The sequence below is a fragment of the Ceratotherium simum genome, chromosome 31 (assembly GCF_057802395.1).
Source record: "Ceratotherium simum simum isolate JZ-2026a chromosome 31, ASM5780239v1, whole genome shotgun sequence".
In the NCBI taxonomy this organism is placed as follows: domain Eukaryota; kingdom Metazoa; phylum Chordata; class Mammalia; order Perissodactyla; family Rhinocerotidae; genus Ceratotherium; species Ceratotherium simum.
Genome location: NC_141930.1, coordinates 32504634 through 32792991, shown reverse-complemented (window position 1 = coordinate 32792991; position 288358 = coordinate 32504634). Strand labels below are relative to the sequence as shown.

General features: G+C 39.7%; 1 protein-coding gene across 1 annotated transcript; it reads right to left on the bottom strand.

The window, feature by feature from the left end:
- Nucleotides 1–167016: 167016 nt before the first annotated feature.
- LOC101387156 (ST18 C2H2C-type zinc finger transcription factor) lies at nt 167017–285300 on the bottom strand. The gene is made up of 24 exons (XM_014791527.2): nt 285226–285300; nt 271430–271475; nt 262661–262811; nt 261836–261937; nt 255686–255740; nt 253569–253599; nt 227266–227462; nt 219695–220489; nt 214676–214810; nt 212908–212998; nt 211749–211853; nt 209505–209698; nt 206813–207024; nt 198309–198554; nt 191558–191673; nt 185812–185874; nt 184928–184996; nt 182349–182411; nt 182167–182247; nt 180995–181216; nt 178555–178643; nt 171941–172044; nt 169632–169775; nt 167017–167396 (listed from the first exon to the last, which is right to left on the bottom strand). The coding sequence occupies exons 5-24, from the start codon at nt 255738–255740 to the stop codon at nt 167256–167258; spliced, it is 3153 nt and encodes a 1050-aa protein (XP_014647013.2). The 5' UTR covers nt 261836–261937; nt 262661–262811; nt 271430–271475; nt 285226–285300; the 3' UTR covers nt 167017–167255.
- Nucleotides 285301–288358: the final 3058 nt, after the last annotated feature.

Here is a 288358-nt window from a genome sequence, read left to right as displayed (position 1 = left end):
TCCAGCTGGGTTATTTTGTCAGAGGTCATTCAAAGTTGCAATAGGGTTTCTTTTCTACAATATGGCTTCCTTTATGTCAACCTTGTCTTGAGGCAGTATCAATTTCTCTTGTAAATGTAAATTTCCCTTACAAATGGGTAACTTCTAGGTTTTCAGAGCTTTCTTTGTGTCTGCTATTTCTTAAAAATAATCAGCCTAAAATAAATCTTATGCCAAAAAGTCATATTTTGGAGTGGCAAATTCTGTTCTTGGTGCTGTGGTTACACCTGTGTGATTGAATACTCTGACCTTTTGATCCTTCTGATGCACTACCAAAAGGTTATCCAGCCACAGTCTTGGTCTTCTCTCAGAGGATGTTTTCCTGATGGTAAATCTCTTAATTTTAGCATATTTTGCAATCTGGATTGGATGAGAGTTTCCCAAATCATCAAGTCCTGACTCCTTTTTGCTTAACAGTTCTTCCTTCAATTTATCTCTCTTCTCTCACATTTTACTTATAAGCAGCAAGAAGAAACCAGACATCACCTTCAACACTCTGCTTGAAAATCTCCTCATCTAAATATTGACAAAGACTCTCTCCTTTGACCAAATTTTAGTCAGGCTCCTCTGAGCCCTTTTTTTTTTTCTTTTTTTGTGAGGAAGATCAGCCCTGAGGTAACATCTGATGCCAATCCTCCTCTTTTTGCTGAGGAAGATTGGCCCTAGGCTAACATCTGTGCCCATCTTCCTCTACTTTATATGGGATGCCGCCATAGCATGGCTTGACAAGTGGTGTGTCGTTGCACACCCAGGATCCGAACCTGCGGACCCCGGGCTGGAGAAACGGAACACGTGCACTTGACCGCTGTGCCACTGGGCCGGCCCCCTGAGCCCTCTTTTTGACTAGACTGTGCCCTTGGGCTCTGTCCTTGGCCTATTTAGACCACTTTTAGCAAGAATCCTGCTGGGTCAGTTTAGTGGAAATAACTACCCTTGATATCTGATCAAATTCCTTATTCCCAACCTTTACTAGCCTGCCTTCAGCAAAAATCCTGTGAAGTCAGTTTAGCCAGAATCCCCCTTCCCCTGATGTTTCCTCTTAGTAATTTTCCATCCATTCAGCACACCCTGCTCCTTGACTGTAAATCTCCACTTGTCCATGTACACAGAGTTGAGCTCAATCTCTCTCCCCTACTACAAGACCCTATTATAAAATAAAGTCAAGTCAGCCTTACCATCTTTAGGTTCCGTGAAAGTTTTTTTCTTTAACAACGTCCAAATCCATTGCTTACAAGTTCGGCTTTTCACGTAAAAATAGGACACAATTCAGCTAAGCTATTGCCACTGTATAACAAAGATCCTTATTTCTCCAGTATCCAGTAACATTTTCTCATTTCCTTCTGAGTCTTCACAGCAGTGCCTTTGATGTCTTTGTTTCTATTAACAGTCTGTTTATGATGATTGACGTATTCTCTAAGACAATATCATTTTTCTCTACCATGCTCCTCACTTCCTTCTGAGTCCTCACTAGCAGAGCCATTAACATCCATGTTTTAACTAACAGTCAGTTCAAGAAAATCTAAGGTTTTTCTATCATCCTCCTCAAAATTCGTCTAGCCTCTACCCTTTACTCAAATCCAAAGCCACTTCCACATTTTTAGGTATTTTTTACAGCAGCACACCACTCTTGGTGCCAAAATCTGTATTAGTTTCCTATTGATACTGTAAAAAATTACCATAATCTCAGTGTCTTAAAACAACATAAATTTGTTGTCTTATAGTCCTGGAGGTCAGAGGTCAGAAGATGGGTCTTATTGGGCTAAAATCTAGGTTGTCAGCATGACCTCCTTTCTGGAGTCTCTATGGGAGAATTCCTTCCTTGCCTTTTCTAGATTTTAGAGGCTACTTGAATTCCTTGGTAGTAAAATAGTTATTGTCTAAAAGTTTTCTGTCTCTTTCCTCATCTTTTGACTAAAGATAGCAGACTTAGTTTGGGACTTTGTTTTTTGGTGCTGTGGGAAATCAAAATTGGCCACCTCAAAATATGTCTCTTTACCTTGATTATTTTCTCTGACTGACATTTGACCTCCGCCACTAACTGCCTAAATGAATTTAACTGTGGGTGTGGATAGACCAGGAGGATCCTTGCTTAGCCCATTCTTATCAAAGTTCTGTTTCCCACACATTTACATTTGTTAGAGAAATCTCCATTTGTAAAGTTATCTCCCTCTCTGTACTGGGAAGAGGGGGAAATGACCTCATCTCTAGAAACTTATCAATGCAGAAGGCAAGGCTGCATAGTAACCTTACTGTGCTTTTCTGGTAATCTCCCATAACTGACTCCCCCACCCCCAACATCCTCCTTTGTCTTTACCTACATCTATTTAAGAAGAGAACCTCTGCCATTTTGTCAAGAAACTCAGTTTCCTTGGTTTCTCCCATAGACACATGTTATTAAACTTTGTTTGCTTTTCTCCTGTTATTCGGTCTCATGTGAATTTAATTTGTAGCCCAGCCAGAAAGGACCCAGAGTGGATAGAAGATAGTCTTCCTCCCCTCCAGTGCCCATTTGTGATTCTGGGTTGCCAGCTTCTCCAGCACCCAGGCTGGGATAATGAGTCAAAAAGAAAACCCAGGGAACTCACCACTGGGTCTTCCTTAGGTCCCAAGGTCCCTAGCCTGTCTGGCTTCTTCTCCCCAATTTTCAGAGTCTTACCTTCATTTTATATGTAATGTCTAGGGATTTTTAGTTGTATTTAGCAGGAGAAGTAGGGAAAAGAACCTTCTTTAATCTTTTGAGACCATAGTGTCTCTTTTTAGGCTACCTCTTCAAAAGCCTTTCACATCTGGCTGCTTGTCAAGTACTTGAGGATCCTTTTTTCTCTGGGTCTCTCTTCCAAGCTGCCCTGCTGAGGCCGCCTCCTGTTACTGGGGCTATCCTTCCTGGATTATGTGCAGCTCAGAGTCAGTCTTCCTCCTTCCTTCCCTCCCTGCCAATTCTTGTTGTCTCCATTTCTGGGACTTAGAACCTCATAGTGGTTGTAGAAAGACAAATACTAAGAAGGAAGGCTAGATGTTTCCTCAAGGTAGAGGGCTTAGTATAAACTAAGGAAGTTAGAAACTCGCAGCTTCAGAGTCACAGGTTAAGTCCTGGGGGAAGGAATACATTTTACTTTGTTTTGGTGACAAACCATTTATTGTTTATGATTGTAATTCTGTTTAATCTTCAAATGTCCAGTTTTTGGAAATTCCTTCTAAATTATTATGAGGTGTGCTGTCAATCTTAATTTAGTTTTGGTGTTATTTTGTTTCTTTTTGTGAATCTCATATGTATTGGAGGGGTTATGTTGTGGAAAGCCAGTCAGCACCATTATAAACAGGACTTCAAGATGAATACTTTTGGCTGCCCTCTGCATGGTCTACCCCCATGTCCTATGGGCTCATCACTGCAGACTTAATATATCCTAAATTAAGGCAAACTTGGAATTCAGCATTTCTTCTCACTTCTATCTCCCAGACTTCCAGACTTTCTTTCAGTTAGTGGTAGCACTAATTACTCAATTGGCCAAGCCAGAAAACTTCAGGTCAAACTCTATCCTTGCACTCAACCTTCACATGTGTTTTATTTCTTGAGTCCTCTCAATCTGCACTGGCTTTGCCTGCGTTGGGCCTGATAATCTCACTCCCTTCCAATCTCCCTGATTCCAGTCTACGCCCCTCCAATTTGTCTTCACTCTGCTACCAAAAATCTTAAAAGACATATCTTTTCATGTTGTTCTATTTAAAATTCTTCAACGGCTTCCTATTCTCTAAGTATAAAAAAGAAACATTCAAAGTATTCATAAAAGGAGATTCTTCACAGTCCAGCTCAATGGTTTTCCATCCTGTATATTCCTTAGAATTATCTGGGCAGCTTTTTTTTTTTTTTTTTTTGGGTGAGGAAGATCAGGCCCTGAGCTAACATCCATTGCCAATCTTCCTCTTTTGGCTGAGGAAAATTAGCCCTGAGCTAACATCTGTGCCCATCTTCCTCCATTCTGTATATGGGACACCACCACAGCATGGCTTGATGAACGGTGCGTAGGTCTGTGCCTGGGACTCGAACCTGCAAACCCCGGGTCACCGAAGCGGAGCGTGAGAACTCAACCACTACGCCACCAGGCTGGACCCTGGGCAGATTTTATTTATTTATTTATTTAATTTATTTTTTTTAATAATTTTTATTTATTTATTTTTTCCCCCAAAGCCCCAGTAGATAGTTGTATGTCATAGTTGCACATCCTTCTAGTTGCTGTATGTGGGACACGGCCTCAGCATGGCCAGAGAAGCAGTGCATTGGTGCAGGCCTGGGATCCGAACCTGGGCCACCAGCAGCAGAGAGCACGCACCCAACCGCCAAGCCACGGGGCCGGCCTGGGCAGATTTTAAAAATTAAAAGTTCCTGGGCTTCACACCTGGAAATTCTGATTTAATTGGTGTGAGTTAAAGTCCTGGGCTTTATTATTATTGTTATTTTGCATTTTTTGTTGAGGTGAAATTAACATAACATAAAATTAACCTTTAAAAAGTGAACAATTCAGGGGCACTTAGTATATTCACAATGCTGTGAAACTACCACCTCTATTCAGTTCTAAAATTTTTGTCTTCTCAAAAGAAAACCACATTCTCATTAAGCAGTTATCTTCCATTCACCTCCTCACCCTAGCCCCTGGAAACCACTAATCTTTGTTCTGTCTCTATGTATTTAACTATTCTAGATAGTTCATCTAAATGGAATCATGCAATATGCAACTTTTTGTGTCTGGATTCTTTCACTTAGTATAATGTTTTCAATGTTCATTCTTGTTGCAGCGAATATCAGTACTTCATTCCTTTTTATGGCTGAATAATATTCCATTGTACGTGTATACAACAATTTGTTCTTCTATTAATACATTGATGCATTTGAGCTGTTTCCATCTTTTGACTGTTGTGAATAGTGCTGCTATGAACATTCATGTAAATGGATTTGTTTGAGTACCTGTTTTCAATCCTTTTGAAATACTTAGGAGTGGGACGCTGAATTACATGGTAATTCTATGTTTAGCTTTTGAGGAACTACCAAGCTGTCTACCACAGCAACTGAACCACTTTACATTCCCACCAGCAACATATGAGGGTTCCAATTTATCTACACTCTCACTGATACTTGTTATTTTCCATTTTTTGATTATAGCCATCCTAGTAGATGTGAAGTGGCACCTCATTGTAGTTTTGATTTGCATTTTCCTAATGAATGATGAGGTGGGGCATCTTTTCATGTGCTTCTTGGCCATTTGTATGTTTTTTTCAAGAAATATTTATTCAAGTCCTTTGCCCATTTTTCAATTGGGTTGTTTGTTGTTATTTTGTTTGTTGAGTCATAGTTCTTTATATATGCTGGTTACTAGACCCTTATCATATACATGATTTGTAAATATTTTCTCCCATTCTGTAGATTGTCTTTTCACTTTCTTGATAGTGTCCTTAGATGCACAAAAGTTTTTAATTTTGAAGAAGTCCAATTTATTTATTTATTTATTTATTTATTTATTTATTTATTTATATATAAGGAAGATCAGCCCTGAGCTAACATCCATGCCAATCCTCCTCTTTTTGCTGAGGATGATTGGCCCTGAGCTAACATCTATTGCCAATCTTCCTCTCTTTTTTCCCTTTTTCTCCCCAAAGCCCCAACAGATAGTTGTATGTTTTAGTTGCACATCCTGCTAGTTGCTATATGTGGGACGCCGCCTCAGCATGGCTGGACAAGCGGTGCGTCGGTGCGCACCCGGGATCTGAACCCGGGCTGCCAGTAGAGGAGCACGCGCACTTAACTGCTAAGCCACGGGGCCGGCCCCGAAGACTGGACATTTTGAACACTATAATATAGTAACTCTGGAAATCAGATTCTTCCCCCTCCTCGGTACTTGTTTTTGTTGAGTGTTATGGGATGTTGTTTGTTTAGTGACTTCTAAACTACTTTTGTAAAGTGTGTATTCTTTGTCATGTGTGATCTCTGAAGCCTCTGTTCCTTTAGCCTGTATTCAGCTCGTGTTTTGAGAGTGCTTTCCTTGAACACCAGGAACTAAGATAAAAAGAAAGAAAAGACTAAAAATGGAAAAGAAGAAGAAACAAAAAAAAACCCCAAAACTCAAAAAACTAAAAATCCTCTCCTAGTCTGTGCAGATTGGCTCTGTCTCCAGCACTCCCTCAGCACTTAGCCAGGCCATTTACAACACTGTCTTAGCATTCTCCTCCTGCTTGCACCAAGCCCAGAGATCTGCCAGAAGTGAAAGCTTAAGGCCTTCTCAGTTCTATGAGCATACATCCTGTCTTGGGCATGTGCGTGGCTTTCTAAATTCCCTAGTATATATGAGTGCTTTCGAATGCCCTAACTTCCTAAAGAAACTCTCTCGCCAGCTTTCTTTACCAGTTTTTGGCACTGTGTCATATACCTCAACTGTAGTCTTTTGTCCCAGGTGACTATAGGTTGCTCACCTTACAATGCTTTTGAGGAATGCCTGCTGCTTTTTCAACCTAAGTGAGTTCTGAGGCAAAAAAAAACAAGTGTTTTGTGTTAGCCCTTCAGGTAGCTCCCAGACAGACTAGAACAGATATACAGAATTCTTTGCAAATAAGATCTGCTCTGCTCCATCCAGAGCCAGGGACCAGAGTACCACACTGGGAATGTGGGCTGCCATCTTCAAGACCACTGCTGAACTAGGGAGGGGGTATGGTGAGGGCAAGAAAAACGCCACAAAGCTTTCCTACCATTTTTAAGTTTGCTTTTCCTTCATTTAGTGTTTACTTGTGGCTCTTTTCCAGAGCTCTGGCAAAGTTGATTCTGATAGTTTCCATTTCTTTTTCTTTTTTGTTTCTGTGGAGGGATGGCTGCTTGGAGTTGCCTAGTTCCTCATTTTTTCCTCTTATTTTTTCAAAAGTCATTCTAGTAAGCAGCCTAGATAGGAACCACTGAAGCCACTGTCTCCCTCTCCACTATCCCCACAATCTCTCCAGTTATATCAAACTACTTGTAGCTGCAGAGTCTGCTTGTGGATTCATTACCATCTTTGAACTTTCCATTCAAAGTGCACTACCCTTTCTGACTCTTCCAAGGAGACTCATACTACCTCTCCATCACTTTTATAATTGTTACTTGTTTGCTTTCCTAACTGAATTGAATCTTTCGGGGCAAACATTTTCTCTTATTCACCTTTCATACCACAATGTCAGACACATAGTAAAGGGCCAATAAATGTTAAATGAACCACAAACTGTTCTTAATAAGCACTTGCAAAAAATACATACACTGATTTAAAATATTTCCTGTGCCTGAGTCTAAAAAAAAACACTGACAATCTTCTTTCTTTTTGGAATATTATTTTCTTTCTGAGGCAACACCAGCCCCGGCAAGGGTAATCAAAGACTATGAGCAAAAATCACTGTGGTAAGAGAAATAGTCTTTAGCCTCCAGATCCCACCAGTTTAATAACTGGAGGTCTCGCCTCATTTCCAAATGTGCTCTTCCCTTGGCAATGTCCTGGGTCGGATGCCTTGGTGCTCACCTGCTGCAGCCCGGGGACCACTCTGTACTGTAGTCTCTTGACCTCAACTGCTGCTCCTCTTGCTCTGGCACGTGGTCACTTCTCCCTGTCACATCCATGAGGTCCTGAGTACTGTGGTTTCCACGTCACTGCTGACCCAGGGGCTCTGGTAGCTACCGATCCAGGTGTCTAGTAGCTATGGATTCAGGTATTAACTCTCGCCCTGACATTTAAAAAAATTTGTTGATTTAAGAAGCATCACTGTATCCCAAACAGTGGTGGTCTTCTCATCTCAGATTTTTATAGAATCTAGTGTTTAAAACACTCTGGAGTTAGTCTTTTGAGTCACTTCTCTCGTTCACAAAAGCCTCTTGTGTTAAAAATGCTGATTCTATCCATCCTCCACTCTCTTATATTCGGAGTCAGTAGTTCTGATTTGGGCCCAGGGATTTAAATCTGTGACACATGCCCCAGGTGATTCCGATGCAGGCCATCCTCGGGCAGCACACTGGTACCCAGTGTCACAGAGGGTATTCTTACCTTGTGAGCGTCTAAGCATCAGAACGGTCCCTACAGTTCACTGTCAGCTCCCACCGATCCAGATATTTATTTATAATGATCCCTGGAAAGTATTTATTTAATTTACATTTTTAAATTATATCAAAGTAATATGTGTCATGATTAATAAGAACCAAAGCTTGCCGTGGAACTTAAAATCAACAGTTCTCTCACCCCTTCTTCCTTACCCCCGACACACTCTCCCCAGGCGATACCACTTTTAATCATTCCTTTTAAAATTCTTGTAGTGCTCTTTTCCTTATTCTAAAATTACTGTTTATTGATTATAATCTAAACTGCTATTTATTGATTTTCATATTTAGACATTATCATTCACTTCCAATAATGGATGTGGAAATTGTTCACTTACTTTGCTATTGCTGCTCTCCTATTTTTATTCCTTTGAATTTATTTCTTCTACTATATCTTCTATCTTTAGAAAAATCTATGTTGCCTACATTTCCTGTTTCGTCAAGCACAGACCGTCTTCCTTGATTCCCCACTTTGTAAGATGGTGGCATTCACTTCTCCACTTTCTCTGCACTTCTTCCCTTCCCAGCTTCCAATCTCCGTGAGCTCTCAAGGACGATATCATTTTTATCATTTGCAATAAAATTATAATTATAATTAAATTAGAAGGGTTCTTCAACTTAAGACTTTATAAATATAGACTATAAAAAGGATTTAATGAGAAAGATTACTAGAGAATGAGAATTGTGTAGTTTATAGTTCAAGTATGTGTAATTTTATGCAACAAATTATGCATAACATATATTAATATTCTTAAATTGGCTTTCCTAAATTAGCTTTCAATATTTCTTCATTTGGAATTGGTGAAAACTTTAGCCAACTAGCTGTATCTGTTGCAGATTTCCCTTCTCTTGTTGCGTGGGTCCTGTTGCCTCTTCCCGGGTTCTGCTTCATGCTCGTCCGCATTGAGCGCTTGGGCTTCCTCGTAGTTGAATCTCAAGTGGCACCTTAAGCAGTTCTCTGTCTGCACCTCTAACTGCTCCAGACGTCACCTTCTATTAATAAGTTTCATTTGATCTCTAAGAATGTCTTGCTTCCACAATAGGGTGAGTAAAATACCTGCTTTTTGTTTTATATAATTCAAAAAGCCTTCTTTTTCTAAGTACGTGCATCTGCTCTCCTACATCTTAATAATCTCAATTCCTGTAGATATATAGTATAATACATGCTATGCAGTTTACTTTTTATCATCTCTTATTCACTGTCTCTCATGTCTCATCTGAAAGGTCGACTCCTCAGAGAGGCTTTCTCTCTTTTCCCAGCCCCTGTCGCTCGGCTCTCTATACCATGCCGCTGTTTTATTTTCTTCGTAGCTCTCATCCCTATGGGAGGTTGTGCCATATCTGCATTCATGAGTCTCGCCCTACTAGAATGTGAGCTCTGTGTGACCAGGCACTTTGTTTCTCTCTCTCTCTCACTGCTGTGTCTTGAGAGCCAGAGCAGTGCCTGGCACAGACCGGCTTAGTGAAGATTGCTGAATGCACAACACGATCTATTTTCCTTCTTCGTGGTACAGGACCAGGTTACATTTTCCAGCAACCCGCACGGTGAAGTTTGGCCAAATGACTAAATGTTGATCAATGAGATGGGAACAGTGGTGATTTGTGCCATTTTGGGCCAAGGCTTTACAACAGTGTCTATGCATTCACTAGGCACTCTTTCCCTTTATCATAATGGCCCAGATTCAGCCTGGCAGATGTCAACAACGCCCTCGGGTTAGGTGGGGGCAATGGTGTTAAAGGAACCCAGTCCCTGAATATGGATGGCCACATACAACATAGCTCAGTTTGAGACTATTATGTGAAGAGAAGTAAACATTTTTTTGTTCTTTAAATCATTGCATTATTGGGTCTCTTTTAATAGTAGCTTCAGTTTTTACCCTAACAAATTAGGTGCTTAGTAAATATTTGTTGAATGAATGAATATTTCCATTTATAACTGGGGAAACAAGAGAAAGATACATGTGTTGCTCAAGGTCACCCAGTTTTGGATTTAATCCCAGGTTTCACTCCAAAGCCCATGACCTTTCCTCTACACCAGTGGTTCTCAAGCTTCACCTGCATCAAGATCACCTAGTTTGCTCCTTGGACCACAGCTAATTGTGCCCCACCCCTGAGCTCCCTGTAGATGCTGATGCCACTGGTCTGGCGACCACACTTTGAGAACCACTGCTCTACACTATGCTGTCTCTCAAAAGCGCTCTTTAATGCCTCTGTGTTCTGCTTGGATTGTATTGCTGGGATGAGCTTATGCCATGCATTTTGTGGATGGGAAAGGCGGAAAGTGTCACTTCTAGAGTGAGTTGAGGTATAACAAAAAATGTCTGCTAAGGCAGTAGTTCTCTAACAAGCTCATGGGATCATACTGTGAAAACAACATTGTAAGGCAGAGCCCTATGTTCTTCCTGCTTTGTGTCAATATCTGTGGCCACAAGAACTGAGAGATTTTGATGTTTTGTTTTACTATTTAACTATTTAATATTTTCACGTTTTCTTCCAAAGGAAGCATAGCATATTTCATCCTCTTCTCTCAAAACATGTGAAACAAGTATAACCAGGACTTTGTCAAAAGATGTTTGAGTAACAAGGTCCACCTCATTCATCTCAAATCCACGTTCCCCTTTGACCCAAAATGGAACCCAAGTATTTCCTCTTTCTCTTATCTGAGGGCAAGCACTTGTCCACCTGGGGCACATGGCAAACTATTTGAGATGGCCTTCATACTGTCTTCCTGTGAGAGTCTTCATCCCAGTTCTAAGCACACCTAGGGAGTTACCTCTGAGATCAAGGCCCTGTTCATCATGAGTCAGTTGGGATCTCGTTCTGTAAGGATTCTTGGTTGCTCACTCCAGCCTGTGAAAACATGTGTATAAATGAAGATTAGGAGTTGACTTTGGGACCCTAATTAAATTGGGAAGGGATGAGTAGATAGAGAAGGAATATTTCACATTTTGTACTCAGAATTAAATGACTAGGGTGAAATAATTTCTTTTTTCATACAACTTTAAATTTAAAATTAAACTGCAGGTCTTATAAACCTTGCTAAAATAGAATGATAGATACAACCTTTACTATTACCTAGTTTTTGCAGAGAACTCAAAAGAGTAAGAACTATAAAATATGCATCAAGTATTGTCAGATCCTAAAAGTAATGCTAGAGCACTTCTGCAAGGAATGTTAAGAGATGGTAAAGTAAGTTCTCCCAAACTTAACCCATTGCCTATCCTAGGCAGTGTGAAGGATGGTGAAGAATTCTGGGTGGGATTCAAGAGCCAATAGAGAGACTTTTTTTGGGAAGAATTGGCAGTTTGCTATGACTAGTCCCCTCTCCCTCCCCCATAGGTGGCCAAATGAGGAGATATCAACCACTTGGGGAGCTGCGGACTCCTGGAATTTGGGGGAATAATGGAATTGCTCCTAGACCCATTTGTTCAACAAATGGACACAGGAATCACAGTGGCTGAGTTTGAATGTCAGCTCTGCTTTATACAGCCAGGTGAGTTTGGATGAGTCCCTCAATATCTCCATGTCTGTGTTTCCTTATCTTTAAAATTAGAATTATAGAGCACCCACTTCCCAAGACTGTTATGAGGATTTAATGATGATGTTTGTGAAGAACAGTGACTGAAACATAGTAGTGCTATATGTGTTAGAATACAGCTAATTAATTCTTTTTGTGTGTGAGGAAGATCAGCCCTGAGCTAACATCCATGCTAATCCTCCTCTTTTTGCTGAGGAAGACCGGCTCTGAGCTAAAATCTATTGCCAATCCTCCTCCTTTTTTCCCCCCCCAAAGCCCCAGTAGATAGTTGTATGTCATAGTTGCACATCCTTCTAGTTGCTGTATGTGGGACGCCGCCTCAGCATGGCCGGAGAAGCGGTGCGCGCCCGGGATCTGAACCCCGGGCTGCCGGTGGCGGAGCGCGCGCACTTAACCGCTAAGCCACGGGGCTGGCCCACAGTTAATTAATTCTTAAGTTCCAGGGGTTGTTTTTGCCACTGGAGTTGTAGCAGTGAACTAAAGCACACAAGTGTTTATGATTCTGACAATTATCAACTGTGATTTGGGGGCCATCATTTAAACATCTCTGATTTTAAGATGTTTCATCTTTAAAAATATTTCCAGTTCTAAAATTCTATTAAAAAGGGAAATATTACTAAATTGACAAAACACCCATCAATATAATGTTATTTTCCTACTGTGGTGGTTAATTTTATGTGTCAACTTGATTAGGCCATTATACCTAGATATTCAGTCAAATACCAGTCTAGCTGTCACTGTGAACGTATTTTTTTAGATGAGATTAACATTTAAGTCAGTAGACTTTGAGTAAAGCAGATTACCCTCCATGATGTGGGTGGGCTTCCTCCAATCAGTGGAAGGCATTAACAGAAAAAAAAGACTGAGGTCCCCTGAGAAAGAGGGACTTCTTTTCCAGAGTGCCTTTGGATTTGGGCTGCAACATCAACTCTTCCCTGGGTCTCTAGCCTGACAGCCCACCTTGCAGATTTTGGACTTGCCAGCCCCCGCAATCATGTAAGCCGATTCCTTAAAATAAATCTTTCTGTCTCCCTGTCTCTCTCTTTCTCTCTCTGTCTCTCTCTCTCTCTCTGTCTCTCTGTCTGTCTGTCTCTCTCTCTATGTATAATTGGTTCTCTTTTTCTGGAGAATCCTGACTAATACACCTACCAAATTGATTTATGGGCCCTATGTTTTATCGTTTGGGGATCATAAGCAAGAGCACATCATTTACATGTAATGTATACTAGCTAATATGTGAAACTGCGCTACAGCTTTTTAATTGCTCACGCCATTAACAAAGGAAGTGAATATACAATATGATCAACTGTTAGTAGATGTTGACTCCTTCCCATATCTCACAACGCTCCACTTTCCTACTAAATTTGGATATTGTAAGGTATTCAAAGAAAAAGTCCCTAAAATTTAGGTTTTATTTTCAGATAAGCTCTTCTATCCCTCCAAAATAAAAACACATCACACCTTGAGCTGCTTGAAGCTGCGTCTTCTTTTTTTTTTTTTAATTTTTTGTTTATTGCAGTAACATTGGTTTATAACAGTGTATATAAATTTCAGGTGTACATCATTAGAAGATGCGTCTTCTTAAAGCAGCTTTCACAACAGCTGTGTCCTGTCTTCCCTTCTCCAATTTTAAGTCCAATTCTCATCCATGCAGAGCCATTTAAAGAAACATTCACCACCATGATTCTATTTTACCATTACAAAGGTGAACTGTAGTTTCTGCAGATGCCATGTTGAAAAATATTTCCTTTTAATGAGAATTAACTTATCTCCAAAGTGATGTTTCTTGGCATTGGGGCTGCAGAGGGGACTGAGAGCTGGCCTGGAGTCCTGGCTTGTTCAGGTGATGTGGAGGAGGTGACAGCCTGCATCTGGGTGTTCTGGACTCCACACCCAGAGATTCAGAGTCGTGAGGTCTCAGGCAGCTCCCAGAGTTTTAGGGGCTTCTTATCCAAATATGAAGAAGGACTCCTTTCCCTCTGTTAGGTCTCAAGTTTACACCAGAGCTCCTGACTGAAGAGTTTTTTTATAGTCTTTTTATTTTTCACCCAAAATAACACTTAGAAATAAGATATTTTTTGCACCAATTTCTCCATCTTCTAGTTATGCAAAATTGTTTTGATTGTTGTGTTTTGTTTTTTGGTGATGTATTTCAAAGTTCTGAGAACTTGAAACCCAATGTTTTCAGGAGAAGTGACTAAAAAATGTTCCTTCATAATTGATCATGGAGATAACAATAGTGCCTACCTGATGGGCTTATCTGGAGGTTTGCATAAGTCAACACTACTTGTAAAGCACTCAAAGCATTGCCTAGCACATAGTAGGTGACATGTATTGGTTCCTTAAGTAAACCATGGTCAAGCTGTGTAGAGGCTGCCTTGCCCCTGTCTAGGGGACCTGCCGCCCTCCTTTATTATTTTAATAGCATTAAATTGCAACTCTCCTGTTCTTTTTTGAGGGCACTGATGAGAGAACTATATTTGTTTTCTAACAAAAATGTAACAAAGTTCCAAGCATACAGAAGCTCTAGAGCAAGATGTAAAGATCAAAGAACATCTCATGCTTTTGTTTTCTCCCCGATTTGGAATTTATTTCATGAGACCAGAAGAGCAGTACCACATGTTCCTGATGGCAGTTCATCACGGCAGATTTGCAGAGGTGAAAGAAACATCGTCACATGGCAGAGAAGCCTATAGGGTCCAAGGATGTCCAAGTGTTCCTGGCACATTAGGAAATAGTATTTTTGAGACACACCTCAGATAATTCTGATGCTGGTGGTTTGAGGATCACACTTGGAGAAACACAGGTCTAGTCCCTTATGAAATTTCAATCAAAATCATAACTTTTAAAGTATATTGTAATTTATTTAAACTGCCTGAGGTTTTCCATCCTTTGTAATTTTAGATGAGAATAGAAGACTTAGAAACAGTTATGCTGGGTTCTTACATGCAAAATGCATGTTCTTTGAATAGGAGCTGCTTCCTTTTTTTAACGTTTCTGACCTAATCCTCAATATCACAGTAGAGTCCTTAATTCTTTTTCTGTTTTGTAAAGCAATCAAGTGGTTCAAACAACCCAGGTACAGGTATTCAAAAAAAAAAAACTTATTTGTCTGGGTGTGAGCATGATGCCTATGCAACGAGTAAAATTTTGTACATTGGGATTTTGTTCAATGCTTTTGTAATGCACCACAAAAGGAAGTCCAACAATGCTTTAACTAGTTATATCTAAAATAAGGAAAAATTCATGATGGTCATGCTATTAAAGTAAGTATTCGTTTAGCCATAGGGTGTATTAAAGAATATGAAAGTGTGTGGTTTTTTTTTTTTTGAGTTGATAAATGTGAGAGTGTTTGAGGATGAATCTTATCTAAGGCTCAATTTATAATTTTGTCCTTATATAGTGTTTAGAAAATGGCTCATGGTAGAAAATTTTTTAAAAATTGTGCCATAAATAAATGTCACATCTCATACAAATAATGGTTTTCCCAAGGATGAAAATTACAGGAAATAGGACTGTTGAATTCTAGGAAGTTGCTGTCTCTACCAAGGACAATTGCCTTTTAAATTTCGACATCCCTTTTAAGTCATGCCTTTTCAGATAAGCATGTGGGATAGTAGGTGGTCATGTGCAATCAGTTTTGGTTATGTTGGTGGTATTGTGAAAGCTCTGGCCTTTTCAAAAGGCTCAAATTTACCATGTTGTAGTTCAGCAACCTACCTGTGTCTTAGTCGAAAACAGGAAAGAACAGGAACATTTTACTAATGAAAAATCAGCATTTGTTTCCTTGATGTATTATTTTCCTAAAGAAAAGGAATGCCATTTTGGAAAAAAAAAAAAAAAAAGTCATCTTTCTGTCTTCCAATATAACACAGCAAAGGCTTTAAATTTTCTTTTGAACTAGCAAGTTGAAACCATCATTCCTTAATTAGAATGATTAATTCATGAAAATAACAGATGGTAAGGAATGTATATGAAAGATAGGGGCTTTAGAGGAAACACAATGCCACGTTGTGTGGGAGAGAAAAGAGAAGTTATTACTTTTATTAAAATAAACTGAAGAAGAGAGAGAAAAACCCTCAGAAAATGCTCAGAGGAAGTGATCAGTGGTGGTTGAACAAAGAGCAGATGTTAAACGAAACAGCTTAAGGACTAAGAGTGTGTGAACTCATATAGGCTGAGTGATTTTATTAGGGATGATATTCATGGCCCAAGTGTAGAACAATCAAGAAGATCTTGAGTAGATCTTCTAATCAAGAAGATCCCAGAGCTGACTCATTGGCCTTGTCACAGGCGAGGACATTGTTTTTCTTGCCTAAGCTATTTCCACAACCTCTTAAGTGGCCGCTCTGCCTTCATCCTGCTCCCACTCCACCCACATTCCACAGGGCCACCATGACGACCCCCTACATAAATTCCTCCATTTTTTTTTTTTGTGAGAAAGACTAGCTCTGAGCTAACATCCATTGCCAATCCTCCTCTTTTTGCTGAGGAAGATCAGCCCTGAGGTAACATCTGTGCCCATCTTCCTCCACTTTGTATATGGGACGCCACCACAGCATGGCTTGATGAATGGTGTGTAGGTCCGTAACCAGGACTGAACTGTGAACCCCTGGCCGCCAAAGCGGAGTGTGCAAACTTAATCACTATGCCACCGGGCAGGACCCCGCCTCCATGTTTTGACCACTGCTTGGACAAAAAAAATTCCACACTTCTCAATAATTTTAACTCACAACTCTTTGGAACCAAAAGATCTAGGAAAAACTGGGCAAACCTTGGCAATTTCATAGCCTGTGGAAAACAAACAGACCTGAAAGATTTATGGGAATTTCAGGGCTTATTCTGCCTCTGCACTTTGTTTCTACAAGGGCTCTCTCTGGGTAACACCAAGTTGTCCCATATGTGAAACCTAGATCCTTTATGAGATTCCACACACACACAAATAATAATGATCATCTACTCATACAAACCATGGATCTAGTCGGGAATGTGTAGAACTGCTGAAGGTCTGTGGTCCTTGGGGAGAAGCTACATTGTGTACATGAGACACACTTGTTCTCTCTCCTGCTCTTCCCTTCTCTCTCCTCACATTCTTCATCTCCTTCTCTGGGGTAAAACAAAACTTCTCTTATTGCTCTGTGTAGGCATTTAACGATGAGCATTTTTGGTTGCCTAGGCATAACTTTGGGGTCTCACCATCCATCTCAAGGTGCTCATTGAAGCATTTTTCCCACTAAAGAGAGTTCTCCTGTGTTGAATATCTTCTCTTTGTCCGTCTGAATTTTCTCTGTCCTGCTCTGTGGCCCAGGAAGCCTGCAGATCACATCAGCAAAAATCCCGCATCTTAGGCTTCTGGTTAGCTTCAGCTGATGGGAGGCAGGAAGAAGATGGCAGGCTGGGGAAAGGTGAGGTCCAGCTGTGCCTTTCCACAGCCGCCTCTGCCAGGGTTGGCTGTGTCCTTTCTGGTTGCCCTCGCTGGGTCCTAGTCATTCTTCCATTTCTGCTTCAGACCTAGGGCTGGGAAACGATCCCCAGGAGAGCGGCATTATCTCTTTTTGTTGTCTTTAAACGCTGATCCACCTTTGTAAACAGTCTGTTAATGCTCCTCAAATTACTCAGCTTGAGTATGCCAGGAACTTGACTTCCTGTGAGGAATTAGGTGCCTGCTGTCATGATAGTTGTAATTTCTCCACTTGAAACCACATGATGTATGAAACATTTTATAGGTTGGCCCCACGTTGTTTCCATTCTCACCAAACTTCCTGCCTTTCCTTGAACCTACCTTCATGATTTCATGCCTTTGCACACGTTTTATCTCCTGCAATGCAGTGCCCTTCCTCCTTTTCTGCCTGGCACCTGTGGAGGAGGGGGAATTTTCCCCTTACCTCTCTCGAGTTCTTGTGGCTGGACTAATAATACAGTTAACAGAAGACAGATTTACAGGAGAAAACCCAATTTAATATGTACATATGGGAGATCGTAAAGAAAATGATGCTCAGAGAATGACCAAAAAACAAGTAGCTTTTATATCTTTTTACACAAAGAGACAATAAATTTGTGAGGATTTGACAGGACAAAGAAATGTAGCTTTGGGTGCTTCGTTAGTACGGAATCCAAGCAGATTTTGGGCATGGGGTAGTAAATTAGTTAAAAAAAAGTAACAAGGTTTGTTTATACAGGCTTCGGCCCTGAATTTCCTATCTCTGGTGATAAGGATGTCTCTCTATCTCCTAGTGAGCAGAGGGTACCTTTCACATGGGAGATTTATTTCCTGCTTTCAAGGGGAACAGAGAGGGTCAAAATGCCCTTTTTACATCATCTGCTTCTCAATTAACTTTAATTCAAAATAATCAATATGCCATTGTTGGATACTCTGGTGCAGCCTGTCCTGGGCCCCAACGTGGCTCTCTCTTTACTTTCAAGATCCCTCTCAAATGCCATTTGTCTGGAAAGACTTTTCTCTGGCCCTCTCCCCAGGAAGACTTGGACTCTGTGCTCCCATGTGGTAATTGTTTTGTGACATGTCTGTCTGCCCCAGAGGAATTACATCTTTATTCATTGATTCATTCATTCCCACAAATAAATATTCATTGACCATCTTCTATGTTTCAGGAACTGCTCTAAATCCATGGAAAAACAGCATTGAACAAAAAAAGTCCTTTCCCTCATGCAGTTTATATTCCTGTGGGGGAGACAAACAACAGATCAGTAAATAAATAGGTTTACGATATACAGGTAGGGATAAGTATCACGGAGATAAATGAAGCAGGCTGAGGGATGACCTGTGTTGAAACGAGAGGGCTCCAAATGTACACAGTGTTGCCAGGAAGGCCCGAGTGAAGAGATGGTATTTGAGCAGAGACCTGAGTGAACCTAGGATAATATCTAAGCCAAGGAAATAGCAATACAAATGTGCTGCGGGAGAAGACAGCACCAGTGAGGAGGAGCCAGGGGAGTGCTAGAATATGAGATGAGGGGTCTGGGGAGGTGAGCTCAGGGCGAGCCTCGAAGCCCAGGATCACAGATTGGGAACCCCTGGGAAAGCTGTGCATAGGGGCTGCCCTGGCTTGACTATGCATTTTGTTACCCCCAGTGCCTTGTCCAGCGCCTGGCTGAACAGAAGACTAAATTGCAGTACTTCTCAGTTACTTCTGTGATTTTTTCCGCCTTTATCCAACATAACTTTCATAAGTGTTATAAAAATAACTGTGGTTTTTCTTAACGATGTAGCACCAGGCAAATCAGCAGACGTCCAAGGGGACAAGGCTGGGAAGTGGCTGACCCTGTCCACAACTAGTCTCTGCCTCTGTGTTTGTCTCTTCATGATATGCAAAGTTCTGTTCAAATCTCAGGTGCCAGGCAAACTCTTAAACACCATGGAGTATGCTATATAAATTTAAGGCAGGAGGCAAAGATGCTGTTCTACCTCTGTCAGAATCATTGAGCTTAGTTTTTACAAATTTTGGCTAGTTAGTTCTACTTTCTTAAGTTAATTGTTATTGAATTAAAAAATGATGGTTGGGGCTGGCCTGGTGGCATAGTGGTTGAGTTTGCACTCTCCGCTTCGGTGGCCTGGGGCTTGTGGGTTAGGATTCTGGGCGTGGACCTACGCACCCCTTATCAAGCCATGCTGTGGCAGGTGTCCCACCTATAAAGTAGAGGAAAATGGGCATGGATGTTATCCCAGGGCCAATCTTCCTCAGCAAAAAGAGGAGGATTGGCAACAGATGTTAGCTCAGGGCTGATCTTCCTCACCAAAAAAAAATAAAATAAAATAAAAAATGATGGTAAAAGAACGATTTACACTGAGAAAAACAGATGCAGATACCCCATGCATTAACAGAATTATCTCCTTGCTAAAAGATAAAGTTGTGAAATGTTTTATATTCTCCTTCATGAATTAAAATATGAACTTACCTCTAAAAGATACTGATTTTGTTATGCTTTTTTCTTTTTGTAAATTTTAGCATAATATAATTACTTGAGGGAATGAGGCATTAGATAAGAACAGAAAAAGCTTGACCTCCTGTTCTGCACTGAATATTTATTTTAGTTTCCAAATAATGCAAATATTTGACCAGGAGGAGACTGTGTCCTAGAAGTACTGTATTTATCATTGCAGTTTATTTTACTTACAATGAGATTAATTGCTTCTATTAGATATACTTTGCTATTGAGCATTCTGAAAGGAAAATTTATAAAAAATATATATTTTTAAATTTCACAGCTCTGCTATTCTTAATCTTTTATTCATTAAGTGAATAGCACATCCAGAAAGCAAGTTATAATTGAATATAAAACAGATTGGTCACGGAAAGTTAAGCCTGTACCTTAATCAAACGTAACCAATAAACCCAGCTCCCTCCCAGGGTGGGAGTGTTGACTCTGAGCAGATGGCTTGGTAACATCACAGGGATATGTTTTCGTAAGATCACAGGCATTTACTCAAACCACTGTGGCTGCAATGCAGCTGAAGCTCCTGATGGAAAAGCTTCAACCTCAGGAATTCACTTTGGCTCTTCTTCAGGCATTGTTTCTCACCCTGTGAAGAAAATGAAAGTGCACAAATCTAGAATGAAGATTGCTTCCCTAAAGATATTTAAGTATGACATTTTTTTTAAACCTTGGAAATGTAATCTCCTTTAATAAATCAAATACAAAAAATCCACTAGAGATTGAAAAAGAAGGAATGAGATTAAATTGAAATGTGAGACATTGGTTTAAGTAGAAGAATGATCTTTGTAACAGAAAAAATATTTAGGCATAGCAAACGGGTCACTGAATGGTCCTAAGGAATCCTGCTTCCTTAACATCTATAATAATGTGGTAGAAAGCCATGTTTTGAAACGGCTAAAGTATTTTAGAAGTTAAAGAAATGAACTTCTTTCAGGAAATGAGCAGTCTTTAATACTCAATAATTATGACTGTCAAAAATTTTTAGAACTCATCCTTATCCTTCATTATTAATAAATTGATATTACATAAGAGCTCTTTTTCAGTCTTTACTAGTCACTATCTGTTAAAATATTCAAAAGAGAATTTTACTGGATATTTGTCTTTTTTTATTTTATGATTTTTAAAATTATGGTAAAATGTCCATACATAAAATTTACCATTTTAACCATTTTTAAGTGTACAGTTCAGTGGCATTAAGTATATTCACAGTGTTGTGCAACCATCGCTACCATCCATTTCCAGAACTTTTTCATCATCTCACACGGAAAGTCTGGACCCATTAAATGGTAAATCACTATTCCTCCTTCCCCTAAACCCTGGCAACCACCATTCTACTTCTCTGTCTCCATGAATTTGACTACTTTATGTACCTCATATAAGTGTAACCATATAATATTTATCCTTTTGTGTCTGGCTTATTTCACTTAGCATAATGTTTTTGAGGTTCATCCATGTTGCAGCATGTGTCAGAATCTCCTACCTTTTTAAGGCTGGATAATATTCCATTGTGTATATAGATATATATATACACCACATTTTGTTTATCCATTCATCCATTGATAGATGTTTAGGTTGTTTCCACTTTTTGGCTACTGTGATTAATGCTATTATGAACGTGGGTGTACAAATATCTGAGTCCCTACTTTTAATTTTTTTGGTATTTTCTCAGAAGTGAAATTGCTGGATCATATAGTAATTCTAGGTTCAATTTTTCTGAGGAACTGCCGTACAGTTTTCTACGGTATCTGCATCATTTTACATTCCCACTAGCAATGCACGCCTGTTCTAACTTCTCCACATCTTCCCCAACACTTGTGGCTGTTTTCATTCTTTATGATAGCCATCCTAATCAATGTGGAGTGGTATTTCATCGTGGTTTTGATTTCCATTTCCCCAATGATGAGTGATATTGAGCATCTTTTCATATGTTATTGGCACTCTATATCTTTGGAGAAATGTCAATTCAAGCCCTTTGCCCATTTCTTAATTGGGTTGCTTATTTTTTTGTTGCTGAGTTGTAGTTCTTTATATATTCTAGATATTAATCCTTTGTCAGATATGTGATTTGCAAATATTTTCTCCCTTTCTGTGGGTTGCTTTTTTACTCTGTTGATAGTGTCTTTAGATGCACAAAAATTTTAAATTTTGATGAAGTACAATTTATCTATTTTTTCTTTTGTTGCCTGCACTTTTGGTGTCCTTCTCCTATATTTTTAAAAATTTCATTTTTGAGAGATAATATTATATTATTTAAAATACTAGGGGAGTACATCATCTATTGGAAGAGAGGGTGTCATGTTGCAGTATGCAATTAATGTGAAGATTAAACTTACCAATGAAAAAGTCTCAAAAGGGTGCAAAGATAAAAAGCAAATATTGGCTATTAATGAAAAATATACAATCATAATAGTCACTCATTCATTTATTCAATCACCGAATCTTTATTTGGTGCCTACTTCAGATATAATTCCTATGCTGTTATCACTATGAGGAAAATCCTAATATAAAATGTCTTTTTAAAAGATCATATAGCTTAATTGAAGAAAAAAAAAAAGACCAACCTTTTCTTTAAGACGGTCCCTAAAACAAAGGAAATATGTAATAATAATAACTCATATATATTGATTGCTTACCATGTTTCTGACTTTGCATTACCCATTTTTCATGCATTATCTCTTTTGGTGATCAAAAACTGCACCTCTCATATAATTTAAAAACTAAAATCAATTTTATAAGACATATGGGGAAGCTAGAGTTCAGTGAAATGTAGTCTTGCACTAGTGTGCAACAGTGCTGCTTGCCGCAGACCTCTTTGACTCCTGTGGTGGAATGTAAGCTCTGTGTGGCCAGGGTAGGGGCTGTCTTATTCCCCCCCATAACTCTGTGACCTGGGTGTGTTTCCCAGTGAATATTTGTTGCATGACCGTGGAACGAAAAACCTCAATACTTGATTCTTAACCATTCTGTTATTATCATGAGAAAGAAGAGTGAAAATTTTCCCTCCCCCCATAAATAATAAACACAAAGAGAAACTAGTTCTCTTTGCTGCTAATTTTTTCCTTTGGGTCTTGGGACACATCACAGCTTTACTCATACTCAACCTTGATGAAGGTTGACAAAGAGAAGACTCTTGCAAGAAAATCTCGTTTGTTTGAACAGATGGTACTGTGGTTTATTCACAATAATTTTTTTAGTAAAGTTCTTCAAGTCATATTTTAAATGTTAGAATATAATTGCTGTGAGTTTCTTTAACTGCTCAGTGGGTGGGGATGTGGAAACAGGCCCGTCTACTCTGCTTCATCATCACAGAACCAAACAAGTAACATTTTGTACTATGTCAAGGTCAAATATATTTCCTTAAAGAAAACATGTAAACTGAGGTTTTGTGTGAAATACCCCACTTAGTTGTATGGCCTTGGGTAAGTAACCTGACTTCCCTGGGCCAAAGTTTCACCATCTGTTAAAAAATAACCTTAAGGACAACGTTGACAAGGTTAACGTTAAATCTTCGATTGTTATATTATGTCAATTTAGGAGTGAAGTTTAAATTGAATATAATAATTAAGTGCCTTTGGAGAAAGAACTCAATAATGAGCTCTTCTTAAACTAAAATTGATGTGAAATACACTCTGCTATCCAGAATTTGGATGTCTCTGGCAGGTTATTTGAGTCAATTTTTTAAAAACACTACTGTTACTATGACAAATATTTTAATAGCAGCCACAGAAATGAAGCTGTGCACTAAGTGTACATGTAATGGTTGATTCAGGACCTAAGGTGTCTGCACTTTAACTAAATAAGTATATATAACAATATATAGTAGTTTACTTAGTATATATTAATATAGACAATGTATAGACAATATAATATATATAAAATACAGGATATATTGTTAGTATATTACAATATATACTTTGTTAGTATATAATAACAAAGTATAATTAATTATATATAGTTAATTAATATTGGAACTTTCAAAAATCCTTTTGTTATCTTTGCATGGCTTCCTTTATTTTGTTCTTTACTTCAAGTAATATGTCCACCTTAATTTAAAAAGATCCAGATACTTCCAAATATTATTTGTGTTTGTGTGTTTGTGTGTGTGTGTTACAAGCACATTTAACAAAAAATAGCACCCAATTTTCTCAGAAAACACACAGCAAAATTACATTTAGGAAAATATCAAAACTTTGGTAGAACTATTACCAGGGAAGATATCGTGAGGAAAAGAGCCATTTTATATAAGGAAAATTGGGTGCTTTGGGTAGTAAAATCCCATCATTTTAGAAGTTTTTCAAAACTAAGGAGGTAATCTCAAGGAAAGTTAAACATCATGTGTTTAAAACTGAAATTGAAGGATATTTTTAATTCTGAAATTGTTTGATAATAGTTTAAATATTTATAAATAATTCTTGATCTGATGTCATACTTTGGATTTGTGAAGGCTTTTTTGTTTGGTTTCTTGTATGTCAGTTGAAAATATCTATTTGTAATTTTTTTTTTTAATTTAGAACTCGTTTGGCAGCATCAGCAATTCATCTAACAATGGGAATAGAGAGAGAGATGAGAGCACAGGAGAGACATTTTATCACTGTCAGGGACAGGTGAGCAATGGGCGTCTCATTGCTGTGCCCAAGTAGCATTCTCAGGGATATTGCTTGCTCTGTAGAACCAGTGCATTTCTATTTGTTGAGATTTTCTACTTAAGTCTCAAATGTAATTTTAATATTACTTTTTTTTTTTCTCCCTGAGGAAGATTCAGTCTTAGCTAACATCTGTGCCAATGTTCCTCTTTTTGTATGTGCATCATCACCACCACATGGCCAGCAATGAGTGGTGTAGGTCTGCACCTGGGAACTGAACCCGGGCTGCCGAATCAGAGCGCTCTGAATTTAACCACTAGGCCACGAGGCTGGCCCCTACAGACCTGTTTTGATGAGAACTTGCAATATTTGTACAAAGCAGGACAAGAGATTTTACCTTTGTTCATGAAGGTTTTTTTTTATTCCATTGTTTTTTACTCTTGAACAGGAAGAATATTTTAGGGGACAATGTGTGTACTTATACTTAAAAAGCATCATTATCAACGTAGTCTAGATTTGGAAGTTCTCAGCTAAGATTTCACTCTATTTCTAGATTTTTTTTATTGTAGCTGGTATCAGTGAGCAAATGAAAACAATTACATACATTCATTTCAAGTTACATGTAGTCAGTGTGAGTGTATGAAAGGAAGGATATGTTAATTAATAAGTTCATTCATCGGCATATTTTAAAAGAATGAGACCATCTTCCCTTTAAAAATTCCAATTTTTTTAAGTATGATAATATCTGAGGAGAGTCCTGATGCCTTAGTTACATAATATATGTTTTATTTCAGATTTTTACAGTGGGCAGCCTTCTGGGAAATTAGTTCATAGTACATCCAGTGTTTGCAATATGACTCACATTATATTTTTACTTTTAACTTTTTAAATATTTTACTCCAATCATATATCATTTGCAACACAGCTAGGTGATAGATGTTTAAAAGTAACTAAGCAGTATAACACATGTTCACATTAATCTCTAAAATTGTCTTAGTTCACAATTGACTCAAAGTTTCTCTATGGATATATAAGATTAACATGACTCAACTTCAAAATACTGAATAAAACATAATTTTAAGGGGGCCAGCCCCATGGCCTAGTGGTTAAGTTCAGTGTGCTCCACTTCAGCAGCCCAGGTTCGGGTCCCAGGCGTGGACCTACACTACTCATCAGCGGCCATGCTGTGGCGGTGACCCACATACAAAATAGACAAAGAATGGCACAGATGTTAGCTCAGAGCGAATCTCCCTCAGCAAAAAACCCCCCAAAAAACCAAAAAAATTAAAAAAAAAACCCAGCTCTGTAACCTGGCAGAGGAGCTAAAGTGAATAAGAGACATAGGAGCATAAAAGCCACTTCTGAGAAAGAGTCAGAGCATGAGAAGGATTCAATGTATGGATGTTGGCTTTGAAGGGTGATCATCCACAAGACCAGAGAGTGGCCTCTAGGGGCTGAGAGTGACCCCTGGCTGACAGCCAGAAAAGAAAGCAGGGACCCCAATCCTAGAGCCACAAGAAACTGAATTCTGCCAGCTACCTGAATACCTTGGAAAACAGTTCTCCAGAGCCTGCAGATGCAACAACCTGGATGCCAAATCCATCCTCTCTGGGTGAATTGGAAATGTGTGAGGATGACTGGCCTAAGTCTAAATTAAATAAAAAGATGCACAAAAAAGACATTTAAACATTTTAAAAACTGAAATCAGGGAGTGACACCAGCATCATGGCAGAGTGAGTTGTTCACGTTTTCTCTCCCCTTTAAGTTACAATTAAAGGGACATTCATTAACCAACAAAAGATTCCCTACACAGCATGATAGGATGCCTGAGAGAACAATGCATCCATATATCTGAAGGTGGGGGGACTGGATCCTCAGGAAGCAGTGGAACTAGGTGAGCAGATCCCTCCCCCTCCCTGGCAGCAGCTATCCAGGTCGCCAGTCCCTACACAGTGGCTGGTGTGACTGTAAGAGGAGGAGGGGGCAGCCCAGCCTGCCATGAACACTTTCAGAGTGGTAGCCCAGCCTGCGGAGCTAGCACTGTGCTGCAGCAGCCCCACCCGTGGGAACACTCCCCACCAAGTGGTACAGCTCAGCCCCCATTAAGGAGCCCCCACCAAGCACAGCCACTCAGCTGAGCCACCCATGAGCACAGTGCTGGCCCACACACGAAAGAAAGTGCCCCTTCCCTCCTACCTAGCACACCAGCTCAGCCAGTCCCTTGCCGAGTGCAGCAGTCCTGCACCAGAGTGACGCGCCAGTGGATCACAGAGGCCCTGCATACGTGTGCATGCGTGACCTGCCAAGCAGCTGCTGCCAGCACACAAATGCAGGGAAGCCTTACTGGCACAACTTCCAGTAGATGGGGCAAGATCAGAAAACACAGCTCCTGCCCATCTACGCCAGTGGTGGCAGGTGGAATCTGTGACCTGATACTACCACAAATGCACTGGCAAAGGATCAGGTCATCAAACACCATGATGTTACACTACATTAACACTTCAGAGCAGAAGGAAAATGACAAGTCTTCAGAAACCAATTCTGAAATCACAGAAATTTACAATCTAAATGACAGAGAATTCAAAATAGTTATCATAAAGAAACTCAATGAGTTACAAGAAAACTCAGAAAGACAGTTCAATGAGCTCAGGAATATAATTAATGAGCAGAAGGAATAGTTCACCAAAAAGATTGAGACCCTAAGAAGAAACCAAACAAAAATTCTGGATATGAAGAACACAATTAATGTGATAAAAAATAATCTAGAATTCATAAAAAATAGAGCTAAGGTTATGGAGGACAGAATTAGTGATTTAGAAGATAGAAATATAGAAATGCTTCTGGTGGAAGAGGAGAGAACTATGATTTTCAAAAAATGAAGAAATTCTTTGAGAAGTATCAGACTCAATTAGGAAAAGCAACATAAGGATTATAGGTATTCCAGAGGTAGAAGAGAGGGATAAAGGGGCAGAGAGCTTGTTCAAAGAATAATAGCTGAGAACTTCCCAAATCTGGGGAAGGAACTGGATTTACAAGTACATGAAGCCAATAGAACTCCTAATTACATCAATGCAAAAAGACCTCCTCCAAGGCATATACTATTAAAACTGTCAAAAGTCAATGACAAAGAAAAAATATTAAGGGCAGCAAGGCAGAATAAAATAACCTACAAAGGAACCCCTATCAGGCTTTCAGTGGATTTCTCAGCAGAAACCTTACAGGCTAGGAGAGAATGGAATGATGTATACAAAACACTGAAAAAGACAAAACTCTCAGTGAAGTAGACTATATCTGGCAAAACTATCCTTCAGATATGATGGAGAAATAAAAGTTTCTCCAGATAAACAAAAGCTGAGGGATTTCATCACCACTATGCCTGCCTTACAAGAAACGTTGAAAGGAGCCCTCCCATCTGAAACTAAAAAGCAAAGGTTTACGAAACCTTGAGCAAGGAGACAAACAGACAGATAGAATCAGAAAATTGCAGCTCTATATCAGAATAAGTTAGTCAACATTTAATTATAATATAAAACACAAAGGGAGGGAAAGTTTCAAAAATAACTATAAACACTTTAATTTAGCCACAAACCCACAATGCAGAAAAGAACAATTTGGGACATCAATAACTGAGAAGGAGGAGAGGAGAGGGATGGAACCTGCTTAAGCTAACAGAAATGAAAAGCTATCAGAAAATGGACTATCTCATCTATGAGATATACAAACTTCATGGTAACCACTAAACAAAAAAAATCAGAGCAGAGCCACAAATCATAAAGAAAGAGAATACTGAGAAAACCATCACAGAAAACCACCAAACTGAAATGGCAGTCAGAAATATAAAGGAAAAGAAACATGGAAATATAGAACAACAGGAAAACAGAGATAAAATGGCAGTATTAAGCCCTCATACATCAATAATCACTATAAATGTAAATAGATTGAATTCTCCAACCAAAAGACATAGAGTGGCTTGATGGATTAAAAAGCAAGACCCAACAAAACTCCAGGATACACATGTCAGCTCTAAAGACAAACACAGGCTCAGAGTGAAGGGATGGAAGATGATACTCCAAGGAAATGGCAAGCAAAAGAAAGCAAGTGTTGCCAAACTAATATCAGACAAAGAAGACTTCAAGATAAAAAAGATGGTGAGTGACAAAGAGGGGCAGTATGTAATGATAAAAGGGACATTCCACCAAGAGGACATAACACTTATGAATATATATTCACCTAACACAGGAGCACCAAAGTATATAAAGCAACTATTAACAGACCTAAAGGGAGAAATTAGTAACACAGCGACACAATAATAGTGGAGGACCTCAACACCCCACTTACTTCAATGGATAGATCATCCAGACACAAAGTCAACAAGGAAACAGTGGGCTTAAAAGAAATACTAGACCAGATGGACTTAATAGATATATATAGAACATTCCATCCAAAAACAGCAGAATACACATTTGTTTCAAGTGAATGAACATTCTCAAAGATAGACCCTATGTTGGGAAACAAGGCAAGCCTCAATAAATTTAAGAAGATTGAAATCATATCAAGCATCTTTTCTGACCACAATGTTATGAAATTAGAAATCAACTACAAGTAAAAGGCCAGGAAAGTCACAAATATATAGAGACTAAACAACATGCTACTGAACAACCATTGGATCAATGAAGAAATCAAAGGAGAAATCAAAAATTACCCGGAGACAAGTGAAAATGAAAACACAACATACCAATTCTTATGGGATGCAGCAAAAGCGGTACTAAGAGATAGCAATACTGGCCTACTTCAACAAACAAGAAAAATCTCTAAGCAATCTTAAACTACACCTAACAGAACTAGAAAAAGAAGAACCAAAAAAAAGCCCAAAGTCATCAGAAGGAGGGAAATAATAAAAATTAGAGCTGAAATAAATGAAATAGAGACTAAAAAACAGTAGAAAGGATCAATGAAACTAAGAGCTGGTTCTTTGAGAAGGTAAACAAAATTGACAAACCCTTAGCCAGACTCACTAAGAAATAAGAGAGAAGGCTCAAATAAATAAAATTAAAAATGAAAAGGGAGAAATTATGATGGATACCACAGAAATACAAAGAATTATAAGAGAATACTATGGAAAACTATATGCCAACAAATTGAACAACCTAGAGGAAATGGATAAATTCTTAGACTCATACAACCTTCCAAAACTGAACAGAGAAAAAATAGAGAATCTGAATAGACCAATAACAAGTAAAGAGATTGAAACAGTAATCAAAAACCTCCCAAAAAACAAAAGTCCAGGACCAGATGGCTTCTCTGGAGACTTCTACCAAACATTCAAAGAAGATTTAATACGCATCCTTCTCAAAATAGCCCCCAAAATTGAAGAAGACAGAATGCTTCCTAACTCATTCTATGAGGCCAACATTACCCTGATACCAAAGCCAGACAAGGACAACATAAAGAAGGAAAATTACAGGCAAATATCGCTGATGAACATAGATGCAAACATCTCAACAAAATATTGGCAAACGAAATACAGGAATACAGTAAAAGGATTATACACCATGATCAAGTGGGATTTATACCACGGACACAGGGATGGCTCAACATCCGCAAATCAATCAATGTGATACACCATATTAATGAAATGAGGCATAAAAATCACATGATCATCTCAATAAATGCAGAGAAAGCATTTGACAAGATCCAACATCCATTTATGATAAAGACTTTCAATGAAATGGGTACAGAAGGAAAGTACCTCAACATAATAAAGGCCACATATGACAAACCCACAGCCAACATCATACTTAATGGTGAAAAACTGAAAGCCATGCCTCTAAGAACAGGAACAAGACAAGGGTGCCCATTCTCACCACTCCTATTCAACATAGTAATGGAGGTTTTGGCCAGATCAATTAGGAAAGAAAAAGAAATAAAAGTTATCCAAATTGGAAAGGGAGAAGTAAAACTCTCGTTGTTTGTGGACGACATGATTCTATATATAGAAAACCCTAAAGAATCTACCAGAAAATTATTAGAAATAATCAACAACTACAGCAAAGTTGCAGGGTACATAATCAACTTACAGAAATCAGTTGCATTTCTATACACTAATAATGAACTAGCAGAAAGAGAAATCAAGAGTACAATCCCATTTACCATCTCCACAAAAAGAATAAAACATCTAGGAATAGACTTAACCAAGGACATGAAAGACCTACACACTGAAAACTATAAGACATTATTGAAAGAAATCAAAGAAGTTGTAAAGAAATGGAAAGATATTCCATGGTCATGGATTGGAAGAATAAACATAGTTAAAATGTCCATATTACCTAAAGCAATCTATAGATTCAATGCAATCCCAATCATAATTCTAATGACATTCTTCACAGAAATAGAACAAAGAATTCTAAAATTTATATGGAACAACAAAAGACTCAGAAAGCAATCCCGAGAAAAAAGAACAAAGCTGGTGGCATCACAATCCCTGAGTTCAAAATATACTACAAAGCTATAGTAATCAACACAGCATGGTACTGGTACAAAAACAGAAACATAGATCAATGGAACAGAATTGAAAGCCCAGAAATAAAACCACACATCTATGGACAGCTAACCTTCGACAAAGGAGCCAAGAACACACAATGGAGAAAGGAAGTCTCTTCAATAAATGGTGTTGGGAAAACTGGACAGCCACATGCAAAAGAATGAAAGTAGACCATTATCTTGCACCATACACAAAAATTAACTCAAAATGGATTAAAGACGTGAATGTAAAACCTGAAACCATAAAACTCCTAGAAGATAATACAGGCAGTACACTCTTTGACATCAGTCTTAGCAGCATCTTTTCAAATACCATTTATACTCAGGCAAGGGAAACGAAAGAGAAAGTTAACAAATGGGACTACATCAGACTAAAAATCTTCTGCAAGGCAAAGGAAACCATGAACAAAATGAAAAGACAACCCACCAACTGGGATAGAATATTTGCAAATCATATATCTGACAAGGAGTTAATTTCCAAAACATATAAAGAACTCATACAATTCAATTATAAAAAACCAAGCAATCCATTCAAAAAATGGGCAGAGGATATGAATAGACATTTTTCCAAAGAAGATTTACAGATGGCCAACAGGCATATGGAAAGATGTTATTAGGGAAGTGCAAATCAAAACTACAATGAGATATCACCTCACACCCCTCAAAATAGCTATAATGAACAACACAAGAAATAGTATATATGTTGGAGTATATGTGGGAAAAAGAGAACCCTCATACACTGCTAGTGGGAGTGCAAACTGGTGCAGCCTCTATGGAAAACAGTATGGAGATTTCTCAAAAAATTAAAAATAGAAATACCGTATGATCCAGCTATCCTACTCCTGGGTATTTATCCAAAGAACATGAAATCAACAATACGAAGAGATCTATGCACCCCTATATTCATCTCAGCATTATTCACAATAGTCAAGATGTGGAAGCAACCCAAGTGCCCATCAACTGATGAATGGATAAAGATATGGTATATATATATACACAACGGAATACTAGTCAGCCATAAAAAAAGACAAAATCATCCCATTTGCAACAACATGGAGAGACCTTGAGGGTGTGATGTTAAGTGAAATAAACCAGACAAAGACAAACAATGTATGATTTCACTCATATGTAGAAGATAAACAAATGCATGGACAAAGCCAACAGATTAGTAGTTACCAGAGGGGAAGAGGGGGTAGGCAAAAGTGCTAAAGGGGCACATTATGTATGGTGACGGATAAAAACTAGACTACTGGTGGTGGCACAATGCAGTCTATACAGAAACTGATATATAATAATGTACACCTGAAATTACACAATGTTATAAATCAATGTGACCTGAATAAAATAATTTTTTTAAAAAAGCCACTTCTCCTCCTAACAGTGAGGGTTTCTCCTGCTGTATGTCAGGCAGGCACTCATTATCCACGGGGGGAGGAGGTGGAATGACAGTTTATTGCAGACAGTCTGGCACCACTGATTGTGTACTAGCACCTGTCTGAAGATGTGTTTTCAAGACCCTGCTCAGCATGATTCCCCATGGGACGTTGAGTAAGTCATTCACACTCTAGGGTCCTTATTTTTTCATCTCTAAGCTCTCATTTAATTCTAACCTTCTGTTTGGATAGGTTATATAACTAGGGCTCATGGTTTTCATTCTTAATATTGAATAGGGTACTACTAGAACTCACTTCATCAAGAGAATGGAAAATAATCTGAGAGGACATTATCATGACTTGCGGTAGTTCAAGAGACCATGCTTTTAGGATGAGTTAAATTTGGAATCATTAATCAGACATTTTTTCTATCCCTTTTTCTCTCTCCAGCCTCATACTTTTTCTTATCATCTTAAAATATTATATAGTGCCATAAATATATTTTGTAATGAAATTTTTTACATTCTTTCATGTAAGGTCACTAACTTTATTAGCAAATTAATTTTATTCAATATTAATATTGTATGCATTATTAAAATTTTATTGCCAATAATTTCCAGTTTTTATTAATAAGCATTTAATATTCAACATTATGATACCCATATTTGAACTGTAATTTCCCCTTGTTTAAATTACTTTTCAGTGCCCACCAATACTATCTTAAAGCACTACAAGTTTCCCATTATGGTACATAAATGACGGCAGATCTAGGATGAGGCTTGTTCAGATTTGAGTCTGTGGCGGTCAGTGCGCTTGGAATGTACTGATGGGTCTTACGGCTGGTTACTACGGTGGATTTCTCCTGTTACTCCCGTTTCGCTGCCTGGCAGCACACTCAGAACCTGGGTTTACGCACCATAACTAACACAACTCCAGGCTCCTGTGTTGCTCGTTTTCTCCCTTTCTCCCTCTCTTTAAGGTCCCTCACAACTCTTCAATCAGTTATTGCTGTTTAGAGTTAAATGGATGCTGGAAAGCTCTGATTACTTATTCTTAAAGAGCTTCTTGAGAAAGTGTGAAGAGCTTCTGCCCAGGAAACTAATCTGGCCAAAGTGCTGGAATGTTCCAGGAGGTGCTGAGCACATTTCGAAGTCCCTGCAGCTGCTAGAGCCTGTCTGTGGGCCACTCTTGATCTTTGATCCTTCATCTTGGCGACTGTTTAAATAGTGTGGAAAGTCATATTCCACATGACTCCTGATTCCTTGTGGTTACTCTGGCCACTGAGAGTTGCCAACAACTCAAGAGCAGCCTAACATCTCACTTTCATATTCTACTTGAGTGGGGCTGTCTAATGCACAACTTCACAGCTTTTCCCTGGATTCTGTGCTCAGGTTTCTTTATGTACTTGCTTATTTATTTGTTTATCTGTTTATTTATTTACTTAAAGTGCAATGACCATCAATATATCAGTCAAATGTAAGACTTATAGGTATTTCCATGGGGTTACAATATTTTTGTACATTAGTAGTTTAAAATATATTTCTTCTGTTTTCCACTTTTCCATTTTAATTAGCTCATTTAAAATGTCAAGTCCTCTTTCAAGAACTCAAATGCAAAGTGTCTATCAGTATCAGCAGGCATCAGGTCACTGGTGGCTTGGATCTGCTTGCCTCAAGTTGTAGGTTCAGGATGTGATGGAAGAGACAAGTGATCAAGTTCTGCCTCTTGGTAGGTCCAGAGGGTGTCACCTCTGCGTTTCCATGCAGACTTCATGTGGCGGATGCAGCCTGATCTGCCCCCTTCTCACCACTTCCTGGAGTGAAGGATATCCTGCAGACTTCTGGAGCCAAAGGCAGTAATGGCAAAATAAAACCAAAACCAACAACAGAGAAAGGAAGAGGGACCAACGCTGGAGAAACAGCAGTAACTGATGCCAATCACACCGCCGTAACTCCTGGGGAGGCAGAGCCATCCAGCGTTGAACTAGCTCAGAAATCAAGGGAGCATTTCGTACCTGCAGCTGTACCTGGATTCCTGCATGTAGGCAATTGGCCCGAAGTTGATTGTAATCTGTGGAAAGCTTATAACTTCTAGCTTTTATTATGTTTTTTCTAATTTGTGGAGGAAGATTGACCCTAAAACAATTACTAGAAATTCAATAGAAAGTTGGAATAGAACTAGTTGACTTGGAAATCTATATTTCTACCTTGATGTTTTTCTAAGCTCCAGATTCATATATACTTTTATTAGAAGAAAAGAAACTCTTTATTTTCCCCCAAACCGACTCTTCTTTATGTGCATTATGTATACATATATATATATTTTAAAAAGTTTTTTGGTCTTGCCTCACTCACCCTCCTGGTTATGAGTTCACTGTATATTCAATGCCTAGTACAAATTAGAAATTCAATATTTGCTAAACTAAACTGAGCATGATAATGTAAGTTCAAGTCATTTAGAATCCTTTCTTTTATTTTTATATTCCAGGTGCAAGAAATCAGAAGACATTATATTTTTTCTTTAAGAAAGTGCTTTTCAAACTTCTTTTTCTATTTTAAGGCTCTTAAATTCCAACATTGTCTATTGGGTACTCATATCATCCAATGAAGAAAACTGGGGGAGGAGGAGAGAGGGAGAAGGCAAGGCTACCCATGTTATGAACAGAATACTGTCTAGAAAGGAGATGGAATAAAAAGAAGGAAGCATGAACAGCCAACCTGCAACCGAAGCACTTCTGCTGTTGCAGATGATCTCAGGTTAGGACCCGGGATGGTGCTTCGGTGACCCCTAAGTTCTCCCTCAGTGCAGAGGAAGGCCATGGTTGAAGGGTGTGGGACAGGAGGACTGGACACTCTCCCTGGAGGGCGGCATCCTGAGCCTTTGCTGCAGGACACTCAGGGGCACCATGGTGCCTGGAGGGCGCCTCGCCTCAGTCAGGATGCCCACCTGAGTACATCCTTCTTGGTCTCCACAGCTCTGCTGCTGCTCCTGGAACTGCACCCTACCCCTCTCCCCCTGCCCCGTTCATTGGCTGTGGTTCTTTGGGGTCCTGGATAACAGGAGGAGACAGCGAACAGGACTGCTCAGACTTCCCCCACTGCATCTCATTACCTCCCAGCCACATGGGTATACTTATCCCGTTCCTTGAAAACCCCAGGTGCATTTCTGCCCTCAGGCCTCTGCGTCTGGGGCTTCCTTGTGTCCTTCAGTTCTGTTTGAATGTCACCTCAGCAGAGGGCCTTCCCTGGTCTCCCAATATGAAGTAACCTCTGCATCACTCTCTATCACGTCACCCTTTAACATTTTTTCATAGCCGTCATCCTCAAATTTTTACTTGATTGCTTGTCAGTTGACTGTCTCCCCCAACAAAGACAACTGCAGAAGAGCAGGCACCTGATGTGTGTTATTCATTGGGGTAGACTCAGGTTCTAGAACAGTATATGTGATAGCAGGTGCTCAGTAAATGGATGTTAAATTAATGCATAGAGCAAACGCTGACTTCATGTAACACAAGCATCGTGTAATTAGACTACATCTCAGACCTACTTCAAAGTAGATTTGAAGTCTTGACCTAGATTTAGGTCAAGCCGCATATATATTAATAAAAATCTCCTTTCTCCTCGCCTGTCAGTTATATAAAGCCCACTTACTAACCAGGGGAGGGTAAAGGCCAGACAAGATGAGAGGGAGTACAGGTTATGTGAGGTGACTGTTTAATAAAAAGGAAATTGACAGAGACAAGGGCGGGCCCAGACCTCATCCTGGAGATAAATGGTGGAAACAAGACGTAAAGCAAGTCTGGGCTTCAGACCCCCTCCCTTAATTGTGAGGCATATGTGAGATCACGGTTCTGATTAGCACGTTTTTTTAAAACTCTTTCTCCTTCCTTCCCTTCTTCCCTCCCTGAACATGATGCCAGGGTCTCACAATCAAGCGTGTCCATAGGATGATAAGATCACTCACAAGGATACCACAAAATGTGTTTGTGGAGAAATTACATTTTCTCTTCATTTTGTGGACCACTTCCGTGTTCCAACCCAGACAAAAGCCTCCTAGTGGAGCTAGTCTTTCCTACGACACCTCGGCACTGCCTCCACCGCTGGACAGCCTGTCCACGTCTGGTGACACCTTTTAGCCCCTGAGGGAAAAGGCCGTTGTGCCCAGAGATGGTGTTGCCCCTGGTGTGGCCAGGAGATGCTCCTGCGCAGCCCGGCCCCCCTCTGTGCCCTTCCTGCAGCTCCTGGCCTGTGTGCGGTTTTCCCCTTCCAGCTGCAAGCTCCTGTGGCCCTGGAGCAGCCCGCTGCACTGCTGCTACAGCGACACTGCCGCCCCCGCGAGCCGCACTGCTCACACGTGGAGTGCTTTTTGCTAATCACAGACTAGAATTCCGGAAAAGGACGATGTTGCTGTCCCCAGGCTGGATGCGGCAGAACTCATCGTCTGTGTAGCCTAGGATGCAATTGAAAGTCCCTACACCTGGGCCCTCAGTGTCTGCGGAGGCAGCTGTCTGAGGGCAGGACCGGGCTGCTCCTGAGAGAGTGATGCGGCAACAACAGCGGCCACACTCTGAGCATGCCCAGCCTCCCCGCTTTGATCTCTCATTGAACCTAATTAGTCCCTTATCGGCCCCCTTTTTGGTCTAACAATGAGACCAGGATTGCTCTTCTCATTAATAGCATGTCCTTAGGGAGTGAGACTGAGCCACAGGCAGTAGGTGAAGGAAAGGGGACATGGAGGCTGTGGTTGGAACGTCCCGCATTTGGGAGCACAGGCCAGGCGTGGGTGAAATTGTGTGCTGCAGTCTTAACCAGAGGACTGGAGATTTTAATTCCTGCAAGGCCAGTCCTAGCCAGCCTTGACAGGATCAACTCTTGGCTCACATCCTTGGGGCATTTTAGCACATAATCTAGAGCCTGTGAAGCTGAGTCAGCTTCTGTTTATTGCTAGCAGGACTAGCTCACTCTGAACAGGAACATGTTGGGGGTTTCTAGGGAAAAATCTGAACCTGCTGTCCATTTGCACACATCAGGGACTTTATGAGTTTGCACTCCTACAGACCATCAGCAACAAGCAGGCCCCGGGCGGAGCGCAGGGGAGTGTCCAGTGGAGTGCAGAGGCAACGGTGCGAGAAGGTGCCGCGTGACAGCAAGCACGCTGCGTGCTTCAGGCAAGTGCGGAGGGACCTCTACAGAGCAGAGAGGGCCCCGCTGCCCCGAGAATGCAGCCCAGGGTTGTTTGGTTTGTTAGTTTCTTGTTTTTGATGCTGTAAATGAAGTCTGCCCGTGAGACAGGGACTACACAGGGCTTATTGGTTGTTTCTTTACTGGCACCTGGCCCAGCGGGGTGCTTGACAGAAATCTGTTTAATGAATGAACAAGTGTATTCACGATGCCAAATTAAAGGGGCCATCAGCAAGGAGAGACTGTCCAGAGGAAGGTGTCCCGGGAAGTGAAGAGTTAAGCAACACGGCAACTTAGGCATGGTTGAAGGAAAGACGTAAAGAAGTGGTAGACCTACACGTTGCTGCAGACGACACATGCGGAAGGCAAAGGAGGGCCAGTGCTCGCAAGACAAAACAAATGCATTTTCACTCACCGAAAGGAGGAGTTGTCGAAAAAGCAAATGGGATTCCAACATGGTGGGATGCTTTATGAAAGCATTCAGGTGGACGCTAAAATAGCATGTGCCTGGAATGCTGTAGTCCCCCTAGTGGTTTAGAAATCTGAACAGATAACATCTCTAAAAGTAGCTATGCTTTTTATATCTTTCTTTTTTTTTTCCTGAGGTTGCATTATCTGAAAAGAATTCTTTCCTCTTCTTCCCCCAGGAAATATATCAAGGCTAGAATCACTCAGAGCAACAAATTCTGAAGGCAGACTATCTGAGGAGAGAAGTGAGGAAATTCCTGTGTCTCCAGATGGCAAAGTCAGCTCACACAATGGGGCGTGATGCACCATCATCTGCTGGAAAGCTCCCAGTTGGCCTGATCTGACCAGGCAGAGGCACTTTAGGGTTTGTTTCATCTGGTTCCACCCCTTCTCACAATCGTACATCCACTTCTGTTTATTTGGGCAAGAATGGAATGTTGACTCCTTATGCAGAAGAACTGCTTAGAAGACATAAAATACATACTTAAACTTTTAGAAATAAAGACCAACCTGACCTATACCCTTAAATTATACACACACACATGCTACATATATATACGTATATATATTTTTTCAGCTTATTGGGGTATAATTGACAAAACTGTAAGATATTTAAAGTGTACATCATGATGATTTGATATACATATATATGTGAAAGGATTCCTTCCATCCAGCTAATTATAACATCCATCACTTCACATATTTACCTTTTTTTCTTTTTGGTGAGAACATTTAAGTTCTACTCTCTTAGCAAATCTCCATTATACAGTACAGTGTTATCACCTATAGTCACCATGTTATACATTAGACCCTCAGAACTTATTCATCCTGTAACTGAAAGTTTGTACCCTTTTACTAACCTCTCCCTACTTCCCCCACCCCCAGCCCCTGGCAACCACTTTTCTACTATGTTTATGAGTTTGACTTTTTTTCAGATTCCACATATAAGTGATACTGTGTAATATTTGTCTTTCTCTGCCTGACTTACTTCACTTAGCATAATGCCCTCAAGTTCCACCCATGCTGTTGCAAATGGCAGAATATCCTTCTTTCTCATGACTGAATAGTATTCCATTGTGTTTTTATATCACATCTTCTTTATCTATTCATCTGTTGATGGACACTTAGGTTGTTTCCGTGTCTGGGCTACTGTGAATAATGTTGTAATGAACATGGGAATGCAGACATCTTTTCAATTCTCCACATCATCACCAAAACTTATCTCTTATCTTTTTGATGACAGCCATTCTAACAGGTGTGAGGTGATATTTCATTGTGGTTTTGATTTGTATTTCCCTGATATTTAGTGATGTTGAGCACCTTTTCATGTACCTGTTGGCCATTTGTATGTTTTATTTGGAGAAGCGTCTAATCAGGTCCTTTGTCCATTTTTTAATTGAGTTATTTGTTTTTTGCTATTGAGTTGTATGAGTCTCTTGTATATTTTGCAATATTAACTCCTTATTGGATAAATGGTTTACAAATATTTTCTCCCATTCCATATTTGCCTTTTCATTTTGTGGATGGTTTCCTTTGCTGAGCAGAAACTTTTTGGTTTGATATAGTCTCAGTTGTTTACTTTTGCTTTTGTTGCCTTTGCTTTTGGTGTCAAATCCAAAAGATCATCACTAAGACCAATGTCAAAGAGCGTACCCATTGTGTTTTCTTCTAGGAGTTTTCAGGTCTTATGTTCAAGTCTTTAGTCCATTTGGAGTTGATTTTTGTGGATGGTGTAAGATAGTGGTCCAGTTTCATTCTTTTGCATTTCGCTTTCTAGTTTTCCCAACACCATTTATTGAAGAGACTATCCTTTTACCATTGTATATTCTTGGCCCCTTTGTCATAAGTTAATTGCCCATATACGCATGGGTTTATTTCTGGGATCTCTATTCTGTTCCACTGATCTACGTGTCTGTTTTTAGGCCAGGAACATACTGTTTTGATTACTGTAGTTTTGTAATATAGTTTGAAATCAGGAAATGTGATGCCTCCAGCTTTGTTCTTTCTCAAGATTGTTTTGGCTATTTGGGGTCTTTTGTGGTTCCATAAAAATTTTAGGATTATGAAAATGCCATTAAAATTTTGATAGGGACTGCATTGAATCTGTAGATTGCTTCTAGTAATATGGACCTTTTAACATGATTACTTCTTCTGATCCATGAGTGTGGAATATCTTCATTTGTTTGTGTCTTCAATTTCTTTCATCAGTGTCTTTCAGTGTTCAGTGTAGAGATCTTTTACCTCTTCGGTTAAATTTATTCCCAAATATTTATACATAAGATATATATTTCTTTAAATAAATTCAACTTCCAACATGTATTGCCTGCTCAGAAGACTAATCCAGGGAGATTTAGTGTTGGGCATTGAAGGAAACAACCCCCACAGAAGTACAAAAGAGAGTGACTCCCTCTTTGCTCTAGGATTGTCTTTTTGCTGCTCCAAGAAGGCAGACTCTGTTTTTCTAGTTCTCTTGCTCATACCCTAGGAAGGCCCTTCAGTCTCTAACACAGCCCCACACAATGGTTTGTAGGCCACACGGTGACCATTTGCTTAGTGTATTGTTACTTTCCCATAACAGGCCTTGCCACACAGCTCTCCTCCCAGGATTTGGATTCTGATCTCTCAGCTGGGCTCCCACCAGCAGTACTGCCATTATCTTCTTTTCATCTGTTTCATTACTGCTATGAGATGAATTGTGTCCCCCCAAATTCATGTGTTGAAAGACTAACCCCTTGTACCTCAGAATATGACTGTATTTGGAGATAGGGTCTTTAAAGAGATAATTAAGGATAAGTGAGGTCATTAGGGTGGGCTTTAACCCAATATGCCTGGTGTCTTGATAAGAGGAGATCAGGACACAGACATACACAGAGGGAAGACCACGTGAAGACACAGGAAGAAGACGGCCATCTACAAGCAAAGGAGAGAGGCCTCAGAAGAAATCAACCTTGATCTTGGGCTTCTGGCCTCCAGAATCATGAGACAATAAATGCCTGTTGTTTAAGCCACTCAGTCTGTGGTACTTGGTTATGGCAGCCCTAACTAATACAGCCACCAACCCAGGTGTGAGAACAGAATTTTCCTAACTCTTCCAGCTGTTAGGCCAAGCCGATTAGTAATTCATTCTTTTTTTTTGAGATGTGTTTATTGAGATGATCATGGTCGTTCTTGTTAAAAGCACAGGACTTTGAAATGTCTTCTTGTTGCAGATTTGCAGATATGTTTCAAGCCATGATTTCTTGAAAATGCTTCCAAAAAAATAAATCCAGTGGGCAAATAGCATAATTAACGGGAATCAAGTGACAAAGTAATTGGCCCCTATGAGAATTGGCCATGTTTTTGCAACTTAAAACTGTTTCAAAACCAGCAAGCATATGAAAAGGTGCTCAATATCACTAACCGTTAGTAAAATACAATGCAAAACCACAATGAGATACCACTTCAATCCATTAGGATGGCTACTATAAAAAAAAAATCAAACAAAATAGCAATTGTTGATGATGATATGGAGAAATTAGAAGGCTTGTGCACTGTTGGTGGGAGTATAAAATGGTGCAGGTGTTATGGAGAACTGTATGGAAATTCCTCAAAAAATTAAAAATAGAATTACTATATGATCCAGCAATTCCACTTCTGGGTAGATATCCAAAAGAACTGAAAGCAGAGTCCTGAAGAGATATTTGTACACCCATGTTCATAGCAGCATTATCCACAATAGTCAAGAGGTGACAGTAACCCACATGTCCACTGATGGATGAATGGATAAACAAAATGTGGTATATGCATACAATGGAATATTATTCAGCTTTCAAAAGCAGTGGAGTACTGATACTGCTACAACATGGAAGAAACTTGAAGACATTATGCTGAGTGAAATAAGCTAGTCACAAAAAGATAAATCCTGTATGATTCCACTGTAGAGTTACCTATAGCAGTCACAGTCACAGAGACAGAAAGTAGAATGGTGTTGCCAGCGGCTGGGGGAAGGGGAAGTGGGGAGTTGCTGTTCAGTGGGTATAGAGATTCAGTTTTGCAAGATGAAAAAATTCTGGAGATTGGTTGCACAACAAGTGAACATAGTTAACACTACTGAACTGTACACTTAAAAATGGTTAAGATGGTAAATTTTATGTTAGGTGTATTACCACAATTAAAAATTAAAAAAATAAAAACAGCTTCAAAGATTTTTAGGGAGAGAGTCTTAGGCCTTAGTTTTCCATTAAGAAAAATAAATATATCCCATAAAAAACGATCTGAATGGATCTAATAACTTCATTTTGTATGTAAAGTCATTTTCATGAGCAACTCAGGGAGCAGTTTTTAATCCTTCTGAATATGGAAAAAAAAAAAGTACAAAGGTCTTTTAAAAAGTCATATTGTGCCTATAAATGTTCTGCCTCAATTCATCAAAGAAGCCTCATGGAACTCAGGTACTGGCTGCCAGTGGAAAGCTCGTGCTGGATCGGTTTTCCTTTGTCTGGCCATCAAGGGTAGAGTTTCAAGACTTGTTAGACGCCTCAGGTGCAGAGTGGAGCTCGCTTGGTGAGGTTGCTCTCCTGTGTCTACAGAGTTCTAGCAATCACAGACTCTCTCCCTGCACGGTGTTCTGTTCTACAATGTTTTAATTATCAGCAGCTGATTAGTTGTCAGTGTTTTACCTCTTGATTCTCATTATCATTTACATACCCATTTTAGCAACTACATTGTGAGTTTCTGTCTGAATGTGCAGCCATGGAACATGAGAGAAATAACAATTGAAGCTAAATAACTGCTCTCCAGATTTTGTGTTGATTATCTAATTCAAATGATCTATCTTGGGCCAGCCCTGGTGGCCTGGTGGTTAAGTTCAGTGTGTTCCACTTCAGCTGCCGGGGTTCAGTTCCTGGGTGTGGACCTACACCACTTGTCTGTCAGTGGCCATGCTGTGGCAGTGGCTTACATACAAAAAGAGGAAAAATGGCAACAGATGTTAGTTCAGGGCAAATCTTCCTCAGCAAAAAATAAAGTTTCCAGGGCTGGCCCGGTGGCATAGTGGTTACGTGCACCCACTCCGCTGTGGTGGCCTGGGGTTCAGATCCTGGACACTCACCGATGCACCGCTCGTCAAGCCATGCTGTAGTGGCATCTCATATAAAGTAGAGGAAGATGGTAACGGATGTTAGCCCAGGGCCAATCTTCCTCAGCAAAAAAGAGGAAGATTGGCATTGGATGTTAGCTCAGGGCTAATCTTCCTCACAAAAATAAATAAATAAGTTAAATTTCCATGGTCTGTCTATCTATTTATCCATTTATCTCACAGAACTATGGGATTTAAGTAATAGCTTATCATTGCAGCCTCCACAACATGAAAATACTTCTGGCATTATTAATATGCCTAAATCTACCAGTAAGGCCCCTGAAGAAAATAGGTACATTGGGCATGGCCCTTAAGCTTCAGGAGTATTGTTTAATAAATTTTCAGTTGGTTGAATCAGACCTCTCTATAGCTTTATAAACATTTTCTTGATTCAAAAGCAAAAATAGAATCTACTCATGGAAAATGTAAAGTACGAGTCTTCAAGGTATTGTAAATATAAAACCGTTATTTTAATGAGATATTTCCCTTTAGATTTCATGTAGCTAGTGTGAGCAGGGGTGTTATGGGCATTAGGGATTAACCAAACAATGTACAGATGGCCTCTCAGAAAAGCAAGGTACCACACACTGTAATGGAGACTATATTAAGTAGTTGTGAGAGTGTATATCCATTTCTTATGAAAATTAAGAGAATCCTAAAAAAGTGTTACTTTTCCGTATTTAATACTCTCACAGAACTCGGCGTTGAAAGAGCTCCTGGGGTCAAGAGAGCACTGGGTGCTTCAGTGTGAGGGAGCCAAAACAGGCCCCAAATGGAGCTGCCTGGAGAGTTAAAAAATCCAGCTTACTGTATGTTATTGGTAGTAGAATTTTCAGCTGTATACATCCTCTGATGTAATTATTGTGATATATTAAATGGCAGAGGACGATAATCACCCAAAGAACTATAATATTGTGAAAGCATATTTTCAAATAAAATTTCCATATTTCAGTATTATGTTAAACACACAAATTTTGAAACTATTGTGTGGCTTTGTCAATTTTTAACAGCTTTATTGAGTTTTGATTCCCATTATAAGTACAATTCAATGATTTTTAGTAAGTATATGGAGTTGTGCGATCATCACCGCAGTCCAATTTTAGAACATTTCCATCTCCCCAAAAAGCCCTCTTGTGCCCATTTGCAGTTAATCCCTCTCCTGCCCCAGCCTTAGGCAACCACTGATATGCTTCCCAACTCTGTGACTTTGCCTTTTCCGATCATTTCATATCAATGGAATTGATAATACGTGGGCTTTCTCATCTGGTTTCTTTCATCTGGAATAATATTTTTGAGATTCACCCATGCTTTAGCACATATCAGTAGTTCATTGCTTTTTAGCTGAATAATGTTCCATTGTATGAATAGACAACATTTTTTAATGCATTCGTCACTTGATAGACATTTGGACTGTTTCCAGTTTTGATCTATTATGAATAAGGATGCTAGGAACTTTCACGTACATTTCTTTGTGTGGACATACGCTTTTATTTTTCTTGGATTATAAGGTAAATTTCATGGATTATATGGTAAGTTCATGTTTAACATTTTAAGAAATTGCCAAACTCTGTTTCCAAAGCAACTGCGCCATTTTACATTCCCACCAGCAGTGTATGAGGGGGTCCATATTTTCTACATCCTCAACAATACTTCGCATGGTCTGTCTTTTTTATTATATAGCATTGACGTGTGGTTTTTATGATAAATAATGCTCTTTGTCATTGGATTCCTCCCTGAAGGGCCAATCATACTCCTTCCCCCAGGTGGGGAGGAGGAGGAGGCAAGGAAATCAAAGATGTCATCTTCATTGCTGGTGGAGCTAGACTGGAGAATGTGGCTTACATTTGGAGCAAGAAAATACGATTGCTAATAATATCATCTCTGAATTGAAATTATCCACCCCAAACTGCAGACTTTTCTCCCTTTCTCTGACCATCTTCTGGTCTGCCCAGCCTCCCAGTGAGACCACCTGGGGGAAGAGAGAAGTAGGAAGCCATGAGCAGAGAGCAGGGAGCTGGGCACTGAGGTCCAGGTGAGCATCAGAGCCAGCAGACAACAGGGGACCGAGGGATGTCAGACGCCAACTTCTCCCTGCTCAGGTAAATCAATTTGTACGTGGAGAGCAGCATGAAAGACTGAAATTGGTCCTCTGATATAGCTCCCTTTTCAGGAACGGAGCAGAAATCCCCACTTAGAAATGTGAGCAAAGAGGAGTAGAATCCTCCTCACATTTGTAATCATGATTGTTATTTTTTTCATCACACACATTTGTAGACCTTTGTTCTCTATTTTCTAACAATATTAACTTTGATCCTCATACCTTATGTGTACATAGAATTTAACACTACATAAAACACTCCCGCATAAGTTATCTTGTTCCAGACTTACAGATAGGAAACTGATTTCCAAAGGGTGCGACAGCTCGAAAGAAACAAAGCTGGCCCCTGGGCCACGTCAGTGGCTCTAAGTCCATGCCTTGGCCTGCACATCATTACTGCTCAACTAGGAAGCAGGAACTATCTTTACAAAATTTATGAAATTGCCTGGTGTGACTGCTTACTTTTAAAAGGCAAACTATTTAAAATACAGAATCACAATTTAAACCAATATTATTAAAAGTAAACTACAGCAATACTAAAATGGGCACTACCAAAATAAACAGCCTGCTCTCCCAGAGCCTGAGCCAATAGAAGGGTATACTTCTTTGCCTTATGCATGCATAATGTGCTGTTTTATTTCACACCAATGATCTGCATGGAAATGACTTTCTTGAGAAATGCAACTGTGCTATTGCCATATAATTACACCACGACTCAGAGTTCCTTGGTATCAGGGAAGTACACTCCAGACAATTGTTCCCACACAACTCGTCCACGGTCCTCCTTTGTGGTTATCACTGCAGTGATTTCATTGTCACATGTTCTAATAAAGTGCTCCCCAACTGTGTCTCGTGTAACACTAGAATTCGGAGAGAGTACTAAGTGTTCTATGCAAAAAATATTTCATGGCCAAATAATTTCAGAGAACATTGAGTTAAAACAATTTTAAATAGGTTCTTTACTATAAGGAATTTTTATTATGCTAATGTGCGTGTGAATCTTCAAGAGGGACTATCATATTTTTTCCTAAATTTATTAATTTCAGAACTTTTCTCATGGAATATCTAATAATATATGTGGGGCATAGGTATTCCCAGGCGATATCCTTGAATATGCAGCTATATAGAAATATTTGACATTAATTTGCTTACAAAACACTGGATAAGCCTCTAAACATGGTAGGGAGTGTTTGAGGGTTGCATCTGATAAGGCAAAGGTTTTCATTCTAAAGATATTAATCGGTAATATTGAGGACAGCAAAGTTTGCTTAGTCACACTTCAAGAAGATATGCTAAGTACAGCCATCATCAAAAATACTGAGTCCATGTATTGACTACTAAAGTTGAGTCAGAAACTATGACACAGAAACCATTATCCTCAATTTACCAAAAACAAGGTTAGATAATTGGAGTAATTTTCCCAAGATCACTCATCTAGCAGAGGTTGCAGAGCTGGGATTCAAGGCAAAGTTGCACAACTCTATACCCCAACTACTTCCTGTATTTCTCTATTCTAAAATGTAAATTCCACCTTATATGACTTAATAATCTGTATCTATCAGAGACGAGGTTTAATTAATGAAGATTGTGACCATATAGAACTCAGAACATTTCAAATAAAAACTACAGAACAGAAAATATTATTGTAACATCAATTTTCTCTTTCCAGGGTTTGGAGATTAGTTTTTACACAATCCTTGAGAAATTAGAGCTTTCTGGAAACCAAATAGAAACATTGTAAATGAATTTAATACAGTAACACTTGATAATTCTGCTAGAAAACAAAAACACTACTAAACGCTGTGAAAAACAAGCCGTGAAGCGCAGCTGTAAATTCCCCCATATCAGATTCTAGTGCCAGATGCCACGGGGAAAGATTTAAGGGGTAGTGTGTGTGCGCGAGCGCATGGGTGTGTGGTGTTACTTGGAGAAAGGCAAAATTAAAATACAAAGTAGAGGAGGACTTGGCCTTTTCTCCTCATTTCCACTCAAAGCTAGGAAATGGCTGTATAAAGAGATGATCTCCAAGAACCTTTGTAGGACTAACCTGGCTTTACCATGGCAATTGTAGAGATCAAGAGTGGGCTGTGGCGTCATGGCTTCAGCCAGAGAGCTCCTCTGGTATGGAAGCTTGTATTTTGATGCGAAGGAAAGCCTCTGTGTCCCCTAGAGGAGGAATCCTGAGCAGTGGGGCCGTGGGGGGTGAGGTCCGGCACAGTGGTTCAGTCTGGCTTCGTCAGACAGCTGCGATTCGCGTGCAGCTCACCCCTCAGTAACTTGGCTGGAAACTTAGCTGACTGATGTATTTAAGCTTCATTTTCCTCCTCTCTCTCTAAAGACAATCACACTAACCTCGCAGGGCTGTTGTGAGGAATTCAGGAGACAACGTCTGCCGTGCGCTCCGCCCACCGCCTGGCGCTCGGTGAAAACGGCGTAGACGGGAGCAGTGAGAGCACGTCGTCAGGAGTCAGCTTTTAGCTCAGGGCGAGTCAGAGCTTCTTAACAGAAGGGAACTAACTGGCGGTGCTTCACCTTAGTTTGGACGGTCTCTCCGTAATGAAGGTACAGAGAAAATCCAGGACTGCGGATGGGCAGTCCTGGTCCAGGTTCCCTGGCTCCCTCCTCCTTCCCTCTCGGCTGGTGCCCACCCGTGCTGAGCTGCCCTTCCACCTTCAGACTCTGACGAGACACCGAGCCATGTGCCGGTCGGCTCCCGTGGGGCCGACCACAGGGTCTAGAGTGTGGGGGTGAGCCCCCAACAATGAGCGACGGGGCGCGGGAGGGAGCTGGGCGAACAGCCTCAGCCCTCCTTTCCTTCCGCCGAGGACTGCTGCCGAGGCCCGCGTGCGGACGGGCTGGGGTCTCCGCTCACTGTGAGGGGTCGTCATGTATCACGCAGCACGCTGTCTTTGCCTCGCTTTGTCATTTTCCTCATCTCACCGTGATGGACGTGCACCTGTCAAATAAGCATTGGGAACTTAATCCTTGCTTCTGGCTCTACTTTGTAGAAGGTCTGGACTAAAACAGGTGTTTCTTTTAAATCTGAGATTTGCGTTTATTGCAAAGCTAGACTTTAACTTTCATCCCCTTAGACAGAACATCATATAAAGAGCAACATCAACTACTTTGTCTAGAATTTATTGACTTCTCCATAATAAACTAATCACATTTTGATGCTATTAGGTATTTACATAATAATTTTTGGGCCAAGACATTGAAGTGGACTCTCTTTTCATACAAATTGTGATATTGCTATAGGGGATTCGAATCTCACGCAGTCCTGGGCACTGATTCTTCTTGAAGAATGAGTTCATGAAGGCTTTTTGCCACTTCTGCGACTTTGTCCTACCCTAGTACATTGTGACTCCTCCCGTCAGGAGCCAGGGAGTAGTGAATGTTATGCTGCCCATGTTGAACATATGACCTCTGTCACTATTTTATAGATTTGAGGCTGCCAGGGTTAGTGGCTGAAATACTAGTTTTTTGTAGCTATGGATAACTGAGAGCTTAGAGTACAGTTGTTTGTGCATTTTCTATAACATGTCCTTTTTGTTAATGTTTATTGATCACCTGCTATTCCCCAGGCTCTGTGACAGATGCCAGGGATAAAATGATAAACTGGAAAAATATGGTTCCTGCCTTTGTATAACTTATAGTCAGATGGAAGAGACAGAGAAAAAACAACATGTAAACAAAATGACTAAAAATTGTCATGCTATGAAGGAAAAAGGAACAAACCCAGGGTACTGAGAGAGAAAAATGCGAGGAGAACCTGCTAGGGAGGATGGTCAGGAAGGGCCTCCCCGAGGAGGCGAAATATAAACCCAGCCCTGTGAGATGAAAAGGAGCTGACTGTTTGTAGCGTGGATGCGAGGTGGTGTTTGGGATACTCAGAATAACATTGCAGGGGTCCCGAGCGGGACCAAAGAGCCTGTTTAGGGTTGGAGACAAACACAGAGCTGAAGGGAAGAGGTCATGCAAGTGGGCATTGGCCAGATCAGCAGGGCCCTGGTCACCAGGGCAACAGGAAGCTGCATCGGGATTCTAAGGAGGGAAACGACATGATCCAATTTAGGTACTAAGAATTTTCCTTGGGTTTCTGTGTGGAAAGACGGCTAGAGTGGCGGAGAGACCAGTTAGTATGTTGTTGCCGTAATTATAAACCCTGTGGTGAGAGGCACGAGTGACCTAAACCTAAGAGTGGTGGTGGGGAGAGAGGTGAATGATGCCAGATCCATTTTAAGGGAAGAATGTACAGAATTTACTGATGGATTAGACATGATGGGTGAAGAGGGAGAGCAATCAAGAGCGGTATGCAGAAGAATGCATCCTTTCAGTCCAAAACTGAAAACCAGCCATATTCACCCGGAATATTGGTTAGCAAGGTGTAGGGGCTGGGCACCACAGGGTGCAGGTCCTGAACCACATTTATGGCACGCAGGTCTTAAACAAAGCGATATTCCTCTCAGTTGGGTTTCTTGACCAGGAGAATAGGAGTATTGTATGGTGACTGGCCAGGTCTGAATAATCCTGCCGCCAGGAATTTCTGCAGCAGTGGCTGAATGCCCTTCTGAGCCTCCTGTTGTAGCAGATATTGTTTTTGGCTAGGCTTTATCTTTTGGGTTTTCAAGGGTGTTTGTATTGGGTGGACATTCCTTGCTTTCCCAGGCGTCCCATCTGTCCACACGTCCAGTCTTACCTTCTTGAGAATCTCCGGTGGCAGCAGGTCTGGTGGCCTTTGAACACCTAGCAGGGCCATCTGGAACCATAAGGATTGTTCCAGCAGCACTTGTACCTCTAGCTGACCTGGAGCGAAAGTCACTTGAGTGTTCAGTTTACATAGAAGCTCTTGTCCCAGGAGGGGAACAGGGCATTCAGGCATATATAAAAAAATGGTATATCTGCCCACGTGGGGTGATAGGTGGAAAAGATGGAGGAAACAACTCAGGTATCTTTGAGGGTCCTCTCAGTATGGCAAGTTATTATTTTTCTAATTAAAAGGATCCAAGGTAGAGAAAGGAGAGTGCATCCAAATGAAGCCAGCTGGTTGCCCTTGTCCGTTTATGCCTGTGGGATGCTGTCGCAGTGGAAATTGCCTCGCTCTGGGAAGGGCCTGATGACCAAATTGTGTCCCTGCTGGGTTCAAGAAGGAGAGTCCCTCTCTTAGACCTGGCAATCCCTCAGGCATTTCCCTTGAGGCAAGCGGTGGGCCTGGAAAAAAGGGGAGGAGGAGGAGCCAGGGGACTCCTCAGTCCATTGTTCCCTTTCCCTGATCTAGATATAGCAGCATAAAGGCTTGACCACAGGGGATTCTATCTTCTTTCCTTCCTTCTTACAGAACAATTCCGGCTATGAGATGGTATCATAATTAAGCGACCCATTTAGGGGCCACTTTTCTCCTGAGCCTAGTGTACTGGGGCCAGGCTACGCTACAGTAAAAGATCATCCTTTTCTTTGTCAGGCTCATGACTGAAATCAGCCCAGCTGGCCAGCATGCACCCTAGCAGGCTCTTTTTGTTGGGATGGATGGAGTGGTGCCCACGGCAGTAAAGCTTGTGTCCAACAATTAACGGACCGGGAGAAGGGTGCAGGGCTCAACTCCGGGTGTCCAGATAACTATAGGCCTTAGTGAAATCCCACTCCGCCTGAGCATACAATTCTGGCACCAGTGCTAAACAAGCCAAAGAGGCAATAGGTAGTGCCTTAATGTGGGGTAAAGATCTAATTTCCCAGCACTGGTGTAGGGGGTCAGGTGCCTGGCAGAAAGTTTTTAAATCTTCTATTTTGCAGGAAGTCCAAGTCCGGCTTACTTTAAGCCCAAACCTTACTTCCACACAATGACAGCAAAGTAGATGCTAGACAAGACAGACAAAGAGGGGAGGAAGATGGTCAGGCTGTGCTCTCACAGCTTCCTCCCAAGGGTTATTAAGATAGGAAACACACAAACAGCAGTGCCCCCAGTGAGGCGTGCAATCCCGGCTCGACCCTCGACAGAAAAGGTTGCAGACTTCACATCCCCACAGACGACGTAATAGGCACTGGAAGTATGCTGTAGGGTTCTGACACAGAGGACAACTGGCACGCAGACTAGTGGAACGACACACGCATTCAGGAGAACAGAACATACAGGCGTGCTCACCACAGAAAAACCAGAGGCTAGTCTACCAGATAATGTGCTAGGCAGTCTGCACTTTCCTTTATCCCTCAATAACAAACAGCACTTAAACCAGATGGACCTCGGCCTGACCCCAGACAAGGAGAAAGGAATACAGTACCCGGGAGCACACTCCAGGACAACTCAACTAGCTGCAGACGCAAGCTCGTCAGCTCACGATCCAGTCCTTCGTTTCCCGATCGCTGAAGTGTTAGAGGCAGTTGGCAAGCAAGGAAGCCACAAGGGGAATTCCCGGGGTGGAAAAAAAGCCTCCCCAGTTGGAAAAAAGCAGCTTCTGGGCAAGCCCCAAAACAGTCTCCTCCAAGTCGACTAGCCACGGGCAGAGGCTATGGTCCCATCTGGGTCACCAGAAATTTGTTACCAAGCAATGGGCTCGCTCTGTTCACCGTGATCTGAGCCAATTAATCACAACGAGTTAGAGATGGAGAAAGGAAGCTTTAATTCGATTAGGTGGCATAATCGGAAGATAAGTGACTAATGTCTCAAAAACCCACCTTCAAAAATTATAGAATCTTGATGTAGTCATATAGGGAAAATGGGCAGTAAGGAGAGGGATTAGAAATGCTGGCCTTCATGCACAATGGACTCCAGGGTCTTTCATTGTTCTTTTCTTCTGTCAGTGATGATGAATATCTTGTAGATGTGTTTCCCATCTGTGGTCAACCTGTTCCTGGAGAGAAACTCATAGAACAAAGTTTTAATTTATCAAGCTATAGGGGAGTACATACATAAGCAAAGGCCATAAATCAGGAGAGCATGTGAATTATTTTAGAGTATGTGCAGAGCAGCAAGTAGTCACACAGAGGAGGGGCTTGGCCCATTTAGTGCAAGAAGATGGCCTCACTTATGTTCAGTCACAGGAGTAGGAAGTAAAGGATCTTCATTCAACCCAGAGAGGATGGGAAAGAACTCCATTAGGGCCTGTGGTTGAACTTGCTTTCAGCCCACTGGGATGGGGATTCAGAAAAATATTAAATTTGACTTGGAGCAATTCAAAACCTGTGACTTTCTTTATCTTGAGAGTAAAGCTCATGCTTCCTACAAATGGAATGTTTTACCCACGTAATATAACAGAAATAAAAACAGAGTTCTACCAAAATTTTTGATCCCACATTCAAAATTCAAAACAGCATTTGTACACTGAGTATGAACGGTCCAGATGCTGTAGGGGCTATAATTAAACACAAGGCATAATCTCCATGGAAATAAAACCTATTCATCTGAAAAAAAATAGTACAGACTGGGTGGCTTAAACATTTTTTTCTTGCAGTTCTGGAGGCCGGGAAGCCCAAGGTCAAGGCATTGGCAGATTTGGTGTCTGGTGAGAGCCTGTTCCCTAGTTCACGGGGCAAGAGAGTTCTCTTGGGCCTCTTATATAAAGGCACTAATCCCACTCATGAAGGGTCTGCCCTCAAGACTTAATCACCTCCCAAAGGCCCCACCTCCAAACGCCATCACATTGGGCATTAGGTTTCAACATGAATTTGGGATAGGAGCACCAACAGTCTGTCTATAGCAGTCATATTCTGAGGTACTGGGGTTTGGGACTTCAACATGCGAATTTTGGAGGGGGACATAATTCAGCCTATCACAAGGAAAAACGTTTTTTTCTCCTGTAACAGGAAGGGAAGAAAGATGGGGCAGACACAGGTAGGTGTATGGACTTGGTGGTAGAAAGATGAGGGGTGCTTAATTTATGGCTTCTAGCGTCTCAGTGAAACAAGTGTGGGTAGGAGATTAGAAAAGAGAAAAAAGTTTGAAGCAGTTGCCTGGGGAAGTGGGAAAATTATCTTACTAAAGAAACATAGTAGGAGTCTTGGGCTGTGATAAAGGCCCATTTCAGTTTTGTGGTCATGAATTTGAAGTGAAACCATTCCGCTTGGGTTGTAATTTCCTCTAGTAACGTGCAGCTGCCCTGGAAGGCAGAAGAAAGCAGATGGGATTTCACCAAGCAAGTGTCACTCACCACTAGGAATTAAAATAACATGCAATTATGAGAGAGGTTTAAAATAACACAAACACTTGGATATAATCTATCACTCTCTTCACCAAACATTAACTGCTACCAATTACACCTCTATATTTTTTGGTTTCTTTCTGAGCTTAGATAAATCAACTTGCATTAAATCTTTTCTTAGATCAGAAGACTTTCTATGGTCCATGTCATATCTCCAGGCTTCAGAATAGCTGAATCTGACCAGCCCAACCCTCCAGACTAGAGTCCAGGGCTTTCATAAGGGGGGACAGAAGTGTCCCTGAGGGCCAGAAGACCAAGCCAAAGCTCCTAACTGGTGGAGGTCTCAAAATTCATTGACTTTTGTGTTTACATATAACTAGGGAGCTGGGAGAGGTTACACCATTTTGCATTCAGAGCCTAAAATTAACTTTTATTTATTCATTCAGCAAATGTGTACATATTTACTTATGTACATACGCTCACTATGGTGCAGCTGCTGTTTTCATGGTGGAGGGGGTGAACAAGCAAATTTCTGCAGATGGAGTTTAATAGGGGAAAAGGAAAGGAACATGTCAGTAAGCCAAATTTTAATATAATTTTAGATGGGGACAACACTATGAAGAAAATTAAACCATAGAAAAGGGTTAGAGAGGGGGAGGGTTTAGATAGGGTGATTGCATTACGTCACGAGGGTGTGGGTTTGGGCAGAGTGTGATGGAAGCGAGGACGGAAGAGTGCTCCGCAGCCCTACAGAGCCGGAGCCTTGCTCTTTGTCATCATTGTTTGCTGAATTACAGATTGAGTGATGATCAGTCTGCCCACGGATACTTGCTAACACACAGTGCTTAGTATGCCAAGTTTAATTAACCATCAGCTTATTGTAAACATTGCAACAAGGTAAAAAAGTCCTGTCGTCAGATGATTAGTGAATACACAACTGTGGTTTCCACTGGATCAGTTGGTTCTTCTATTATTTGACATTTTAGTGACCGTTTAGTTACTAAACAAAGTTAACTCATAAACGAAGTTAAGAGAAACCTTGAAGCCACACAGACTCAATTTTCATGGACGACTGATAGACACTCACGTTGTGCTCCCTACAGCATTACAGCTGCTCAATGGGCTTTAGTACGCGGCTGGCTCTTACTACAACGTAGAAGATGTTTCCATATCACAGAGTCATCACATGAGCTTTTTCCAAATATAAATTCGCCTCTCTGCCAAGGCACTATGGCATGATAGCCAAACGACTTCGGTATTAAAAGCAGTGGAGACGTTTAGGGAGGGAAACAAGATCACGTTTTAGAAGGAAGCCTCCCCCACAAGCAGCATGCACGTAGACATGTATCCACGTCCAGGAGTTCTACACGTCCACCTATTTCAAGAAATTGAGAAATACATTAGAGAGTAGTTTTCATTAAGATAAGTAAGTCCCAAGTATGCTACTTCATTTAGGTGATGCCTTTTATGGGACAGTATTTTGCTTCTGATTATTTGCCACATAGTAGAAAATATTCTGTTGATTCAATTTCCTTCGTGAACAATGCCCACTAGAAATGGTCAGTTCCAGCAGCCTCTAAGAGCACAGTGGATCCTCAGTCTCCTTTCTCCCCAGTAAATGACTGGGAGGCAGACCGACTGCTCAGTCAGAAGTGCCTCAGGGAGATTGTAAGGCAATATTGTGCCAACAGCTGGTCTTTCAATCACTGGTTCAGTATGTTTTTCTCTACAGAGGGTACAAGAATTCCATGTCTTGCTTTCCCACTCCTGGTCAATAGCTGACACACGTGGCAACCGTTTAGGCCATTAGCTGTTATTTAGCAAAGATGAAAGGAGTCAACTTTATCTTCAAAAGTGTTTAAAAACAGAATAATTGAGGACAGTGAAGCTGGCATTACACTTATGCTATGCCAGGCTCCCTTATTTACCTGACAGATAATAATAGAGCTACAGCAACATTGGAGAAGCCTTTGCTTTATTTGTTTTTATAACAACCTTATTGCAATGTAATTCATGAATGACAGATGTCACCCTTTTAAAGTAATTCGGTAGTTTTTAGTATATTCACAGATATAGTATATTCATAGTATATTCTAATTTTACATATTCTAGAACCCCCAAAAGATACCCAATACCCATTACTTCCTCCCAGCTTCTGGCAACTTTACTGTCTGTATGAATTTACCTATTCATTATTATTTTATTTTCTTGTCTATAATTATATGTCTTCCTGACTGATGGATCCTTTTGTTATTATAAAATGTCCTTTATCTCTAGTAACAATTCTTATCTAAAGTCTATTTTGTCTGATATTGGTATAGCCACTCCATTTTTCTTTTTCTTTTTTTTTTTTTTTGTGAGGAAGATCAGCCCGGAGCTAACATCCATGCTAATCCTCCTCTTTTTGCTGAGGAAGACTGGCTCTGAGCTAACATCTATTGCCAATACTCCTCCTTTTTTTTCCCCAAAGCCCCAGTAGATAGTTGTATGTCATAGTTGCACATCCTTCTAGTTGCCGTATGTGGGACGCGGCCTCAGCATGGCCAGAGAAGCGGTGCGTGGGTGCGCGCCTGGGATCCGAACCCGGGCCGCCAGTAGCGGAGCAGGAGCACTTAACCGCTAAGCCACGGGGCCGGCCCCCATTTTTCTTTTGATTACTATTCTCATACCATATCTTCTCCCACCCTTCTAACTTTCAACCAGTTTGTGTCTTTGAACCTAAATTGTGTCTCTTGTGGGCAGCATGGAGTTGGATCATGACTTTTTAATCCATTTTTCCAATCTCTGACTTTTGATTGGAGTGTTTAATCAATTTTCAGTTAACATAGTTACTGAAAGGTAAGGTTTATTTCTGCCATTTTCTATGTGTTTTCTTTACATCTTACATCCCTTCCTCCTTTTATTCCTCCATTAGTACCTTCTTTTATGTTAAATAGGTGTTTCCTATTGTACCATTTTGATTCACTTCTTGTTTCTTTTACTGTATTTTTTGGAGTTATTTTCTTACTGGTTGTCCTAGCGATTACAATTAGCATCCTAAATTTTAAAATATTAATTGCAATAGTATACAGAAACTTTGCTCCGATATAGCACTTTTTCCTCCCCCTCCTTTGTGCTACCATTGTCATTAAAATCACAATATTATACATTAAAAACCCATTAATACATTTTTAAAATTATTGCTGTATGTAATTTCTTTTACATTGGCAGGAGTTGAAAAGACGTGTGCCAGAAGCACATTTATGTGACTTTTATGTCTACCTACGTGGCTACCTGTACCAGTGCTCTTGCTTTCTTCGTATGGATTTGAGTTACCATCTGATGCCTTTCATTTCAACCTGAAAGACTCCTTCTAGTATTTCTTGTAGAGCAGGGCTGCTAGTGATAAATTCTCTGTTTTTGTTTACCTGGGAATATCTTAATTTCTCTTACATTTTGAAGAATTGTCTTGTGGGATATAGAATTCTTATTGACAGGGTTTTCTCTCAGCACTGTGAATATGTCATCCACTGCCTTCTGGCCTCCATAGTTTCAGATCAGAAGTCACCGTAAATCTTATTGAGGATCCCCTGTACAGGAAGAGTTTTTCTCCTCTTGCTACGCTTGAGATTCTCTTTTGTGTCTCTGTTTTTCGACAGTGTGGCTATGATGTATTGAGGTGTAAATCTCTTTGAGTGCATCCCATTTGGAATTGGTTGAGCTTCTTAGATGATTAATGTTTTTATGAAATTGGGAAGTTTTCAGTACATTATTTCTTCAAATATTCCTTTTGCCTCTTTCCCTTCCTCCTCTCCTTCAGGAGCTCCATTATGTGTATGTCGGCGTGCTTCCCGGTGTCCACAGTTCTCTGAGGCTCTCTTCATTTTTCTTCATTCTTTTTCTTTTTCTTCCTCAGATTAGATAATCTCTTTTGATTATCTTCAAGTTTTTGAGTCTTTCTTCTGCCCTTCAGATCTACTGTTAAGTCCCTCTAGTGATTTTTTTCATTTCAATTATTATAATTTTCAACTCCAGAATTTCTATTTGGTCCTTTTTTACAATTTCTCTCTGTTAATATTCTCCATTTGGTAAGGCAACATTGTCATATACTATTTCTTCAGAAATTGTATCCTTTAGTTCTTTGACATATCTCTAGTACCTGTTTTAAAGTCTTTTAGGGGTAAGTCTGACATCTGAGCCTCCTTAGAGACAGTTTACACTGACTGCATTTTTTTCATATGCAAAGGCCAAATTTTAATTATAAATTCTCAGATTTAAATTATAGAGTTCATAATAAATTAGAGTATTGGTTCTCACTCCTGACTATACATTAGAACCACCTAAGGATCTTTTAAAAAATACTGATGTCTAGGCTGTGCCTCAGATGAACTGAATTGGAATCTCTGTGAGTGGAGCCCCAAGTATCTGCATTAATATTTTTAAGTTCCTTAGCTTATACTTATACTCAGTGAGAATTGAGAATCCCACAGTTTTAAATCTGGCACTAATTGATTTGACCAACTTTTTTGAGTACTCAAAGAAAGCGGAAAAATCTCCAGAAGGAGTAAGAACATAGAATGGGTTATGTGGAAATTGTGTGATTTGAGGTGGGGGTGAAAGTTTTCAGAAAGATCCTGAGGTTAAGGAAATGTTTCTCACTGATGTGAACATGTATGATTAACGTTTACTGAGCACTTGCTATATACTTGGTACTGTGTCAAATACTTTACACAGATTATTTAATTTTAGTCCTCCCAACACCCTCTTAAGATAAATGCTACTTTTATAAGCCCTATTATACAGATGAGGAAAGTGCATCTTAGAGTGGTTAGATAACTAGCTATGGAACCAGTTGGTAAGTAGATGAGCCAAGAGGTAAACTTGGGTCCAGCTGTGCCACAAACCCATCATTTTACTCACTGAACCCCACTGTTTGTAGAGCTACATACGACGTGGAGCTGACGCACATAGTCACAATCCGTAGGTACCCCTTTAGTTCTCTTCTCACCAGCATTTTTGTTGAAGATAGTTATCCATGAGAATGGGTTTTTATTTTTATAATGTGTGTTAAGAGGGAACTAGTCCTTTCTTTAGGACCATTTTGCTTTTTTTTTTTTTTTTTTTGTGGGGAATATCAGCTCTGCGCTAACATCCATGCCAATCCTCCTCATTTTGCTGAGGAAGACTGGGCCTGGGCTAACATCCGTGCCCATCTTCCTCTACTTTTATGTGGGATGCCACCACAGTGTGGCCTGACAAGCCGTGCGTCAGTGTGCGCTCGGGATCCGAACCTGGGCCTCCAACGGTAGAGCACATGCACTTAACCGCTATGCCACGGGGCCGGCCCCCCATCTTGCTTTAAAAACCTATTCTACAGGTATATGAATGGCAGCTTGGTGTTGTGGAAGAAGACTTAGGCATCAGGAGACCTTGTGAACATAGCTGACTACATGATATGGGGCAATTCTTTTTATCTTTCAGATCTTAAAATGCACTATGTCAACAGCATGATCTCTAGGATCCTTTCCAACAGGAAGACTCCATGATTCTGTGACTACTCTGTTTGTCCATTTGTCTGACTGTCTGTCTATCTAACTATCTGGAGTTTTCTGAATCACTTATCACAAAAGAGCAATGATTTGCCATGAGAAGCAGATAAGCCTCAGGAGTGTTTTGAGTGATAAATAAAACAAGGAATGTAAAAGTACTTTGAAAACTGAAAAGCACATACAAGTACATAGTTATATTGTATTTCAAACTGTTCTGAGAACCATATATGTGCATATGTCCATCTGTAGAGGACTGGTTAATTATGATATATTGTCCTATATCACATATTTCTGGAAAGGTTCCAAATGCAAAGCTTCCATTGACCTCAAGAGGCGTGACCCTCTTGCATCAATATGGGACACATGGGGTACTGCCAAGCAGGGAAGCTTGCCTGAGGTTCAGTGTCCAGAGTTTTTATTGGGACTTCATTACATAGGCATGGTTGATTGACTGATAGCCCCATGGCTGAACTCAATCTCCAACCCCTCCCACCTCCCCAGACATTGGATTGATATAAAGTGGCCCAGTGTACCCACCATTGAGTCACTTTGTTAGCATAAACTGTCAGTATTGTCATGAATAACAAAGACACTCCTATTGCTCTAGAAATTCCAGTCGTTTAGGGGTTACTCAGAATCTGCGGACAAAGGCCAGACCCTTCTTTGGGCAAGGTCAAATTCTTTACTACACAGCCATTGTAACCAAAATTCGAACTGCATTGAACTGGTGTTATTTAACTAAATCATGATAACTGAAATTCATGGATGTTGGAACTATGCAAAGCAAAAACTGCATGTATATATCTCTCTCACATGCATGAATTGCTTATAAAAAACTTATTTTCTTATTTAGAAAAATGATTTGTCATAATTCATCAAAAAGCCTTAAATAAAGCATACATTAGCAATGATCTCATACTGTGACTCATTTGAAAAGTAACATCAAATATATTAAAAAATTTATGTCAAAAAATTTGAAAATAACCTAAATTGGGAAATGTTTAGGTTTGAAGAAATTTAATGCAGCTATTTTAATCGATAAAATTGAGAAATGTTTTTATATAGTGTTAATTGAAAAAGTATATAAAATTATATATGTAACACGATCAAAACTATATTTTAGAAGGCATACTAAAATTTTTATAGTAGTTACCTTTAATCTGTAGAAAAGAAGTAAATTGCTAATATAGTTTTATTTTTCTGGATATTTCAATCCCTACAAGCATGTATTTATAAAAAAATTAAAATTTAAAACATAAACATTAATTTCCATAGAGTTAGTTTGTGAATAGTTGTGGGTTTGATACATTTCTTACTGGGGCACTGTCTTAGTCAGCTTGGGCTGCCATAACAAAATACCAGACTGGGTGGCTTAAACAACAGAAATTTATTTTCTCACAGTTTTAGGGACTAGAAGTCCAAGATCAAGGTTCTGGCCCATTTGGTTTCTGATGAAGACTCTACTTGGTTTGCCTTCTTGCTGTGTCCTCACATGGCCTTTCCTCAGTGCGTGCATGCGGGAAGAGGGAGAGAGAGAGCTCTCTGGTGTCTCTTCTTGTAAAGACATTAATCCTATCAGATGGGGCCCCACCCTTAGGCCCTCATTTAACCTTAATTCCTTCCTCAGAGGCCTCATGTACAAATACAGCCACACTGGGAGTTTTGTCTTCATCATATGAATTTGAGCAGGGACACAAACGTTCAGTACAATGGGGACCAATTTGACATTGGAAAATGATTAAAAAAATAAGATATTTAGTAAAACAGGATTTGGAAGGGACTTTCTTAATTGAGGTCCCATGCAAGCACTTCAGGGACATGTAACCTTCTTAAAATCATGTGCAAGATTGTCCTGGCATTTGTTTTGGGGGTGGAAATAGTGCAGAACTTCTATCAGGTGTTCAAATGCTATATGACCTCAAAAAAGTTAAGAACCACTCAATTAGAGAAAATTCACAAAAAAGAACACAACAGATGAAACTCATAAGAAGAAAGAGTAGTATTTTGATGAGGCAAACAAGTCACAAAGGGTTTTCTCAGTACAGAACAGAGACAGTATTGCAAGAAAATCAAGGGTGTGGGCTTTGAAATGAGTGAGACTGGGTTCGGAGTCCAGTTCCATCATTTACTAGAATTGTGACTTGAATGAGGTTAGCCAACCTCCTGGAGTTTATTGCTGAGTCTGCGAGTCTAGAATATTGGTTAAAGCTGGTTGAGTGCTGCCAAGAGCTAAGCAATTAACACGTACCACCTCACTGATGTAATGACCCCAGGAGGCAGGAAACAGTATCTTCATTTTAAAGGTAAGGAGGAGGCTGAGGCTCACCCGGCAGAGTGACATGGACACACGCAGTAAGCACTTAGCACACAGTCTAGCACAGGAGAAGACAGTCAGAAATTGCTTGCTTCCTCTTCCTGTTGAAATGTAGCAATTATATTATTGTTACCACATAGCCGTTCTTATCTTGTCCTTTCTGCTCCCCTCCTGGATGTATTGAAGATTGCTACAAATACAGGTGAACATTTTTACTTCAATCCAAACTGATAGCCTTGAAGGAATATGTCAAACATGGCTGATTAAATTTCCCTAGAGGCCTCTGGAATGCAGGTCAGGCTGAAGGTTCGCAGGACGATGAAAGTCCTTTGAGGGATTTGACTCCAAGACACAAAGTCTATAAATAGAATATAGTAATTTATTGCCAAGAATGATAAAGTTATGATTATTGAGAAGAGTGCCAAATTATACCCACTTCAGAAAACCTTCTGTCCTTCTTTGTCCACTCCACAAATGTTTACTGAGCAGTTGCTTAGTGTCAGACCATCCTTGGGGTCTGGGCACAGCTGGGAACGGACAGACACAAGTCTCCTGGGGGCACATGCCCATAGGATGCCTTATGTCCCCTTCATGTCTGTTATGTTTGGTAGCTTTAATGGATGTATACATTTCATTTACATGCAGAGTTTGTACAGAATTCTTGGTTGAAATTAGGATCTCAAGAAAGGAGCATTCCTTGAAGCAGGAGACCTCCTGCCACCTTGTGGCAAGGCCGCAGATGTCAAGGACAGTGCTTAAGGAAACAAGGCAATTCGAGAGTTAACTGCATAAACCATGATAGGTGTCATGTTATTAAATCACTCTGAGTCAAAAAAGTTGACTATTTTTTAGGGGGGATGACTGACGCTAAAACAATTAAGTTAAGAGTAACTCGTACCTATCATAAAATCACCAGTGCACAATGTTGGGGGAGTAGATTTCAAAGTCCTCCCCAAGGAGCAGTCCTAAAAGGAGTTGACAAACTTAACTCCTATAATGCAAATTTTTATAATGTGAAATTGTTGCTAAATCTCTTCCTTGCCTAAATTGTTAATTAGTTTTACTGCAAAGTAGACATTCAAGAGTAGCTAGAGATGGTATTACTTAGGGTTCTTAACCTACCAGAGTTTGTAATGTGATCCGTGTTTTCTGACCTAGCTGTACAGAGTGAGGTTAACTCATGAGGTTAGTTACCAGCAAATGAAGCCAATGCCACAATATGAAACTCAGTTAGTTTCTACGTATACGGTTACTCAACTTTGCATCGTCTCGTGGCCACAATATGTGACTTGAATCAACTCTGGCCAGCCATTACAAAAATATGCACCAAATGTTTTCAAGGGGACTAGGTGAGGGAGGTGATAACACGGTGGAAATCCACCAACACCATAGAAAAACAGCTGCAGGCAACTATCCTCCTTGGCAACTGGTTAGCATTGTCACTCTCAATCTAAGGTAATAAACACTATACAATATACTGATGAGTTATTTATTATCCATGACAGTACAAGATGTACAGACACCTTTGCATATCAAATTACTAATGTCTAGTTAAAGTGACAGATGTAATGCCACGTTAGAAACTTTTACAAAAAAGTTATCCATTTTATTTGCATTTGACATTTCACAAGGACTTAAAAGCACCAATTATTTTCCCGTCATTATAGGACAGCCTTGCACGCCTGTGCACATACCCACACAAGCACACAGACACACTTTGACAAAACTGTGACGCAGGCTCCTATGTTTCTGTTAAGCCTGTCTGACTGTAGACCGTCACCTGGCAGTCAAGAGTTCTGTGGATGAGGTGACCTGGGTAAAGAGTTAATAACATTCATCTATGGGTAATAAAATTATGCAATTAGAAAATTAATTTTACAAACTGGTTGTTGGCTAATGATTGTTTAGCGGAAAACATTTTAATGTTTAGTCCTTTCCAGTGTAAAAATCACAAAACAAGAATATCCTTCTGGTGGCCTCTCTCCCTCAAGGTTTTGGCGCTCAGTCTTGCAAATCTGAATTAGGTTAAAAGTTCAACTTGGCCTCAAAGGGGTTGCTGAATTCTAGGCGGAGAATCGCCAACTATTCATTTTGTTCTCCTAATGCAGGCTTTTGGTCTTCAGAGTGACTATATTTATGGAAAATTATTTCAACAGATAATGGAGCAAACTTTTAACACACTAAACAGCTATGAGCCTGTATTGACCATAATTCTGTTAAATCTAAAGGAAGCAGGAAAACTCATCAGAGCTCCCCACTGAGTCCGAATACTCAATGGCTGTCTTAGAGGGAGCTATAGATGACAGTGCACATCTTACAGAGTACTGTGCAAATAGTATTTCCTGATTTACCTCATTCATTTAGGTATTGGACTGCGAGGTTGTAATAAAATTTTCCTTGTAGCGAAGAAACACATGTTCACGTTCATAGTTTTAAGAGTCAAATTATCCTCCATCAGTTTAGTCTCTCCCTCCCCATTCCAAGTCCTACTCTTAGATGCAATTATTTTTAGCTTATTTAGCAACATCTGATGGTCTTACTTGTATATAACATATTTTGTTGCCATTTTTTATTCTTCCTTATTACTCATTATTTCTGTCATTACTCAGTACTTAGTACTTATTTTTTCCAGTGTGAAAAAATGAAGATTTGGCTATGGTACCCACACTCAACTCCTCTTCTCTCTGTCTTCACTTCTATTCTGTAGTTATACCTGACTTTGGGTAAGTGAATCTTTAGTGTTATTAGCAAGCCTGGAGGAAAGTGTTTCTTTGGCAGCCATCCTTCCTAATCCTCCAACGTGTATTCTGGTGCTGTCTAACTGGAGACCTCTTTTCTAACATCCCTGTACCCTGCACTCCAGGCACAAAACATATTTTCTCCTTTCCAGGGCATCCCAGAGCCTTGCACTGGTCCTTTCCTCTTCTGGGGATGGCCTTGCTCCCCTCCCCACCTTGCAAACCCCTCGTCCCCTTTAAGCCTCACCTCTTAAGAAGCTTTCTCCAGCTACCCCAAGCAGAAATTGCCACTCCCCGTCTGTGCCCCCATGACACCACCTCAGGACCTTTGGTGTAGCAGTCGTTGGGTTAAATAAAATTTGAGGCAAAAACAGATATTTTAAGATTGTTTCCAGCCTTTCATCCTCTTCCAAACCAGAGATGGAAGGGATAGGACTAAAAAGTGAAGAGGCTAGGAGCGGAAAGAAGTGTTTTTCTGGGAGACTGAGGGACATGTAGGAAGTTTTGGGGGGGGTCTCATGTTCACTTCGAGTGTTTGAGAAACTCACCTCAAGTCCGTGGACCACATTATTGGGACCCTAGCCAACCGACATCACCATGGGGCAAGCCGGCCTGACTCTGCACTCCTGCACCAAACCCAGCGAACCCACAGGACTCAGCTCTGGGAGCCCCAGGGGTGACGCAACATTGTAACACACCCATTATTGGCTTCTCTCCCTTCCTCTCCCACTTCCCCACTCTACTGGCGCTGTTCCCTGGACTCAACTTCCAAATCACATACACTTCTTATTTCAGAGTTGGGTTCCGGGAAAACCTAAGTTAAGAAAGCACCTGACTTATTTTGAAATTACTCTGGACTGCATGGAATAGGTTCTGGCTGTCACCACCCACCCCAGGACTGACTGTTGGGCCCTTGATGTGGCTGTCCTTCTCACCAGACTTACCAGCAGAGGCCTTGTCTAATTGATCCAACTCTTAAGAGGAGTGAAGTGAATAAACATATGAATGAATGAATATATATATCTCATTGGAGCCACACAGTAATATAGGAGATTTCTAAAATGCTACAGTTAGATTCCCTACTGCTGATCTACTTCAGCACACACAGCGCTCTTCATGAACTGGTCCATATTAGGTAGTGAATGAAGCTCACGAAATATTTTAGTCACATTCATACACCCCAAATGAGTCATTTTTTCCAAACCTACATAGCATATTATTAGCTTTAAAGATGTTTTCATTATTAAAAAAATCATGTTTTTTTCCTTCAGCAGAGGAACTTTCTATTTAGAGTTTAATGATCCCAGAGACTCATTACTTTTCTTTCTTGAAACACGGAACCAAAACATTTCCATCTAGTCCTAAATCATTTTTATGAAGCTAATTTTCTCCACCACTGGATTTAGAGAAAACCCTCTTAATTCAGAATCAGACATTACATACTATGTGTTAAGTCTTAAATATATAAGAATATATTTAAAGTAGCTTATTTTCTGCACCATGGAGCGATACAATAGGTTGATATTTTAAAGAATCAAAATACCGAAACTGAAAGGAATAAGTGTTAATTATTTTTAATTTGCCAAGAATCAGGTTTAAGATAGTAAAAAAAATATTCATCTAAAGAAGGTTGATACTTTCATATCACATGCACAGTTTGAAAGCATTATAGTTTGACAGCATCACAGCAAACCCGTATCTGTTCTTTCCCCACCACTGTGGGCTAATGAGGAGTTGGGATACGATGCTTCCTCTGACTTTTAAACTAAGGTGCAGATGGTGCTGGGATTTTGCAATAAACTGAATGTTGTTGTGTCCCCTTACACTCATACGTTGAAGCCCACGCCCTCAATATGATGGTGGGGCCATTGGAGGTGATTAGCTCAGGGGGGTGGGGCTCTCATGAATGGAATTAGTGCCTTGAAAAGAAGAGAGAGCAGAGAAATGATCTTTCTCCCTCTGCCCTGTGAGCACACAGTCTGCAAGCCAGGAAGAGAGTTCCCTCCAAGAACCAAACTGGCAGCACCTTGACCTTGGACTTCCCAGCCTTCAAAACTGTGAGAAATAAATTACTCTTACTTAAGCTACCCAGTCTACTGTATTTTTGTTACAGCAGCTCGAGCTGAAGGAGACAGATTTCCAAGAGCGTACCATCAGAGGAGGCTGAGGGGAGGCTGAGAGGAGGCTCAGGGCAGGCTGAGGGGAGGCTGAGGGGAGGCTGAGGGGAGGCTGAGAGGAGGCTGAGGGGAGGCTGAGAGGAGGCTCAGAGGAGGCTGAGGGGAGGCTGAGAGGAGGATCAGGGGAGGCTCAAGGGAGGCTGAGAGGAGGCTGAAGGACAGCCTGGTACCTGCCTGTCCAGCACTAGGTGAGTGTTACTGATCTTGTCACCTTTCTGAGCCTGGAAGTCTCCACCTGCTACAGAGAAGCTGTCCGATCTGCTGGGCCACTCTCTGAGGTCTCCTGATGGCCAAGTGAAACGCTGTTGCAAAGTGCTTGGTAATCAATAAAGCCTCATACATGGATAAAGTGTTCTCTTTCTTTGTTTTTTCTCTTTCTACCTTATGGAAGGATAAATGAACAATTATGTATCCATTTTAGGTCACAAGGGGAAGGAAGAAGAGAAACCAGGTAAATACACATTTTATTATAGTGATTGGATCAGGAGTCAACAGACACACATTTTTCCCACCAATTCCCATGAGTTAACCTCTCAGGGTCCTAAAATAAAAGTTGGGAGTGATTTCTAAAGTCCTTTCAGGCACCAAGAGGAAGGAGTCTATAAAATTTATAGATAACTTTTAATGGGAATTTACTAAATATATGCTGTTGTTCCTCTGGAAAAAAATATATCCTACAAAACAATGTTTATTTAGAATTAGAAGTCCTTTTGGAAAGTGAATCCATCACAATATGACTTAAGCTTCTCTTTCCTGTCACCATGCCAGTCACTTCTCTCACAAACAGTAGGCGCCCACCACGGCCCACATAATTTTTGAGGCCAGCAAAGATTCTCTCTGTGACCCAACTCTAGTCAGGCTCCTCCGCGCCCTCTTCTCGACTGGGCCCCAGCCTTGGTCTATGAAAACTGCAGACTGTCAGCACAAATAATTTTGTCTCTCCCCCAAAGAAACCTGGACAAACACCAGCACAGTTTCCAAGACCTCAAGGTCACAGCCCCAGGTTGACCACTCCAGCCCCCTTAACTTGCTGCCTGGGAAAACTGAAGGCTGCCAAAAGAACCTACTGTTTGTTCCCGCCCACCCCTGAAGACAGGGCGCTGTCTCCCAGCCTTGTGGGAGAGTAGAAACCTAACTTTGATAATCTGTGCTTCATAGCATGCCTTCTGTCTGCGTTCTCAGCAAGTTCTGGTTCAAACGGCAAATGTAGCCTCTCCAGGCCGTCAGTGTCCCGCTTATTGAGTGGTGGACTTACCGTGCTTACCTCGTCCTCACTTTGAGTTTCACTGAATTCTCGCTTGTGATGGTTCCCCCGGAATTCTGCGCTCACGGGGCATTGTGAACGCTATCTGCCAATGGGTCGGAGATGAGACCCGATCTCTGCTCGCCTGCATGTTCCATCGTCCCATTACACTTCACTTTGCAAAACACAAGTTCAAAGATAAAATTATGAAGAATTTCAAACCAGTGATTAAACCAGGCAGGGGACCATTCTGAGAGCAGGGCAAAGTACAACCGCACAGGTCACTTGCCCTTGAAGCCAGCTCTGGCTCCCATCGTACTGATTATTCGTTAACTTCTTTCAAGACTACGTGCTTGCTTACGACTGTTTACAGGTTTCCTTTTCCATTTGGAATAGCCACTGCTCTCTTCTCTAAGTGGCTAATTCCTTCTTTAGGGACAAATTTTTAGTTTGACTCCACTCATGAGGTCATTCTCGGCTTAGACAGGCAGGCACTAGCTGTGCTTCTTTTGTTCCGATAGCATTGGGAAGTCTGTCCGTTATGATCTTCACCAGGATAACCTTGTGAAGACCTGTGCATTTATGAACTAGAGTAAGCAGGAGTAAGGGTTATGTTTTATCCATCATGATCTTTTTCCTTCTCCCTCCAGTACCTCCTGCATATAGGAGAGTATTCAGTTAAACGTTGGCTAAATAATAGACTAAGCTTTTAAAAAGACAAGAAACACTAGTTAACATAAACATAAATTACAATCTTACTATCCTTTGATTCCAAATTGTACTAATTTTCCTTTCATTCAGCAAACATTTTTCAGGCTCTGTGTAGGCACCCTATAGAGCAGTGAAAGACAAACACAAAATCTCTCTCTTAAGGGGCTTACGTTTTTGTGGGGGAGCAAATAACCTACAGTAGGTAGGTAACGCAAGGCCAGTAACGCTAATAGGAAAAAGGAAGGTGCTAAGAGGATTGGGGGTGATGTGTGCTGGTTTAGACAGGCTGTGAAGGAGGCCTCCGAACAGAGGGGTAAAGAAGAGAGGAGAAGGTGTGCTGCCATCTTGACAGAAGAGCATGCCGAGCCAGTACCGGGAAGTAGGAACATTCTGGACGTAATTGCGGAAGAGCTGAAGGCCTAGCCTGAACCTTTCAGGAAAAGCAGAATAATTGCATAGGCTCAACGTATCTCCTCCAAAATATTTATTCTTTACTATGGTATTTTTAACACATGCCCGTATACTCTTTGATAATTCTCCCTCCAGGAGGTATGGGCTGTAGTGACTGGAAGGGAAAGATAGTACCTTTCCAGGGGAGAAACCTGGCATTTTCCCTCAGAACTCAGAGGATAATGTTCATTACTGAATAGGAACCTAATTGCCTATAAGAATCCTGATGCCAGTCTGGTCCTTGTTTCCCATCTTCCATCTGAAGGCTATTAGGGGTTTTGTCTTTTGGGCTCTTTGATTTCCTCATGTAAGGGTGGGTATTTCATGTGTCTAGGTGATGGTCTTGACCATTTATCCCATCTGGTAGCTGACTAGCCACTTGAACGTCAGGACGTGTGCCTCTCTTTAGCTGGGGAAATACTATTCTTATTTGACTTTTTTCCTTTCTCTCCATTTTTCTTATCCTTCTGGAATGCCCCTACTAAAAGCATACTGGACTGTGGATTCTCCCCACTGCCTTGTAAAATGGTTTTTCATATTGTCCTTCTCTTTGTCTTTTCACTTTCTTGGAGAAGTTCTGACTTAGTCCTTTTACTCTGTCTTTCACTCTGTCTACGCTAATTTACTTGTGCCATTTTTTTCACTTGGCTGTTCTAATTTATACAAAATTTTTGCAATCACATTTAAAAGTATTTTAAGGTCATGTTTATTGAGTATAATTTGCATAGATTAATATTCACCCCTTGTAGTGTACAGTTCTATGAATTTTGACTAAAGCACAGTCATGTGACCATCACCACAGTTAAGATACGAAAAGTTCCATTACCCCAAACGGTGGTCATGTTTTAAATTATTGTTTCTATTCTTTTTTCCATAGAAAACTGTTCTTTCTTATGCATTATTCTCTCAAATCTATTTGATAATTTTTTAATTAATTTTTTTCTGAATTATTTTCTGCTTCCTGAATCACTTTAGATTTTTTAGAATCAATTATTCCATCTGTCAATTCTCCCCCCTCCCCCTACAGGTTGCTGGTGTGGTTTCTCTGCAGTTTGTAGGTCCATTTTCCCGACGGCTTCTCCCTTGAGTGAAAGAGCTGACTTGAGGCAGGTGAGTAAGGTGGGAAGGGGTGTGGGTGGCAGGCTTCACTTTAAGGTCTCCGGCACGGCACAGCCAGGCAGGCCGAGGATCTCAAAGGCCCAGTGAAACCATCTTTACTTGGCTGTGTGGTCTTCCACGTTGAGTGAAAGCTCTTCTTTATTTCGTCCTTTCATCTTCATGATGGTCTAGAGGTTCTTGAGACACACTTCCCTCTCTCTCAGGTATCTGTTCCCCACGAGAAACCTTCCCGAGGCAGTCAGTGCTCTTCATGGGGCGTGTTTCAGGTTTAAAGCTCTGGTCTAGACCAACGGGGACTGCTACTGTGGTCTGTGTGTGTCTGTGCATGTGTGCATGTGTGTGTGTGCACGCGTGTGCGTGTGCGTGTGCGTGTGTGTGGTGGGGGAACTCGCAACAGTCCGCCTGCTCCACACGATGAGATTCATTATCATGACCTCAGCGTCCAGGAGTTCCGCAGTGTTCTCTTCCATTGATGCCTATTTCTTGTTTTCCAGCGCTGTTATGGATTTCTTGTTTCTGTCCTTCCTTCCTTTTCCTCTCCCCTCCTTTCCTCCTTCCCTGCCTCTCTCCCTTCCTCTCTTCCTTCTTTTTCTTGTGTTTTGTCATTTTGTTTTCAGTCCAGTATCTTAATCCAATCTTGCTTGCTTATTGGATCCGCCATCTTTGCACTCAGCAGAGAGGCAGTGAAGGACAGTGGTTGACAGTGTGACTGACGCCAGGCAGCCTGAGCTGGAATATCAGCTCTTTCATAACATTACCTGTGTGACCTTGGGCGAGTGCTTTACTCTTCTGTGCTGGGGTTCCTTATCTGCAAAATGGGATAAAAATAGTACCCACTTCTGTGAGATTGTTCTAAGGATTGAAAGTTAATACATGTAAGTCACTTAGAACATTGCCCTGAACATATTATTATTGTTTTATATAGTATGTTCTTAAAATTCAATGAGTTCTCTCTTTAATATTATGATTTTTTTTTAACTTTTGGTTTTATTTATTGAACCAACAATTCATTTTATTTACTTATTCCAAAGGTGGGAAAAACATTATTTGTATAAAGATAGTTACATAATATATTATTAACAACTAGAAATAACTCAAATGTTTAATAATTATAGAATGAATAAGTAAACCACGGAATATTTTATTGTAAATTAAAAGACAAACGTGGAAAAGGTAGATTCATGAAAATTTTTATATGAAAAAAATGCCAAGAAAAAATAGAATACCTAATAATGTTTATACATTGATTTTATATATAACTTATGAATGTTTAAAGATTAGACTCAGAAAAGATTACATATTATCTTTTTTTGTTTTCACTTGGTAGATTGTTATTTTAAAGGAGGAGACATGGGAAGGAAACATCACAACTCCTTTAACAACTAGGTCAGTTTTAAGATGCCTCTAAGCTCTTCCAGACCAGACAGACAATGCTTCCTCTCAAGTAGGCTGTCTGGAAGCACAGCCTCAAATACCATAATTGACACTGGGATCCACCCTAGTCTAAGAAAACAATTCTGAGACACACTATTTTGCTTAAATGAAATAGCTCTTTGTGTCTCAACCTTTGAAGGCAGCCCAACCCACCTATATTACGACACCAGAGCTACAGTCAGAGTTTCTAGCAACAGCTTTCCAAAGAAGAACAAAGCTTTATTGGGGCTTAGATTATAGGATTCCAAAGAAGCCTGGAGAAGATAGCTCATACTAAACAAACGGCACTATTCAAGTAGAAATTAGGATATTATTGGAGAAAATATTTTAGGTTTTCATTAGGGATAAGATGGGTGAAATATTTTATACAGTTTTTGTTTTTTTCTTATATGATGTAGGATCAGAAAAACAGTAGGGTATTTTTAAAATCATGGGCAGAGCAAAGAAAGCTAGTGATGTGATTAACATGTATGATTTAAATAAAATGCACTGTTTTGATAGTTACATTTTGAAGATTTTATAATTTTAACATCTAATAACCACCTGTATTAAAATATTTTAAAAGTGTAATCATATCCAATGCTAGTGTTGAGCACATTTATATACTGTTATCTTTTAAAAATTTATTTGTAAACTAATTTACCAATCATGAAAATAGCGTTAAGCTTATCATTCATTAACATGTTGCTTAATCTTTGTGTTATAAACAGTGAATGAGATGTTTAAATTCAGTTTTTCTTCCTTTTAGCAGATCAAATTTTGTACCATAATACTGATAAACCCTGATTTGTATACCTTTAAAAATTATATTTGGAAAGATACACTGTATTTCTTAAAACTGTCCCTCTGATATTTTCTTTCCGTTAACAAATTAAAAGGAAAAAAAATGAAATGTGACAGCTGAGAAATATGAAAGGGTCTATTTACCAAAAACTAGTTTACGGATTGAGTTAAAATATTGAGATGAGGAGACTTCTGGCAGACACGTAGGACTTGTTTACATTTTGATTGCAGTTTAATAATTTGCTGATTGCATTATAATCACAGCAATATTGCATTTTAATCACATGCATACATTTGGTTAACTAAATTACTGTCTTTAAATCACAATTTGATTTTTGCTAATACATAACCAGTTCTTCTTCTGTCCCTGCTCCAATAAGGATCATAATCAGTAGGCATGGTTTTCAATCAATTCTTTTTGGTAAACTCCCTAGCTACATTTTGCTTCTTGCCTACTAAAGACATTATCTTTCACACAAATGTGGAATAATGAATAATGCTTCATATAATAACATATAATAAACTGGAAGCAAGCCTCATCTAGCATAAACCTGCAATATTCCTGTGTGACTAAAATTCCACAATGACTGAAGCAGAGAATTGCCCTGCTCTTCCCAAACTGGGGGCCTGTCCTTCCTGGTGCTGAGGCCTCCAGGCTTCACGTGGGCCAGCAGCTGGGATACGTCCTTGCAGAAAGGGACAGGGGACATTTCACTACACACTTTAGGATCTGCAAACACTGTCAAAGTTTTTAATGTGTCTCTTCCTCCATTAGTCCAGCATTTACTCATTTTTAGTAGAAAATATCAAAAGAAAGCAAAAATGACTCATAAGCCACTGCCCACATAATTTCATCACCACTTTTAAAATAAAATAAAAATAATACATCTCTGGTAGAAAATTCAAACAATACAGTCTGTATTGGTTTGTAGTGAAAATAAATCCTTTCTGTTAGTTCCCACCTCATGCTCTTTCTACAAAGACACAATGTCTTGAGGCTCTTCCAGGAGGAGGACATGGGGAAGGAGGAACAGAGGCCCCTGGGATGGTGGGGGTGAGGAGGCAATGGGCTCGTGACCTCTGACTGTCTAGAGCCCCAGGCTAGGGTTGCAGAGGGCCTAGCTGGTGTGGGGGGCCCTGGGGAGCAGAACCAAGACCGAGAGGGTCCTGAATTGGGATACTGTATGGTGCACGTATACAAGGAGTGGCTTGGGGGAGAAGGTGGCCCAGTTGGCTGAGAGTCATCCAGACAGACCGAGTCAGCCAGAACTCCACAGCAGGCACCAAAGACAGAATCATACACCCAGAGACAAGCTGGATGAAAGACCTCAGAGGAACCCATGAGGACAGGATGTGATGTGCTGGCCTGGTGCCATGCTTTTACCTAAGCTTCTTGTGAGTGCCGGAGCCAATCAGACCAAGAAAAAAGACAGAGGGAAGGAAATTCTGAAAAGGGAAGATAACTGGAGTTAACCTGAGAGTGATGGGGTTAAATCAGAAGCAAGATTAAACTATTTCCATCATCAATAGAAATGGGTGTTTTAGAGCTAAGTTAACTTCTATAATGGAAACATATTGTTTTATTTCTTTACATCTGAGCTATGATTTCCATGAATAAATCTGTTCTACTTGAATTTTATCACTTAATCTTCACAGCTTTGGTAATATTATTATCTCATTTTTGCAAATGAGGAAACTAAGTCTTAGATTGATGAATTTACCCAAAGTACAGCTAGTAAGCTGTGCGTCCAGGTTTTGTGCTCAAATCCCTCAAATTCAAAGTTATTTTGCCCACTGGATCAGTCAGGGGACAGTCAGGAAATAGAAACCACACTAGTTATTTTAGGAGAGAGAATTTATGTAACAACTGTTAGCTAGTATTGAAGAACTGAAAACTCAGAAGTGGACATTGCTTTTTCACAGAGGCAGCAACATCAGAAAGCAGCTACTACCTGTCAGGTTGGGGGAACAAAGGGAGGTGGGTGGACTTATTAGAACTTACACACTTGGAGAAGAGACCCCACAGAGCTGAGGTAGGCCTCTGAGGGAGCGAGGTTGTGTGACCATGCTGGTGTCTCTGAGCTCATGGAAGGCTCCAGGGGGCTGGCCCTAGATATCCAAAGGAGACGTGCCAAATGACGGTGGTGTGTTGAAGGGACAGGATGAGCCTGGGTCTGCGAATAGCAGTTGACTACTGCTGTTGGAACAATCTGCCACAACCAGAGTGAAGGAACATTGCCTGGGTGACACTGACAGGAAGTAGAAGCCAGAATAAGCAGGAAACAGGAAGTAGTGTGTCCCTTCTTCTTCCTCCAACATCTGGTCACCCTCTTGTGCCCTGATTGGCAGAGTGGAATGTGGAGCCAGTGGACAAAATGTAAATGTGGTCTGCAGAGTCCCAACAGAGTTTAGAAGGATGGGTTTGAAGCTGAGAAAATACATTAATAATTGGCAGAGTCAATTCATATGCACCTTTCCACACATTTTTAAACTTCCACACAACATCCAAAGCAACTCCATACATCCTCCTAACGAGCTACAGTTGTACAGAGTTTCTCACTCTTTCCTCAAAAGAAGGAGACACAAAGTCCCAACAGTCACACTATGTATTTCCACTTGCTATTAATTACTCTTCAAATTCAGTCACAGATCTATCTGAATGTTCTGTTACCTAAAGACAAAATTGTAACACTAACCGTCACCAACAGATCTTGTATAAAAATAAGGAGAAGGAGAACAGAGAAGAAGAAATTTGTTAATGTGTACACACAAGCAAGGAAGACGGTATCCATAGCTGCTACAGCCCCTCGACTTCCTTCTTCCTCTAGGCAGCGTGTGTTTCCGTTGGCCTCTTATAGGAACTGAGCTGGTTGGGATATTTTACCTGGTAGGATGACCCAAACCTTCATTGCCCAACTGTCTGAATTATCAGTGGTTCTGCACTTTTGTTGTTGCTAGAGTTTTTGTGTCAATTGTTCTTACTCGACACGCAAGTATGAAGAGGCACTCAGTGAATCCCTGTTTTCCAGATATAATCCGCTTCGCCCTCACTGTGTAGGAGAAATCCAATTTCCCCTTGGTAATCAGGATCAAACAACTGGGAGAGAAACCCCTTCTTCTCCTGTTGGTTCAGTGGCACGAGGATTCAGAAAGGCCAAGTGGCAGTCACTGCTTCCAATTCCATGGAGTTATTCTCAGACTCAGGTGAAAGAATTCTGCTGGGAACCAAGACCTCCAAACTAGCAGAGCTCCAAGTTTCAAGAATGGGAAATGAACATTTTGTGGGTGGGTTACTAAGTGTAAAAGTGAGATAAGCCATTGCCACTTTCACCTCCTTCACCTCCAGGATATATTTTATGGAAGAAACAGCATCATTTATTGGTCATGGATTCAAAGCATTTACTGTATCCTGGAAGCTAGAAGCTCATCCTTTCAGGGTTGTTTTCTCCCAACCAAGAAACTATACTACAGTATATACTGTATATAGAAACTCTACAGTTTATACTGTATATATAAACTATACATATATATGTATTGTATATAGTATATACTGTATATATATATAACAGAGTTTTCAGTAGGCTCTTTTCTTGTTGTATTAGTCCAACCAATTCTAAGCAATGGAATATATGGGGAGATTAGTCAGTTCCATGGACAAAGTCCATTTTCCACTGGAAAGACTTCCCTTTACTACTCTCCTGCAGGGCCACTCCTGAGTGGGCCCATAATTGTGCAAATATTCACTTTCAGTTGGTGCCAGCATATTCGGTAAAAGTATCTGCAAACCAGGCCCGAGTTTTTTCCTTCTCACTCATCAGGAGCTCTTCCTGAGGCTATAGGAACGGTTTGAAGGGAAGGAGGCAATGCAGGAGTAGATGAAAGTTGTCTTATCTATCTGGCCCTATAACTTGTCCCTTTAGGACTTGCTCAAGCAAGATCCTAAATCCTTTTCCACCTGATAATAAACTGTGGCTACATATGTCCAACCACCTGGTTTGGTGGTCAGATATCACCTATTCGTGACAGGCAGCTGAGTTCTCATGGTCACTTGATGAAGCATCGTTAACCTTCAGCTTTTATCAGGGCCTAGGAGCAAACCAGCTGTTTCTCCAAAAGAAAATAGTTATCTGCAGAAGATTTGAATTTACTAGGAAACATTAGCCATCGGAGCTATGATTTCCCTCTTGGTGTTTTCCAGAGGCTCCATACATCCACAGACACTATAAGTGTCATCGTATCTGCTTGGTCATAGGCCCAAGGAGAAGAGCACCTTGCATAGTAGCCTGAACTTGCTGTAGAGCCTTCTCTTGCTCTGATCCCCACTTAAAACTTACAGGCATCTGGGTCACTTGATAAGTGGGTCAGAGTAGCCCACTCAAATGCTGCTCCAAATGAACCATGAAAATCCAAAATCCAAAGGCCTACCAGGTATTGTGCCTCTATTTCAGTGGTAGCCATCACAAGGTGCTTGTCATTCTCCTTTTACAAAATTGGCATGCCCTAGATCACTGGGTGCCAGAAACATCACTGCAATGGTAGGGTCCTAAATTTTCGTGAAGTTTCTCTCCCACATTCTGGTTTACATGTATCTTACTAAGGTATCCAAAGTACTTCTTATGTCTGTTCATTGAGGGGACTATCAAAAAATCATCAATGCAGTGGATCATGATATTTTGTGGAATATTGAGATGATCAATATTTCTGTGAACCATCTTGTGGAAGACAGCAAGAGTTGATGAGCCCCTGAGGTAAAACTATGAAGAGGTATTGTTGGTCCTGCCAGGTAAAAGCAAACTGCTGCCGGTCCTTATTAAATAGTATAGAGAAAGGAGCATTTGGCAAATCAATACCTGCATATCAGGGTTGTGTTATTTGCTCTAGTAAAGATATCACATAAGGAATAGCACTATAATTAGTCATAATCTGATTATGTTTATGATAATCCAAAGTCATTCTCCAAATCCATTCATCTTCTGCGTAGGCCAAATAGGCAAATTAAATAGACATATTATAAGTATCGCCAACTCTACATCTTTCAAGTCTTTAATGATGGCATGAATCTCTGTAATCCCCCTTACAAGTATATTGTCATTGTTTTGGGTCCTGATAGGAAGAGAAAGTTTTAGGGGCATTCAGATGATCTTTCCTATCATAATGGGCCTTGCTTCAAGGGTCGGAATGTCAGTGTGGGGATTCTGCCAGTTGCTGAGCATGTCTATTCTAATCATACATTCAGCAAGTGTAGGAAAATAACCCTAAGTTTGGTTCCTGAACCCATTGGTCCACTATGATTCAAACTTGGGCCCAAACTTCATTTATCATCTCACCACTATGAGCCCCTACTTTTACTGGAATACTACAATGGTGTTTTGGGTCCTCAGGAAATAGTATCAATTCAGAGCCAATGCCTAGTAATTCCCCAAAGGTCTAGATATTTCTCTTTTTCCCAAGGTGTAATAACTTCTTTAAATGACCACAGATCTCTTTGGGGAAGTACAGAAAAGGACTCATTTATACATGTGTATTAGTGTTACAGAGGCCTTCTTCAAGGCGATCTGCCTACACTTCAGTCAAGGCACTCTGGGTTTGTGAATGGCTTGGGGATGGAACCTAGATATAAGCCATGACTCTCCACTGTGGTGTCTTAAGTCAAGATTCTGGCCACAGATCTGTAGGGTTTCCCATTGTAGAGATTAAGTAACATTTTAGTAGGCTGTATGTCTCTTTCACTGTAGGGACACCATGATCAATCAGCTACTGCCAAAGATCCCTGTGGGTCAAAGCGTTTCAATGACCACTTCATCTCTTTCTCGTTATAGTTAGTGTATCCCCTTTGTCTTTGGAAGTTATACATTGCCGGTTGAGCTCTGCTGTTCTGGAGTCTCGTTACACTCTTTGAAACCACGTAGTCCATCTCAATAGTGGCATTTCCTTCCATGATATCTGGTGTATGGAGGATAGGCCCACAGAGCTTTGCAAGGATGTTGGTGCTCCCCTTCTGAGCATTAACGGAGGGAGGGAGGGTTCTCTGGCTCCTCTCAGGGAATGGGTGGGTGGGGATACAAGTAACAGAGTGATACATTCACTCTAATATATTTATTTCTCTAAGCCAACATTGAGTCCAAGGTTCAACCAACCAATGAAATAATCTGTCAGAGCTATTACAACATCACGAGCTAGCACATTAAGTCCAGAATCTCTGGCAGATACACGCATTTAAATAAATTTGGCTCCATAGAAATGTTTTAGTATATTCTCCTTGATCTAATGTCATGAGAACTCATTCTCATACAGATTCTTCAGCTTTCCGCTAAAATAAATTAGCAAAAACTTGGAATTACTTTGTGCACATACCATATCTTTGAGTCAGACTTTGTTCTTGTCCCTCTGGAGATGCTGATATATGACACCAGCTTTGGGTCTGGTGGCAACAAGGGGTGGCTGTATTGGATCTTAAAGAAAATAGGCCTCCTCTCAGATGGAAACTACCCTAGGTGAGCTTATTACATGTCTTCAAGTAAAGGAAGACTTGTCTCCTCAGATCAGAGAGGGCAGGCTTCTTCCACTGGTATGATGGTTAATTCTATGTGTCAACTTGACTGTGCAATGGGGTGCCCAGATATCTGTTCAAACATATCTCGGGCTGTTTCTTTGAGAATGTTTTCGGGAAAAGATTAGCATTTGAATTGGGGAACTTAGTAAGGCAGATTGCCCTCTCCTTTGTGGTTGGTCCTCATCCAATCCACTGAGGGCCTATAGAACGAGGAAGGTTGAGTTAACTCTGCCGGACTGCTTGAGCCCTGTCGTCAATCTTCTCCTGTGCTAGGTGCTGCTGGTTCCCAGGGCTTCAGACCTGGACTGGAATTTACACCACAGGCTCTCCAGTTCCCAGGCCTTCAAACTACACTGCCAGCTTTCCTGGGTCTCCAGCTTGCAGACGGGTGATTGTGGGACTTCTCAGCCTCCATAATCATGTGAGATAATTCCTCATAATAACTCTTTATCTATCTATCTATCTATCTATCTATCTATATCAGTCTATATCCTATTGATTCTGTTTCTCTGGAGAACACTGACTAATACAATTGGCGAGGAGAGATCAGAGAGACTTGAGAGAGAAAGATTTTTGGCTTTTTCTGAGTCTATCTCAATGTCCCTTTTAAAAGCCTAGGATCCCATTCCTTCTCAATCAATGCTATAAACTTCACTGAAGAGACTTGATAAGGCTTTGATTTCAACTTATGCTGTAATTCTGCAATCTTCAAGTTTTGTGTACAATTTTCAGCACTATAACTGTGAAGCTACAAGAAATATGAAAGTTCTTTAGGGTTGCTATAGAAGCTTTCTGGTTCCATGACCATGACTGGAGCTGAGTTTAAACACCTGGGCTGGTCATTTTCTTTCTGCGAGCACTCCAGGGAACTTAGAAGAAGCTATTCCATACTACAGTCTCTGCAGAATCCATTGCTGCATAGTGGCCAATGGCAGCGGCCACTTGGTTCTGTAGTCATTTAATTACTCTCAAACACAGGTGATTCCTGATGATTAATTTTGATGCTCCTACGTGCCTGGGATGACTAGCTCCTCTTGGCAAGGAGCCTAGGGCACAACCAAAATGATCCATTGCTGAGGTAAACTTACAGGGACCACTCATAGGACAAACCTCTGTATTTTTTTCATAGTCTAATTAGGAGACAGAACCACACAAGCTATTTTAGCATAGAATTTCATATAAGAAATTGTTAACTAGGTATTGAAAAACTGGAAACTCAAAAAAGGGACACCCAGATATCACAGAGGTAGCGACTTCAGAAAGCAGTTACTGTCCCTAGGGCTGGAACAAGAAGTTGGGATTTTAAAAATAGAAGCTTGGAGGGAGTCCTGTGGACCCTGGAGACACAGATCTCTGGGGCCAGGACGCTGTTCAGCTGATGCTGGTGGAGAGAGAGCACCATGGGGCCGGGGCCAGGCTGCTGAGGAAGGCACTTGGTGCCAGGGACCGCTGTTTTATGGGTATATAAAAACACTTTTTTTCCCCGAACCTCTTAAAAATAAATTTCAGACATCATGACACTTATCCCTAAATACTTCAGCATGTATCTCCTAGTCTCCTTTTTACATTCTAATTTTTACATCCCAAAAATTTTATATCAATTCAATAATATTTAATATATATTCAAATTTATTTATATTCAAATTTCAAATATTCAATAATATTCAAATTTATCCAATTGTCCCCAAAAGTCCTTCATAGTTCTTTTTGTTTTTTAAAATTAAGGATCCAATAAAGTTTCACTTCTTGAATTTGGTTGCCTTGTCTCCTTTAATCTAGAACAGCATCCTAGGACTCACCTCTGCCTACCTCTCCTTCTCTCTCTCCTTTCTTTCTTCCTCTCTCCCCCCTTGCCCTCCCATCCCCGACTCTCCCTAACTCCCTCCCTTCCTTCCTCCCTTCTTTCTGTCTTGTCTTTTATGACATTGACTTTTTGAAAGGTCCAGGCTGGTTTTCTCATTGAAAGTCCCAATTTCTGGATTTGTCTGAGTTTCTTCAGGATTAAATTCAGGTTAAATATTTAGGGGAAGAATAGCAAACAGATAATGTTGTGTACTTTTGATTCTAGCAATGACTCTAAGTTTATCAAAATTATCTAGGTGAGCTGATGGATACTAAATGTCCATTTAGTCCTGTCCTGTCCATTTCAAAAATATAATAATGTTATTGTTCAAGTACTAAGCCAGGTGCTTCCATATATTACTTTCATTTTCAAAAAAATTTGGTAAGGCATTATTTACTTCATTTACATATAAATACAGCATTACAGATAGTTGCTACCCAATATCAATTTTCCTCTTCTTCCTAAGGAGCATAATTCTTATTGCCTTTGCGATCGTCAGTGTCCCTACTTAAAAGCTTAAATCTCTACATTTTCTTTTTTTTGGGAAGATTCGCCCTGTGCTAACATCTGTTGCCAATCTTCCTCTTTTTACTCTCCATAGCCCCAGTACGTAGTTGTGTATTATAGTTGTAGAGTTGTAACTTTTCTATGTGGGACGCCGCCCCAGCGTGACTTGATGAGTGGTGAGTAGGTCCGTGCCCAGGATCCGAACCGGCAAACCCCAGGCCACCAAAGCAGAACTCGCAAACCCAATCTCTATGCCACCTGGCGGGCCCCTCTACCCTTACTTATCCTAGATGAGGCCATGAGACGACATTCTGTTCACTAAGATGTAAGTGGAAGTGTTGTATGGGACTTCTGGGAAGTCTGTTAAACGAACCTACCTTAGTTGGGCTTCTGACTCTGTCCTCTTCATTCTTCTTGCCTCCTGGACTACGAATGTGATGGCTGGAGGTCTGGGCACCATACTGGACCTTGAGGTCATCTTAAAGATAAGAGCCACTGGATTCAGAACTTGAGGATTAAAGAGCAGAAAGATGAAAGTTTCAGGATCCCACAGGACTGTAGAGTTTATGTGTGATAGAAAGATGTATATCTTGTTTAAGTCACTGTCATTTTGGGGTTTCCTTTATATGAAACCAAGCATAATCCTAACTATTTATGGATATAAGATTCCCGAAAGATTAAATAAATTGCCTCAGATCATGCAGTTTGTTAGCAGCAGAGCTAGGATTCAAATCTAAGATACAGTCTTCCTCTGTATCTCATAGAGTATTATGCAATAGTGAATAATAATGTATAACATATATTACTAATTCATATCAATCCATTGATTCAGTTAACTTTTAATAACTCCATTGAAATAGTTTATGGTATTAAATGAACTAGCAAAACAAGATAAAATACTAGGATAAAGCAGGGTAAGACAGTTTTTTCTTTAAAGTTTAAGCAATCTATTATCCAGATTACTGATTGCTTTAAAATTTTTAACCAGAATCTCTGCTTTAATCTCAGCAGTGACCTTCATCTGCAACAAGCTTTCAATGATTGTGGTTCATGAAGGAATACAGCTGTAGAAGGTTCAGAAATTCTGAGCTTTTACAGGTACTGCTGCTGGTCCAGTGTAGAGCTGATGGGGGAGCGCTGTGACTGCTTGGCCAGGACGAGGCTGGCGGGCACCTGGGCGCTGGGCTCTCCCGGGGGAGGCTGCTATGCGGGCCACAGTGCAGGAGCTTCACAGCGCAGCTTAGAAAGGAACACGGAATGAGACGGATAATCCTCGCTCAGGCTGTCTCTGAATTCACCTGATCCCCATGTCCTTCAGAGTTTTAGGCTGGGAAAGATTTTTACTGATTTATTAGCCTTTATTTTATATTTTAAATAATAAAATCTAAATAAATAATCTGGGAAGAACACATGTTAGAAAATGTAAATCTAACCCAAAATGATAAAAGAAATTTGATTTCAACCCTCCTGGGTACATGGTCATCTTTTTCATTTACATACTCACTTTTAAGCCATTTTAGGTATTTAATGATATTTTAATAATTAATGTAGTAAATTAGTATAATTAACATAATTATAACATAATAAGTTAGCCTTTGTATTTTGTTTAACACAAATATATATTGGGGAGTTAGATCATGATTAAAAATCATACTGCAAGGGCCTTGATTTAATTAGTATTCTCTTGAATGGCACAGTTGCTAGGTAATAAAAATTCTAAATTGAGATCATTCAGTCATTTCAAAGAAAAGGACACTTTCTTTGGTCCCATATGATATTACAAAGTCCCTAAAAGGAGAGCTGTTTAGCAAAGGCAAATTGAGTGAGAAATTTTGTATGCTCATGGTTGAGTTCTTAGTTATGGGCTACTTGAACACAGTAATAAGGTGTCATAACACTGAGACTGATTGTCGAGGCATTTGACGATGGCACAAATGGAAATGAGAGGCAGAGCAACATCACGGGAGCCCTGGGAGGCTGGGGAGCCACAGGAAGGGCTGCTGCAGCTGGACAGATGGATGTGCCAAACGCCCACACGGCAGCCAGGAGACTGGATGTGTGTCCAGCCTCACATGTCCACCCCCCGGGGAAGGGGTAATGATTGTTTCTGGCCTTGGGTGACCCAACGGCAGCTTTGAGTATGAAAAGGAGTCTCTAAATTTAAAAAATTGAAATATAAATTTATTAACCAACACATTGGTTTTATTATAGTGGTAGGCCCACAAAATAATTCGATTAAAAACTTATTTTCAAAAATAAATTCTTTCTAAAGAATAGAAATAGCATATATTTGTGTATATTAAAGAAAAATATTTAAACTACTTTCTATTGATTATCTGATCATTAAAATAACATAAGCAGGATCACTATTCTTGGTATATATTCAATTTGTAGACATCTTTTTTAAAAAAATACCATGGTACTGGAATTTTTCTGAAAATATTTTTTTCAATATTGTTATTATTTTTAATTTTTAAAAATAAAATTGCCTGTAGTCTTTTTCAAAGTTGCATTTAGAGTTAGTAAAGTTGAAATTACTGGTACTTTCCACTGACTTCTCTCTATGGACCATAATGCTTTTAACTGAGAAAATTCTCTACAGGTGTTGAAGCACTTAATTGCAGAGCAAATTCTGCCAGGTGGAAGATATTTGAGATGATAATACAAAATGTTTTGAGTGGAGTGCAGAAGCTTGGTAAAAATGGTGATCTTACTAAGTTGGGAAAAGTGTGGAGCATAGGAGCACTTGGATTTGCTCGTTGTGTAGCGGTAATTCACCGTGTGGCCACACCAGCGGCAGTGCTGTTCCAACCTAAAGAGAAGCTGCAGCTGTCAAAATGCATAAGTACTTGTAAACAAGCGCGCTTCTGAGTGCATTTTGTTTAACCCAAAGGTGCCTGCGTGTGTCCTTGAAAGGGAGGTGTAAGTAAAACTGCTTCTGGAAAGGGCCAGGAAAAGACATAGTTTGAGGAATTGCCCACGACAGCCCCTTTCCACCGCATGTGTCTCCCACACCACTAAGTGAGAGCGCAGCAGGGTAGAGAGCGGATCTACAAACCCACTCCAGCTTATCCTAATGCAACTATTACTATCACGTTGTTTAAAATGTGAAAAAAGATCCAGGAAAACTGCCAAACTAGGTGATTCCATAAGGACACTAGGTGTAATTTAAGACTATTCTGGGTGCACCAGGACAGATGGCCATCAAATTGCGGCTATAGATCAGCGCTGTCCAATAGAAACGTAACACGAGTCAGAGAGGTAATCTTACCTTTTCTGGTGGTGACATTAAAAAAGCAACAGAAACAGGTCACATTAATTTTAATAATATATTTTTAACTATCTCCAAAATATTATAGTTTCGAAGGTAATCATAAAATTGTTAATGAGATACTCCACATTCTTTTTTGTAGTGTCTTTGAAATCCGGTGTGTCTACAGTTGTAGCTTCTTTCTCTTTGGACCAGCCACATTGCAAGTGCTCAGTAAGCACCCGTGGTGCGTGGCCCCTGTATCGGAGAGCGCAGCTACAGACAATGCAACTGTGGTTAGAGATGGGCACCGACACGTCTGAGGCTGGACAGGTGGTAAGCGGCAGAGTGGGTTTTGCACCCAGGTCTGAAGACTCCAATGCCACTGTCCCTTCACTCTTCTCTCCAGAGGCAGCTTTGTCGCTCAGCCTCAGGGATGCAGGTGGCCCCTGAACTTGACCAGTGCGCCCAGGTGTCCCCTAAGCCGCTGAGAGAGATGCCTCTTCCTCCCTGTCTCCTTTCTCCTCTCCTCTCCACTGCAACTGCTTTTCCGCGACGGAGGGCAGTTGAAGCCGCGGGGGTGGCGGTCACTGACGGGGTGACAGACAGCGTGGGGAAGGGGACAGTTCGGGGCCTCCCGCCAGCAGGGCGGGAGAGGGTGCGGGAGGGGGTCCGCGGGAGACTCGGCAGGATGGCGCCCCCTGGCGGCTCGGGGCACCTCCTGCGTGGCGTGGGTTTGCGGCCCCTCCTCAGCTTGTTTCAGGAAATGAATTTGATCGGTTTATTCAGGGACTTTCAGATCCAGGAATGCCGTTTAAATTCAAAGAGGCCGTCTGAAAGATGCTCAGATATCAGTGTTATTTTACCACGGGAGACTTGCTGACAGGATGACTGTCATTTGCACGTGGTGCTCTTTCCTGCCGAGGAACGTACCCCAGGAGACACAGGTTCACCTCCCAGAGTCCGGTGAGCGTAGGATGCAAACGGAAGCTGTCACACAGGCTGAGGGTAAAACTCCCCTAAGCTAGCTGTGCGGCTGAATGGAGTCCCCCCAGACTCATATGCTGAGGTCCTAGCCCCAGGGCCTCAGAATGTGGCTGTCTTTAAAAGGCAGCGTCTTTAAAAGAGGTAATTAAGGTAGAATGAGGTCATATGGATGGCCCGAGTCCAATATGACTGATGTCCCCATAAAAAGAGGAGATGAGGCCGCAGACACGCACGGAGGGAAGACCACGTGAGGACACAGGGAGAAGGTGATCCACAGGCCCAGGAAAGGGGCCTCGGGAGAAACCAACCCTGCCAACGCCTCCATCCCAGACTTGTGGCCTCCAGAACCATGTGACAATAAATTTCTGTTGTGTAAGCCACTCAGGATGTGGAACTTGGTTAGCGCAGCCCTAGCAAACTAATGCACAGGGTAAATGCTGAACTGCTCCTATCTATTCCTGGATTTCCCTCTAGATTTAGGACCAGTAGGCTCAAATGTCCTCCATCGTGGGTTGGTCTGACCTACCAACATGTTTTCACTATTTGGATTTCACTTTTCTGTGTTTCTTCCATGCTTTTATTATTACACCCAACATGTTAAACTTTTTCTATCATGATTCCGATTACTTTCGTGGGGCCAGGGGCAATAGTACAAATATATAAAGAATTAAAAGTTATAGATCAAGCTAAAAACTGCTAAGCGATGTGTGTCCTATCCTCAAATCTTTTCAAATAGTGACGGGGAGGGCCAGGTGTGAAGTTCCAGATCTGCCTCTCCTCCAAGTGCCCCACTGGAATGTGATGGTGGATGGAGGCATTTCCCCTTCTCCTGCCTCCCTGGAGTCCATGACCCTGGCAAAAAGCGACTGCTTGGCCACCCTCAGGCCTAAGGACACAGACTGGTGTCCGAGTCCACCCTCTGGAGAATAGACCCAAGGAAGAGAAGTGGGAGGTCCTGTAAACAGTCATAGGCACCTTGGGAAAGGAATTCTGAGTCCCTCATACCTGGAGCCTGGGGAGGGGACCCTCAAGGAGACCTAAAGGTCAGGGCCCAGGGCCTGGGTCCCTCTTCCTGGGTCTAAGAATGGGCTGAATTTCATTTTAGTCCCCTTCATAAGTACATTTATAAGTACTGAGCTCGCATTTAGCCAGGCCTGGTGGTCTAGCGGTTAAGATGGAGAGCTCTCACCACTGCAGCCTCGGTTCATTTCCCAGTCGGGGAACCACACCACCGGCCTGTCGGTCATCATACTGCGCTGGCTGCTGCATGATGCGGAAAGCCATGTCACTGATATTTCAAATGCCAGCAGGGTCACCCATGGTGGACAGTTTCAGTAGAGCTTCCAGACTAAGACAGCCTGGGAAGAAGGACCTGGCCACCGGCTTCCGAAAAAATTAACCATGAAAACCCTGTGAATAGCAGCAGAGCATTGTCTGATATAGCGTGGGAAGGGGAGAGGACGACACGAAAAGACGGGGCAGGGTTCTGCTCTGCTGTCCACGCGGTCGCTAGGAGTCGGAATCCACTTGAGGGCACTAACAACAAAAGGATCTCATTTAGCAGCTCACTTATAATTCCTGCAAACTGTTCCCTGGAATGACTCGAGATGTACTAGCGGTAACCGATTCAGTTCTACTGTTGTGGTGACATTCTGTCCTCTTCTCTTCTTCCCCAGGCCCCACGCAATCTCCTCGCGGTGACTAGATCTCCTCCCTCAGGGCAGCGCCACCTGCTGGTCCCTTCTGTGGGCTCAGCCACCTCCCGTTCAGACTGTCCTCAGCAGCACTCAGATGCAACAAGACTCAGACGCAGCTCTCCCTTGTTCATTTCCTACACAGCTAGCTGAAATCCAGAGCCTCCTGCAGTGCATTTTAACACACTTTTTGGGAAGGAGAAGTGGGTTGAATGAATTTAGAGTTAGATTACTGAGATTATATACCTCTTCACATTTTGTTCTCTTTTAGTTCGTGAAAGACTGTGATTTTTTTCATTGTGTATTAAAGTTAATTTGTTAAAGTACTTATATATTTTATTGAATAGTAACTTTTGCAAGGAGAAATGAAAACTTTTCGATGTTTCTAACTCATAAGAAAACACTCTGTGCCATATATAATTAATGGCCTACTTAAAACAAAATCTTTGAGGCTTTTGTAGCTCATTAGGAGAAGCTCGTTAACTAAAATCAATCTTCTGTGAAAAAGATTGTTTATAACTTTAAACAAACACAATTTTCTACACACAATGTGCTTAACATGTAGTTTCGTGTAACCATCAGAATGTTACGGTCACAAATCCTTGAAATTGCTAAGGGAAATCTTCCATTTCTATAGAGAAGTTTTTTTGTCCTGTTAATAAAGTGATGGAAGGAAACAGATACATGGACATGGAACAGCTCGAGACGACTTATAACCAAGAGAAACCTTTTATCAGTCATAGCAAAAAAAAAAGAAACAACAACAAAACACGAAAACAAAAAAACCTAATTAGATCTGACAATAAATCACACAAAAATTGAGATTCTCAATAAGAAAAATTTGAAAAATTTATTTATAAATGTAATAATGAGCCTCAGCCTAATATCTTGAGATGCTAATAATAGCATAGGGCCATCACAGAGAGCAAAATATTTACAAAACAGGAATCCGGAACATGAAGACGAGTCTCTACATTTTTGTAGACATGTTAATAAAGATAGAAGCTCCCTCATAATCACTCAGTGCTACATGTTGATTGTTAGAAAAAGAAAGTTAAAATCCCAGCAAAATAAATGATAATCTTCAATATTATGTTTTCTAGACAAACATTGTGCTTCTTTCTAAACAGTCTTTTTTAAGTTTGCCCAGCTGTGGTAACAAGGCGTCCTTTCCTCGCTCCTGAGGCTCAGGCCTGTCGCCCTGCGTTCCTGGGAGCTGGTCCTAGCTGTCAGAACGCCCACCGTTTGGTGTCTTCAAGAACCAGGGTTGTGACCACCCAACTTCCTGTGAGGGAATAATCTCTTTCATCTTGCAAAGCGGTTCTCAGTAAATGACAGTGTAGATTTTCAATGTGATGTCTGTGGTCTTGTCTCCAACAATATTCAATACTTTACAAGATTTCATTAAATTAGATGAAAAAGGGATCAGGAGCCATTTTTTGAGTTTTTGAATCGAATAGCAAAAGGCTAAAAGCCACATCCTATTGGGGAAATACCAAGCCCACCAGGAACACACCTGTGGTTGAGGAAGTGGGATTTATTGCTCACTGCAGCCTGGAAGAAGGCACACCTGCATGCACGTCCCTGGAGGAGAGTGTTGGAGAGAAATGATTATAGGATTTGGGCTTGTGTTAGGTGATTTGGGGGAAGAGTTCAGAGAAGTAGGGGTTTTGCTAAGGATTGATATTGTCAGGAGGCAGGGGCGCTCTATGATTGGTTATCTTCATAAATCTCGTCTTATTTATACTGATGAGAAGAAAGGCTACAGCTGTGAGTTATAAAGAAGCTGCAGTTACCGGTCCCAGCCAGGAGAGGGAGATGTTTGGTCACTTTGTGGTTTGAACATGCTGCTGTCCGGATTGTGCTCCGACGCAACGACAGAGTGCACTTGCTTTTGTCTTGATGAACGTTGGTGGCACAATGGCCTTATCTGATGCTGGTGTTCTGTAAAATGGTTTGTGTTCAACAGGAGAACGCTCAGGCTTATCTGTGCGTGCTGGGCCAGCTCCTGGTTGTCAGGGGTGTATTTCTAAGAACTTGGGCAATTCCTCTGAGGAGCTAGGAAGCCATTCCAGGGCTTGAACAGACGAATGCTATGATCTGTCTTTTCTTTAAAAAAGAGCATTTGGGATGCTAGGTGGACAGTTTATTTTACAGTAGAGTACTTTTATATATTTAAGGACAACTTAAAGCTATGCACTAATCTTTCATAAAATGGCTTCCAATACTACTTCTTTGTGCTGGTCAGATTTTGTCACTGCATCTAAATGAATATGACAGAATACAGCCTGAAAAATAACAACCCAGATTTTTGTATATGGTTTATTTAATGTTTATTTCTATAAAAAATTCAACCAAAGTTTTGAAAATAAAACATATTCTCTTCTAATAATTTTTCTTGAGTCTCTCTGACATCTTCAATGCACTAATCATATTAGCTAGAACAGAAAAAAAAGGAAAAAAGAGGAAACTACTCTGATAAGGCATTCGATTTCATGCTGTAGAAGTAAGATAGAAATGTGTGTTTTGCCCAGTCATCTCTTTAGTTTAGTGAAAGTTTCAGCCCCTCACCCAGGATCCCCAGTGCTACGCATTCAAGCAAACAAATGGAAAAGCATCTCAGAAGTTAGACATCTCAAGCCTTAACAAGGCTTGTCCTCCTTCCTGGCATTGCAGGAGCGTTTAGAGAAACGGAGTTCGTGCCAGGCCGCACTGTCACGGAACGTCTCTGACTGTCTAGGGGTAGGACACTACACAGACCAAAGTGAGGATCCTCTTCTGACAACTTCTTTTTCCCAAATTTTTGTATCATTCAGCACCTACCATATTCCTTTTTAATATTTGTCATTTAAAAAAATAACTATTGCATATTTAAAATACTCAAAAAACAGTAAAAAACGTAGTAGGAACTTACCACCCATATTTAACAGATGTCAGCATACTTCCATAAGAAAAAATACCCTCAGACATTTTTCTAGAGAGTAAAGGATCTAGAGTTGTGATTTCGTTGACAGGAAGTGGGAAGAAAGAGATTCTATCTGATGGCAAATGAATGGAAGATGTCAATCTAATTTAAGCACTGTTATGATAGTTAAATATTTCTATCGTATTTTCACCACATGGATGTGATTGTGAGTTTCTGGTACTGACCCATACATTGTAATAGGTACTCAGGACTCAGGATTTGGGATATCTATGAACCATCTTATAAAATGTAGTTTAGAAGTGAAAAACATATTTGGTGAAAATGTTTCTGAAAGGGCAGATGCCTAAATATATATTTCTAAAACGCTTCTTTTTCATGTTGTCATCCCTCCTTTCCCTCTTGGCATCTGCTTTCTCTGCTCTCCGACTGCCCTGGAAGTTCTCGGTTCTGAGCCGCACTGGCTTCCCTCAGCATTCCCTTTCTCCGTTAAGTCTGCTCTAAGATTTTGGGTAAGATATTAGGTTGTCTTATGTTTTCACTGAATTAAGTATGATTCAGAAAAAAAATATATATATTACAGAATGGTATGTGTATATATATATTTTTTTTTCTAAAAACTATAAAATTACATCTGAAAATTAGAATGAAAAGAAACTAAAGTTATAAAATTAGGAGCATTATTATTTTATTTTTTTTACATTTTATTTATTTATTTATTTATTTATTTATTTATTTATTTATTTATTTATTTATTTTTTTCCCCAAAGCTCCAGTAGATAGTTGTATGTCATAGTTGCACATTCTTCTAGTTGTTGTATGTGGGATGCGGCCCCAGCATGGCCGGAGAAGCAGTGCGTCCGTGCGCGCCCGGGACCCGAACCTGGGCCGCCAGCATCGGAGCACATGCACTTAACCTCCAAGCCACAGGGCTGGCCCAGGAGCATTATTTTTGCACCCGTTGTGGTTATAATGGTGTCATTAATATATAGAATTTTGTACGTGATTGATATTTCTCACCGTCAATATTGAGAACGGATTCACTTTGCATTCTGAATTAAAAGAATTAATTATAACTAATATATAACTACATGTATAGACCTCCCAGGCCTGTTATATCTATATCTTCCACATTGGGAAAATGGAAACATCAGGTTATGGTTCCTGTCAAATGGCCACATTCAGCCACAGTCATCAGTATTTTGAGGATGCTGAGTATATTGAGCAAGAATAACTAGAATGAGAACGTGCTTTTTTCTCATGTAATATTCCTGACAGTCCAAGAATGGACGGCTTTACCACCCACCACCCTCCTCGGGCCCTGGGACAGAAACCCTGGGGTGCTCTGCCTCCCCCACGGCTTTGATGGGTTTCCTGCTTTCCATCTCAGTCCTCAGACCCCCAGTCTCTCCTCACTCTGCTCCTCTTCACTCCAGCTTCTCCCCTTTCTATCTGTTCTCCACGCGGCCAGTGATATTTTTACAAAGCACAGCTCTGAGCATTTTTCTGCTTAAAAAACAAGCTAGCAAGAAGGAACGTGAAACTAATTTTGGTGGCTTTTGTGACCTTCGTGACTCGCTCCGGCTTGTCTTTTCAGCATCATCTTCAGGCTCAGCTTTCAGCATATAGCCTACCATGTGACTATTTATCATTCCATGAAAACTCTGTGCATTTTAAGTCTCAGTTCGTTTTGCTAATATTTTTTCTATATGAACTATCTTTTCTTCCCTTCTTTGAATGGCACAATGTTACATATCCTTCAAAGGACAAGTCAAATGTCACCATCTCTCCAGGTAGAATGAATTGTGCACTCTTCTGTGGTCCCATAGCTGAGTGTTCAACCTCGTACAGTGTTTATCAGTTCGTGTGCACTGTGTATATATCTAGCTTCTCTGCGGAAGCTTTGTCTTATTAAAATAGCACAGGATTTGGAGCACAAAGTTTGAATTCTAGCACTGCCACCTTCAGCTCTGCGGTCTCGGGCACAACTCTTCACTGCAATGGGAATAATCACGTTTACTTCGGGGTGCTGTTGTCACAGAAGAGGCAATCCATAGACGCATCGTTGTTCTCCACTCGTATTGGCTGGATTATGATCTCTCTAAGGTTCTACTCGTCCCTGTGTCTTTGTCTCCTAGCACCTAGCACAGAGCCCTGCATCGAGTAAACTCTCAAATATTTATTGAATGTATGACAGAACATGTAAGCAGAGATTAAATATAGGAATTGACAGAGAATACGAATAAAATATTTATGATATATTCTATTAATATCAAGTATATAAACCCTAGCAGGACATGAGGTACAAGTCTCACAACAGTAAGAAAATCTCATCCCGTCATTTTGTAATAACATAGTTTCAATTTTACTTCTGATTAGGGAGACAAACCAGAAACCCAAATTCTACTTCCTTGATTTACTTGTACAAAATAATTTCAGGATGAAACAACTGGCTTCTATCCTTTAAACTCAGAATTTATAACTCAGAGGTCCTCAATCATTCAAAATTTCGTTAAATACAAAATCAAACCTAATTCAGACCATTAATTACAGAGCTCCTAATGTTCTATTCAGCTCTGATAGCTGTATTCTCTTGGAGAAAACTGCGACAATTATAAAAGAGTTATTCCTGTTGGCTTGGAAATTCCAACTTCTTTGGGATTTTACCCAACTCTACATTCATTAAACCATATTTTCCCACTTGTTAGGAATGAGATGCACTGGGAAATTGCACAGATTAGCTTGGACGACTTTGCATTCAGCATCATGAAGAATGAGCCAGAGCTGTGAAGCAGGGAGAGCGGATGGATGTCATTTTGCCTGCCCAGTGTCTGTTCCCTTGGGTCACAGCACCCACATTTTGTGCTGAGGATTTAACTCCTCCACACTGTCGCGGCCCTACTGGGACTGTAAATCAAGGGGTCCCCTTCAGGTCCTGTGCAATCAATGGTGATCTTCTAGGTCAACGTGACTCTCTATCCATCCCAGACTCTGTTCCCAGATGTCCAGGTGTCTACTCATCCCTGCTGTCCAGGTGTCCAGAGCAACCCTCGGCTCCACTCAGCCCAAAGCCTAGTTCTGCAGTGTCCCTTCCACTCTGAGAATCACCTGAGGGCCTCGTAATGAGTCCCTTTCTACTTGCCATGCAGAGTGGGTTCCTCTTTCCTATAACCAGAGAATCCCAGCTAACACATTTCAGGAAATGTGCATTAAAGGGAAAATGCTTTAATCTCAGCATCATGTCAATCACAGCCAAGTAGCTGTGCTCAGCCCACCACATAATGAGGACGTCTAACAGCGGACGGGCCCGTGACAGAGCGGCCTGCCAGCCGTCCTGAGCCCTGACTTGCTCATCTGTAAAGCCACAATGATAAAACTGCTAGACACACTTTTTCTTTTTTTTATTGATGTCTTAGTAGTTTATAACATTGTGAAATTTTGGCAGTACATTTTTGTTTGTCCATCACCATATATATGTCTCCCTTCACCCCTTGTGCCCACCCCCACCCCCTTTGCCCCTGGTAACCACAATACAGTTCTTTCTGACCACGTGTTGGTTTATATTCCACATATAAGTGAAATCATGCGATGTTTGTCTTTCTCTTTCTGGCTTATTTCACTTAACATAATACCCTCCAGGTCCACCCATGTTGTTGCAAATGGGACAATTTTGTCATTTTTATGGCTGAGTAGTATTCCATTGTATATATATACCATGTTTTCTTGATCCGATCATCAGTCGAGGGACACTGGGTTGCTTCCACTTCTTGGCTATAGTGAATAATGCTGCAATGAACATAGGGGTGCATAAGCCTCTTTGGATTGTTGATTTCGGGTTCATTGGATATATTCCCAGTAGTGGGATAGCTGGATCATAGGGTATTTCTATTTTTAATTTTTTGAGGAATCTCCATACCATTTTCCATAGAGGCTGCACCAGTTTGCATTCCCACCAGCTGTGTATGAGGGTTCCTGTTTCTCCACATCCTCTCCAGCATTTGTTGTTTTTTGTCTTGGTGATTATAGCCATTCTAACGGATGTGAGGTGATATCTTAGCGTTGTTTTGATTTGCATTTCCCTGATGATTAGTGATGTTGAACACCTTTTCATATGCCTATTGGCCATCTGTATATCTTCTTTGGAGAAGTAGACACACTTTTTTATAGTCTTGCTGTGACAGCAATTTTTTTTTAAAAAAAGGAAATGAAACTGTTTTTCAAATAGCAAAGGAGTTTATGAAGTAAGGAGTTTATATACTTCTCATTTATTCTTTTAACAAACATTTCCTTATTAAAAAAAATCTTACCATGGGGATATTTTAGTGTTCAGAGTGTGTATTTCAAAGAGAAAATCAACTGTTTCCTAAAGTGTGCAGTCCATGTATCTGAAGGTTGACAATGTCCTAAACAGGTACAGTGGCTCTTCACTTTATTTTGGTTTGCAATAACCTCCAATATTCCCATTGCTTCATCTTAATGGGTATACACAGTAAGGGATATATATTTAAGAGATATTTTAAAGGAGATTTTTGAGGCAGAATGTAATAGAATTGCATGGAAAAAATGAAATCGTAACTGATAATATTGACCTGTGATTTCAGTTGGCTTTCATTTTCTGTGTTAAAATGTAATCTCAGGCCTCATCGCTGTCATTCTAGAGGGGCAGCAACGTATAGACATATAGGGGAAAACACACTTGATTGTCGACCAGGGCACCTGTGTCCCAGGCCAGGCTCCTTCATTGTCTTTGTGTCTTTAGGAAATTGGTTTTCCTGTCTACACCTTTTCCTCATCTGCCAAATAAACCGAATCTCTCCTACATTGTACAAATCAAATGAGATCCTGGGTTCTCTCGGGAGTGCTAAACCCTGTAAAAATGTAACATAATCTTTGTCCATCAGCAATCATTGTTTGCCTACAGTCAAGTATTTACTTAATAGTACTCACATTTCAACCACCTTATGATTACCTTCAGCTAAACACTCTTTCTTGTCTTTTTTCCTAGGACATTCTATGGTTCTACGATTGATCTTAAGAAATTATAATTTCATTCCTAGTGCCTATCACAGAGCCTAGTGTATAGTAAACTCTCAAATATTTATTGAATGACTGAGTTAGAATATGTAAGCAGAGATTAAATACAGACATTGACAGACAATGCAACTAAAAGTACCATCAATACCGAGTGTATAAACTCTAGCAGGACATGAGGTACGGTGAAGGCGGTGTAGATGAATGTTATCGAGACGAGGCTCCCTGTGTGGATGCGCCAGCAGCAGCCCCTGGGAGCTGGTGAGAATCCACATTCCCGGCTCTGCTCCACATGGACTGAGTCTGAGCTCTGGGGCTGGGGGAAGGAATCTGTGTTTTAACAGGGCCTCCAGGGGGTTCTGAGACCCGCTCAGGTGGAGAAGCACCAGCTCAGAGCTGCCCATTCCAGTCACTCCTCTTACAGCATTTATTTATTTAATTTTTAAAACAGTTATTTTATTTTATTTTTTCCTAGCTTTATTGAAATATAATTGACATATAACACTGTGTAAGTTTAAGGTGTACAATGTAATGATTTGATATATGCATATATTGTGAAATAATTAACTCAATAAGGTTAGTTAACACATCCATCACCCCATGTAGTTGCAATTTATTTTTTATATTGGTTTTTTTGTGTGATCTTCTGTATGCCAAATGTAGTTCTTCATTTTAGTAGTAATAACTATAATATTAATGGCAATACTTATAATAATGATGACAATATAATAATGATCATAATAACTATTTTTGCCCCCTCTCCCTTTAGGCTAATATTCATCAGGACCTTGAGTGACTCAAATAAGCTAATATCCCTCTTCCACTCAAACTCTCCAGCCAACCCTGTTCTCACCTGGAGAAAAATCCAAAGCCCTCACCATGACCTACCAGTGCCCCTGGGCTGGCCCCTGGCTGTGGCTTGGACGGCTGCCCACCAGTCTCACCGCCGCTGCCTCTGCTTCAGCCTCCTTGGCCTCCTCCTTGTGTCTTGAACAGCCCAAGCATGTTCCCACCGCAAGGCCTTGGCACTTGCGAGTTCCTCTACTTTTCTTCTCATCTTTGCCTGACTGGTTCTCTTGTTTCTTTTAGACTCTGAGGAAATGCTGCCTTACCAGCAACCCCTTCCCTGACACCCTCCCTAGCCGGGCCCCCTCCATCTGATGGCCATCTGACATGCATGCTCCCTCCATCCCCTCACAGCGTGAGCCCTGTGAGAGAAGGGCCTCTGTCTTTAGGCAGATGTTGTTTCCCAGAACCTAGGACATGGACTGCCACACAGGAGGCACTTGATGCATTTTTGCTAAATGAAAGAATAAGGTACTTACTGTGCCAAGCACCCTGGGAAGAGCAGGCCCTCCAGTGCTGCTGAGTTAACAAGGCCCCAGACTTCCCGGGTCGTGTCATCCTGCGAAATTTTGCAGGTGATGATCTACAAGCAGAGCTTTCCCCCTCCAATGCCGGGCTCATGCCTGGAGATTTGGAGAGACCCAGGTCTGTGTACTTTGTGATGCCGCCCTGGGGATTCCAAGCTGTAGCTGTGGTCACTCAGCCACACTGCCCAGGTGGTGGAGCCCTCAGTGACCGTGGTCAAGACACCAGGGATGAGGATGGTCAGTAATACTAACCCTGTGTATTAGAGTTCTCCACAGAGACAGACGAATAGGATGTATAGACAGAGAGGCGAAGAGATTTATCATAAGGAGCTGGCTCAGGGTCATGGGGGCTGGCCAATGGGACACAGGCAGTGCTGACACCTGACGTCCCAGGTCCAGTCTGACAGGCGGAAGCTGCGGTGGAACCAGGAAGAGCCGATGTCCGGTTTGAAGACCGTCAGGCAGGAGAATTCTTTCTTTTTTTTTTTTTTGAAATTATTTTATTGAGGTCATATTGGCTTATAACTGTGTAAATTTCAGGTGTACATTACGATATATCAGTTGCTATATAGACTGTATTGTGCTCACCACCACTTGTCTAGTTTGTATCCATCACCATACATATGTGCCCCTTTACCCCTTTTGTCTCCCCCCCACCCCCGGTAACCACTATTCTGTTCTCCTTATCCCTGTTTGTTTATCTTCCACATATGAGTGAAATCATACAGTGTTTGTCTTTCTCTGTCTGGCTTATTTCGCTTAGCATAATACCCTCAAGGTCCATCCATGATGTCGCAAATGGCACCAGAATTCTTCCTTACTTGGGGGAGGGTCAGCCTTTTGCTCTAGTCAGGGCTTCAACTGATTGGATGAGGCCCATCCACATTGGGGAGGGCAATCTGCTTTACCCAGTCTACTCACTTAAATATTAATCTCACAGACAACCCAGAATAAAGTCTGACCAAATATCTGGGCACCCATGGCTCAGCCAAGTTGACACATAAAATTGGGCATCACATCCTCACACACATCATAGCTGGGCTTTGTGCTTCTAGGCTGTTTTCATTGCATCTTCTCAATGCCTAGCTCTCATAGTTTGCTATTCTTTTTTGCAGAGGAAATTGAGACTCAAAGGCAGGGTACCTCACTCAGCTAAAATACGGCCCAAGAGAAGCTATGATTCCTGCCCATCTAAACTCCAGTTATGTATCTTGTTCATTACATGATTCACGTTTTTCACAAGAAGAAGAGAATGTGAATAAAACTTGAGTAGTTAAGAGACAAGGTTTTTGTTGTCCTTTGGTTTTGTTTTAGGGCTTTCTCTAGCCAGCTTCAAGTTGGAGATGAATAATTTCTTGGAAAATTTTGAGTGTCTTTTAGGGACACTGAGCTCTCTGTCACTCAAGCAGGTTGATAGGAATTGTGTCAGTAAAGCCACATGCATCCAGGTGAATAGCTTTCCACAAATATCTAACAGCTTAGGGCCCAGGGAAATCCTTAGCCAAGGAAATGGCAATACTATTCATATTCAGACAAAAACTACAGAAGTTTCATTTACTGTGACTGCCAGCTTTTGGGTCTCCTTTGTGACAGTTCTACCGCGTTTCTCCTGTGCGTCCAGTCAAAATATTGAGTATTGGCCTTTGGCTAAGCACAGCTTCCTCTCCGCATGTTTTTCCTCCACTATCTTGAAGAACGGCTCAATGCAAAGATGTGCTATGAAACAAAAAAGGAAAAATAATTATTTAACCCCTCAGAATAATAAAAAAAGACTGTGCAACAAACATTTCCACATGAATCATATCAAATTCTAATATTTTCACTTGAATTGAAGACAAGATTCATAGATTCCTTCTCTTCACCTAGAAATAAAAGATAAAGTTTGAAATGGAGGGACAAAGCTTTTGGACAATAGTCATCCGCGATGTGCTGCTACCAGGTGAAGTTGCACTCTGGCTTCTTCCACACCACAATGAAGGAGAAGTCCACAAACTCAAACTGAATGAAGGACGCTTTTAGTCTATTCTTCGTCAGGAGAATGAGTGATGAGTGGTGAAAGCACATTTGCGCATCACGGAGAGCAGAGGGAGCTGAATCCGGGCTGGCAGAGCAGACGCAAAACCGGCGGTGCCTGCGGAGAGGCTGCTGCAGAGCACAGGCCAGCCCTGTCTCAGAGGAGGGGGTCCCAGGCGAGGAGGGGGGGTCCCAGGCGAGGAAGGGGAGTCCCAGGCGAGGAAGGGGAGTCCCAGGGGAGGGGGGGGGGGTCCCAGGCGACGAGGGGGTCCCAGGCGAGGAGGAGGGGTCCCAGGCGAGGAAGGGGAGTCCCAGGCGAGGAGGAGGGGGTCCCAGGCGACGAGGTGGGGGGTCCCAGGCGAGGAGGGGGTCCCAGGCGAGGAGGGGGTCCCAGGCGAGGAGGGGGTCCCAGGCGAGGAGGAAGGCTGGGCCTGCGAACAGGAGGAGCATCTGGAGTGGGTGTAGCAGCTGGACCCTAGACTCTCCCGCTCCTCTGCTCTGCTCCACAGGCACCCTTTCCCACAAGGACATTAGAGGTTTATTCTCTGGTGAAAATGAGCCACATTGGACCCAAACTCACCAGGCTCGGCAAAGGGCGGCTGGGGATAAGTTGAAGAAAGCAGAACTGAGAGAAATTCTACAGGTGAGTGGTGAGATGTTCAGACTCCTCCCCGGACTGGCTCCTGGTATTCCCTTCCTTATGGGACACTGGGTGACGCTTCTCTGGAGAAACCGAACAGCCTCAGAGAAAACGCCCCAGAGAAGGGACCTGGGAGGCCCCCGGCTCCCCAGCCAATTCGTCGTCAAGGAAGCCCACCACTTACAAGTCTTGCCCGGCGTGAAGAGGTTCCTGTAGGTTTTTAAATGTCTCATTCTTAATTACAAATTAATAGCTAACAATCGCTGGCAATAAAGTCATCAAGTCAATGATTTAAAAAAGGGAAGAAATAAAATGGAAGAAAATAAAGGAACTCAGTGGGAAAATGATAATAAAGATATTAGAATGAAACAATAAAACTATACTTAATACTCAGAGGAAAAAGACATCATATTTTATTCAAGAAAAAATATCAGAAGGCACAAAGAGGTAACAAGAAAGAACTCTGGATAATAAAATATGTGAGAACTGAAACTAAAAAACTCAGTTGAAGATTTGGAAGATATAGTGGAGAGAACCTACCAGACGAAATGATATAAAATGGTAAAAAAATGAAAAATGGGTGAGGAAAGATAAGAAAGTAAGAAAAATAGTCTGTGTGTTCTAATGTCTTTTAAAGAATTTCATTAAAAGAGAAAAAGTAGAAGAGAGAAAAAAACTTTTCTAAGTGCAGTGTTTTTCAAAAAACTGTTTCTAGGTGAAATGCCTCTCCTCCCACTAACCTGAATTTCCAAGACAATGAGCAATAGAGAGAAGAGTCTAAATCTATTGTGAGATTAAAATAAATGCTAACAGCAAAGGCAGAAGATCAGAATGCTCTGATACTGCTGAATCGCACTGGGATCGAGAATGACGATAGAGATACACCTCTTACATTACAAAGAAAAATAAATCTACCCCATGAGGGTAGAGCACAGACGACTCCATAGAAGGGAGTTCTCAGCAAGTTTACCACTCAAATACACTTCCGCAGGAAAGAGGGTGTGATCCCCGATGCGAAGGTATAAATAAGTCAGTGTGGGGTAAGATGCGGGTTCTAGGGAACAGGCAGCGTGATGCCGAGGAGGGGACAGGAGCCCCAGGGGACAGCTGTGCAGCGGAGCTGGGCGCCCGGTTTCTATGGGAGCCTAAGAAGGGGCCTCCAGGGAGGAGACAGCTGCAACTGATAAACCACGGGGCATGTTGGGCCACGTAGAAAATCGTGTTCAGAGTGCTTAAACGATACTGTTGGGAAGTTTAAGAAAAATTAATGATAGGGATGTAGAAAAATCAAGCTAATGAAGAAAATCATCAATTAATATAATTGCACAGAAAAGAAAGTGTATTTATGGTACACTGGTTGGCTCAGTAGTGAAGAAGTACTTACAGGACGTCAATAGTATTTACACACAACATTAACAAGAAACATCGTGATGTGCTGATATTGGGAGGAAAGTGGGAGAAATAGGGGAGCCAGGAGAGAGACGAAGTCCCTGCCCTTCACACCCACCTGTCGGTGGACCATATCTAAACAAATAAACAGGACATTTTAGACAATCTCTAAATCTAGAAATAAGGAGGAGAATGTTGAGGAAACAGCTAAATGGATTGAATGTGGTAGCTTTTGAGAAGGATGCCTGAGAGTGGAGAAAGGGGAGGCAGGGGTGAACTGTTGGGCTTTTTAATGTCATGTAAATGCATCACTTTGATGGGTCAAGAATTAATTTTAAATAGATATAGTTTTCAGTCAAGTATAATTTCTCATGTCAGCCGTGGTGGTTGAGTGGTTATGATTCAGCACTCACTCTCACCACGGTGGTTCGGGTTAGATTCCCGGTCAGGGAACCACACCAAGTCTATGGGCTGTCATACTGTGGGGACTGCATGTTGCTGTGATGCTGAAAGCTATGCCACCGGTATTTCAAATACTAGCAGGGTCACCCATGGTGGACAGGTTTCAGCAGAGCTTCCAGACTAAGACAGACTAGGAAGAAGGACCTGGCCACCACTTCCAAAAAATTGGCCATGAAAACCCTGTGAATAGCCACAGACCATTGTCTGAAAGCACTGGAAGGTGAGAGGATGGGGCAGAAAGACCGAGCCGGGTTCCACTCTGCTGGACAGAGAGTCGCTAGGAGTTGGATTGAGGGCACTAAAAGCGACAACAAATAATTTCTTATATTTTTAAAAATAATTTTTCTATATTTTCTATAATTTCTTAAATTAGGAATCTATGATACAAATATTCCTCAAACTGGTTTTGTAGTAGTATGTGTGTATCAGTCAGGGAATCAGCAGGGGTCAGATGGTGTGCTCCGATGAGGACCATTTTAGGAAGGTTTAATAAAGGGCTCCTTACGAAGGAGTGGGCTGGGTATCAGCAACCAGCAGGGCTGCTCCCAGACTTGAAGGAAAGTGTATACAGCCAGTTGCATGAAGGGGAGCTGGGATGTAAGTGGGGAGACTCCATTGGCAGGCTGGGGAGGGGCCCGGGAACAAAAGCTGGATTTCGTTCTTCTGGTCTCATGTCCTGCTGGGACTCAGCAGCTCCTGGAGGAGTGCAGGGCTGGGGGCGGGGGGCGGCCAGGGAGAGGGTGAAGAGGGCATCTGAAGGGGCTTGCTTAAGTGACCTGCAAGACAGGCATGGAAAAAAGTGACTACCAGCAGCCCACTCAGTTGAGGCCTGACACTCAGGGGCAACGGTCCCCAGCTCAACCCTGCCAGTGCCGTCCGAATCAGGACATGACATCCATGTTCATACCTGGACCCTATTACTCTTCCTGCTCAGTCCAGGCCTCTGGACTTTGGTCCCTGGGCAACTGGCCTCCTGTCTGAATTTACAGGGCTGTTTGCCTTCTTCTCCCCTACTGATCTTTCGTTGTGGCTGCATCATTTCTCACGAACTCCTTGCCTGAAAGGCGGGCAGCGTGGAAAGATGCAAAAGTGTGGGACCCAGTCCTCACCGCTACCTGCAGGTTCTCTGACTTGGGGAGACTGTGTAATGTCTCCAAGTCTCATTTTCTTCTTCTATGAACTGGGGGAAAATACTTCCTCAGTTTTCTATGAGAATTAAATAAGAAAATTTATGTAAAGCAACTAGGACAATGCTCAGTAAGTTCTATTTCCTCCCTATCTCACACAGAGAAAGATAAGATATGAAGAGAATGTTTAATGGAGTGTGAGAGTAGATTGATGAACTTCAGGAATCAAAGAAGAAATAGTTTCATGGTGGAGAAACTTTCAGACCTTGTGGAAGGGAGTCAGAGAAAACATTACAATACAGGTAATGGGATAACTGCTATCCAAAATGTGCTTTCCTCACTTTAGAAACAGGACTGATCATGATAGCACCTGAGGATTGGACGTGCTGATCCACGGAGAGCACTCAGAGCCATTTGGGCACACAAAAGAGCACAGGCTGGTTATTTTCAGGTGGTTTCTTGAGCCTTTGAAACTTCCCCCATGCTTGCTACTTTCCAAATTCCTTGTTGCCTTTTGGTAAAATCGTAGTAAAAGCCAAAATAACACAGTGCGTTTCTGTCTTCAGAGACAGTAAGGAGAAAGGGAACTGGAGAAACAGTCAGTCAATCTTTAGAGAAGGAAGGTAGAGTGTTCCTTGAGAAAGGCAAGGTGCAGAAAGAAAGGTAGAAAGCTCAATTTTTAGAGGATTCAGAAAAAAGTTGCATTAGGGGGTCCACCTGGCAGGAGGCCCAAGAATAATTTTCTTTTTCTTTTTTTTTTTTTGGTGAGGAAGATCAGCCCTAAGCTAACATCCATGCCAATCCTCTTCTTTTTGCTGAGAAAGACCAGCTCTGAGCTGACACCTATTGCCAGTCCTCCTCCGTTTTTTCCCCAAAGCCCCAGCAGATAGTTGTATGTCATAGTTGCACATCCTTCTAGTTGCTGTATGTGGGACGCGGCCTCAGCATGGCTGGAGAAGCGGTGCGTCTGTGCGCATCCAGGGTCTGAACCTGGGCTGCCAGTAGCGGAGCACGCACTTAACTGCTAAGGCACAGGGCCGGCCCCCCCAAGTGTAATTTTCTGACTCAAAAATGTCAACTGCCCATCTGCAGGCTCCCATTGGCACCCAATTGTCTTGTGCATTTCAAAGTTCTTCTATATTTGGTTCTGTGGATTGTGCGTTAGTGCAGTGGGCTAGCTCAGTAATATGTTTTCAGCCATACAAACAGGGTGTTGCTAGCATTTCATCCATTAGGTTCGCACTTGGAGCAGATATCTTCACCATTCCCAGACTTCTGCGATGATGTGTTTGCAGTTGTCCATTGTCCATTGATCTCTTTGGTCCTTTTGAGCAATACGTACTCCTGGTTGGGGCAATGAGTAGTCTATGATTACGTTGGTGAATGTGTTTACCATATATTTAGCCTTACCAATAATTATCAAGTAGAATTCAATATAAAGAGAATGTGAGATGCATACAAAATGTTCACGGCATCTTCAATTGTCTGAGGCGTTTCTTGTCGTTGAGTTCTCAACTTATATTAGCGTTAAAAACTTTTCATCCAGTCATTCAGCAACTATGTATTGAGCATCAACTATGCGCCAGCTACTGTTAGGCTGGGGAGAGAGGCTATAAAGATAGAGATGCCCCATCTTCTTGAGGCTTACTGTCACCTCTACAAAAAGAGCTTTGGGGTTATGCATGTACGATCACCTTGGAGTAAAGGATTACAGTCTTCCAACTCCCAAGACACTAATAAATTATTTGAAAAGTCTTCTTAAATTAGACTCAAGAGAATGGACTCTGCTTTTCCCAACCTGTTTATTTTGGCCCCCTTAAGGACCCTTTGGGATTGTTACACAGTGGTCCATATTAATTTTGCAAGGAACAGCTAAGACAATTTTTTCTTAAAAGCATTTACATTTATCACAAATGGTGATAAGAAGATGGAGATGAAAATATCGCAGTGGGATGGTAATCAAATATGACTTTCTGGGTTTTTCAGACTGAGCTCCAGAGTCTCTTAAAATCAAATAGTTGTTTTTCATTAGATATTCTTTTCACATTATTTATGTCTTAAAATGTGTCTCTTTTATTTAGAATAGTAGAATAGATATTTCCACAGTCTTTAAGAAATACATAGTCATGGCTGTTGGGTCCTAGAAACACTGTGTATTTTTCAAGTTAGAAGAGCTGTGAATGGTGCATTGTACTTGCTTCTGGGGTGAGCAAACAGTATTCAGCTATGTAATCCTATTATCAAAGTGAGTTAACAGAATTCAATTTAAATAGTACCAGTTCAGAATTGCTAGTGCAGATCTGAATAATGAATGTGTGGTATAGATCTGGCGTCTCCGGCTCTGAGACAAATACCTGTTGGTTTTAAACTTTCTAATGTACTTTGGGTAAACTGATGACCCGTGTGTGTGTGTGTGTGTGTGTGTGTGTTCAGTCATCGCTAAATATATCCCTGATATTTGACTACTCTGTTGAAGGAACGCAAATTTTTATCTTTTTATCTCTGTTGAAGGAATGCAAATCCTATTCCAATAGCAAGCTCCTCTTAGTTGACTAGTATTTAAATTTATCATAATTTTCAAGAAGAAAATTGAAATGTAGATGTTCATAGATTTAGGTATTGATTCTATACCATCATCTTTGTAGCAAACATTTACTTTATTATTATTGAATAATAGTATAGTATTTAAAGGCATATTAGAAATGGAGTTTTTGACTCTGTAGAAAAAATGGGAGAGAATGAAAATTAATAAGTCAAAATGAAGGGTAATAATAAGAATTAGACTATGAAAAAGGGGGGGATTAATAATATTTAAAGAAATTCAGAAATCACAATCAGAAATGCAACTTATCGAGAAGGAAAAGATTTGATCTAGAAAAAAATCTGAACAATAAAATTAATTTTCTATGTTATTCTAAGATAGTCAGAATTAACCTTATTCCAAAATTAAAAATGAGTCGACACTACTAAAAGGTGTTTTGATATCGAGAGCTCTTTTCTAGAGGAAATAAATATGCCTAATTTTCAACAGACTTAAAATAGAACCAAATTTTAAACGAAGTCAGTGTATAACTTAGCACCAAGTTTTGGAAAAGTTTGATGATGTTGTTGAACTGGCAGCCTCATCTCAAATTTTTTATTATTTTATTGAAAATTAGAGAGTGTATATGAATAAAATAAAAATCAGATGGCAACTAATTCAGATGGGTGTTTGCCATTGTCACTAACAATCACGATATGAGGGACTAAAATGTTTTTACAAAATACAGGATAAACCGCTATGTAGTGCCGGAGTTAGTACTAGAATCATTTGTATAGAAAAGTGGGATCAAATCACATAAATAATTCACAGAGTGTCTTTCCGACAGATGTTGTGTTTTATGAATACAAACAACAATTTGTGAACGTAATTCCTCTGTTTTCTGTAACACTTTCCATTTCTCATAGCGCTTTCCTCTACTCAAGCTAGGCTGGAAGGTTGGGATGACTCCATGACGCCACGACGTAGAATGCGCTTCGGGCCTTCTATGGTGTGAACCTTGGGCAGGATCCTCGTTAGCTCTACGACAGTGAAGCCATGACTGAATTTTTAATTTCTTCTGGAAATGAATCCCTTGAGCCGAGTCTGTGCGGTATTAAGTGAAGGACTGTCTGGAAATTATCCGAGTTGGAGTGAGTAAAGATAGCAGGTTCAGAAAATACAGGTCTCAAGGTCAATGTTCGGAGTATGACTTAAGTTTCCACAATTTAAGTTAACCCGACAAATTTCCTGTCAGCCCAGAACCCTCCACACTTGGAAGCTGACTTGGCAGTCTTTCATTGTTTAAAATGTTTTCAGTTCCCCTTAAGCTGTCCCAACACTCAGAGCAGCCAGACGTTTCAGAATCTCACAGAGAAAACTCACCGAGTAGCAGATGTTTTACGGAAACAAGAATCCCCAGCTGACTCAGGCCTGACACTGCACAGGGCAAACACAGAGAAACAACTTGGGCCTGGAGAGGAGGGGCCAGCGCTGTGTGCCCTTGTCACCCTCTTCTTTTCCTAATTGACCTCTGGATCCCTGCCACTGCCACTGCCACTAACAGCTGACGTATTTAGCATGTTTCAAAGTTTCATCTGCCTTTCACTGCTTTCTAACCCAAATGTAAAAATTAAGGCTTGAACCTACTTTCCCCATGTCCTCCTCACCCTTTAGCATTTTTTTGTTCTGTTTTCTCACAATGCTTCTCCAGATGGTTGAGCAATAAATAACATTTGATGATTAGATTTCTGTCATTTTCCTTCTGCTTCATCTTCATGCTGTTGGAAGAGCATGTCATTGCTTCCCATCCACAAAGTTAACTGTCTGTCCTTCAGGTAAATTGTGTAATCGATGTCTCTCATTGCTTTCAATTCTTACGACTTTATTGGCCACAGAAATTCATTCCACGTTGTGGTAGTGAGTTGTCATTTATAGTCATCTGAGAGTCATCTCCCTTGCCTCTCTGTTTGTTGTTTTTACCAATTTCTATGGATTGTCCCTACTCAGTGTCTTAAACCTGCCCTTCCTTCTGTTCCTGCTGTTCCTGCCTGCTTCTGACTCTCACAGTCTCCTGCCTGGGTTAATCCACAATAGCCTCCAGTCTGGTTCCCACACCTCACATTCACCCCCATCCCAGCACATTTGCTGCAATGCTGGTGGAGTAAATGAGCTTCTGACACTCATACCTGATCGTATTATTCTTCTGCATACAATTCTTCCATGGCTCCCAACTAGACAAATTCTAAAATCCTTTGCATGACGGTTGAGACTCCTGAGGCCTGAATTCCTGCCTATATCTCGGCGCACGCACCAGTCACATCCCATTCTAGAGCTGGCGGCTCCGGGGAGCTTGCTGCGGGCTTCAGTGTTCTGTCCTCTTCTCACGTGCATCCTTCTGCGTGAGTCCCCTTGCCCGGTCACTAGGAGGCCTTTCGTGACAGCCTTACTCTGTTTCTTTAGTGTACCTAACATAATATTTTCTTTTATCACATACTACAGTAGATTATTTTTCACTTGTCTGAAGTCCCGGCTAGAGCCTAGACCAGGAGTGCTATGGGCATGGACCATCTCCGTTTATACTGTATTTGTTTTTGTGTATTTAACATATAGTAAATTCTCAAAATTTTTAGTGGATTAATAATATATTTGTGAACATCTGAGGTCAAAATATATTCCTCACCATCCTTTCCCCATGTTTTATAATTATCAACCATTTTTTGAGTCACTGCCATTATTTACATGTCACTTATTGCCAAAAAAATTTAAGTTATCCAGCAAGAACTCCACATCATATCATTGTAGTGAAGCTTAAACTGTAGGAGTCACACAGCACAGAACGGCCGGTGTGTAAATGACTGCTGGAGAAGAACACGAACCATGAGCAAAAAATAAAAACACAAAACACTTTACCTACCTACCTACTGGGTGTTATAGCTTAGCTATTTAAAAAAAGGCAATTACTTGTGGCTCTGGATTTTGTTTCTGACTTTTAAAAACCTTTGAATATTAAACAGTTTTTTGATAGCTACTATGTTTTTTCTATTGAGCATATTTCCGCTTCTCCCATCACAGTAGGGTTGTATGAAGATCCTGGTCAGGACTCCCGTGGCCTCTGGATTCCATTAGGGTCATATTTAGAACTTGGCCAGAGAGGACTCTGGCTCCCGCGCACCCCTCCCTGACCAGCATTCTGTTTGGCAGAGCCTGCCAGGTGCATGATTGCACAGAGAAATGGGATGGGATCGCTCAGTGTGACAGTCAGGAGAGATTTCACAGATCACAAGTGTTTGGAGAGACGAGTCAGAACTGAGCCATGGAAATGTGGCCTGCCATCTTCCCACTAAATGGGGTGGCCTGCCAAGCAAGAGTCCAAGGTCACGCGGCAGCACCGCACCTTTGGACAGGAGCCCAGTAAACAGAAATGCCTCGAGGTATACCACTGGTGTAGATAAGTTTTTGAAGAAAAATTCCAAACTATGTCCTTTACTTGGTCAGCCAGCAAGCACAGGGAAATTGCAGTTTAACATGACTTGGTGGATAATAAGCCTTTAAGTAATGACATTTTTACAGTCTGTCCTCAAAGGAGTACAATGCCAACTTTGTTGTGAGGCAGATGGTGGGGAAAAAGGTGGATGTGAATCTGATCATTTAGCAGGCAAATTAATTTATGTGACAATAACCAGCCTCCAAATTGGGTTTATTGACTCATTACATTTTCTCCCTATGAAATTTAGTAAAATGCCAAACTCTACATTTTAAAGGAGCTGAAGGTTATTTTCTCATTTTAAAAGGGGGCACATTCAGCATTGGTTAGGATCTATGTTAACAATATTCCCACAGTTTCAAGTTAGTTCGTGATTTTTCTATAGTTTATGGGTAATATATAAAATGTAAATAAAATTATGGTTCCCTCGGCAATCCTTAATTAATCTTAAAAATAATCACCTATTTAATTGCTGGATCACTTTTTTTAGGAGTCCAAATAATTTTCAAAACAAAAATAAAGTAGACCAGTAACACCTCAAATCATTTTGATAAGTGAAAAAAGGAAGGAATGAAGAGAAAGGAGAATGAGGTGAAAATTTTAATATCATTTTAGCTGCTCCTTGAGTTAGGACTAAGTCTGCTAACTATGGAAAAGTTGTCTTATTTGGTCTAAGGCCAAATTAATGAAAAGGAAGGACTTTTATTATAGGAAATCAAGAAGAGAAACAGAAACGTAGACGTTGTTGTTTAAACTGTACACTAGACCGTGCAATAAATTCTTTAAACTCCTACCTTAGAATCGCCGGCTAAGCCCCTGCGGGGCAATATCAGGTGTATCCGTGGACCTTCCGAAGCCAGCTGGCTGGGGCTGCTGCTTGTTGTGCTGGCAGCAGCTGAAGGCTCTTTGACAGCTGTGTGCTTTGCCACACCAGGGCCCACCCAGCTACAGGCTCCTGGACCTGCTCCTCTTGACTTTTTAAAAGCCACATCTTCTCAAAACTGTCTCCCTCTAGCTTTTTCTTATCTCCACAAGCCAATGAAATTTGGTAGAGATTTTCTTTTTGTCTGCAATATAAAAGTAATTGGTATAGTAACCATGCTTCTAAATTTATTTTTTAACAAAAAGTATCATATAAATATATTCCTGTTGGCAAAAATTTGAACAGTGTAGATGAAAGTAGGTTAACAAGGGCGTGCTCCCTTTTCCTCTAGAGGTGAGTCCGGGTGGTTGTCTTTGTATTTATGAAAACAGAGTTATGCACATACTCATGTTGTCTTATTTGTTTTTTAAATAAGTGGGCTGGTATTATCATGTTGTTCTCTGACTTGTATTATTCACAGAACAATACATGTGTTCTTGGAATGATGCCACATCACTACAGAAGCTCTACCTCAGTCTTTTCATAGCTGCATAATATTCCAAAGTGTGAATGCATTCTATTTTGTGCATCCAGGCCTCTTTGTTTCCTCCTCTGAGATGAATGAAAGAGGACACACCTTCCTTGTTGTGGACAAAAACTCTAATGTCACCATTTTCTTATGTCTTACTCAGAGGGAAAATCTGGCAGGAGACACTGGAAAATAAGTATAACAAAGAATAACAAGGATTAATAATCCTTACTTTATTTAGAAAGCAGTTTATCCAACACATTATTTCCATAAAATTCTCTCTCAGCTGGTCTACTCAACATGTCCCCTAAAACACACACTCCATTGTCACACCCTCATTATCTGCCTCCTCCTGGCCCAGGGTCTCCCTAGTGGCCTCCCTATCCTCTGCTTTTCTGGCTCTGCGAGGCCTTGAGCACGACCTCCAGACCATTCTTCCTACAACATGGGTCACGGCATCTCATGCTCAAAGACCATTAATGGCTCTTTCAGCAGCCAGATTTGGATGAACTTTGAATCTCTGCAGTGATATTCCTGGTCCCGGACAGCCCAATCTCAGTTGGGGCCAGGGGGACATATGCTCTGACCCACATCAGCCTCTCTTCGGCCGTGCAGTCACTGAGCACATCATTGACCCTCCCTGGGTCTCAGTTTCCCCATCTATAAAGGAGGGCTCTCGAGTGCATAACCTACGTGGTTATTTTCCATTGGAAGACTCTCAGCCCATTTCAGCACTGATCAAAGAGCTGAGAAATTCTGTTTGCCATGCCAACTCTCAGATCAGCAGTATATTTCATCCTCACTTCAACACAGTTTAAGATCTTTTGAAGGATTTTGCTTCCGTTTTAAACATATGAGTATTGATGTTTATTGAAATCCAAAAGCCGGATGGGACCTGGCTCATTTTTGCTTCCTGGCACCACTTGCAGCTAGTGACATGAGGTGCTCTTGCCAGCAAGGCCTGTTTTAATCAAAAGCTTTCATCTCAAATGCAATTCACAATTTCTGGGTGGTAAAGAATAATTCCCCACAGGATGAATGTACAAAGCTGTAATGCTGAGCTCTTCAAATGCTTTCGACAGGAGGTAAAACTCCTTCATTGAACAAACTTGCATCAAGTGCTCTTTGCAAGTCACTATCCTAAGGACGTGGGGAAATAGGATGATGTTCTTGCCCTCGAACAGCTTACAGTCAAGTAGCAGATAAGCCATGGGTACTACAGTGTGTTAGAATATGGTGAATGTCATTATAGCAGCATTGAAAACTCTAGGAGTTCACAGAAGGGAGAAAAACGCTCGTGACTAGGGTGAGGAGGGAAGCATCCAGGAAGGAAGTGGAGTTTGTATTGCGTAGTTTTTTTGGGTTTTGTTTTGGTTAGTGGCAGTGAAAAGGGTTATGGAGGAGGAATTTGGAGCTATAGATTAGAATGAAGCATTGGTGTAGATTTCATTTTTTCCTCACCTCCCCCAACCAGGAGTAACTGTGAGCTGAGTTTAATGATAAACCCAGTGAAAAAGCAGACATCATGACCCAGCCGGTGCATGTGTCCCAGGCATTTTAGTGGTGGGAGAGCCAGAGGAGCAGAGTTTCGAATAGAAATGAGAAAGCTGTAGCCACCACTCTTCATAAATCACAACCAATCTAGCCATATCCACTAAAATTTCTTGTTACCACAGTTGAGGTTGGAGCAGCAATAATAATACACACTTCAGTCTCTTCTCCAAGTTTGGAACCAGTGGAGAAGTAGTTGCAGAAGTCAGACAGATGATCACAATTATATTTTCTGTACTACTGACAAACCTAAGGTGGAGAATGCAGGTGGGATCTGACCAGTAATCGCCCGCCCCCTCCTTCCCACCTTCTCCCCATCTGCCTGAATTGACTCGGCCTCCCAAGCAGCAGGCCTCCGCCCGCAGGCTGGAGGGTTGACTGAATGCGGGAGTACAGGGTGCATGCCTCGGGGATAGGCAGCTGTCTCCAGGAGAGGAAAGGCATGAATGACACAGACAAGCTCAGTCCCCTCTTGGAATTCACCAATCAAAGCCACACCTCCATTGGGGGTAGTGGGTATGGGGCCGGGGCCAGAGGCCAGGGGTGTTCTTCTAGCCAAAGTGTCGCATGTTAATATCCAACGCATGAAGAACATTCCTGGGAGTTTTGTTTTCTCCAACAGGCTTGTGGTTGACCCTGGATGGAGGAATCAGCAGTTTAATGTTTGCTCCATCAGCCTTGCTCCTGCTTTCATGAGATGAGTGCTCTGACATCCAGGTTTGCCTGCATCACTCCAGATACACGTCAGTTGTACCAGCATGGCTGTTCACTGCACTCCTGTTTGTTCCAGGAGAGGGTTGTTCCAAGGCTGACAATTCCCGTCTTGTTCTAATCCCCAGCTCTTGTCCTCTCAGCTGTGTAGATCTCCAGACACTACACAATATAACTGAAAGGCCAACTAAAAATACTCCCATTATACAATGCCAGCAAAGTAAAAATGCTCCAAATTTGACCATTGTGAATTCCTGTACATTATCAGGTTTCCAGGGAGAAAGTAGACACCAAAAATAATCCTCCCTAGGTTTTACTTCTCTCAGCCTCAGCCAGAAAGTCTTCACGGTGATTCCCGGTAGCAGCTGTAGCTCACGCTGTCTCTGCCAACCGTACTTTCTTCAGGACCTGAGAGTCCCAACCAACTCAAGGTAATGCAGGTCTCTCATCGCTTTACTTCCTAAACAATCAGGAGAGCTGATAGGACACGTACCACACCATCAGCTTTACTTCCCTCAAATGCATATATACATGCATGCATGCATACTCACATATGCACACACACGCACATATACACGCACAAACATGCACACATACATACTTGCACACACAGGCACTTCTATATACACACACGTACATGCAAACGTGTGCATATATACATGCACACATGCATGCATGCATAATATACACATATATAAACAAATCACTGCTGGCATCACAGTTAACTTGAGAAAAATGATGTCCACGGAACCCAGCAATTAATACAGTCTAGAACCACATGGTTCACACGCACCCGAGACCCGGGCAGATGAGGTGACGTCTGACAGAAGAAGGACATCGAGACAATCTTTGTTTCCACCTCCCCATGATGGCAGTCAGTCTCTCCCATTGTATGGACTTAGGTTTAATTGCGGGAACTCATCAAGCTGGGGAAAAGCTCATCTATGCATACTGCTTCCTCTCAGTATTTTGCAAATTTTCTTACAAAAATTAGAAATTTGCACTAGCTGCGGCTGTAAACTCAGGATTTTACTGAGGTGTGTTTCTTTCCCATCCGGCATGATCAAAGCTCTATTTCCAGTACCCTTCTTAGCCAGGCGGCCCTGACCTCCTAGGGCTGAGCTGAGGATGGGACTCTGACAGATGACACAGCCTGCACTCCTCCTGTGCCACTCCCACTGCCTCTTGCCATGGCGTTGTCGGGACTGCACTGCCTGCCTCCTTGGATAGGTGTTCCCACCTCTGCCTGTCTACGCCCTTGGAGATCACTCTTGGCAGATAAAGGAACTGGGCCCATGCAGCTGAACCTGAGCCCTGAGGTTCCCATGGGGGACCGTTCCTTGTCATGGGCTCTTCCTCAGAATGTTTCCTCTCCTCATCTTTTGAATTTTCCAGGCATTGAATATCTCATGATTCTTTGTGTTTTTTTTGTGTGTGTGTGAGGAAGATTGGCCCTGAGCTAACATCTGTTGCCCATCTTTCTCTTTTTGCTGAGAAAGACTGGCCCTGAGCTAGCATCTGTTCCCATCTTCCTCTATTTTGTATATGGGATGCCTGCCACAGCCTGGCTTGATAAGCAGTGCGTAGGTCTACACCAGGGATCCGAACCTGCGAATCACAGCCCTCTGAAGCAAAGCGTGCAAACCCAACCACTACGCCACGGGGCCGGCCCCTTGTGATTCTTTAATAACAGTATAAATACCTTTTTCTGCCATCTAACTTTCTAAAGAAGTGGTATATGCCTCTAGTATTCTATTTTATTTGTTGTTCTCTTGATCTTTTATGGAAAATTTTGTTGAATTTTTAGCAGTTTAACTTATTTTCTAAAAAATTGGTCCCTGCTCTTCTCTATTATATGTAAAGCTGGGCCATTTTGCTGGAATTGAATGCTTCATTTCTTTTATCTTTTTCATTGTTTTTAGACCTACCTATTTCCATATGTTCCTAGATTTTATCTCATAGAAAAAGATATGATGTCAAGGAATTCTGGATCTGCCAGGAGCATATCTTGCCTACCAACCTGTGCTGATAATCTCACCCGGATGATTTGCTATTATACCCAGCTCTGACCCAGGCCAGGCTTTTCAGTAAACCAGTGATTCTCAGAGTGTGGTTCCCAGACCAACATCAGCATCCCCTGAGAACTTGCTAGAAATGTAAACTCTTGGGCAGTGCGCCATACCTACCGCATCAGAAACTCTGAAGGGTAGGGCCAGCACCTGTATTTAAACAAGCCCTACAGACGCTGTTGAAGCTCACTCAGTGTTTTAGTCAGTTCTGGCTGCTACAACAAAAATGCCATAGGCTGCATCACTTAAGCCACAAAAGTTTATTTCTCCTGGTCTGGAGGCTAGGAAGTCCAAGATCAAGGTGCCAGCCCATTTAGTTCCTGATGGGGGCATTTTTCCTGGCTTGCAGATGGCCGCCATCTTGCTGTGTCCTCTCATGGAGGAGAGAGAGATCATCTCTCTCATGTCTCTTCTTGTAAGGGCACTAATCCTGTTTATCACTGCTCTGCCCTCATGACCTAATTACCTCCCAAAGGCCCCGCCTCCAAATACCATCACAGTGGGAGTGAGGGCTTCGACATATAAATTTGAGGGACATAGCACTCAAGTTTGTGAACCACTGCCTTAGACAAATATTGTCTATATCAGGCTCTGGCCAGCTCATCCACACTGGTTTAGGAGGAAGGCCTGTCACCTTTCCCTGGCTGTACTGAAGTAGTCTGCAGGGTTAGCGGAAGCGGCAGCTCACCTTCTGCGCATGGTTCGCCCAGCAGGAGTAATTGTAGCAGCAGGAGCCTGTGGTGCTGACTTCCCAGCCAGTTCCAGTGGTTTACACAGTCACTCTCGAGTCTGCATGACAGCCCGACTGAGATAGGCCCTCAATTTGTGCTCATTTCTTTCATCCCTCCCCTCCCCAACCCCTAGCAACCATTGACATTCTTACCGTCTCCATAGTTATGCTTTTTCCAGAATGTCATATGGTTGGAATCAGGCACTATGTAGCCTTTTCAAATTAGCATTTTTCACTTGTTAATATGCGTATACGTTTTCTTCATGTCTTTCCATGGCTCAATAGTTCATTTCTTTTTAGCACTGAATAATTATCCATTGTCTGAATGTACCATAGTTTATTTCTGTGTTTACCTACTCATTTTATACTGATTTTACAGATGGGAAAGCTGGGGCACAGCGGACCAACACCTTACCCAACAGCACACTCGTGGTGGGAGGCCAAGACGGGTCTGGACCAGGCGGTCTGCCCACAGTGGTCATGCTCATCACCACGGCACACGCTGACCCTCAGTTAGCCACTTCTGGAGGCTTCTCTCTTCTTTCACCCAACACGTATTTACTGAGCACTCAGAAAACTCATCGACGTACACTAGTGTTCTGAACCTAGTTTGCTCTTATAAAGGTAACTCATACACACTTGTTTGAAATTAGTCTCAAAAACTTGAAAACCCCATATAACTTCTTCCGTGCTTTCCCTCAGGAGTTATTGAGAGAACATTTCACAAAAAAGGCCACATATCAGGCTGCCACACATGGATGGCCAAGCCAAGCCACGAATTCTCCCCCTGCATTCAACTGAAGGTTTATGGCACCTAAAGAACATAGATTTTAGAGGAAGGAGATCAAGGATGGAATTTTGGCATTTCTACTTATGAGCTATTTGCCAATAGGAGAGTGACTTCTATGAACCTCAGTTTCCAGTGGTGTGGAGGTATATACCATATACCTCCCAGCCCCGTGATGATGAAGAGAGCAGGTGAGATAAAGAATCTACCATGAGCCTGTGCGATGGTGCTCAGCCCAGAGTGCTTTCCTCCTTTCACGCAGAGGCCAAGCGGCTCTGGTGGCTTCTGTGACATTGCTCCCAGGACTGTCCTGTTATGAGGCTCCTCCTCTCCTACACTGGGCCTGGAATTGACCAGTGAGCTCCAGTGGTTGCTAGAACGTGGATTACCCAAGAAATTCTTCAGCCATGGAGGTTTTATGTTACTAACTCCCCAAGCCCTAGAGATTAGCAATGTTAAATAGATGGCCAGGATATAACATGATGTTCTTAAATACGTTATGTAAAATTCCATATTCTACATTCATGAAAATAAAAACAACAGAATCTATTTTTTCTACGTATAAGAAGGACTGGAATCATTCCATTGACATTTGAGCCCTTCTGAAGAAAAGAGTGTCACGGCACAGGGCAGCGTCTGGCGCCTCTTGACCTCCCTGCATGGGACTCAGCTCGTGTCTGGAGTGGAAGTGCAGCCTGGACGTCGGGGCCCCATGTGCCAGAGCGTCTCGCCTTGCGGCTGTGAAGTGCCGTTAGTCCACCGATGGGGTCCCGGGACTGTGCTGCTGACGGAGCAGGGTTTCCTTATTAGCAGTTGCCACAGCCTCTTCAGCAATGCCACAGGACACACTGGAACCTAAACCTGGCAGTCTTAGAAAATTAAGGTGAAGGTTTTGTTTTCAGCTGAATATCCAATAATTTATTTCTCTTTCTTTAAATACTTAGCAGATTCTTTGACTCAGCTGTAGTAGTTAACATTTAATCAGAATTGAAAATGAGGATAAAAATCATCCTCTTGAATTAAAACAAAAGGGCTTCTTTCAGAAACTGGCACCTTGTGAGTGCCCTGCCTCTGCCCACTCGTGAGAGCACAGGCTTTGCAGAAATATTATGTAATTGTTATGGGCTGAATTGTGACCCCCCAAAATTCAGATGGTGAAGTCCTAACCCCTAGTACCTGAGAGTGTGACTGTATTTGGAGATACGGTCTTCAAAGAGGTAATTAAGGTAAAATGACGTCATTAGCGGGACTGGCCTATTGGCATAGTTGTTGAGTTTGCACACTCTGCTTTGGCGGCCTGGGGTTTGTGGGTTGAGATCCCAGGCATGGACCCACACACCACTCAACAAGACATGCTGTGGCAGCATCCCATATGCAAAATGGAGGAAGGCTGGCAGAGATGTTAGCTCAGGGACAATCTTCCTCAAGCAAAAAAAAAAAAAAGAGGAAGATTGGCAAAAGATGTAGCTCAAGGCCAATCTTCATCACCAAAAAAAAAAAAAAGAAAGAAAGAAAGAAAGAAAAATGAGGTCTTTAGGATGGGCCCTAACCCAAGACGACTGGTATCCTTATAAGAGGAGGAATTAGGACACAGACAGAGAGAGACATCGGGTGTGTGCATGCACAGAGGGAAGACCATGCCAGGACACAGGGAGAAGAAGACAGCCATTTACAAGCCAAGGAGAGGCTTCTGAAGAAACCAACCCTGCTGACACCTTGATCTCAGACTTCTAGCCTCCAGAAGTGTGGGAAATAAATGTCTGTTGCTTAAGGCACCCAGTCTGTGGTATTTTGTTATGGCAGCCCTAGCAGACTAATATAGTAACACATACATTTGAGTTTTCACTTTTGTTCTGAGTGAACAACAGGTAGTGAATCATTAACCATGATTTAACCTTACAGTCTCTCTTTTTCCAGGAAACTGAGAAAATGTTTCAGATCCGTCTCCAAATCCTTGTCTCCTACTAAGAGTTATATTTTACGAAAATAGCAATGAATAAGTCACAATTCTAGGTCAATTCCAAGGCTTAAAAGAAAACTCACTATGATTTGTCTATAATTCTTTAAAAAATAAAATGACATATACATTTCACTAAATTAGAGTATGAAACAATTTCCTAGCTGGAAGGACAATTTCCAACGTATTGAGTCAAAACGCTCCTCAACAGAGAAAGCATTTCAAGAATCTCAGTGAAATATTTTCTAAGATAAAACTGACCAATATTCATAACTTGGAATATGAATTCACTTTGCTCAAACTTCTGCAATTGCTTCTGACAAGGATGATTTTACAAGAGTTTTAAATATACAGTTACATGCTTATTTCAGCTTCCAGACTGAATCGCAATCAGAATTGGCTACACTTCAGAACTCATTCTTTCTGTTGGAATGTTGGGAAGTGCCTGGATCATAAAATAGCAAAACTCTCTCTCTCTCTGCTAGCTGAAGGTGGCTGGGTCCAGGGTACTTCTTGATTCAAAAATCCTAAAAACGGCCCAAAACAAGCAGTGACTATTTTCCATACTCAGGTTGTACTGTTATATGCATTAATAAAATCACCAGATGTTGCAATCATTAATTGTCTGAATAGCTAATGAATGACAAAGGAAACCTAACATCTTTTTAAAAGGTAAGTAACAGTGATACTGTAAAAGCTTCCTTTAATATATATTCACCTGCAAACGTCAGAGACTTTTTAAAGGTTTTGTATAGACCGCTTTTAAAGGGACTTTTTTTTCCATTTTTTGATTCCTTGCTTTTGAACAAGTAAACATAAAAACCCATGGTAGCTGATAGCAATTATGACAAAAAGATTTCTGTTGGTCTGAGGCGTAAAAGAAAAAGGAAGAACAAGTGTCTACATTTCAGCCAAAGGATGTGACCTGAACTTTTGATTCTAATTCTTGCCCAGGCGTTTTTTCAGACTTCTTATCACATAATTAAAATAAAGGCAGATGACCAAACAAAGCGAATGTTAAAACACATAAAGAGAAAATGTGTCTGTATTGTCTGATTCCTTAAGCTGGATTCAGGATATATGAGTGTCTATCAAATTATACTCAAGACTTTTTGGGATCTCTGAAATATCTCATAATAACAAAAATAAAATGAAGAGAAATTTCTTCCTCGCGTTTTTTTATTTCCTTCTTTTTTGAATGATGACTCTTAGCTCCATCACTCTGTGTGTGGCGGGTTCTGTGGCTGGAGAAGCAGAAGGTAAGCTGGGTTGGCCCATCCTCAGTGTGGGCAATTAGAAGGTCCGGCTGAGGGGGCCCTGCATCTCGCAAGACCAGCCTGGCCATGTCACACCCATAGCCTTTCTTCTGTTTGTGCCATCATTTTAAAATGTGCTTGGACACTTTTTTGTCTTGAAAAGCACAAGGCAGGGAATTAAAGTGGTTTTTCGATGATTGGGAATCTCATAATGCTTCAGGAAGCTCTTGTGGGATTTTAGAGGTGTAAAAGAGGGAATTTTTTGATACTGGGGTGGGAAAAGCAGAAAAGCCACTGTCAGGAAGTACCCATCACTAGTCATTGATTAAGGCAGATTGCTTTGTTTAGAATGTTAGAATCAAAAGAGTGTGAAGATGAGAAACAAAGCAGCTCCTTCATAAAGAGCATAAGAAACATTTGGGTACAGAAGCCCTAAATTTAAAGTCTTGCCCAATATGTGCAAAAATATTTAAAATTTGTTATGCCATGCTTATGAAGAATCTATTGTATACCAGACACTGTGGATAATACAGAACTTCAGCTTAAAAAAAAATCTGGTGGTTTCCATTTGAGTTGCCCATTCTTTCTGCCTTCAGCCTCTCTCTCATAAGACCAAATAACTCCCAAGTTAGCCAATGTGGAGCGTGTAGCTGGTTGAATGTGGAGCCTCTGATTCCAGCCCACCTGGGGCTTGAGAAGTAGATTGGTGTAGTGGTGAAGAGTTGACTGGCCACTGCCTCAAATTGGTGTGTGACCCTGTGCTGCTCACTCACCTCTCTGTTCCTCAATGGCCTCAGTGGTAAGATCAATACTCCACTCCTTTTCATGGCTAAATAATATTTCCCACATGTGTGTTTCGCATAGTGTGTTTATCCAATCATCTGTTGATAGACATTTGGGTTGATTCCACATTTTGGCTATTGTGAATAGTGCTATCATTAATGTTACTGTATAAGTGTTTATCTGAGTATCTGTTTTCAGTTATTTGGATATGTATCTGGTAGTGGAATTGCTGAGTGATATGGCAATACATTTAACTTTTTGAGGAACCGCCAAACTGTTTTCCACAGTGGTTGAATCATTTTACATTCTCACCAGCAATGTACAAGGGTTCCAATTTCTCGACATGCTCACTAGCATGTTATTTCCCATTTATAAAAATTATAGCCATCCTAGTGAGTGTCAAGTGGTATTTCATTGTGGTTTTGACTTGCAATTCCCTGATTAATAATCATGTTGAGTATCTTTGCAGGTACTTATTGGACATTAGTACATCTTCTTTGGAGAAATGTCTATTTAGATCCTTTGCCTATATCTTAATGTGTCATTTGTCATTTTATTGTTGAGTTGTAAGAGTTCTTTGTATATTTTAGGTATGAGTGCCTTATCAGATGTATAATTTACAAATTTTTTTCCATTTGAGGGTTGTCTTTCCACTTTCTGGATAGTGTCATTTGATGGACAAAAATTTTACATTTTGATGAAGTCCAATTTATGTGTTTTTTTTTCATTGCTCATGTTTTCGGTATCATATCTAAGAATCCATTGCCAAATTCAAGGTCAAGATTTGTCCCTATATTTTCTTGTAAGAGTTTTATAGTTTTGGGTCTCAATTTAGGTTCTTTGATCTGTTTTGAATTAGGTTTTGTACATGGTGTGAGGTAAGATTCCAAATGCATTATTTTGTATGTATATATCCAATTGTCTCAGTGCCATTTATGGAATAAATTATTCTTTCCCCATTGAATGGTCTTGGAGCCCTGGGAGAAAATCAGTTGATCAGAGATACATGGCTTCTTTCTGCACTCTCAATTCTATTCTATTGATTTATATAGCTGTCTTTATGCCATTGCTATACTGTCTCGACTATTAATGCCCTATAGTATGTTATGAAATTGGGGATTATGAGTTCTTCAACTTTGTTCTTGTATTTAAAGATTGTTTGGGCTCTTCCAGGTCCCTTGAGTTTCCATATACATTTTAGGATCACCTTGTCAATTTACACAAAAAAATCCATCTGATATTCTGTGATTGGGATTGCATTGAATCTGTTGATAAGTTTGGGGATCATTGGCATATAATATTAAGTCTTCTAATCCATGAATATGGGTGTCTTTCTGTTTATTTATATATTCTTTAATTTCTATTAATAGAGTTGTAATTTTTAGAGTATAAGTTTTGCACTTCTTTTGTTATGTTTATTGCTAAGTATTTTATTCTTTTTGATGTTGTAAATGAAATTGTTTCCTGAATTTTATTTTCAGATTGTTCATTGCTAGTGAATAGAAATTCCATTGATTTTTGTATATTGATCTAGTATCCTGAAACCTTGTTGAACTCATTCTAACAGTTTTAAAGTGTATTACCTTGGATTTTTAAAAAATATATATATGAGACCATATCATCTGCAAATAGAGATTGTTTTAATTCTTCCTTTTCAATCTGGATGCATTTTATTTCTCTTTCCTGCCTAATTGTCTTGGCTAGATCCTCCAGTACAATGTTGAATAGAAGTGGTAAGAACAGATATCATTGTTTTATTCCTGACCTTAGGAGAAAGCATCCAGTCTTTCCCATTGAGTATGAGGTTAGCTACAGGTTTTTCGTAGATAACCTCCATCAGGTTGAAGAAGTTCCCTTCTATTCCTAGTTTATTGAATGTTTTTTTTTTAATCATGAAAGGGTATTGAATTTTGTCAGGTGCTTTTTCTGCATTAATTGAGATCATCATGTGTTTTTTGTTTATTATTCGCTTGATATGGTGTATTATATTAATTGATATTCAGATGGTAAACCAACCTTGCATTACTGGGATAAATCCCACTTGGTCATGGTGTATAATGCTTTTTATGTTTCTGGATGCAGCTTGCTAGTATTTTGTTGAGGATTTTTGCATCTACATCCATAAGATATATTTGTCTATAGTTTTCCTATGATGTTGATAGTTTTCTTAGACATCTTATGATGTCTTTGTCTGGTTTTGGTGTCATGATAATAATTGGCCTTATAGAATAAGTTGGAAAGTATTCCCTCCTCTTCTTTTTTGGGGGGATAGTTTATGAAGAATTAGTATTAATTTTTTAAACACTTGGTAGAATTCACTAGTGAAGCTATCTGGACCTGGGTATTTTTTTGAGGGTAGTTCTTTGATTACTAATTCAATATCCTTATTTGTTATAGGCGTATTCAGATTTCTATTTCTTTTTGAGTCAGTTTCAGTAGTTTTTGTCTTTCTAGGAATTTGTTCATTTTATTGAGTTTATTGACAAAATTGTTCATACTATTCCTTAATAATCCCCTTTACTTTTGTAAGGTTAGAAGTAATGTCCTTTCTTTCATTTCTGACTCAATATTTTTGTATTTTTGAATCTACAGTGTGCCTTTTATAGGCAACATATTGTAGAATTTTTTTTTAAAATCTAGTCTAACAATCTCTGCCTTTTGGTTGGATTATTTACTCCATTCACATTTAATGTAACTATTGATATGGTTGGATTTATTGTGCCATTTTACTTTCTTTCTAATGTCTCATGTCTTTTCTGTTCCTCCATTACTACTCAGCTACTTTCTTTTGCATTAAGTGAATATTTTCTAATGTAACATTTTGATTTTTTTAATGATTTTTTTTACTATTTTTTGTGTTGTTTCCTTAGTGGTTGCTCTAGAGTTTACAATATACATCTTAATTTATAAGAATCAGCCTCAGATTTATACTAAATTAATTCCAATGAGATATAGAAATGTTACCCCTAAGGAGCTCTATTCCCTTTTTTTTTGCTTTCTGTGGCACTATTCTTGTACATATTACATCTGTAAATGTTACCAAACTCAACAATGCATTGTTATAAATGATTATTTATACAATTTTATATTTTTTAATGAAGCTGAGACAGGAATGGAGAATAAATACATATTTATAGCTTTTGTTACATTAACCTTATTTTTTATCGTTGCTGATTCTCTTCATTTGTTCCTATGGCTTTGAGTTACCATCTGGAGTCATTTCCATAGCCTTCTCCTTTGTGCTGTTATTGGTAAATGTATTACATTTTTATATGTTATAGACCAATAATACAATGTTAAACATATTGTTTTATGTGATTGCTTTTTAAATCAGTTAAGAGAAGAAAAGAGAAAAAAGACACATTTATGATATCTTTTGTAAATACATAATTACCTTTACCAGAGCCCTTGTTTTTCATGTGGATTCAAATTACTATCACTTGATTTTAACCTGAAGAACTTTCTTAAATATTTCCTGTAAAGTAGGTCTGCTGTCAACAAATTCTCTTAGTGTTTGTTTATTTGAGAATGTCTATATTTTCCCTTCATTTCTAAAAGATAGCTTTGCTGGATATAGGATTGCTTGTTGAAAAATTTTTTTCTTTGAGCACTTTAAAAATGTTATCCCACTTCTTTCTGACCTCCATTATTTCTGATGATTCTAATAAGAAGTCAGCTATAAGCTTATTAGGGTTCTCTTCTAAGTAACAATTTGTTTTTCTCTTGATGATTGGCAAAGTCACCTCTGGTCTTCTTAGCTTTTCTCTCCAGGTGTGGAACCCCTGCCTTATAAGCCAAGATGGGCTGAGGGTGATCTGGGCTTCAGTATTTTCAATGTCTGTACCCAAAGTAAAGTTTCCATCCCACAAGCGGGGATTAGGTAGAAGAAGAGGGGCCCCATATCTTGGCTGCACCCTTCTAGAACTCAGCTTCTACCATGGGTTGTTAGGGACAAGGTGAGAAATGCTGAAATCCTCTTCCTCACAGGAAGATATCTTAGCCCCCCAACTGATTGCTGGGGAGAGAGGGAGTCCTGTGTTCTTGGTTACATGCATCTGGAGTGGAGTTTCCATCAGGGTGGAAGAAGAGAGGGGAGGAAATAATGAGTCATGGTTGAAATACCATGAACTCTTGCTGTTCTGACTGAGTTTTGGTAGGCTTTCTTGAATAAATGCTTCTTCATTTACTGTTTACCCTTGGACTATTTCCAGAAACTTTAAATGGTTGTCTTTTTATAATTTTCGCCAGTTCCACTGTGAAGTGGTTCCGTGGAGCTCCTCACTTGGGACTCCTATTCATTCTCCTTTAAGTCTTCAATCTTCCCTAAATCTCTATTCATAGATTATAATTCACTTTAGACAACTGTTATGGACTTAATTGTGTTCCACCCAAAACTCCTATGTTCAATTCCTAACCCCTAGTACCTCAAAATGTGACTGTATTTGGGGATAAGGCCTTATCCTTATTTGAGTGGGGCCCTAATCCAATATGACTAAAATCCTTAAAAGAAGAAGAGAGACCAGGAATGTGCATGAACAGAGGGAAGGCCATGTAAGGCACAGTGAGAAGGCAGCCATCTACAAGCCAAGGAGAGAGGTCTCAGGAAAAACCAAACCTGCTGACAACTTGATCTTAGACTTCCAGCCTCTAGCACTGTGAGAAAATAAGTTTGTATTGTTTAAGCCACCCAGTCTGTGGTATTTTGTTACAGCAGCCCTAACAAACTAATACAATAACTGTGATAATTTTTCCTTTTTGCACTAATATTTTTCTCTAAGAAGCCTGGGTCAACACCTTCTCAACCCCTCCTATTACCACCAAAAACATCCAAAACCAAATGGTTCAAGTTCTGGCATTTTTTCCCAACCTGTGGGAAAGTGGTGGAAGTGGTGAGCTACTCACATAGTGAGAGGCATTTCCACTTTCAGGTGGTTTTCCGTGTCTCTCTGGGCTAACTGCCAAGAGAACCAGACCCTATTAGATCACTTCTCTGCAAATTGGGTGATGTTATTAAGATTTTGGAGGGTTAGTTAACTCACCTCTCCCCTGGCACACACAATATTTCTGTGGGTTGAGAAGCAAGAGTGTGAGCTTCTCAAAAGGTCTTAGTATCGTCTGTCTGTCTTTCATTAATACTCTCTTCTCAAAGATAACACATAGCATGAAGTTGTGCCCTTTCTTTTGTACGATGGCTCCTGCATAGTTTTAACTGCTTTGAAGCTTTGTTGTTTATTTTGTTCAGTTTCAGAAAACATGATGTTGTTTCCTGGCTTCATTTCACCACTATTTTATTATTTCACTCTGCCCCCTTGCTGCAGAGGAGCCTCTTAAATAAAAGAAAGTTGGTGCAAACTTGGGTTCTGTCAGCCTACTTCTTGAGACCTCTCCTAGGAGGCTTCGATTCGATCTGAGGCAAACCCAGCGTGTCCTAAAACTAAGCTTCTGTGTTTCTGACAGTGGTCTGGTATAAGCGTCACAAGATCCCTCTCTCCTGGTATATAACGGAACATCAAGAAATATGTGACCTTATGAAAACGCACTTCTGACCAGCACTGGGACCATAATCTACCCCCCATGACTTAAATTTCATAATGGGAATGAACAGTTTAAGGGTGGCATTGATGCTAAATAGCACAATCTTGCCATCTGTTTCAACACCACAGCTTTGGGGATTTCTACATGGTATATTGAAAGATTATTTTAAGAGGTGCAGTTTATGAAGAAACCTTCTAATAGCATCTCTTTTACTAAACCAATTTGATATTTATAAGTGCCTAGAGGGGGAAAAACTACTGAAATTCCATCACCACCTTCAGAAAAATTTTAAAAGGGCTTGTTTAATATTAATGTAGTGTACAATTACTTTTGAGCTTTTGACAAGAGTGCTAGAATAATATAGGGTGTGAATGTCCCAGTGTGCCTGAAAATTATTTTAATTTACAAAACCTTACTCAAGCTGCTGTTTATAGATGTAAACTTGAGGGCATATTTTGCAAAAGGAGCAGAACATTTGCAAAAGTATGCAAATATGTATCAGAATGAAGTCCCAGGTCTATACAGGTTAAAGCACCTGAGTGCCCAGGGGGGATGTTATATAATATTCCAAAGGACAAGATGCTTCAGGAGGCTGCAGCTTTTGCAAGAGAGCTCAAAAATGGCTATGGGAAAAAGGGGAGGCATGCTGCCTAGATAGCTCTCTCTCATGGAGTCGTCACAATCCTCGCCTCTTCTCTGGGTCATTATGTTACTCAATTTCTCTCTCCTAGTCTCTCTATCATTTTATTAGGCTGCAGAAATAAGCTTACTTTCTTCTTCATTTCCTTCTGGATTATACCCTGGGGATCTTATCTTTTTCCTGAAAAACACATTTTTCTAAACTAAGAGCCATCTACTCTGAGATGAATTATGTATCTTCCCTAGTGTTTTGAATAGCATTTTTTCCTTAACATTACATCATGTTATCATATTTTCCTGTTTAATGGGATGTTTTTGTATTCAATTATACAAAAAATGCAAATTATTATTAGACTGAAAGAAGAAAGCATAATATTTAAAATATAAAAAATCAAAGCTTGAATTTAAAACTCTGAATTGGAGCTGCTGTGTCTTTGTTAATCATCTTTTGGATTATGCAGAGTATTTTGCACAGGGGCAGCAGAACTTCAGCTGTCTCTGAAGTCCTGCCCTCTATTGGCTAATTCATGCAACAAGAATTTTTCCTAACATTAATTAAAAACAACCACCACAAAAAGTCTTTCTATCCATGGAATAGATAATAGGTGCATTCTCCGTAGAATTATGCAAATTTTTTCAAAAAAAGTCCCTACGATGAATAGATGAATATAAATTTTAGTGCTAGTAATTAAGTACAATTATTTTTATTAGAAATATTTTGTTTTCATGGAAGCTGTGTACAAAACTAAAGAAACATTGAATAGGAGCTTGATAAATATACAACATTATATTTAACTAGCAAAAAATGTATTATCAATACCGATATATGCATTATTATTCTCATTTTACAGAAAAAGGAAGTAAATTACAGAGAAGGCAGTAACATCCAAAATCACACTTAGAGTAACCAAAAAAGCCAGATTTCAGTCCATGCTTGTCTAATTCCAAAGACCGTGCTCGTGCCAAATGAAAAAGCAGTTGCTTAAAGGCCCTATAATCTCAATGATAGTGAAGATAGTCACTTTAAAATATATGTAAGTCTAAAATGTACCCTTTGAAAGGCTATGACTTCTCATTCTATGGCTGGGATAACAGACATCTTACAATAACTGACAGACAGACACCTATTGAACATGGCCCATGCCATCACTGTGTCTACTGTCCTACGGTAGACATACGTGGGAGAGGAAGCCCCTCCATCCAGAAATTAATAGTCTCAGTTGTGGGAAGAAGCACTGAAGAATAAGCTAAGTTGTTTCAAAGACATCTCACTGTTATTATTTTACTTAATCTTCATTACAAGGCAGTGATGCAATATTATTCCCACTTCCTATGTGAGAAAATGCAATTTAAACCTAAGGGACCGGCTCACGAGCTAGTGTGGTAGAACTGGACCCCGACTCAGGGCCTTAGGCTAACATCCCATACTCTGTCTACCAATCAAGTGAATGGACAACATTTGACTTTAATTCTGAATAAAAAGGAAGAACTAGTTGATAAAATGAAAGCACATGGAACCTTGGGAGAATGTTTATTAAAGTATATCTGTTGCTGAAAAACAACCTACCCCCAAACTTTGCAGCTCAAAACCACACAATTTTATGTACTCATGGTTCTGTGGTTAGGAATTCAGACAAGGCTCAGCAGGGTGGTTCATCCTCCTCCACGTGATGTCTTCTGGGACTGGAGTGTCAAAGACGTTCTCTTCACTCACGTCTGGTGCTTCAACAGCTGGGGGTTGGTTGGGTGCACTTGACTGGGGTGATGTGTCTAGGGCCTTAGGATCTCTTTGTCAGCCATGTTCCTCAGTTCTCCTCTGTGTGGTCACAGGGTCTCAGTCTCTCTTCTCTCTCTCTCTCTCTTTCCCTCCCTCTTCCTCTCTTTTCCTCCCTCTTCCTCTCTTTTATTCACACTTGTTCCCTGGGGCCTGTCCACATGGTCTCACACGCAAAGTTTCCTCACACACTCTCTCCAGCAGGCTCTTACATGGAAGCTCAGGACTCCCAAGAGTGCAAAAGTAGAAGCTTCCAGAGCTTGAGATTAGGTACAAAACTGGCACAACATCTTTTTCACCATATTCTTTTGATTAAATCAAGTCACAGGCCCAGCCTGGATTCAAGGGGAAGCATGAATACTGGGAGATGTGGTTAAATGGAGGTACTGATTCAACAGACTACCATAGGCCGCCTCCTGACTCCTAATGACTCATATTTCTACCTGTGATATTGTGATTTATAATTAGAAATATATATATTGTCTTCATCCTCATTTCTGGCACAGAGCTTTTAAAACCTTTGAAACTTCCTGTATGAGAGTGATAAAGATGTCTTTTGTTATGTTAATGAGGTGACGTTTGAACCACACCTAAGGATAGGGGCTGGTTACCAGTGGAGCCAACCATGTGATTAGAAGATTGGAACTTTCAGTCCCACCCCCTGACCCCTGGCGAGGGGGAAGGGCTAGAGATTGAGTTCAATCACCAATGACTAATGATTTAACCAATCATGCCTATATAATGAAGCCTCCTAAACCCCCAGAGGACTGGGTTTGGAGAGCTTCCAGGTTGGTGAACACGTGCAGATGCCAGGAGAGTGGTGCACGGGAGAGAGGGCTTGGAAGTTCCATTCCCCTTACCACACTACCTTGCCCTATGCTTTTCTTCCAGCTAGTTGTTCCTGAGTTATATCCTTTTATAATAACTGGTGATCTAGTAAGTAAAATGTTCCTCTGAGTTATGCGAGCTGCTCTAGCAAATTAATAAAACCCAAGGAGGGAGTCGTTGGAAGATTCGATCTTTAGCTGGTCAGTCAAAAGCACAGGATTGGCATGCTGCAACTTGTGTTTGGCAGCTGAAGTGAGGGAGGGCCAGTCTTGTAGAACTGAGCCCTTAACCTGTGGAGTCTGATGCTCTCTCCAGGTAGGTAGTGTCGGAGTTGAGTTGAGTTGAGTTGTAGGACACTGAGCTGGTGTTGCAGAATTGTTTATTGATGTGTTAGAAAAATCACACATGTTGGAATTGGTATCAGAATTGTACTACCACACATAGTATACATTCACTCCTATAACGCCTTCCCAATGTCTTATTCTGACCCAGAGCTCAGGCCTGAGGTGCAGGCGGTCCTTATCTAAATTAGGTCCAGTGCAGATGAGGCTCCTCGGGAGTGGACCCTCTCAGTCTGAAGACCTGTGAACTCAAGATTCAAATGATCTGTCCTCCACTCACTCACACACACTGGCAAGGCAGTAACAGGAAAACCGGATACGTCTCATCAGAAAAGGGGAAAATAGGAGACCCACAGCTCTCACTGATTTATAGCAACTCTGAAATCCTGATGGGCCCAAGTTGTTAGTTCCTCGATTAGTCCCAGTTCTGCCCTCTGGAAGTGTTTTTCCATGGCCCTTGGCTCCTCCTTCTGAGTATTATTTCTTTTCCATGAGAAATGGCCTTTGTTTAGAGCAAAATACCTTTCAGAGCCTGTGTTTTGGGAGTCTCCAAGATGCCCTCAGTTTCGGTTATTCACTGGAAGAACCTGCAGGGATTGGAAGCTGTTCTGCTCGTGGTCATGGTTTATTATAGTGAAGGGATACAGATTAAAATCAGCACAGGGAAAAGGTGCATGAGGTGATGTCCAGGGCAGAGCAGGCACAAGCTTCCAGGTGTGCTCTCCCACTGAACTCACACAATGCAATAAGTTGTCCCAGCAACAATGTGTGATGACATGTGTAAAATGTTGTAAATGTTGCTAATACCAAGCCCACCTGAGCCTTGGTGTCCACTGTTTTTATTGGTGTCAGTCATGTCAGCACACAGCACCTCAGCTACTCAGACGCCAGCCCCTCAGAACAAAAGCAGACATTCTCCGTAAATCACACTGTTAACATGAACTCTCTGATCAGACTGGTACAGCATGGCCCAAGGCCTCAAACACACGGAATCACTCTTATTAGACAGAATATTCCAGGGACTCAGAGCTTATCACCCAGAAGCCAGCCAAGGTCCAATTCCAAAGTGAGATCTTTCTTGGGAATGTGCAGGGTATGAGCAACCTAGATCTGCTGAGTTAACTTTTTCCTGCATGGACCAACACCCTGGTCCTTGCCCTAGGCTCTTTCAGCAAAAAAATCATATTTTTATGAGCATATTCACTTAGTATAGCATTTATATGACAAACACAGTAATAGCATCAGCATGAATATACCTAACATTTGGAGAGGCCAGTGTAGGGTAGGGATAGACTTAAAGGAAGAACTAAACCATCCTTTAAAGTCATTGCATACATTTTCATATTTTTGTACTAATTTGATGATTGGCTTTTCCCTTCGATCTACCATTATGTATAACTTGTGATAAACTTGTGCAGAACTATTTAACATAGAAATCAGCTGATGGTTTGCTAAATCAGTACTTCTTCAGGCCAGTAATTTTCCGTTGGTATTACATCCTGAGGAGGGTTTAACTCGATCTCCCAACACGTTTGATCTTTAATCATATCATTTATTTACATAGGTAGCTGAATTTTATCATTGATGCCAGTGTTACACCATGTTGCAGTATGGTCATGGTACAATTCAATTTCATAACAGAACAAATCAGTAAGAATTACAGAGGCATTTGCTATGCCTTCCCAACAGAATCATGCCTTGCCCATATACCAGATATTATAGTGGACAGGCATGATTACAACTGGCCATGATTTCGTTATTTCTGGATTCCAAGTTAGTTGGGGGCAAAGCCAGTCATCCTGCCTTAGTTCAGAGGCTTGTACCAAGACTGGTTTCCATCGTATGCTGTCGTATAGTGAGGCCCACCTCCCTCCTACAGGAAGGACATAGGTGGTGCTCAGAGTGTTTCCTATCCCTGCTAACTATGCTAGAGAATATGTCTTATTTTGATCTATTCTTGGTGCAAAGGCAGCCATAGTGCATCGAGGTAAATTACAAGTGCCCTCGGAGAATTTCCACAGGTTTGGAGGTCTGTAAGTTTCTCATAGGCACACCCCTTAGACCTCAGCAGCTAGGATGGAGGGCCATTATCCCACAGCTGCTTCAGCCTCCATTTGTATTAAAACAGTCAAGAGGCCCTGTGGGGTCAAGGACAAGGCTTTCTCAAGACTGAGCCCCAGCTTTATGCCGCATTATTTGTTAAGTTTAACTGACACACTTCACTAAAGCCGCATTATCTTTCTGAGCTGACTCCTATCCCTTGTCTTCTTCCTGGAAGAGAATTTCCTCTAATTTGCTTATTCTAGCTAATAAATCTTTTTCCTCAGAATGCTGCTCATCATTAAAAGCAAATTCAACTTGTCCTGGGATACCTAGACCGGCTCCCCTAAAGCCCTTTTCTATCTTGTGGGCCAGTGTTGTTTAATCCACCATGCGTGTTGCTGCCATTTTGTACTAATGGTGTGAGTGCAGTTAGATACTTGTTCTTTACCCGAAAATGTTAGGTCCCCCACGCTAGGGTCGGGTGAGTGGTAGTCACACCCCGATGTAAAGTAGTCTGAGTATGCCGTAAGGCCACCCACAGCCTTCCTTGCCTCAGGGTGGGGCCATTTCCCAGGGAATTTTGGACCCACCATGTGATGCCAACTGTCTAATTCCTATCATCCTTTTCTATTGTTTCATAGCTTTTCATCCACTAAAAAAGGCTGGTATGTATTTGTGCACAGCGCACTGTAGCATGCCGGGCATGCAGCTGCTATGTTTTATTCATTATAATGAGGGACCTCTCTAAGCATTTGGTCATCAAGGTTTATAGTTACACAGATCAGTCTGCCAGGAGTTGTATACCGCAGGATCCAAAGGCTCTGTGCAGAGCAGTTCCCAGAAATTTCCTCCCAAATGGTATTCTTTGTACTAGATGTAACCTGAAAAATGAGTCAAAAAATACTGACATATTACTAGAGTCCTGTCCATCATTAAACATTGTTCTAGCTCATCATCTTATTGTACCATCGAAAAGTCGCCCAGGGTGATGCCACTCAGGTGTGCAGGCTTCTGTGCAGCCTGTCGCATTGAAAAGCAGGTGTGGTCTTGGAAACATATGCCTTCACCTTTTCTGGCATCTCTTGAGGCCAGGGTAACGTTGGCTTTCCCTTGTTTCGTAGCTCCTTTATGCATTCCTTTACCTTCAGCTGCTACTTCCCTCTTCTCCATTTGTCATTGATTTTTACCCAAACTTTTCTGGCTTTGAAGGATCATTAGGTTCCATCACTGTGCTGGTCCAAACTGCCAGCAGCAGTACTTTTCTAGCAAGTACCTCCCCCTCAGTCCACTCCCACTGCTATGGGGTAAATTTACACAGGTACAGAACTAGTGGACTCTCTCAACCACTAGGTGATAGAGCTGCATTCACTGTCAACCCTAATTTTGCCAGATGGGGAGGAGGCACAATCTACCCCGTGAGGCCCTGAGGAATTCTAGCATGAATGTTTAAAGGTAAAGTTCTTGCTTAGGGAGCATCCTTACTCCCAGCATTGCAGTTGTAGCTCTGGTCCTGGGGCAGGGGAGGTGATGGGGGGAAGAATTATACAGCTGTGCAGGCATCCTCTCCCATACACTCTTCCTCAGGTCTTCCAGAAAAGTATTAACCCAGACATGCTTCTTCATTCTGCAGCATTCAAAGCCAAACAGACTGCCCCTAAGGTAGTCTCTCTCGCAATCCATTTTAGTAAAGGTTCTTCAGAAAGCTGATAATATCAGTAGTTTCTTAGTTTTGCCTCCCCTCACCACCTAGACTATCTTCTTGGTGATCAGCAGCCCTAGAGGTGCTATCTGTTGCTCCAGCATGAATTTTCTCTTCAGTAGTCGCCCTGAAACTAGAAGCTGTGGCTCCAACCAGTTAAAATCTGAACCTGGTACAGTGCCAGGATCAGCTCCCACACACCTCCTAACTTTCATTTTGGCTATTACAGATAAAAACAACCAAGAAATTGTGTATTTGGTTTATTTCTCATTATTTTGCATTTCTTTGTGTATCCAGGGAGCCAGTTCCTCAGGAGTTGGTCCATCATGCCTAAATTCTATTCATGACTTTTACCTCCAGGAACTGGTTGCAGCACGGCAGTTTCTCATTCCGCAGGTGGCCTGGTGGCTGCCCACGCATCAAAGGTTTGTCATCCTCCATCATAGCATCCTGCCTTTCTCCAGAAAATGCTTTCACCATGTTTCAGTGAGTCAGGGTCATTCTAGCAAATCCCACTTCTGATGCCCACTGTATCAGAGGTCCCCAAGACCACCCTCAGGCTCAGCGATTCGCTAGAAGGACTCGCAAAACTTAGAAGCTATTATACTATGGTTATGGTTTATAAAAGTAAAATGATACAGATTAAAGTCAGTAAAGGGGTAACGTCCAGGAGAAACCAGATGCAAACTTCCTTGATGTCGGTGGATTTTTGGGGGTCAGTCATGTAGGCATATAGTGTTTGCATGACTGACTTCAGCCACTCAGACGACTCCCCCCAAAGCAAAATACGCATTCATTATAAATCATATTATTAGTATAAACTAACCAATCAAACTGTTACCATACGTTCCAAGGCATCAGGTATACAAAACCACTCTTCTCAGGCAGAATATTTCAGAGGCTCAGAGCTCATCTCTCAGGAGCCAGCCAAGGTCCAGTTCTGAAGCCAGGCCTTTCTTGGGAATATGAAGAGTCTGAGCCACCCAGGTCTGCTAAGTTAACCCTTTCCTGCACAGCCTGTTTTCTTCCACAGAAAACTGGAAGCCTAGAAAAACTCTTTTCATTTTGAACTTCCTCTGGCCTTTTTAGTCCAAATATAGTATAAGTCCTTTAAAAAGTTAATAGATTTTCTATGTATCAAATTATAAATCTTTTCCATTAGATAAAAGCCACATCCATACATCTCTTCGAGACAGATCTCTCTCTACTTTGGGCTGAAAGCCAGGGTGGTATAGGATAAATTAAAATTCTTAGAAGCCCAACTGCCTATCTGAGGGAGTCTATGAGGTACACTCTTAAGATACTCAGAAACCAAAGCTTTTTTGTGTACTTGAGAGAGTCTGTGAGTTTTTCCCTTAACCTTTTCTGAAGTCTAACAAAGTGTCTTATAGTTTTTTTCCTGAGGCTAATCTTTTACTGGCAGCACTCTGGATTTGATCTTTGCTCTGAGGAAATTTATAACGTTGAGGGCTTTCACCACAAGAGACTGGGGATGAGAAACAGTTTTATTTTGGGACCCACCAAGTCCTGGTTCCTTTATATTTCCTCTAAATTCTGATTGAAAATAAAACATTTCCTTCTTTAGCTCACTTTATTCCTCCATATTGTATCACAAGCAGCTAAAGGAAGCCATTTGCATTTTCAACATTCTGTCATGGAAATCTCCTTAGCCACATCTGTAATTTTGTTAGGAATCCTTTTTGTTGTCCATTTACTGAAAGCAACAGTTTTGCTTATTGATCTGACAGGACGTAAATCAGCTCCCCATTTCCTCAGTGACCTTCCAGGCCTCACTGTCTCTTGAGGCGTCTTCAGGCTTGTCTCATTGCCTGGCCTTGAAGCCAGCGGGCACGGCTTAGTCTTGGCTGCTTGATCTATCAGTTTCTGATGAAGATGTATTCAAGTCTCCTACCATGACGGTAGTCTCGGCAATTCTCCTTAGGATTCCATCAGGTTTTGAGATATCTCTCCTCTCTCTTTCTCACACCCACAGGGCCATTTCTACATCCAAGTTCATGATTTCATTACACCAATAGCTTAATTGTTCCATTACCATCTCATATCACCTGCCCTAATGGTTTATCCTCAAAGTCTCTTTCCTCTGGTATTAATATCCCTATACTATCTTTTGGTTTGCCTGGCTTACTTTTTCCCATTCTTTATTTTCAACATTTCTTTCTCTATGCTTTATGTTTGTCTTACATAAGCATCATATTGCTGGATTTAAAAAAAAATATCTTTTAGGTAGTATAATTTCTGATAGATTTGGACATATTTCTAAGGCTTTATATTGTGTTCTGTTTACCATCTCTGAGGACAAGCCGTTTGAGCTGAGAACTTAAGGATGAAAAGCATGAGGCTCAGGATGGGCCCTTTGCAGGTAGAGAGAACAAATGCAAAGACAGGCAGCCAATAACGACGTATTTGAGGACAAGAGAGGAGATCCCTGTGTCTGCAGTATGGTAAGCGTCCGCTGGGTGGAGTAGGGCAGGAACAAGATGGGGAGGGTCTTGTAGCCATGCTGAGGGTTGGGAGAGTCCTGTGTCCCCATGAAGGGAGCTCCTGTGAAGGGGAATTCTCCTGGCTTCTTTCCATCCCAAGGGAACCATTGAGTTCACCGAATGGTGAGATTAGGAGAAGCAGTGGAGCATGCCCCTTCTGGGCCCTCTCTTTATGGGGGGAGCCCATCGGCCTGCAGAAGGCTGTGTGGTGTCTGTGTTCTGCCACGTGATGAGCTCTGCCTGCTCACGTCATGAAGCCCATGATCGTCCAGCAGCGCCACTGCCCACTCCAGGGCTCAGCATCAACAGCCCCGCTTGGCCATGCCCAGAGCTGTGTGCTCCAGACAGTATCATCAGAAGTAGAGACTGTGCTTGCCGCTCTACGCCTGTCTCCTGTGTCTAATAGGACACAAAGATATTATTTAGTCAGCCCGTGAAAAACCAACTTTAATAACTTAGTATTTTTTTCAAACTGCAATGGGAACATTTTGAAGGGTTTCAAGTCGGGGTTTGGGAGTGAAATGATCTGATTTATGTTCTATAAAGATAATTTTGGCTACCGAGAGGAGAATAAAATGTATAAGTTAAAAATAGAAGCTCGTTAGTAGTCCAGCCAAGAAGAAAAGTGGGTTAACTTGAGATTTGTTTAGCTTGGATGTGGGGGATGAATGATAGGGAGGAGCTCATGGTAACCCTTGGTTTTTAGGTTTAGTAATTGAGTGGAAGGTGCTGCCAGGTACTGAGGTGGGAAAATCTGAGAGGATAATATGTTTTGGGGCTTATGTGTAAGAAGTGTGTTTGGGATTGTTGAGTTTGAAATGCCCTTTGGATAGTCAAGTATGGATATCAGGTATGCAATTGAACATGATGCTGACGCTGAGGGTTACATCAGGACCACAGGCATAACTTTGGAAGTCATCAGTAAAAGGTGGTATTTAATACTTCTGGACTCTGAATAAAACATAACAGGTGTTTGATAACTGTAATTATGTGGTGGGTGCGTGTGACGCCATAACAATACGAGGTGGGGGGAAACAAGTGGGAGTGCATTGTCACAACTACCAACAGTGGGAACAGTCACTTGATGAACTTACAACACTCTCCTCACAGTTAGATCGTCAGGAAGGTATCATGGCATAAAGCCAGAAGAGCAACATCGGGAATGTTATGTTTACTAAAGAGGATGAACCATATTCTCTAGTTTTAAAATTACTTACTTCACTCATAATTTATTGTTAGCGTATAATTTTACGAATGTTACGCATTTCATAAAATAAAATTTCAGAACACACAAAAAAGCATATATGAATGCTTAAACCAGAAAAAAAATTCATTTTGATGCTGCTCAACTAAAAAGAATAGTTCACAACATTGGGGGGAAGAACCCTAAAATCTAAGGGAGCCAAAACATAAGTAAAATTCTATGGAAAATACGTAATGTTTTATTATTAGAGAAAAAGTTGGATTCACTTGTGAAAATTAATGAAGGAAAGTGTCTCAAAGTCTTTGCCATTATAAAATTGGAATTTCTTTTTAACTGTAAAAAATTAGCAGCTTGCTAATAACATAAAAGGATGAAACATTTTTTTTTAATGATACAAAGTGGACTAAAACCATCACAACCACTGCCAGGAAAATATCTACAAACAGATTGTCCTCCTATTATTAGATTGGTGTTGATAAGTATCCAGGCGCCAAATGGCAGTTTGGAGAATTGCTGAAAGGAGACTTTCAGACCAGTTCTTCCATTTGAGGCATTCTGGGACTAAAGAAATGTGTGGAATTGAATTAAAAGACTGGTAAAGCAACTTGTTTTCTCTTCTCTGTTACAAATAAGTTTATCTAGCCTTCTGATTGAATCTCAGAGCTGGAGGGGAGGGGAGAAAAGGAAGTGACATTTACCAAGGCCAAGGGGGCTGGGGTCCTAGTCAGTCAATAGGGGTTTAAGGGAGTTAAGACGCTGTTCCTGCCCTCAAGGAGCTCGGTGGCTGCTTCACGTCGCAGCAGTGCCCAGAGAGATATAATTGTTTTATTGGATGAGGACATGGGGCTGAGCGAGGGGGGTTGAGAACATGAAGGGAAGTTGCCCACGGTCTCCCCCCCAGTGTGTGGTGTGGGGTCCCCACCCAACCTGGCTGGAGGAAGCACAGGATCAGACGCAGCAGAAACCGAAGTTTGTAGATATGTTTTAATGGGTGGAAGAACATCAACAAGGCATTTGTTATTCATTGATTCATTCATTTAACAAATACAGTGTACTGCCAACGTAGCCATACTAGGCATATGGAGGGAAACGGAAATATAATAGTGAGAAGAACAGATGTGTCCTTTCTCTTAAGAGTTTACCATCTAAGAGGAGATAATAATTATGAAGGTAAAATGCAGTGTGGAAAATACTGTGACCAGAAATACTATGGGGGTCTTCACTCCTTAACAACTTACTCCAGTAACTTAGCCCAGCAAAATCCCTGAGCCTCTCAATCTCTCTTTTTTTTTTTACTTTATTTTTTTTTTATTTTTTGTTTATTGCAGTAACATTGGTTTATAACATTGTATAAATTTCAGGTGTACATCATTATACTTCTATTTCTGCATAGACTACATCATGTTCACCACCAAAATACTAATTACAACCCATCACCACACACATGTGCCAAATTATCCCTTTCGCCCTCCTCCCTCCCCCCTTTCCCTCTGGTAACCACCAATCCAATCTCTGTCTCTATGTGTTTGTTTATTGTTGTTATTATCTACTACTTAATGAAGGAAATCATACGGTATTTGACCTTCTCCCTCTGACTTATTTCACTTTGCATAATATCCTCAATATCCATCCATGTTGTCACAAATGGCTGGATTTCATCGTTTCTTATGGCTGAGTAGTATTCCATTGTGTATATATACCACAGCTTCTTTATCCATTCGTCCCTTGATGGGCACTTAGGTTGCTTCCAAGTCTTGGCTATTGTGAATAATGCTGCAATGAACACAGGGATGCATGTATCTTTATGCAATGGTGGTTTCAAGTTCTTTGGATAAATACCCAGCAGTGGAATAGCTGGATCATATGGTAGTTCTATCCTTGATTTTTTGAGGAATCTCCATACTGTTTTCCATAGTGGCTGCACCAGTTTGCACTCCCACCAGCAGTGTATGAGAGTTCCCTTCTCTCCACATCCTCTCCAACACATGTTGTTTCCTGTCTTGTTAATTATAGCCATTCTGACGGGCATGAGGTGATATCTCATTGTAGTTTTGATTTGCATTTCCCTGATAGTTAATGATTTTGAACATCTTTTCATGTGTCTGTTGGCCATCTGTATATCTTCTTTGGAGAAATGTCTGTTCAGGTCCTTTGCCCATTTTTAATTGGGTTGGTAGTTTTTGTTGTTGAGATGCATGAGTTCTTTATATATTTTGGAGATTAAGCCCTTATCAGATGTATGGTTTGCAAATATCTTCTCCCAATTGTTAGGTTGTCTTTTCGTTTTGTTGATGGTTTCCTTTGCTGTGCAGAAGCTTTTTAGTTTGATGTAGTCCCATTTGTTTATTTTTTCTATTGTTTCTCTTGCCCGGTCAGATGTGGTGTTTGAAAATATGTTGCTAAGACTGATGTCGAAGAGCGTACTGCCTATGTTTTCTTCTAGAAGTTTCATAGTTTCAGGTCTTACATTCAAGTCTTTAATCCATTTGGAGTTAATTTTTGTGTATGGTGTAAGGTAAGGGTCTACTTTCATTTTTTTGCATGTGGCTATCCAGTTTTCCCAACACCATTTGTTGAAGAGACTTTCTTTTCTCCATTGTATGTTCTTGGCTCCTTTGTCAAAGATTAGCCGTCCATAGACGTGTGGGTTTATTTCTGGGCTTTCGATTCTGTTCCATTGATCTGTGTGTCTGTTTTTGTGCCAGTACCATGCTGTTTTGGTTACTATAGCTTTGTAGTATATTTTGAAATCAGGGAGTGTGATACCTTCAGCTTTGTTCTTTTTTCTCAGGATTCCTTTAGCTATTCGGGGTCTTTTGTTGTTCCATATAAATTTTAGGATTCTTTGTTCTATTTCTGTGAAAAATGTTGTTGGAACTTTGATAGGGATTGCATTGAATCTATAGATGGCTTTAGGAAGTATGGACATCTTAACTATGTTAATTCTTCCAATCCAAGAGCACGGAATATCTTTCCATTTCTTTGTGTCAATCTCTTTTGATTAATATGAATGTTGATTATCAAGGGCTGATAGCCAACCTCGACCAAATCAATAGGTCAAAAAATGCGTGATTGCTGGGTTATCTTGGGGGCATATATGATTCTTCTTGTTCTAGTTCACTCATCATAACTCTCCAGTTCTGTCAGGGAACACAAGAAATTGTTGAAACTAGACTTGGTAACTGATTTTCTTATCTGCATGTTTGTTTAAAGAGAGAAAATATGAAAATAAGTTTCAAACTATATGTGTATTTCAATTATTCATGTCTTTTTTGGCTGCTCTTTTTGTTTCTTTTTTTTTTTTTTTTTTTTTTAAAGATTTTATTTATTCATTTTTTCCCCCCAAAGCCCCAGTAGATAGTTGTATGTCATAGGTTCACATCCTTCCAGTTGCAGTATGTGGGACTCGGCCTTGGATTGGATGGAGAAGTGGTGCCTTGGGGCGTGCCCGGGATCCGAACCCGGGCCGCCAGCATCAGAGCACGCGCACTTAACCACTAAGCCACGGAGCCGGCCCTGCTCTTTTTGTTTCTGAAGAGGTTTATCTGCCTTTCCAATAATTTGTCTCAATATTATTATGGAGTAGGTATATTAACAGTCCTGATGTCTTTTAAAATTGGAATTAACTTGAAAGTTTTAAAAATTAATCTTGAAAAATATACAAATGTAAGTTTATAGTAGTAAAATTTAAAAGTCCATATTAAAGAAAAAGAAGCATAAATATATTTCAACAGTAATTTTATTAACCAGAAGTAATCATTGGTTACCTTTTAAGTTCACAATTTTTTTCTTAAAAGTATATCAGAAAAATTTTTTCTGGATTAGTGCATATAATTCTAAATTACCTCTTAAGAGTTATAGCATTCTATCATATGAATATGCCATAACTGACTAAACGATCCTTTTATTTGACAATGAAGATATTTCTATATTTTCCTTATAAACAATGCTGCAATTAAAATCTTTGCATGCATATTTATTTTATTAGGTCTCATTTTTAGAAGTAAAATTGCTAGGTCAAAGATACTAACATTCTTAAGGTTTTTGACACATCTTGCCAAATTTTCCTCCAGAAATGTAGCAATTTATGCTTCTGACAGCAGAAGGTTTATTTCCTAAAACCCTTGTCAAGACTACTTTTATTTCTTTTTTATCTTTAGCAATTTGACGAATAGTAACTCATTATTAATTTAAAATATTTTGAATACTAGTATGTTTTATTTTAAAGTATAATCTTTTGATTTTTTCTTTTTAGTTTTATGCAGATAAGCACAAAACAGGGGAAATTAAACACACACTATAAGTACTGAGCATGCATGGATTTAAATAATGACTTGAAGGAAAGCTTTTTTTGGTTTCACACCGGATACGAGGTGAGAAATGCTACAAATTAGGCTCACCAAGGTTAAGTAGAGGCAGTGAAGGGACCCCAGCCTTGGTCATTATCAGAATTGGGCCTGTTTAACAAGGAATTTGTGAGAATAAGTGAAACCTTTGGCAAACTCCAGTATGAACTGTCAGAAGATGCCTGGGGAAGAAGAATGAAAGTGAGCCGAGGCAGAAACACTGGGACAGAAAAACGTTAGGGGGCCGGCTCCGTGGCTTAGCGGTTAAGTGCACGCACTCTGATGCTGGCGGCCCGGGTTCGGATCCCGGGAGCGCCCCGAGGCACCACTTCTCCGTCCAACGCGAGTCCGAGTCCCACGTACAGCAACTAGAAGGATGTGAACCTATGACATACAACTATCTACTGGGGCTTTGAGGGTAAAAAACTGAATAAATAAAGTCTTAAAAAAAAAAAAAAAAAGAAAAACGTTAGGAAATTATTACATGAGGCAAATTAGGATGCTATGATAACTCTCAGAAGTTAAAAGAAAAGTGAACTGGAGTCTACTGTTTTGGTCCTTTCATAGTTCTAACCACGATCTTCCTACCTTCTTCATGGATCTCCACCCCTGAAATCTGTGCAGGAAGGACTCACCGACAACTTATTGTTTTCTGCTTATTTCAAAAATGCCGTTATGTAAGTATCTTTACGTTGCCATTAATACAGGTTTCAGTCTACATACAATGCACCTAACATAAAGTGGCCATCCCTTCTAAGGTAGGAAAGCAAAAAAGCTGACTAATGAGAATGAAGAATTGTGTGTTTTCATCAGAGGTCCAAAAGGCATAAATACCGGAGTTAAATAAACACCTACTGTATCCCTACCAGGCAGTCTAGAGCCTGCACAGAGAGGAGGTCAGTCCAGGGTGACAGAGTGGGGCCTCCCACTAGTCTAAAGCCAGCCTCCACCCTAGAGAGAAAAACACAACTTCCTTTTGGGGAGACTTCTTACTGCAACCCAACTAACAAAGCAACATCCACAAAGAGGCAATTATGGCTGTTCACAGATTCACAGGTGGGAAACACTAGAAAACCCTGGCCAAGAATAAAAATAGCTTCACTTCTCCCTCCAGATTCCCCTGCATCGTTTCAATCCACCACCAACAATGTCAGTAAAGTGTATGTTACCAAGTATTCATAGAGATGTTCGTGGGGTGTGATTGTTTTCCCTTTCTCATGGGAAACAGTCCTGTGGGGCTGGGAGACCCTGACTGCTGTCTATCGTTTTTAAATTAACCACAGCAAGGTCTGTTAACACCTTTCCCTGAAATATTCATTGTGCGTATTGCAAAAGCAAATTTTGTAATTTTTGTGGCCTTTTAAATGTTATTATTAGATCGGAGAAAGAGATTTGCCTATTGATCACCAATCAAATACAGAATGACCAGTTGTACAGTGGCTCATCATTTCTGTTCCAGGAGAGGTAATATGAGGATGTTCAGAGCACCTAAACTCTCATATGGTTACATGTTAAACCATCTCTATTTGTTCTCCAAAAAAGAGTGTGGCTCAGAACTAGTCCGGACTTTTTTTAAAAAACAGGAAATCTCTCTAGCAGATGGCTTAAATGAGTCTATCAGAATGCTGAAACTAATGTAAATAATATCTAAATATTTAATAGTATTTTGGGTAAAAGATAAATGGGTAATAGAAAATCTTCCACTGTCCTCAGTCTCTCATTGTCACAGAATGTCTATCTCCTTGTTTGTTTTCAAAGAATCAATATTTAGCTTAGCACAGTGAATTTGACCAACACCAAAGGCATCTAGCCATAGCACTTTAAAAACCAAACTTGTGATAGTTGAATTACAATGCAAATATTGCTTTTTGTCTCCATGCATAATGTCACAAAACCAAATTTCTTACTCATGGTATAAATCAGAAGAAATTTACCATTGGTTAAAGTTTATCCATTCTAACATTAGAAAATGCCCATCTTTTAGGAATTTCAACACATATGGCAAGTTTTTTTATTGTGAATTTGATATTCTAGTATAATCCATCATTACTAGAATGTTAGAGAAGTGGCTGAATATCTAGAATGAAGATGTTGATTTGATCTGTTCCTGCGTAAATAAGCTTTCATGTGGCTCAGCCCCAAATAGAAAATGCTATTAATGTGGAATTATTAGATTAAATGAGTTTACTAGTTTCAGAAAAATTTTCTTGCTGGACATAGAATTTCTTTTCTTTGTTCCAGTATGTTTTTTAAAGCAAACTCTAACCTTAATTTCACTTTGATCTGTTTTATCCATTATCTGGTGTAGCCTTGACCAGATAACTTCTGTTATGAGTATGACCTTCTGTTAGCAGCGCTGGAGTTGAAAAGGAGTGGTTTAGCGAGAGACGCAAGAACAAGAGAGTAGCAGTAGATGACTGCAGGGTTGAAATCGTTTCACTAAGAGAATTTTAATAATATGTCCTTAAGAGAAAAAGATATCCAAGAGATCATCTAATCCAACCTCTTATTTTACTGCTGTAGGAAGTTAAGTCAGAGAAAGTAAGTGGCTTATCTGATGTTAGTTGCAGATCCAAGACCAGAATATCTGTCAATTGAGTTTAATTCAGTGTTCTTTCTACCTTGATTGATATCAATTTCACCTCTCATCTGTCTATCTATCAATCATCTATCATCTATCATCTATCTCTATCTATCTATCATCTATCTACATCTACATCTATATCTATGTACTCATAGTTCTCTACGTATGTGTACGTGTGTGTGCGCATCTGTGTGTGTGTAATCTTCTCTTCTGAAAGTACTTAAATTTGGAAGAAAGTTTAGAACAGTTTCCCCCAGGCTATGTAACCTAGAGCCTTGAAATAAACTAAGAATTTGAAATAATATAAACATGGCTTACTAAAAAATTAAATTGAATTATTCTGGATATGGGATTTAAATTACATATCACTCACATCAAAATATTTTATCACCTATATGTCATAATTAATTTTCTATTAATTTAATATTTTGTTGCAAAGTCACCTAACCTGCCAAAGAAATGAAGTTGTGGTGTCAAGGCTGGCCAAATAAACTACCTGTGGGAAAATTGCTTCAGAAATGAGGCACACAAAAATATTAGGATTTAATAAGCTAATGATAGATTAATAAACCTCTGTTTGGCCCATATGTACATTTCTCTCTGACCTAGGTAAAACATTATTGATATATTTTTACTTTATATGTTGTAGATAAAGAATTTACTTCTCAGATCTATTTCCTGATGACAATAATAATAATAAAATGTTAATAGCCAATCTGCCAAGCAGTTTTAATTACACAAACAATTAAATTAGGAGTAATAGAGCCTATGTTACTTCTTTTTCTCTCCCAGCTTTATTGAGCTATAATTGACGTATAACATTGTTTGAGTTTAAGATGTACAACATGATGGTTTGACGCATGTACATATTGTGAAATGATTACCACGATAAGGTCAATTAACACCTCTATCACCTCACGTAATTACATTTTTTTTTTGAGGTGAGAACATTTAAGATCTACTCTCTTAGCCACTTTCAAGTATATAATACAGTATTGTTAACTGTAGTCACTATGCTGTACATTAGATACCCAGAACTTACTCAGCTTATGACTGAAGTTTGTACTCTTTGACTAGCATCTCCCCATTTCCTTCAACCACCAGCCCCTGGCAACCAACAATCTACACTCTGCTTCTATGAGTTCAAGCCTATGTTACTTCTAAAACTCTGACTCTTAGCCAAACCATTTCCAAAGGTGAGGAGCGATTGATGGAGGAAGTCTGGCTAACTGGGAAGATTCTAATCACTGAAAATGCAGGAGAACATCAGTTTCCATGTTGTACAAGGGCAGAAGGGCTGAGGAGCGTTGATTAATTCAAGAAGGTAGAATGTGTCATTCCTGAACAATTCACTTATGCATTATCTCATTCACTTCGACAAAAATTGGGGAGGAAAAAAATCTACTATTTGTCTAGACAACGTGCTCAGCACTTTACATGTTACCTCACACCAACTTTGAGAGGTAAATATTTTTTTGTCCTGTTTTCGTAAGAAGGCCATCCACCCTGGGCCTGTACCTTTAAGCCAGTCTAGCACACTCAGGTACCCACTGACAAGCCCCCTTGCTTGTTCCTTCAACCCTTCCCTCTTTTGATCTCATCTTGAAAGCAGGGATAGCTTTCCTTTTATATCCCTACTCTCATGACTTTGGACTTAGTACTGGATCTTCCTGGCTTGCTTTGAAGCTCCTTAAGGATTTTTCTACTGCCTTACAGGTTGCTCAATTTGGTCTGTGGAGAACTGGGCTGGTCAGCTCTGTGCAATTCCTCTTGACAGGATGTTAATTCCAGCAAGAACCCAAGACTTGGATAGATTCAGCTAGTGGGTGGTTGATTAGACAAGATTCTTTTGGTTGAAGTGAGAGAATCCCAACTCAAATGAGCTCAAATAAGGATGAAAATTAATGATTGGAGAGAGGGTTCCAGAAATACCACACCCTGAGATTCCCCTTAGCCTCTGTTTACCATTGAATTGTGCATCTCCTTAGATCTGTGGCTGCTATAACCTGCAAAGTTCTAGGTTTGGGTGAGGTCTTGGGCTCCCCTGAATGCCCCTCAGCAATTAACTCTGTAGTGAAGAGCTAGGCAGTCAACTAGCCTGCAGCTTAATGATGGAAACTGAAGGGCAGAAGATGCTGGGAAGATCTTGGAGTTGAGGGATTTGTGGACATGAGGGGGAGACTGACGTCAGCCCAGCGTGATAGGTCCAGACTGGTGGATGCCTAGACAGAGAATGCAAAGAAACCAAAGAGCAAGAAGCTGGGGCTCTGGGAGTATCAGGAGGGTAATGACAGTTTGTTCTGCACCCTAAGTCCACAGCGAGAAAGGCAGGGCAGACAGAGAAGTGAGCCCAGTTAATCTCTTGTTCCCCTATCAACAACTGGCTCAGGGAGAAGTCTGTAGAGGGCATTCCAGGGAAACCATCCTTGCTCCTAAGGGAGTGTCATAGGAAGAAATGGACTGTCTTCATCCTCCAAATGACATCAGGCCTGCAGCTTTTGAGAATAAAGATGACACTTAGGAGAGAGAGCAGAGAGATGGGAGGAACCCGGCTCCTGGTTGAACTGAGCCAGTAAGCCAACCAGCCTTGAAGCTTGCACGTCTCTAAGACGTGGTGTTATGTGAGATAGCACATGTCCTGATTGTTTAATATAGGTGTATCCAGGGCACAAGAATCTCCTTAATTCAGCCTAAATGATACAACTTGATACTACATGACAAAGCAAATAAGTTAAATGAGATTATTTAACTATAGAAATGAAAGATGGAGGTAGAGAGAGAGGGTGAGAAAAGGCAGTTATATTGAGAGAGAGAAGGAGAGAAAGATGGAGATAGAGAATCTGTAAGTATCTGTAAAAGGGAAGAAAGTGTTAAGAGCACCCACTTAGAAATCATTATAAAGTATATAGTGGAGTTTCGGAAAATGTGTGACCCTAGACTCTAAGCTGTAGAAGTGTGGCCTTCACCAAAGACGTGGGGGAAAGTACAACTCCTCAAATTACTAGTGATGCTCAAATCTCTTTAAGGAACACTTTTATGTATGGCATCTCTTAGTTATTTACTTAATTGAAAATCTGCTTAACATGAAGAATTGTATATTTTTTTAATTGACGGCTTTTTTTAATGAGTTTTTTTTTTTTTTTGAGGAAGACCAGCCCTGAGCTAACATCTGTTGCCAATCTTCCTCCTTTTTTCCCTTTTTCTCGCCAAAGCCCCAGTTGATAGCTGTATGTCATAGTTGGCACGTCCTTCTAGTTGCTCTGTGTGGGACACCACCTCAGCATGGCTTGGTGAGCCGTGTGTAGGTCTGTGCCCAGGATCCAAACTGGTGAACCCCAGGCCGCTGAAGCAGAGTGCATGAACTTAATCGCTACGACACTGGGCCAGCCCCGAGAATTGTATACTTTTAATAGCAAGGAGATGTGATCACCTATATTTGTTATTATTATTTTAATTGCTTGAAAGTTTACTTCCAAATTCTCCAGGCAGTATTGCCAATTTTCATACCTATGGAATGCCTTTCTTTCCCACCAGTAACCAGCCTTGAGGAAAATGGAATTTGGAAAAATCATAAAACTTTAGCTCCTTAGTAAGTACTTGAGTATTTACTGAAATTCGTCACATTGAGAAGACCTGAGTGAGAATACGACAAATCACAAAATGACAGAAACTTCACTATTTCATATTTTTAGCTAATCTAATAATTTTTAATGCTAGGATGGGCTTTTGAAGGCTGACATTTCTCCTACTGCTTTTTAACAAGTTTATCAAACAGATTTTTTTTTCCTACCAAAAAATGTGTCTTTTGTATCAGGCAAGTTTCCCAAACTTACCCAAAACTGATTAAATATTCTTTTACTTGGGCTAAGAAAACTTTTTTTGTATGTTAGTTTCAGAACTGGCACACCAGCACTAGTGCAGGGAAAATTAAAAGCATGTGCTGATTGCCTGCTTTCATGGCTGTAATGCACACTGCAATTATCTCCATGTGGGGATGTGTGTCTCAGTGCCCCACAGCTGCTCGTGGGTGAAACAGCAGCTACACATGAGTAGTGCACAGATGTTCCTCTGAAACATTTTAAAAAAATAGGAGAAGTAACATAATAATTAGTTTATCAGCTTGCTGCTTATATCTCAGTCAGGGTGGACTTTAGATGATGTCAACTTTGGGACTGGCCTAAAGGTTGAATTTTTTAAAGAATTCGATATGGTATAAACAGAGTAAGTTATGCATTCTAAAAGTATGTGGGAGACTGTATTGGTCTGCTAGGGCTGCCATAGCAAAGTGCCAAACACTGGGGGGCTTAAACAACAGAAGTTTATTGTCTCACAGTTGTGGAGGCTGGAAGTCTGAGATCAAGGTGTCAGCAGTGCTGGTTCCTTATGAGGGCTGTGAGGGGATGATCTTGGCTTGTAGAGGCATCTTCATGTTCACATGGAATTCTCCCTGTGTAGGTGTCTGTGTCCTAATCTCCTCTTCTAAGGACACCAGTCATATTGGATTATGCCCTACCCTAATGATCTCATTTTCACTTAATTATCTTTAAAGGTAATTATCTTTAAAAATTCTATCTCCCAATAAGGTCACATCTTGAGGTACTGGAGGTTAGAACTGCAACATATGAATTTTGAGGGGGACACAACTCACCCTAGAACAAGGATAAAGTGTTTTTGTTATAAGTAATTTGTATACGAAAGGCCAGAAGCAAAATTACAGTATGTGGGCAATACCAGGTCCCAATTTGTTAGATATAAATGAACTTAGATTTTGTGAAAAGAGAATACTGCTAAAGTCATATGGATATTTTTCAATGATTAAGAACTTATACAAAGTAACAGATGACTTTAGCAGTTTCATCAATAATTCAATATCACAAATGTTTTTCTCCTCGAGGTGTGTAAGAGCAGTTTTCTTTGTTCAGTTTTTCAGTTCTGTTGGCCTGACAGAATTCTCTGCTGAGATGCACAGCTCCTTTGTAAAGCGGATAACTGTGCATGTTCCCCAGGATGATACATGGGTACCTCAAACTCGGTCCTAACCTGAGTTACAGGTCCAACTATTCGTCTCTGCTTGTGTATCTCACTCTCCCTTCAGTAATACAAGACGGAAACCAGTGGTTATCCTAAAGGCAATCTCCCTCACACCACATTTCTGAGATAAGACCCATCTCCATCCTTCCTCGTGACTCCCATCAGACTCTGGGCGAATCTCTTGTCTACTTGCCTCTCTAAAACACCAGGCCCCTTTCCTTTTCTCTGAGATATTCCTCGTTAATGAACATTCTCTCTATTGCAATAGTGTGAGTAAAATCATCTCCTTGATTGTCCGGTGCATTTTGTATCTGACAGCGTGCTGCCATGACTCCATAGCATTGGACCTTGCCTTGGAATCCTGTTCACTCCACCCCAGTGACGAGACCTTCAAAGGGCTCAGTTCCTGATTGGCCATCTGGGGACCCAAAAGCTGACCCGCTTCTGGTCCTGTGCTCTGACTCTCATCAGAACCCCCCACTGGAAGCATTGTAAAGACGTGGTTTTGCTTCCTTTTGTGTACTCACTTGATTTCTGGTGCTGGCTTCTTTTGGTTTTATGGTCTACCCATTTGGTGATCTCTCTAAATGAATTCATGGTTTATAGAGATCTTATGTCTGTTGGGTGAAAGACAATAAAGAATCTGATTTATTAGTCTGTTCTGTTTGCCTATTTTATCTATTTTGAACTCAAATTAATTAAGGATTCATACCCTTTGGGAAGAGAACAGCTCTTTGATATGAACCAGTGAGTCTGTAATTCTGTGTTTACCTCTGACCCCTGGGTGAAATTTTGAATTGAAGGTAAGCTTCCTTTCTCTGTGTCATATGTTTATATGTCTATTATTTGGAAAGGTCCTTATCTCTCATTGTGTGAGCGTGTAGCATTTTTCTACCTCCAGATGGTATTAATAAATTAGATTATAAAGTCTCTTAAATTAAAACAACTATACTCTGATTGGCTTAGAGATAAATAAGCACTTATATAAATTAAGTATTTCTAAAGTTCCCAGAAATTAAAGAAATTTAACTTCCAGTACTCTCAATGTTCTCAAAAAATTGTATTCTTATAGAAACCAACTCAAACAAACATTCTGCCTATTGCAACAGGCTGAATAAGATCATATCTTTAATTGTCTAGTGCATTTTATCCTTGACACCACTGATCTACGTTCTGGCACAATAGGTTAGTTTTTATTTTCTAGAATTTTGTATAAATGGAATCATACAGAATGTACTCTTTCTTTTTTTGTCTGGCTTCCTTTACTCACCATAATGTTGTTATGTGTATCAACAGTTCACTACCTTTTATCACTGAGGAGTATTCTATTGCATGAATATACCACAGTTTGTCTTTCCACTCACTTGTTGCTGGACATTTGGGTTGCCTTCAGTTTGGGATGATTACAAATAAAACTATTACGAACACTCATGTCAAATATTTTTATGGGCATATGCTTCTTTTGGGTCAATACCTAGGAGTGAGAAGGTTGGCACTAAACAAACGTAAATCTTTAGCTCTGTACTAATTCTCCCCTGTTAGAATTTCTTGAAATTGACCCTTCACTGTATGACCAAGGTAATGATTTTAGGTAGAAACTTCCTATAGAGATTTTCCTAGGTTAACAGGATGACCTTAATAATACTTTTGAAAAGAGTTAATGTTACCTGTAACATCTATAAGTTTCAAATAATATTTTCAATAGCATAGAATTATTGTAGTGAGATGCCATTAATAAGGAATTATACTGATTGTAATAAACACAAAATAATAGGTCAAAAACATAATTGATACAGGAAAGTAATATGATGAGGTTGTTGGTGAGGGATATGAAATATAGATAGTTGAAAGAAGATAAAAGAGGTTAAAAAAGATCTCAAAGCTGTTTTTCAAGCATATTTCTTTATGGATAGTATCTGTGCCTCTTATCAGTTCCTGCCCATCAGCTTGTAATCACTTTCAAGGCTCTTTCACGAGAAACAGAACAAAAGGACTCCTCTGCACTTACTTGCCTGCCCTTCCAGCTGCTGGCCTGTCTCTTTTCTTGCTCTCTTCTGCCCCTGACACTAACAGTGCTAATGCTCTGGGAAGGTCTTAGATGACCTACAGACGGCCTTATTCAAAGGACAGATATCGATTACCCTCTTATGGGACCTCTGCTACATTCGATATTGTTCATGACGTTCTTCCTAAAAACTGTCCGCGTTCCTGGCTTCTCTGCTACTGTTTCCCCTGTGCTTCTGCTGCACTCTGACTGTTCGCTCCTGGTCTTTTTTCATGCACCTCTCCCACACCCTCTTTAGCCATCACATTTCTCCCTGCTCTTTTCTTTCCGTACACTCTTGTTTTAAGGCCATTCCGAGGACTTAGGCTTCCTTTGAGTGAGTTACAAGGACAGGAGCCCCTTTAAGTGCACGAATTGGGAAAAGGCAGCCATTTCTTCTCCTGGTTCCTGAGGACTAGACTACACCCTCATTCGTTACCTTGCCGGACCACTGAGCCAGGACACAAACCACACAGCGGTGCAGTGGCCTCCTCTCCGGGCAGTGTTTGTCGTGCTCTCGAAGCTTCTCTGCTCCTTGCTGTTCTCACTGCTTTGGGAAATGCAATTTGGGAAATGAGGGAGGGTAAAAATGTTTAGTGACTTTCTTACTTTAACTCACCACCCCTTTGTTCTACTCTGATATATGAGATTGGCATCTATAATTAAAAACAAGGCTCATATCCAACTTCCCTATTTTCTGAGAAGAGCATTTGCACAAAAGTACCTAGTGATGTTTGCTAGATAAAATTACAGATTTTTTTTCTTCAAAGTAGCCTATCAGAAAGGTTTTAACTGATAAGATTTTTCCACTCATCTCTCCAGTGATAAAATTTTTATAAAAATATATAAGTGTTAGGAAAATTATTGGGGAAATATTGGTGGGACATGAGGGGAAGAGATTTGCTACTATAGGAAATGGCTGCTGATGAAAAATGTGTACATTTAAAGATTAATATTTCATAAAATCTCTTTTTAATATTTCTTTTTATTTCCTAATTTTCGGTGCAATTTTTTTCTATATTAGCTTGCTAGTATATTTGTGTGCCAATGAAGAATAATTTGCAAAAAAAAAATATAACCAGATATTAAATAATAATGAAAAACATCATCATTGTTATTTCCACTAGAGGTCGGAAAAAATAAACATGGCAGTGACTTTTTTTCCTGTGTCCTTCATGAAATATAATAAAGCAGAGCTATTTCCAGTGTATAATAAACATAGTCACTTGCCTTGCATTTCTCTCAGCTTTTCTATAGAGCCAAGAGAGAATAAGTCTATTACTGTAAATTATATAGTCAAAATTGTATCGGCTTATTACTCTGACTTTTTAAACAAAATAAATAGTTTATGGATTAGTAACAAAATTGTAAGAATTTATAATGTGATATTGTTTACTCAATTGTTGCTAACATGACTCTTATAAAGATAAATGAAGTTTCATATATTTTTGAAAAGACATAACAACATGAATCAGAGAAAAGAATTTGTTCAAAAATCTTTTATAATAACGAGACTGCCACACACCATAGTAATGAATATATATTATACATTATATTATCTTATTTGATAGGTATGTTAAACTTTAAAACTCAGTAAAGTCTCTACATAGTACCAGCAGGTCTCCCTCGCTCCCAGGAAGACCTGGCTTTGATTACGGCAGCCATGTGAATTCAAACCAGCTCATTAACTTCTCCGGAGGGCACCACTGTCTTCACAAGTGGAGAAAGTCACACGAAACACGAGCAGCAGCTGCAGCTTCTGTGAGTGGTGACCGGAATTCTTGGAAGCAGGAATTTAGAATGAGAGGCCACCAGAAGAACACAGTCCCTTTGAGACTCTCCATGTGTATTGGAGAAGGTGCTGGAATGCCTGTACGCTATGGAGTAGAGACTTGAGTTAAATCACAATTTCCTTTAATATCTGAATGATTCAGAAGCCAGAACTTGAGAACATTTATCATGCTTGTGAGTAATGCTGCCGGGAGGTGTTATTTTATCTTGTGAAAGACAGCTTAGTAAAACAGACCTTAGAGGTTAAATTTCAATCTTATTATTAGCTCATTCAACCTCATTTCCCAAGTGAGTGTCATTGATATGTTCCAATTGCTTATTCTAGACCCCAGACTCTTCCCCTGTTCTTATCCCTCCTCCTTCCTTCTCTCATTTGTCCCATTCTTGTTTACCTATCTTTTTTTCCAGTTACTTTCTCTGTTACCTTTTGCACTAGTTAAATCTGACCAATCAATATTTGCCCCAAAACCTCATCCCGCACTTGGCATATTTTATCCTCTTTTCACTCTGTTTCCTTCACTCAGGATGTCCATCTTCCATCCCTTTTTCCAAAATTCCATCCATTCTTCAAATCCCAGCTCAGATATTCCTGCTTCCATGACACTTTCTTTGACATTTAATCTTTTTGTCTGTTCTCAGAGTATACTGTTTTGCTGTTTTTTCCTCTACCACAGCACTTAATACATTCTGCTTTGCACTGTAGTGATTTAGAAAGAGTGCTTCTAGTTGCATAGAGTGTGGTTGAGGCAGGTGCGGGGGCCCCACCCCGTCTCTCACTACCAGGCTGAAGCACTGACACCCTTCACTCCGCGCCCCTTGGGAGTGTGGGTGGCCAGCAGCTCACAGCTCCAGAAGTGAGTTGCCTTGGCCAGGCCACGCCCTCTCCACAGGGCTACCGACGTCTAAGGACTCATCTATTGGGGATGGGTGGGCTTTAAAGCCCCAGCTGCCTCGCCTCAAAGTGGCACAGCTCTGCAGGGCCAGCGTAGCTCCGGATCTCCCCTTGGGCTCAGCTAAAGTCTTTGCAGTGACTGTATCACAGTTCAGCTCCTCAGTCTGCCCATTCCTGCCCCCACAGGACTTATAATAAGGGCACTCCCCACTAAATTTCCTCCATGCGAATATTCACCTCACTGTCTCTTCCCCGGGGTCTCACTTCTTCCTTGTTGGATGTTGTTGGCAGCACGTGGCGTGTGTCTGTCAGTGGAGGTACTGAGGCCACGTTTGTTGAAATGAACCGAGCAGAGGTTCTTAGTTCTGCCCTCTATCAAAGCTCAGCATCAAAAAGGAATCTAATCTAGGTCTTGCTCTCACGACAGATTAGCTGCGAGTTGTTTAAAGGATTTATATAGGAGACCAGGCCTTTTATTCCTAGGTGGAAACGCAACAAATACTGAATTAAACTAAATCTATACCTTATATATTGGGAGAAACTGATGCCAAGAAGGTTAAGAAACTCATCCTAGATTATACAGCTAGTAAGTAACAGAGCCAGAGCTGTAATCCAGTCCTCTCCTCCTAGAGGACAACCTCCCACCATCTCATAAACAGCTTGTGACTTCAAGTCTCTCAAAGTCTTGATTCCAATGGGATCATTATAGAAATTCATTTTTAAAATATGAAAGAAAATTAATTTTAGCTCTACCTTGGACTTCATGTTTGAAGCCCTTCTTTGCCACCGAGCTAAAATTCTAACATTCCTTGTTAAAGTGGCTGGTGGGCTTCTCCTGGTCCTCACTTTGCCTTTAACAGTTCTATAGAGTTCTCTCTGGAATCTGAACCCTTTTGCTGGGAAGTCTCTAGCTGCAGTTTGGAGAATTTCCTTTGAAGCTGGGGCTTGATTGTCTCAGGCATCCCTGCCCTGCATGCTGTGCTAGGATGAGGAGCCAGGAGACGTTGGGAGAAGTGCAGAGTCAGCCTATAGAGTCTAGGTTTCCATTTCCAGAGCTATAACCCATAGCCATGTTTAGAATTCCTGATGGATCTGCCAAAGCCAGGCAGGGTAACATGGCTGGACCACATCCTGAGTGGATTTAGCATTAGGCATATGCCGAGTGAGTAGCTTCCTGGAACTTACTGTCTCCATCTTCCCTCTGATAGGGCACTGTCATAAGTCCTCTGAAAGGAGGAGGTTACGTCCACTTGACAGCTTTGTGGGCCAGCTGCACCGGATGAATTCTCCCCACAGTTCTAGGTGGGAGAGTGCAGGCAGGAGACGGCCCTTCCTCCTGGTTTGAGAGGATGCCTGCAGGGGATTATCCCCTGAGGAAGCTGCAGTGATGTGATATCTGTTGGTGGTCCTTGGGAGAAATGGGACGTGCCACACAATGGCTGTATGTTACGCTTTGTCTGATCACTTCTTTGGATTTCCCAAAGCTAATAAAAGTAAACTATATTATGGGTATTTTTAGAAAAGGCCTGTCAATATTTTAGGGACTATTAAAGGACATTATTAAGAGAAATTGTTCCGGGTCTACAAAACAGAGAGCGGATATCAATTGATTAGAAATCTACTAACCAGAGCTTTTGACTAAATTAAATCAGAGAATAAATTGGACTAATTTTCAAAAAGAATATTGTGTAGGCTTGACTGGAAAAGAATTATTAGAGCAAAAGAGATGGGAAAAAAAAACAAATTAAAATGAGTAGTTGAAAGGTAATAAAACTGAGTCACTGTTGTCATGGTCTGTGAAATAGACGTAAATCCCCCCTTCCCATTTTAATGAGTTCCTCTCCAAAGAACATGTCAACCAACCCTTTTACTAAAGAGTAAAGCATTTATCTATACATGACATAAGCTTTCCTCACACTGTGTGCCCTAACTAAATCAAGTGTTTGAGGAATCAAATATAGAAACAGCCTCAATATCATAAGGGAACATTCAGAAAACGATACACACTGTGATAGGAAATGAGTTTTGAAATTAAGAGCATCATGGGAAATGTGTATAATTCAGTCATAGGAATAAGCTAAAAAAGGCTATTGAAAAGTTGATTTACTCATTGTTTAGTGCCAGATCCAAATGTAATTGCAGTGGAGAAATTAGCATTAGATTATTGCATAGCAGTTTTGAAAACCGTGTCTTGGCCAATTTGTTTTTCTAAATCTATATAACGTTAGCTAACATGAGTCAGGCTGTAACATTTTTCAGGTTTTGCCTACTTAGTGCCAAACCTTTAGATAGAAAGTAAAAAAATAATTCATAGAGATGCCAATTTTTTAGCTTTATACCAAATATCTTACCTAAGTACCTTACAGTTTTTGCTAATATAAAACATGATTTTACACATTTTGGGTGAAAAAAACAAAATGATTTGCCTGTTAAGTAGAATTTTGCAGGGTGGAGTGTAGAGGGTGACAATCTTTTAGTTGGGCTGCCTGTGGGTGCCTGGACCCTCTGACATCCTCAAATTAAGATCTGAGTAGACATTTTTCCAAAGAAGATATGCTGATGGCCAACAGGCACATGAAAAGTTGTTGACATCACTAATTATTAGGGAAATACAAATAAAAACTACAATGAGACATCCCTCACATCCATCAGAATGGCTATTATTAAAAAAACAAGAAATGATAAGTGTTGGAAAGGGTGTGGAGAAAAGGGAACTCCCATGCACTGCTGGTGGGAATGCAAACTTGTGCAGCCACTGTGGAAAACAGTATGGAAAGTCCTCAAAAAATTAAAAATAGAAATACCATATGATCCAGCTATTCCACTTCTGGGTATTTGTCCAAAGAACATAAAAACACTAATTTGAAAAGATATTTGCACCCCTATGTTCATTGCAGCATTGTTCACAATAGCCAAGACTTGGAAACAACCCAACTGCCCATTGGTGGATGAATGGATAAAGAAGACGTGGTGTATATACACAATGGAATACTACTCAGCCATAAAAAAGATGAAATCTTGCCATTTGTGACAACATTGATGGACCTTGAGGGTATTATGCTAAGTGAAATAAGCCAAACAGAGAAAGACAAATACTGTATGATCTCACTCATATGTGGAAGATAAAAACAACAACAAACAAACACATAGATGTAGAGATTAGATTGGTGGTTTCCAGAGGGAAGGCAGGAAGGGGTAGGGCGAAATGTGTAAAAGGGCACGTGTGTGAGGTGATGGATAGTAATTAGTCTTTGGGTGGTGAACATGATGTAATCTACACAGAAATCAAAATATAATGATGTACACTTGAAATTTATGTAATGTTAAATATATGATTGAGATAACCAGTGTTATCTCAATAAAAAAAAAAACGATGGTAGAAATGGAAAGAAAACCCAGAACTTATGATTATATCACATAACGTATTAGATAAGTTTTTTCAGGACACCTCAACATTTCTAAAACTAAAAAGCATTACTGTACTGAAGATTACTGGTAATCACAATTGATATATAGTATAGTATGGTATAGTATAATATAATATAATATAATATAATATAATATAATATAATATAATATAATATAATATAATACTATATGACTCTACTTTTTAAATTTTCCATGTACTTTCACATCTGTTATCATCCAAGAACCTTGAGAACTGGGTCATATGTTATTTTACATTTGGGAAAATAGACGTAGCAAAGATCTAGTCACATTCTAGATGCAACTCACTTACCCAGTTGCTTCCTCCATTTCTTCATTCATTCAGCTCTACATACTGTGTGCTGGGGAATATCCTTGGCCCTGGGAAACAATGACCGCAGCAGAGATCTGGCCCCACTGCAGCTCACGTTTCAGCCAGGACAACAGCCAGAAATTATAAAGTGCTTGGTGTGTCTGGTTCTGCAAAACTTATGCTGATCCCAATGGTGGGACTTTTAGGATCAGTGAAGAATGGAACCCTGTGGGACTGGTGTTTAGGGAAACTGGGCTTTTTAGCCCCCTCAAATTAAGTCATATCAATAAGTGCATATCAAACTTTGGGCATATGCAATCCTCTTAATGAGTGTTCAGTAATTGCAAACTTCCATTTTTTAGGGAGAGAAAAAGATTTATCAGAATTTAAAAAATAATAAATGAAAAGTGTAATTAAAAATGATTTTAAAAATTGCAGTGAATGGAGTGCTATTATTTGAAGAACTTTCATCCCATTCTATCCTGGATAAATGAGCCACAGGTGACGCTCCACATCAAGTTAGCTCAGTGGTAGAGAACTCGAGATGCCTACATCAACATCCTTTCTCTTCCTACTGAGTAAGAGAAGTCTGAATTCCAGTTCTTAGCTATGTACATTGTTATCCAAAATGAAAGACCTCCTCTAGGATTAGGTAAGTCCCTGTGACTAATTCTGGCCAATGAAAGTAAGTACAAGTGTTATACGTGGTGTATGGGATGGCTGGTTAAAGCAACCTGGCTGAGCTCTGTGGGTTCCTTTTTTGCTCTTTTGCCTTTTTTGCCATCCTTCTCTTAGTCTCGGATGCAGGTGAGATGGCTGGAGATCTAGAAGCCGTCTTGGCTCCTGTGATAACCTTGAGGATACAACCCAGTGATAAGGTGATGGATGAGAGAGGCAGATGGAACCAGAGCCGCGTTAGACTGCCAACTATCCAAATTTGCGGGAAAGAGAGAGGGAGAAATAACTGTCTATTACTTTAGAGCTACTCTTAATGGAGTTTCACCATTATGGTCAGATGAACTAATCTATCTAAGTTTATTACTCTTTATCTGTATTAAATTGGAAAAGCCTAACATCATTATAAGTCATTAAGATGACAGCAATTTTTTGGTGGTTCTGGTAGGAAGTTCTGGATTTTGAATTGAACATGGACCCAGAAACAATGCTGAGATTTCTCACTCCTTACTAATTTCAGTGCTTCAAAGGTATTAAGGTGACAAATACCTCACACAAACAGAGAGGTTAAATTTTAACTTGGACAATAGCTGTAAATGAATTCCTAATGCATCCCTTGGTTGTATATATCTCTGGAAGCATTTCAGAATGTATTTGATCTTAGTATAGTTTATAAATATATCCAATAATGAGCCATTAATTTCTTTCTCCAGTGACTGAAAAAACAATCAAGTATTGCGAGAGTATTAAATCCAGATGATTGAACTGTTTGATCCATAGTTTGCTTTATTTGGGAAATTCTGCTATCTTAGCCTCAACATTAAAATTATGACATTTTGGCTTTAAAGTTGTAAGTTCAGTGTATTTAAGACACTGGATATCTTTGAAATTCAAAATTGACAAAGCTGCCTAAAATCTTAGAGATGGTTTTAATTAGTGTTATCAGGATAACGAAGAAATATATTTATCTCTTTCTTCATTAAGAAAAAAAAATCTTGACTAGCACCTACACTTTCCCTTTATTAGAGAGCACCCTTCAGGGTAAAAAAGCAAACTCGCTTCCTAGTTCTTCACAAAGAATGCTAAGAATAGGTACTTTCAGTGTCCAGCGATAATTTTTCAGTTTCCACTATCCCTTCGACACAGCACTAAGATCAAGAGGCGTATTGCAGGGCCAGCTGCTCTCCGGGAATGAAGGAGTTTGTGGATTGGCCTTCAGGGTGAACTAGTTTTATTCCAGTACAAACACCTTCCTTTTTTCTTACTTAGCAGGTGCTCCATTACTACTGATACTAAGTATAAATAATGGCTGAAAAAATCATCAATTCAGAAAAACCCTCAAAGGTTTGGGTGATAACAGAACAAGGCTCCCTCGTTAACTGTGTGGCAGTGTTTCACAGTGCTTACACCTGCGGGCTCCAGACCCACAGCGCCAGAGTTCAAATCCAGGCTCTGCCATTAGGAGCTTTGTCCTCCTAGTGTAAGAGGTCGCTATGTGCCTCAGTTTCCCCATATAGCATGCGGGAGAGTGTGAGTATCTGCCTCACAGGAGTATGTTTTTCTAAGTTGAAATATTTGTGCTGGAATTGTCACCTTTTCATCTTCACTTTAATAAATCAATTTTGAGCCCTTGATTCATCTGTGTATCAACAAGGCAATCAACCTAACCTTAAGGCACACCCGACATGAAAATAATTTGCAGAGATGAACTGCACCGCATTAACAGAGTGTTAGCCTGTATAAACTAACACAGGCTATTCTATAGCTCATTTGCAATTTTTAAGAACCTAGTGATAAATGAGATTTCTGTAAAGATAATCATTTAGATCATATTTTAAATTTGTAAAATGCATGTGACAGATTTGTTTCTCTCCCTGTTCCTCTGAAGTTGTCACGCCTCGCACAGACGGCAGGGCGGCCCCGGCCTCACTGCGGCCCGCTCACCGCACTTAGAGGCCCCAGCGTGCCCGGTCAGCGGACTTCCAGGGCATTTGCTTCCCTGGAGTAAACATCCTGAACGTCAAGTGCACAACGAAACACAGGTGTCAATGTTCTTAGCTCAGCTAAAAGTTATGATAATTCTACTTTTCGAAACGCGTCCTTGAGCTTAGCCTTCCTCTGAATTTCAATGCGATCCCTGCGTTCGGGCCCTCATCATCTCTTCGTCTTTGCAACGGCCTCCTGCCTGGTCTTCCCACTTCGTCTCCACCGTCTACTTCATCCCCCACCCAGTTCTGTATGTTGCTCAGTCAAGGATCAGGCTCAGTATAACGTGGCGGGAGATCTATAATATTTGGAGTCAGTCAGACCTGGATTTAAATTTCAGCGATTCCATTTGCCAGCTGGGTGATCTTGAACAGGTTACTTAGCTTTCCTGAGCCGTAAGTAAATAAAAATATGAATATCTGCCTCATGGTGAGAGGCTTTCTAAGATCACACGTGCTCAGCATTTGGCAGGTTTGGTTTCCATTAGATGTCCCTCCTGTAGGTTCTGCCCGGCCTGCTGCTCATCAGTTTCTCTGCACTCGGGGCTTACGCGTCTGTCTGCTAAGGGCAAGGGCAGTGTGCTCGCTTTCTAATCAGCCCCTTCCCAGATCCACGCAGTAAAGGAGTGCTGGATCGCCATGTCCAGGCCGATGCTGTTGTCATTGGTAGATGATGGGCTTGCTCCCGCCATGTTTTGAGAATGTGTAGTGTCCCCATGCCCAGGAACTCTTGCTGACTCTGGCTACCTGGTCCCCACACCTTTCCTGAGGCCATCTCTGTCAGCTCGAAGGCCTCAGGATTCCTTAAGTTCACAGTAAAATCTCTGCAGATTTACCGTGGAGAGCACCACACAGCTTACTATACAAATTAACATGACTTGACTGTTGCAGTGTCTCTATCCTCATGACTTTACTACTCCAGGAAATTCTGCTCAGGAAGATAAAGCTGCAAACAACTATACTGTTCATTTCAGGAACTTCCCGCAAATTCATTTAAATGAACATCAGAGCAGGCAACTTTCAATAGATAGCATCAAACAACTGTTTACTCTCCAAGAACTCCCTCCAAAACTCTCACCTCTTAACTGGTGACCACCAATTGTAAGTTGTATCGTGCACCTTACCCAGTGCCAATGAGGCACTGCCATCAAAAGAGTTGTCTCACACAAGAGCCCGAGCTATAAAAGACCCACCTTTGCATTACCCCTTCAAGAAACTATGGTCTCCTCCCATGATGTTGATAAACTCAGATTCCCTGATCCACAAGAGATAGCTGTTGTCTAAAGGAAAAGAAATCCTCTTGACATTTCTTTGGTTCTCTAACTTCTAATAGGTTCTTTAAGCCTCTAATTCAGCACCATATGCAGATATGGACCAAAAAAATTAGTCTATTACAGTGATTTTTTAAAACAGAATTTGTTTTTGTAGATTGGTAATTGTTAAAAAAAAAGCTAAAATGAGTATATTTTTCAGGTTGTGCAAGCATGTTTCACATATTTATAGATGTTATGGTGTGGTTAGCCACTTTGTTTCTTTGTCTGAACACATAAAAATTATAATAATTTTCAGATGTGTGCACAGTTTGGTGATTTCTCCCTCAAAAAACACAAAAAAAGGAGGGGCCTACCCGGTGGTGTAGGGGTTAAGTTCACATGCTCCGTTTTGGCGGCCTAGGGATCGCAGGTTCGAATCCTGGGTGTGGACTTACGCACCGCTCATCAAGCCATGTGTGGCGGCGTACCACATACAGAATAGAGGATGACGGGCATGGATGTTAGCTCAGGGCTAATCTTCCTCAGCAAAAAGAGGAGGATTGGCAACAGATGTTAGCTCAATCTTCCTCACCGAAAAGAAAAAAAAAAAAGGAGAAGAAAAGCCTTGTGATTTCTAAGCTATAGAAAAGGTAAAAAGTAGAATATTTTTTTGGCTTTTCTTTTTGACACTCTTTTGGCTTCTTGCAGAAAGAATGGTTAGACAGCACTGTTCAATAGAAATTGGTTGAGAGCCACACATGTAACTTCACATTTCCAGCCAGTTACATTGGAAAATAAATAAAGAAAAGGAAAATTAATTTTAAAACAATATGTTATTCAATGCAATATTCCAACATATTTTTATTTCACCCTGTGGCTCAGCCATGATTCAGTGCTCAGCAGTGGCTGTTATGGACGGTGCGGGCAGTGCAGGAAGGCTCAACCGGCAGGAGGCCGGTGGGGCCAGAGGCTGAGGGAGGTGGGGGGTGGGAAGCGCAGGTGCAGATAGACCCGTCCTCGGGGGAAGAGCTGGGAAGGGCGGAAGGTGTGAAGCCGTCCTCAGTTGTGCACAAGTTACTTAGCCACTTTGTGACTCCTGTTCAAAATGTGTGATGATTATAATAATTCATAATTCACAGAATTGTGAGAAATCAATAAGTAAAGCACTTGGGAAATTCCTGGTGAACATTAAGCATTGAATAAACGTTAAAACAGACACACGTACACACACACAAACACACACATACACACACGTACACACACATACCTACACACGCATGTACACACACAAACACACACACGTACACACACACACACACACCTCTTTAACAAATGTCAGGGAGCTTTGCAGTACCTGTGGGTACAGGGGTGCTTGTCTCGGCCCATGAATTAACTTCTGCTGTTGCCTGTAAGGAATTTACATTCACTTTTTATTTATTTTTGAAAAACCATATGTTACCAGGGAATGATGATTTTTCTTATTCTTATTTCTTCTCTTTTCCTTCCTCTCCCTCCTCCCTCTTTTCCTTTCCTTCTTCCTCTTCTGGTTCTGTTGATTATTTATATTTTTACTATTGATCTAGACGATTCTCTGGAGATGGAAAGGGCATGTGGCAGAGAGTAAAAACATTCAGCTTTTCTTTATGTTTGCAGAAGTATCCAAGAGGTTGTTAGAAATGTTTAGAGTTAAGCTTTTAGGTTTTTGATGATTCAGAAATTGAGCCGTTTATGTACCCGCTTACTGAAAGCCTCAGGCTATGGATGTATATTCATGGCTTTGTGCAGGAACTACTCGGGTCTGTGGGATGCTGCTCCCACTGAGCACACCCCAAACAACCTGTTGATAAGACAAAGCTTATTTTACCTTGACGGAGCCTTGGCTTCTGAGGAGGGGGCAGGCAAGGGTGGATGTTTATGTGGTTTGGGGGCCCTGGTTTAAGGAGGGTCTTGAATGTGAGATTGTGATTAGAATTAGGCAAGTTTACAACATAACAGTTTAGAAGTGATGCACACAGCTTAGCCGGGGTTTCAAAGTGTGTCTCGTAGAGAAAACAGTTATTCAGAGAGCCTGTTGTCCTGAGAAGGGGTATTTACTCTGAGAGAATGTTGACTAGTTCCTGTTCAGATGAACGTATCATTAAGACGTTCCTGGAACAAATAATGAAAATATTTTCAATGTTGCTTCCTGGGCAAGAATTTCCTGGAATAGCAAACTGATGTTAATGGAGATAACCCAGTAGTCAAGGCAGCTGTGTCAAAGAAGACAGCAAACCATGGCCGGGGCACACAGCCAGGGCACCGGGGTGTGGATGCTTCTGGTCCTCGGGGTTTTGGTGGGGCACAAAACTTGGAAGTTCTCTCAAGTACATTGGTCTTGGGATAAATATTTGTGAAGATTTCTAACGGTTAAAAGTTTGAGCCTTTGAAAGCATTATTGGAGTGTCATATCCCCAAAGTGCCACTCTCACTTCAGAATATCTAGTCCAAACATCCGACCCTGGGTTCACTTCAAACTGAATAAGGTAATTGGTCACAGAAGGAAAATGACTGCATTTATATAAGATAATAGATATTTGAGTGGAAAATTCTAAAACAACAGCTGTTTCTTACGCGCAGGGAACTTTACATTCTCTTTATCTTTTTAAACGTTTAACAGCTGGTAAAGTCAGTACAAAGTGTCCTTTTACTTGTCGGAGGCCGATCCAAAACTGTCAGGCTTACACAAAGCAGCTAACCACAGAATACAATAATTATGTTGTTCTGTCCTAAAAACAAAACAAAACAAAAGAGTAATTTACATTTTCCTTATTTTTTTGGCTATTACAACTCAATATTAAGATTTTCAATCTCAATTCGTCAAATAAATTATTAAGGTGTCACATTTTCAGGATATGCCTTTACAAGAAAAATACATCATAATAGTGTAGTTTAAATGTGAAAATGATGTTTCTTTGAAAAACTTTATCTGGAGTGGTGATTAAAGTGACCGCCTCTTGCCCAGTGACTGTGACTTGAGGCGGGTCAGGATGATGACCAGTGGGCTAGGGGTTGGCTCAAGGCAGTAATGGTGGCCTGCAGAAAGGACAGGAGCTCCTCTTGGGTCAGAACTGGGTTGAATCCTGACCCTGGTACTTATCTCTGGGGCATCAAGTAAATTCTTTATTCTAAGACTTAGGTTTCCATCAGTACAAGGTTTATCATAATACTCCCATTGCAGTGTGGCCGTCAAGCCTGCGAGAGAGAATCCAGAGGCTCAGTGGCACTCTGAGTCACTCAGTAGTGGTAGACAGGCATTATTTTTGTGTCAAGATTCAAGAATATTGGATATGCCTGGCCCCTAGCATATATCCTAATCTCAACTAGTTCCTATTTTCTTTCTTGCAGGTTAGATGGCATCTGACAGGTGACTAGACAGATCCCCATGGGTTAGGTCTTAAAAATAGTGGAAAGAGGTTGAATCCTGGCTGTACTTTTTCCTAATTGTATGATAGTTAAGCAAGTTGCTAACTATTCTGAGCACCAGTTTCCCCATCAGTTTAATTAGGCCGGTGATATTTACTCCATAAATCTGTTTGAGGATTCCATGAGACGAAGTGTACAAGGCATCACTGATGGTATCTGACAGTGTAGACAGTTATTAGTCAATTAAATCCTTTATAATTATCTGCTGAATGATGAGAGGAAATAACAGGGTACTATTCCCAGACCACACTAAAATGGCCATAATATATAGGGAGAGACATAGAAAATATTAGTTTTATGAAAATTAACAAAATATTTATGTACCCTAACAAATTATTTTTTAAAACTTTTTCTAAGAAGGCAAATCAAAGAATCATTCACCCCTCTTTTCATTCAGGACATTGGTTCGAGTAGCAGCATTTCAGTTCCATCTAAGAGCCCAGCACCTTTCACGGGGTGGTGATAATGGGGTCTGTAGAGCGGCCTGAAAACAAGCAGAGCAAAGCTCATTATCAATTTGATTTTCTGCCATACAGCGGAGGGACAGCACCCAACACAGTTTTGTTGCCTTGATGTAAGAGATATGGTTTGAATTGCTAGAATAAATTGTCTCTCATGCAAATCTGATCCTGTCATTCTCTGGTTCCAAATCTTTCTGTGGCATTCTGAAGTGTGCTTGTGGAAATTTGAACTCTTGAGCATGGCCTTTTATAATACGAGCCCCTCTCCTACTTACCTGGGCTTTCTGTCTGTTATCTTCTTACGTCTCACCAGGCTTTTGTTAATTAGCTTAAGCTGCTTGGTTGATGATTTGTCTCATCACCATGCCTGCAATGCTGTTCCTCAAACTTGTCCGGCTCATCTATAACCAGCACTTTTCCCAGGAAATCAGAATTAGTCAGGTAACCCTCACACTGTTTCCGCAGGAGCCTGTGGGTACCTCATCACAGTCTCTATCATTCATTTCATCTCCCACTAGGGGGAAGTCAGGAAGTGGGTCTGGCATTAACATCTTCTAATTAAGCATCATTCTCTTCTTATTTCCAATAGGACTGGTACTCCTCTTCTGACATGTTGGGTGACAGGGATGCAGACACTACTCATTGATGTAAAATCCTGATCGGGGCAAGATGCACATAATCTGCAAACGGTAAGCCAAGAACCTGGCTGAGCAGAACTGCATCTTGTGATCTATTTTCATAGGATGTCTCATAGGAGCATGTTGCACAAATAAATTTGGTGACTAAAAGCAAGCTCTATTGTGCGTTAACTGCAGCAGGCCAAGCCCTGCTACGTGACAGTCCCCCCGAGTCCCCTGGCTTTCCTCTGGGGACCCAGACCTCTCCCTTCAGTCAATTTTGCTTCATTACATGGATTACATGGGTTTTACCACATTGAGTATGAATGGCAACCAGTCTTAGAGATCTGTAAATCTGGGCAGAAACTGGAAAATTAAATTAAGCTGTTTGACGTTAGATGGGAAAAACACACAAGCAAAAGAGGTGCTGTCAAGAATTAATTATTATCTTTCTTTAATTTGAAAGAAATTCAAACTGACTTGTATGAATATACAGATATATCTGCAGCAATTCTGGATCAGGAGGGTGGGGCCTATATCTTATTGTTCACTAGATCTAGGTGAATTTCCTGGTGCTAGCAAAGGTTTTTCCTTATATCAAAGACATCCATTGTTCTGTAGCAGTGTACTGAACCAAAGGCCGTGACGATTTATCAAATGACAAAAAAATCCTGTCCATTTGGGGTGAAAAAATAAGCCGAGCCTATTGGTTGTCAGAACTGGCCCAGGGCTCAGGTGTCCTCCACCCCAGCCAGGCTCTGCTGGGACAGAGTTTTTCATGGAGTGGTGACAACAGTCTATACAGCAGCTTGAGAAAGATCACAGCAAAGCTCATTATCAATTTTTATTTCCTACCATACACCAAATGTACAGCACTGAACACAATTTTGTTGCTTTGATGTAAGAAATATTAATTGTTTGAAGAAACAGTATATAAACAAACTACTTCAAATTAAAAAAATGCATACATCATTGCCTTTTTGTTGTTTACAAAAGACCCAATTTACAGTATCAATCATTAACGTAGTTGAAAGGAAAAAAATTTCAGTGCACATTACAAAACACATCAAATACAAAGGAGGCAAATAAATACAAACATACTTCACAAAACATCCTGCTCAAACTATGCAAACACAAATAAATTAACCTGAAGTCATAGTAAATTACAGTAATAAATACATAAGTTGGTAAGAGATTTCTTTTAAATTAAATAAAATATATAACGAACTTGTTAAAATATTTAGCAAATTAAACCTTTGTCTTTGTAATAAGTGAACTCATTTGTATGCATCTATCAAGTACTGTATAGCAAAATGTTTGCAAGTACATACCTTTAATAGAAAATTTTGTTTGGTGTCCCATTTATAATAGACAGCACATATGGTAGCTCTTTTTCCTTTTAAATTGATTTTTAAATAAACACCGTTCCTACCTAAGAACAGACATCTCATTTTCACTAAACTAAGATTCAAGGGTTCAAATGAACCCCAAACCAAAGATCAGCCCCACTTAATACATAGCAATGACCACAGTGTCATGGAGTGGAATTACTGTTCATGGGACTTTTAATTTGTGCAGGTTACAGTAACAGCAGTGGAACATATCACGCCTGTGAGTGCCGTCACATTCAATCTACATCTCCATGAGGCTAATAAAAAATAAACACTTTCGTTATAGCACAGAAAATTAAGCCCACACTAAGTTCAAGTGTCCATTTACACGGAGGCACATTGCACACGAGGTGTGTGTGCACACCAAAAAGGCAGTTTAGCTGGTTGTCTATACCTTTTTCTTAAAAAAAATAAATATAAAAAAACTTTTGAAACAATGCTTAACTACTTTACAATCCCTGAAATAGACATTGCCTTTACTACAGCAACTACTAAACTCTGATCCATCCAGAAATTCAAGATTGCAGCTCAATTTTACGTGGGTGTGAGTGTCTGTGAGTGTGTATATGTGGGTGTGTGCCCGTGTGTGAGTGTGTATACTTTGTAGCACTTGTAGTTCTGCAGAAAGATTTTGATCAAATTGAAAGCTGTCTTGTTGCCTAAGGAGGGTGAACAATGTTACCAGTGTTCAAAGTAATTATTCAGATCAGAGTAACATTTTTTCACCTGTTACTATATTTTCCATTCCTTTCCAGTCAACCCAGTAAGATAAATGCTATTTCAGGGGATATGGTATCTACAAAATTTTCCATTTGGATGTGTTTGTATTTGCTCAGTACAAATCTACATCAATATTGTCACTTGTATATTATACCAACATATGGCAAGAAAGCCTGGCTGGTCACATCAAGTCATTTCTTGACTTGGGATAAGAGTTGCCAACTATCTGATATGACTTGAAAAACAAACAGACAAATTTGCATCACTAACAAAGCTTATGTTTTTTAAAACGTTTCAAATAAATAATTCATATTAACTAAAACCGTAGAGCTAAGTTGAATACTTTGCTGATTGCTATATTTAATTATTGCTAACAAATTCTGAACAGGCCGTCTTCCAGTGTACTGTGCTTCTGTGAGCGTGTATTGCCCGCTAGTGGGCGCCATTTACCTTCTTATACCTTCCAAGCATCTCACCACACGCCGGTTGATAAATACAAAGCCAGTGAAGGGGGAAAGAAGTGTGCAATAAAAATCAAACTGGAGCATAGTGCAGTCCTTAAACAAGGATTTCCTTCATACTTTTTTGTTTTCTCATTTAAACCCAGCAGGATACGTCATTTGAGAATAGTATTTCTATTTAAATTCTATTGGAAAATAAATTAATAAACACGTGTAAAAATATGGCAGACTTCAAAATGCAGTTAAAAGATAAAAAACTCTTTGATTAGAAATAAATAAAATATAAAAATGTCACATTTATTTTACATTACTTTACAAAAAAAAAAAAAAACCAAAAGAGTGCAATGAAGAAATAAAAGAAAAACATATGAAAATAAATAAGATCTAATATTTGACTGCATTGCTTTTAATCTACAGAGTCTATCATAGTTTTTCTTTCTTTTTATGTCAGCTGGGGGAAAAAAAATTAGTGCAATGTTGCAATTGTAAATGCGGTACAGCAACCTACGTGCCTTAGCAGCACAGGAGCCCCTGGCAGATCCGTCTGTATCACTGCTGTTGCTGATTTTGGTTGCCCGGCAGCGCTGCACTCCTACACATGGATGCCCTTCACTGCCTGTTTGATACTTTCCAGCAGAGCTTTGCATTCCGGGGAATAGTCCCGTTCCAGATTGCTGTACATGTCTGTGAGTGTATTCACATATGCTTCAAAATTCTGCTCACTGATAGGCCCCTAAATGGAGACAAGACACATTGAACCAATCACAGCAATTCAGGCTGAGGCAAAAGCAGGACCACGTAACACAGCAGAGCACCAGTGACTTCGGAGTCCGGCAGAGGGTGAGGATCCACGTGACTGTGGACTTTGGGCAGATGGAAAGAGGCTGTGTGTGTGTGGACTTCATCTGCTCGCTCTTTACTCAATTAATGGGATTAACTGATCCATCATACAGCATTTTGTGGTCAGTTTGGAGCCACATAAAGTAGATGTCTGGCTGCTGAGTTGGACCCCTCAAACTGCCCCCATTTCTCGAGAGGCAGCGTCAGCTTCAACTGCACGTGCTCAGCACAAAACAGACCTGCTGCTGGCAGCAGGTAAACGTCGAGGAGGCTGGGGAGGAAGGCTTTGCTTGTACCAGATGGTTCCTTTAACAGCACTGGGTTGGAACTTAAGGAATTTAAGATTTGAGCAAGTTGCTCACTAACCAGTTGTCTGGTGAAAAATTGTCCCCTTTCATCCTCAGACACCTCTTTGCCCATTATTCCCTTGCAGCAGCATTGCAGTATACTTTTTTACTTCTCTGTGTTTCCAGGGAGAATATCAGATTCACAAAACCAGGGTCTGCTCATCCCTTATTCTTTTTGTGTGTTTTGGTCTCTCCTTTGCCTAATGTGGTGCTTCAAAGAGAATAGACATTCTATATGTGGAAATTGCACGCAAGGGTGAGAGGAAATGAATGACACAAAGGGAATGCTACTCATCATTTTTTGGTGCCTCCGTTTTCCCATCTATTTGAAAACAGATGACATGTGCCTTACTTACTTCACAAGATGCTTGGAAGAAAGGACTTGTAAAAGGCCTAAATACTGTAGATATTAAGGATATTATTGTTATTGTTGCTATTTAAGGTAGGATTTCTAAATTTGAAGAGTATCTTGTGCTCAGCAAAGTTCTGATCTAAATTATCAGTGTTGTCTAGCTGTGGTTTTCTGTTCCCTTTTAACTTCTGCCTTTGCTGAGTCACGTGTTTCTTGGAGAGTCACATAACTGGCCAGGACCCAGCTGGCAGAGTGGATAAAGGCCACGCTGTAGAGCCAGCCCCACCTGACTGGTGCTTGCTTTGAGACTTTGATTAAATTGTGTAAACTCCCTGAGCCTCGTGTGCCTCACCTGTAGGATGGGAATGCCAATGCTCAGTCTTGGGTGCTTTTGTGAACGTTCAGTGTGATTAGCCCCAGAAATTACCACTAGAGTGCCCTGTATGGTAACTACACAAAGTACAAGTTTTCTTGTAAGGCAACGATTACTTTTATGGCACTGGCGAAGGAAAAAATATTAAGGGAAACAAATTTGAAGTATGAGTTAAACATTAATAAATAATATCACAATAATATCCAATAATTACCTTAATACTGGCCATAAAGTAATAATTTATTTTCCTTTATATTCTTTATTATTACATTATTGATTTTTTAAAATTATTGATTTCCTTTAATGTCAAAAGACACATTTGGAATTGGTTAAGACAAAGGCTCTATGCTGGGAAATTGGGTAAATTGAGGGATTTATTGCTTTCAGGAAAACCAATTAAATTGCCGCTTCTTTAAACCATTCTATGTATAAAATACGTAGCTTTAGAAACCTTGTTCTAAAAATGCACACATTAAGGAAATTAAAAGTGTTCAACAATGTAGCCCCACTTCCAGATGCTTATTGTGTTTATGAAAATGTAAAGGAAACTAATTTTTTTATGAATTTTAAATAGTTGCCATACCTCAAATATGTGTTTAGATTTTGGAAATAAGGATACCTTGCTCACTTTTGTGCTTTTTATTCTATATGAGGAGAACTGAAGTATGTTCTTCATACTTCAATGTAAAGTATAAAGAAAGCAGCAAGTTAAAAATTTTTTTTTAGTTCTTGAGTTGGGTAGATGATGCAAACAGCCAGGTCTCAGATTTTGTAAACCTGTAAGCTTTCTATCCGGAAACAAATTTTTAGCAAGGGAGCTTTGGCCTCCAACTTTCATATTACACTATAAAACAAGTTTCAAATAAACACTCATCTTTAAATGACTCCTACAGTGTAAAAACCCTTGGCCTTAATGTAATTTAAATGTACCTATCCATCATGTTCCAAGGAGGGAGGTCACTGCAGGTCATACATGATGAGGCGTGGTCCCTGGGATTGCACAGTGACACTGCAAACACTTGCAATGGAGCAGCCACGTTCTGGCCCTGGACTTACCATCTGCGGGAGCTGGATGTCGGCAAGGCTTGAAATGAGAGCTTGGCTCAGACCCGCCAGCTCCTTCAGCAGGCTCTCATTGTTCTGTTCTATAAGTTTGTTCTCCTCCTCTATCGTCTTTAAGTTGCTCTCCATAGATATGATCTGAAATGGAAATAACTTGGGAATATGAGAAGTAGGGTTTGGAAGGGAGTACAAAGGGTTTGCCTCTGAAGGAAAATGTATCAACTGAATCTAAATGCCAAGGAATGTATACACTGTAACTTCTCTTCACAAAACTGCAACCCCATCATATTGCTCTAAGTTTTGGAATCACATTTCCAAATTTATTTCTTTAGCCCACACTTCTCTCATGAATTGCAGATTCCACGTCTCCACATGGCTATTTGATGGATATCTTAAGCTCAGTATGTTCAAGAGCAAACCTTTGCTATTTCTCTCAAACCTCCTCCATACACAGTCCTCTCCTTCCCAGTTGATAGCAACTTCAATGTTGCTCAGGCCCTCGAGGTATCCCTGATGGCTGTCCTTCTCTCACACTTCAAGTCCACTGAGTTCCTCCTTCAAAATGTCCAGGATGGGATGACTGTACCCACCTATACTGCTGCCCCCTGGGCCCAGCTCCCAGAGTGACTGTGACTGCCTTTTCATGGGCGGCCCTGTGTCTGGCTTTGCCCCATGCAATCTCTTCTTGGCCTATCCTCAACACAGCTACCAATTTTAGTCTCTTAAAATGTAAGCCAGAATGTAGGTCAAAAATGATCATGTTAACCATTGACTCAAAACCCAATAATGGTTCATTCAGAATAAAAACCAAGGTCTCTAAAATAGCCTAGCAGGCTCCGCGTGCTACCTCTGGGACTTATCTCCTAGGATTCCCCCAGATTACTCACCTGCAGCCATACTCACTCTGCTATTTTTCAAAACTCTGGGCTTTCTCAAGGTTTGGGGTTTTGCGCTTGCTATTTTCACTGTTTGAAATACTCTTCTCCTATACCTGTTTGGCTAACTCCCTCAATTCCTCAAGTCTCTGTCAAAATGTTTCCTTCACCCTGAGGCCTCGCCTGACTATCCTATTTTATATTGAAATCTGGCTGCTTCTCCCCAGCCCTTTCTCTCATACAACATAATTTACGATTTTTTTGTTATTGTCTGCCTCCCCTTCTAGAATTTAAACTCCATGAGGACAGAGGCCTTTGCTTTCTTCACTAATGGTTCACGAGAGGCATTCCCGTGGTTTGTAAACCGACACATCAAGCTGTTTTTGTAGACCTGATGGCTATGAGTAGGCGATTATGACACTGGGCACGCTGGGTAAGGAAACCAAACTTGCATTTCCGGTGGACTAAACCCTCTGTCTTAAGCTGCTGTGAAGGAGGACTTCTGAGAGGCAGTATCACGGTGGTCTCAGAACCCTACGTTTCAGGAGCGGACAGAGGGATAAAGATACTTCAGCCTGTACTTTGTTTCGCTATTCTTTCCCTTCTGACTTGTTGCAATAGAGTTATTGTCAGTGTTTTAAAAAATCCTAGACTGAACTTTTAATTTCCATTTGGATAAATTTAATCAGGGATGGGGCAGACATTACATAGGAGAATGCAGAATTGAGAAATTGGTTGGATTTTCAGTAAAGAATCTATTCAGGAAAATCTCTAAAAAGATCTGTTTCTAGCAAATATTGACCCATTTAGAGGTGTTCTAGAAAAATTAGATTAAAAAAGTTGCTCTGTTTTACTTGAATTTTGAATAAAACTAAGTACTCTCATATCTTCTCATGATAATTTTTCTAAGGCACCACATGCTCTACAGGACTCTGTAATTATAGAATGATCTGCTCTATTTGCTTATAAAGATGCACCCAATGCAAAAACATGAGTAGCTTTGCCTACAGCTATCAAATTAATGATGGCCCAGGGTGATCCGCTTATTCAAGTTTTTATAATAATTGTCTAATCGAGACACGCTCAGTATCATTGCAAGATAACAGTATACTTTTTACCACAAGGTTTAACAGTCCAGTGTTTTGCCTTCACTAAAGATTATGATTACTGTAGGGCCGGCCCTGTGGCTTGGTGGTTAAGTGCGCGCGCTGCGATGCTGGTGGCCCGGGTTCGGATCCCGGGTGCGCATCGGGGCACCACTTCTCCGTTCATCCTGAGGCCGAGTCCCGCATACAGCAACTAGAAGGATGTGCAGCTACGACATACAACTATCCACTGGGGCTTTGGGGGGAAAAATAAAATAAATAAAATCTAAAAAAAAAAAAAAAAGATTATGATTACTGTAAAGATAACTTTCTGCGTTTTTACCTGCGTCTGAAGTTTCATCATATCTGCTTCAATTTTAAGGTTGGATTCGTTCAATTCCTTTATTTCTTCATCCAAATGCCTAATTTCTTCATCACTCTCTAAACCTGTAAAGAATCATACTATCTTAGTTCAAAATGAAAATGTAAGACTGTGACAAATCTGAGTCATTTTACATTTAATTTGTGGTTTGTGAAGTGAAAATTAGTTTAATTTGAAATATTGAATTTTTACTGAAATCCATATCCAAGATTCTAAAGAGGTGGGTAAAAGGAGTCGTAGGATTTAATTCCCTTGTAAGAAAAAAGGGTGGATAAATGTACCACCATTTACCGTTGCTTCCTTATGTTCCAGGTATGCTGCTAGACACGTTCATGTTCGTAAATGTTCTCTCACTAAAACTTCACTGTGCCCTGTGGGGCATGTTCCACTATACCCTGTTCACATATGAAGACACTGAGCCTTCGAAAGGCTAAATGAGGCCTCTCTAATCACCGACAGAGGCTATACAACCTGCCCGAGTCCAAAGTAAGAGGCGGAGCTGGGACTGAACTCCAAAGCCCAGGCATTCTCTCATACACAACACTGCAAGGACAGCGAGATGCGAATGATGCGGATCAATCGTATATCTGTCAACTGAGGGGACCTTAGGACCATTATCAGAGGCTGGGGTGCTGGGAGGTGGGGTAGAGTCCGGGCCACACCATTTGAGTTCTCTACATGGACTTGGATAAGGAGCAAATGAGATCTGGAGAAGAAATGTGGGCTTTGGAGTGTGAGTGCTGGCCTTGACTTTTGTTCCTGAACTTGGGCAACTTACTTCTTTGTGCTTCAGTTTCTTTGTCTGTAAAATAGGTAGAAAATCTATGTTATGAGGATTAATGCAATAAAATATAAAGTGCTGAACACGGAGTATGCTCTCAATGAACAGGAGTTATTTTCCCATCACTATTTTATAGAAGGACTATGAATACATTTTAAAGATTTTAAAAAGCTGGGACTGGTAGCTAATACTATGGATGCCAGAAGCAGGATTCAGGTAATCTCAACAGTCCAGAATGATGAATCTAAACCAAAGAGATGACAATTAAGAGGGATAAATGTAAACTTTGGCATTTAGATTTAGCAATATTGATTTCATGAGAGCAGGATGGGGAGACTTGACAATTTGAAAGAGATCTAGGCTCTTACACTTTCCTGGGGTTACTAATCTGGAAAATAGTTCATTATCTACTGAAGATGCACTTCCCCTGTTCTATGACCCAGCAGTTCCATTCCTAGGTACACACCGGTTGCACACGTATGTTAGGAGGCATGCGCAAGATGTACAAGGCATACTGTTCACAAAAGCACAACGTGGAACAAAGCCACATGCCTGCCGAAAACGGGGATGGCTCTTAGCAATATAATGGTAAGAGAAGAAAGTAAGCCCTGAAAGGTTACATACAGCATAATAAAACAGGTGGCTGTTTTGTAGGTACTTATTGCTTTATTAAAAGAAACTACCTACCTAAACAAAAGTGGACCAGTCAAGAGAATGTGTCATAAGACTGAACTAAGACTGGGCTCCAAGATTCAACATAAAAGAAAAGCAGACCACCAACAACCAAGATGGAGGTATTTTAGTACCTAGGTCAACTTGAATATGAGGCAACAGTTTGACAGCTACTAAGAAAACAATTACCCAGGACCACACCAAGGGAAGCAGGATTCACTCTGCACCAGCCGGCGGTATCTGGAGAATTGTGTTGCATTCCGAGCACCATATTTTACTGGCTAGTACTCTGGCAGAGGAATCTTCTCTCAGACAACTGGGATTGAAATATTTGTTTTCAACAACTTCAGGGAGCATAGAGTCTCAATTAAACAGGTATTTTGAGTGCTATCAGTACTTGAAATTTTTCTGATTTGAGCAAATGAAAACTTCTATTGCTATATTTCCTTGACATATTGTCTTTCCTTTCTGATCTTTGGAATAAAATTCCACTTCAGGGAATGGTATTTACTTACATAATATCTGATGAAGCAGACAATAAACAAGGAAACACTCATAAAATATGAAGGGCTATGAAGGAAACAAGCAGGGTGCCATGAGACCCCTCATTGGAGAAGACTCATTTAATCTGAGACTTTACTGATACTAAAGAGGCAGGCGTGTGAAAAGGTGGAGGAAGCAGAAAGCACAAAGGTGGGGTGGGAAGGAAATGGGAAGCTCTGCTCTGGGACTGTAAGAAGGTGCTCCTGAGTGGAGGCACAGGGAGTGAGGGGAGCTGGTCATGGCAGATCTCACAAGGAGCTTGGGTTTATTCTAAGCGCAATGGGAGCTAGTGAAGGATGTTAAGCAGGAAGTGATGTGATCTGGCTGATTTTTCAAAAGCATAACTGAGATTTTTGAGCAGAGAATGGATTGAAGGGGAGACAGAGCAGAAGCCAGAAGACCAGTTAGGAGATTATTGCTGGGGTCCTGGCTAGGTCCATAGCAATGGAAGTAGGAGGAATAGAAGTGGACTAAAGATAAAACTTGTAGATAGAATTTGCAACACTTGAGGGATTGGAGGAAGGGGGTGAGACAATGGAAGAACCAAGGATGACTACCCGTTTCTGCTCGAGCAGCTGGGAAACTAGCGGTGCTTCTGGGATAAGGAAGACTCAAGGAGCAGCAGCTTGCAGCAGGAAAATGAAGAGTTCAATTTTGACTAAATTATGGATGCCCATGAGAAGACTCGTTAGGCCAGAGCTTGGGTTCTCGGTACTGAGATCTAGTTAGGATTACGTTTCCCTGACGCCCAATGTGAGTGAAGACACTCAAGCCTCTTAATCAAGATGGGACCATTTGGAAGACAATAACAAAAGGCCCCTGGAAGCCTATGGGGGAGGTATGATCACGAGATGGAACCTCAAAAAAGAAACATGATAGAATCTAATATATATCAGGCACTCCATAAATTCTCATGAAATTAATAAATGAATGAACTAATGTTTTCATTATGATTTCTGGGATTTGGGGAGATATTTTAGCCCAGGAACAAATTCAGTCAATCTCTTTGAAATTTTTTTTCATGAATACATTACCTTATCTATTTCCACTGAGACACTCATCTGCCAACCTCGTCTCCATACATACAGTCTTTAAGAGCCTTCACCATTTAGTGGAGCTGAGAGGATGCCACAGATTGTGAATTTCACACTGCACTTGCAAATGCTAACTCATTTGATTCTCTTGAGGATCCCGTGAGGTAGATACACTTATTACCTCATCTGTGGATGGCAAAACCAAAGCATGAAGAGCTGGGATTCAAAGCACAGGCTCTCTGGGTTCCCAAATATGTTCTCTTAGCCATTATAATGCTATCTTTACTCATGGATATTTAATCTGTTTTGAAAGCATCAATAAAATGTGTGCACTGATGTTCCTTCACAGATAGACTTATGAGAGAATATAGAGTAGAATGTAGAGTATTGGATTAGACTAGCTAGGTATTGCTGATCAAGGAAACCATATAAACTTTCCACTGATATTTTACTGAACTATTCAATGGCCTTGCTTCTTTATAGAGTCTACCTATTTAAAAGCAAGAGAATATGCTTTCTTTACATTCAATAATTCTAATTTTTACTTGGTACAAATCTATGCCTAATTTACATAATTAGGGATTATATAATTGCTAATAATATTTTCTTTATAAATTTATAAGTCATGTATATCTCTGATAGATAGCAGGTATACTCAACTTAGAAGGGGCTTAAAGTAGTTATTTTTTTCATATTATACAAATGAAACAATTCTATTATATTTCAAACAAATTAGATTATATTTTGTGAGTGAACATTTTTTAATACCGTGTTTACAAACTAAAAATTTTACTTTTTTTACTTAGGGGGAAATGAGTTAACGTAAATTTGACTATTTTAGTTACCAAAGGGGAAAGGAGAGTTAATATCCAGAAAGCAATGATGTATCACTAATTTAGAACATGCTACTTTGCCACAGGAGAAGAACTAGAAGGATTTACTAAATGTAAGAACATATACGCAGGTCGACTATCATAACTTTTACTGGTCCCTACAAAGAATAGAAAGGCAAGCATTTGTTCATGTACGGATGATCTAATTTTATTATCAAAGATAGTAATGGTCTTAAAAAAATTAGTGTGGCAATTTAATTATAGCAAGGATGGAGAAATGAAGATCAAGTCTTCTAAAATTAATGTAAGTATTTTTGGTATAGACCTTCCATGTTTTAACTGGTTTGTAGGTAAGATTCTCCTCACATGTTTCCTAATTCAACAATTGCATGAATGATTTGTACCTAGTTTAAATTAACATAGTACACCAAGAAGTTTAAAGTCATATGCACTTTGATTTTATTTTTATTGACTGAAGGAATGTTGGGTTACACCTGCTTTATAAGCCATCCAGGGAGCAACTATTGCAGCCAAGCTTTAGGTGGGGGACTAGGGGATGGAGAGTTGTCAGAGCAGACCTTGTATCACTTTAGGTCCTGCGTGACCCTCAAGTGATGACCAGTCTGAACTCAGGTGGGTGTTTCTTCATGCACAAGTTTTTGTAAGTTCTCAAGCTTCATAGGAGCATCAGCCTCTAGCTCCTTAGATTGTGAAAACACATAATTTTCCAGTTTTCTTGCCCACATAGAAACACTGCACTTCAGACCCTTGTCAATGTGTGCCCCCTGTCTCACTGCTGCTCCACATCCTTTGAAAGCTCAACTGAAGATGCTGGATTTCTAAAAGACCCTTCGAAGGGCGTGTGTTCAGTCCAGCTGCTCCTAGATACTGTAACAGTTTCCCAGCGGTTCCGATAGACCAGCAGAGGTGTGTGGCACAGGCTCTCTGTAACGCTTCATTGTAATTTGCTGTAATGCAACAGCTTACTGTCCTGTTCTGTCTTTATCAGGAGCAGCCTGTGGCATGTGTTACATTTACTATATAGGTGCTGGTGTTCTCACAACGAAGACTCACAGAAAGTATTTCCTTCTCACACTCAGTTCCAAAGAGAGTTTTGCTCTGAATTTACTTACTGACAGTGTGAGTCTTCTAGAAATTATATTCTCCTTTTGCTTTGGCTTCTAGAAAGCTGAAAGTCAAATCTGAGATCCTTTTTCACCCACTGAAAGGGCTCGCTCCACATATTCTTTTACTATCTTCAGGCTTGCCCCATCTTGCTTTCTTATCTTTCATTTTCTTTTGTCTCAATTTTTGAATTAATTTGTGAGTAACTTTCTTTTTTGTAATGTAGCTTTGCACTTCCCACCCTTTAAATATTGCTTGAAATAAGGTGATGTATAAATAAATAAATATTAAATTTTGCCAATTTCACAGAAAATGTGCTGAGGCATTTGAGGAATGAGGAGTATTTCCAAGGAACAAGGAAAGCACCTGGAGAAAGAACTATTACTGAGCCTCTGAATATGGGAAAGAATGTGGAACGCAGCCCTGTCGCTAACAGCCAGCGCTTCTGTTCCTCCTCCGCACTCGTGAGCGCCCACGGAGGGGAGCAGGCCCTACGGGGCCACTTTAAATAACGCCTCTGACGGCAGATGAGGCCTCAGAAGGACAACAGCAGGAGGCCTGAACGATTTCCTCCTCCCTCAGATATTGCATATCTTCTTTTTTAAAAATCACACACTAATTTAAAAGATTGAGGAATACTTTCAGAGAAGTAAAGTAGCAACAGTTAAAAGTCCCCAACTCAATTCTAGTCATGTGCTCAAGACGCCATCAACCAAAATCTCCAAAGCAAAAGAAAAGCTTTGCCATGTTTCTCAGACGCTGCAGTATGGTCTGCAGTGAAAACAACACATGCCTGAGATAAAGCTGATGACAAGTCTTAAGAAAAGTGCTCAAGAATCAAAGGAAAACGGAAGGATCCAAATATAGAGCTTAGAAACTGTATGTTCATGTTGATAAGGAATTGACAGTAAGGAACATGTAGGGAAATATAGACGTAGATGCTAAATTTAAACCACCTGGATTCACCATAAAAAAACATTTTGAGTATGGGCCAGCCCTGGTGGCCTAGTGGTTAAGTTCCGCACATTCCACTTTGGTGGCACGGGTTGAGTTCCCGGGTGCAGACCTACACCAGTCATCTGTCAGTGGCCATGCTGTGGTAGTGGCCATACAAAAAGATTGTCAGCAGATGTTAGCTCAGGGAGAATCTTCCTCAGCAAAAAAAAAAAAAAAAAAAAAAAATCATTTTGAGTATACAACAAAATTTAAGGATTCAAATATAGATGCCAGAAACTGTGTTTTTTAAAATCTGATAGAGGGCTTACACCAGGAACACACACACATATATACATGCATGTTCAAGTAAAAAACTCTCATTGTGAAGACAAAGGACAGCGTATCTCAACCCATCAAGTATCATTGCTTGATTTTCTCTGTTAGAGATCCTCATTAAAAAGTAAGGAAAATAACCACGAAATTGCTTTTGAGATAAATTATAGTTTTAGCTCAAATTTGAGGAAAGCTTCCTTCTTGCATATGGAAATCACCCTTTCCATACAGAAGATAATTTGGCATGCAGAACCCTCTGGGGAGCCACACTCTAGACCTCAGTGGGGATGGTCACCTCCAGCCACATGCTCTTCTCACCTCCAGTTGCTTTGAGCTTGATGGTCATTAGCTCTTCTGAGACCTTGCTCTTTTTGAGGGCTTGTGCATTTAGAGGACATCCAGATAAGCTGTGAAAATAGAAATTATACAGATATGTGAAACATATTGTTTCTTATAAAAATTAAAAAATTTTATTCACTACTAAGTCTTTGCCTGCCTGCTAATTACATTATAACCTGCAATCTTTCTGTAGAAAGTAACAAGCAAATGTCTATTAAAACAAAAGCAAAAGGCCCTGAAATAATGTAGAAATATTTTGCATTTTTTTTTTCTTAAATCAAAATACAAATAGCTACTGCTGATATGGTCATTTAATTAGTTTTGTTTAAATGTTACTATGCTGCATTCATATAAGTGCCTTTCTTTAGTATTGGTTACTTTATTTTCTGTAAAGCTAAAACTGTACATATATATTATGAATAAGAATTGTTCCAATTTAGTCAAAATTCCATGAGTAATAAAGTAGAATCTAGTTCTTCCTGTCTTTATACATGCTGTAGTCTGATCTTTGCAGAATGACTCAAATTAATACAAATCCCAAATAATAACCCCCCCTCCCACGGCAAATTCAGTTTGGGTATGGGAAAGTTTCTAATTTATTCTTTAACTTTTAAAACATTATTTTCATTAGAATAATCTCTACCCTGGAAGGAGAAGGAAGGGAACCGCTATGGGTGTATTCAGCCGCACCCACTGGCGGCAGGGCATGTCCCGGAGGGGTGCTCGGCACGGCTTCTCTCCCTCAATGTCAACTCTTGTATTTAAATTGCACCAAAATGATAACGACATTGAACAAAACTTGTTTTCCATAGTATATGTTCAGATGATTTTGTTGTTCTAAGCAGCCATATTCTTCACCAATTTTTGCCACTCAGCATTGTGTTCTGAAATTCACCCCTGCTGGGCCTTCATCTTCACTGACGAGTGGCGGCCCCCCATGTGGATACTGGCATTTATTTATGCACTTGACTATCAGTGGGCACGTGGGCTGTTTCCACTTTGGAGTTAGCAGAGCAGTGCTACCACACACACTCTCAGATGTGTCTCCAGGCTCACTGTGCAGGAGATTCTCTGGGGCGTAAGCCTAACAGCTCAGCGGCTGGGTGGCAGGGCACATTCATTTGCTCATTTTCAACCTGACTCTTCAAAGGCAATTTGCTTCCTCAAGTGGCTCTACAAATTACCCTTCCACCTGCAGTGCCCGAGAGGCCCTGTTGCTCCACATCCTCACCAGGCTTTGGTGTCATCATTTAAAACTTCTTCACCAGTTTTAAAGACAATTCTGTTGTTGCTAACTGAGGGATGTGCTCACCATAGTACAGCGCTAATATTTCGTTATCAGTGTTAACATGGATATTACTGAGTCCAGGATAAGAAAGTAAACTACTGTGCAGTAAATGTGCCACACTTGATTTGTGACTATTATTCCTGAATATGAAATGACGATTCAAACTCAGAATAAAAGTGTGCGCTACTGTGGATGTGACTATGCATTTGAAAACCATCAAAAAACAAGCCACTTAAAAGTTCAGGTTTTCTACATAAGCAGGTGTTGCTGCATATCCACTTACATCAGCAATTCCTAAAAGCCTTCATTTTCTGATACCATCGATATGTATCTTTAAAACTGCACAAAATGTCAAAATGCCCAGCTTTGCTCATACTTGCTTAGTGCTCATAAGCAAAGCATCAGGGTTCCCTACAGCTTCGTCGAATTTCAGTCCGCATTATGCGCAGTGGCCGAGGGCTCCCATTGACTGGAGAACTGTGTAGTGAACCTTCTAGCTCCTTCCTTTAGGTAGAATGTGAACCAAAGAGCTGAGCTAAGATCACTGTTCCCGACAAATGGCTGGGTTGAAATACACGACACTCAGTGACAGAGGAATTAAGTCATTGTGAGACTATAAAGGGTTTTCTAAATCTCTCATCCTGTTGTACACTTAGCAGTCACTGTGTCATTTTCTTTCTGGCTGTTGGGGATGAGTCACATCTTCCCAGCAGCAAAATAACTACAATTTGGCCTGAAATTGAGCCAGTTCATGAGAGGAAGGGAGTGATATAAATATGTAAAGTGAAAGTTTACAATTACACAACATAATAGAGTAGATATCACCACTTGGAACTGAAGGGAACCATTAAAAGACTGAACCTTTAAAAAATAGCAGCATAAGCAATATTTTAGAATACAAAAAACAAATGCACAGTTTCTAGAGCACTTGAAAATTGTGTAGTGAATTCTCAGAAATAGAGGAAATAACAGTTTTCATTCCTCAAACTAGTCACAAATCTATCTTGGAAGACTCATTGTTATAACATCTAAAGTGCCATGATATATGGCCTTGAGGAGGGTTCCTCCCCCACAAAGCAACCTAGGTGACAATCACAACAACACAACAACAAGACAGAGAACAAATGTTACCTTCTGTGGGTGACAAAAACATTATTTACATGGCCCAGCCCATTGCAGCCTGGCAAGGGACAGTGTGGTAGTTCTTGTTTGTTCAGTTTCCAGGAGAGGGGGGCCCCATTGAGAGGATTCTCCTTCTGTCTCTTGGCAGCCAGGGGACAGCCAGAAGCTGTGCGGTGGGATGTGTATTTACCTGATATGTGACCTTGGCCGTCACACCCTATCACGGGACATCTAGAGAGACACAGCAGAGACATTACCAGCTGGAAGAGACGTGAAGCGCTGTAACTGAGTGAATAAGGAGGCAGTGGCGGTTCTATACTATCCAGAAGGCAAATGGCGAAATGATAGAGTTTTAAAAGATGCTGTGGTAACAAGCAAAACAGCCATGTACTAGCAGTAATAATAATCTACAGGCTCTGAGCTAAGCAATTTTCATGCATTGTCTCATGTAATCTTCACCAGAAACCTCCTGGGCAGAGGGTGTTACTATCCCATTTATTGGTGGGGGAAGTAAGGCTCACAGAGCTTAGGTAACTTGCCACCCAGTTAACAAGAAGTGGAGTCAAGTTCATGCCCAGACTTTTTATCTCCAGCCAACCACATAAGCACTATGTTATGTTGTCTCCTAACAAAGACCAAAGGCATAAAATGTTAACTGCCTTGCCCTATGTCACACAGCACACCGTTCATAGAACTGGAATTTTGGTTTCCAAATGTCTAAATATTGCATTTAGAAATGTTGTAGAGCAAGCAATTTAAATTTCTACATCTACATCTGCATATATCATCTGAGACTTGGTAGTATATTTCTCAGAGAAGGGAATTCAATTCAGATAAAATTTCATCTTGAGCAAAATTAAAGTTTCAGGGGAAAATGCTGCCCTATTTGTTATTCTATAGCACTTCCACAATGCTACTTTCCTTTAAAACAATTGGAAAAAGTATGAACTTCCTTGTTTTTCTTTTGCATTGTCAAAGAACTGTGGAAACATAGATAGGAACGGGAAATCCTTCTCGAATTTCCAAACGCTCTAACTGCTGCTGTAAGGGTACTTGGGTTTGATAGGGTACCCCTTCCCTGAAACTCAGCTGATGCTCAGTTGCATCCCAACCAACGTTCCACCCAATAGACCATAAGCTACAGCTGGCCCTCATGCTGTGGCCTCAGTTGTCGCACTTACTTGAGTTCAGGGTCTTCTTTTTCTTCCTTTGTAGGAGTCATTTTGACACCACCTTTCCTGGCACGAGGGCAGCCGGACAAGCTAAAATATATACCACCAAAGAACAAAACAAAACCACGTGACCTCACTGGCCACTACTTCGGACACTGATTTCCATCTCTCAGAAATGAGATCGAGCCTACCTTCTGTGGGAAGCATAGTTTCCAGTCACGTGCCCTGAACCGTCACAACCCGGGGTCGGACACCTGAAAACACAGAACAGACTGTGGTGGTGGGTGGTGGGGGGGAGCGGGTCATGACACGTTCAGATAGAACTAAGCAGACGGAGTTGCTTTTTGTGGGACTCTTTTTGCTTAAATATAATTCGTTTTTGGCTAAGAATCCATTTTTAAAGAAAATGTTAAGATATGTAACCATTGGGCGATGCTTGGTAGACAGTGTATTAGTCGTTATCCTATACTCTTTTTTTTCTGTTTTTTTTTAAATCTTATTTTGGAAGGAACCTGAAATTTGGCCCACAACTTATTGCTGGGCTTCTGTCTACATCATGTAAAGTTCTTATTTTTTGCTTAAGAAAAAAGTTTTCCAAATTGTTTTTGTGCATAATTTATTTTCTCTGATATGCTCCACTACCACAATAATCCATCAAATCCAGGTGGACGACAGTGGTACATGTGCCCTCCAGAAACTGACACGTTCATCTAGTTGCCAAAGAATCTAAGTCCTTCGCACCTGGTCTGTTCTGCGTCGTGGCCCAGCTTAAATGGCCTTTTGGAAAGTCAACCATTAAATTTGGAACGGTGAAGGTGAAAGAGGAAAGGGAATCCAATTCTACCTGTAATGCTGATTAGGAAGAGGCTTCAAAATACACTCCAGTGCAAAAATTTAGATAGATTCTCACTCTTCTGTTATCTTTTTAAAAAGAATCCCCAATACTAATGAAAACACTGAGGCTGTCATAAAATGTTTGTTGTTCTGAAGGTTCTTGTAGACATTATCTTTGTTATTAAAAATTTACTTGTACGCTCATCCTGGTTCAGATTTCTACCCAAACAAGAGTTTAAGAAAAATAATAATCCAAAGAAAAATGTGAATACTATTCCTCTTAAACTCTAACCCGCTGAACTTTCATGGAAATGCTTTTATATCTAATCTGAGACAGAAAATAGGGAGTAAATTCTTTTTTAAAAGGAAATATAAAGTCAGCCTACATCTCTTCAAGCTACCCAGAGAATCCTGCAGTGGGTCTTTAATCACCATTTAAAGGTATAATATATAGGAATTCTATATTGTAGGAAAGGCTTGACTGCTAGTCTTTTTCTGTTAACATTTTTAGTAAAATAGTAGTTCACTAGCATATTGCAATTATGGAAAAATCTGTGCCAAACAACGTTGTTTTGAAATTCTCCTTGAGTATCTAAACAAGAGGTCAATGAAATGTTCCTTTTTCTTCTTTGTATGGAGAAAACCCAAAGATGTTACTTATTAGGTGGCTGTATAAAACATACAAATACTGAATAGTGCCATAGCACCTCTCAATCTACGTTTTTAATATATTATCAACTTTTTTCTAGAAATAATGTTTAGAGAAAATACCTAAGAAAAGTGATAGTTATTATTAAGATATGGCAATGTAGAAGTTTAGAGCAATTGAGTAAGACTGAATAAGTATTGAATAAATAAGATTAAGTATGCCTGGCACTTCTGTCTTTTCAATCTGTTAATTATTAGTCTCTAGTTAACATTCTTATAGTTCAGTCTAGAAAAATGGCCATCAACAAAATGATTTCCAGAGTCTATAATGACACAATAAATTGTATGTTACCCTTTGAAAGTGAGAAAAGTTGTATATTTCATAGTTCCCTTTACTATTTCTTGTATTAAAATTCTGAATTTTTATATCTGTTTAATATCATACCTTCTTTCATAAATTTATTTTTTGTAATTTTTTAAAAAACATCTAAACAAGTTAGAAAATGGAAATACTAACAAAATATTAAGATTTAATATCTGAAATTTTGCCTGTGATTTAGATATCAAATGTTGATTCTATTGTTTATACAAATGTTTTATTAATAGACTTAGTAACACTTGTTTTTCCTAAAATATTATTTGCAAATAAATTTCATTAATTTTGTTTAATGTTATTCTCCTTTCTAAATGTATGCCCTATTATATTTTTTAATGAAATAAGGTGGATTATAACTTTTTATTATTTTATACATAATATAACAAAATATGAAAATAAGTGATAAATTTGGAATAAAAGAAGATGAGAGTGGATAAAATAAAGTCAATAAGTAAAAGCTAATATACATGTGACTTTGAGATCCTTTAGACTAGGTAGAAGTGAACCAAGATTCTGTCTAGCACCCAAGGCAGTCATACAATTCAAAATGCCCATAAGGTAAAATATTATGCAGTTTTCTCCTTGGATGACGAAAATGCTGTGCCATACCTTTATAGGTCTGATTTAGCATATAAATTCTGAAATTAACAGAAAAAGTATCTTGTTTAACTATTACATCATTGTTTTAAAAATTATTGTAAGATACAAAACCCATTAACTAAAACAAGCAAATTAACTAAATTAAGTTACAGTGATTTGGTTTTAGTCATTTGAACTTCTTGATGAGAGACTGTGTTGGTTATAATTTAGTGAGGCACGATTTACCACTCGTTAGTGACCACACTGGTCCTGAGCCAGGAGAGTCCTACCAGAGGGGACGAAGGGCAAGGAGGTCATGCTTCCAATACTTACTTAAGCTCCTGAGAGTTAGCAGCCATGAGGGATTTTAGAGTCTTATCTGCTAAAGGACATCCAGAAACACTGAAGAGGGATGAGAAAAACAAAAACACACAACACTGACATATACAAATCCAGCTCAAATGGCACCCTGAGTTTGTGGACATACATTATATTTACTGGTGACTGGGGATTGGGAAAAATAACTAGGTTTGAATCTGGCTTTGCAACTCTAACCAATCTGGACTTGTGAGCACCTCAATTATCTCTCACAGACTAAGGTTTTCTGTTTATTAAATGAAGGGCTTAATCCAATGAGACTTCCCAACTCTAGAATTCAGCGATACAATGATTCCTCACACAGAGTTCATTCCCATTGCATCACCAAGGGATGGTGGCTTAAAGGTTTAAATCAGTGCCCAAAGGGAAAGCAAATCACAGCAATGAAGAAGGTAAGTGGAAAGATTAAACAAGGCCTTTTCGCACTGGTTAGCATCTCTGACACCTTGACTTGTTATCTGTGCAGCTCTGAGGATGCTGAATCCCACAGGTGAACCGTCAACCTGAGTCGCTCTGCTGTCTTACCTTGGCTTCACTGGAGTCCCAGAGCTAGACAGAACCGAAGCCCTGACATGGACTCTAACTTTTGGTTTGTAACCTGGACTAAGGATCAGAAAGCCGTTTTTGACCAAAAATCATGATTTCTGTAGCACATAAGTGAAAAGACTAAAGCTTTAATCTAGCTTTATTTCTGAAAAACAGAACAAACGAAAAATCCGCCTAACTCACTCTCCACTTCATGATTCAGATAATATCTTCCTAGATTGGGTGGGAGTAAGTATTTAAATTAGAACAAGATCATGAAAAAGGTGACTGTGCACGACGAGGTCATTAGGTACCTGCGATGGGATGCATAGTTTCCTGTGACGTGGCCACTTCCATCACATCCTGGCGTTGGACAGCTGGGTGAATAAAAAATACATAATTAGAATCAAGTGCATTACATGGATTCATTTGCTCTGTCTGATTGGTTATGAGGTAGCTTATCTTTTCAAGACAAGTTAACACAGTACAGGACATGCAGAAGCTAGTGAACTAAATAAGAACCGGTAGGCTAGCTAAAAGAAAACTGGTGTGATCTTCAGCTATTAGTTTTCAGTGTCACATCCAATTCTCTGATTCAAATGATGTAGGGAAGTGATGCTAAAATATATGTCCTAGTGATGTTGTGAGTCAACAAGCAGTGGTGTTTTATTTCTTTGAAAATATAAGTATTATAAGAATAAATATTATAATTCCCTGCTTTATAATGATAATGGCCCTTAGGAATACTGGCACCAATTATATAACAGAATTCAGAAAGGAATTTTTGTGAGTTTTTAAGAGAAAGGCAACATAATAACTTTATAACATTTTGGAAACCATCTGAAAAAGAAGAAAATCTTTGAAAATTCTACATATTACTGGAATGTAAACTGATGTTTTAGATGGGAAAGTTGCTGACAGTACAGAAATAGATAAAAAGTTTTGTTAGTAGAGCTTGTGATCAGTTCCATCCAAGGCTTGAACCCAACAAGGACAATTGCTAATTAACCATTAACCTAAGCAGCAGGCTCTCCAGGTGGTCTGCAGAGCACCAGGGTCTGTGCCGGTGCACTTCATTCTATCTCAGAAGCTGGTAAACTCTGTGCATCTTATTCTTATGTATGTTTTAAAAATAATGTTAAGAGGGTAGTTATCCTGAGAAGTTTTGCTTCCATCGTTAATAGAGTCCTTGGTTTCTTAGTCATTTATGCTCCTCGGATGCTTCTCCAAGTTGCTCATTTGGAGTGAGCAGATTGACCCCAGTCACAGGAAAAATCAGTTACGTCACCCAGGCTTCTGGTTTCCCCTGACATCTTGCCTGAAGCGAAGGCGCATCCATATGTGTGGAATACAGAATTGACCCTTTTGAAGGGACATTTAGGGACAGATTGACAACATCCAACATTTTCTGAAATACCACCTTCTAAGTATTTTTTTTTAAAGCTACTTTGCAATCATTTTGGGGTAATCTAAAGAAACTATAAGAACTAGAACACGTCCATCTCTCAGAGAGATGTCTGATTTTCAGAGCTTGATCCAAGCTGAATCATCTGGCTCTTCTCCCACCACTTTTCCTAGATGGGATATCAGAAAGAAAAGTATGGAAGCTATAAATATATGTAAAAAAGTAAAGAAAAAAATGAACCATGATTAACATTTGAGCTGAGTTATCATGTAAGTGCCATTCACCCACTAAATGGAGAAACAATCTTTTCCGAACATTATACAATTAGAATATTCAGTGCGTGAGAGATGTGTTTTAATTGCCTAGGAATTCCCACTTTGGAAATACGTTGCCACCCAGTGTGCCAAAACAGCATTGCATTTATTTTATTTTATTTCTATGTTTTTTTAAAAAAAATTACTTCTATTAATACTGTCAAGAGAGGCAAAGAAATGCCAATGATTTTTAAATCAGTCAACTATAAATTACTTAGCAAATATAATAATAAAGTGTGCATTTAATTAGCTGCTAATTAATTGTTTTAAGTTTGGTGGTATAAAGAGGACAAGGAATACAGAAAGGGTTGGAGACAGCGCTGCAGTGGGAAAAGCTTCTGTTTCAGATTCTAATAGCTGGCTTATGTTACGAATTTCAACAAAAAATTTTACACGATAACATGTGCCATTACCAGTCGGGTGATATACTCTGGGAAGTTTTGCAAATGAAAGTATCAAAATTTAGAGAAAGAAAACTAGCTAGTTCCCTCTGTAAGTGGCACTCAAACTCTAAGCAAATTTATGCTAATCAATGACATCAGAAAAATCCTATTCCGGCCGAACAGTTTTTGTTAAGCAATTAAGGTACATTTATCTGTTAGAAACAAGACACCAAGCATAATAAGGACAGGGTGAAACCATAGAGTAGTGCGACTTTTACAAAACCAGTGTGCTCACACAGATCCATGTAAATCAGTGGAATCCACTGAAGCGCTCACCTGTCTGTAAAACGAGGTGAGAACATGAGGTCTCCAGAGCCTTAATTTTCTAGGAATTCATGATTATATTCCAAAAGTGATTCAAAATCTTTTGAGACCCTTCCTCTCTTGTATTTACCTTTGCACCAAGGAGAAATGCCCACTACAAAATGATCACACTCCATCTTTCTGTCCAAGATGGTAATGCAGGTTAATTATCCATCTTTTACACTACATTTCATTTGGAACGACTCTGAAAATTTCCAAAAATCTACCTTCAAAGGATAAAAATTTGTCATTTTTGCAGATATTCAAAATAATACGAAGAAACAAAATCCATAACAAGATTTTAAAAACTTGAATTATGGCTCCATGAGAGAGTAAGTATCTGGCTGACTCCACGTCACCTCTCGGGAAGAAACAGTGTTCAGTGAAATTGAGGTTCTAGTATGTTTAGTAACACCTGTCATGTTGCTTCCGCCACCACACTCTAGGTGAATGTTAAACTCGTAAGACAACGTGATATTTGAGCCAGTAATGTCTGCCTATGAAATCCTTGAAGAACGCAAAGTCTACAACTATTTAGAAATCACTCACACATCAATACAACAAACCGATGCTGGACTAGGAATAATTTTGTTGAATGCCTTCTATGTGGAAGGCCCTGGAACAGCATTTGAGATATGGTCCCTGCTCCCAAGTCACCGTCCTTGCGGTTGGGGAAACAAGAGGCAGCACAGTAAATATCACGTACCAACGGTGTGGACATGGAAGAGAACGACATCAACGACAGAGCACACCCCTGCCCTCCTGGGGCCTCTGTCCTGGGGCTCGGGGGGCAGGGGGAGGCAGACAACACAGGTAAAGCAAAATACAGGTGAAGCAAAATGTATAAGGACGTTAGATGGCGATGATAAATGCTGAAGGCAAAGAGATCTGGAAAAGGGGATGAGAGCACTGGGGCTGGAGGTGGGGGCGGAGAACCGCAGTAGTCAGGAGACCTCTCAGGTAAGTAACGGTTGAGAGACAGCTGAGGCAGGAGAGGACAGTGCCCTACAGCGATCTGTGGGGAGAGCATTCTGGGCAGAGGGAACAGCCACTGTGAGGCCCTGAGGCCTCCAGGAAAAGCATGGAGAAGAAGGGGGCGTCTGAAGGAAGGGGAGAGCTCATTGCTGTGTGGACTGTTGGAAATGGGCGGGAGGTGACGCCAGCCTGGGGGTCCTCCACGTGGAGGTGGCTCCAACCCTGAGGACCAGGAGGAGTGAGTGTAGACAGAGGAGAAGAGGTTCCAGGGCTGAGCTCTGAGGCATTCCCATCTTGAGGGGCTGCACAGGAGTCTGAGAAGGTGTAACAGGGGACTGGGGAAGAATGTCTCCAGGTGTGCTGTAGGAGCCAAGTGTAGAAAATTGATGCAGGAGGAGGAAGGGAGGGAGGGATCAGCTGTCACCTCCTGCGGCCCGTCAAGTAGGATCAAGAGGACCGAGAACAAACATCCGGACGGGTCCCTGGAGGACTTAAGGACAGTTTTGGTGGAGCGATGAGAGGGAAAGCCTGTCTGGGGAAGATTCAGGAGGGAAACTGAGTCACACAGTAGAGACAATTTTCTTGAGGAGTTTAGCTGTGGAAGGAGGGAGAGACAGGGGGTCTAGGTGGAAGCCCAGTCAGGAGAGGGTTTTAATTTTTTTTATTACAAAAATTTAAACATATTTTTATGCTGAGGGATTCAGAAGAAAGGGTACAGACACTGGTGCCTAAGTGGAAGGACTACTCTTTGATAGAAACTCTCGTTAATTGGCAGCTTTAAATACATTCGAGTATGAGTATACTTTAACATGTAATCATTTACACACGGAAAATGTTTTCTTGCCTTTTGTTCACTCACTCACTCACTCACTCTCTCACGTTAAACACAACCCAGCCAGGACTATACTACCTGCTGAGGATACGAATGCAAAAAACACGATTCCTGCCTGTCTGCCTGAAAGGCCCTCCTCCTCCTTCTCCCCCTCAGGTAACTCTGCCCTGATCTCTCCAGCTCCCTGCAGGACTGCTGGAGGCTGAGGTGGAGAAGGCGCTCAGGATCACTCTGTCCTGGTATGGCCCAGACGAGCTCCCATCCCTAAGGAAGTTGTGGGACTCACACTCTGAATTCTAAGGACCCCAGTCAGGGATCTTCAGGGTTAAAACAACATGAGGGTGTGTGAGGTGGGCCAAGTCCACAGTCCTCGCTGCTACCTCTGCAGTGATTTGACGGCTACAGCTCTTCTGTTCCTGGACACACACTTCTCTGTGAATCTCCCCACCCTCTTCTCCCTTCCCTGCCTCCTCGGTTCACCTGCTGGCTGGCCTCCGGGATTTCAGAAGACCTCTTTTCCAAAGATTTGCCCAGCCTTTTCCGATTTAATCTCTTTGAACTTCCAGGGGCCAGTTTTGGAATTTTCTCAGCTTTTAGCTCCCATGGCAATCATTTTCTTAGTTCCCCTCCTCCGTCTCTAAGCGGCCTCATGTCTGTATTCTTTGTGAGCTTTATTCTGTCTCGGGTCCCAGCAGGATGTGTCTCCTCCAATTCTGTGTTGAGCACTCTGTCCTTTTTTATCCATATCCCCTCCCTCTATGTATCATCCGAAACTCCACATCAACATTTTAGATGATCTTCCTGAGTCCAGGCAGTCCCCAAGCCCATCCAGCCTCAGAATAATTCTGCACACTGCTCTTCCTATATACTACATAATTAGTTCACTTTTCTGCTCAAACATGCTGTGGCTTGTTCCCTAGAAATCTGCAACCAGGCCACTCTTCTCAGGGCCTCGTCTGCTCCATTGTGTGCCTGCACACTCTCTCTCTAGGTGCCGCTGGTCCTCAGGGCTCAGCTCAGGTCTTCTGTTCCATGAAACTTTGTCCCTGCTCTATGCATCCTGACCTCTGCAACAGAGGTCTCAGAACTCTGCTATGGTTCTTTTTTTTGTGTGTGTGTGACGAAGATTGGCCCTGAGCTAACATCTGTGCCAGTCTTCCTCCACTTTATCTGTGGGACACCACCGCAGCATGGCTTGATGAGTGGTGTGTAGGTCCACGCCCAGGATCTGAACCTGCGAACCCCAGGCCACTGAGGTGGAGAGTGTGAACTTAACCACTATGCTACCAGGCTGGCCCCTCTGCTGCAGTTTTTACTAGTACTTATTGCCATCGGGTGCCCTGATCTTTAACCCTTTTGAGTCACAGAACTCCTTGTGAATGTAATAAAAACCCTTAACTCGAATAACAATTTGCATTCAGTTTTATAAAGTTTGTAGACTTCCTGAAGACTTGACTTGGACCATCTAGGGTCAGTGGATCTCAGATTAAGAACTTCTGATCAAAACATTAACATTTCCAATTGTTCATATTGTTTCGTTTTTTTAATCAATTAGACTTTTAATTCTTTTAACATGAGATCATGTCATGTACGCTTTTTTTTTCATAATCCTCTTAGTTTTGAGCATAGGTTTAGGTACATATAGAATATTTAACTATTGATGGGTTGAAATTGCCCTAAAACATTCCTAAAGTCAACTACATAAGCAAAGATATAATTATTCCAAATTATGAACTTGAGTCTCCTAATTTCAGAATCTCACTGAATATGCCATTAGAGGTCACTTACGTGATTAGTTCTTTTTTGAGATCTCTTGCATGGAGCTTGGGTTTAGGACTTGGTATGGAGGCCTCTCCAGGAAACTTTTTTTCCTCCAAATTTTCTAGAGAGCTCACTGGCTCTTTCTGGAAAAAGAAATACAGAAGCACAGAAGGCATTAGGGAACACTGGAAAGACAACTGTATTTGAAGTTGTCAGGGTCAAATTTGAGCTTTGGCTTAAAGACTTAGCTGAAATTCCTCATAGGATTTGTACACAAAATAAAATAATGAGTATAAGTTTATATCCAGATTGTTATGGACAGTGAAGAATGAGAAATTATAATTCATGGCAACACCTTTAAAAAGTTCACATTTTGGCAAATATAATTATAGAGGTATTTCTTGAGCTATTAATATTTCAATATATTTCAAGTTTTATTGTATAATGAACCTTTACTAGAGAACACAGGAGTAGTTCTTTATGCACACAGCAGTCATTGGTAAAACAAAAGAAATACTGCAAAAATGAAACACAAATTTTTAAACATAAAAGGAAGAAGTAAACTCAGGTTAACAGAATGTCCTTTCTAATATACAAATAATTAAGATTTAAATTATCTATTTAAATACATAATAACTGAGTACATAATATTTGGGCATTTAGTTTGATTTTTCTGGATAATTGCTTTTATTCTCACAACACTTGCTGTTTTTCTTGTTACCTCTTGCTAAATTATTATCTTGCAACGAACGCTTTTACTCATCGGATGAAATTTATTGCTGGATTACCATTAATTTTCATGGTCTTCTTTTAAGCTCAATACTGATCTTGATTTCATCAGGAAGACTCATTAATTCTTTCAAATCATTTATTTACCATCTGATATATTATCTTATAGAAAACCAATGATGGTTTTCCTCAATCACATAATTAGCTTACTTTCATCATTAAGTTTATATCCAGTAAATATAATACTTTCTGGATTTGATATTAAAATCAGATTAACTAATATAGAAGACTGTATTCTAATTCTCCAAAGTACCAATCTATTTAAGGTGAGAAAACTATGTTGAATTATTCAAGGTAAATCTCATTTAAATCAAATGGATATAAAAATGTGATATCAAAGTATAATTTTAATAATCCTGAGTCTGCACTCAAAATTAATGGAAAAACAAAATCCCTGGATTTTCCCAACCAAAGAAAAATTCTAAACCTTGATCTCAGTCATAAAGGCAAATGTAATTTCTTTCATTAATTACTTGGATAACAAGTAAATCAATTATTTTACACAAGAACATACAGTGGTAAACTATCTCAAGTAACATATCTTCACTAAGTTAATAAAACCTGGTTTGGTACAATTTTTTTCTTCATATTATTTATAGTGTTACATATGCCATTTTATTTTATTGAGAAACGTTTGATAATAGTAGCAGATAATAATACATCATTTCAAAATAAAAAGAAATGGGTGCTTGATAATAGTTGCCTACTAAGTTCTAAAGAGAAGTCTTATTTTAATGCTGCTTCCACGGAATCTACAGCACAATGGGTGAATGAATCTTTCCCTTTTCACGTTTTACGGTGTAAATGCCTAATGTGAAGCAATTCCTAATCATAACACCTTAAACTTCTGATACTGCCATCCATTCCCTTTGGTACTGGGTAGTATTTTCCACTACAATTTATAAATGTCTTGGCTTTTTGAAAGTAGATATAATGTTAAATGCAATATTGTCAATGTGGAGCAGCCTTTGTTTTTCTGTTTAGGTGCTGATTATTTTTTAAAAAATGGCATAGAGTAAAAAAGAGCCATTTTATTACCTTCTTTATGATAAAGTTAAGAACAAAGTACCTCTCCGAAGGCATGGACATTTATAGACGAACACATAAGGGTTATCAGCTGTTGTCTGACTGCTGAATCTATATATTATGGAAGGCAAGGGAATAAGAGATTTTGAAAGAAACTATCAATCATGAAAGTTTAAGTTATTATTTGACTAAAATGCATACAAAAATAATGCTTGCAAAATATGTGCTGTTTAATCTGGTATAGTAATATGTGGTAATGTTTTAATAGGATAATTTTATTAAATATGACCTTTTAAATATTTTGTAATTTCTTTTTAAAATTATGGACTCTTATGTATGCAATTGCATTGTGAAATAATTGTCTTTTTCCCTTTTCTTTGCTCAGCATACTAGCCCTGGAAACTTGCAGAAAGCACATATATTAAAATACAGGTGACCATCACTAAAAGAATTCTTAATTTGGTTAAATAGCATTTTATATTGGATACATTCCTAAACAGCTACCAGTAAAAAATAAGTCAATATCATTTGTAAGAATTTTTTCAAAATTTAAAGTATCATTTTGAAAATAATTTTATCCTGTGGATATGTAAGAGAAAATGTGGCATATATGTGTATATTTGGAGAGTATATGGGTGCAATGAAATTCCTTTAATGTACAGATGGAAGTTTATGTTGATTTCAGTAAAGACCGGAACATAATGGTAACGTGAATAACAGATAATAGCATCTGGCATGTTTAACATTTTAAGCCCTGAAATCTTTGGAGAACTGACAGTTGAATGAAACTGACAGCCCTAGTTATTTCTCAGCACTTTCCTTTCGAGATATTTTGAGGTTTTTCCAGATTTAGGATTTTTTTTTAGAGGGCATCTGGACAGGCTATTTCACTGAGAGAGACAGACAATATTTCCTGAAAATTACCACCAAAATTAAGCAACTGTTGTGCATATGAACCAGATAACAATGAATTAGAAATAACCGCTCAGTTTCGGGTTGTGTGCGTGTACATGTGTGAGTGTCTTGTGGGGTGGGGTGTGGGAGGTGGTAGAGGTGGTGACGCGAAGGATGAGGGTGTGGGAGCAGCAACAGACCACATTCCGGTCTTCGGCACATTGCCTGGGCCTTGTGCAGCCACCCTGGTAAAGCTCACTGGAAGTGACAAGCATGGACCAGTCCCTGTAACTGGTTTGTGTGGTCACATCCTGTAGATCTGGGTCCTGTGTCCTGAGAAGCACCGCAGACCATTGTCCTCACCATACCTGCCACATACCATTTCTTCATTATTCTCTTTCCTTTCTAATTTTTCTCATCATTCCCTAGTCGTTTCCATTTTTTGGTGTATTTTTTTTTCTTTTCCTTGTCTCCATTTCCTTTGTTTCCATTTTCTCCCTTCTCCATTTTCTTCATTGTAGGGAAGTCCAGGCCCATTATTTAATTTTTACATGATCTACGACCAACAACTGTACCTCCTTGAGCCTCAATTTTCTCCTCTACAAACTTTGAGGATAATCCTCCTTTTAAGGATTGTTAGGATAATGAGACACTGGGTCTAAAGATCTCTTCTCTTTTTTCTTACTGAACGTGGTATCCTACTGCTACCTTCACAACAAGGACATTGAATACAGTCTACTTTTTCAAAATAATAATATAAGTATCACATTTCTCATTTTCAAGATTCAGAACAAGATGTGAAAAATACTCTCTCCTAGTAGATGACCTTGGCATGGATGAAGGAAGAAAGAACAAGGAGTGAGAAACTGTACTAGGGAACTACGGTGATTCAGAAGGACTTTTGTGTGTGTATCCCCATCAGCTATAGTGTCCCCAAGCAATGAATCACCCATGTTCAGATAACTATGACAATAAGCATTAAGCTTAAAAAATACTTTGTCAACTCAAACCCAGGGCCAGCACTGTGACTCTAGGAACTCACTTAGCATCTCCCAAGGCCTCTTTGTTATTCTGAGTGACACTGAATTTTCACATAGCTTCTCAATTCCAGATTTCAGAATACCTAGGTTGGAAACTGTAGCAGTAAAAGTCTATTGTCAGACCTGAAGTAAGTAAGCCATTCTGAAAAGAGGAGGAATCTAATCTAAACAAATTCATTTTTCCCATGAATTTGCTGGGAAATAAAACGCTGTCACAGATATATAAACATTAGATATGAACATACTCCAGTTGAATCCATAAAGCTGCCAAGGTGAATCCAGATGTTTTTCGGAATTATGCAAAAAATGAGATTGGAAATAAAGATGAAAATATTTGTGATGATACCTCATTTTCTGGCTGAGTGATAAGAAATGTAGCCGAGGAGGTCCCTGAGGTACTAACTAGACCCCCAAATGGGAAGACTCTCTCAGAATATGAGGGAGGCAACGTTGACGTTGTTGCTGAGGGCACAAAATTATAACCGATATCAAACAATACAAGACCCTAAATGGAAATGAGAATCACTTGACACAAATTTCCTTCGTTATTAGTCAGGATTGGATCCGAATGTCTGACGCTGTACAAACAGAAAGATTTCTGGTGGATGTCGACCATGGCCCATTTACAGCACAGCCACGAGGACGAGGTCAGAAAGCCTAAGTCCCACCTGTACATGGTGACGAGATGCCCTCAAACACAGTAGGTTTTATCCCAGCAGGATTCATCCAAGAATAAGGACACAGTTATGCTTACTTTGCCAAGCACTGTCCTTCACGTAACCTATGACTTTTACTGAACCCCCACCAACAGATCTGGTGCCTAGGATTAGGTTTCCCTTTAGTGGTGGGGGGTGGGCTATGCAATCCACTGGCTGGAGATTAAGCAGTCTTGTGAACTGGAGGGTGAATCTCCCTTTTCTAAAACTGACTTGCACGGAGTGGGATTGAATTAACAATCTTGACCTCATTGTGACTGTACTTCCCAACAACCTACCACCGCCTCCTGACTTCCGTTTCAGACCAGTCATGTGGAAGATCAGTTAATGTGAACATCAACAGATTTCTAGATTATAAAAATAGACAGATGGGGCCGGCCCGTTGGCCTAGTGGTTAAGTGTGCGCGCTCCGCTACTGGCGGCCGGGGTTCGGATCCCAGGCGCGCACCGACGCACCGCTTCTCCGGCCATGCTGTGCCATGTCCCATGTACAGCAACTAGAAGGATGTGCAACTGTGACACACAACTATCTGCTGGGGTGTTGGGGGGGAAAAAAAGGAGGAGAATTGGTAATAGATGTTAGCTCAGAGCCGGTCTTCCTCAGCAAAAAGAGGAGGAGTGGCATGGATGTTAGCTCAGGGCTGATCTTCCTCACCAAAAAAAAAAAAAAATAGACAGAAATTGGGTGTAACTCTTGTTCTTTTGCACAAGCCTGAAATGGCAAGGGGAAACATCGGGAGGGAAGGGAGACACGTCTGCCAGTTTGTGGTTGTCACAAAAGGTAAAGCAGCTTCTTACACTTTGCATGTTCAGTTTTATATTTATTCGAGTCAACATATATTATTTTAAGGAGTGATTCTTTTAAAATAGTATTATGATAGACTAATTAAGACCATCCTTAAATACTTTAGGTGAATTTTAAAAACCCAAGCAGAATAAAATGACTCAGACCAGTATGGCAGAATCTAACTAGAAGCTGCTGTTGTGTGATTCCCTCACCCTTCTCCGTGACGGTGTGGGCAGTGGTGACACAGAGCCTGCCTTGGGTCCTAGGAGGCTCCTCCAGGGACCTATCCCTGAGCCCCCAAGTAGAGGTGGCCATTCCTTCCTCTATACATTGTGTGCCTGCTCCTGCTGCGCCGTTTATCAGTGTGTTTGGTCACGTGCCAGTCCTCCTCCCAGACTGACACACGCGTGGCGGAAGCGTGTCCTATTTGGTTCTGCATCCGCAGGACCTATCTTATTGTCTGGACATGGAGATACCAGTCACAGTGTGCTGAAGAAAGGAGGGAGGGAAGGAAGGAAGGAAAGAAACAAGAAGGAAGGGAGGAAGGGAAGCAGGAAGGGGAATTGTAAACAATCCAATCTTGTGATCACTACTGTTTACGTCAACTTATGTTCTGAGTCGTTAAAGCATGTGCTAAAATCACATTAGTCTTCCCCACAAAGTCTCTGAACTTCAAAAAGGTGAAAAAGGTGGTGCACACTTCCAAAGAGAATAGCTATTTCAGATCTTTAAACATATCAACTGACAAGTCTATCAACGACTTTCCTGACAAACAGCAAAACAGAATCACTTACTGTAATAATTAGGGTCTCATTTGCAATTATATAGAGTCTAAACAAAGGAGGGTTCCGGCCATGAATTATTTTGAATGACACTAAGTCATGGCTAATCTGGCAAAGCCAGGTGGCTCAAACTATGGAGAGAAAGGGTAGATGAATTCCCACACAGTCACAATATCTGGCTTTCAGGAGTGAAACCACCTCCAAGGTAACAAAATACACAAAGGCATCTCCTTGACTTTAGGATTGATACAACTTAGACATCCAACATTCAAGACTCAACGCCTCAGACAATGACCACACACATAGGTATGCTAACACAGTTCCTTCACGAAAACAATTTTGGTGTGATTCTTACTTGTCCCTGATTTGATTTAATTTTCTACCTTCTGGTTCAGAATTAGTAAGTGGCATTTCAGTGTTGAGTGATACATTGTCCCTTACAGGCTGCTGTGTCTGAAGGGATAGATAATATAATCTCTCGTGCAGTGCACACAATTGAAGCCATAATGGGGATAAAATTCACCATAATGACATATCATTTTAGGCAAGTCACAGGAAAAGTTGGATTCATTTAAAAATTTCTTCTGAAATTTAAAACCATCACTTTACCAAAATCTAAAACAAGGTACAGAATTATGTATCATCTAAATAGGAATGTGAAAGATAATTTAGGAGGAAAAAGCTAATCATACTCTCCAATCATGCTCGGTCTTAAACGTATTGATTGACATATCGAAACAATACCTCTTTCTCCTCCTCTGTCTTCCCATGAGTTTTGCTATAGTTGATAGGAGCATCCCAGCCCTCCTGATCACAGAGAGCCTTATAGAAGGCTGCATTGACCAGAATGCTGCTTGTTTTGAAGGGGGAAGAGGAAGGAGTTGGAACAGAAGTGTTAGAGGACGTTAAGGGTGCAGCTCTGTCCAGGATTCGGTTTTTTTTCATGCTTAAGTCCAATGTGCCATTTTCATCCACTTCTATCTCGGCTCCCTGGTATATAATAGGAAACAGAAAAACATTTAAGCAGTTTGCAGTTATAGCCTAGCCATGTGGGGCTTTTAAGGGATAATTTTAAACGCAAGCTTTTATGTAAGTATATCTGATTTTAAATCTAGCTTTCTGATTTGCTTTGGTTAATGTTCAATTCTTAGGCAGACTTTTAAGAGCAGCCCCATTAGTAAGCCTCCTGTTTCTGGGTTTAAACAAAGTAAGCCTAATATAAATAAGATGTTCCAAATCCTAAATGTATTGGCTAAACCTGTTTTATATACACATATTTTTAAGTTTAGCTTTAAATCTTCTTTCCTAGTTTGCGGAATTATCACTCCCAGTGCATCATTTGAAACATTAATGCTTGATTTTATAAAAAGGCACAACACTATCTCCCAACTCCCCCCCCAAATCACAATATTAATCTAACACGAGAAATATGCAGAAATAACCAGCTGGAAGAGAATTTTTATTGGACTATTAGATTAGTATGAAAGTGACATTTTACCCTGGGTTACTTGAACCAGAAAAGCTTTGTTAACTTGTGGGGGCATGTCTGGGGAGGCAGACGGTACAAACCAGGGTTCACTCTTCAGATAGCAGCTGCCTGCCTACTTGCAGTTCAAGTTCTACAGTGAAAACTTCAGAATAAAGGTGATTATTTTCCAGATATTTAGTATGAGACTTAAATTATACCTCACAACATTTCTCCTAGGGATATCTTTGGCTGTTTTCTTTTAAGGTTCGAGTCCTGACAAACCTGGATCTTCCACAAGACACACACTATAGGATGGCTTCTGTGGTGTCATGAATTGTGAACACTGCCATACAATAACTCTCAGAATTTGAGAAGAATAAGCTTGTAATTTTCCTAAGTGGGTCAAATGAATACCTTTCTGGTATTTTCATTATCATCTACCAATTCACAATTAACTTCTGGACAATGTCTCTACTCTTCTTCCTTTTGGCTGGCAAAGCAGGAGTTGTCTTTGAATATGTTAGTAAGCTCCCTAATGCTCATGGTAGTCCGTTACTTCCCAGGGGATTTATTTGAGCTCCCCATTTACGCTCTGCCCTCTCCTAGCCCCAACAGTGGCCACTGAAGTGTGGACCACAGTGGCTGGGCTCCAAAGGCCCACGGCTAGCACCTGATTTAGAAAATAAAAACACCACTTCTGTTTGCTTGTTTTACCTGCGAAGTTCCTATTTTCAATCTCTCAGCCTATGAGATAGATATGCTTTATTATATTTGTGGGGGGCAAATACACTTCTAATACGTTTGTGCTAAGATGCTTTGGCCATATCTTTCTGTCCTTTTTAGTAAATAGTTTAATCTCCTGTGATAGTTTTAAACCCTGAATTTGACAGCACAGCTTATCCGGGATAATAACTTAGTAACCACAACATCTTACGCCATCTGTATAATATCAAATACGTTTTTATACCAGCATTAATAAACCTTAGTTACAAAAATCCAAGATATTAACCATATCAGTGCCACATGCTCTCTCCATGATATAACAATGTATTCTGCCATGAGCACATCAAAACAATTTTTGGCTTCATAGCTGATATGTAACTATAGCAATGAAACAGAGCTATGGTAATCAAGTTTAATGGCCAATGTAAAGTAAAATGCTAAATATTGTAGTTGCTGACATTTTTCATAAAAAATAAAAAACTTGGGTTAAGACTGCACAACCAACATTCACATAAAATTCCAGACCTCTGTGACAGATGGCTTAGGAAAAAGAAGCCATGTGACTGGGCTGCAGAGTTTTATAGTGCAAAACCCATAAATAGTGCAGATTCGATCTCGCTGAAAAAACATCAACTATTCCAAGACAACACTGACATGTATTTTAGTTTTTACAGGAAACAAAAACCAAATAGTAAAATAAAAAAATTAGAGGTTCTCAGAGTTGTTATGATTATGCATCTTGAGTACTCTTGTGCTGATTGAAAAAAACATCACTCCTAATGTTTAAAAGAGGCGCTTTTCTACACCCCGCGCCCCGCCGGCTGCGCCGAGCACCTGACTTGACTGGGAGAGAGCGCAGCAGCACGTCTGGGTAGTAGGGTACAGATGGGCTTTAAGTGAGCTCACAGATGCACTCGACAATTACACACAGTACCAGAGAAGGCCCCTCTCTGCCCAGAGATGGGGGATCACACTTTTACTGCAATATCCATAGACATCACTTCTCTGCGCCTGAAACTCCGAATGGCAGGACAAAAAGGAGGGGTGTGGGGAGAGGCCGCAGGACAGCTGACATGGAGCGCCCCCAGACTTTGAACATTCTGATTTCTCAAGGTGCTATTTTAATCAGCTAAATTTAAACTTTTTTGAGGGTAGGTATAGGTCCAACACTACTCATGTGCTTTGCAACTTAGGAGCAACATCAAAGACCATCTAGTTCAGCCACTTTTGAGTTACAGATGCTACCAAGGATTTATTTATTCATTAAATTATTGAGAAAGCACTTAATATTTTCAAGCCACTATATTTTGAGGAAAAGAAAATTGAAAAATATATTGTTCCTGCCTTCAAGGAGCTTATTTTATGCATATAGGAGATTGTTAGTGAAAGGTAATTTAATAAATATATTATAAATTATTATTCAACTGAAAGTTGAGATAATTATTCATTATAATCCTTATCTGTACTATAAAATAAGAAGTGACTCAGATGTCTGCCCACAGAGAAATGATTAATGAAATTATGCTACATCGATTTAATGGCACATCAGTGGCCAGTAAAATGATAATTAATAAAATTGATAATTGATAAAATGATAATTATGAAGACTGTGATACACCAAGGAAAAGACTTATATTATTGACAGCAGGAAACAACCTGGCACTCTTCTTATGCTTATAGTTAGGGAAAAAAGATAGAAATTTTTTTTCTGAAGAACAAAAGAGAAAACACAGAAACTATTGTATTAGAGGATAGGCTTACGGCTGTTTTCCTCCAATATTTTACAGGCAAATGATAATATTATGTTGTTTCAACAATTCAAAATTATCATACACTCAAAGGTGGTGGAAGGAAAAGCAAAATTATAATTTTGCCTTAAGTGTTATGATTGTGAAAATTATTAATTTAATGTTCCTAACTTTAAATTTAATGCTCTATTAATTAAGACAGCATTGTTTTCCTTACTTGGAAAGTTTTCTATGAATACAAAATAGGTCACCCACCATCTCTGCCTTTTTGACTTGGCCAAGAGGAGGTACAAATGCAGTGTCCCCCAGCCTAGGCGTCTGCTGTGAGCAGCTCCTGGCTTTCACCTCCTGACTCATGTTCTTTCATCCCCGCATCAGGGTGTTTGGTTTGAAGAGTATCTTTTTGGTACTGAAAGCTGTCTGAAATATGTTTCAAAGCAGGCAGGGTATTAACAATAAACAAATAAAATGAAAAGATTTTATTCTTATTAAATAGTAATTGAGTATTAAAACTACTAAGTTAGGAGTATAAACTTGAATATACTCAATGTATATAGAAGGATGGAATTCAGAGAAGAAATAAGTGACTGATATACAGCATAAAATTAAAATTAAATTTACATCCATTTCCTAAAAATCTTTGTCTGGGACTCGGAATCACAGTCAGTGAAACGTCTTGGGTGGGCCAGCAGTCTATATACCACGTAACGACATGCACTTTCAGAAGAGAAGAAGTTGGATAGGAGTGAATTCAATTTCAGCTCCAATAGGTATATCTGTGCTCCTAGGAGAAAATGATTTAATATCTCTGTACTATTGTTTCTCCATCTGCAAAATGGGATAATAATATCTGCTTTACAGAGTTTCTAGAAGGATTAGAAAGGATTAATGTGGGCAAAGTGCTTATTTACAGTGCCTGGTACATAGTAAGTCTTCAATAAATGACAACTAAAAATAATCGTGGTTTGATTGGGATTTTGAATACCAAAGGAGACACATCCTTACACTACCGTACACAGAGGTAAAGAGACAGTTGTTCAATACCCAGTCTCCCTCCACATGTATCAGTCGGTTCCTTGTGATCCTTGACCCAAGTCCCTCATAACACTCCACTCGCTCATAACACTAACACTAATACTAGTCCCTCATAACACTAACACTCATGTGGTATAATCGATCCTGACGTTAAAGTTACTGAAAAAGGCTACTTTTGGATTCTAACCATCCTGAGAACCACCAGGCTATTTCTGATATCAGGAAGCAAGAATGGTGATGTGATATCATGTTGTTTCTAGGCTTTGTTCAAGTACAAAACAGACTTTGAACTTTAAACATTTCAAGCAAGTGTCAATTTTTTGTTTTCTTTTAAGGCACACTGTGCATATGTCACTTTGTCTAAACAGGTGGGGAAAACACCAAAACAAACAACAGAATGCTTGGCAAGCAGCAGTGATTAGGATAAAGATAGACTGTGAAGCATGCTCCTACCTCTGCTGATGAGGGTGGGAGGAAGGAAGAAAAATGGGGGCTCTCTCTGACACGTGCTGGCACACGTTCTCATGGGACTGGAGAAAAGCACTCAGCAAACTCAACAAACCCAGGATGCTCGCTCCGGGCCTGCTGTCTCGTTTCTACTGAATGCTGTGTTCATATCAGTAGCAACAGGCTCCAGACTAAAAAGGGAGTGTTTGAAGCTGTGGTCCATGGATGTTTTACAAACTCAGATTAATTCCAAATTAAAATGAAGGACATTATACAAATGTTAGAACCAATGAAAGTACTAGTATTCAGAGAGGGCTCAGACTTCAGGCAAAACCATTATGATAACCACTAAGTATTAATATTATTAATTTTTTCTCCTGACTTGATTCCTCAAAGAGATACTTAAAACACATACCAGCGATTTTGATGGTGTAGATGTGTTGCATACATGCTGGATTATATTTTAAGAAATAAAAAATTCCTCTTAAGATCTACTTTTAGGTATAATGGACTCAAGTCTGGGCAGTGATGGGCAGCGTTAGCACTGATATCCTCGGCACAGTGCTGGAAAAGGGTCTTTGAAGGAAGGGTTTCGGTGTTGGGTAGACAGCTGCTCAGGGCTGAGAGACTTCAGAAGGGGAAGAACAATTTGGAACTTCCATATCGTCCTTCTTTGTTTTCAGAGTGTGCAGGAACTCAAAGCTTTCTTGCTTCTCTGAAGACAGCCTCTGCTCATATTATCTTCCATAAGAGTAGGGATTTTGCAAATCGTGAATTCAGATCTCCCATGCACATAGCATGAAAAATCCAAATTAGCCCTGACAAGTGGGTATGAAGGCAATTTCAAGGTTAGTGTCCGCTGGCCCAACTTTGAAAAAGTCATGCCCACATGTGACAGCATGATCTGTAATTTGTTCTCCTATTGGGCTCTTTAAGCAACTTCAGAGAAACTCGTTACGTAAATGAAAGGACTGGATGGAGGCAGAAGGAAAATAAGAGATCAGCTGTGGCCCAAGTTCTGATCAAATTCCCTGCAAAGCCACCCATGACTCCCCTGGACATTAGGAACATCCCCTCTGAAAGCCTGGCTCTCTGCATGGAACAACCACTTCTTTCGTCCTGCTTTGTCCATGAACTCCTTGACAGTAGCGTCTGTGATGGAGTCTCACCTGGGGCTTGACCAGTCCAGCACTTACAGACTTTTGGTTGGTATAGCTAAGAGTCCATCTGCCAGAATCTCTCTCTAGTACATCAACAATGCTTCTATGCTCAGCTACAGAAGTCAAGAGCAGGGAAAAGATGTACATCCCTATGTCCTTCTTTCTAAGTAAGGAACTCAAGAGATGAACAGATTATGGCTAGCAGAAACAAACATACTAACAACCTGCCATAGAGGAGAAACCAAATCATAGTGGGTAGAGAATCAGGCTGGTATTCAATGCGGAGGGGAAGACTGTTTATACTTAATCTTACATTAAGTAAAGGACACAGAGCCAAGAGCAACGCTGACAACAGAGACGGCCCACACTGGGCACTGCTGATCATAGGCCATTTGTGAAGGTTAATTATTTTGGCTTTTTTTCATTTTTTGCTACAATAATTATTTTTTGTGGCTTCAGGAATTTATGAGGTTCTCTCTTATATTCAGAAAATAGGCTCCAACTAGGACAGAATTCTGCAAATTGCTACAGTTGTGTGCGGCTGCATGCCTGGAAGAAGGATTCTGCACAGAGTGACATTGCAGGGTGCCATATTTATCCTATTCTAACAACCACTATGTCAAATGAGAAAATTTTCATGGGAAAACCATTTTTAAAACTGTCAGCATAACAAACTTCTAAAAGCCACTAGGTGCACTTTCCGTGTCTTCCCTCCTCCTCATCATGTCGATGGTCTGGCCTCTACAGCAGAGACAGGGTTGGCAGTTGGGAGGTGAGGCGTGTGGTGGGGTTCCTGTCACCTGGGCAGCGTATCTGCCCCACAGAGCATCCCTGGTGCACGGAGTGCTCCCGATAGGAGCGGAACAACACACACAGGAAGTAAATTATTTGAATTTTTGAAATGTGCTGATTTAACAGCCACTTTTCTGACCAGAAACATGTTCGAAAAAGAGAACAACATATACTGATAAGGAAAAATACCCTTAAACTTCAGTCATCTTTGTTTGATTCACTGTTTGGCTTCAACATTTAATAGAATAGGGAGAATATAAAGGTTAAAGGCAGAATTCTGAGGAACAGAAAAATATCTACACGTGCAGATTGAAAGCATTCATTCTACAACCGTTTACTGAAGTAATTTAAGTAGCATTAATTATTATAATCTCGGTACCTTTATTCTCAGAGGACAGCCTAAACAAACAAATAATAAAGCTCTGAAAAGGAAGATATTTTAGTATTTCTCCAACTAGCTGCATACTAGAATACCCCTTTAAAATAGGAGAAATTTATTCAGGTTTTAAAAAATGAGTTTAAAAATGACTAAAGGTGCATTTTAAAGTGCTCTAAATCATTCACTTATATAAATAATTTCTAACTCGGATTCCTTTGAATTTGGATAGCTTGGTATTTCCTTTATATTTTTTAGAGGACGTGTTTTTCTTTGTTTAAGAACCTCATTTGTTTAAAAATTGTTTTTGAGTGGTTTTTGGCCACCAACTCTTCCTGGGGTTTACTTGGCTCAGATTTGTCCAGAAGCTAATTCTGATTCTTCTGTCGAATGCCCGATGGCCCGGTGTCCCTGCTCTCCTGAAGGCCTGGCACGGCACAGGTGAGCGGCTGACCACACCGGGGATGGAGCTTTGTTTAAAGGGAAAGAGAGAGCTGTATCCTTTATCACCTGTTTCAGGGTGAGTGTTTAACCAGGGAATCTTCCACTTAAAGCCAGGGTCAAATCTCCTTTCCAAATAAAGACTGGGCACTTTATTTCCGCTGCCTTCCTCCATATAGGTAGGACAATGATTTCTTTCAACTGAGCCCTTTGTGTAGGCGGGTGCTCCTGGCTTCAGGTGACTTCAAGGCAGCTCCTACACTCCCTCTGGGGGTCACTGTCCCTCTGCGGCCTACACCCCTCTCCTCCTCAGAAGGCAAGAGTGGGAAGCTCTTTGCTGTTTGCTTTCGTCAGGTATCATATACATGGATATCTAGTTCTCATTGTTAGTTGAAAACGAGAGGCTATTAGAGAAATGTGATTAACTTCATGGGCTTCAGAAATGTAGTGTCTTCATAAACTCCACAGAATTTGATTTTGGATTCAAATGCCCTGTGTTCTCAAGCCCCCCAAACCATCTCCTGCTGATTTAATGTATCCAGGTGTTACCAGGTGTCTTTTGAGAATACTCCAGCAACTTAGACTATCTTATGTTTTACAACAGCAACATGTGCAATAAGAAAATTTCTCGAGTCAATTTTGCAAATGTTTTATGAGTCACAGTTTAATCAAACACTTCCTACTATCTTTGATTTGCAGTCAGTGAAAAGCTTCCATTGTCCAGATTGATTTTAATGGCAATCCTCTTTTCTTATGTGCCAAAGACTCCAACACACAAAATAGGTTTGAAATCTATAAATCTCCCAGCCAGTCTCCATAACTCACTTGTCCCCAAACTTTGGTACACCACCTGCAAGGACAGCCACTCTCTCACTCTGCCTTGAACCCACCAAGCTCTTCACTGTCAGTGTTCCTCTGAGTCTCTTCCTAAGACGAGGAGGGAATGTGCTTTACGGGTGGGGAGCGGCGTGGCAGTGAACGTGGTTAGGAACATGCAAGGCAGTTTATTCTCACGGTTCAGTCGCTGGCCCACCCTCCGGGCTCTTGGACTGGCCTACCTTGGCATGCAGACTCTGCGGTTTGTTGGAGAGGAGGTCTGCGGCTTCCCTGCAGCGGGTGGAAAGGTTCAGGATGGCAGCAGCTGCTGCTATGTGGGTGTCTTCACTACGTTGACCGGAGCTGTAAGAGCTGGCATGGCAAGGGCTCTGTGTGTGGGCGCCTGCACTCGGCAGTCGATTAGGAAATTTCCCTGGATTTGAAAAATGCTTTGCTGTTGAAGACAGATTTGATTAGCAATTGCATGTACGTGGTGTTAGTCATTAAACAGATTTGTTTTAGAGGTATAACTTTTTGCATTAAAAAATATGAAGAATAAATTAAAAGATGATCCATTATCCTTTGGTATGTTAAGTGAAGGTTATTCAGATTGGTTTCCACAGAAGTTCACAGATCAAATGATGTGATTGCTGGGAAAGAATGCCTATTCTCTTAATATTTTTTGTATTTACACTTCTTACGACAGAAACTCCATGACTAACGTTGTACGGCAGGTGCACTGGCAGCATTTGTGGCAAAAATTGTGGATTAAAAAACACACTAGCAAAACCCATGAGGGACTACAGAGGCTTAAGGCTAGTACATCTACACACTGTGTACGTGTGAAGACAAGTGATTCCAGCAGAGAGAAATACATCCTTCAAATGTTTGTTTTCACAGTAACACGATTTATACTTAGACATGGAATTGCATTTTTTTTTTATTTGATATGCAGGTTTGTTCTGTATTTAAACCAGTAGAAGTTATTCTTCCTTTAACTGGATGGAACTAACTAGATGGCGGAATCTTTACTGAGCTGGCATTCTGCATATTCGGGGACAGCACCATGAGTAAAGGACAGAGAAAGTGTTCTCAAGGTGAACAGAAAGCCAATTTAGTCTTGAGGCTGAGTTTCTAAGTTTCTATTGTGGGTACCAAGGTGTTACTGAGAGAGAGAATTAACCATAGTTCTCTTGACTCTGCATGTTCATAAACATCACTCAAGGTTACAGAGAAACACCCAAGATTTCATGTGGAATAATAAAAAAGCATTTAGATATTTATTTTGCTGTAAAAATGGTTTCTTTTAAATATTTGATCAATATTTTTCATAAAGTACTTTAAGACATTACTGTTATTCCTATAATTATAAAAATATGAAAATGTCGGGGCCAGCCCAGTGGCACAAACGGTTAAGTGCACACAGTCTGCTGCGGTGGCCCAGGGTTCACCGGTTGGAATCCCAGGCACACACCGACACACAGCTTGGCAAGCCATGCTGTGGTGGCGGCCCATATAAAGTGGAGGAAGATGGGCACAGATGTTAGCCCAGGGCTAGTCTTCCTCAGCAAAAAAAGAGGAGGATTGGCAGATGTTAGCACAGGCTGATCTTCCTCACCAAAAAAAAAAAAAAAAAAGAAAATGTTTTGCATTTTTAAATCAACATCCATATTATATGAGTATATAGAATGCTTTTATTAACTAGCTTCACCTGAATTAAACATATATGTATATAAGTATGTGTGTATATTTTGTGTATATATAATAAAACTGGATATACGTATATATATATATTTGTACAGACAGATAGATAAATTGTGTGTGTGTATAAATTTTTTTCCTGAATCTAACAGGTTGTCAGTGGTTATTTATGTTGGCTGGGCCTTATTTTTGGTAAGAATAGGTAAAATATCTTTTGGAGTATAATGCACTTCTTGTTGATGGGCAAACTCCTTTCAAGTCTGTTTATCCATTGCTCAGTTGTACACAGCATTCTAGTTTTCTGAAAGAGGTGATCAACATCACAGAATGAAGCAAATATTCTGTGTTCCTAGGAACACTCAGTCTAGGTAAGTAGGTATGAGACCAAAGGGACTCCACGGATTTGTAGAACCTTGTAAAAAATTCGTAGTCTATGGAGGTCTCAGATTGGGGAATTATTTTGCTTCTTCCCTTATGATTAAGTTACCTTAATGCAGAAATTATTTCTGGGTTTATTCCCAACAACCACGTTCTGACCTTTTCATTAGAATATTCAAGGACTCCAAACAACTTGAAGAAAATGTGTTAGTAAAAACACAAATTTTATATGTTATAGCATTGCTGAGTTATGATCTTCTATATGGATGTGTTAGCATTAAAGTATTAACACATTTTAAATGTTTCTATATTAATTCTTAAATTGTGGACAAATGTCTCTATAGCCACACACATTTTTTTTCTAGTAAAATCTTGATTTCTGAATTGTGAGTTTCTTCTTAGACTTTTCATTTTTTCTCCAGTCTGAACACTTCTACTGATTTAAGTAGTATTTTAAGTAGTATTTCAACATTTTAACTATTAAATTTCCACAATTTCAATATGAATCAAAATTACCGTTTTATAATAACTATTACAGTTTTCAATATGTTAATCCCAATCCCAGTTAAATGTGAAATAAATATTACTTTAGAGTGACTGTATTTAGATCCAACAATGGCACCATATTTGTAGAATTAATCCAGTAACTATTCACCATATTCAGCGTAACTTCATGTAAAATCAGTAACACCAATCAACTTATTACTGTTTTCCTTATTTTATTTCACTGTACGATATATTTTCTCTCCTCCCAGCAGTAAGTAGCATATTATAAACTTGAGTATACCCTCCCCTCTGATGCACACATACAGAAGATGCATTTTTTTGGAATTAGTATTAGAATTTAAAGCTTACATTCAGGAAATGGTGGTGTTTTTCGTCCTAGACCTGTTTGCACAAGGGAGCGTTTACCAAAAACCTGGGCATCGAAACTGGCATAATCAAATGGTACTTTCCCAAACTTCTCCTGCTCTTTTGATGCCATGGCTCTGGGAGAGGTGATGGCTTGTGATCGGAAATTGAATTCAATTTGCTTCACCAAACTTGTCCTGAAGAGAGAGGGGAAGAGTTCAAAAGAAATAGGATGAAACTATTGGTGAGCATATTAGCATCAGAATTTAAAGCAGATCGGATGTGTCATTCCTGTAGGTAGGTACGCACAGAGACACTGCACCCTGGCAAAGAGCTCTGGTCGCACTCCAGCCTGGCTGCGCAGAGTGCTCTGCACCTAAAGTGAGAGATGGGAGGCACTTTGGGCTCTAGGTGGCTATGGTGAGGCTGCATATTGTATGTCCGAGTCTCCCCTCGGTAAAAAAGAGGAATGTGCAATCCTCCATCATCTTACCCAGATGCCACGAAGAGCAAGTATTTGATATCTGTTAGCACTCTGAGCTCCTTAAAGCAAAGTGTCACGTAACTGTCAGTAGAGCACTGGCCAGGTGTGCACATTCTGCTTGTTAGGACTGTTAACCAGATTAGCAGTGAAAAGTCACAATTGTAACTAGTGAGAAAATGTCATAATATTCTGTTCAGAAGAAGCGATGCTGAGCTCCCCTCTGTTTAGCAGAGCTGACAGGAGTCTGGCACCTAACAGGGCAGTGTAGGCACCAGAAACTTGATTCCTGAATTCTGAGTTTTTTCTTAGGCTTTTCATCTTTTTTCCCACCTTCAGTCTGAATGTTCTTGCTGATTTAAATAGTATTTCAATACTTGATCTATTAAATTGCCATCATTTCCATTGCCGTAATATATTACTGTATTATAATAGCTATCACATTTTTCAATAGAATTATCCCAATCCAAGCTAAATGTGAATTAAATATTCCTTTAGAATTACTTGGATTAAACAAGGGCCTCATATTTGTGTAGCACCAATTCCAGCCAAGAAAAACACAAATGTTCTTGTGCTGTGGTCTAATGGTAAAGAATATAAACACATATACCTTTCAGAATTTAGCAATATCGAAAATGGTTTTTTTTCCCCACCAAAACATGCCTGACTTATCAGAATGTCAAATTTTCTTGGATTAGGTAAAAAACTTTTTATCTGCTACATAAAAATATTTGAGTGATTAGTTGATTTTGTTGTGGTATATATAAGCTGGTTTATACCCCTAAAGTTGCATAAGTGTTCTAGTCTAAAACTATATTTATCTTTAAAGAAATGAGCAAAATGAAACGTAATGCTGTTTCTATATTTGATAAATAACCTACTCAGGGAGAAACTAGAGAATACAGTAATATCAACAAAGAATCTTGTTATAAGATTTTTAATTGCTAGTTATTCAGTAATTCATGATCTTTGCTTGACCTATGTTCTTCATTCATGTGATATGAATGCCAATTTTGACTCAATTATATCTATGGAAGCAAATAGAGAAGCAATATTTTGAAAATATTCCTAACAACTCTTTTGCATTTCAGCATCTCAGTGACAACAGTGAAGATCTGGTTATCTATTTTAATCCTGAAATCACTTTTCCTACATATATGATTTTTGTATTAATAAATGTATAACTTCACATTGTGTCATCATACATAGTTTATTATTTAGGTATAAGTAAGGTCTTGCAAACTACTAGAGATTGTGAAGCACATAGGACCAATACGAGATATTTTATTAGTAGTTATCAACTCATGGAATGAATTTTTGTTTTAAAGAAACTACCTGTATATGTGGGACAGGATGAATATATAACATCACATATTTTAAGTGGGTCTGAGTGATTTATGACGGCATTTTCTCCAGGCAGAAAGGTTGAGTCAGCCATGAGGGAGAGCTTACCTGACTAGCAAGATGGGTCGCATTGAGCGACACAGAATTTTGATGAATGTATACATGTTGTCATATACTTTATTTCTTTTAGACTCATCCACATTTATCTTACCTTTGCATACAGATTAATTTCAAGTTAAACTTCTGGAGGGTCTACCAGTTCACTTAAGAAATATTATGATTAACTGGACCAGCCTCTCAAATGGGTATTGGTGGCTGGGAATGAAGGTCAGGCCACAGTGAGCGGGCACGTGGGCGAGAGCCCGCGTTGTGCAGGAGCACAGCGTGAAGAGAGTATCAGGAACATCACGGGAGGGTCATACCTGTGAACCTGGTCAGGACACTGCCCGGTTTTGGGAGAATCAAGCTGATTTTTGTCCTGGGACATTGCCAATTTTTCAGCTGCGGCAATTGGACAACCAGAAAGACTGTTTAAAGAAAAAGTGGGAGGATTTGAGTTAAAATGATAGTGTGAAATCATGTGACATGTCCCTCACAGCATACTTGGCATACACTAAATGTTAAGTCATATTAATAGTTCACTTAGCACTATTCTCATACTAAAATATCCCAAAGGGTTTTGCAAACTATAGTGTCAGTATCTGTCCGCTAACCCCATCTCAGAGGTGAAAGAAAAACTCATTTTTAAAATCAAAATATTACATAAGGGAGAAATAACTAAATTATTCTGAAACTTCATAACACTTTAAGTGGAATGTGCTCCCTCCAATTATAATGCATCCAAATATAGATGTTAGTATGATAATTCCATGATTTATCTTAGGATTTTTAGCAAAATTAGGGACTTAATTTTATATCTTAGTTTAAATTGGAAGTACAGAATATGAAGTTTTCTGGCAATATGCTTATGAGTCAAATAGAATCTCATGACCACATAATCTATGCATAATATAAAATACACATAAAACAATAAGTATTTTCACCAAAAATATTTACATATACACAAGACATTTGTAAATAAATGCACATACATGTTTTAAGTCAGTTGCAATCTCAATGAAATGAATCTCAATGAAATGAAATGATGTTTACCTTCATCCTGGTTTACAGTCAAAACCAAAGTATATTGAAGCCCTTTTGGTACCTTTTTAATGCTTATTGGATGGGATCCAAGATAACCCCTGAGCATCTCTTTTCAATGTCAAAACGGCCATGGTGGTTCCAGAGGAAAATATAACATGTTCTACTTGTGTGACTATATGAATATACAACCCCACTCTTCAAATATGATATTTTTTGTTAGTATAATTGGCTGTGAAATGAAAATTTCTAGGAAAGTAAATAATGAAGTAAAATTTTTTTTTACACACATGGAGGCTATTTCTTATCTATTTCAAGCGGTAAGGAATTTGGTAGTAATCCAGGATTTCGATAACACACAGTTAGTCCCTTGTTTCCTTGGTGGACAGTTTCTCCCACTCCTCTCTGTAATGTAAAGGATCAGCGTCTCATTGCCATTACCTCCTGTGGGTGTTGCGGTTGCTGTTCACATGCCCTCTTCCCGTGCATCCTGGGGTGGGACACTTGAGCACATTTTCATGCATGGCAAGGACTAAGCACAAAATATCACACAAATGAAAAGAATAATATACCATAAATACATAACACACTAACAAATTGATTTCTCAACTTTGCATTTAAATGAATTTAGTTATATAATCCACCATGCTCCCTCCCCATAGAATTGAATTGAAATAAATTGATTAAATAACTTGAATAAATTGGATTGAAATAAATGAGCACTTAAAAACTTCAAAAATTAAATTCAGCAAGCTTGTTCAAGTTTCAGTTTCTCTAAACTTCATGTCATGGTTAACACTAGCCTTACACAAGACTATTCAGTTTATATTTAACTTAAATTGAAAAGCTCATAACCTTCCTTTTACATTTATGTGCTTTTCCTTGGGGGAGTGGATGGAGAGCATTATTTGTCAGATGGTTCTTTCTATCTTTTTCCCACAGTATGAAGTTCTGAATATAGTCTTCTTTATTTCCTAAGAGATACTATTTTGATTCTTTGTCCACTGCTCCCCACCCCACTGCCCTTTGGTGACTGGTGAAAGGGTACGGTTGAGCGAACCCTCAGGTAATCAATCTGAGAACTGCTAGTCCAGCAGGACAGTGCCGAACTGACTAGATTCAGTGATTTGCAAGACCATGCTTTTGAGGAGGGTGATGCTGAGGCGTTCTCACTACTGTGGTTTGTATGACCAAGAGGTGTTTCAATAAGTAGGTTCGAAAAGTAGAAGATGTAACACACAGATACTTCAAAACTTAGAAGGAGGCAGCCTTTTGCTTTTCTTTGTTTCTTAGCTTACAGAGGGGCTGTGGGTGGAGAGACCAACTAAGGTTTTCTCTCACTCAGCACCCTCGGAGGCTGCAGGATGTCCTGGGGCGACATCACAAACATCACATGTCCCTCTGTGCCAAGGGGAGGCCAAGAGGACACCGGTGATGAGATGCACTTCCCATATTTGGCTGATGCACTGAGGCCAAGACTGCTCATGGGCTTACAGAAGCCATTCCTCCAGGCGAGAAAGGACTGTGCAGTCCACATTGCATTAAGCATGTCTTTTATTTTCTATATTCTGATGCTTTGACATCTGGGGCCTTGCTAACTTGGGAGAGACTGCACCGCCAGAGCTAGCTAATTCCTGGAAATAGTAAACACTTTTCAAATGCAAACCAACCAATTCCAAGCCCACACCCAAGCCCTCCTTTATTGGGCTCTCATACTTCAAGACACTCTCCACCTGTCTAATCCCCCAGGGCCAGTACCAGACAACTACAGACAGTCCACAAGCCCCAGAGCTCACTGAAAAAATTCAAACTAGCCAATCCTAAGCCTGCTTACCATGCTCCTTCCCACAGAAACCACAACGAAGGCTCTTGCCCACAATTCCCACCCCCCTTCTACTCCTGACTGACCCTGGTACCTCCCCACGTGGCACTGCCTGGAATGGCATGCCCCTCCTCTTGGGAACTGTGAGGAACAAATTTTCTTCTCAATGTCAATCATCTCCTGATCTATTGGCTACACGATACCCTGGTTTTCTATTAATACACTACATTTTAAATATCTAGCTAGACGGAAATTGTCTTGACACAGAGAGAGAGAACTTTATATTTCCATTCCTAAGTCCAAATTGGAGGAGAAAGAGGATAACATTGTGATGCTGTGGCACATATAAGAAGCTGCCCACTTCTTTTAGTGGCAAGCAGTACTCACTTTCCAGGGGAACCCGCACTTTGTGGGGGCACCCCGAAAGGCTGCGGTGGTGGGGGTAGAGGCCTGTCACGTGTCCCGTGCCATCACACCCCGGGATGGGGCACTTGGTTTCTCTCTTTTCAGGCCTCAGTGAATCTACAGAGACATTAAATCAAGAGATTCATTTGGTTATTCTTCTTCCCCTTCCCATTCAGTAGAGTGGCCTTGCAGGGTGACATTCTCACTTTATTCAGTTTCATGATGATAAACATTCTTCTCACATTGCCTTGAATAAGACCCTCAACTAAGACCGTGGAAACATAAAAAATGTTTCCAATTTTCTTGGTTTCCTAAGCAAAGGCTGACACAGGGCAAGGGAGCGTTAAAATATAGGGATAGTTTTAAGTTATCATATCACACATTGTAGTTAGCGCCTCGTTATGAAAAAATCAACCCTATACCAGAGGATGCACAGGCTCCCGAAAAGACAAAAAAAATGACAAAGATAAAGAATTTACTTAAACAAAAACTACCTCCTATTGAAGGAGTCTGGAAAAAGCCGGATTCAAATTACAAAGCAAGTAAGCCAGCATATCTGAGAAGGGCCTGTCAGGCCGTGTCCCTGCGGGTCCTGGCAGCATGTGGCCCTAGGATTTTGGGTCCAAGCAGCTGCTCCCAGACACGTGCAGGGCCCGATCTAACAAGAGTTAGAACAGGGAGTCAGGAATGCCATCTCGTGCCATGCCTGACCGCGTGGCAGTGCTCAGAGGACTGAGATTCCAAAACCCCAGTGGATTGCCACTTTGGATCAATACGCGATAGCCGCAGAGAAGAAACTTTGGTTTTACTCTGAACGCAGAAACTGAAAACTGAGGCCATAGGATGACGGCTTGGCAAGGAAACGTTCTTGCAGTAGTCTTACAGAGAACGGAAATACAGAGAATGGAGGCCGCCGTGAGTGGTCTAGAGGGTGCTGCCAAGAACACGGGGTGGCGGTGGGGGGGTCACAGGTGCAGCCAGGTGGAGAAAAGGGACACCTTGTGACACAATTTGTCAGGCTGCCATGGGACGGCAGCCTGAAGGGCTGAAGACAAGCCTGGGGTTTTAATTTTCTGGCACACCCATTGCTGAAGGGTAGATAAAGAGTTATATAAATATATAAAATGAATGAGGACTAACATGAATACTGATGAGGTTAGAGCTAACACAGAGGAGGCCTTCTTTAGAAATTTTCATACTGGTGATTGAGATGGTAGATAAAACAGACAGGCCTTCTCATAGCCAGAATCTCTCCCCTAACTTGTGCCTGGAATGATAATGCCAACCACTGGGGCAAGCATACCGGGCATTCAGAGGAACCAGAATCAGAACGGGCATGGGAGCCTCAGAGACAGGGCCAGTGTGGAATGGAGGCAGGCTGCAGGCTTCTCGGAACACGAAGCATCAGGAAAAATGAGCACACTCGATGCTGAGAGCAGAAATAAAGAATCTGTACGATCCTGCCGCAAGAAAGCTGCCGGGATGAAACTCGGGGAAGAGTCCTGCGGCGCGAGGATGCGGAGGACCCATATGTTCCTGCTCCGAGCGTGGGACCGAGAGCAGGGCAATGTCGCGGGATGCGACAGACATCTCCCGGGCGGAATATTGCGATGAGCAGCCGTGCCTCCGTGATAACATGCCACCCCAGTCGTTGGATTATAAACGGTCCTGGGCAGATGGGCACAGCAGGTTGTATGTAATGCAATTATTTGGGGACATGGTTTCAGCAAAGGGGGAGGAGCCAAGGATCCTTCAGGTTATCGCATACACTGCCAGGGAGGGGAGGGTCAGCAGAGAGAAAACTGTAAGTTTTAAGTGAGAAATGAACAGCTGAAAGACAGGGATGCCTTGAGTAGCAGGCATTTATGTTTAATGAGAGATAGGATTTAAATGCCATGATGTCGAGACAACGCTCTGTTTTCTGTAAGAGACAAAGGGGCATATTAAGAATTTGGACAAGTTCTATGATTTTGTGGATATATATTTTATTTAATCTAAAAATATTGCCAAATTTCAAGCTGAGTTGGGCATGTAATATCTGTAGACAGCTAGTCAAAACCCTCGAAGTTTGATTAAGCAAAAATAGGAGGGCTGACACCGTCTAAGAGTGAATTAGAAAAAAGGAAATGCAATGTGTATTTTGATGCCCTTCCTCCCTTGAATCTCGTCCAGGTGAGGCCACATTTCTAAGCCACATTGAAAGGTTTGGCGTTGAGCGTTTCTCCTCCTTGCCACACCATTTGTCTACAGGAATCCAGAGAGGGTGTGGGAGATAAGGCAGGGCTGGCACCTGCCCAGGTGTGGTCCACTAACAGTCCATCAGGCCCCTTTGTCTGCAAGCCTCCTCTCTGCAGGGGGACAAAGATGCAGCAGAGACGCTCTAGAGGGCAGAGCCAGTGTGCAGGATAAGGAGCCAGAGCTGGAGCTCTCGGCTCTCTCAGGCCTGGCTCTTCTTCCTCTTATTTTCTTCACTGAATGCTGCATAATGAGGGTGAATTTATACTTGGTGACTGATCATTATATTCTGGTTTGCCTGGGACAGTCCTATTCACATCTGATATACTCATGTGATGGTTCCTATCACCCCCCTTTACTCTAAAAGTCTCATAGGCTGTACAGTAAATGATATGGTGACTCTACTTATATTGCTACCTAATGTCTTACTAAATGCTTAATAGCAACAGTATAGCAGAACTTTTTTTTTTTTTTGGTGAGGAAGATTGGCCCTGAGCTAACATCTGTTGCCCATCTTCCTCTTTTTGCTTGAGGAAGATTGTCGCTGAACTAACATCTGTGCCAATCTTCCTCTATTTTGTATGTGGGACACCACTACGGCATGGCTTTGAGGAGCAGTGTGTAGCTCTGTGCGGGATCCGAACCTGCAAAGTCGGGGCCACTGAAACGGAGCGCGTGAACTTAACCACTATGCCACTGGGCCAGCCCCTAGCCAAACTTTTTTGTTTTAGAATTGCCTATGCATCTGAAGGCTTGGGTGGAATGATATTTTAAAATCCTAGTGTTTTCTCCTTAATAGCAGAGTCGTATGCCCAAGATGTATGGGAAATTAGGATGGTATTTTGGAGAGCATGGCTATCATTTGGGACGAGTGCTGACTTAGGAGCACAGAGTGCATGCCAGAGCACAAAGGACCTCTTTGCTGCTTGCTCCCACACCTGGAACAAGGAATGGGAAAGTGAATACTTGTCAGACGAAACCTATAGTTCCCCTGCAACATGCGCTTTGCTTTTTTTTGCTTCTGTTTCATACTAGTCTGGTCTGCATCTTCTTGAATATGCTTTTACGTCCCAAGGCAGGACCACACCCTACAAATACGATATGCTACTGACTCATCCAGCCCATTAGTAATTCTCTAAGTCTCCAAAATGACCCGGGTTTACAAACACAGATTCCATTGCTTTGTTAATTTTTGTAAACAAAAAAACTTTTTAAAGTGCTATAAAAATGACCAAAGGATGGTCAAGTATTTTAAACTATAGCACAAATAATTAAAGTTTCTCGGAATACTGGGTTTCATTGGCTGGAAGATATCATCAATTGTAAGATAAAACATTTTGTGTGCTAGTAAGAAAGAAAAAACTATTGAAAATTAAATTATGGCACACCATTCTGATTTCAGAAATGTTAACAATGGGAAAACTATGTATCTTAAAATGAATAAAATACAGTATACTGAAAATTATGTGTTTTGAGGATTTGAAGTAGATTTCATTTTTTTTTCTGGTTTTGTAGTTCATCAAAAAAACCCCACACGGGTCAGTTCAACAAGTTGCATATTAGTGGAGGGCACAGAGCTAAATGCAGTGTCCTGTCCCAAACCACACACTAGTCCTTTATATTCTGTCCCCATCCCAATCTTGCAGTATGTTTGTAGAGCATTATTATCTTGCTCTTCACTACATGACATTATTTTATTCTTTTTTGTTTTCTCAGCTCTAAGCTGCAAGACATTATTTGACAAGATTGCAGGTGAGTATTAAAATGGACTTAAAATGACAAAATATGCAATTGATTTCTAGATCAGTCTCAGCAATCGGAAAATCTGAACCATGCTAACACATTATTCTTGTAAGCTCTTTGGGCCCACAACCTTGATTTTCTCTAAGATACTCCTCCCCTAATTCTGTGGTTCTCAGACTTCAGGGTGCCCAAGAATCACCTGAGGAACTTGCTTAAAAAAATGCAAGTTCTGGAGCAGCGAGTCTGATGTGACCCTGGAAATCCTCATCTTAAACAAGCCCTCTGGGCACTTAAGGACCACCATCTGGGAAACTTCACGTAACGGCAGGCATCATCACCAGGCCCATCTGGTGCAAGACTCGGGGTGAGAGGGGCGGGGGAGTATCTTTATGGACGCAGGGGACACAAGGTCCCTAAAGTCTGAAGAACAATTTTAAGGTCTCCTCTAAGCATGTATACTCTCTCATTCGGGTTTGGCCCAGATGTTTGTGGACCCTGAGTTAGAGAACATGTAAAAGCATAGGCTTATAAAAGCATTAACATCCAGTTTTATCCTAAAAAGGATCAGAGCATCCTGCTTGGCTTGCAAGTAGCTTGACATTATTTTGAAGCTCCAAAGCAGTCAGAAGATCCCAGAAAGAAGGTGGAATAGAAAAATTAAATTTCTGGAATTGATCTGATTAATAAAATGATTTAAAATCCAATAAGTACTAATGTACTTCTAACATGTACAATAAAGTACCTTTTAAAAAGTACTACATATTTTTAAAAAGCAGTCAAATTAAAAGAAATAGAGGCAATGATCTTTTTTTTTTATGTATGAAAACACTGCAAAACTGACCAAGCTTGATCTGAGAACAATCTAGACAGTAGGGGAAAAAATGTTTATTTTATAATATAAATTAGTTCTTAAATTGCATTAAGTTGTCAAAAAGCTATCTGGAAGAAGTAATCAAATCTTACTAATTTCTTTCAACCCTAAAACAATTTTATTCCTAAAATAAGTGCAAAAATATGTCTTACGTTTATTGTTAAAGATTTGTCTTCCACCGAGGTCAAGAACTTTGGTTTGCCTCCTTTCCCCTGCTAGGTGCTCCAGCAGAAACCTGTCCAGCTCTTTGTAGGTGTTATGGAAAACGCAACCTCGCTCAGCCTGCAGAGCAATCGCCCGCTCCAGCAAACTTAAGTTCCCCTTCGCTTTCTGCAGGTCAACAGACTCTTTCGTCATCCCCGCCAGGCACTCAGTATCGTCCTCCTCAGCCCCAGGGAATGAGGGCTGGGCTTTGCCATCCAGCGCTTCCGAAACGTGAGCATTCTGTGGGGCTCTCCTTTCTGTTTCAGAATCACACACGTTTTCACAAGAGATAAACTTGTCTCCTTCAGTTTTTATTTCGGGAACTTCCAGGAGGTCTTTTCTATTTTCCACTAAAATATACTTTGGGACTCTGTGTGGTGTGGTTTCTTCTGAGAAGCTGGAGCCACTGTCCCAACCATTTTCTGCACTTCCAGAGTTACTTTCATTGTCGTCAGAGGAGCAGAACTGTAGCTGGACATCATCGATTTTGTCTTTTCCATCATCGGAATGAATCATAAAGCACTCATCTACTTCGTCACTCTCTGCTTTTAGAGACTGGATGCCGCTGTCATTTAAGTTTTCATTTATAGTCTGAACAGATGCATTTTTTTCAAATTTCCCCAAGTGCATTAAAGATTTGACTACGAGCTCTTGATAACAGCCATATCTGTCTTCCTTCCCATTGGAGTTTTCTTGTGCAGTTGAATGAAGGTTCTCATCCATAGGTTTTATCATGATTTCTTCTATGGAAAAAGAAAACCAATATTTGAAAAGAACAAAAAATATTTTAAAGAAGTTGCACATATATATATATATACATACACACATATGCACACATAATATGTGCAATATGTGGATATGTGGGCTCTATCAATTTTATGAACATTGGGGAGAAAAATATATATCCTCTTAAAACAAAACAAAACAAAACTTAGACCTTAATATTCTGAGAATTACCTTTAAAGAAATGAGCTATTCAAATTTTCAGCCCATTAAGAGCTAAGTGCTTCTAGAGTCCTGAAGTAGAGACTTAACAATGACAGCGTCGAATGTGAAATTGTCGTTACTATACTTCATATATTCGCAAATCTTAGCCAACCATAAGGAAATCAAATATACATAATACTATACATCATAAAAGAAATAGTCACCAGATTTTTCTGTTAGCATGGCAATGCATTTTCAAAGCTTATTTGGTTTATGTTCTCTACCTCCATAGTTTCTCAAACATACTTTCAGATTTTATGGAATGTTAGCTAAAATACAAAATACATCTACATAGAGAGGATCACTAAAAGAATTCTGAAGCTTTCAAAACTTCCTGATCACTTTCATAATTGTCAAATGAAAATTCCATGCCGAGAGAAATACAAATAAATGGGAAAATTAGCATGATCAAATAATATCTTAAACAGTACCACATTTTCTGGCCTGGTACTTGCGTACATTTGTGTAAAAGAAAATGAGACAAGAGGTGGGGATGATTGGAGGATGTTGAACGTTAACTCGTTGTTCTCAGTTCAGGGCCAACTAGAGTCTTGAGAGTCAAGGAGCCCTGCGACTGAGAACAGGCGCCCAAGTGCCAGTCTGCTCAGACAGTGCACTGGGTCTCTGCTGTCCCAGTGCAGTTGTAGTGTCGCCCACTTTCACTCTCAGTAATGGCCCAGTTGGGGTGACAAATTGTATATATACGTATACATATGTATATATATATGGTCAGCCTACCCAAGCCTCTCCCAGTGCAAACACACCAACTGAGGGTGCAGATTCACTGCTGACCTAGCCCTGGCCCAGCATGAAGAGTGGTCTGGGGAGCACGGCGCCCAGCACACACCAGGCTGTGAAATGCGCCAGACAACCCAGCAATGGCCCTTTGATATTCACTAAGACAAAAAAAAAAAAAAAGAAGCAGGACCATTTCTGTGTCTCAAAAGGCAGGGTGGGAGATGGGAAACCAAAATAATAAGCCCCCTTAAAGACTGTTAAAGACACCAAGTGAAGTGCATTCTGTGTTAATAAACATCTTCGGAGGGAAGAAAGGCTCAGGCATCCAGTGCGGGGCCGCGGAAGAGGGTGTCTGTGCAGAAGACAATGTGCTTTTTGTGTCTCATTTAATTTTTTATAAACATTGTCTCTGACAAGGACACTCAAAAATACATCTCCATCATCTTCCTTTCTGGTAATTATCTCCCTAAATCAACACTGGCCTGCCAGGATCAAGTAAATATTGCCATAGTAACTAAAAGCATTTTTGGATGAAGAGAAGAATTTAGTCACAACACTAGCCCCTTTAAATAATGCTGATTATAGGGTGCAGTCTTTTGTTGGGATCTATTCAACATAAACTGAAAAATTTAACATTTTACTTCCTAGAAAAGAGGCTGGATAAACAAGCACATAATATTTGATAGGATGGTCTATCCTCTCCTGAATTCATATCAGAGGAACTCCAGGTTTAAATAATATATTAAACATAGTCTAAAATGCAAATGAAGTTTTTCTCAATATCACGGTTGGCTATTAAGAGAAAGTGTAAAGGGTTATGATAATTTTAAAGTATTATGAACTACAGAAAACAAATAAAAAGCATTTTCAGTGAATATGCTCAATTCATTGAACTATTCTCTCACTCCACTTAACTACCCACATGTGTACAATAATGATTTATAGACATTATACCTAATTATGCATATTTGGGCTATGTTAGAGTGCTAACAAAAGCTCTTGAAAGCAACAATTACCTCTGTTGCTTAGCTACATAGTTTAAAATATTCCTATTAAGTGCAGATCACCAGAGAGGCGGGAGTGACAAAAACGCACATGTGCACTACAATGCATTTCACTGTGCCGCTGCCAACTGCTAGCATTTTGGGTCATTTCCAGTTTACATAATTGTTTGGTTCAACTGTTTGTTATATGCTAAAAGAAAATATTTATTAATTATTCTTCAGAAAAAGAGAAGTCCTGCCAATAGGGGTGCCTCTGTGCAAGGCACGCAATGGTTTCCAGGGATGTTCTGCAAACCTGAGAACCAACTTTCTATATACCCACCTCTCTCTAGCTTGCACCATAATTACAAGAAAAAAGAAGTTGAGCTAGCCTTTGAACCTGACAGATCTGTGACGAGGCGCTAGTTTCTTCTAGCTTTGTAACGGGCTGCCTACTTTTTATATGCTGGTGTGTTTTCATTGTCCCCGGTGGCCTGGTGAGGTATTTTGTGCCTTTGCCTGAAATAACTAAAAGAGACCTGCCCTTAGAGTCAGAGGGACCTTGGTTTGATTCTGAGCCTGGCACTCGTCTCTGTGCGAACTCCACGGGTTCCTTAACTTCTCTGAGCCTGGTGTCCTCCCTTGCACAGTGAGGCACACTGTGGAGGTCACACGTAAAGCAGGGGACACACATCATTCAGAAAATGACAGCTCTCTTCTCCCTTCCCAGATACTATTTTAGAAGATAGTAATGGCAGAGGATACATGGGACCCTCCACATGAATAGGGTAGGGCCTATTTTTCATTTAGAATAAATAGTGAAATTGACCCCTGTGAAAGGGCACAGTCCACAGTGCAGAGAAGGTCAGCCCAGTTCACCACCCACACCACACAGGCTATGGCACAGCTCACCAGCTGCCATGGGAATCTGGAGGGTCAGCGCACAACGCACAATGTGGAGGGAAAACTGCTGTGGGTTTGAGGTCCAGAGACTGGTGGTGTCACCTTAGGCAGGCCGATGTCTCCTGAGTCCTGGGTCCTCATCTTTAAAATGAGGATGATCCCATGAGCCAATGACTGGATGATCCGATGACATCTTAGGACAATGAACTGGTATGTTCCTGGCATGGGGTTCAGTTATTTATTTCATTTAATCTTCACGATAACTACAAGAAAGCACTTTCTACTCCATTTTACAGAAGGAACACAATGGTTCCAAGGAGCTAAGGGATTGCTCAGGATCACACGGCTAGTCAGAGAGGGGGCTGAGATCCAGACCCAGGGCCATGTGCCACCCAACTCTATGCTTCTCCCTCTGAAACAAGCTACCCCCAGACGCCACAGCCTAGGAACATCCTACGTCATGGCTGAGGTTTACAAAATGCAGCAACCCTCAGGAGAAACCGTTCAGAATACTAATAGCCTATTATTTTCCCAAGTTTGGATATTTTCAAGAGTGAATTTATAGGAAGATAGTAGAATACATTTGTCAATGAAAAAACAATCCCTAAATTATAAATAAAAATATGTAAAAACAAATACAACAACAAAACAAAAACTAACAATTAACCTCACCTCAACTTTCCCAATACCACAACAGAAAATTCCGAGGGTGCACTCTTGGGGGGCAGTCAGAGATGCGGACAGCTACCAAGGACAGCCCTTCTCTGTCCTGAGGGCACTTCAAAGTACGGGGGACGGAGGGGGGTAGGAGCTGGGACAACACTTTTCTTGCAGAGTAAAAAAAAATAAACATTTTTACCTGATATGAAAAAGTTCACACTTGTTTATTTGCTTTAAACCAAATTCTCTACTCTGAAGTGTCTGGTAATCCTAGAAGGTACATGCTAGTGGATTCTTGCATATATGTCAGCTGTTCTGCATCAAAACAACTTAAAAGAAATCCTCTAAAAATTACAACACATTTTGAGTTTGATTCCTTTAGTATAATTGGATTTTATTATAGTTGGATTTTAGTTCTGTTTTTGTAACTCTTTAAGTTACTTTTGTAGGTAAATTAGTTTTCCAGCCCTCTTGAATATGTAAAGTTTGCTGGGAATAAAAGCCCTAGAAAAATGAATTTGTCTTTTAAAGTTCTAATATTGGAGTGGCTTATCACTTATTTGCTATTTGTTGAGAGCTAATACGTGTTAAAAGCATCATCCCAGCCCCCAGAGCTCCTAATTTTCCCACATCATGGGTATGTGGTTATAAACTGGGGACTCCACACACTTGGTTAATCTCACTTCGAGGTGACCTTTCTTTTCCTCGTCTGCATTAGGAAAGCATGTGCTCGTCCTACCTCCTGGTAGTACTTCACAAACTTGTCTTCTGTTTGCCCCAGTAAGGAAGGTGTATCTGCACGGTTTTGTCCATGTTGTCTTTTACAGCCCTAAATGTCCACGTGCAGCTCTTTGAAAGACAGCCAGTTGAGGGTATGGGGTGTAGCTTTGCCATTAAATGGATTCAAGCTCATGACCTGAGCCTTCACAAGCACTCTCTTCATCATCTGAACTGCCCGCTGAAGACACAACGGGGCACACACCTGGCCAGGTAAAGACCTGGCAATACCCAGAGTAAATAAAACCGTAGACGAAAAGCCCTTATGCAAGGCTTGGGCATAACTCAACTCTCTTTCCTTCCAGAAGGTGGGGGATAACTTGCTCAGAGGGCTGAAGACAACTTAGAACTTTGCTCTTTTGACCAGGGATAGGAGCATCTGTGACCTGTCCCTTCTAGAACTGTGACTTTATGATTTGACTTTGTAGAAACTTTGCCCAGTCTGCTTTCTGAAGGTATTCAGAGCATGGTGAGAACTGGATCGTGAAGCATGGTTAGCTGGGAAATAATGATTTTGTTTGTCCTTCAATTGTTTCCTAATTATCTTTTTTCCAAAATCTACAAGCTGCATTACCTTAAGCATTAAATCTCTTTGGTCCTTAACGATCTTATCCGTAAAATTGTGACCATAATCACACATACCTCATATCATTGTTGGGTAGATTAAGTGATATAATTTATGTGCCTGGAATATATTAAGAATTCAAAAATAATGGCCACTACTGCTGTAATTTCAGCATATTCATTATTACTAGTAGTGGTTCTAGGACTAAATACAAAAATAATTAACATTTATGACCCTGCAAATAGATGTCCATCAGTACTTATAACTGAGTGTTTAACTGAGTACATTTTGATAATATATTTTCTTGGTTAATAGTAAGCATCTATGATGATCACATAACTACAATAAAAGGCGGGAAGTCAGCAGGCAGATACAGTCCTTGTCCTATGGCACTTCCGAGAATATGCTGGTGTAAAAGATGCCCATTGTCTTAAGCATTTGGCAAATTAATGTCAGCCAGATAAATACACCTCAAGTCTAATCACACTGATTCAGACTTTCCCTAATACCAGACTCAACCTCCAATTTTCACGAATCAACAAAAAAACCGACGAGCTCAAGGAAACAAAAAGAGTTAAGGACGACTACAATTTACAGATGAGCCATAAGGCTTTAAGCCATATGCTAAATACAGAAAATCCATAAAATATACTTAAATACTGTGAAATCAGAATACAATTTTGTTTTAACTACAGAATCTCAAACTACTTGCAAGCCAAGATTACTCGAGATCTGATGATTCTGATCTGAGATATGTGCTCACTCAGTCAATATGCTTTTATGTCTTTTCTATTAACACCTATTACTATTACTATAATTCTATATGCAATAGATATTTATGACCTAAGAATTTCATTGCCTTTGGTTTGTATAACATATACTTCTTTTCAATAACTTATTTAGTATATTTTGATTCTTTAAAAAGTCACATTCAGAAAAAACGTGAGTTTAAGAGGACATCTGTATGCCTAATTTTATTTCTAATAAGTCAAACTTTAGCTTTCCGGGTATTTATTTTTCTCATAAATTTCTGAGATATTTCGCATGACCTCCAACGTCAGCCTCACGCACCAAGTGGTTAGTGATGTTCCAAGCCCTGGAGACACTGTGACCACCAGGGCTAATGGGAGTAACTGTGACCCGGTGAGAACACATTCTAAAATTTCAAAATAGTAACTACATATTACTTAGCATGCAAACAGCATTTGATGAGTGAGTAAAGAATTGAATTCATGAAATATAATGTGTGCCTAAAGGTAAATTAAAATTATTTTGGAAAAATTGAGCACAGTGATAAATTTTCTATAACACATCATTTTCCTACTGAAGGAGACTCTAGGCTGCCAACTTTAGGTCCCTTCTGCAGTCCATTGCTTAAATACTTATTTAAAAAATGTTGAAAATATTAAGGTCACAGTCCACCTGTGTTGGTCCAGGTTGTTATTACCAATTCTATTTTGGGGGCTAAATAATGCTATATATGTTTATAAAACAAAGAATAAATGTTTTGTTTATACATGTCATATCTCAAATATCTTAAAGCTTAAATATGTGCTTTTATTTTGAAGGAGTTTCCAGGCATTAGACATCCGCCCTGTTAGAGAGTCAAGGTACTCTTCAACTTTCAGGCTTAGTGTCTTCTATTTTCTTCAAAAAGAGACAGAGTCCAATCCAGTGCTTTTGAAAATGGACTCAGGGCAGGGGCTCTCTTGCTTATTTTTAGACGCTCCACAGTTATTGACACAGAATTAGCCCTCAATAAATGGATGCTGTGGGAAATAGATGTTTGATTTCGCTTGCAAATTGGAATATGCTTTACAATCACACAGACTGTATGTTCTACATAAGTTAAGACTGAGTCTTTGGTGCCATGGAGTAGATAAAGTTTGGGCTGGTCCTTTGCTACCTGATGTAGGGTGATCGTTGGTTTCCAAGAGGCCATCGTCCTCCTCTGCTTCAGTCCTGTTGTCACCTTCTTTGCAGTCCATGTTGGGGCTGTAGTGTCGGGGCTTCATTAGCAGGGATTTTCTCTTGTTGACCGGGACACCCAAAGCCTGCTCTTCAGCTCTCCTCTTCTTCGCCATGGAGCAATCACATGCAGCACTGTAGTGATTGAGGCAAATTAAGAACATGATAAAATAGTTTACTGCTCTAAACTATTTGCCATTTGACTTTCATGAAGTATAATTCAAAGCCTGTGGAAACTTTGGACAAAAGGTTTAGGGTTAGTTGTTGGCACTAATAAAAACAGCCCATCCATTGAATCCATTGAACTTTGTGGATTCTATTTTACTGCCTATCAGAAGAGTTAAAAAAAAATCATCCTTAATCCTGAGTAAGCATATGTTAATCTGTGCTTTGCTTGGCACTACACTAAATACCCAGGGAGGGATGAAACAAGATTTGCACTGGTTTGCTAATCCTAAGAAACAGCTAATGTGAAAAATATACCACCAGATACAAAAAACATGCCCAGTATGGATAAATCACAAGGTTTTCCAAATGGTTGTTTGCTACTGAGACTGCTTATCTCTGCCACAGTTGCACCTCAAACTTGAGATGCCACATCCTGGTCTTTGACTTGAAAGAAAGGAGCATAAAGCGAGGGGGCAAGCTATGAACATTCAATCAACCCATCTCCAGTCACTATAAAAAAAAGTGAAAGGCTGCTACATGGCATTCTGCCTTTTGATTCTCACCCATTTGGCACACGGAACAAACAAATAAAAAGAGGAGAAATAAGATTGGATTTCACAAAAATGGACAACAGTTTATCCTTACTCCTGTTCTCATATGCTTTTATTTGGAAATGCCCCTGAGGATGGCCCTTTCAAAATAGATTTTCTACATACAACTCACTCAGAATTAACGTAGATCACTCTATGTGTTGAAGTTAAGACAAACGTTCTCTTGGCAAGATCCAGGAAGACTGGAGGGTTTAGCCAATAGCGACTCTATGAGAGATATTTATTAAATGCTCTTTGAAGAAAAATGCAAGAGCTTTAGATGAAAAGATCCTGAGGAGAGAATCCTAGACTCCGAGTAATAAGACATTACTTACTCCATCTCTAAAAGATGATTAAATACTCAGTAATATTACTAAACAAACAAAAGCATTAAATTGTTCTCTTAGAAACATCAATGCAAAGATGGTGGCTCATTCATGAAAATTATTTGATTATAATCAAATAAATAATATAGTCAAATAAATTCTTGAATTTAGAAGAGTAGATTCAAAAACTTCAGAGGAAAAAAGTATTATTCCTTCTAGGAAAAAAAAGATTCTGGAAGGAGAGATAATTTAAGAGGGTTAGAAATATCTCAGAAAAGATCGAGAATTGGAGAATTGAAAATTATCCTGAGGAAGAGAACAATCGAGTTCCTAAATAAACTAATATGCTTTTGCAAAATTTCTCTGATGAGCCCAAATTTAAAATTACCGTGTACAGAAGATGGAGCAAAAGAGAATACAATCAGATGACTATGAGAGCAAAAACATCCATTTATAAGAAGACTGCAGAAAGTGAAGACCTACGGCCTGAACCTGCCAGTTTGTCAAGGAAAACAGTCTGCGACGTGTGGTTATGATGTAACGAGAGCCAGCACAGAGAAGCAGAACTGCCTGTACAGCTGCCTTCTCTGTCAAGGAGACTGAGCTTTGAAGGCGGAGAGCCAGGAGACACATACCAAATGGGGATACAGCTCCTAGTTATGTGAAGAGTATTCAAGAAGTTCCTAAACTAGTTAAAGTCTCCTAAACCAAGTGAATTTCCATCAAAGATGTTCAGAAGATATACAAGTAAGACCACTAAACCACTATCTTGAACCAAGATTTATAGAAAATGAGAGAGGCTCCCAGCAAATGTCATTCAGATATTAAAGCAGAGAAAGAAAGTGGACTCTAAAAACCATTGCAACTTAAGCATACCATTGGTACTGGAAAAAGACTAGGAAAGTTTATGAAAACTAAACTTTGTCAGCACCAGGAAACATTGATCAAAGAGACCTGGGGCGGTGTGTGTGGTTAACAAAGTTGTCAGTTAGAAAAATGTCATTTCTTTCTTCGAAGGTTGGGGTGATGAATGAGGCTGAACGTTATGGTAACATCCTTACAAACTTTGTCTTGTTAATATTATCATCCACATTTACTTATAAATTGAACTAACATTGCCCAAATCACACAACCAATAATTGATGGGGCTGATATTTGAATCCCAGTCTGCTAAGCCCCAAAGCTCACACTCTCTCCTACATGTTGCCAAGTCAGAACAATGAATTTGGGTAATTTCTGTATGCTTCGGACAACTGAGTGAAGTAGTACTTGGATAAACCAGTCACCTTTCCAAGCGGAAAGAAGCTACTCACAACACAGCTTTGCCCAATCACTAAGGTGCAGATAATACAGGAGATAATACTGGGTTGCAGCAATGAAAAACACGTTGCAAAACGTAATGAAGACCCCTAAAATGTCCATAGTCTGGAGCAATAGAATGAACCTAATAAGATGACATTAATGGTAATAAAAATCAAGTTCAGTATTTGGGTCCAAATAATAACTGTGCAAGGATGAAGAGGATATGTAAGGTTTTATGAAAAGTATAGAGAGCTTAAAATAAATTACTGTATTGGATACCGTTTATGAAGTACTTTAAGTAATATTAGCTGTGTAATCTGCAAAAAATAATTGAATCTTTTGGAACACCAAATTCCTCATCCATCAAATAGGGAGAATAATTTCTATATCACATGTTATGGATAGAGAAGATAACACCTGTGCTGGCGGTGACAAAAATAGGTCAAGACAGAGCTGCTCTGACTTCCGCCTCAGTGCTCTGTGGACTCCGCCGACATCAGGCTGATGCTGCTGCTATGCAGCATCACCAACTCTCTCCCTGGCACGCTGCACAGATTGATGCATGCTTGTATGTCCACAAATGAATTCTACCTTTTTACATATTATTTATATTTACATAAATTACATTAGATTTATACATAATATTTGCTTTAAATCTCACATTCTGTGCATTTCTCCATTGCAAAGTAGTCAGGGCCCAGGCAGCATTTGGAGCTAAAATGAAAGGCTTTATAATAAATATTACCCTTTGTGTGTGCATGGAAAATGGTCCTTTTCCCTAGTTTTCCCTGAGGGCACACTATTTTGGCTTTATTGTGACACTTCACTGTGACACTGCAATGAGGGAAAGCCATGCTTTACATGTCACTGAAAGAAATGCCACAAAATGCTAACATATCTTCTCAAGGTTGCCAGAAATAATTTCCACTGGGTTGTGTTTTCCCATCTGTGGAGCTCTGAAATGTTAAGGAAATAAATGAGCTCTATTATCTATATTTTTCTAGTAGATGAGAAAGAAAGAGAAAAAATACACTCAGCCCTGCATTTATTGTTCTATTCAATCAAACTGTTGCTTTAAACATCCAGAGTCCTCCAGGGAACTTTATCAATGCACCAAATACCTTTCAACATCATATTTCATATCTATGGTTTTGAATTTATTAAAATATCTTTAAAAGATCAGTATTTTTGCCTGAGAGAAATTTTTGGTTACATATTTGAGACATGCATCCATTTATAAACTCAAATTCTAATTTAAAATGGTATTCCCTTTGATTACAACATATGGCTGAAATTTTATTCAAAACATGATTGGGGAAAACAACAATTAGATAACATTAATGATAGACTCAGTGCTGGAATTATGATTAGAAGTCAAATTCATTGACCTTTCAGAAAAGTGTACAACAAATTAGGGAACTCTGAATCCCCAAAATCTGTCCAATCAGCACTGGGCTCCAGAGTAGTTTTCCAGCTTATTTTCCACAGTAATAAATTCTCAATGCAAATTACTAGAAGATACTTAACAAATTAAAAAAATGTAGGTTCAGCAATTGATATATTTTGAGCACATCCTCCCAATAGAAAAATAAATGGAAGTTTTGATTCCCTGAGTCCAAGGAAACTATTTACATGCTCCAACATTTCTGTGGAAAATTAATAGTGGGTATTCCTACTGCTTTCTTCTTATTAGGCAGAATAGCATAGACTCATGGAAAGACGTATGAATTCAAATTACGAAGATTGGCAGAAAAAAGCAAAGGTATGATGATTGAAAAAGAAAAAAATTAGACTATTATTTTCAGAGACACGATTGTATTTGAAGAAAACCCAAAAGAATCTACAGATAAAATATTAAAATAAGGAAGCAAATTTAATGAGGTCTCTATTAAAAATTATTTAAATTTCTATAAACTATCAATAAAATCTTAGAAAAACTTTTAAAAAATAAAACCTTTTATAAGGCATAGAAATATGAAATACTTAGGAATAATCTAATAAATCAAAAGATGTTGAAAACCTATAGAAAACAAATAACATTTTGATAAAATTGTTAAATTTTATCTCCTAAATAAATGGAGAAATAGAAAATATTCATGGAATAAAAGACTCAGTATTGCAACATTTCAATTCTCCCCATATTTCTCTACTAGATTCAATGCAATCCCAAACAAAATCCCAAGAGGAATTTTTTTTTTTAAAGAAATTAACAAGTTAATTCTAAAATTTGTACAGAAATGAAAAGAACCAAGAACAGCAAAGACCATCTTGAAGAAGAATAACAAATTTGGAAGACTTACAGTCTTGGATGTCAAAGTTTATCATAGATCTATAGTATTTGAGATGGGGGGTTACTGGTGCAAGCATAAACAAAAAGACCAATGGAACAAAATAGAGGTTCCACCATTTGGGTCCAGAAATAGACTCACACATACATGGTCAATTTATGACAAAAGTGTCATTGGGGAAAGGGTTGTTTCTTCAATGAACGGCACTGAGTCAATTGGATATCTATCTGAAAAGAAAAATGTCTTGATTTCTACTTTATAGTATATACAACAAACAATTCCAGAAGGATTATGGATTTAAAACATGCACTGTAAAACAATAAAGCTTCTAGAAAAAAATGTGAGACAACATCTTTGTGACTTTGGCAAAGATTTTTTAAGCAGTTTACAAAAAGCACTAATTTAAAGGAAAAGACAGATAAATTATAACACATTAAAATTAAAAACTTTTATTCATCAAAAGATACCAACCAGCAAGGGGAGCTTCTCATCAATATTCTGTTTCTTGATCTGTTTACACAGCATGTTCAGGTTGTGAAGATTCATTGAGCTTTACTCTTATGATACGTACATGCTTCTAGATGTATATTATACTCTTTAAAACAGTTTTTAAAAGACCAGTAAGGGCCCTCCCGGTGGCGCAAGCGGTTAAGTGTGCGTGCTCCGCTGCAGCGGCCCGGGGTTCGCCGGTTTGGATCCTGGGCGCACAGCGACGCACTGCTTGGCAAGCCATGATGTGGCGGCGTCCCATATAAACTGGAGGAAGACCGGCACGGATGTTAGCCCAGGGCCAGTCTTCCTCAGCAAAAAGAGGAGGATTGGCAGATGTTAGCTCAGGGCTGATCTCCTCACACACAAAAAAAGACCAATAAGAATTTGAAAGTAAACCACAGAGTGGGAAAAGGTATTTGCAATTCGTATATGTGTACATATACGTGTATATATACAGAAAAAGTTATATAGAGAATATATAAAGAATTCTTCCAAATAAATAAGAAAATGACAATCAACTTAAAAAGTGGGCAAAAGACGTGGCACATCACAAAAGAACTGATGCACAAATGAAGAGGTGCTCAGGCTCTGTCATTTCCAGGGAAATGCAAAAACATATATTGGCTTCTTGGCTAATAAAGTGGGAACCATAAGAGGAATCCTCTAAAACTTCTTCCTTCTCATCACCAAAATAGTAAATCTAAAACTTAACAGTCTAGAAGGAATGGCAAACATTAATGCTGCCCTTAAAGCTTAAAGGATGCGCGATTGGTCGTCCTTATAATTTTTCCATTAAATTCACCTCTGCGGACCCTAGTAAGACTGATCCTGGTGATTAACAGTGGACTACCACAGACTCAAACCAATACTAGTTCTAACTGCAGCTGCTAAACCAAAATACGGGATCATTGCTTTAGCAGGTTAACACAGACTCAAATATATGTTTTGCAGTCACTGATGGCAAACATGTTCTTTCCCATCTCTATCAGAGAGCAGAATCGGGAGCAGTTGGCATTTTGGTGAAAAGGAAAAGAGTGTAAATCTGTAGTCTTGCTGAGGACTGTGCCAATTCTGCTGCCCTCCATCATAATACAAGTCTGAAGGGACGTGGATAATCCAGACATCCCACAGAAAGTCACATTGGTATATTATCTTGATGACATCATATCAATGAGAACAAATAAGCAAGAAGTGGTAAGTATTTTAGAAGGTTTGGCAAGACATCTGTGTCCCAGAGGGTGGAAGATAAACCAACAAAGATTCAGGGGCACACTGTATCAGTGAAGTTTTTAGGGGCTCAGTGGACTGGGGCATTCTGGATGTCCCCATTTATAATAAAGGACACATTATTGCATCGCACACTTTGCACGACTGAGAAAGAAGCACATGCCAGATTGGCCTCTTTAGATTCTGGGTACAACATATGCCACACTTGGGAATACTGCTCTGACCCATGCATTGAGTGACAAGGGATGTGGCCAGCTTTGGAAGGGCTGAGGAACAGGTCCAGGCCGCACTGAGGATAGCCTCGCTGGTTGGACATAAAACCTGGTAGAGCCTATGGGATGGTAGGAGGTATCTGTGGTAAAAGGAAAAGATGCTAAGTGAGTTTATGGCAAGATCTAATGGAAGAATCACACCAGAGACCCACTGGTTTCTGGAACAAGGCCATGTCACTTGCAGCAAAGAATTATACACTACTTGAAAAACAGCCCTAGTAGAGAAGAATCCCCAACCACGAGGTCAGAATTGACCATCATGAACTGGTTTCTGTTAGATCTACCACGATATCAAGCAGGCTAGAGGTAATCTTTCATTAGATGAAAGGTCCAAGATTAGGCTGAAGTCTAGAGGGAACAAGCAAGCTATATGAGCAGACCGCCATGACATCCATCACTATTGGGGCAGTAAGCCACCCTCAACTGCCATAGATGGGGCATATTTAGGGCTCCTGAATATCAGATATAAAGGAAGAAAAAGGATTTATAAGTGGGTCGGCTGAGCATCTGAGTGCAATCTGAAAATAGGCTGCAGGTCACCACTTAATAGTGGTTCTGAAAGGAACAGAGAGAAGAAATCTTCCCAATGGGCAGAGCTACAGGGAAGGCAGGGGTGCAACTGGTCTTCCATTTTGCATGGAAAGAAAAGTTGCCAAAGTAAGAAAATATACGGACCCATAGGCAAAGTGAATAGCTTAGCTAGTCAGGCAGGGACAAGGAGATGAATGGTTTAGCTGGAAGATGAGGGACAAGGAGGTATGAGAAAGAGGCATATGGGTGGACTTACAAGAGTTAGGATGAAATGTGAAAGTCTTTGTCTTGCATGATGTCACCCAGATAGCATATACAAAGGAATAAGCATTTAACCACCAACTGGACAGAATAGCCTGCTCAGGAGAAGTCAGCCAGCCTCCGTCTTCAGCTTTCATATATTGGCACAATGGAGTCATTAAAAGAGTAGACTTAGTGGCAGGGATTGAACATTGAATAGGCCCAAGAGCACAGGCTTCCACTAGGACTGATTTAGTGACTCTCACAGCCCCAATGTCCAATCTACCAGCAAGAGAGATAAATGCCAAGCCCCCAGTATGACACTATTCCTTGAGAAGACCAATCACTCCAAATCTAGGCTTAGTTTGTCTAAAGATCCTGGTCCCCAAAGGGAGAATGCTTCCACCAGGGAGCGCAGTGAGAGCCCTATTAATCTTTAAGCTCTGACTGCCTCTCGGTCACTTGGGCTTCTTGTGCTGAGAGATAAGCAGGAAAGGAAAAGAGTCACCATCCTGGCATGAGTAATAGACCCTGCTCATTGGCAGTAGTAACACTGCTATTACATTTTGGAGGCACAGGAGACTACATTTAGCACTCAAGTGATCCACTGAGGTGTCCCCTGGTTCTTCCTGGCCCAAACTTGACAGCAAATCAACATGTGCAGCAGCTAGAGAATCTGAAGGTCATGGTGACCAGGGGCTCAGATCACTTAGGGATGAGCTCTGAGTCATTCTACCAAGTAAGCCATCTAGATCAGCAGAGGTACTTGGCAAAGATGAAGGGAATGGATAGAAGAGTAAGTAGATAATGAAAGCAAGTGGATTTGAACTATGAAGGAGCTGACGATAGTGGATACTGTGGTATATCACTACCCTCTCCCCACATCAGGACTAAGGTATTCATTTCCCCCAGCCAGTGAGAGTGGTGGAAGCTCATGGATCTTAGTGAATCCATCTCTGGAAACTGCCCTCAGTCAGAGAACCATCTGATCCCAAATCACATCCCCCTGGGGGCAGCGCATATTCTTGCTTACCTTAAGGCGAGACACGCTCTGAAGAGCGATCCCAGCACCAGAGCTCTCAGTAGGAAGGGCTGAGGTTTCTGTGGCAACTTCATTGCAGTTCAACTTCTCCCTCTGCCTAGTCCTGCTTCCCTTTCCTCTAACAAGTGTTGTTCCCGTGAGCACGCCCCCCTAAAACACTGTTACAAATTCCTGCCTCAGTCTGTTTCCTAGGGAACCTAACCTGGGGCGAGGGCGTGATGAGGGTAGCCCCAGGGCTGAGGGCAGGCACTGGTGGCTAGGCTAGAAGTGCTGGCACGTGTGGAGCTTGCTCTTGACCTACAGAACGTGGAGATAGTCCCTCTGGCAGTCTTTGTTCTGGTTGTCTAGAGGACACATGCTCTTGGCTGCACTATGTGGGTTTGCTCTTGACTCTGCTTGAAGCAAGAATGTGAAGACAGAATTTATTATTATCTGTTTAGAAAACCAAAAGATATTGATGCTTTTGACTTAAAAGACCAATGGTGGAGAAACATGCCAGTTTGACCATACAGTGTATTGATTGGACATATGGTTTTCATGTTGCTTCATTGGGATATCCATTCATGGTGAGTCTTTACCATTATATATTCGATTTTAAAATTTGAAAAAATTGACGTATTTCAGTGACTTTTCCAAGGAGCTTGTTATTAGCTCAGTATAATAAAAAATATAAAAGTATGAGACATGGTCTCTATTTGCTAAGAACTCATAATCTAACTAGGAGAGAAAGTAAACCCATGAAACAATAATAACTGACAAGAGACAATATGCAGTTGACTTTAAGATGAGTGACTCAAACAATATGTGAGCGAAAACTCAAAGAGGAGACAGATAGGAGGGTGCTCTTCTCCCTGTGTTTTAACAGATAAGCTTCCTTTTAATGATCTAAAATACCACCTACTGAAATCTAAATCTCGTTTTTCAAAAAAGAAAATGTAATCTTAATGTTATGCCTTAAAAGAAGTTGAGATCCCAATATTTTCCCACTGTATTTTACACAAAATGAACAGATTATCCTAAATATCTAAATCACTTCTGGTAAGAATTTAGGCAAATGTGTAGTCATTTTTCCCCCAGACAGGATGTCATGTTTGATGCAATGATATATTCCCTCTGCAGTTTCTTTTCTTTTTTCAATTTGGGAAGGTGGTCACTTTCTTTCCTGAAACCTTCTGGCCCAGCACTCTGTGCTACGGATACCCAGACAATCTGCAACGGTTACTTGACTATACTTAGGAAATCAGGAGGAAAAGTCCACATCCCAGGTTGATTTGAAATGGGCCTCATGATTCCAAAGAGAGTTAAAGGCCACCATAAATGACAAATTTACTTTTACGCAGTGAGGACTATAGAGATATCGTTCATTCTGTGAGGACAGTCCCTGAAATTCATGAGCCAGCTCTCAGCTATGTCTTAGAAACTTGTGACCACGCTCATGTTTACAGAGCTATGTCAAGTTATAGTGTGCCCAGCAGTAAACCTATAATTTAAGCTTCTCCTGTTACTCATGTCATAAATTCAGCATCTAAGTTGTTACTGTTTATCGATGGTTGGTTTGCTGTCACGGAACACTGATTCCATTGGCAAGGTTATTTGATAATATCAGGTTTATAAGAGGAGAGAATTTTTTTCCCATAAGGCCAGAGCTAATAGTTGCTTTTTCCTCATTCAATTGGGGTTAAGTTTTATGAATGATAAATTAATTGCATAATATTCACAACAGATTTTTTCATAAAATAGTCAAGACATTAAAAGCCACATTGCAATAATAATAACAACAATAACTTGCTCTGAATCATGAGGTAATAGGTAAGGGGAGCTAAGAAGTCTCCCCACAAACCTCCTGCTGCTCTTTCATTCTGGATGAGCACAGCCTCCTTTGAGATGTCATTCCAGCAACATTGTCCAAACACATTGATTCTATGCCACCACAGTGTTTGGTATTTACCATGATGATAAAACTTAACCCTCTGAAGTGGTTGGAAACAGGAAAGAGAGGATACTAGTACAAAGGCCCCCAAGGAAGGTCAGGGCTCAAAGCACAGGTGGAGGGTCCAGCTTTTAATAGGAGGGCCTCTTCTTCCCTTTTTGCAACAGCAGAGAACAAGGAGAGAGGTTCAGTTACAAGTAGGAGGTGGGAAGTGAAGTAGTTTCCACTTGATGGCTTTTCATCTTTCAAAAAAGGTGTATAATAAATATTTATTAAATCAAAGTGTATATATAAATGCAATTAATATGAAAAAAAACTTAACCCTCTGAATTGCAATTGTCTCTCCCGGTAACTTGGAAACATCTACAGGAGAACAGAGACTGTTTCTTTTCATGTTTATATTTCTTGTGTGTAATATAAGGCCTGTGTCTTCTTAGTAACATGCTCAGTAAATGTTCATTAAACTTGAACTCCACCCAGATGTAAGCATATAAAAATGACTTTGGTGCAAACATGAACCTAAGGAATTGCCTTTCTCCAGGAGGTGCATCAAAAAGCTACCCACTGAATGGACAGATGATGTGGCTGGCCCACCTTCCTTGGAACAAAAGTTCATTGATCCATGCAAGCTTTTGTTCCTAGTTCCCCTCACCACGGAGGGTGTGCTTTTGCAAGACAGCCAAAAAAGAGACAGAAAGTAAGTTAACAGTAGCAGGTAAGTCAAGAAATCCTAGTTGGTCCACACAAAGATTGACCAAATGATCATGATATTATGAACTGATCAGTCGCAAACTCTGCTCTCCAAGAATGCAGAACAATCACGTAGTTTTAAAGATAATTCAATCCTCACAAGAACCAAAGTTTTTAAAGAAACAACTATTTAATCATTAACTAAAACACAAAATAATATATCAAAATTTGGAATACAGTCTAACATAAAACATAAATTTCATTCAATTTATACCCAAAGACAAATGGTGTATCTCAGTTCAGTAATGTGGGTACCACCAAACTCCTTTGAATTGCCTATAGATTGACTAAACAATTCAGTTAATATATAGCCACAGCTCAGCCATGCAAAATATAAATAGTTCACTGGCCTCTTCAGAAACATAATATGATGGATCATAGGGAATTCCCCAAAAGAATAGAAGTTGGATATATGAAGATAAAATTAGAAAATTAAAGACAGCAAGAGAGGATTATTATGTGGATTTTAGAATCAGGAGACAAAGAATTCAGAAAGAACTTAAATACAAGGGAAGATTTGTTGTTTTCTGGTAAATTTGGCTTCATTAAAATCAGACTGTTGGCTATTTTAATCTATTGAGTAATACTTCCAAGTACTTTCTCTTAAGCAAATAAGATAGTAAAATATATGTGGTTTTATATTAATTTTGTCAAATAGCAGTATAAAACTAAAAGTATTAAGAAGAGTTAAACATAAATGATCTTATTTTGATTATGAAGAACTATAAAAATGAATTCACATGGTTCATGAATGTTTGCCTTATCAAAATAATTATTATATATTTAGGAGAAGATATTTAAAATAAGCCTTAGTTAAAAAAAACTTAAAAAGAAGATTATTACATCATCTTAGTTGATTTATGATAAGCATTTTAATATAAATTGTATTTCCTAAAAAATTAAATGTGATTGAGTACTAATAGCCTCTTGACAATTCAAGTTAAATGCATTTGTAGAATTGAGATCAAAGTGACTCTTTTTACTTTAACTAATTAGTTAATAATCTGAATTCTTTCTTTTTTTCTTGAAGCTTATATTCCTAATAAAAAATAAAATAAAATAATGAGAGCTGTGAAATTTCATGATAATTGGGATAAAAATACTGTATTTTTCTGTATTTGGTTAGTATAAGACCATACATATTCATTTTTTGTGCATTCACACTTAGTTTTAGAAGAAAATAAAATGTGCCCTCCTTTAATTTCCCTAGCACAGTATTTTATATAATTTTATATAGCAATTGTGCTACTAGCAGAAATTTTGATAGCAGAACATGCTTGCAAAAATGGTTAAATTAAAAAAGCAAAAGACTTAGGCACTGCTTAGGTAGGGGGTTGGAAGGCGGCCTCCCCTCCCTGGGAGGGTCTACAAGACAACGTCTGCCAGCGTTCCCGGCGCTTTCTGTGGGAACCAGCCATGGTGGCTCAGCTTCTGCCTGCGGCAAGTGCTCTGAGCCCCAAATCTCAAACTTGAAAGAAAAAGAGATCTTAAATACAAGTATCTTCATATTATTTTCAAATCATGCCCATGAATGATGCAGAAAAGCTTCATTCATCCTGCCGTTTAATCAATATCTTATTTTATTTTGTTCAGTGAATGTCTGTGTTAGTCTTGTGAGGACTGACATCCTGTATGTCTTTTCCATGACTTTATACCTTATTTATACTTATTTATACTTTATATGTGTGTGTGCACACAGTGCCTGGGACTTCTTGGAGGTCACAGATATTTGTTATGATCATTCAGACGCCGTGGGAGTACTTTCTGTAGTTGGAGGAGAAACAGAACCCTTCCATGCACACTTCTAAGGAAAGAAGAAACAGTTAACTTTGTCGTAAAAGTTGGAGTTCAAAATGAATTGCAGTTATTTAATAATCAGAACGAGAACTTTAAGTTTTTATGGAGGTTGTTGAATAGAATGAAAACCAGTATCCAGGCACTGGCAAAATTCCATTTGAGCTCTCATTTTTGAATGGAGTGACAGTGATTGTAAAATACATATAGAAAAAATATTTGCTCTCAAGTTACTCGAACAAAAATAACAAAGGTAATTAATATTTATTTAATTCATGATTATGTGAATAAACTCAAAATCCAGTGAATTAGCCAGACAACACAGAGGGGAAAAAAAGAGTTTACTGTGGACAACTTATAAAGAAATGATCTCTGTTATGCACCGTGTTTAAATCTATCAAATACCAAGTTCCTATTCATGTGTGATGCAAACACATCCTTATTAATGAAGTGGTCTCATTTATTCACAAAGTAACAATCATTAACTAATGATAGGGTACGGAGCTTATTCGTTACTGTGCTCAGTCACTCCCAGAACCACTCAAACCAGGCCACATAAGTAAAATCGAGTTAATTTAGTAGGGCTTTAAAAGAAGATCAGGAAACACAAAGGTCTAATTAGTACTGTAATGAATAAAGTATAGATATCCTTCTGTTCTCTAGTAGGAACATTTATTTTTTGTTTTCCCAAGATACGCATACATGAACTCTTTCTAGGGAGCAGGCTCTGAATTGTTATCGAGAATGACAGAGAATGAAGCTTCATATCGTTTTAAAAATTTGATGTAAGGATGAAATGTTTTTACGTGCGATAGATAATTATAACCATATCTTGCGTATTAGAAACTAAGGTAGTGGTTTCTTTCTTTTTGAAATATAATTAATTCATTACTTCCAGATGAAATGAATGTATGAATAGTTTTATCAGGTACTATTTATATTTGTATTATTTTGTGGTAAGAAGGAGAATTGCATTACTTTTGTCTTCTAGAACAGAGTTTATCAATGGTAACCTTTTCATTATTCACTGATTTCTTTTTCTGGGAATTCCTGTTGTGGTTACTACTATAGCTATTTCTCAACGTTCAAAAGAATGGTTTTCTCAATTTCAAGTAGGGTGGGTCTAGTATGAATATTTAGAGTAGAAATTTGCAGAAGAAGCAAAGACAATATGAAAAGAAGGACAGATGAAAGAGAGAGGAGAGTGTGTATGAGATGGAAGGTGTGGAATGGAGGAAGGTGGAAGCCTGGACAGAAGGAAGAAAACTAAGAGTGTGTTGGGGGGGGGGGGCGGTGCAGGGACGCAGTTAGACAGTCAAACGCTAGCAGAAATGAAGACACTGAGGGCAACCTAGAGAGGGAAAGACAAGGAGACATGACATACCAACAGGAGGTGAAGATACACCCGCTGAGGGAGAACGAAACAAAACAGGCACATCCACAAACACCAAAACAGAACTGCACGTCATGTGAGGACTATGGTAATTTTTTGGCTTTTAAAATTACTATGACGAAAGACTTTTTGAGAGCATGTGGCTGTTTTATGACTACTATCATAAATGCCAATTTTATTTCTTGACATTTACCTGAATGCAGAGATTTGGTCCATAAATCTAGGTTCCTTTCTTAGCTCCCTGAACCAAAAAACTAGAAACCTGTAGATATATACAAGGTCTCTGCTGTGAAAAAGAATTCTCTGATATCTGGACTGCTTCTATTTATTCTTCTCAACTTTACACAAACGTATTATGAATCATTTCACAGAACTTGCTGCCATGCTGGAGTAATATTTAAAAGAAGGATCAAGTGTTAAAATAGTCAAGTGAATACTGAATTAGTAGGGATCACTTACTTTGATATAGTATTATAAGCCGGTGTATATAAATGTATGTGTACTATCTCTCTATATATGTGTGAGTATGTTTAAGTCTATATAAGTACACACACAAATCTGTGAAATGTTTTAGCAGCCAAGTATCCTATTGAATCAGAAGTAACTTGCTTTTAAAGGCTGTCCCTGATTTAGAAGTACTCAACTAAAAATGAAGCCTACAGGTTTCACATTTCACTTCCGGTAACCCAACCCCTTCTGTGCTTGCTTGTGTCTTCCCACCCACCACCAGAGCTTCCGAGGACCCAGCCCTCCTGACCCATGTCTGACCCCCACGAGGTCAGATAGGCTTGGCCCCAGCATGGTTCTGCCGTCTCCCACCCAGCAGGCTGGCCCTCCCGGGCGCTCACGGGGTGCCCCTGGATCTCCATTCACCAGTCGGGGAGTGGTGAGGGACTGTTGTGCCAGTGCCTGAATCCTAGTTTGATATTCCATCATGTAACTTCTTTTTTTCAATTCATATTTTCATTTAGAATATTACACAACTGTGCTTCCCTGAGAATGCCAAAGCAACTTGGATCCCAGTTCTGTGCCCGAGTTTGCTCATCTAGACAATGTGGACAGTAGCACCTGTCCACATCCTATAAAACAGGATATTAAAAGGTGTTTGCACAGTTCCTGGACACATGAGAGGGCCCAGGATACTCATTTTACCATTTGCTCCACACATTGGTTAGATGAACTTCTGGGAGCTATCCTGTAAATCATTATTTATAAGGATGCTTCCATGGTTAATAGGGATCATAGGTTAAAAACCTGTTTGCAGGCCTGGTCTACAGAGTTGTCAAAAAATCATCCTACATCTGTTTTAGATATAGAAATAAATTGAACATCAAAGCTTAATTCATTAAAGCATAAAATCATAGAAATTGAAGACATTTGATTCTTAGAGTATAAGCTTTTTTTTGATACATGATTTTTCCTTGCTTTTAAAACTACGGAACAATCTTGTTAAGGATGGGCAAGTGGAAGTGGGTTTGAAGTAATGGAGAGAATTGGCCCTCATATACACTCAAGGGACAGTCTCTGTTCTCACCTGTCCTTCCTCCTTTGACCCCTCAGCCACCCAAACCCATAGCAGGCCAAGTACCAGGCTGCTGGAATAGTTTGCCATTCAATCTAATTTAACTCATCTTTGCAGAGCACCTGCTTTCTGCCCATAGGAGTTCCCAGGGCGGATACATTCCCATCTTTCCAGCTCAAGTCAAACCCCCAGCCAGAACTAACCACTCATTCTATTGTGCTCCCCGTCATAAATCTATTTTATAGGAATTATTACACTATTTTCACGACCTTTAGACTGTTACCTTTCAAAAATTGTGAGTTCCTGTCTTACTCCAGTGTCTTCTACAGTACTCAGAACCCATGTATGCAAATTTTTTCACTAGTACCTTAATGCATCAGGCACTATTCTAGATATGGGGAATATTATCAATGAAATAAAAGATAACAATTCCTGCTCTCAGAAAACTTACATTGTCATGAAAGGAACAGCTTAGAAACAAGGTAATAAGTAGTCATACTACATGTTACAAGATGATCAATGTTTTTTCACTAAACATAAAACAGGGAAGGGCAATAGAGAAAGCTGAGGAATGAAGGCTTGGTATTTTACAGGCTAAGGTCAGGGAAGGCCTTGCTGACAAGGAGGCATTTGAGAAAGACCTGAAGCAAGTGAGGGAGGGAGACATGCAGCTATGCAGGGAACAGCATTCTAGGCAGAGGGAAGAGTGTGTAAAGGCCTGAGGCATCAGCAGGTCTGATCAGGGAGTGGCCCGGGCATGCAAGGGGCAATGGAGAGGTTGGAGAGACCAGGCCAGAGTAAGGATTTTGTTTTTTCCTTTGAGAAAAGGGAAACCCATTGGAGGGTTTTGAGAAGAGGGGTGACATGATCTGACTTTCACTTTAACAAGATCATTTGGCTGCCTTGAGGACTGAACGACGACGGGCAAAGGACAGAGGCAGGAAATCAGTGAGGAGGTCACTGCAATAATTCAGGCGAGCAATGATGGTTTGGGAGCCTCGTAATAGCAGTGGAGCAGTGGAGTAACAGCAATAGAAATAGCCAGATTGTGGATTTATCTTGAAATGTGAGCTATACATAAGACTGCTCAGAGCGATTGTAAATGGAGTACGAAGAGAGGCGTCGAGGATGGCTCCAAGGCTTCCGTACTTCCGTATACTGACACGGGGAAGGCTGTGGTGTGCCCAATTCACAGTAGACTGTGATTTCAACTTTGGATGTGTTAAGTTTGAGATACACATTAGGGATCCATGTGGACACGTTGACTCCAGAGTTGGAGATAGGATTTTGAAGTTCAGGGAAGAGAGGATTTATTTAAATGTAGATGTATTGAAAGCCTGAATGAGATCACCAAGGTATCACTAGCAAAAAGAGTCAAGGATGCACCCTGGGGGTCCCGTGTTTAGAGCCGGGGGTGTTGAGGAGAGCTAGTAGTGAGAACTAAAGATACAGTCAGTGAGGTAGGAGGAAGTCAGGGGGCATGTCCTGTCAGGAAGTCAAGCTTCTTTGAAAGTGACCATGGAGAGTGACCCTGCCAGCCCTTCCTTCAAGGAATCCAGCGCTTAGTGACCCTACAGGACAGACTGTGGGCTTTGTGTCATCTTCCACCACAAGGACACGGGGCCCTTAGAGTCTCTGAAGCAATTACCACAGACACTTCGAGGAGTCTAGGAGTCTCAATACTCTCTATTCGCACAGGGGCAACTGGGAAGAACAGTCTACTCTGTGATTCTCACGGGGGGAGGCAGGAAGCATGCCTCCGGGGCATATTGCAGTCATTTCCCTGCACAAGTTCCACTCCCCTGGCCTGATTTTGAAATGAGTCCTGGAGATACGTTCCCCACCTCCCTTTGGGAATCGTCCCCATGTGTACCTCCCCCACAGGTGGGAGTGCATTCCCGTGCCTCAGGCTGAGAACCACTGTGAGCATCTTGACAGAAAACCCGTGCTCGAAAGCTATTCTCCCTCTTCTGCTCTGTTCCGTGCCTGGCTGGCCCAGCCTTCGGTTTCTTCTAAGTGTTCACACGTCCAGCAGCGGCTTTCCTCTCTGACCCTGTGGCATCTGGGCACGCCTGTCTGCAGACTAACCTAGCTGATCCCTCCATACAACCAACTCAGAAATGGGCAATATGCACTTCTATTCCAGTTTTGTTTTCTCTTCCTGACTGAAAATGATCAAATGAGACCAAGGGAGAAGTGAACAGATCTAAGAGCACCTTAGTTTTATATTTGAAACTTTCATAAAATGTATTTGTAGAGGAAGGCATTTACTGACAACAGGAAAATGAATTAGAAATGATTATAGCTAAAGTAGGCTGGTTTGTAGTTACGGGGCCGGTGGAAGCTTTGCTAGCTAAACAGTCTTGACTTTAAAGGGACAGAAATAGGGAAAGAATCTAAGAATTTGGAAGCAAAGAAGTTGTAGGCATTTTAAAGATAGTTTATAGAGAATCAATATATTAAATAGAAATTCCTTTACAATAAATTACTGACTACATTAGTCTCAAAACGAACACTGGTAGACAACGTAAAATAAAATATTTCTAAAGTAATGTCATGTACAATAGCGAATAAAATAAATTTATAGTCCTTAAAAAGTCGATAGTGTATCAAAAAAGCAAAATTATATATGAATAATTAAAGTTTTTTTATAGCTTGTTCCTTTTTATTGTCTCCCCAACCTAACTGTAAACTTGAAGGCAAGGGATCTGCTTTCTTTTCAATGGGTGGACAGATGGATGAATGAATAATAAAATAGCTATGATTCAAAGTAATAAGTGCTTTAAAACAGACAAGAAAAGAAGTGCTTTGGGAATACAATGGAAAAAAGTATCAGTCAGCCTGGAGGGTCACGGGGACGTGGAGGAGATGACATCAGTCATTAGCCTTAAAGGACGAGTACAAATCGCATATGGGAAAGATGAAGGAAAGAACTTTGCCAGGAATAGCCTGTAACAGAAGTGAGGCGGAAAGAGCGTTTTAGAAAAGAAAACTAAAAGGTAGCTTTAGGCGTAGGATTTCCTTTAGAAAACAGTATGGTGATGAGCTCGGACGAACAAAATTTGGAGGTGGGAGGGATTAGAAAAAAGTGCCTTCTCCTTCAAGGTGGAGAAAATACACAAGGAGAAAGATCATGGAAGGAAAAGGTGGCAAAGGAGAGGGTCAAAGACAAAGATGAATTCAGAAGATACGTCTGAATAAAGGAAGAGGTTAAATTTAACTATGCTTTGAGATGGGGGAGGGAGATAGGTGAATCCAGAGGCCAGGACTGAAAGAGCTACATAGAAAACAGTTTCATTAGTCAAGAAGGCAGCAAGACTTGACATCCGAACACTTCTCCAAAGTGAAACAGCCCCCAGAACCCAGGGGGCTGCTGTTAACCCATTGTTCTTTCCACTACATGAACTAGTCAAATTCTAAGAGAAGGTCTGCATTAGCTATGAGAAGTCACCCATTGAGAGGAAATATTGAAAACTTTTAAAGCACACCATGTTTTGGTTGTAGGGAGTTGATTTGTCAACATTGTGGAACACATTTATTTCAGTTCACACTTTAAGCAGGAAAAATATTACAAGATGTCAGAAACATTATGTTTGCAAACACATAATGTAATTGCAATGGGACTTCAAATGGGTATAGTTTACTTAAAAGATAAAAGCAAAAAATGAAGTGCTCTACCTGAGGATTACAGTTAATGCATTCCTCCAAGGAGGACTGAGAAGAAACAAAAAACAGTGTTAAATAATTGTGTGCTGCATTAAGAGATGCTCAAGAGAAACATTAGGATGAGAAGATACTGACCAAAAGGAACAAAGAAACTGCGAAATGCCTGAGCAAGTTGAAAGGAGCCTTTAGCATATTAGTTACCGGTATATCAAAGTGGCAAGAGAGTCCTGTGACATACGGAAGTTGACAGAAATTATGGACTTTGTTTGAGGCCCAATAAATAAATGCTGTGAGAAGACACTCTAGATGACTACGGAGTCAGCTGTGGAGGCATGTAAAATGGTGTTTAAAATTCTGTTTCTAATGGTCTGTGAGAAATGTTTAAGGAAGATCTGGTTGATTTGAAACACTACCAAGAGGTAAAAACAAAGAATTATAGGATACCAAGGCTTGTGCTTCTTGCTGCATGGCTATCAACCACTTTGTTCAGTATTCTGCTGTTCTGCATCAAGTGGAAATGCAATCACTAACATTAACTCAAGAATTCAGAGACCAAGAAAATTCCAAAGAAACCCAGACACTTGACCCTTCTGCCAACCCAACTAACCATTCAAAATTAGCAATGAAGAGAAGAGCTTCTCCAAGTAAACAGTAAAGTCTAAGTTAGTGTTTCTGAAACTTTAATGTGCATATTAACAGCCTAGCGATCTTGTTATAACGCGGGTTCAGTAGGCTGGGGTGGGCCTGAGAGTCTGCATTTCTAATAGGCTCCCAGGGGATGCCGGCCATCCTGACACTCAGCAGCCAGGCTCCAGGGTTACATGTGATCCCCGAGCTGGACATGATCTCGCCCTCTGAATGCCTGTAGCACTTTCTTGTATCACGCACAGTGACACTATTACGTAATTCCCTGAGTTTATTACATGGATGCCGTTTATTTTGTCTCCACCACAATACCTAGTACTATACTGGGGCAGAAGAAGCATAGAACGAAAAACTATCTAAGGAAATGTTCATTCCTCAATCAAGAGTGGCAAATTCTGCTGTGTAAAAAGATGTATGTTTCAAGAAAAGAAAAGCTAAATGCATGAAAAAATTATCTCGGTGGGCGAGCTCTGCAAATCCAGAAGCCATGATGAAGTAGATCTTCACCTGCAGCCCACGGTGGTGGCATTTTGTCACAGATTTAGAAAACGTCTGATTCTAGAGATATTAGTGCGTTGCCTCCCATAACCCATTGGTTGACATAGGCTACCAATATCCTTGTGATAATATTTGAACATAGAAAAAAAAGGTAAAGTAAATAAAGCACATTTTCCTGTTATTTTTTTCTGAGAAACTTCACTCTGGATATTTACTTATAAGCCCCATAGTATTTTTCTGAAACATAGACATTACAATTTAAAATAGAACATAGACAATTAAGCTGGGGAGTGCCCTGTCCAGTGTAATCATAATTTTGTATATATATACATACACATATATAATATACATAGCGCACCTGTGTGTTTGTGCAAACTGGAAAACACATAGCCATTTAGTCTCTAAGTTCAATGTGCTATGAAGGGACACGACCCCACTGTTGGCCCATTTATAAATGTCTGTCACTGGCCTCAGGTGGACTTTAAGTGACACACACCTCCCACATTGTAAAATCAGGCTCATGATAGCTCACCAGCTGGGAGGCAGCATTTTGAAAGGAAAAACAAATAGAACGAACAGATATTTGTATCATCTCCAGACCCTTCAACATAGACTTAAAATCACATAATCAATTCTTAGGAAAAAAATCTAGAAGGAAAGGACAGTGGCCTCTTTATAATTGGCAGTGCAGTGAATAAAGAAAATGTGCTGGGGTTAGTTTGTAGCTCTGATATATTTCAACTTGATTTATTAATGCATTAATAAAGTTGAAATTAATATTTCCCCAAAGTGTGGATGATCAAATGGAATGCTGTTGTGTCAATGTAGGTTCAACTGTAACAAATGTACCACTCTGGTGGGGATGTTGATTACGGGGGAGGATGTGTGTGGGAGGAAGAGCAGGGAGTATATGGGAAATCTCTATCTTCTGCTCAGTTTTGCTGTGAACCTAAAACTACTCTGAAAAGTGAAGTCTATGGAAAAAACAAAAGGAATCCTGGGGCCTGCAGTTACGGAGAACAATACAGTGACTACAGTGGGTGTGGGGAGGCATGGGATGCACACTAGACCACAGATGGGACCTAAGTTCTGCCTCTGGTCCAGTCGCTTATTAGTCAAAGACCGTGTATAAAGCACTTAACTTCCCTGAACTTGGCTTGTGAGTTAAATGTGGAAAATGTCATCTGTCTTGGCTACCCTATAGGCTTGTTGTATGGATCCAGTTAGACACTGGGTTTTATTTCGACAATTCACTCAATAGGCACCTGTTGAAGCCCCACTCAAAAGCAGGGCCAATGCTAAATGCTACAAAAGGATATGTAAGTACATAAATATATGATAGTGTTATAGTTAATGGACTTTTCTCGTTAAACAACAAATCCTTTTTTAATTTTTATTCTTGTTGAAAGCATCCCTCATATATGTTAAGACACTTTCTCACCCTAGTAAGAACAGCACAGTAAATAAAATAATCTCTCCGCAATGACGAAGTCATCTCATGGCTCCAAGTGGATGTTCAACAGCAGCCTGCCTGGCACACAGAGGTGTGGGTGAGGAAGACGGAGGAGCGTGGGCGAATGGACAGGGGCGCCTCGGGCATCCCTCCTTGGGTATTTCTCTTCTAAATTAAATCCTTATCATCACCGCCTTTGGTTATCGGTCTCACTTCCCCTCAAAGTGGCTCATAGAAAAATGGGTTTTCTTTAAGGTGTCAGTTTTTTGGATTCTAATTTATAGGTTTGGCCATAATATTTAGAAAGACACATTGCTAATATGGATATAGTAGATGTTATTAAATATTCAAAATATGAACTGAGCCCTGCATTTGGAAATCATAGCAATGAAAGGAAAGAAGAGGTCTCTCCCTTCTTTTATCCAACCTCGTGATTAAAACTACTTATTTCCTTTAACCTGGATGATAGATTTATGGAACACTTAATTTTAAAAATCAGTTTCTGTTCATTTTATTTCCTTTATCTCCAGAAATCTCTATGCAACAAGTAGTTCCAATAAAATCATGACTATTAAAGGAAATTTTATTCTCAAAAAAAAAAAAAAGAAATTGGAAAGAAAACTATTAAGTATTAAGTAAAATGTGTAACTGATAAAAAGACTGGAGTAAATGAAATAAGATAGAAGAAAAAAAAAGAAAGCTTTCTAAATCTGTAAGTCACAAAATTTTTTCATGCTGATTAAATATTATTACATCTATAGCTTATTGATTACAGAGCTCATAAAATATTTAACATTTTAAAACTTATAAGAAAATGCCAAATGATAAAGTTTTAAATGAAGGAAGAAATTATATAAAATGAAATAAAGTAATGAGACAACTAAATTAAAATTTTTATTATAAAACTTAAGCCAACAATTGGTAATCAGTAATAAGACCATGAAAGGACAGTAGGATTTGACTCTAATACACTTAAGAGCCTTGAATTCATTTGTGTCTCTAAGTAGTCACATAGGAAAACCATTTCAGAGGCTAGAATATATTTTCCTAATTAGAGGAAGGGGGCTGGACTGGTGTAAAACACTTTACCAATGCATGAGACAATTACCAATATTAGTAGATGCAATTGCATGAGGATCAGATTAAGGATAGTAATAATAAAAGAAAAGAGCAGAGAAAATATAATGGTCATGATTTAGAAAGACACGAGAGCCTTCTCGACACCACCTGTAACCTGAATTGTGCTGGAGGAAAGACTGGAAATGCTAAGAAGGAATATGATTAAAGGTGGGCCTGTGGTTATAAATTGCTTTTTTAATGGTGATGATAGTAGCTGACATAGAGCATAACAAGAAGATGAGAATGTCAGTATTGATTTTGATTAGTGTCGTGAACAGTATACAGCATATTTAAATTAGCCTCACTTGTATGGGTATTTTGTAAGCAGTAGCTGTGGAAGCAATAGCACGTCCAATGCATTCTAAAAAGAAGAACTGAATAAAGTTGCCAATGTTCTCTGTAAAATAGCCATAACTTTTATGCTGGGGAAAACCTGACAAATCTCCTAAGATGCTCAGAATTCAGGTGCACAACAAATTCTGGATTCTGGAGCACAAGTCTGTGGAAGAAATCGGAGGAGCAATCGCAAAAACTGGATAAAGCTGCAAAAATTAAAAAGACACTAAAAATATAATCTTCCATATAAGTCAGAACTTTTTTCCAAGATTTATATAGAATGATAATTGGGGTCTATATCTGGGTCAACGTAAACCATTTAAGAAACAACTTAGGACCTATTCAGCCTAAGCATGATTGTTCTGTTGAAAAGAAGTAATTATAAAGTTAATAACAATCAGCTAGTAATTTTTATAACTGGTTTTTACTAAATAAAAATAGGTGAATTTGTTTTGTTTATGAATTTTCCCAGCAGTTATCACCAGCTTTCTGAGTTGATCCAATGACAAGTTAGGTAAAATTGAATATCTGACAAAAAATAATTTTTAGAGAGTTAGTAGAATAGGAAACACTATTATTTTTAATTAAAATGTATTCTTTGTTTGAATTTCAGAAAATGAGGCTTTGAAAAATAAACCATAAGGGTTAAAATATAGAACTTTAAAAATCCAGCTGCTGAGCATATGAACACAAGTCATTTCTTTTTGATTTATATTCTGGACAGTTAATATTAATTGTATAGGAGAGAAAGCATAGCCTGGTGATTGAGAAGCTGACCTCCAAGTCAGAAGTCTGGATTATTTACTAGTTGTGTAATCTTGGGCTATTCACATAAACTATTTTCATTTTCTTTATCTGATAAACTGGAAATATCATAATTTCTACCTTGTGAGGTTCTTGTGAGGATTAAAGAGATAGAGTGAAGAGAATGCTCAAGAGTGCCTGGCACACAATAAGACCTTAATAAATACTAGTTTTATTATCATGATTAATGCTAATACAGTGCTTAAATAGTAATTTTTATTTCTCCAGAAAGGTTATATGAAATATTTTTCCCCATCAAAGTCGCTTCTCCCTGCTAATTCCTTCTTTTTTCTCTATGAATTCTATATCTCTCCTTAGGCCAAAGCACACACTAAAATTCTCTTTTCTTTTTAAGTTATTTTTCAAGACATATCACTCAAAAGGCCCTTTTTCCCTCTCTAAATAGTTTGATTTCCTAAAAAGACTCTGATTGAGAAGTCACTTCAGCAGGTGAGACAACCCTGAGTCCCCGGCACCCCGCCCTGCTGTAGACCGCTAGGAAACTGCTCCCTGGCACGGCAAACTGCTCACGCACTTTGAGCCTTGGATCGTTTTAAACTTCTCTTGATCCTTCTGCAGGGGACATAAAGTCTCTAAACAGACAGGAAGTTTAAATAAAAGCAGACTTAAAAAGCAAGACTCTAAGTGAGACAGACAATTCAGTCACTTAGTCCCAATGTGTGGGTGTACTATGTGTTCTGCTCCTATACAAGTAGTTTAAAATGTAAAATTCTCAATGATGAAATCGACAGCACAGGCAGGGCCATGGATTCCCCACCAGCAAACTTCCACAGAGAAGAGCATCAGCGTGACAGCTTATACTCAGTTCAGATAGATACGTGTTCCACTAGACAGGTGAACCAGAACTGACAGAGTGCATCCTGAGCAACAGGGAGGTAACTAAGATAGCTCTTGCTTCAGGAAATCAGAGCACAGTTGCCTGGAAAAGTAACTACGTAAACTGTCAATGCATACATTATAAATTTCAAGGTGCATCAGACACTGTTATACAACCTCCTGTTTTCAAACATTTCCCTGAGGAACATATATACACCATTGTTTTCAGAAACGTGGATTAGATAGTGGGGTTGGGACTTTTTGGGTCTGTAATAGCAAACCTAGAGAAGAGACAGGGGATTCATCTTGTTCCTGAGAAAATTTTGCTATAAAATACCACCAGTACAGAAAACGTATCTTCAACATGTGTTTCTTTTTAAATATGTATCTTTTTTTTTTTTTCTAACTACACCTCACAAAGACTCTGAAAGAAAATCTAATTAGAGTTTATTTTGCAAAACCTATTAAGGCAGAATTTTCAGAATGTTGCCTGAGGTACATTCACAGTATCTAAGGTGAAAATGCTTGGATATACCCCAAAACCTAGCAGTCACGTTATCTTCAAATGTCTACATTAAAAACAATCATGTGGTTACCTGATAGAATTATCTACTGATTAAAAAAAAAAGTGGAGCATTTAGGACCTGCGCTATCTGTTAATCAGGTTCACGGATGAAGGCTCGGTTCTTCACTTATCATCAGTGCAATAACATACCCCGTGCAAGATGTGTACACAGAGGCAGCACACACTCCACGGATAGAAGTGGGAAATTACTCACATTATGGCAAAAGGTTGTTGTGCTTTGTTATCAAAATATTAGCTTGAATTGTTTTCGATCAATTATCAGTAGTTTTTCCCTTTCTCTGCTTCTTTGGTAAATAGACAGAGGCTATGTAAGCTATCCTTTTGGCTTACTCCTCACACTAAAATAGGGATTCTGAAGCTTGAAAACTACAAAACATTCTAATAATTAAAGCCAATCTATATTAGAAAAGTAATGTAGGGCAAATCTTACCTAAGCTCCTGAATTAGAGAATCCATTGGTACTGTTGACAAAAAGAAAGCAAAAGAAAATCAGTTTATAATTTTGAAAACTGTATAACTTAAACTTTTAGCCACCTCGAGATGATGACCACTAAGCGCCAGTACAGACCCCGCCTTATTTGCAAGCAGGTGGACTGATCGTGTCCCGTTCTGGTTCTTCGGAGACAAGACGACAGATGAATGTGGCCCAGAACAGAGGATTCCGGGTTTAGTGCCTTAGGTGACCCTGGGACCTTGCAGGCATGGATTGGACTTTCCAAATACCTGCCCTTAGGAATTCAATGAAAGATTACAGGAGCACGAAGGACTTGAGTTATTTTTTAAATCAATTTTATTGTTCATAGGAAATTTTTCAAAAGAATCCTGTTTATATTTTCATTGACATTAAACAAGTATTTAAGTAAAACTGGCAATGTTTTACTAGTGAATATGTCCCAAGATTTTGTTCCATGAATTTCATATGTCTAGAAAGAGGAGGATAAGCTTCAGCCATGTTAATATCAACATCCTTTTAAAAATAAGAAATTTATAGAAAAAAGAGCTTTGATTTTTCTGACTGAAATGATGGGAACTAAAGAAGTTCATGTTTATAAATACCTGCCTACACAAGGATAAGCAGCATATTGAGAGAGACAACACGTGGTTTTAAAGATTACTCATGCTACACAAGAAACAGTTGTTTCATTTCTTGAAGAACATTTTGGATCTATTTAAGGGTGTATATGTATGTGCCAAAAGAATTCAAAGTCCAAAAAGAATTGCAAATTAAAGGACCACATTTCCAAAGTATGATAGAGTAATGCGTTTTAGAAATCAAAACAAGAGATTCAAATAATCCAAATAGTCCCTCGAAAGCTGATATTTATGGCAGATGTGAGCTTATCCTACATAACGATACAAAGTGTTTTTCTTAAACTCGTATTCTATTGAGAAGTTTACTGCATAAAAATTTAACGTTTAGAAATATTGCATTCCAAATATTAGGATATATGATGTGATTACTTTAAAAGTAATTTAAACGAAAACTGGAAATCTATACAGTGCAAAACTTCTGTTTGCGTAGAAAAAAGTCCCATATCTTGTACCGCATTGTTCTGCATTTTGGTTATCATGGCTAATGATAACTATGGTTACATTTTAACTCGAAAAAAATCATCTTGGAATTTATTAAAAATTTGAGGATCCTGCACTGTACTCAAACAGGAATTATTTACCTTGACTACATATGTAAACATAGTTAATGAAAGAATTCCATTTGATTAGCCACTTTCAACTGTAAATGTCAAAACCCTTCCAAATGATTGCACGATGGCTGCCCGACTCATCTCTTCCTCAGCAAGGCCGACCGTGAGAAGAGTGGGGTGGGGAACAGCTACCCAGAGTGTTTTCAGAGGCCATGGTGAACCTACAGTTTTCCATTTAGAATTAAGGGTCACAAAAATATAGCTAATTATAATAAAAGTTATTTTCCTTAAGGGGTATTATTGCCAGTAAATCCTGTTTTCCAGATGTTTAGATCATCAAGGGCCTGTTTATATTTCAATATTACATTACCATCTGTTGGTTACAAAAAGAGAGGGATAACCAGCAAGTTAAACCTTTCAAACATTACTTTGCAGAGCTGCTGGAAATTCCCAGCAGGGGCCGTCAAAAAACAAACATCATCATTTTACTTGAACTAAGTTTAGATTGGGAGCCACTAAACCAGATAATATAAAAATCAAAACCCGCTTTGGCAATAAACTAACAATTCAGTCTTTTGCCTTGGCCATTAAAGGCCATTTCAATAATTTGAAGCCTTCTTCCCTTGCTGACCCTTACGTTGTCTTGCATGATGTTCAAATCTCCTTATGACTGCATTTTGAAAAATCAGCATCGTATGTCATTCGGACTTGTCTGAGTCCTTCAACTCCTGCTTCATAATATTTTGCCTTTCAATGCTGTGACCCAGTGTCCCAGCTTGATTTTAAAAAAGAAGCCCTGAGGAAGTTGTAATCATTCCTACTACACATTAGGGACTAAGCATTGGAACTCGCATATTTCATGGTGTGGCGGGCACGGTTTTGTGGCACCTGCTTGCTAACTCACCCTTGGTTCCTTTAGAGCGGGTACGCAGTGTTTTATCTTCAGTCTCTGCATCCATCTGTAACATGAACACAAAGTCCTGAGGTCATTTCTTTGACGTTGACCAAAATATGAAAACATGTCTTTAAAAGTCCTGAAGGTCATTATGAAAAACAGAGTAGCCTTGATGCTCCTGAATAGCATTCTGAGTCCACAGGGATAGAGCTAGGACTGCCCTGGCATTCCACAAGTTTTAGAACTTCTATAGATGCTGGAACCAGAGGGAACAGTGACAAGAGGGCAGACGTCCTTGTCCATAAGCGTTTGCTAGTGATTCAAATACTTCTGGCATTACAGAGATAGAAAAAAGGATTGTCTGATTAACTGGTTGTGAAGGAGATGAAACCTCAAACGCCAAACCAAAAGGTTTCAGGCTAATTTACTAAAACCCGATTCCTTTGCATTTCTAGACCCTTTCTGATACATACCGCTTTCTAAATCAGAAAAAATAATTCCCTGTATATAAAAAAGCAACAGGAAAGCAAACCTCTGAAATGCCCCCACTTCAAAATACCATTGGAAATGCTGATCATCAACAATGACATACATTTACTCCCAGAATTCCATAATAAATATTGGTTATAATCATCCAAATCCATAAGGAAGGTGAAATTTGAGTGTTGGGTGTGTCAGTAGCAAATTCCCTAAAACACCACTACTAAATATTTTAAATGTAATCAAATAAATTATCAAAGGGATGCAAAGTCTTTAAAAGCCTGTTGTTTTTGTCCACATGAGATAGATTCTGACCTGACTACACTCATCCATTTCACTAGAATCCTCTAACTATCTCTTAGTTTAATTCACTTTTGCATATGATCAGAAGGAATTCTTAAATAGAAAGAAGTTGTTTTGCTGGTTGAAAATCAGAGGCAGGCAGAAGGTGCTCTCCATGGCTGCCATCCTTGAATCCCGACACTAGCGTGGATGCGGTGTGGTTGCAATGATAATGGGAGACGCATCTCTGCTCTCCGAGGCTGAGTTGTGATTGAAGGCACTGACCTGCCATAGACTTATAATAGGGGAGCAGGTGTGGCAATGATGGACTTTAATTTCCTTTAATAAACCTTTTATGTGCCACACTTTTACTGCCATTCGACGCTCTCCAAGGTCCTGCACATAATAGGTTCATTACTTTTGATTACTATAGTCTATTGAGACAAACAACTCCAGAACACACTATATATTATGTTCAGTTAAACCAATATAGACTATTTATCCATTGTGCATTTTTTCACCTGCAACACTACAAACAAAATTAACGACATCTCTCGTAAGCTAAAACTATTAAAACCACCAGTACTCTTTTGTTATCATTTCATAATAAACACCACACCAATCATTGGACTGTTTTTTAAATTAGCAAACAAAAAGTGTTCACTGCTTTTACTGAGCAGCAGTTGCTTCAGTCTGAATAAAATGGTTCTTTGTTATGAATATTTTAAAACTACATAAGAGAAAACAACAATAAAACAGAGGTGATCTTTTTTTTTTCTGTAGATTTTCTTTCTTTTAAAACCACATGAGTTTATGACAGATGTGACACTGCCTAGGATTAAAGTGGCTCAGTTTACTCAGGATGGTGAGCACTGCATTGTGAAATCCTCCTCCTCCATGAGCATCTCTGTTGCATATAAAGTGGCCCAACTCATGCAAACTCTCCCTCATGTGCTAAACAAATAACTCGATTAAAAGAGATCAGTAGCATGAGGGTTAAAGCGATGAAAACCATCAACTATTCCCAAGGTAGCTACTCCTGTAGTCTGTTAGCCCGCCACACAGGTGCTATCAGCCCTCCCCAACCACTCTGAAGAATTCCTCCCAAAAGCAAGTGCAGGTTGAACTCCATGAGTTTCTTTACCAAAACAGAAACTCAGACTGCAAAGAGTGCCAGCAGATACATGTAAAAGTTTCAGAAAGCTACTTAAAGGTAACCTCCCTCAAAGCAGCTTTAAGACTAATTCTATGTTACAGTTCAGCTATCCAGGGACCTGACAGTTCCGTCACCACACCATGCAGCCGCCTCCCCATTACTGTCATTGGAAGGAATACATGAATATTCATGGACATTTGCTTGATTGTACTTAGAATGCTGGCCTCCTAATTGCATTTTGTATGGCTATTGTCCTCTTGTTGGCGTAGCCTCTATGTCCTCTATAAACATTTTAAAAACTAGTAATTCATTCATAAAACTAAGTTTCAGAATTTAACTTGTGGGCCGAGTTGTAGGAGTGAAATAGACCAAGGCCATAATATACAACCCATCTATTTCACCTTCTTTCTCTCCTTCACACCTGAAGAACAATAAAAGTTACTAAGTTCAGTATCTAGTTGTGTGTTAATAGCTTGTTGGGGAATAAGAACACCAGAAACCTACAGCACGTTTGCTTTTCTTGTTAGGGGCGGGAGGTTTTAACATTTACGAGATGGCTCGTTCTCCTCATAGATCTCAATTTGAAAATAAGTTTTGTTCTTTAAAACCTTGTATATGGGAGTAGAAATTTCTAAGTATTCTTCATTTGGATCATTCTCCCAGACTTTAATAAATCGCCAATGGGTAGACAACTTTTGTAAAATCAAACCTCATATTCAGTGGGTACCTCATTCGGGTAATGGTTGATTAAAGGTGGAAAGAGATTTCTGCCTCAATGCATGTGAGACCTGGGTGGAGAGAGGGGGATCACCATCCTTCCAAATTCTCCCAGAGTTATAGAAGAGGCACAGAATTATGCTATGATTCAGGACATTGACCTAAATAACATGTGCTACAATGTTGAAAACCACACTTCTCACTGGGAACATTGGTTTTCTCTACCAGAAAAGTAGACTTGATCATCTTTACTGCTTAAGTCCCAAATGCTATTGACAAATCTGCAATCAATTTTGTAAAACTTAAGGAGTCATTTCTTTTCTCAAAGCAGAGATCTGAATTTCTAAAAAGCTGTCCATCTCCAGGTTTCTCAGGGCCTTTATCTACCTCATTCTATTGTTATGGATAGGAATAAGAGAAGATATTTTCAGAGATTCCTATAACGGCTCCTGGCTTTGATAATCTGCTTCTCAATAGTGAAGAATATTAAAGTAGGCTTTGCCACTCTTATTTTTCCTGATTTAAAACTAAAGAAAAGTTCATTTAAGCTAGAAGTATGGATATGTTATATATATATTTATATGGAAACGGGCAAACAGTGGTTCTTGCTTGGTATCTAATTTATAATAAAACTATGAAGAAAACTTTAAAAAGACTTCATTCCCCAGTTCTCTGGGGAGAGGAGTCAATACAAAGAGAAATGGCAAGAGAGAAAGACATTTATAAAATAAAGAAGGCAAAGAAGCAAAACTTGGAGGAAGGATATGCAAGAACAAACAATGGAAATAAGCAGACAGTCAATAAAGAAGAAAAATGACCATCAAATAAAATTTCACTACTTAGTTGAATTTGGGAAGCTCTCATTTAACATCTTTATGTACTTACAAACCTATATACAGATATTTACAGTAATTTCCTAGTAACTTGTACTTGACTGTCTCATCTTACTGGCGTTTAAATCAGGGGCACTCAGCACTTCTCCCATCCACATCACCCCAATGCACAGATCTGGTGCCTGCCTTTGGGCTGAACAGGGAGTCCTGGAATTGCTGGTTTGTGGGAGGGAGAGATTCGAGGAGCAGGACCAGAACTCATAAACTCAATTTTGCTTTCATTCACGCAAGCAAATTACTGGTATGTGAGGAGATTAGTTCCCTTTGATTTTATTTTTCACTCAAAATTCTATTTTAACCTCATGGTAAAGAAAAAACAAACAACCAAAAACACCCTCCAAGTAGATATTTAGCCACTTCATAAGAATTGGATAAAACAAATCTATTGGTAAGGTTTAAGTCTGATTTCTCCTTTCAACAGAATTCTAGACACTGATATCCTCAATATATATTTATAAATAGTCTTGAGTTAATAGAAAAAGCCTTGGTGATCATAATGTTTTGTAGACACTTTCTCAAAATCCTTATACAATTAATCTTAACACTGTCTAGTTATATATAACCTCATGCAGGTAGCCACTTTTAATTTGAGAAGTCCTTCGTATACATTCAACAATAATTGCCACCTTTAGCAGGATTTCACTGTGTGCCTCTCCTGAGATTTTTGAACTGGCAATGCAGTTTTGAATGTTGTGTCACATTACTCTTGTGCAATGTCATTTCTATCCTGGGGACTCACGGCCATGGTGAGAGGAAGTCCTGCGGCTGCTGAGAAGAGGTCCTGGGGTCCTCTCTATGAGGAGCCCTTTATCATCAGTGGATGCTTCTTTTACAAAAATCAATTTTAAAAAAACGACAAAGAGAAATTCAGGAAGTTGGAAAGGGCTAAACCCAGAAAATGAAATAACTAGATGATGCCAGTACCTTGGAATGAAATTTAGCCAGATTGAAAAACAAAGAGCCCTACATTGAGTGCCCTTTCTTTTGATGATTCTGGCATCATTTTGTTTTAAACGTAGCTTTGGATCAGCTCAAAACGTCAGTAAAAGATGTTTCCCTGTTACACAGGGAAAATAAGTTGTGATACTAAAAGAATAACTGACTTATTGAGAAGAATACTAAGTTAGAATGTTCAAGTATGTTTTTCTCTGTTCTTACCCTCTTTTTATTTTTCCAGTTTTCTTTTCATACATTTATTAATTACTCAGGAAGAGTAATTCAGAAAATAAACTTTAAAAAAAATCTAAAATAATAAAAACAGGGGTTTTTACATCATCTGTGATGACATACTAATAATTTTCTGAACTTCTTCTGAATCCTTCATCTGAAAATAAATAAACATTTTCAGAATCCTTTATTTAGGGCACACTATCGCTGATTTCAACTCTCCGTTCCTATCTGTCTTTTATTGTACTGTCTTTGATTCTACATAGAAAGCTGGAGAATTAAATGATGTCTACCATTTAAACTTAGGATACCTCTCCTTGTCTCCCCTAATCCCTCCCACTCCCAACATACACCATACCTAAAGGAAGAAGCAGATTCAGTCAGCTATCAGATTAAGCACAGTTCTGTGGAAATAGCTCTCTTCCTGAGGTCCAACTGCATGCACATCCCTCATAGATGAGGTGATTTTCAAAGGGAATTTTCTAGAGTCACTTGGAAATGCACTGCAATGAAAGAAATCTTAGACCTGAGACAAGCTTGGATAGCTTTAGAAGGATGCTAATCTGTTTTGATTCCCACTTCTTATTTCTGAGTTGTCACTGCTGGTGTAGACTTCATCCTGTAACTTCACACAACTGGCAATGCGGAATATAAACCAAAGCCATATGTTTGCATCCTTTTGCCAAATGACTCCAGCAAATAGTTCTATTATTCCCTCAGGTAGCCAACATGTGCCAAGGATTTCTATTAGTCACCATACCACGGCCTCTGAGTCACAGCTTTGTGACATAAGGGGGCAATCGCCGGCTTTATGTTTTAGGAGACTTTTTAAAAGATTTCTTTTAATATGCCCTGTTTAAAGATAATTCAGTGTAAATAACAGCCTAAAAGGGCCTTAAATTTTAATTTTTCTTGCTGATATTTTGAGATGCATGTGTTTCAAAATACGTAAATGTTAGAAAACAAGCTCCTTCATATAGGGATAAATTATTCAAGTAGATCTTTCCCAAGGACAACCTAATTCCTTACTTTTCAGTGTTTGTAGGAATTAACTCTAGAAGTCATTTACAGTGCTTTAAAAAATATGCTTTTAAAACATCTCACTTATTTACTCTTAATCCTTAAGTAAAGTAATTTCTAATACAAATGAATTCAAATTGGATTTTTAAAACTATGTTAATGCTGAACCTTTCTTTATAAGGGCAAACACATGTGAACAAATAACACATACCAATCAATATGCAAAAGGTTTATAGGCTCAGAGGATTTTATCTGTTTAATATTTTTAAATATTCAAGTGACAATGCTTCTGACAAAAATCACAATTCTAAATTCAGATAAATTTCTTTCAAAGCAAATCCACAGAGATAAAACACTGTTGTGGAGGAGAGTCTTTGTAGAAATGCTTTGATTGGATTCATTTTCTTTCAATATATTCTGCTTTTTAATAAAATGTTGCCCTACCTCTCTCTTTCTCCAGGTGACTTGTGTGCCAACTCAGTTTGTCCCGCCCCGTCAGTGACTAAAGGTCTTTGTCCACTTCAGTGAGAAATCCTGAAATTCATTCTGTTAAGATAAAAAATAAAAGGAAAGCATATCAGGTAGGACAAATAAATCAAGGAGCAGTAATAAACACTGAAGTGAACAATAGATAACGCATTGATACTTTTACCCAGAATTCGGCTGGACTGTGCTCTAAACAGAATGAAAAATTTTACACTACATCTCAATGGGAACAAGATTTTTACATTTTTTAAGGTAAGCCACATTCATTTTGGTCTTTATCACCAAACTAAATATATTATGTCTTCAATTTCGTAGGGAAATTGGATAAAAGGGACCCTCACTTATTATCACTGATATTTTTACTTTTAACCATCAAAAGAAAAAGTTCAGACAAGATTTGGAATGTGCTACACTCAAGAAGTCACAAAAGACAGATTCCGATTCATCCCTTTGTTATTTAGGGCTCTCTTTAATGAGGCTGTCATAAAATGCTACTCATGCTTTTTGCCAATGTTTGAACCTGCTTTCCATGAAAGAAATTTGCCCTTGGTTTACTTTGCATTCAGACATAATACACAGAGCTGCATCACCTCTGTTTGGTCCCAGGGATGGGAACAGAATCCGTCTTCAGGCCATTTGGCCCTTGAGAGAAAACTCTGAAATTCAGTGTAGCACACTCAGCAGACTAGAGAGGAGCTATTGATACAAACACCACGTATATCAACGCACATTTACAATGTTTATATATAGTGGTTCTGGTATTTTAAAACACAAGCCACCAACCTCCCTTGCAGATTCCTCTTGTCCCGTGTTTTACCCTTTGCAGGAGACTGAAGCACTGGCTTTTTAATCATAGATTTCTGTATTTCTACTTGTAAGCTTTGACCAAACATTAAGCAGATGCTTCCTCAACTCAAGTCAGCAACTGTAGTTCCTGGGGAAAAACAGGGATAAAACTAAGTGATAGAGTAGATTACTGCACAGGATGTAAGAACTGACAAGTAGCACAGGAGCTTGGGAATTCTTAGTTTGTGTTTGATTGTAATTGAAAAAAAAAAAAAAGCTTGTCTCTACAAATGTGTTTGGCTTATTCTACTCCAACCTCGGTTCAGAAAGAGTTCTGAAGCTTTCCACCTGCCTGTCCCCTTTGTTTGCCATACTCAAACCTAAAACAAAAGATCCTGGAAAACAGTCACACTGGTGAGCAAAGCTCTTTCTAAATCCTGAAAGTAATGGCTTTTTGTCTAATACCCTATCGTGTTATGTATTTATTAGCAATACGTTTTCCACTTATTTTCTCAAAGATTGCCAATAAAGAACCGAATCACATAAGGGAGTAGCTGTAAACCCTCTGAGTTCCCTAATGTCAAACTCATTAGCATCCGAATAAGCACACAGCAGCACATCATCTGCACAATTGCAATTTTTTACTACTTTTAATAGCGTTTCTCAAAGGGCTCATTTTCAACTTTCTTCAGTGGTTAGTTGGTTCTCAGGGGAAAAGTAGCTTCCTGACGCTTGCAGCCTCCACTCAACAGCCAGGCCGTTTGCTGTCAGATGCATCAGCCCTCTGCCCTAACCCCATCTGCCGGCTCTCCCCTCCCGGGGGAGGAGAGTTAGGGCAGCACAGCTGAGATCAACTTGGAGAAGTGCACAGAGGGCGCCAACAAAGGATAAGTTTAGAAATGTGATTTGACACAAAAGGGCTCAAGAAGTCCAAGTACACCAAAACACAAATGGGAAATCTGAGCCCTTCAGAGGCTCCTCATTCCATTCCTGTATCATTAATAACTCCACCCACCTGCTTTTTGGAAACATCCTTGGCTGACACCAAAAGGAATCTTCCATTGAAATCGATTTCCTCCATTCCCTGTATGTGCCCTATCATTATATCAAGGAGATACCTTTAAAAACCCATTTTTATTAATTGCCATACTTTCATCTCTTTTGCTGATCTTAAACCATTTTTATAAAACTTAAGGACTTCACTACAATATTCATAGAAAATACACATTTTGGAAGACAACCTGAGACTTGGAATCCTTTTTTTTTTTAATAATTTTTTCATTTTTTGGTGAGGAAGATTGTCCCTGAGCTAACATCTGTGCCAATCTTCCTCTATTTTGTATATGGGATACCACCACAGCATGGCTTGACGAGTGCTGTGTAGGCCTGTGCCCGGGATCCGAACCTGTGAACTCCAGATCCCTCGAACCCTGGGTTGCTGAAGCAGAGTGTGCTAACTTAACCACTATGCCACCAAGCCAACCCCTGGAATCTTTTTTACTTTTTAGTACAATATTATCGTCTATATTCAATATACCGTGCATTAGATCTCTATGGCTTATTTAGTACTTGTTACAAGTTTGTACCTTTAAACACCATCATTCTTAACCTCCCACACGCCATCCTTTGGTAACCACCCTTTTACTCTCTGCTTTTTACAGATTTGACTTTTTTGGATTTCACATGTAAGTGATATCCTACAGTACTTGTCCCTCTAAGACTTGGAAACTTGACCAAGCTCCCACACTTGCAGCAGAGTCAGTTCTATTCCCACCTACTAGGATGAACACTTTTCCACTGAAGCTCGTATTTTTACGAAACAGCAATCTTAAAAGATAAAACTATATGACAACCAAGGTGTTAGTAACCTAATGGGCTACACAGTCCTTAAGTGTGCTCTCTAATTAAGACATAGCTTTACTTGTTAACGGAATCATCACCAAGTACTCCATTTATCTGCTTTACTCTATGCCAATAATTAGGGACTCTCAGTTCTTTACAGCTGCTTCACGGGTGAGTACCTGCTTGCGAAAAAGACAGTCCTTTAAACCTATGATACAATGTAATGAATCTATTGTGTTATTAAAAGAAGAGTATATCAGATTATATTTTATTGGTTGGGGTGGGGGGTGGTGAATGACATAAAATGGTATGATGCATATGTCAATTGTTTCCTTAAAGCAGAGAACCACAGATTTACAGCTGGCTCAAAAAAATCCTCCAAACTAAACTCAAAGTGAAAACCTTGGTGATAGGGCAAATAAATTTAATATGAAATGTATGTAGCACTTGTAGCCCTGTAATACAACTAATATGAGCGAACCATGACTACCGATTTCTTTTTGGAATTTGCTTACCAATGGATCCAGACAGTTCTATTTCAGAATGGAAATGTACCGCATGATCCTGTCAGAAGTTTGGAATGTTAACACAAGCCCCAAAGACTACTCTCAGGCTGTTTCTTAATGAGTGAAATAAAAACAGGAATGGGAGCATATTTACCTTAGCACTGCTATTCCTTGAGGCCCTGTCTCCACAACTTCTAACAGTTTTAATCTCTTAATCACTCTTCTAACTTTAATGTCTTCACCAATTGTTCATTAGTTGGAATGATGAAAAAGGGGGGTTATCCTTGCTCGGTTTATTTTTTTGAATGGTAAAGCAAGTCCTTTACAGTTCTAATTTTCCAGATTTATTTTTATATTATTCAGTATGATAATTTAAGTTTGAGTCAAATTTCACATAAACCTTAATGATACCTTTGCCTGCACAGACAATCGAATTCTTTGGTTTTCCATTTGCCATGTTGCTCCATTAAATTTCTAATGAAAATTTAAACTCTTTATTTTGGATTTTCTAATCAATGAGCTATAGAATTGGTTTTCCCATCATAGCAAGAGAGTCTATATTTAAAAATTGATGCATAAAAATTGTTAGCCTATTGCCACTTCATATTTATGCTGTCGGAGATGACTTTACTCTGCTCAGATCTCCAGGTAGATATTAGGCGATATGCTTCATTGGTTGGAGCAAATAAAGAGAAGTAGTGAGTTTCATTTAAGTTATTTTAGGCGAATAAAGATAGTGTTTATTTGCTGCAAGCTTTCCTTTTACCATCAGCCTATAATTAGGCTCCTGATCAAGTAGGAGTAGGAAAAAGAGCTTCATCAAAGCTGGAACTACTCTGCAGGAAAACCAGTTCCCATTGCAAAGCGGGTCTGTGGCATCGCTGACTTTTAAGGGAGGATGTTTTGGATTTTAAATCATTACATATTCAACAAGACTAATTCTTTGTTATTAGTAATCAGATTGCTTTTTATGATCCATTTTGAACATCTGTTGTTTCCCCAAGTGATCACTGAAGTTCAAATATAAACAAAACTTCTTGTTATTCAGTATTGTTTGTCATTTTAAAGAAGAATAAGAATAAGATTTGTCAATGTACAAAATTTCCATTGATGGATTTAATTGATTTTTACTGGTTTGCCTGGCTTTTTGAAATCTCTGCCCTATAGAATCTTCCAAGGAATTTTAAGTACAAGGAGCGCTATTGCAACTCTGATCTCCTCCCAGAAAATGCAATTTTTGCTTTGCAAAGTCATGCAGAGCATCAAAATAACTTCTGGTTTCCACTGTGACGGGTATGAAGCTATTGTACTTGTACTAGCAGGCTTTATACTATTTGTGTTTGTCCTTCCAGTACCTGCAAAAATAAAAACCAGGCCTCTTCTCCTTAAACTCGGAAGCAATGCCAGTAATTTGTGCAAGACCCATATTTCTCCCTGCAAGATGATCTAACTTTCACCTGATTTAAGTAACAAAATAGCCCTCAAAGATACTTAAAGCCTTGCTGCAATTAACATAACTGCATTTAGATGTCATTCATGACTGATAATTCCAACACCTTGTGGGAAAAAAAGTTGCATGCTGTAAACATTATAAACATATTCAAATAAGCTTAACACAATCTGCCATGCTTATTTCTGCCTAGATCATGGACCAGCGAAATGGTTAATGCAAATGGATTTATAATTTGCTTTGGGGGGCCAGTTTCTTCTCCTTATTTATTAGCCCAGCTGATGGGGCAGATTTGATGAGGCACTTCTGGAATAATTGAGTCATCACACAAAGAAGGCTGCTAGCATTCAGAGTGGTTTTATCAGCAGCAAGCAGGCCTGATTACTGACAATTACACTCTGATCCGGTGATGGAGGAGAAAGAGCCAACGAGTGGGAAATGTCCGTGTTTCTATCCAGGAATAATTTCTACATTCATTTTACATGCTAAGTGTTTCCTATCTCTGCATAATAAACTGTAAACAGGAATAGATGGCACAATGTCCCTTAATATTTCCTGGTAATGAAGACACAAATGTACAGTGAGTGCTGATAAATATAGATGAAACATAAGCTATTCTCCTAGTCTGTATTGTTACCTTTAAAACAAATGCATTTTTGTGGTAAAAGCATAATCACAGCTAATGCAAAAAAGTGACAGAAGATTGAAACTGTCCTTGTAACTACATAGAAACTTTGGAAAAGTCCTGTCAATCACTGCTGCTTTAAAGGCTCACGAGCTGAAGGGGAGATACTAGAAGCCACATCATTTTGTTTCTCAACAGTCAACTGTGAAGAACTCCTTGGGTTAGATACAGCAAAGGACAATGCCGAAAGTGACCTCCATTAACACCCAGAGAGCAAATCTCTACACCAGACCGAGAGAGCAGTGAAGCTGGCACAAGGAGACTGCTTCACCAGTGTGGATTTCCATTTCTCTTCCGTCAGGCCTTTCAACAAAATGTTGATCATGGTTAGTAAAGTTAGACCTAAGATCGCATGATCTGTTACCTAGAGCAAGGCATTGGTCTCTTCAGTGTGGCATTTTTAACCACTTGTTTGTGACATGGTTTATTAACAAAACACTATGAGCAAGAATGCATCTCACGGAGATATCTTATTAAACTAGCTTCCCCCTGACTCAGAATCCAGTTTGAAACGCCCAGAGAAAGAGAATGTTAAGATTTCTTAATGTGCTGCTATAGATTTTAGAGGAAAAAACTTTAATTTCCTGTAATACCAAGAGTTTCCTCTTTTAAAAAGCCAATCAGGTGTGAAGCCCCACATAATGAACCTGCTTGGGTCTATTTGCTTAATCTTTTCTCTAAAGCCCCTTCCTGGCTTCGAAAGAAATAAAAGTTATCCTCTGTTCTCCTGTGGTAACTATGGAAACTCTGTTTTATTAAACTAACCACTTAACTTCAAGGCTTGTGTCGCAGCTAAATGTGTTGTTTTCAGTAAATCTATACTAAACAACCATATAACGTCAAACATTTTTAAAAAAGTTCAAAGGGCACTTGTTGATTCAAAAATGAGGCTTTTTATTATGTAAAGGGAATTTTCTCTACTTAAGCTATTCTTTTTTGCTGAGGAAGATTCACCCTGAGCTAACATCCATTGTCATTCTTCCTCTTTTTTTATGTGAGCCGCCACCACAGCATGGCCACTGACAGACAAGTGGTGTGGTTCCAAGCCCGGGAACCTGAGCTGCCGAACTTCAACCACTAGGCCATCGGGGCTGGCCCTCAAGCTATTTTATGATATAGATTGTTACACAAATGCTTGATATCCTTAGACATTTTCTATTTTTCTTATCCATTTTTAAGAAATTTTTTGGAATTTTTTTCAACAAGTCTGCTGTTTTTCCCAACAGTAACTGTTTGTTTTTCATTAAAATCTTCATGATATTCTATAAATTTGGATTAAGATAAAAGAATAGAGTAATTTATCTTCATTATCTATGAAATATGGAATGGGAGAATTTACTGAAATTTACAAAAAAAATGGCGTGACTCTCAATTGTTGAGGCCAATGGGGCACTGGATTTTTGCAGAATGATCCTTAGATTTTATTTTCACTACAGTGTTTAATTTAATATGGATTCTTTTAATATGAGTACCTTTATCCTAAAAAATTTACTATTATTGGTTCAATACACATTTATCTAGCATGGATTGCTCCATGCTAGACAGTGGGCATTAAAAGGGATATAAAGCACATCTCTTGTCCTCACGAGTACAAACCAGCAAATGGAGGATTCCAACACGATGTGGAAAGTATGATAATGGAGAAAGGCAGAAGGAGCAATGGAAATGCAGGCCTATACCAAACTGGAAAAGCTTCCAGAAAATGATGATTCCTGAAGAATTCATTCCTAGAGAGATTCAGAGGACTTTGACTAAAATAAATAAATGTCCCCAAAGACCAATTGAAAAGATACAAATAGTTAAAAGTGTACTAGGCTTGGTAAAACAATGTATTAAAGCCATATTGTTATATAGTTACACAAGGGTCAAAGGAGACTAGATGGTCAAAATTAAATAGCTAAAATTAAATGTTTGGAATTTGTTGATTTCATTTGTAACTTGCAAAGGAACTTTTCTCTTTGGTGTCAGAACTGCAAAATCCATCTGCTGAAATGTTATTTGTCATTCACGTTGTGGTTCAAGTGGCAGCATCTCACAGCATTCTGTGTCCCAACAGTGTTTTGATGGCACCTCCATCTTGATTACTATGCTCTCCCTGATGGTATACTCACTTGTGTCCATTTTATCTTCCCTGTGCTGGTATAAGCTCATGGAAGCGAGGGGCTGTGTCCTGTTGACTTTCACTGCAACAGAATGTGGCCAGAGTAGGTGCTCAATAGGTTGTTATTGAATTGAGTTGAAATAAGCCAAAAACAATACTCTTCGGATGCTTGAGATATTATTTTATTAATTCTATTTCAATATAGAACATCCCAGACACACAGCATCTGGGCCTCTCTAGATTTTGTCTGTTTGCTGTGCCAGTTAAGGAGAATTTACAATTTTGTCTTCCCTTATGTTGAAAACGTCAGCTTCCAAAATGCAAAGAAGAGCAAGCATGAAGTGTAACATATTTTATGGTCAGATTCTCCCTAATGTTTACTTTTATCTAATTTATATGAAAAATTACAGGTTATGACTTAAATTGGTCCTTTCGTGGGAATAAAAGCTAAAGGTAAAATAGAAATATGGATGGTCTTATTTTTCCAAATTTGGCATGAAAACAAGCTAGGAAGATCTCCAACTTATTTAAACTGTATCTGGTTCCCAGTTTTTATACCTCACTTTTCTTACTCATACTGTGTCAGCATGTCCTGACTTTTATGAATTTGTATTTTATTTTAAACCATGTATATCTATATACTTCAAACTGATGACTTTCATTTTGGAGTTAAAATGGCACTATGAGGAAAGACAAAGGTAATCTATTATTTTTATCAAAATAGAAAAATGACACTGTTTTCTAAATAAATACAGCTCACCCTTACTGAACTCTTATCAAGTGATAGAAACTCTGGTAAGTGCTTACATGTGCTCTCTTTCTGGGTCATCACGACATGCCTATGGGAGGCACCATCAATTTTACAACGCAGAAAGGGAACAAAGTGAGCTCACTGCCTTACCCAGAGCTCACACAGGTTGCAAGAGGTAGAAGCAGGTGATGCCTGACAACCATCTGCATTTAAGCCCTAGGCTCAGCAGTTTTCCCTGCAGCAGGGACCTCACCTTTCATCCACTGACATTCCATTCCTCTCACCCAGGCTCAGTTAAACAGAGATTTGCTAACATTCCCAACAAAGCGTGTACTCATTTGCACCTTGGATGATACAGACACTGTGTTTCCAAAACTATCACGTGGAGAATTTTTTTGGTGTGGGGAAGGGGTATTACAAAGCAGAAGACAGAAATCTCAGAGCTGGTGATAACCATCATTTGGATCCATAAAATGAATATTCCAATTTCTAAAGACTACTTATCAGTCTCGGCCTCTCAAGAAATTTTTTTCCTCTTCATTCAAATACTGGAAATTCTTCATAGGATTTATATTGCCAGCTGTAAAATATATCCCATCTATTGGTTGGCTTATCTTCTGTATTAGTTTTCTATTGCTAGGGTAACAAATTTTCACAAGATTAATGGCTTAAAACAACACAAATATGTTATCTTACCGCTCTGGAGGTCCAAAGTCTGGTACGGTCTCACCAGGCTAAAATCAAGTCAGGCCACATACCTTTCTAGAGACTCTAGAGGAGAATTCATCTCCTTGCTTATCTGGGCTGCTGGTAGACTCCAGTTCCTCGCTGTTATAGGACTGAGGTACTTGTTTCCTTGCTGGCTGTAAACTGAGACCTGTTCTCAGCTTCTAGAGGCCACTGCATTTCTTGGCTCCTGGCTCCCTTCCTCTGTCTTCCAAGCCAGCAATGGTGGGTTGAGTTGAGTCCTTCTTAGGTTGCATTTCCCTGATTCATTTTTCTGCCTTTCTCTTAAGAACCGTGTGATCAACTGGACCTACTCATCTCAAGGCTCTTAATTTAATCACACTTCTTTTGCTATATATGGTAACATATCCACAGGTTTTGGGAGTTAGGACATAGATACCTTTGGGGGCCATTTTTCTGTCGACCACACTCTTTAGCTACATATGTGAAACCTGATTGTGTGAATGCTCCTCATATGAGACAAGTGAAGTCATAAATTAAGATGAACATGTGTATGCACTCCTCAAAGAAATATATGAACATAACCCAAATAACCATGACAATACCAACATTAACAAAATCAAGTATCTTTGGTTGTCCCCTAAAACTAAGTTCCTTAACTTCTCAAGTTTTTGAAGGCCATTGAAAAATAAGGAATTACTTCTCTTTGGAGGAAAAGTTTATTTTTAAATAGTCTTCACTTACCTTCCCTAATATCCATTGGATTTGAACTGGAGAGTTTCCATTGGTACTGATGAGAAGCATCATCAGAGGAAAAATGGAAAGAAAAAAAGAGAAAACTTAATTAAATGGTAATTATCTACAGCTTATTAACTACATAAAACAATCTTTTCAAGTAATTTACAGATTGACTATTAGAGTTTGGGTTGGGGTACCACCAATCTTCAGTAGTCAAACCTAATATTCATTTGAAAGAACTCTCCTTCAACAAGAAAAACAGGTGTCCACTGTTACCAGAAAATGCTTTTCAGATTTGAGCCCTTTTGTGTTTAAGTACATTTGAGAACCTTTTCTAGGGACACACCTGAGAGTGAAAGTGAATTATCAATGACAGTCTTTTTTTTAAAAAAAAAGAATCAGTGGTTTAACACTAATTTCTAATCAGATCCTACAGAAAGGAACAGCCCGCACGGCAGCTGTACTTTTCCCAGGGTTAATTACCTTTCACTGCTCTCTGCTAATGAGTCAGCTGTTCCTGTCATCGCACACTACACTGGTTCATCTGGAGCTCGGGCTGTGGACAAACACCGATTGACAGTCCTATTTACATACGGGGGGGTTTGTTGTGCAAAGATTTCAAAAGGATTTTTTTCAAATCCTTTAATTTTCATGTGTTTCTATGCTAAAAATATTTTTACAAATAAGATTTTACTTGGTCAACTATTCTTTTCCACCCAGGCCACTGGATTCACCTCTCAGTAGATGTAAAATGCCAAATCCTCGGAAAGAGGCAAACTTCATCCCCTCCACAGAAACCTTTGTCTTACTGATGCCTTAGCATCATAACGATGACCCTATTGGGATGAGACAGACCCTTGAAAGTCTGCAACTTCCTTCACTGGTAAAAAGCCTTTCTAAGAGGATTCACTACAGAAAATTAAATTCAAAGGTAGAAAATAACCTAAGATAAAAAGACAAAAAATATCTTAGATTTATTTGTACATAAAAAGTAAATTAGAAAATTGAATTTTAGAAAAAATTTAAACTTGAAAACTATGCTTTCACCTAACACGTCTAGATCATTGTGGTATATATATATATGATATATATATATCAATCATATAAACACACACATATGATTTATTACCCAGATAATGGCTCTGACTTCCATCTCATAATGTAGACACAGTGTGCCTTTATGTGTTTTGGAACACTGCAGCCAAGAGGTTTACACATCTCTTCCCTTTTTTTATTCCAGAAGGAACTGAGGGGGATATACAAACAGTAAAGTATCCACTGAGTTCCACGTTGACAACCTCCAAAGTGCCTCTCAACAGAGGATACTCTCCCATAGTAACTTTCCTGCTCCAAACCTTAGATCGGTGGCTCTCAGATTTTACTATGCATCAGGATCACCTGAGTATCTTGTTACAGTGCGGGCCTGACTCCAACACCCTGGGGGTCACCATGTCTAGTAAGGCTCCAGGTGTTCCTGCTGTTCCGTGAACCACACCCGGAATAGCCAAGGGTCAGAGCAGTGGTTCTCAAACTTGAGCCAGTGTCAGAATCTCCTGGAGGGCTTGTGGAAGCACAGATTACTGATTCGGTAGTCTGGAGTGGGATCTGAGAATGTACATTTCTAACAAGTTCCCAGATGACGCAGGTCCTGATGGTCGGGGAACCACACTTTGAGAACCGTTTCCTTAGACATGCACTAATAAACACAGTGAAGAATCTCAGTCCCTAAAGTCTAAATACCCCACATCCACATGGAACGGAAGCACTTCCACTTTATTCTAGAGCTATTTACTTGCTCTGTTTTTAATATTTTATGATAGAAAGGTACAGATAAAAAGCGAATGTTCTGGCCCATCATTGAAGTACATTCTGAGAACCACTTTATAGCTTATTGAACTTGATCTTCCCTTCAGATGAAGCCATTCATATCAAGAAAGAAACAGCAATTATGTACTTCTTCATTACAGGTGCCATTATCAAATGTAAGCTCACAAATTACAAATCTAAGACTGCACAATATTTAAACTTGCCAAAAACAAATAAAATTTGGGAATGAATTAAAAATTATATCATGAAAACAAATTTCAATGTCAAGCAATGATGCAAATTTCCTTGAGACGTTCTATGTTTTCCCAGCCCTCATAAATTCTGACTTATTTTCTAAATGGTACTACAAGTTTCTCATATACATTATAAGTGTTCTTTTTCAAACATTGCTATTTTGAACACATTATCCTAGAAACTTTGTGAAGGATGAAAAACCTTTTAGTCTAATACTAAAAGTATATTTGCATTGCTGTTCATGTAAATATCTCAGTGATGAAACTCTTACAAGGGCATTTTGCAACGTTGTTCATAGGAATACATATTTTAGAAAGAGGAGAGTACAACCAGTTGGTAATGAGATAAATTATAGAACGAAACATGTTGAGTGTGATTTAGTAAAGACATGAAGGATGATTCTCCAAACAGCAAGTTGCTCACTGAGTGGAAGTTAGGTATGTTAGCATTGATCTGCTCAGGGCAGGGAGAACCATTGAGTGTTCTGAAACAGGAATTTATTAAAGCATACTCCAGTTAAGCTGGGAGAATATGGCTCAGTGTGAGAAATATCAGTAAACAAATGAGAAAGGATTTTAAAGGAATCAATGCTGCTTCCAAATTTTCGCTGCCACTTTTTTGGTTTTGCTATCCCACTGATATTTATTTAATAAAACTATTTTTAAAGTATCAATCTCATCTAAATACAAGAAGATGATAATGTCACAAATAAGGAATTTGATTAATACCATTATAAGCAACCCTCTTGGTATAGAACAGTATTATATAATGAACTCATTAACTTATTTACTCAAATCTCCATTAAGCACCTATTCTTCTGGAGAAGAGGGGAAGCTGTTTATATAAACAGGTGGAGTCCTAGTGAGTGGAGAGGGTTGCATGGTGTGCGCTACACACTAATAGTACAGATATTTCTGTTGTACAAATCGAAGAGGCAATGAAACGAAAATCTTGGAGGAGATGTGGGTGCCAAATTTATTTTTTGGTAACTTGGGAGAAGAACCTGATGGGTTTGATGAGAATTATTCTCCAGAAGTACAAACATCAGGGCATTTAGTTTGAGTACAGAAGAACTCATAATCATACAAATTTAGAATGGAAATACACATTGTTGTCATGGGCTAAGACAACACGTGAATGTCAGGATCCTAACCGATCTCTCTCCTTGGATGGTTTTTAAAACTTACAATGAATCAGATTAAATAATTGCCTTTGGTCATTTGAACATCTGGTTTTCTCCAGTTGTCTCCTGTGATTAATCAGAGGTCAGTACAGTTCACATCAGGCATTTTGTCCTATGCTTATCCAATGCCAGTCTATTATTTTTATTGGTTTTCATTGGCCAATTGGTTTCCCTCTCTCTCTCACAGTGTTTCATTAGCTGTGGCAGATTACTGAGGGAAGCTGACCTTAGTTTTCTGTCAGAGGTAACAGACTACATATTTTTTGGCTACATTAAATTTTTCCAAAGAAGTGTGTGCCCGAAAAAAATGCCTAGGAGGGCAGGCCCAGTGGTGTGGTGGTTGAATTCATGCATTCCACTTCACCAGCCCGGGGTTCACAGGTTCAGATCCTGGGCAAGGACCTGCACGCCGCTCATCAAGCCATGCTGTGGCAGCATCCCATATACCAAATGGAGAAAAATCGGCACGGATGTTAGCTCAGGGACAATCTTCCTCAGGCAAAAAGAGGAGGATTGGCAACAGATGTTATCTCAGGGCCAATCTTCCTCACCAAACAAAAAAAAGAAGAAGAAAAGAAAATGCCTTGGAAGAATTATGGAATCCCCGCTTTTAAAGACCTAATTTATACAATGTGTCTTCAAAGTGAATGACAAGAACGCTCATGAAATGAAGGCTTTCCCTCAGAGTAATCTGGGTAGATTTCCTTTCATCTTGTTCCCTCCTCCTGCCCCAAGTCTGGGTTCTGTGTTCCCATAGGAAGCTATGCTTATGCCTATCATAGAACCTGGCCCATCATAATGAACCACTGTTGATATGTTCATCATCTGCTCTAGATTGAAAGCTCCTGCAAGACAAGGACAATCTCCTCTCTGCTTCCCTTCAGAGTCAAGGTACTCAGTGAGAGTGTTGACTCTCTGAGTATCAGTTATTAAGAAAATAGGGAACTATGATGAGGTCACTGCCTCTGTGATATGAGTTTTAGGAAAACAATGGATCAAATATTTAGAGATAAAACATGAAAATATTCATAGCATGTAGCAAAAAGTTATACTTGTGAAAACACAGTTTAGATTACCTTATAAAAATGTAATGGTTAAAGTAGATTATTGTATTATTGATGTTATATTTGAAAACTAGTGAAGCAGAAAAAAAATCTTATGAACAGTTTACTTGTAAATTGAGATTAATTTTACAAATAAAAAATAGACAAAAAGTATATGTAATACTACTATATCCTTAACACATATAATGATCAACTTTAATTCAAAGGGAGGGGGTGTTAAAACTTAAGGACTTTCATTGCCAGCTCAATCACATGTTAAAATCAAAAGAGTGACTGGCATGTTACAAATGCCTAAAGAAACCAAATTGGGAATTCTTAAAATACCATGAAATAAAATAAACAGATAATAGAAGAAACATAATTTATCGTGAAACTATAAATGAACATGCTGAGAGACTGATCTCACATTGGGTAGTGGTAGCGGTGAGGAATGAACTAGCAGACGATGCTATAAGTGATCTGAAGGAGGCAGAAGGTACAAACAAAATCAGAGGCGGCTTTCAGCAGTAGCTGCTGTTAATTGAGCACCGACGCTGACTCACCCACTGGATTAGGCATTTTGTGGTTCTATTATCTTATTTAAGTCTCGAAACAACCTAAGGAGGTTCACATTATTACTCCCAATTTAAGTTGAGCGAACATGGGTCACACTGTTAGTAAGAGCTAGTATTCGAAGTCATGTCTGATGCCAATGTTTTTCCTGCTATGTAGCACTGGCTGAAATGGCTGTATGAAGCTACACAACTGCGTGTCTTTCTTTGATCAAACCACAGAAAGACCCACAACGATAGAATGGGAGCTTGAGGAATGTGACCTTTTGTGTTGCAGTTAGACTGGATACAGACTGGATAGAGCGTTTAGAAAATCAGCAATAAATGCGAAGATAATGGAGTCACTGAAGTATGGTAAAAATCAGAAAACTGATACGTGGGAAGACAGTGACAGATGACCTGGGAAATGCTTTGTTGATGACTGAACACCCTGAGTACTGGCCCAAGGCAGCAGATTTAGAGTGGTGGCACGCTTTGTCTCCACTAACACCAACCCAAATTTGAACCTAACTCTGACAGTGGCTAGTTTTGTGGTCTCGGAACTGTATGCAACCTCCCTAATCTTCAGGTTCTTCATCTTCCTCCCTCCTCATGTGAGGATTACATGAGATGTCACAAATAAAAGGCATAGCACACAGTAGAAATTCTGTAAAATTCCATGATCCAAAAACAAATCATTTCTTATGCAAAACCTACAGGTAGGTAGTACCCAATTAATAACCCTGTGTAGTCATGGTGAGGACATGTGTTGACGAGACTGATTAAATCTTTGGAAAGTAAATAGTCCATTTTCTTCAAGAGAACACGTACTTAGGAAAATTCATTAAGTATTCATTCAAAAATATTTATTGACTTTTTTTCTTCTTTCTCTGTATGAGCTACTGTTATAAATGCTATATATATATTATATATTAACTCAATCCACACAAGAACTATATGAATCAGGAGTTATTAATTGTTCCTATCCTTCAAATGAGGAGATTAAAACACAGAGACGTTAAGCACTCGCCCAGAGTCCCACAGCTAGTGAGGAGCAGCACAGGAATTGACCCCACAGCATATGTGTAAGCACAGCAGTCTCTCCTCACCAGAAGGTGGGGGATGAAGCAGCAGGAACGGACAACACAGATACTATATTTCAGTGTGGGAGCCAAACCAAAAGGCCAGGAACAATAAGCATACAATGCAATTTAAAGCAGGGATAAGCGCTAAGGAAAATAATGTAGGCTAGAAGATGGGGAGTATTTTGAACTGAGGTAGGAATAATCTTTGTTCATTTGAGAAGGAGTATAAGAACCGTGTGCCCAAGGTGAAAACAGTTAGAGCTCTTGCATCTAGAACATATAAAGAATGATTGCAACTCAATAATAGAAAGACAAATTATCTGATTAAAAATGGGCAAAGGGCACAGAATAGACATTTCTCCAAAGAAGGTATACAAATCGCTGATAAGCACATGAAAAGATGCTCGGTATCATTCGTCTTTAGGGAAATGCAAATCAAAACCACCATGCGATAGCCCTTTACACCCACTAGGATGGCTGTAATGAAAAAGACAAGGTGCCAGCCTGGTGGCCTTGTGGCTAGGTTCTCGCACTTCGCTTTGGTGGCCTGGGGTTTGCAGGTTTGGATCCTGGGCACGGACCTACGCACCACTCATCAGGCCATGCTGTGGCGGCATTCCACATATGAAATAGAGGAAGATGGGCACAGATGGGCACAGATGTTAGCTTAGAGTCAATCTTCCTCATCAAAAAAAAAAAAAAAAAAGACAAGAATAAGTGTTGGTGAGGATGTGAAAAAATCAGACCATCATACAGTATTGATGGGAAAGTAAAATGGTGCAGCCACATTGGAAAATAGTCTGTCAGTTCCTCAAATGGTTAAACATAGACTTACCATATAATCTAGCAATTCAAATCCTAGGTACATACCCAAGAGAAATGAAAACACATATGTCCACAAAAAAAACTGTACTTGAATGTTCATGGTAGCATTATTCATAACAGTGGAAAAGTAGAAACAACCCAAATGTCCATAAACTAATGAATGGATAAATGAAATGTGGTATATCCAATCAATGGAATATTATTCAGTGATGAAAAGGAACCAAATACTGATAAATGCTAAAACATGGATAAGCTTTGAAAACATTATGCTAAGTGAAAGAAGCCAGTCATAAAAGACCACATATTGTGTAATTCCATTTATATGAAATTTCCACAATAGGTATATCTACAGAAACATAAACTAGATTAGTAGCTGCCTACAGCTTGGGGCAGAGAAAGGACTGGAGAGTGATGGCTAAGGTGTGCAGAGTTTCCTTTTTGGGAAGAAAATGTTCTAAAACCAATTTCAGTGATGAATGTATAACTCTGAATATACTAAAGACCATTGAACTGGACACTGTAAATGGGTAAATTGTACAGCATGTGAATTACATCTCAATAAAGATGTTTTTAAAAAGCAGGTAGAGCCATAGAAACCCTAGTCAGGAGTTTGCATTTTATTTTCAGTGTGATAGGACACTCTTGGACAGCTTTGAGCAGAGGAGTGAAAGTGGGGAAATCAGTTTCTAGGTCATGGTGGTCCTCTGGGTGTGAGACACTGGTAAAGGTAGAGAGGAGGCTAACAGTTGAAGCTCTATCCCTAGTATAAAACAAGGAAAAACATGAAAAGAAGAGATAGTAAGAGCAGAAATGTTATCTGCTGCCCGCTCTGATCCAAAGTCACTACTCCCGACTGTCCGACATGTGTCACCCATGGAGAGAAGCCAATCTCCCCCTCTCCCACTCTTTGTACTCCTTGCTCCCTACAGCTCCAGATGGAAGGATGCTCTCCACCTCCCCTCAACACTTCCCAACTGTGTACACCTTTTAAGACAACTCAAATCCAAGAGGAAAATCCCTATCTCTTCTGGTTCTCCTTAGTCTTCTGAGTTTCTATGCCAATATCAATTATAAATGACATTTAGGAGTCAGAATCTTTTGTTTTTAATAATATGACATAAATATAATAATTAATAAAAACTATCATGTTAAAGGCACTTGCAGTTTAAAACCATTTCACACAGAGTTAATATAGAATTTTGCTGCCTAACTTTACAGAAAATTTTGAGGCTATCAGCTCTGAATGGTCCTAACATCTCATCTTTACACGTACAAACATATTTCTATCCGCATCGACTCCCATCTCCTAGCTCTGCTCTTAGAGGCAGAGGCTCTCTCCTTCTTTCTAAGATAGGCTCTCCAGTGGGCTCTACGATGTTTGCTTCCTACTTCATCTCGTTTGTTTTTCTTCCATATCTTCAAACTTTTCAGATGTCTTATCTCTTCTGATTCCTTCTCTTCAGTATATAAACATATTTCTCCTCTATATATTGCTCTCTCTGTTCTTCAGCGTCAAACTCCTTAAGATTCCCAGAGACTTTTTTTTCTCATGTTACCTTCCCTACACAGCTCACAGCATTCTGGCTTCCAACCTCTGATTCCACGGAACTTTCTCTGGCTAAGATAACCAGTGCCCTCCTATTTGGTATATCTAATCGGGTATTTTCAGTCTATTTGCTGAGCAATTAACACTATCGCTCGATCTTTCCTTGAGAAACAGTTTATGTCTTTGTTTTCTGTCATTCCTGGGTTTTTTCAGCCTTCTCTAAATTCCTTCTTTGTTGGTTTTCCAATTCAATAGGAGTATTCCCCGAGGGTCCTAATTTTGGTCCTTTTCTCACTCTATATATTTTCCTTGGAAACTACATCTTTCCATCCCAGATCTCGCTCTTGAATTTCAGATCCATTGATCAACTGTACACTCAGCATCACCACCTGGTTGTTTCGCACTCAACATATACATCATCTTTTCCTCCAAATACCCTCTTCCTTCTGAATCTCTTATCTCAGTTAACCATCCACCCTGTAATCCAAGCCAGATGGCTGTCATTTATGATTCTTGACCAGTTTTCAAATCTGTGTCCTGGGCTTGCCTCTTGCATAGCACAGTCCCACTGTATTGTGAATGCCAGTTTGCTTGTGTCACCTGCTGTGGTATGAGATCTTACAGTACTTGGGTCTGTATCTTCACTGCTTGACACAGCTGCTGGGATATAGCAGGTTCTCAATAGTTTATTGAATGGATGGATTCAAGCCTCTTTCAATGCCTGTTCTATGAAATCTTCCCTGATGCTACCTCTAAGGAAAGGTGATCATTCTATTCTATAGGCCATAACTTTATCTTTTAGAGGAAACATAGAATTGACTATGCCTGGTCAGATGCTCAGCCCCACATACATCAAGACTGAGTGGAATTGCATGTGGCCACAGCTTATTTTTTTTCGCACAGGCCACGGTGGTCTACAAGCGTCTCCCACCACATGAACAATGACCCAAACGAGGCTGGGAGCTTCGCCTACACTGCTGTCCTCTACTCTGGCTCACAAAGTCCATGGGGACAGACGCCATGTCTTACACTCATTCTCTATACTCTGGTACCTTCTAGGCACATCAATATTTCTTAGTCATCTGATGGTACAGAACCTAAATAACCTCTTCACAATTTTCTAGTGCTGATATTTATATTTTTTTACCTCACTCTCCTGGATACTTTAGTACATATAAAACACAAACAATATCTTAAATCATATCCAGCCAGAATAAAGTATTTTAATTTCTTATGAACTTGATGTGGCATCTACCTAGGGAGAGTTCTATTGTGATTGAAATTCTTCATTCTTCTGTTCATTCTTTCTTTTAACAAATACTTGTGCATTTCTCAATATGTTCAAAATTTCTCTGCTAGATGCTGGGAAGAATAAAATGATATTAAGTACAGTTTCTCTTCTAAAGGATTTTTGTCAAACCTCATTAGCTTGACTCTTTTTACTTAGTATTATATTTTCAACATAGTATTTGTAAAAGATTAAAAAATGCTTTCGGTTAATCTTCTATAATAATTTAAGGAAACTATATGAGTATTATAATAGTAACTGCCTAATTAAGATCTAAAATACAAAAATAAATACTACAATGTGTCTAAACATATTCGTAACCTGTAATCTATGTTTCCAAACATTTTTTAAGCAAAGTAAAATCATAACAAGCCCACAGAGGACAGATGTGTGGTGGTTGGTGCACACTACCCAAGGCCATAGTGGTGAGGCCAGTCGGGGCCCTGACACAGCAGTCATGGAGGCCCAGGAGGCTGCAGTGCCCCTCTGTGGGGGAGTCCCATCTATACAAGGGGGATGATAGCAGACCTCACCCTACAGGCTGTTGCTCTGGCTGTGATGGTTGTGAGAATTAAAAGAATTTACAGATGTAAAGTACTTAGAAGAGTGGTTGGCAGTATGTCAGTGCTATATTATTATTATACTATAAAGAAATAATGTCTTCTGCTTGACATGAAAATACTCAGAGAAAGAATTCAATTATCAGATGTTTCTAAGTATCTATGTTTATGCTTACAGAGCTGAGATTTCTGGCTGTTAGGCCAAATGTTTAACTTTTGATCTGATGTTTAGAATCGGAGCTACTGCTCATATGGTTCTTAGAACAGGCTACTTCTGATATCAAGGTTAATTGCATACTAAATATGTTATGTCTTAGAGAGGTATAATGACGGCTTATGCTGTCTCAGAATTATTTTTCAAATTCACGGGATGTTTTAATCACAAAAAGTTCATAGAATTATGTAATTTGAGGAATGAAAAAGACCCCAGGGATCACTAGTGTAACCCTTGATGTGACAGATGTTATCTATAAGGAAAATAAAGCAACTTGTCAAGTCACTTGATCAGGATCATTCAACTACTTAATGATATTTAACTATGACTGGAACCCAGATGTGCTTGGGACCCAGTGTCATTTGACACTATGTTGCTGACACTGTTTTTTTCCTATACTTTGTGCCCAGAGACCATGTAGCATAGGGAGAGATTAAGAGCATGGGTTTGAGGAACAGTTAGATTTGGGCTCCAGCCTCTATCCTGCTGATGACCCAGGCAAAAACATCTGAATGTCTCTCAGTCTGTTGCTTCATCTGCAAAAAAGGTGTACGAATGAAAATATTATAAGTATTAAATTATATAATAAATGTAAAGAACACAGTGCCTGGCACAGTGTAAGCACTCAGTAAATGTTAAGGATTATTATTATTATTGTCATATGTATCATCATTGTTATGAAAAAAATTCATATGTACAATGTTCGTACCCGAAGCTCTTTTTCTTATTTGCCAAACCTAAGAAATATTGGGTTGATGATTTAACAGGTGTGTGTATGTGTGTGAAAGAGAGAAAGAGATGGACGGGGGGATGTGCATATTTCCATTACTTGACAAAGCCAAGCCCTGGGATCCTATGGCTTCTTCAACTTCCTCTCAGCTTACTTGCAGTCTGCTGCAATAAGGCCTATATACCCACTCTAATCTGCAAAACTTGACTCTTGGAATCCCATGGTTGATAAGGTTTCATTATGGAAGAAACATTTCCAAGGAAGTAAGTGAATCAGGTATGGAACATCACCAAACTTCCAATGTTGATGGTAGCAAAGAAGGGCCACAAAGAGATACCTGCCATGGGAAATCTGGTCAGTATGTGATTTCACACAAAAAACACTTGGAAATTCGACCTTTGAACCAAAAGGTCTGTAACAAAATGTACAAACTGTTCTACAACCTGAAATCTATGGCTGGAAGGTTATTCAATTGAATGTGAGTATTTCAGAAAAATAAAACCAGTGGAATATTCTATTAGTTCACAAAGTCTAGACGAAATATATTAATTTACCTGTGAAAACCAATGAAAGCAATATTTGGAAGGGTTTTTTTCATTTGTTTGTTTTGTTTAGACTTAGAACCTGCCTTTCAGGAGTAAAAGGATAGAGCTTTAATCCCCAGGAAAAAATCCCAAATACATCATAGAAACTAGGATAATCCTTCATGAAGTCAGAAGCAAAAAAAAAAGGAAAAAATAACTTCCTCTACCATTAAAAATAACCACAACAGCAACCCTGATCCATTCTTTCATTTCCTCAGGTCTGACATTCTGCAGATGACCGCCCTTATTTGTCCCTACATGTTTTCCAAAATATAAAAGTGAAATAGAGTCCCAAGGGCACTGTACTTGAAAGGTTATGAGAGTTAGAGAATTTTAACCATGCCTGCCAAATCAGCAGATGGCTTGTGATTATAATTATATGCATCAATAAAACGAATAATCTTTACAAAATTTGAATTTCTACTAAAGTAAGGGATTTAGTAAGCAGATGCAACAGAATGCATTTTCTTTAACCCTTTTGGTAGACACTGGTATCTTTCACACAAAAAAGATCAAGAGCTCTGCACATAATAGGTTGTATACTATAATTTTTGCCCCCTTTCTAGAGTAGTCATATTGTCAGCCTCAATCTTTTCTTGATTTCATTTTCTTCTTGAGTATATTTCATCTTCACCCCATTTTCACCCTTCAAAATGGAAATGTTAAGACTAATTCCCTACCATTGTTTGATAGTTGAAAGAAGAAAATTTAAAAGAGGCAAATACCTTCATTCTAATTCATACCAAATATACTATAGAAACAAAAGAGCAAACAGTGGATGCATCCTTCTAGCTGATGGTATTCTTTTACAAATTAGGTTTTCAATAACAAAATTTTTCATTTTTTGTTTTCTTATTCTCTTTAATCTACATTCCAGGAATGAAAATACTGTTTATTCTATTTAAATAATAAACCATTTCATTTCAGTCTGGTTCTGCATAACATTATAAGTAAAGATAACTAAGTTTTGTCTCATGCCAAGCATGAATTCACTCGTATAGAAATTGGATACGTATATGATATATCTGAAAAAAAAGGATGAGGTGAGGTTTACACACTGGACTTTAGCCATGTTTCCTTCATGAGGAAAAACTCAAAATTTGGGAAATTAAATAACTAGCTATGTTACCTTTAAATTTTGGGAAAGGTGGAGAAAATGTACCACAAAAATTTGCATACTTATTTTTTTATGAAATTGTAATGTAAATGTTTTTCATGGAATTACCAAGCATAACTCTTCATTATATTAGTATATCAATTAACATATTTTTTACTCCAACAAATATAATATTTAGGAATATTCAGAGAACATGTGTTTTGTGCAGGTATCTCTAGCACTTGCATATTTACATTATATAAATCAAATAAATTAAAATATTCAGATCTAAAAGCTATTATACTGTTCAGTTAATATTATTTAATAGTATTAATAAGACTTTGAAGGCATTGACATTTCTGTGGGTCAACACAATTTACGTGTTTATACAAAATTTATGAGATCAGAAATTCTTTTTAGCAACAAGATTCTTTCAAAGTTGCAACTATCAGAACAAATATTCCTACAATCAAAATCTGAACAGTTAAACCCAAAAGGCAATAAATTCTTTCCTGAAAGCTTGTAAATTTGATGCAACATTTAACAAAACAATATTCAAATATTTGTAAAGAAATTCAAGTATTTCAGAGTTCATTGGAATGGAATTTTAAAATATTCAGCAATAAAATATGTTCAAGTTCCTTTATGTAGGCGATAAAATAAAATACTTTCTAATCATAATGTCCTTGAAGAGGGAATTTTTTTTGATGAAGTCCAAAGTATCAATTAAAAGAAAAACCTTATGAAATAAATCCCAAAGGGGCAAAAAATAAAGATATTAATTTTAAAAAAGAGAAATGGGAAGTAAACCTAATAATCTTAGTAGATAAAGACCTTTGCTATAAATAAATACTTAAATCATAGATATTCTTTTTTGAAATTGGATGAAATTAATTATTTCTCCTTATAGAAAGTTTAAGTTGAAATGTAATGAAATTTTAATGTACACTTCTGATTGCTATTAAATAAAACTATGCATAATAAGCCAATTTAATCATATATACTTAATATACACTTAGCATTTTTAACTTGTTACCTCAGACTTGATATGAGCTCTCAGCCACGTAAAATGGAATTTTCACAATCCTTCAAGGAATCTCACAAAATTTAGGGCTCTGAAAGTGAAAACGAGAAAGAATTCTGTGGTGGTGGAAGCAATTGTGTAGGAAGTATATTACTTGATATTGGCATGTCCACTCACTGTCTCAACCTCCAAGGGAAAGATAAAAAACCAAACACTTCTTGAACACCTGTGATATACCAGGGTCTTTAGGTACATTATCTTCTTTAATTTTCACAGAAGTCCTAGGGCAAGATTCACCAACCCCTATCTAACAGACCAGGACACCGAGGCCCAGAAAAGTTAACTAACTTATCCAGGAGCACAGATTTTGTAAATGGAAGAACCAAGTTTCAAACATAAGAACTTGAGAAGGGAGTGTCGTAGATTCTTTTGTCACTTTGTCACTCATATGGCATTTACCATGACTGCCTTATTCTCCAGGAAATGTTTTGTAGTTCTTCTTAGATCATGACGTTCTGGGGGGTGTGGGGGACGAGGTCCCTATATTAACCCCAGCACCTAGTACAGTCTTTTGAACCAAGTAGTTTTTATATTACTTATTTGTCAAATAAGTAAATCTGAATAAAAGTTCAGTAATATAAAGTTTCCTTCTTTCAACAGAAATTAAGTTCCTCACATTTCTTTAAAGAAAAAAGTTATACAGCAGATAAAACCATTTTCTTACTGTATTTTCATAGTCAAATTTTTGAAAATCTCTTAAATTCAAGACCAATATTGGTGGAAGCAAGTCCACATAAACTAAATGTAATAATCTATGCCCTCTTATCTTAATTACAACACGGCCCTATTTTGTTTTAAAGAATGACAATCACATTTCTGTGAAAGTAATTCCACCCGGTTTTATCCACAGTGATGCAACTAACGGACTTCAGTCAAGTCTGCTCACCCTTTGCTTGTACTGGTGAGGGCAGGGGTAAAATATTTATAGCATCCAAAAGGGTTGTGTATCTGAATTCACTCCTGTATAAACATGATGAACATTAGCAACTATAGAAAAATAAATTATAATACATGAGATTCAAATTTAAAATGTTCAGTAGAGAAAGATAACCTAATTTATCTGTAAAGCCTGAGTGACTAGTTGCATAACTCTGCCTTAAACTAAAATTGTTAGGTAGCAATTGTAGCCATTTTCAGACAGCTTGCTTTTTCCATGATTTCTACCACATTAAAGGCATGATGATGAGATTACATATTAGAAAAATCTGACTTTAGTTAAATCAAAGTATATCTTCCCTATCTATTTTTACTTAAAATTAACAAGACACTATTATACCACTTTATTCACAAAATCTATTTCCTTCTAAATTCTGGTTACTATAAAAATAATACTTAGGGTTTGTAATACTTGGTATATGTTATATACTATACACATATAGACTTAAACAAGTTATACAAATAAAACGAAGGTTGGGAACACATTTGGAAGAACAAAAGTAATTCAGGACAAAAAAAAAAGTATGTGACCTCTGATCACCCAGACCATATTATGAGCCTCTGTTAGGAATCTCTCATGAATGCTAATAATTAGCGATTTAGTCTGTGTCATAATATTTCTATATTCTTATATAAATAAAAATGTTTCAGTGCAGGTAATGCAAGTTAGCAAGCTGATTTCCATACAATATGGAGAGTTTTAATTCATGAGCAGATGACTATGACATCCCATTCTAATATTAAATAACAGTGTCTTTAAAAATTGAATCCAGACACTGATATTATGAATCCACATATTTTAAAACACCACACTTATGTTAACAATACTTTTTAAAATGTTTTAAATAAGATTGTCAGAGTTTATTAAACCACTGACAATCCACTTAGCTGACAGTTTTTAGAATAAAATATTTAATTTACCTGAATGTCTTGTTACAATATCATCCTCTCTTGAACTAAACATCCTCTGAGCACACAAGTCTAAGGCAGACAGACATTTCAGCAAGGCAAATAAGACTTTCTGGCAACTTCCTGTTGCCATATTTCTCTAAAAGGATCCTGCAATGTTATACTTCAATACTGCAAATGCATTTTTCCAAGGGACACAGTAAACCAACGCTGCTCAGTGTCAGATGGCTTTGATTTTTTTCCCAAGTACAGCAAGCAAATAACCTCTAATCCTATTCAATATTACAGATTCACAGCAATGATTTTATTTGCAGATTCAAGAGAAATGGAATACACAAAGAAAAGAGGAGCTTTTATTTTCTTGTTTTGTTGGGTTTGATTGATTGATTTTTAAGATATTGATCAAGGAAATGGTTATCCCATATATGATATTAAATACATATTAGCAGATGGGACAATCTTACATTGATAAGAACGAACTTCACTGCGCACAGTCATCCCCCAGGTTTCCATTATCTTTTAAAAGCAGCAGGACTAACTAAAATGAAAGTTGCTTCATACATCTGAAAGTTTTTCAAACCTGAACACACACCTGAATGGTAGTCATTTGTGAAAGCACCATTTCTCCAACAAATAGCCTACATCTCAAACCCAAGTTCACTTGCATTTTGGGGTACACTTTACTTTTGAAATTTAAAAACTTTTATGAAACGGCAAAACAAAACAACAATAGCAACAACATAAGAGCATTGATCACAGAAGCAGTATTTCGAGAAGTGACAGCAAAATCCCTTCATTCTGACCTACTTGTCGACAAACGGACTTTCAGCCCCTCGGTTAGGCTAAGATTTGTTCTACTTTCTCCCTAGGGCTTAATTGCCAGACTGACTTACCGGTGCCTCCTAGCCTTTGTTCTGCCTCTCACGCTGACATCAGGGAAGCAGTGATGTAGAATACAGCAGGGGTGGGCTAGGTCAGTCCAGTGTTTGTGTCGTTGTGTGGTGTGCAGGGACACTCTGTGATACTCTAGTGAGCTGCTAAGCTTTTTTTGTAGGCTTTGTGTCATTTACTTAACGACCAATCTCATTAGCTGCCAGGGTACAATGGGCTGATGCATTTTCTATGTACATACTCTACACAGTGACCCTCAAGGTTGCCGAAGGTCTATTTAATCAGTCAAATGCTGAATATATTTGCAGTAAATCACTAAAAAAAGAAAAAAAATATGGGACTACAGAGG

What these genes read in the sequence shown, in the direction of transcription:
- LOC101387156 (XM_014791527.2), bottom strand. Translation starts at nt 255,740, where the DNA reads ATGGATGCAGAGACTGAAGATAAAACACTGCGTACCCGCTCTAAAGGA. An exon ending in CGCAGAGTCTGCATGCCAAG is followed by an intron (nt 198,555 to 206,812) that starts GTAGGCCAGTCC and finishes ATTATATACCAG; the next exon opens with GGAGCCGAGATAGAAGTGGA. An exon ending in AGACAGAGGAGGAGAAAGAG is followed by an intron (nt 191,674 to 198,308) that starts GTATTGTTTCGA and finishes TTCTTTTTCCAG; the next exon opens with AAAGAGCCAGTGAGCTCTCT.